Source organism: Columba livia, chromosome 2 (genome assembly GCF_036013475.1).
Source record: "Columba livia isolate bColLiv1 breed racing homer chromosome 2, bColLiv1.pat.W.v2, whole genome shotgun sequence".
Taxonomy (NCBI): Eukaryota; Metazoa; Chordata; class Aves; order Columbiformes; family Columbidae; genus Columba; species Columba livia.
In genome coordinates this window covers 674,459-937,995 of record NC_088603.1, presented here as the reverse complement: position 1 = coordinate 937,995, position 263,537 = coordinate 674,459, and the positions used below count along the sequence as shown (strand labels likewise).

Below are 263,537 nucleotides of genomic sequence, written 5' to 3'. Positions count from 1 at the left end.
CAGGTCAGCTCCAGTGCTGCCGAGAATGACCACGGCCCCCGGGGCGGTGAGTTACGGTCGGTCCCCTCCCGCGTGACGCAGGGTGACGGGGATCGGGGGGGATCACAGCACCGGGTGGGCAACACGGCCTCACCGTGAGGAATTCCACCACCGGCTGGTCACGTTTCTTCTCTATTTCCACAATAAGCGTGTCCAGCAGTGATTTTCTCTCCGAAACGCTGGAGATGTATTGTTGTCGCTCCTCGGCGAGCTCCCTGTGCGCCTGGTCGAGCTGTGACTGCAGAACGGCCTCCTGCTCCCACAGGAACTGCTGCAGCTCCTGGAACGTGTCCCGCAGCCGCTGCCGCTCCGAGGCCACTGTCCCCTGCAAGGCACCCGCATGGACGTCCCTGAGCCACCTCATTGGTGCAGGGAAACCGTGCTGCAAAGTGGGGTCAAGGATCACGGGGAAAAGGGAAGAGATTTTGGGGAGGAAAAGCTGGAGGAGTGGAGGGGGAAGAAGGGTGGCAAGCCTGGATGTTGATGGAGCCAAGACAGTGGAGTTAGAGAGCGGGATGGAAGATGGGATGGACAGAGAAAGAAAGAGAGAAAGAGAAAATAGTGTTGTTATGGAAAAGGAGATAAATGTAAACGGGGAGAGGGAAAGACGGGACGTGCTCGCGAAGACGGGGTTGAGCAGGCAGGGGGCACGCCGTGCGCAGAGGAACACGCACCAGCAGGGCATCGCTTTGCTTTTCTCCTCCAGGCTTAAATTCTTCTTTCTGTTTTTGTAGAAAAACCAGGTTGCTCTGGAGTGTCTCCTGGAAGGGGAAAAACAAAGTGAAAAGGCGTATTTGGTGATTTTGGCATGATGTTAGTGAGATGATGTGGGGCGTCCCCACTCGCAGCTGCTTTTTTTTTGCCAGAAACATTTCTGGAACAGCTTCATGTGGGAACCCTGAAGTTTGTGGTTGGTTTGTTTGTTTTTAATTAGAAAAACAACTTTTGGTGTTGGAAGTGGGATTTGGGGGAAGAGGTTTGCAGTGACGGTGTCTCACACACACTCCATAAATTGGCTGGAGTATTAAGAAAACCTCCCGCTCCTGCAAGCCGTGCCCTGCGGCAGAGCACGCTGCTGGCAGGGGAGACCCCAGCCTACATTTTGGGGGGACACCGTGTTCCCTGCAGCCTCAGCCCTGGCTGGGGACGTCTAGGGCACTGGGGACCTTGCGGAGCTGCAGGGGGGTGAGCAGCGAGGGGGACCCGCACCCCTGACGGGCTGGGGAGGCGACGGGTGGAGGGAGCTGCGGCGGGGAGGGGTGCCGCCAGCAGCTGGATCAGGACCCAAATCCACAGCTGGACAGGGACACAAGCTGTGACCTGAGGGGACACAACTTGTGCCCCAAAGGGACCCCAGCCTGTGTGCAGATAGGGGACCCAGGTCCATGCCTAGAGGGGACCCCAACCTCTGCCCCAGGGGGACCCTGCTCTGTGACCCGAGGGGACGTCAGCCCATGCCTGGAGGGGACCCCAGCTTGTGTGTGACCCCAGGGTGACCCCAGCCTATGTGCAGAGAGGACCCAGATCCATGCCTGGAGGGGACCCCACCTGTGCCTGGAGGGGACCCCAACCTGTGCCTGGAAAGAATCCCCAGATCTGTGCCCAGAGGGGACCCCAAACCATACCCAGAGGGAACCCCAACCTGCGCCCCAGGGGGACCCGCCCTGCACTCTGAGGTCCCTGCAGGGGACCCAGACCCAAGCCTGGAGGGGATCCAACCTGTCCCTGGAGGGGACCCTGTGCCCCAGGGGACCCCAGCGCACACCCGCCCCTGAAGGGACCCCGTCCCACACACGCAGGGCTCCCAGCCCGCACCCCGGGGGCTCCCCGCCCGCCCCCGCAGCCCCGACCCCCGTACCCGCAGCTCCGGGGCCGCCTCCGCGGCGGGCCGGGCCGCGTGCTGGCGGTGCGGGGGCCGCTCCCGGCACAGCGGGCACAGCGGACACCGGCAGCTCTCGCAGAACAGCCGCAGCTCCTCGCCGTGCTCCGGGCAGCGGGGCCGCCGCGCCTCCTCCTCCAGGGCCCCCGCCAGCTCCGCCACGGCCCCCAGCGACAGGTTGGGGCGCAGGGAGCCCGGGGCCACGGGCCGGCGGCACTGCGGGCAGGGGGCGGCGCGCGGGGGGGTCCCCAGCAGCTCCGCCGCGCACGGCCCGCAGAAGTTGTGGCCGCACTCGGTGATGAGCGGCTGGGAGAACAGCTCCAGGCAGATGGGGCAGGTGGCCTCGGCCTGCAGGCTGTCCCCCAGCGCCAGCACCGCCCGCGCCATGGCCCGCAGCGCCGCTTCCCGGAACGGGCGGGCTGGGGGGGAGTGTCCGTTTAGCTGTGCGTCTGTGTGTGCGCGTCTGTGTGTCTGTGTGTGTGTGTGTGTGTGTGTGTGGGTGTGTGTGTGGGTGTGTGTGTGTGCGCGCGGTGGTGTCTGCCTGTGTGTGCCTGTGTATCTGTGTCTGTGTATCTGTGCGTGTGTGTCTGTGTATCACAGAACCCCAGAATGTCAGGGTTGAAGGGCCCTGGAAAGCTCATCCAGTGCAATCCCCCATGGAGCAGGAACACCCAGATGAGGTTACACAGGAAGGTGTCCAGGCGGGTTGGAATGTCTGCACAGAAGGAGACTCCACAACCCCCTGGGCAGCCTGGGCCAGGCTCTGCCACCCTCACCAGGAACAAGTTGCTTCTCATCTCTAAGTGGAACCTCCTGTGTTCCAGTTTGCACCCATTGCCCCTTGTCCTGTCCCTGGTTGTCACCAGAAGAGCCTGGCTTCATCCTCCTGACACTCCCCCTTTCCATCTTGATCCCCAGGAATGAGTCCCCCCTCAGTCTCCTCTTGTCCAGCTCCAGAGCCCCAGCTCCCTCAGCCTTTCCTCACACGGGAGATGCTCCACTCCCTCCAGCATCTTGGTGGCTGCGCTGGACTCTCTCCAGCAGTTCCCTGTCCTGCTGGAACTGGGGGGCCCAAAATGCTGCCAGGAGCCCCGAGGAGCTTCGCCCCGGCTTGGGCCATCACAAAGATGTTGGGGGCACCGAGCAGGATCCCTCCCAAGGCCTCACGCTTCCCACCCACCGGGGTTGAGGGTTAATGCAGTTTAAGGGATTGTGTCAGCGCGGCAGCTGTGACACGGGGAGCCGAATGTAATCCCGTCCCTGAGCCGCTTCCCGAGGCCGGCTGCCTCACCACGTGCTGCTGGCTCCTTCCCGCACCCCCGAAATCCCCCCAAACCGATCGGCCGGCCCAGGCAGGTGGCCCGGCTGCCACCCCTGTGCCCGACAGCCGCCGCCGGCTCTCCCGGTGTCTCCTTTGCCTCATCCCAGCCCCACAGCACCTGGAGGGCAGAAGTGGGGCACAAGGAAGGGAACAGCCACCCCAGTGAGCCCTAAGCCCCTCGCGCCTCTCTGCGGGCTGCGGGGACACTGGGCTTGGTCCCTGTGAGTGGTGCATCCCCAAAATCAGACCCCCATGGGCAGCCATTGGCTCTGCTCCCCCCCACCCTGGCATGCTGCCAGCTAGGGCCACAGGAGGGTCCCCAAGCACTTTTGGGGACACAGACCATCCCTGACGTGCAGCTGGTGGCTGGGCTGTCCCTGGCGATGAAGCAGCTGAATTATCCCCCTCCCCAGGAGGACGCCGCCCTGCCAAAAGCCTCTGCCACCCCTCTGCCTGCTTCCCTGTCACAGCGAGTCCCCAGAGTCTGTCCCAGTGGACGGCTGTGCCGTACCCCAGCTGCGGGAGCCCGCTTCAACCGCTGTTGACATTCCAGCCGCTGAAGGTCACCTGGCCATGGTTAAACCCCAGCACGACCGGTGCCGCTGGGGCTGGCGAGGAGCACGACCGGCAGAGTGGTCACTGTGCAGGGCACGGGGACACCGGGGACAGCGCGGGCACTGCCAGCCTGGCCACACCGAGGTGACAGGGGGCTGCCCGTCCCCGAGGCTCCCTGGGCAGGTCCCAGCAGCTGGCTAGTAAACACCCCTAAGCGGCTTTTTTTGTCAAAACTCCCTGAATCTCTCAGTTTTTAGGAAAAAGGATGCTGCCAGGCCAGTGGTGGTGCCAGCGTGATGAATACGAGCTGCTGAGAACCACTCAGTTCTGCTTTTAATTTCTTTATTCCCCTAATTGCATTTAGCCCTGCCAGGGCGACGGGGCAGCTGGGCCCATGTGTCCCGTACCAGCACCTCCCTGCCGGGACACCAGCGCTGGGGCAACACATCTGACCCACGCCAGCCTGTGCCACGTCTGACCCACGCCAGCCTGTGCGTGTGACCTGACCCCCCAAACTGTCCCAGGCAGTGTCAAACACCCCCCGGCAGCGGGAGCACAGGAACCGCGGCTGGAGCCTGCGCTGGCAGCCCCAAAATGCTTCTCTCTGCGGTGGTGACCGGCCGGCGGCTCTCAGCAGCTCCACCTGCCCTCGGGTGCTTTCTAGCACAAAAGAGGCTGTAAATTCCAAATTGAGGAGGCGCTCATAGACACACTATGTCCTGCAGCCAGGACTTTGGTTCTACAAAGGCATTAACAGGTCCCGACAACTTCTCCCATCATCGCTCTGTTTATTGATGCCACTGTCCAACACGAGATCCGACGCCGGCTCCTGCACGGCACCAGGAGCCCGGTGTGCGCCGCGGGGAGCTGGCGTCACCGCCACGGCCCTTCGGCTGCACCGGCCCAGCCACAGCCCAGCGCCGGGACCCGGGACTGCGGAGAGCCGAGCCGTGGAGACGGGAGCCCAAACCGACAGCGAGGAGACCGACCCACCGCTGCTCCAGCCACAGCGGCACGGCGAGGGACCCCGGACGGTCCCCGTGGGCAGCCCCGACCTGGCTGAGGCTTTTCCAGAGCCAGCCCAGGACCTGCTCCTGTGTCCGGGGCAGGATCCCGCTGCTCTCACTGCCGGGAGCGCGCGGTTGATGCCACCAGCGAGGCCGAGGGCTGCCCGCGCGTTTCAAAGCGAGCAAAGGAGCAGTTAAACAGGGCGACGTCCCGTGCGCAGGTACATGGTGACCCCGCGGCTACAAACCGGTCGGCGGTGCCATCGGTGCGGCTCTCATAGCGGCAGGAGCGCCGGGGCCGCCGCTCGCCGGGAAGGCGTCTGCCGCTGCGGAAGGATGAAGCGCTAGAAATGAGTGTTTGGAGGAGCCTTGCTGATGGGGTCCTACCAGAAAAAGGTTCTTTTACTGCAACTAGTATTTTATTCTATAATCCACGAGTGCATCACAGCCCCCAGAGCCGGGCAGGCACCTATCAGCGCTTCGATTCTAGACACGCGGAGAACTTCCTCGCCACCCGGATCTGGCTCGTACTCACCTGCCTGGCTCCCTGGCACACGCGCCGCTGAGCGGCCGCCGCGTCCACCCCGGGAGCCGGGCCGAGGCAGCGTCTCCGCGCACCTCCCGGGCAGAAGCGACTGTGCCGGAATCGGCCCACAGAGCATCGAAACAAACCAAAAAATATCTCGGCGATCCTAAGTTTGCTTATCAAATAAAAAGTTCCGCCACATTTATTAAAAAAAAAACCCCAAACAGTAGATTGAAAAAGCAGTTTTGAGTCCTACTCCGGCAAAACACCCTGTACAGGTTGTTTTTGTTGTCGGTTTGTTTGCCTTTTTTTGTGTTTGTTTTTTTTTTTTTGATGGTGAGGATTCCCCCTAAATCAGCTGCTTCTGTTAATTTTATATATATAGAACCTTTGAACTTTGCCGCGCGTAGCTTGCTTTAATTAATTAATTTATTTCCAATCAACCTAGCCGTCTCCAACCAGAGCAGCGGCGCTACCACACAAAGCCTCCGTGATGTCCATGCCCTGAGCCGGGGGTGAGGGGTCGGGGGAGATGGAGGGAGAGATGAGCGGAGGAGGAGGAGGGCTGGAGGGATGGATGGAGGGAGGAAGGGGAGGGAGAGGAAGCCGTGGGCAGCCCCTCACTCTCCCATGTGCGTCCTCAGGTGGTACTTGAGCGACTGCTTGTAGCGGAAGCACTTGGTGCACTCGGTGCAGGGGTAGGGCCGCTCGCCGGTGTGCGCCCGCTGGTGCTCCAGGAGGTGGTGCTTCTGGGTGAAGTTCTTGCCGCACTCGCTGCAGTGGTAGGGCCGCTCGCCCGTGTGGATGCGCTGGTGCTCCAGGAGGTGGTGTTTGCGGATAAAGCCCTTCCCGCAGACGGCGCAGGCGTGCGGGCGCTCCCGGGTGTGGATGCGGTAATGGTTGGTGAGCTTGGACTTCTCGCTGAAGGTCTTCTCGCACTGGCTGCACTGGTAGGGCCGCTCGCCGGTGTGAGTCCGCTGGTGCCGCAGGAGGTGGGAGGGCCGGGTGAAGTTCTTCCCGCACTGGGGGCAGAGAAAAGCCATCTCGTTCTTGCCGGCGTGGATCCGCTGGTGCATGATGAGGCTGATCTGCAGGCGAAAGCTCCTCCGGCACTCGCCGCAGGTGAAGGGCCGCTCCCCGACGTGGGTGATCTGGTGCTTGCTGAGGCTCGACTTGTGGCTGAAGCTGCTCTCGCACTCGGAGCACTTGTAGGGCTTCCCCGGCGGCGGCGGCCGCGCCTGGGGCTTGAGGCCGTGCTCGGGGCGCCGCGGGACCCCCACGCCGCGGCGCGTGTGGCTGCGCTGGTGCAGCAGGAACTGCTGCTTGTTGCGGAAGCTGAGGTCGCACTCGTGGCACTCGTAGGGCCCTTCCTTGAGGTGGTTGCGCTGGTGGATCATGAAGTTGATCTTGAGCATGAAGCTCTTCCCGCACTCGGGGCAGATGTAGGGTCTCTCCCTGGTGCGGTTCCGCTGCTGGGCGAGGGCCGGTTTCATCTCCGCGGGGTCCCTGTCGCAGGCCGGGGGTTTCCCCACGCGCGCGGCCGCCAGGCTCCGCGGCGGCGGTTTGGAGCTGCGCTGCGGCTCGCGGCCCAGCCCGGGCTCGTGGCCGGGGAACGGCGGCGGCTCGCTCCTGCCCGAGAACATGGCGCACGGCTCCAGGGTGTCGGGGTCGTCTTCCTCCTCCTCCTCCTCCTCCGTCTTGATCACGACTCCGTCCTCTGCGGGGGAAAACCGGACCAGCGTTAGGGTCATCGGGTGGGACAGGGCGGCCTCTTATAGAATCACAGAATCATTTGGGTTGGAGAAACCCTCAAGCTCAACGAGTCCAACTGTTCCCCACCCCGGCACTGCCCCATGTCCTGAGAACCTCACGTCCGTCTGTCCAGCCCTCCAGGGCTGGTGACTCCAGCACTGCCCTGGGCAGCCTGTTCAATGCCCCACAGCCCTTTGGGGAAGAAATTGTTCCCCAGACCCAACCTCAACCTCCCCTGGTGCAACTTGAGGCCATTATTTTACACACCTGGCTGGTGCTACAGAAACATCTGCATGGGCTTCTGCAGCTGTTCGCACCCACCTGCTCTGCGCGGCCGCGCAGACGTGAGCATGTCCTATCGCAGAGGCAAGGCGAGCCCGTGCACCCCAAACGGGGAGGACAGACAAACTGCCTGCTGGACAGACTAATTCATAGCATGAGGTGAGACCCGCCTGCCAAAAGCTTTTGCAGTTTCACGATGCTACAAGACAAGAGGGTGGGACAAAAGCGCCATGGATTTGCAAGGGCTCGGGCAGCGGAGTGGTTTCGGAGCAGCTCCATCTGCTGCCGTTTCGCTGGGTTACAGCAGCGCTCCCGGCAGCCGGCACGGCACCGCTCGACGGAAACGCGGCACGGGGCTGCCGGCCGCCCCTCCGCTCCCCAGACAACCCGCCCAGCCAGGGACTGTCCCTGTCCCTGCTGGGGACTGTCCCTGTCCCTGCCGCGGCCTGTCCCCGTGCCTCGGTGTCCCCACAACAGGGCACGGGGAGAACCCCCGTCCTTGCCAGAGGCAAACAGCGGTGGGACAGACGGACGCACATCAGGGTCCCCCCGCGCGTCACCCGTGCCGGAGCTGACCTGGTGTCTTTGTTTGGTGACACCGGCCCCAGCAGGGACACGCGCAGCAGGACACGAGGAAAGGCCCGTGGTGGGTCCCCTGCGCGTCACCCCGCGCTGAACTTTGAGCCGGGCCTATGTGCTTTCCTAGGAAGAGCAGCCGCGCTTTCCCTGGCCGCACCAAAGCTACGGCTCTGTCCCCTCAGCGGGGAAAACCCGCGTTCCCAGGTGCTCGCAGCAAGGAGCTTGCCCTGCATGGACCCGGGGCTACCGCTGGTCAAGCTGTGGCCACCAGCACCCGCAGCTCCGGCTCAGCCCGCCAGCCGGGTCCCGCGCGGCAGCCGACGTGCAGCTCTCAAATGCTGGTGGCTTGGCCGCTTTCCTTTGGAAAACCGCCAGGAGACCACAGGATCCTGAGATGGGCTGAGGAGGATCTCAAGAGCCTGAGCCTGTCTCTCGGTTTGTGCTGCACCATCGCAAACCCGTCAGAACACAAGGAACCCGCCGTTCCTACCAGCGCATCGCCGTGCTTTCCTATCGAAAACACGTCTGTAGGACCTGGCCCGTATCTGTGCCCAGCTAGGGAGCCCTCAGCCAGCGTCCTGCCCGCTGCAGCGGTGGGATTCTGGCAGCAGGGGCTCACGCCTTTCCTCCGTCTCCATGTGTAACAAGGGCTTTTCACACCCGTGGAGGACTCGGCCGCTGCTCATCACTCTGGAGCAGGTCAGAGACCACGGTCTGATGTCCACCACATGTGTGCTGCCTCCTCCTCCAAGCCTCAGGTCTCACAGCTACTCCTGAGGGTGCTGCAGCCAGAAACTTTCCTTCTGGTGCCAGCTCTGGGGGGATTTAACCTTTTTCTTTCATTCGCCACCACTGCCTGACCCACCGCAGCCCCTCCTGGGCCTCCAGCCCCCGTGACGAGCCACAAGTCTCACCCGTGCAGCTCCCGTGGTGAACAATCACTCTCTGGATCTCGTTGAAATCGGCTCCGTACTCGGAGGAGTCGCCCAGGCTGGTTCCCGGCAGGTCCCTCGGGGGGGACACGGAGCCGTAGGGGCTCTCGCAGGCGGCCTCCTCGTCCGGGCTCTGGAAGCTGCCCTCCGACTGCCCCGACATCCCGCGCAGCTCGGCGTTTTCGGGGCTGTCTTCAGGAAGGAGCTCCTCCGTTTTGATCACAACCCTGATACCAGCTGCAGCAAAGAGAGATTCCCGCCCGCCGTCACGCCCAGGAGTCGCCACCAAGAAACCGCTCGCAAAAATCCCCGCCGGCTCCGCTGGTCCCACAGGGGGTTCGCTGGCTCGGACGCTTCTGCTCTCCCTTCAGCCATCCCTGCCCCACCGCTGCCTCTCGCTCGGGATCCTCCGCAGGCACAGGGTCGCGGCGCCTGCAGCCCAGCACCCCGCGCCCCCGGCACAGCGCTGCGCTGGAACTCCCTGCGAGCAGCAGGTCACTCTTCTCCTCCCCTTGGTCCCCATTTAACTCCATGACCCTCGTGGCCAAGAGCACAAGGTTGGAGTGACCCCATGTCTGCAGCCTGAGCCAGAGACACACAGTGGAGCCCATCCCTTCTAGGACACCTTATCTCCCCACTAGCCCCCCTTATCTCAGAGGAGTCACTGCGGGATTTGGGGTCCCTGGAGAAACTCCTCAGCACCGTGGGTCCCTGCACGCAGGACGGGTGCAGCTGTCCTGCCCGGGAAAGATGCTACAAGGACAAACCCGGGCAACCCCCGCACCACCAGAGAGGCTGAGGGGCATGTCTGGGGTTTCCCAATGGGCCCCGATTCCCCTTTCTTGCTGGGCACACCGGCTCCCCGAGGACCCGCTCTGGTTGCAGACGTTTCCCTCGCCGACAGTGCCCAGCCCTCCGGGCTCCGCTTGCCCTGGTTTATATGCTGAGCTGTACCTGGACGTCACATCTCTAATCAGCCAAACCTGCAGGGCTCCTCCTGACAGCCTCCTCGGGCACAGCGCCCGGAAGCACCTGCTGCAGCCTCGGGGCCGCAGCGCTCCCGAACGCGACCCGTCTCACCTGCGGTGGCATCGGTCATGATCTCGCTCTCCTCCAAGTCCTGCTCGGTCCTGACCCGCGGCTCCTCTCCTTGCTCAACCTGAGACAGAACGCCAGGTTTGGAAATTGCATAGTCTGTTGAGAGACAGAGGGACGGAGGGATTAGCGCACAGGAAATTTGAATGTTGGCTTCTACATCCCCCCAGCGCCCGGGGGAAAAGGGGGAAGACACTCAGGAACACGAACAGAGGGGCTGCGGGCAGAAAAGCGGGTGCTGCGGGCAGGGGGGGACCCCTGGAGCGGAGATTCACGGAGGCAGGAGCCGAGGTGCCGCACACAGAGGAGCCGCCTTCGAGCAGAAACCCAACCCGCGTGTTTTTCTGGCTTTAGAACTTCTCGGTCGAATTCCTGGCTCTCCTGAAGCCACAAGCATTTCACCTCTGGCCCCAGCAGAGCCAGAGTTTCCCCTGCGGCCTCTGCAGGAAACGCCCCAAAGGAGTGAAGCTCAGACCCCATCGGACAACGTTCCCCGCCACACAGGTTTCCTCTGCAGGGCAGCGTGGGCCGGTACCCGCTGCAGGAGGGGACGGGAAGCCCTTCCAAGAGCCACGGCCGGGGAAGGGGCTGGTGTTTCACTCTGGCTGCAAGGCGCTTTGGGAGCTCTGCAACCTCCTGTGCTCTCAATTCTCCATGCCAAATGAAGCATCTGGGTCTCAAGGGGATCTTTGAGGAGTCAGGAGGTGCCCAAACCTGCGGGCAGCCAGGACCCCCGGAGGACCCGCCGTCCTTACCCAGGGAGATGAGCGACTCGTAGTTCCCCTTCATCACGTTCTTGTACAGCTCCTTCTGCCACTCCTCCAGCTTCTCCCATTCCTTGGCGTTGAAGTAGACGGACACGTCGTCAAACGTCACCGGCACCTGCGACCACAAGGAGCACCGGGGTTGTCGCGGCCGCCTCGCTCCCCCGGAGCCCGCGCGTTATCTCCAGCGCCAGCAGCTCGCGCCGGGCTCCAGCTGCTTCAAGGCCATCAACAAGTTGGGTTTTATATTTAAAACAACTCCCGAATATGTATTTCTATGAAATTAAAGGTCTCAGGCAAGCGGCCAGTTCCTGGTGATGAGCCCAAACCGCGATTTCCCCTAACGACACCGACCTCCTGCTCTCGGTCCCGCACCAGCAGCGGTGACCAGGCTTGGTCCCTGGAGGGAGCGTGAAGGAGATAAAATCGGGCGCTAGGGCTGGATCTCATCTCTATTGATGAGCTGACGTAAAACCCCAGATTCAGTTACCCCAGAACTCGGGGGAAAACCCTCCCCGGGCTGAGGGGCTCCCAGTTCTCCTCAGTTACTGTGTGCGAAGTGGTGGGGAGCAGCCTGCCTGCTTCGAGCCTGTTTGCCGAGTGATAATTTCTAGGGATCAATTCAGGATGCGTGAGCTGGGCTTTACTCGGCTTCTGCTCCCTAATTCACTAAGGGGTGTCAGGGTGTGAACCCCCCTCCTCCAGACCCCTCCGCTCTCTCCGATGAAGCGGCAATGTTCGCTTTGCTGTGTCCCATCTGCAAACCTTTCAGTGAGCGGGATGTGGAAAGGAGGTATGAGCCCCATGTTGATGGCGGGCTCCTTCTGCCGCTCGGCTCAGCCCAACTGCGAGCGCAGGGAGCTCGTCACGTCCCCCTAAATCCCAGAGGTTCCCGCTTGCTCCTTCCCCTGCCCACGAGAACCCCAGGGCAGCACCAGGGTGGTAAAAAAGAACCATCAAATCTGCAGGGTTTCTCTCTCGATAAACAGAGTAAATCGCTCCCGGGGTGCACAGTGTGGTGATGCAGAACAGAAACCTCCGGCCAGAGGATGGGGGGACGTCCCCTTGGGTCCATCTCCCACCGCAGGAGATGCCGGGAAGACACGAGTGGCAGCTCTGCTGCCTCCAGCTCCGGTGACAAGTGACCTCACCCGCACCGGGGCCGTCCCCGCTCACCCACATCTCCCCATCCTGCCCCCCACAGGAGCATTTCGGGTGCAGACCCGGGACACCGTTACCTTGGGGACTTCCCCCTTCCTGCCCGGTGGCAGCCGCAGGATCCAGAAGTTTCTGTTCTTCAGCAGGTTCTCCATGTTCTCCAGGCGCCGCTGGAGCAGCCCGTACTCCTGGATGAGGGTGCCCAGCGCCGCGCACTTGCTCTCCAGCTGGTTCCCCAGCTCCGCCGCCGTCTTCTCACAGTCGATCAGCTTCTTCTCGGCCATCCCCGTCCGACCCTCCAGGTCGAGCAGGCGGGTGGAGTGCGAGTCCACCTTCCTCTCCACCGCCTGCACGGCCGCCACCACCGTCAGGGACAGCTCGGCCGTCTGCGTCTCCCGCTCCGAGGTGCGCTCGGGCCGCGGGGGCGAGGGGCAGCGCGGCGGCAGCACCGGCTCCTGCGGGCACACGTTGGGGGTCAGGGCACCCCCGGGGACAGCCGGGGGGCAGGGATGTCCCCGTGTCCCTGCTGGGGTGAGTGTCCCACAGCCCCGGCACCGCGGGTGATGCTGGGGAGGTGACAGGGGACAGCAGAGCCCCGTTGCCATGGGCACGGAGATGGGACACCCCGGGGAGCGCTGTCAGGACAAGGACGCCCCGTCGCCATGGGGACCAGGCGGTGACACGGGCAGGGGGGTGGCCTGTCAGTGGGAGCGGGGTCTGTCATCAGGGAGCGGGGGGGTCTGTCAACGGGGAGGGGGGCTCTGTCACCAGGGAGCGGGGGGGTCTGTCACCGGCGTGGGGGGCTCTGTCACCGGGAGCGGGGGCTCTGTCACCGGGGAGGGGGGCTCTGTCACCGGGAGCGCGGCTCTGTCTCGGGGGCGGCGGGCGGCTCCCCCCGACCCGCAGGGCCCGGCCGCCGGGGCGGGGGCAGCGGCGGGACGGGCAGGCCCGGGCCCCGACGGCAGCTCGGGCGCCGCCGGCCGCAGAGGCCCGGCCCGGCCTGGCCCGGGCGCACCGCCCCCCCGGGGCTGCCCGCGCCGCCGCCGGCCCTGCCCGGCCCTGCCCGTCCCCCCGGGGGGGCGGCCGCGGCCCCGCTGGCTGACAGCCCCGCCGGCCCCCCCGGCCCCCGCCCGCCGCCTCCCGCCGCGGCCCCGACGGCGCGGCCCGCCCCGACGTGCGGCCCTCGGGCGCCGGGCCGGGCCGCGACCCGCGGCGGGCGGGCGGGGCGCGGCGGCGGGCGTCCTTACCTGAGCGGGAGCCCCCTCGGCCATGGCCCTTTGTTCCCTGCCCGGGGCCCCGGGGGCCGCGGCCGGGAGGATCCAGCGCCCGCTCGCTGCTTCACCTCCGCCCGCCGCCGGGCATCGGGCTGGGCCCGGGGTGGCGCGGCGCGGCGGGGCGGGGGCGCGGCGGGGCGGTGCGGCGGGGCGGGGCGCGGCCCGGCCCGACCCGACCGGGGGAGGGAAGGGAACGGGGCCGGGGGGCGGGGGGGGAGCGGCGGCGAGAGACCGAGCGCGGCTCCGGGTCCCGGCTCCGCCGCTCCGCGCTGGGCGCTCCGGCCCCGCCGCTGCCCCGCCGAGCCGGCAGGGGGCGGGCGGGCCACCGCCGCCGCGCGCGGGCCGCGCCGGGGGCCGCGCCGGGCGGGGCGGAGCGGGACACCCGCCGCCACCGAGCGCCCCCTGCCGCACCGACGGCATCACCGCGCCACCGTCGGGGCCCCCCCGCCGGCACCGCCCGGCCCCGCCGCGCGGGAACGCACCGGGGAGCGGGGGGGGGGTCCGGGATCGGGCCCGCGGGGCTGCGAGGGGAACTGGGGAGACTGGGAGAAACTGGGGGGCACTGGGGAAAGGCGGGGGGGGGGAGAGAGCAGCGAGGGGCCGGGGGAACTGCAGAGGACTGGGGGGGACTGGAGAGGCACTGGGGCAATTGGGGAGGACAGGGGGGACTGGAGAGGCACTGGGGCAATTGGGGAGGACTGGGGGGAACTGGAGAGGCACTGGGGCAACTGGGGAGGACAGGGGGGAACTGGAGAGGCACTGGGGCAATTGGGGAGGACTGGGGGGAACTGGGGAAGATTTGGGGTAACTGGTGGGAGATGGAAGGTTACTGGAGAAGGACTGGGGGTGACTGGGGAGAACTGGAGAGGGACTGGGTGTAACTGGGGGGAACTGGGAGGTGCTGTCAGTAACTGGGAAGGGGCTGGGGGAAAGTGGGGATGAGCTGCAGGTGACTGGAGAGGGACTGGGGGCAACTGGAGGGGCCAGAACTGGGGGAGACAGGGGGTGACTGGAGGAGCTGGGGGAACTGGGGAGGGACTGGAGGTAACTGGTGAGAGATGGAGGTTTACTGGAGGGGAACTGGGGGTAACTGGAGGAGCTGAGGGAACTGGGGAGGGACTGGAGGTAACTGGTGAGAGATGGAGGTTTACTGGAGGGGAACTGGGGGTGACTGGAGGAGCTGGGGGAAGCGGGGAGGAACTGGCAGAGACTGCAGAGGAGCTTGGGGAGACTGGAGGGAACTGGGGAGAGAATGCGGGAACTGGAGAAGGACTGGGAGAACTGGAGGAGCTGGGAGAACTGGGGAAGGACCAGGGGCAGCTGGGGAGGGGCTGGGGGAGAATGGAGAGGGGCTGCAGTTAACTGGAGAGGATCTGGGAGTAACTGGGGCAGCCGCAGGGGGAACTGACTGGGGAGGCTGGAGCTGCTCTAGGGGTAACTGGGGAGAGACTGGAGAGGCTGGAGCAGTTCTAGGGGTAACTGAGCTGATTGGGGAGACTGGAGCTGTTCTAGGGGTAACTGGGGAGAGACTGGGGAGACTGGAGCAGTTCTAGGGGTAACTGAGCTGATTGGGGAGACTGGAGCAGTTCTAGGGGTAACTGGGCTGACTGGGGAGACTGGAGCTGTTCTAGGGTTAACTGAGCTGATTGGGGAGACTGGAGCTGTTCTCGGGGTAACTGAGCTGATTGGGGAGACTGGAGCTGTTCTCGGGGTAACTGGGCTGACTGGGAGGACTGAGGGGTGACTGACAGGACAACTGGGCGGTACTGAGGGGAGCTGAGGAAACTGGGGGGGCTGTGCGGGGTCACTGGGGAGGGACTGGGCAGACTGGGGATAACGCGGGGTCCCGGGCACCGGGGGGAGGCTGGAGGGAACTGGGGAGACACGGGGGGCCCGGCAGGAGCCGGGGTCAGGCCAGGGGTCCCGGGGGGGTCCTGGGGGTCCCCCTGCCCGCCCCGTCGGGCGCCGCCATGGCCGGGGCTGCGCGAGCGCCCCCTGCCGGCCCCGCCCCCGCCCGGCGGCCCCGCGGGCCCGTGAAATGGCGGCCGGAGGGCGGGGTCGCTATGGTGACGGACACCCCCCCCCCCCGGACCGTCCCCCGCCCCCCGCCGGACCGGGGCTGCCGGGGCTCCGCGGAGAGGCACCGATTGCCCGCCCCCCCACGTCCTGTCTCATCCCGTCCCATTCGGTGACGTTCCGTCCTGTGCCGTCCCGTCCATCCTGCCACATCTGCCCTGTCCTGCCTCATCCATCCTGCCACATCTGTCCCATCCCATCCCATCCCATCCATCCTGCCACATCTGTCCCATCCCATCCCATCCATCCTGTCACATCTGCCCTGTCCCATCCCATCCCATCCCATCCCATCCCATCCATCCTGTCACATCTGCCCTGTCCTGTCCCATCCACGCTGTCCCATCACACCCCGTTCTGTCCCATCCATGCTGTCCCATCCCACCCCATCCTGTCATGTCCTGTACAGTCTTCTTGTGTCCCCTCCTGTCCATCGCAGCACATCCTGTCCCGTCTTGTCCCACCCCATCCTGGCTCAGCCCACCCAGTCCTGTTCTGTCCTGTTCCACTGCACCCTGTCCCACCCCATTCCATCTTGTCCCCTTCGATCCTGTCATATCCTGTCTAGTCTTGTTGTGTCCCACCCTGTCCACCCATCTGTGCCCTTCTGTCCCATCCGCTGCATCCAGTTCCATCCTGTCCCACCCCATCCTGCCCTGTCCCATCCCATCCACCTTGTCCCATCCCCAACCAATCCCACCCTGTCCATCCCATCCCACCCATCTTGTCACATCCCATTTCATCTCATCCCCACCCAATCCCACCCTGTCCATCCTTTCCCATTCCATCCCCTCCACGCTGTCCCATGTCATCTCATCCCATCCCCACTCAACCCCACCCCACGCCATCCTGTCCCTTGTGTTCTGTCCCCCCGTCCCTCCCGGTGCAGCCGTGTCCCCTCCCGCACCCCGTGCGTGGCACCAGCTCCCCCAGCCTCGCTCCCGGTCCTGACCTTGGGGACCCCCGGCACGGGGTGACAATGGGGGGAAGTGGGTGACACGGAGCACAGGAAGGGCAGGAAACCCTCAGGATTACGGAAACAGGGAGGGGCGATGCGGAATGGGGGACACCAGAGCGACAATGGGCGGGGACCCGAATTAGGGACCCCCTGTCCAGGCCCCTCCGGGCTGTCCCAGGGAGCCATGGGGGGACACCAGGAGCAGCTTTGGGGCAGGAGGTCACTGCCCTGGCGCACGGCTGTCCCAGTGCAACTGGGGAGACTGGGATCCCAGGGCAGAGGGAGTGCTGAGCCGAAGGGGGAGGGACCCACACTGCACATCTGGAGATAGATCTAGATAAACATAAATATAGATGTATCTGTATTTATCATATTTATTTCCCACTAGCGGATCCACATTGCGACCAGCCAGAGGGGACCTGGATGCGGCCACTGGTGCTGTGTCCACGCAAGCGCTGCGTGTCTGATCTGGGCTCCTGGCCATGTATGTATATGTATATATATATATGCACATACCCACAGCGCATGTACACACCATAAACATACATACGTGGATATTTACGGTGTCTCCATGTGCTCAGCCTCGCTGCCGCCAGCAGCCGTCACCCTGTGCTTGAGCGCTGGATCGATGCTTTGTCCCCTCCCAGCCCCCCCGGTTCCTTGGAGCGTGGGGGGATCTGATCTGCCCATTGGGGTCTGTGCAGTGGATCCGCCTGGGGCCCCCGCTCCAGCTCCTAGAGCTTCTGCAAGTGCAGTGTGTGCCCCCGCACCCTGCAGTGCAGGACACCAGCGAGCAGACGTGGGGACAGGTGGGACACAGGGTGCTGGGGGTGCTGGAGCTGTGCCAGGCACCCTCCACAAACACCCCAGGACAGAGGTGACCCCCAACAGGCATGGCCCCGGGGCCAGGCAGGGGTGACATGATGGGTACAAAACCCCCCGGGACAGCGCTGGGGGACCCTGGGCAAGGGCAGGACCCTCCTGGGACCCCACAGGCACCCGTTGTCCCCCCAGCCCCGGGTCCCCAGTGTCCCCCGGGCCACGCGGGGCCCCGGCGCAGCGAGACAAAGGTCCGGGGCGCTGCCCGGGGGGCCAGGCCTGGCAGGAACAGTTTATTGGCAGCCCCGGTACAAAGAGTTTGGGTACGTGCGAGCGAGGAAGCGGCGATGCCAACCCAGCGCAGCCCAGCTCGGTGGCTCCGACGGGCACGAACGAGCCCGGTCCCATTTGCCGAGGTCCCTCCAGCGCTGCGGGCTGCCAGAACGTGCCGTCCGGTGACAGACAAACCCCCGGCGCTGCGGCTGCACCATCGGCAGAGCGCCGGGGCTCTTCTCACCCCCTGCAGCCAGTCCACGAGCTCCCGGAGCCGCAGCCGCGCCGGCGCTTCTCCCGGCACGGGATGGTCCCGCTCTGTCCCGTGGCAGCGCCGGCCACCACCACAACCTCCCACAGTACATAATGCTCACGTCAAACCGAAGTCTGCCGTCGCGGTAGCAGAGAAAAAGCTTCAAAACACGAAGCCCAAACGCCAGACATCGGCCACAGCAGCCCCGGTGCCGCACCGAGCAGCTTGGTTTGCCGGCCCCGGCTCCCCGGATGCTCAGCACAGACAGTAACAGGCTTGAGCAGAGCCCGCTCGGCTTGTGCGGTTCGTTAGTTCTGCAAATTACCTGGAACACGCTAATAAACGCCAGCCGGGCGCTGGGCAAAGGTGCTGCAGGCGTCACGGCATGGGGGGCGAGCAAGGACGAAACAGCGAGGGGGCGAAGGGAGCGGGGCTGCGACCACGCACCCCAGACGGGTTCGGAACGCAAAAACACTGTATTGACAGACTTACAAAAGTTATTACAAAACACGACCACGAACCAGCAGCTGACGACACACAGACACCACTTAGAGCCACCTCAGGAACAACAGCAATTAGCTCCGAGAACTCGACCAATATTTACACAGACATCAGGAAAAACTCTGGTCAGTTATCTCATACATTTAAGTGCTTTAGATCAACTGTGGAATATAGTGTCACGCATTTCCTTGTAGTATTATAATAATAATTAATAATAATAATAATAATATACCACTTCTAGATTAACTAAAAACCAAACAGCTCTTTACAGGGGTTAGGAGAAGTTGCTTTCACTCATCTGACTTACCTGAGTGTGAGACCAAACCCAGTTAAAAAATAGCAATAAAATCGCCTTCATTGACAGGAGTCCGTGTGACGGAGCAGCCGCTCCGCTCCCTCGGGCCGAGGGAAACGACAACGCGGCTGGGACCAGAAAAACCCCTCCAAAGAACAGAGACGCGTCCTCCGCGGGCGAGCGACCCAACCGCACCCCGCACGTGCCCCTCCCTCCTCCTCAGCCCCTTCTCCTGCCCAGCTCTCCTGCACCTGCTCCTCCTCACCTCGCCCTCGCCTCTTCCGCCTCTGACAAATCCTACACCGTGCTCCTAACCCACCTGTCTGCCTCCCTCGGTGCATCCCAGCCCTGGCCCTGCAGCGCGGCGCTGCCGTTGGGAACGCGACAAGGCGCTGGGGAGCGGCACCGGGATCGGCACCGGGAACGGGCACCGGCACCGTCCTGCCCTCCCCGGCGCCTCCGGCCTCGCGGTGTGAAAGGAGCGGAAAGAAGAAAGCGAAAGCTCGTCACTCCCGAGTATGCACAAAGATCGGTGGGGAAACGCCTGCTAAATACGCACCCCGGAGAATCGCTCGGGGTTCTTCTCCACAGGCGAAGATCCCACCCTGCGTCGGGACAGCCAGGATGCGCCGGGCCGCCGGGCAGTCCCACGTCACCCCGCGGGGTCCGAGAGGTGCCTGGGCCGCCCCATCAGAGTTTGTGTGTTTTTTAAGAGGAACTGCTTTGCTGCTTCGACAAAGCGGGCTTGGTTAGCATGACCACATGGATTAGCTGCGATACGAGTTCACCTCCCACCACGCTGCACATCCACCTGCTCGACCGTCACCGTCACCGCGAGCGCCTCCGGCCCGGCCCCCACCGGGCGCTACTCCTTAGTTTCTTTTTTCACGCAGAAATCGCCGGTTTGGGTCGCCGACTCCAGACTGTGCTGCGAATCCTCCATGGGCGGCGGGTTGCGGGAGTGGATTTTCTGGTGGCAGTTGAGAGACTCTTTGTAGCGGAAATGCTTCCCGCAGACGGGGCACTGGTAGGGGGTCTCCCCGGTGTGGACCCGCCAGTGTTTGATGAGGTGGTCGCGGCGGATGAAGCTCTTGCCGCAGGCCGTGCACTGGTAGGGCCGCTCGCCGGTGTGGATGCGCTGGTGCCGGATGGCTTTGGAGAGGTCTCGGAAGTCCTTCCCGCAGTAGGTGCACGTCAGCGGCCCGTCGCCCTTCCCGGTGTGCAGCTTCTGGTGCAGGATCAGGCTGACTTCCAGGCTGAAGCTCTCCTTGCACTGCGAGCAGGTGTAGGGCCTCTCCACCGTGTTGTTCACCTGGTGCCGGACGAAGCCGTACTTGAAACCGGAGCTTTTCTCCCCGTCGGGGCGCTTGGAGGGTTTGGAGCGGGAGGGCCCCTGGGCTTTCGTAGGGGTGGCTTTGGCTTTCTGCCGGAAGGCTTCTCCGTGCTCCAGCGACGTGCAGGCCTCCTCCTCGGCGTGCGCTTTCTGGTGGGCGGTGAAGAGCTCCTTGTCCAGGAAGCTCTGCCCGCACTCGCAGCAGATGTACGGCCCCTCCACCGCGGCCAGGTCCTCGGGAACGTCCTTCTTGGCCAAGTCCCTCCCCCGGCGAGCGGAACGCCTCAGCCCGTTGCCCGTCGCGGTTCTCTGCTGCGGGGCCGATCCGCTGCGGTTCTTGCCGCTTGGCTTCATCTCTTCTTCCGGGCTCGAGAAAACTTCTTCCCACTTTCCTGACAAGGAGTCGGAGAGCTTGAGGCTTTCGGGATCTTCCTCGTCACACTGCTGTTCATCTGGCAGAGCAGAGACATTCGTGTCATTTCTTTGAGATAAGAACAGCCTCATTATTTAGACTGCAGCTCTCAGGGCAGAGGTGGCCTCTGCGTCACACGCACCGGGCACTACGGGGCTGCAGTCCCGGCTCGGAGCTACCGACCAGTACGGGAATGGAAACAAAGCCAAAGGACTTTGATGTGGAATTACAGAACTATTTAGGCTGAAAAAGACCATCAAGCTCATCAACTCCAACAGTAACCTAAATCTAGCACTGCCCCATGTCCTGAGAACCTCATGTCCGTCTGTCCAGCCCTCCAGGGCTGGTGACTCCAGCACTGCCCTGGGCAGCCTGTTCCAATGCCCCACAGCCCTTTGGGGAAGAAATTGTTCCCACATCCAACCTCAACCTCCCCTGGGCAACTTGAGGCCGTTTCTTTGTGTCCCTGTCTCCCCTCAGCTCCTGTTCTCCAGCTGAACCCCCCAGGTCCCTCAGCCGCTCCATCACACTTGTGCTCCAGCCCCTCACCAGCTCCGTTCCCTTCTCTCCACTCGCTCCAGCACCTCAAGGCCTTTCCTGGCGCGAGTGGCCCAAAACTGCCCCCAGAATTTGCGGTTTGGCCTCCCCAGGTCCCAGCACAGGGACGGTCACTGCCCTGGTCCCGCTGGCCACACCGGTGCTGGTACCAGCCAGGACGCTGTGGCCTCTTGGCCACCTGGGCACCCTCTGGCTCATGTTCAGCCGCTGGCACCAACACCCCAGCTCCTTTTCCAGCCGCTGTTCCCCAGCTGCAGCGTTCACGGGGTTGTTGCGACCCACGTGCGGGACCCGGCACGTGGCCTTGGTGACCCTCTGAAAACCGGGCTCAGCCCATCGATCCAGCTGGTCCAGATTTCTCTGTGGAGCCTCCTGCCCTCACGCAGATCAACACTCCCACCCGAGCCCGTGTGTCTGCAAACTCACTGGGGGTGCGCTGCATCCCCTCATCCACATCACCGACAAAGGCTCCTTGGGAAAGCTCAGACAGTAGGACAGGGTCTCTACACAGAGCTAGACAAAAAGCGTGTTCCTCAGCAGGAGGCAAAGCAGAACAGGTCTTTAAAAGGTGGTTTAGGGTAAAGGCAAAGAAAAATGAAGAGTAGGGAATAAAACCTCTTTCTTCTGGGCTTGTACTGCCAGGGGATGCCCCATGGCATAAACGGTAACTCAAAGTGACTGCCAAGGGCCCTGAAAAGCGCCCGAAGGACCTGGGGACATGGAGAAAAGGGCTGAAGAGCACGGGTGATGCTGTGCCGAGCATTTGTGTGCCCAGAGCAGACTGCTCAGCAGTATCACGGGCTCTTTGTCTGCTCATCCCTTCGCTAGATGTCTAACTGTGCAGCCTGAAAACGGGCCGCTTGGTTTGTGTCAGGCTGAAGCTCTGGGACAGCACAGGCCAGGAGAGCTGAGCTGCTGTGGGAGCGGGGCCGGGAAGCCAGAGGCACGTCCAGCGCGGGCCGCGTGCCAACGCGGCTCACAAGTGCCCCTGCTCCAGAGCAGGGACCCGCAGCGACAGGCAGTGACAAGGCCACAAGTGCTGCGCCACAAGCAGCCTGACAGAGAAGGCTGTGAGAAATATCGCTTTACACATCTGGAAAAGACTTCAAGAGCTTTGCTGCCCATGCCATTGAAGCTCGCTGCCGCTCACCTCCGCGCCAAGGCTGGCCGAACACACGACCTGACGGCGGGCGGCGGCCCCGCACGGGCGATCCGCAGCCCCTCGCCAGCCCCGGCTGCCTGTACAGCTGGTGTGCCGCACGTGCGGATCGCCAGCCCCGGCTGCCTGTACAGCTGGTGTGCCGCACGTGCGGATCGCCAGCCCCGGCTGCCGCCCCGAGCCTCGCGGGGAGCCCGGCAGAGCCCCCGGCAGAGCCCCCGGCAGAGCCCCCGGCAGAGCCCAGCTCACCCCGGGCAACCCCGAAAACCCACGCCCGCTTCCCCCTGCCCCCTGCGCAGCGCGGGGCCCGGCTCTGCGCTGTCACTCACAGCTACCAGGGACCTCCATGCTCTCCTCTTCCTCGGAGCCCTCGTGGCTTTCCACCAGAGTGTCTTCGTATTTACTCCACGAGCTGTCATTGGGACCAGGAAAGGAAAACTCTGTGTGCAATAGAGAGAACAACAGGAGTTTACGCTCGTGCCTGCTTTATTTCAGGAGAGATGGTCACATCAGGTAAGAAAAGCAACAGAAGAGGCGAGCAGGAGAGTGCTGGGAGCCACGTGTCCGCTCGTCACCTCCCGCCGAGGCCCAGGAACCGGGTGGCTCACCGGTGCTAGGCTCTGTGGGGGACTCTCCTCCCTCCGAGTCATCCTGATCCTCCGCACCGGGATCCTCGCCTTGCTCAATGCGGGACAGGAGGTCGGGCTTTGAAATGGCAGCATCTGCATGTAAAAGAAAAAACAAGGAGGATCAGAGCGTTTCCTTCACCCCCGCACGGGAGAGACTCTCCAGCCTTCGCCCAACAACCTTCCTGCGCTGCTGGAGGTGACGGGGATGGAAGGAGAGGCTCAAGAAGCTGCTCTCTGCACCGCTCACCCGGGCCCTGGGGAAGGAGGAACCGCGGCCGTGCTTACCTCCAGGCTTCCTTCCTCGTCCTCGCTCCGCTAAGGTCCGCAGATCCATTGCAAAGGGGACTCCAGCTCGGGGACAGCGGCAGAGCTGTCACAGCGGCCGCAGGGGAAGTGCCCTCCCCAGGCGGTTCCCTCCAGCCAGGGCCGCTCCGTCCCACTCGTCCGCCCAGCGGCTGCTCGTGGACGTGGGTGGGGGAAAGGGGACAGTCACCATCTCTCCCGGGGCGGGGAGCGCAAAACTTCATCTCCAAACCAGCGCGAGCTCTGGGCGCTCGTTCCCACCGCTGCGGAGCCGTTCGCCTTTGCGAGGGCTGAACCCCTAAACCTCATCGCTCAAAGGAAACCTTCAGATGAAGCACAGGTAGGTTTTTCTAAGCTCAGGCTTAGAATCTAAGCTCAGATCCACAGATCCCCTTCAGCGGGACCGTGGCGTTCCTGCGCCTCCAGCACAGGATGCGGGATTGGTTTTTAAACAGAACGGGGCAGGCACTATTTATCCTTCAGCTCTGTCCCCGGCACAGGGACGGCAGAAAACCTCTGTCCAAAAACACCAAAAAAAACAGAGGAAGAAATGTGAAAACAAAACAAAACAAAACAGGACAAAAGGCCTGAGTTGGGCCTGCACAGCACAGGGAGGAGCTGTCGCTCTGCCGCTGGTGTGCGGCCACAGCAAAATCATTTCTCACAACACACAGGTGTCTGTGAAGGGAACGTGTTCCCGCCAGGGAACCCCCGCAGCCGGCACACGATGGAGCGAGCAGAGAACGCTTGTTCGGCTGCGAACGCGCTGCCCTGAGCCGGGCGCTTCTCCCCGGCAATACAGGAGCAGATATCGCAACCGCTTGCGCAAGAAACGTTCCTGGGCTGAGGCCGCGGTCAGACAGAGCATGGACGCAGCTGCCAAACCTCACGTTTCTCTCCCACAGAAAGCTGAGAAGCAGGGGGGACAGGACAGAGGGGGCTGGAAGGAAGCTGGGGGGCAGGACACCCCTCTGCTGCCAGGTACTGAGCAGCGAGCAGGCGGAGGCACCCAGCGCAGTGGATCTGGGGAGCTTCGCGTGATGAACTCCCCCTTCCCTGTCCTAGAACCACAGAATCAGAACAGTTTGGGTTGAAGGGACCTCCCCAGCCCCCAGTGCCCCCCCTGCCATGACAGGGACATCGTCACCAGCTCAGGGTGCTCAGAGCCCGTCCAGCCTGGCCTGGGATGCCTCAGGGATGGTTCATCCACCACCTCTCTGGGTACCTGGGCCAGGCTCTCACCACCCTCAGGGCAACAATTCCTTCCTCAGGTCCGGCCTGAATCTCCCTCCTTCAGTTTAAACCATCACCCCTTGTCCTGTCACAACAGGCCCTGCTCAAAATCTGTCCCCATCTTTATTGGCCCCTTTTAAGCACAGAAAGGCCGCACTCAGGTCTCCCCGGAGCTTCTCTTCTCCAGCTGAACCCCCAGCTCTCTCCCCTGTCCCCAGCAGAGCTGTTCCAGCCTCGGGTCATTCCTGGGGCTGCTCTGGCCCCTCTCCAGCAGCTCCGTGTGTGTCCTGTGCTCAGGGTTTCTCTCCTCTCCCTCCTCCTCACAACCCAAGTGCTCACTCAGAGACCATCAGGGAGCTGTGGTCACTGCGGTGACACTCGGGACATCCATCACCGTCAAACTGAACTAATTCCCACCCCGCACACCCTCTCCACTCCCCAGTCCCGCAGGTGCAGCTGCAGTTCCCATCTGGGAAAACCTGTGGCAGCTGAAGCCCTGCTCGTCTTTACCCATCGAGATGACGGCCTCGTAGTTTCCTTTCATGATGTGCCTGTAGAGCTCCTTCTGCCACTCGTTCAGGCTCTTCCAGTCCTCCTCCTCGAAGTTAAACGAAGCATCATTGAACGCCACGGGGACCTGCAATTAGAGGCACCGTACGCTTGGTTGGTTTGTTTCCTGAAGAAAACACCCAGGGGATGTTTTATCATTCAAAATCCTCAAGGGCTGCACAAGACGGTTCCGCGTGGGCGACGTCCTGCGCACGGTGCCTGGCACGGACTCTTCCTCACTTCATTTCTGAGCAGTTCAGCCTCTGAAGAGGAACTGGGGACGTTACCAAACCCGGGCGGGCACACGGGGCTGAGCCTTGTGCGTAACTAACGCAAGGGGACCTGCGCTCATTAGAGAATCGTTTTGGTTGGAAAAGCCCCTCAAGATCATCGAGTCCCAGCGTTACCCCACCCCGGCACTGCCCCATGTCCTGAGAACCTCATGTCCGTCTGTCCAGCCCTCCAGGGCTGGTGACTCCAGCACTGCCCTGGGCAGCCTGTTCAATGCCCCACAGCCCTTTGGGGAAGAAATTGTTCCCAGATCCAACCTCAACCTCCCCTGGGCAACTTGAGGCCGTTTCTTTGTGTCCCTGTCTCCCCTCAGCTCCTGTTCTCCAGCTGAACCCCCCAGGTCCCTCAGCCGCTCCATCACACTTGTGCTCCAGCCCCTCCCAGCTCCGTTCCCTTCTCTGCACTCGCTCCAGCACCTCAAGGTCTCCTTTGTCCTGAGCTGATCCTCCTGACCCTCTGGCCACCGTTTTGAGCCCTGAGGTGATTCCGGTGCCTCTGGTGATACCTCTCACCAAGACGACATTGCCACAGGGAAGCTGCATCATGAACACGGGGAACATGCAGAACAACAACCAGATGGGGACAGAACAACAACCAGATGGGGACAGAACAACAACCGGACGGGACACCGTTACCTTGGGGACTTCTCCCTTCGCCCCAGGGGGCAGCCGCAGGATCCAGAAGTTTCTGTTCTTCAGCAGGTTCTCCATGTTCTCCAGGCGCCGCTGCAGCTGCCCGTACTCCTGGATGAGGGTGCCCAGCGCTGTCCACTTGCTCTCCAGCTGGTTCCCGAATTCCACCGCCGTCTTCTCGCAGCCGATCAGCTTCGTCTCCGCCATCCTCATCCTGCCCTCCAGGTTCATGAGCTGGGCGGCCTGCGTGTCCACCTTCCTGTCCACGGTCTGGATCTCGGTGACCAGCGTCAGGGAGAGCTCCTCGGCCGGGGACTCGGGCTTGGCGCCGGGGCTCTGCTCGGGGGCGGCCAGCGGCTGCTCCAGGGCCAGCTCCTGCGACTCCATCCTCCAGTCCAGCTCCTGCGGGCGCACACACGGGGCCTGGTTCCGCCGGCCGGGCCGCGGGGGGAGCGGGGCCGAGAGGCCTCAGGCGCGGGGGGGCGGGAGACGGGGCCGGGCCGGGGGGCGGCGGCTCCGGGGGAAGGGGAGGGCGGGGAGGCGGCGGCGGCGCTTACCTGAGCGGGGGCCCAGTCGGCCATGGCCCAGCGGGTGCGGCGGCGGGGGCAGCGGAGCGAAGCGGGGCGGGCAGCGGCGGCGCCTCCTCAGCAGCGGCGGGGCAGAGCGGCCATGCCGAGAGCGCGGGGCACGCTGGGAGCGGCGGCGGGCGGGGCCGCGGCGACACCTAGCGGCGGGGCGGACCGCCGCTCACCGGGAGGGAACAGCCGTCAGCGCCGCACCCCCGACCGCGCGCTGATTGGGTGACGGCTCGGCCAATCCGCGCGGCGCCCGCTGGTGGCGGACCAATAGGTGGGTAGAGCGGGGCGGGGTGTGCCCGTGCGCGCGCTCCCGCCAGCGGCAGCGGGAGCGCGCGGGACGGGGGCGGGGCCGGGGCTGCGCCGGGCGCGAGCGGACGGGAGGGGGCGGGGCCTGGCCCAGGTACGGCAGCGGCACCGGCACCGCGGGGCTCGGCGGGCTCGCCGCCGGCCTGCCGCCAACCGTCCCGGTGCGTCGCGTCCTTCACCGCCCTCCCGCAGGTGAGGCCTCGCCGGGAGCAGCACTGGGAGCAGCCGCCGCGTCTCCCCGAGGATCGGGCCGGTGCCATGAAGGAGGACCGGGACCACCCCGTCGCCCTGGGTGAGGCTCCGCGATCAACGCGGGACCGTCGGTGTCCCCACCCCACGGGGGATCACCGGCGGCATCACCCGCCGCCCCTCCCGTTATCCCCGTGCAGGTCTCGCCGTCACCAAACCCGACATCCTGGCCGAGGTGGAGCGCGGGGAGGCGGCGGCGGGGGGGCCCTGCGGGGAGCACCGGCGCCCCGGGCCGCACGCGGCGCCCGCCGGCCCCTCCCAGGGTGAGCGGGACACCGGGGAACCGGGCGGGAGCGGGGCGGGGGGTGGGCTCGGTCCCGCCGAACCGGCGGGCGGGTCCGGTGCGGGGTGACCCCCGACGCGCTCCCGTCCCCGCAGGGCCCTGGCCGGGGAAGGAGGTGAAGAGGGAGGAGGGGGTGTCCCCGCCGCCCGGCTGCCCCCCGGCCCCACTCGCCGGCCCCGGCGACCTGCCCGGCCCGCTGCGGGGGCACGGCTGCACCTACTGCGGCACCGCCGAGCCCGGGCCCGCTAACGGGGGGTTCGCCCCGCTGCCCCCGGCCCTGGAGAGCCGCCGCTGCCGCCCCGGGGAGTGCGCCGAGTGCGGCCGAGGCTTGGCGCAGAAGCCAGACCTGGTGCGGCACCGGCGGGAGCGCGGCAGCGAGCGCGGCTACACCTGCGGCCGCTGCGGGAGAGGCTTCGGCGAGACGGGGGCCACGGGCAGCCACGGCCGGGCCCCGGGGCTGGCAGAGGGGGGCCCGGCAGCGGCACCGCGGAAGGAGCGGAAGGAGCTGTCGCTGACGGAGAAGGTGCGGGTGCTGGAGATGCTGGAGGGGCCCAAGGTGTCGCAGAACGAGCTGGCCAAGCGCTTCGGGGTGTCGCAGCCCCAGATCTGCCGCATCATCAAGAACAGGGAGCGGATCCTGAGCGAGTGGCACCGCCACGGTGACCCCGAGCGCAAGCGCCGGCGGGAAGGGAAGGACGCGGCCCTCGAGGCTGCTCTGCTGCGCTGGGTGGAGGGCGCCCGCGCCGCCGACCTGCCCGGCACAGGGCCCCTCCTCCCGCTCACGGCCAAACCGCTCGCCAGGGCACCGCGCCGGCCCGAGCCGGAGCCCAGCAGCGCGTGGCTGCCCCGCTTTGGGGCTTGCCACAGCCTCGCCTGCCAGCAGCCGCCGGCAGGGGAGGAGGACACGGAGCAGCCCACGGCTGAGCGCTGGGCCAGCGCGGTGCTGCCCGGGCTCCTCCGCAGCTACGCGCCCTCAGAGATCTACGCCTGTGGCGAGACCGGGGTTGTCTACCCCACTGGTGAGAGCACCGGCGACCGGCTGACGCTGCTGCTCTGCGCCAACGCCGACGGCTCGGAGAAGGTGCCGCTGCGGGTGGTGGGGGACACCCCCCGGCCCCGCTGCCTGCGTGCGGTCAACCTGGGGCAGATGCCCTGGAGCTACCGTGCCGGCAGCCTGGCCGCCGTGACGGCGTCCCTGTTCACCGAGTGGCTGCAGGAGCTCAACGAGGGGATGCGGCGGCGGGGGAAGAGCATCCTCCTCCTCCTCGCCAAGCACGAGGCGCACCCGTACCTCCAGCTCTCCAACATCAGGATGGTGTTCGTGCCACCGGCTGCCACACTGGCCCAGCCCCTGGACCGTGGCATCACCAGCGACCTCAAGGGCCACTACCGGCGCCGGCTGCTGCGGTGGCCACCGGTGGAGTGCAGCACGGGGCAGCCAACCCTCCTGGATGTCCTGCACATGCTGGCGCAAGCCTGGGGCGACGTGCATGCGGGGCTCATCACCAGCTGCTTCCGTGCCGCCGGCATCAGCGCCGACACCGAGGCCCTGGCGTTCGGCCATGAGCAGCTGGACCACCGCGCGCTGATGGACGAGGAGCTGGAGCGCGATGAGGAGCAGGCGGACGGGGATGAGGGGATGGCAGAGGACACGGGAGAACCGGCAGCGGTGCAGCCCTGCCCCTCGGAGCGGGAGGTCTGGGGGAGCCTGGCCACGCTGCGGCGGTACCTGGAGTGCCGGGCCACCTCTCCAGAGCTCTTCCAGGCCTTCTACGAGCTGGAGGACGTGGTGCACATGGTGTCGGCCAGCGCCGGGGGAGCCCCCAGCGGGGACACCCCTCCCCAGCAGTGAGCGGAGCAGCCAGCACGCGCCTGGGCCCGCCGGTGCACGCGCTGGGGATCGGTGCTCATTGGGGCTGCCACTGGACGCTGGCACTGTCCCCTGCAGCTGTGCTGTGTGAGTTGTGCCGTGGGGTTTGCTGTGGGCCCGCACGGCTCAGGGGCAAAGCGGGTGCCCAGTGGGGAGCACCGTGTTTGGGGCTGCGGAGCCACCACGCTCTGGATGCCGCCCCTCGGGGCAGTGCCGGGGGCTGGCGGAGGCAGCGCCGGGGGATGAACCCACTGCCAAAACCTCCTCCCGGGGGCGGCTGTAGGCGGCAGCTGTTGTGGAGCTGCCCTGGGGGGATTGCCCTGAGTGGGGTAGTTTGTGCTGGGGTGGGGGGACATGGGGCGGTGCTGCCGTGTCCCCATGCTGGGGGCAGCGGCTCCTTCCCACAAGGGCTCGGGGTACCGGGTGACACTGGCTGTTGTCACCACGAGGTGCCCAGAGGTTTGCGCCAGGCATTAAAAAGGCAGAATTCAGCAAAACGCAGCACAAGTGGTGTTTGTCATATTTTAACGTCTCTTCAAACTCCGCCGTGAGCCAGAGAGAGCCCCTGGGGCTGGCGGGGGCCACTGCAAACCTCCCGTTCCCCTCCTCGGGGACACGGACCCCTTGGCCTGGTGACACCGCGTCACTCCTGGGCCCCCACGCACCCCGCTGTGCGCTGTCCCCACGTGGGTACCAGGGCCACAGCCAGCACCTGCGGGCAGTGGGGACCTGGCTGACGACCCCTGCACAGCCCCCCCATGGATGTGGGACTGTGCCCCAAGAGGCACCCTGGGCACCCTGTCCCTGACACATGGTGGCCACTGCTGCCCCCCGCTGCACCAGCATCCCCAAGGTGGCACAGACACGGGGACAACCCCCTGCATGTGGATGGAGAACCAGGGGCAGCTGGGCTGTACCCTGATGGGGACAGGTGTGTCCCCACCGCCCTGTGGCACCCAGGGGTGCCCTCACAACCCCCCGGGGGGGACCTTGGCCAGGACCCAAGGGAAGGGTGAGCGGAGGTGCCCAGGGGCACACTGGGGGTTTGGGCAGATGGTGGCTGTTGTGACACACCTGGTAAGGACAGGCGGGAGGTGCCCATTGGGGTGTCTGGGGTGGGGGGCCCCATCAGGGTGCCTGTAGGCACGTCTGGGGATGGGGTGCCCCCAGGTGCCTATCAGGGTGCATGGGGCATGGGGTACAAGGTGCACCAGGAGTTACCTGTGTGCGTGCAGGGGACACAATGTGCCAGGACACCCATGGGGGACAGAGGACAGGGTGCTCTGGGGGATGCTGTTCAAGGTGCATCCATCAGTTTGGCCAGGGATGGGGGTACACAGGGCTCCCCTGTGGGTGCAGGGGTGGTTGTGCCACGGATGGGGGCATCGGGGTGCAAAGGACATCAGGGTGCAAAGGACATTGGAGTGCAAAGGAAGGGGGTGCAGGAGGCACCCAGGGGTGCTCAGGGAAGTGCTCAACAGGATGCACCATCATGGGGGTGCAGGCAGCACCTGAGGGGGTGCACGGGGGGCTGTCCATGTGGATGCAGAGTCACTTGGGGGGTGCAGGGACGCACAATTGCGGGGGTGCAGCAGCACTGGGGGGACAGGACCGGAGTGCACCGGGGGATCCTCATCAGGACGAACAACCGCGGGGGTGCAGGACCAGGGTGCACTGGGGATCCCCACCGGGATGCACAAACGCGGGGATACAGGAGCACCGAGGGATGCAGGACCAGCTTGACTGGGAGCTCCGCACCGGCACGCACAACCGCGGGGTGGATGCGGCACTCGGGGGGGCAGGACCGGGGTGCACAACAACCGCGGGGGTGCAGGAGCATCCGGGAGGACGGCGGTTCAGGACCGGGGGCGCAGCGGGGGACTCTCACCGGGATGCACAACCGCGGGGGTGTAGCAGCACCGGGGGATGCAGGACCGGCGTTCAGCGGGGATCTCCACCGGGACACACAACCACGGGGGTGCAGCAGCAGCCGGGACGGAGGGCGGGAGGCAGGACCGGGGTGCACCGGAGATCCCCACCGAGACGCACAACGGCAATGGTGCGGGAGCACCGGGGGGTGCAGGGCCGGGTTGACCGGGCGCTCCCCACCCGCACGCACAACTGCAGGATGGATGCAGCACTCGGGGGCTGGAAGACAGGGATGCACCGGGTATCCCTACCGGGACGCCAAACCGCGGGGGTGCGGGAGCACCGGGGGTGCAGGGCCGGGTTCACCGGGCGCTCCCCAACGGCACGCGCAGCCGCGGGGCCGCACGCGTGTCCCCGGCGCGCGCAGCGGCCGCGGTGCGGAGGTGGGTGCGGGGGGGTCCGTTCCCGCCTTCCTCCCCCCACCCCCCGCACCCCGCGGAACTCCCCGCGGTTCCCGCGGCGGGGCCGCCAGGGGGCGCGCACGGGCGGGCGCGCGCAGGGCCCGCTCCGCGCCGCGCCGCTCGGAGGCGGAGGAAATGAAGGCGAGTTCCGCCGAGGCGGGAGCCATTACCCGCCGCCGCCGCCGGAGCTGAGCCCCCTCCGGGCCCGGCCCCGCCGCCGCCGCCCCCCCGCTCCCCCCCTTCCCCCCTTCGCACGCCCGGCCCGGCACAGGTAGGCGCCGCCGCCCCGCCCCGGGGGGCGCTGGGGGGGGCGCGGGGGGGAGCGGCCTGTGCCCGGGACCGGTGCGTGCCCCCCGGCCTCCCGCCCGCCCCCCGCCCGGGGACACGCACCGGCCGCGGCCCCTTTGTCCCCGGTAGCCGGCGGAAGCGCGAACAAAAGCTGCTGCCGAGGGGCCCGTCCGTGCCCCGGGGTGCAGCCGGTGGCCGCGGCGGGGCGAGAGGCCGGTGCGGCGGGGAGGGCGGGCGGGGGGCTGAGCCCCCGAGGGGGCTCCGTGGGGCTCTGCCGTGGGGCCGGGGGCTGCACCGGGGGCTGCACCGGGGCGCAGCCTCGCCGGGGCGCACGGCGTGGTCCACACCAGGGGCTTTGCCACGGGCCCGCGGCCACGGGCATTGCCGGGGGCTGGAGACGCTCAACGGGAGCTTGAGGCGTCCACCATGGCCAAGGTCTGCCCCGTGGCCGTGGGCTTTGCTGTGGCCCCGAGGCCCTCCCCAAGAGCTTGAGGTGTTCACCATCACCGAGACCTTTGCCGTGGTCGTCACCGTGGCCTTGAAGCACTTGCCATGCTCTTGGTCTTTGCTGTGGCCTGAAAGCCATTGTGAGAGCTTGCGGTGTTCAACACAGCCAAGGCTTTGGCCATCTCCTTGAGGCACTCGCCGTGGTTTTGGCCATGACCCTGGGGCCCTCACTGGGAGCTCGAGGTGCTCGCCAATGACCAAGGCCTTGGCCGTGGTCTTTGCCATGGCTACAAGGCCCTCACTGGGAGCTCGAGGTGCTCACCATGGCCAAGGTCTTTGTTGCAGCCTTGAAGCACTTGCCATGGCCATGGTCTTCACTGGTCCAGGGCGCTCACTGGGATCTTGAGGTGTTCAGCACGACCAAGACTTCCACTGGGGTCTTCACCATGGCCTTGAGGCGCTCAGCATGGCCAAGGGCTTCACAGGGGCCACAAGTTCTCACTGGGAACTTGAAATGCTCACTGGGCCCCCAAGGGTGTCACCGTGGCCAAGACCATTTCCAAGGCCTGCATCATAGCCAAAGGCTTCGCCATGGCCTCGAGCTGCTCACCGTGGCCAGGGCCTTCACCACGGGCCCTGGGGTGCTCCCCACGGCCACATCCCTTGCTGTGGCCCGGAGGCCATGGCCGTGGCCCTGGGGCACTCGCCCTTGCTGTCAGGGTGCCCATGAGACCCTCGCTGTGGTCTCGGGGTGCTCCCCATTGCCCTCAGCCTGGCCCGGGGTGCTCCTTGTCACCTCCCGTGTGGCCCCGAAGCACACGCTGTGGCCTCACCGTGGTCCCAACGCCTGCACCGTGACCACCGCCCCCCCCGCGGTAGCCGGTCGGGATCCCCGGGTGCCTGTGGCTGGAGAGGGCCGGGGGCCCTCGCCGTCACCCCGCGCCGCCGCCACCCACCGCTGCCCTTTCCTTTTCTCCCCTCCCAGGTGCTCTCGAGCCGGGGCGAGGGGATGAGGTGCCCCCCTGCCGCGCCGTGTGCCGAAGCGGCTCTTTAGATCCTCCCCGGCCCAAGCCTCCCCTGCCATGGATGCCTCGGGGGCTGTTGCTTCGGCTCCCTCCTCCGCGGCTCCCTCGGGCTCCCGCAGCCCCATGTTCCCCCCAGGAGCCGACAGAGAGGAGTGGGGACCGAGGTTCAATTGTGCCCCTTCCACCTCTGCCGCAGCCTCGCAGGCGATGCCAGCGTCTGGCCGGAAGAGGAAGGCCAACTTCTCCAATGACGAGACTGAGACGCTGGTCTGGAATGTGGTCCGGCATTTCAGCGCCCTGTACGGGTCCGAGGCCCTGCGGGCTCACCCCGTGCGGCGGAAGCAGCTCTGGACCCAAATCCAAAGCCGCGTCAACTTCCTGGGCTACACCGAGCGCTCCATCGACGACCTCAAGCACAAGTGGCGCGACCTGCGGCTGGACGTCAAGAAGAAGATCACCTCCAAGAAGCACCTGCCCATGAACCGCGCCGGCGGGCCCCTCCACAAGCCGCGCCTCACGCCCCTGGAGAAGATGGTGGCTTCCACCTTCCTGCAGGCCAGCCACGACTCGGAGCCCGAAATCATCCTGGACCCAGGTCAGTCGTGGTTTTCCGGGGAGAGCCGTGGCAGCAGCGTCCCGACCCGCGCTCTCCGGGCGACGTCCCGCCTGGGGACGTCACCAGGGGCTCTGCCGAGGGTCTGCGCTCTGGAGCGTGGATGGAGACGCTTTGCTCTCGCACGCGGTTCGTGTCGGGATCACGGTGTGCAGCGGGCTGTGGTCCTGGCGTGGCTGACTAGCAAAGCACCGGGGCTGGAAACTGCAGGCGCTGGAGTTAAAAACCCACCGTGGATATAACCTGAGTCCGACAGGAACACCGTAAACTTCGTGCAAGCGGGTCCTGTTTTGGTCTGATTTTTCATTTTCCTTAATTCGTTCCAGTACCTGGTCTTGCTGGACACCATCTAAAGGCAAACAGTGAGAAATGGGATGGGATTGTATTTCCCCCGTTGCTTTCGGGGTCAGAGGGAGCGGGAGCAGCTGCTGCCCTGTGTGGTCACGCCGTCCTGCGCAGGGTCCCACACCCGTGCGTGGCCGGGGGAGCCGGTGGGTCCGGGGGGCCGAGCCTCCTCGCTGGGGCTTTGCTTTGGAGCCCTCCGCTGCCTGCAGGGTTAAACCCAGGCCTTGGTCTCCCCCAGAGCCCGTCCTGCTCTTGGGGGTTTGCGTTAAGCAGGCGTTACCCAAGAGACACTCGAGGGGAAGATGTTGCCCAAAGACCCGTCATCGTCACTTGGCAGGGGGCTGGGCCTGTGGGTTCACCCCAGCTGGGCTTTGTTACCAGCCAGGAGGGAAATCACCCCCGTCCCTCACACAGGGGATGTGTCCGGCTTCCCAGTGTCCCCAGGGGACGCCAGGGTCAGTTGTTCCTGCTCCTTCCTCCGCTCTTTGCTTTCAGCTTGGCCCATCAGGTTTGGGTGGGGACGGGTGGGTGGCGTGGGTCTCGTTTCGCTCGGTTCAGGCTCGGGCTGGCTGTGGAGCAGCCGCCCGTCCTGCCGCAGAGCAGACGGTCCCTGCGCTCCGGGAACAGGGTCCCGCGGGACGTTTCAGGGGTGTCAGCCCCTCGGGGCTGGGAGGGCTCGGGATGCTCCTGGGGGGGTGAGGATGAATGAGGATGAGCAATCAGGGCTGGCCTTGCAGGAGGAGAATCTGCACCTCGGCGTGGCGGTGTCCCCATGCAGCGGCTGTGTCCCCACGCAGCAGTGTTCCCCACGCAGCAGCTGTGTCCCCATGCAGCAGTGTTCCCCATGCGGTGGCTGTGTCCCCCGTGCAGTGTCACTTCCCCACAAGGTCCCATGGGGACCCCCGGCTACCCTTCCAGGGGGTCCACGCGAGCCGCCGGTGCCTTTGTCACAGCATCTGAGGCTGGATTCTCTGTCCCGCAGATCTGTTCTTCCCCGGCGCCACCAAGCAATCCTTCATGCACCTGCAGCCCGGCGTCAGCCACCCCAGCATCTACATCGACACCAACGGGCAGCCCTCGGCGCTGCCCGACGTGGAGGGCTCGGCCGCGCCGCGCCTGGCGGTGCAGAGCCCCGACCCCTCCGTCATCTGCGAGTACAGCCGCGGCGAAGGCCAGAGCAGCTCGGGTAAGGCTGCGGGATTTCGGTGGGGTCGCTGGCGGTGGGGACACTGCGGGGGACACCCCGATCGGAGACGCTTCCAGCCTGTGCGGTTGTGCCCTGGGCGGCGAGTCCCCGGGGACACAGGGACGGCCAGGCCATCACCTTCCCGTGGATTTCCCTCCCTCTCCTGCTGCCAAAAGACCCTCGGCAGTTACAAAACTGTAACTTGTGGGGCAAACGGGGCAAACGACCCCATGTCACAGGGCGGGTTACACCGGAAGGCTCGCAGGGGCAGCAGGTCCCGCTCGCCCCGAGCCCTCCAGCACCGAGTGCTCACACAGAAACAGCTTTTCTGAGGGTCGTTTGAGGATTTTTTTTAAAAAACAGAAGTTTATGGTTATATGCAAGTTCGGTCATTCAATGATTTGCACAAAGTGCTTGGACAGTTCAACACACCCGTCCTGTTTGCCACAAAAGTTGTGGTTTGGTAACAGCTGAGGGTTGTTTGGCGCCAGGAGGAGGCGGCAAATCCAAGGGAGGGCGAAGGCTGTGGCTGTCCCTGTGTCACACGGGGCGTGCGAGGCGGCACAGGCGGGCACGGTGGCCTCGTGTCCCTCGGGGGTGTCCGTGTGCCGGGGCAGCGTGCTCACCAAAGGGTTTCTCGTCTCTTGCAGCTGAGTCGGGACCGGAGCTGCGGACTCCGGACATGTCAGCCATTTCCCCGTCCCTGCGAAACGAGTCTCTTGTCTCCTACGCCTCCATGTCGGAGGAGGAGGAACGGGAGGGCCGGGAGGTGGAGCGGGGCCACGGCGGGGCCACGGGGACGCAGCCGGCGCCCGAGGCCCCCACGTCTGCCGAGGAAGACATGAAACTGTCCCGCCAGGCCATGCTGATCCGCCGCTGCAGCTCCCAGGGCTCCGTCACCTCGCTGCCCGAGGACCCTCTCAACCCCGTGGACGCTCCCTCGGACTGGGGCCACGAAGGGGTGTCCGAGCTGGCGCGCGGGCTCGACTCCTCGCACCCCGAGGAGCAGGCGGGGGGCCCGGAGATGGGCGCTTTGCCCAGGGTACTGATGGGCCCCACCTGGGAGAAGCCGCCGGCCGAGGAAGAGCCCCCGCCGCGCTCCCCGCTGCACGGCGCCCTGACCGAGGAGTCGCTGCCCTCCTCCGCCTCCCCGCCGGGCGACGCCCCCGCCGCCCCCGGCCCCCCGCGCCGCCTGGGCTGCTCCCGCCTGCGCGAGGAGCGCCGCGAGAGCTGGAGGACTAACATCCACCACTTGCTGGACCTGGAGGAGCAGTGGGACCAGCTGTACCACCAGGAGCTGGCCATGTGGCAAGAGGAACGAGCCACCCAGCGCGAGGAACGGGCCCGCGACCGCGAGCTGCAGTTCCGCTTGCTGGGCGTCCTGACGGACATCCGCGACGAGCTGCGGTACCTGCGGCAGGAGCGCGCCAGCGCCCGGCAGAGCCAGGCGCCGCCGGCCGAGCCGCGGCCGGAGCCCAGCCCGCTGCTGGAGCAGCCCAAAGCCGAGCCTAACTTCCCCGAGCCCCAGGCCGGGACCGCCGGCTGGGCAGAGACCACCGTGCCCAGCCGAAGCCCCATGGGGAACCGCGGCCGGGGGCGACGCCGGGGCCGGCCGCGCGGCTCTGCCTCCAGACACAGACGGCTCTTCCTCACCAACAGCTAGGGACGGGGGGGGACGCTGTCCCGCCAAGGACATGCTGTGCCCGCGGCTCTCCCAGCGCCGCTGCGGCCGCGGGGAGACGCTGGTCACGGTTCGCGAGGGACGCGCGGCCACCCCGCCGGGTCACCCCGGTCCCCACGCGCACCGGGAAGGTACAAGGGGGACGCGGCGGTGACACAAGTGGCGTGTGAAGACGTGCGAGCGCCCGGGAGCGCCGCCCGTGGCCGTGTCCCCCAGCCACAGGGACACGGGTGACAGCGCTAGTCGAGTAGGATTACTACCTTTCGGGAGGGGGGGTGGTTTGGGGAGTTAGGAACACTTAGTCGCTGCTGTGCGAACATTTTATGCAAATCATTTAATGACCTAATTTGCATATAACCATAAACTTCTGTTTAAAAAAAATGCCAAAAAAATCCTTAAAAAAAAAAAAAAAAACAACAAAAACCAAACAGAAAAGCTGTTTCTGTGTGTGGACTCGGTGCTGGGGGGTCCCAGGCCAGGGGGACCCGCTGCGCCCCCACACCGTGAGCCTTCCCTTCCCGTGCCGTCCTACGGGGTCGTTTGCCATGAGGCGTCGTTACCAAGCGTCACCCCACTCATTTGGGGGACCCCAGGATCAAAGCTGGGGGGGCACGGGACCTGCAGCATCGGGCTGGATTGTCTGGGCTCAGCCTCAGCTGCCTGCGTGGCTCTGGGGTGGGGGACGACAGGCACAGCTTGGGGACGGTGCAGTGTCCCCAAGGAGTGTGCAGGGTCCCCAAGGCGTGTGCAGGGTCCCCAAGGACTGCACAGTATCCCCTGGGAACATGCAGGGACCCCAAAGGGTGCACAGTGTCCCCAAGGAGTGTGCAGTGTCCCCAAGGAGTGTGAAGGGTCCCCAAGGAGTGTGCAGTGTCCCCAAGGGGTGCACAGTGTCCCCAAGGAGTGTGCAGTGTCCCCAAGGAGTGTGCAGTGTCCCCAAGGGGTGCACAGTGTCCCCAAGGAGTGTGCAGTGTCCCCAAGGAGTGTGCAGTGTCACCAAGGGGTGCACAGTGTCCCCAAGGAGTGTGCAGTGTCCCCAAGGAGTGTGCAGTGTCACCAAGGGGTGTACAGTGTCCCCAAGGAGTGTGCAGTGTCCCCAAGGGGTGCACAGGGTCCCCAAGGAGTGTGCAGTGTCCCCAAGGAGTGTGCAGTGTCACCAAGGGGTGTACAGTGTCCCCAAGGAGTGTGCAGTGTCCCCAAGGAGTGTGCAGTGTCCCCAAGGGGTGCACAGGGTCCCCAGGCAGCTCCAGCCCCACACATTTGTCCCCTGTGGCCACGTCCCTGCTTGGTGGCAGCTCCTCTGCCACCCAGGGGCCTCCCAGGGTGACCGTGTCCCTGGGGCGCACAGTGGCACCAGTCTCGGGGGCCTGGGGAAGGTGCACAGCTTTCCAGGGCTGTGGTTAAAACCATGTGTAAATTATGGATAGACAGAAACGAAGGGTAGGAGAGACCTGGGAGCAGTTCGGTGACATTGCGGGGGGGTTCAGCTGGTAGAAATGAAGGTGGGACGTGGGGATGGGGCAGGACCCGGGGGACATGGGGACCCCATGGGTCTGGGGGGGCACAAAGGCTCTGCAGCCCAGCACGACTTTATTCCGTATCGCACGGTCCATACAAAACTACACCCCAAGCACTGTACAGAGCGGGAGGGCGGGGGCAGTAAAAATCAGCAGCGGGGGCCGGGGGGCAGAGCAGCAGGCGGGGGGGGCGGCAGCGGGGGGACGTGGCGGGGGGGCTGCTCCCCATCCTGTGCAGCCACATTGGCTGTGGGGGAGCGGCGGGGGCCGCAGCATGTCCGTCCATGGCGGGTTCGTGGCCCCCCCGGCGATCCCCAAGTCCCCCCACCCCGGCCGGGCGCCTCTATTTGGTTGGAAGCCATGTGGCCGGTTCCCGTCCTGGTGCCGGGGGGGTGTCAGTCTGTGGGGGGGGCGACCCCCTAATCCCCGGGGGGCAGAATGCCGGGGGGGGGCAGCGGCGGGGGCCCCCCCTCGGCCCCGTGGACCCGCTGGTGATCCTTGAGCGACTCCTTGTAGCGGAAGCTGCGGCCGCAGGCCGGGCACTGGTAGGGCCGCTCGCCGGTGTGGATGCGCTGGTGCTTGAGCAGGTTCTGCTTGCGGATGAAGCTCTTGCCGCAGGCGGCGCAGGCGAAGGGCCGCTCACCCGTGTGCAGCCGCTGGTGGTTCTGCAGGTGCTCCTTGCGGCTGTAGCACTTGCCACACTCGGCACACTTGTAGGGCCGCTCGCCGCGGTGGATCATCTGGTGCCGCACCAGCCCCGAGTGGCAGTTGAAGCTCTTGCCGCACTCGGCGCAGGGGTAGGGCCGCTCGGCCGCGTGGCTGCGCTGGTGGATCCGCAGGCTCTTCTTCCCGCTGAAGCTCTTCCCGCACTCGGCGCAGCCGTGCGGACGCTCCTCGGCGGGTCCCGGCGTCGCGCTGGGGACCCCCACGGCCACCTCGGCCCCCGGGTCCGGGGCTTTGCCCAGTCTGTGCTGTGCCGGCAGAGCCGCCGCTGTTGTCACCGCTGCCGTCACCGCTGCCTGTCCCTCGGGGCTCCCGAAGCCGGCGCCGGGGAAGAGCAGCTCCCCAGAGCCACCTGGCAAACCCACCTCCTCGGGGGGCTCGGCGTGGGGACACCGCTCCTCCGTCTTCACCAGCAGCCCCTCGCCAGCTGCTGGGGAAGGAAAAGCTCCCGTCAGTGCCTGCCCAGGACGCTGGGGATGCCCCAAGCCCCAGCACAGCCTGGGTGGGAGTTCCGCCCCCTCCAGCCCCGTCCCAGCCCCGCAGGGCTCAGCGTTGCTCACCGGGGCCAGGACCCGGCAGCATCTCCCTGTCCGGCAGCTCCCAGGGCTCGCGGACACACGGCTCTTCCTCCTGCTTGATCCACGACAAGAAGTCGTGCGCCGTGATCAGGGCATCCGCGCCTGCGGGGAAGGACGGGCACGGGGACTCAGCCACGCGGAGCCACCGTCTGCACCCCGAAAAGCATCGGGTGCTGCCGGCGCCAGGCACAGCTCACCCGCACAGGGGTCCGCCGGCATCCCCCGCTCCTCCGCAAACTGCTGCTCCCCCACGAAGGCCACCTCCTGCTTGATCCGCGACAGGATGTCGGACGTGGAGATCAGCGGCTCTGCGCACACGGAGAGACTTGGCTGGTGCCTGGATGCGGCCACACGGCGCGACCCACGGCCACCGCAACCCGGGGTGGGGACCCCTGGGCTCTGGCCATGGGGGACATCCCCATCCCACAGCAATGGGGCATCAAATACCCCCAGGGGAGATGCGGTGACGAGTGACTGTGGGCTGTCACGGGGATGGGTCACCATGGCACAGCTGATGGGGACGGGTCACCTTGGGACAGCCCATGGGGACAGGTGACTGACACAGCCCATGGGCTCTGACACAGTGGGGGTTGGGGACACGTGGCTCTGGCAGTGACGGATGCCCAAGACCCTCAGCACATCAGTGATGCAGGATTTTCTGGGGTCACTCACGGTGGCCCTGGTTGCACGGTGGGGAACAGATTCTGGTTGTGGCTTGAAAACGGCCGCATGGAGCCAGGACCACCGGGGAAGGAGCAACGTCCCCAGGGTGGAGGAAACGGCAGGTGGGAGGCCAAGGGATGGGGACCCGGTGCCATGGCAGCCCCAGCGGTGCCTCACCCGCACAGGCGTCCGGCGGCAGCTCCCTCTGCTCCAGGTCCCTCTGCTCGGGGATGCAGGGTCCGTCCCCGCGCTCCCCGCGGGGCTGCGCCTCGTTTCTGGACATGGCACCGTCTGCGTGGGGAGACAGCGGGGCTGGCACCAGGGCTGCGACCGCCCGCCCCTCCTGGTCACCGGGACGTGGGAGGGACACGGCAGGCTGCCAGGCACGGGCGTCTCTGCCCAAACTCGGCGGGAGCTCCGTGCCAGGAGGCTCGTGCGGTGCAGATGCTCAGGGTGTTGCTTTTGGGGGACGGGGACCCTCTCCAGCTCCCCGGGACTGGGCAGCACAGGCTGCCCCACGCGGTGGCACCAGCACGGCATGGTGTGGCATGGCATGGCATCCCATCCCCACACACACAGCATGAGCCACAAAGGGTTCCCTCCAAAGCCAGAGGCCTTGGGGACACGGTAAATGCCACCATTGGGGGCCACCCCGTCCCGGACCCACTGGAGAGACGCAGCCACTGCCCCCGCTGTCTGGGACCGGGGTGAAAAAGGCTGTTTACCCAGGGAGATCAAAGACTCGTAGTTCTCCTTCACCAGGTTGTTGTACAGCTCTTTCTGCCACTCCTCCAAATTCTTCCACTCCTCCGCCGAGAAGTAGACGGCAATGTCAACAAACGTCACCGGCACCTGCAGGGACAAGCCCCCGGCAGCTCAGTGGCACCTGCTCCCTGGAGGGTCCCCCCGCAGCCCCCCCAGAGCCGTTACCTTGGGGACCTCGCCCCGGGGGCCGGGGGGCAGCCGCAGCACCCAGAAGTTTCTGTTCTTCAGCAGGTTCTCCACGTTCTCCAGGCGCCGCTGGAGCAGCCCGTACTCCTGGATGAGGGTGCCCAGCACGGCCCACTTGCTCTCCAGCTGGTTCCCAAACTCCATGGTCGTCTTCTCGCAGTCCAGCAGCTTCTTCTCGGCCGTGCCCGACCGGCCCTCCAGGCTGAGCAGGCGGGTGGCCAGGAGGTCGATCTTCCTCTCCATCGCCTGCACCGTGGCCACCACGGTCCAGAGCGAGGCCTCCGCGGAGTGCAGCTGCGCCTCCCGCACGTGCGCCCGCTCCGGCAGCAGTGGCGGCTGCAGCGGCATCAGGTGGGGGGCGTCCACGTTCCACTCCTGCACCTGGGCCGTGGGGAGGGCGCGGGTGGGAGGGTGCCCTTGGTCACCCCCCCGGGTCGTGCCTGGAGACCCGGCCCCACAGCAGGTGCTGGTCCCCCCGATCGGGTGTTTTCTCCTGCTGCTGCCCATCGGGGACCCCCACGTGTGACCCCCACCACTGCCCCGCAGCGCTGCCCCCCAGCCCTGGCACCACTGGGCACCTGCCCCATGGCCACCACCACGGCCACCCTGTGCCAGCGGCCGGTGCTGCCCAGGCAGGACGGAGCTGCTGGGGCCCGGTCTGAGCTCCGGGCGGGGACAGGCCTGGGGGTCGATGAGGGGCAGACGAGGTGGCTCTGCCGGTGCCGCTGGATGGAATGTGTCCCTTGGGCTGGGTGGGCTGGGGAGGGACTGCAGTGCCGCCACGGCAGCCACAGAGTCAGCACCAGTCACTGCCCCCATGGGACACCGGCCAGCACCAGGGGACCTGCTCCCCAGCACCCCATGTCCCCATCCCTTGTGGGGTCTTCCCTGGGTCTGCCCAGGCAGGAACTCCTGGGAACGGGATGGGGCTGGGTGGGCAGGGAGTAGCCAGGGACACAGGGCAGCCTGGAGAAGGGGTGCCCAGGGACATTCCAGGGACATGGGGCCATCCCAGGTCAGAGGTGCCCAGGGACATTCTGGGGCCCTCCCGGGTCAGGGGTGACCAGGGACATTCTGAGGCCATCCCGGGTCAGGGGTGCCCAGGGACATTCTGGGGCCCTCCCGGGTCAGAGGTGACCAGGGACATTCTGAGGCCATCCCGGGTCAGGGGTGCCCAGGGACATCCTGGGGTCACCCTGGGTCAGGGGTGCCCAGGGACATCCTGGGGACATCCCCGGTCAGAGGTGCCCGGGAAAATCCTGGGGACACGGGGACATCCTAGGTCAGGTCCCTGGTGGCAGCCTGGGGACACAGGGGCATCTCAGGTCAGAGGTGCCCAGAAGCATTGCAGGGACCTGGGGACATCCCAGGTCATGGGTGCTCAGGGAAATCCTGGGGGACATCGTGGATCAGGTCCCCGGGGACATCTCAGGGAAGAGGTGCCCAGGGACATCCCGTGGACACACGGACAGCCCGGGGCAGGTCCTTGGGGGCAGCCGGGACACAGGGACATCTCGGGGAAGACGTGCCCATGAGCATCGCAGGGACTTGGGGACACCCCGGGTCAGCGGTGCCCGGGGACACCCCGCGGACACGGGGCCAGCCCGGGGCAGCTCCGCGGGGCAGCCCGGGGCCGGAGGGCGCCGGGGTCGCTGGGCTCCGCGGGCAGGGGCTGCCGGGGGTCCCGGGGGCACCGCGGAGGGTCCCGGCCGGGGCGGGGGGTGCGGGGGCGGCCGGCGGGGCGGGCGGGGCGGCTCCGCCTCCGCTCCCGGTGCCCCCGGTGCCCCCGCTGCCCCCGGGCCCGGCCGGGCCGCGCTTACCTGGGCGGGCGCCCACTCGGCCATGGCCCCGCGGAGCTGGGCCGGGCCCCGCTGGGCCGGGCCGGGCGGCGGCGGGGAGAGCGCGGAGCGGAGCGGGGCCGGCGCGGCGGGAGCGGGGCCGGGAGCGGGGCCGGGGCCGCTGTCGGTGCCTGCGCGCTGCGGGCCGGGCCCCGCCGCCCCGCCGAGGAGCCAGGGGCAGCCGGGGAATTGCATCCGCCTCCTCCGGGCTCGGCGGCAGCGGGCGGGGGAGCGGCGCGGAGAGCGGAGCGCGGAGCAGTGCCGCCTACCGGCACCGGCAGCCCCGGCACCGGAGCGGCACCGGCAGCGCCATCGGCACCGAGAGCGGGATCGGCACCGGCACCCGGATCGGGATCGGCACTGGGATTAACACCGGGAGCAGGATCGGCACCGGCACCAGTACGGGCACTGGCACCAGTGCCAGCACCAGCACCGAGCCCTGGCACTGGTGTGGGCACTGGCACAGGCATCTGTACTGGGCTGGGCACCGGCATCAGGCCCTGGCACTGGTGTCAGCACGAGCACTGGCACCAGGCTGGGCACTGGCACAGGCACCAGTATGGGCACCAGTATCAGCACCAAGCCCTGACACCAGTATCAGCACTGGCACCAGCGTCAGCACGGGCACCAGTGTCATCACCAGCACTGAGCCCTGGCACCAGTATGAGTGTGGGCAGAGGCATTGGCACTGGTATGGGCACGGGAATCGGCAGCCAGCCCTGGCACTGGTATCTGTGCTGGCATGGGCACAGGTACCAGTATCCACACCAAGCCCTGGCACCAGTACTGGTGTTGGCACCAGCACCACTATCAGCACCAGTGTCAGCACCAGCACCAAGGCCTGGCACTGGTGTTGGCATCAGCAACAGTGTCAGGATCAGCACCAGTATCAGCACCAGCACTGGCGCTGGTATCTGCGTTGTTACCAGTATCAGCACCAGTACCAGCCCTGGCCCCACACCAGCATCGCCCCAGCGCTGGCACTGGCACCAGCACCGAGCCCAGAGCCCCTGGGCTGCCCCCTCAGCTGTGTCCCCAGCGTCACCCCAGGGTGGGGAAGGTGGTGACCCCACTTGGGCTGTGCTGCTGGGACCCCACTTCTTCCTCCAGCAAACACCCGGTGATGCCGGGGGCCACGAGCCCCAGACCACAGGGTGAGGAGCATCTGGCCATCCACACACACACCCACACCAGGACCCCCGTCCTGGCCAGAGACAGACAGGACACCCGCGTGTGGGACTGCACTGGGTTTGGGGACCCCCTGTGCGCTCACCCCAACCCTGGGACCCTTTGGTCCAACAGCACCGGGTGCTGGTGGGAGACCAGGGAAAAGCGTCACTGTTCTGTTTTCATGGAAACCCGAGGAAGCTCCCCTGACCCTGGGTGCTGCAGGGTCCGTACGGGTGGGCCGTGGGGGGGTCCCCTCTGCAGGACACGAGCGGGATGGCCCCAGGCTGCGGGCAGGGAGGACAGTGGGACAAGAAGGGTTAACGGGCTGAGCAGGCGTCACGGGAGCCTGAGCAGCCATTTCGCTCGAGGATGTCATCGCTCCAGCGTCCCCTCCAGTGCTGCGTTCTCCAACTGGGGCACCCGAAGCCCCCCAAGCCCCCGCACCCCTGCCCCATGGCCCAGCGCCCCGGGGGCTCCCGCAGCCGCTGCCCTCCCAGTCCCCAGGGCTGAGCTGGGGCAGTGACACCCACGGGTGCCCGGGGCAGGACGAGGGTTCTCGGGCTCCTGCCCCGGGCTGGGGGGACAAGGGTGTCCCCTGGGAGCCAGGCGTGAGCGGTGGGCTGACGGGTGATGCCCCACGGGGGCCAGGGAGCTCCCAGAGCTGCGAGAGGTGGGACAGGAACCCCAAAGGGAACCGCTTAAGTGGCTTTTTGAGCAGCTCGTTTTCTGTGCAATTGAGGGGGTGGGGTCCGCGCTGCCCCCTCCACCCGCTCCCGCAGCGCCGGGACGCACCCGCAGCGCGGCACACGGCACGGCCCGGGCACCGGGAGGGCTCCTGGGGACGGCCCTGGGTGACGGGGACCAGCACCACACACGGCACAGCCCCATTTCTTTGGGAAACCAGCAAAAAATGGCAGGTTACTGTTGGTTTTTTCACTCCCCGCCGTCCCCTCGCTCCCGGCAGCTGCGGGTGGGAAGGAGCCCGCTCCAGCCCAAGGGCACGGCCCGCCCACCCAAAGCCGTGTCTCCATAAAACCTGCTCCGGGCCGTTCGGCATGGAGCGTGGGTGACCCTCAGGGACCAGGGGGTGACACCGAGCCCTTTTGGGGATGGCTGAGAGGAAGGACCCGCTGCGCGGCTGCTGCCGTTCCCTGGGGGTTGCTGAACCCCCCCCTACTCGTGGCATGTTTGTGTCCCAGCTCCTGCTCCGATTTTCCCCTGTTGGGTTTCAGGACACCCAGCAGGCAGGGCCACCACTGCCATGAGGACACAGGACCGAAAAAGCTCCCTGGACCCCGCAGAAGGACAAAGTGGTGGGGCTGGGGCACCCAGCACCCCGTGCCCAGGACAGTGACCCCTGTTGAGCGCCTCCTTCCACAAGACCGCTCACCGGCACGTGGGTTTGGTGAGATCGGGGGTTCCAGCCGCTCCTGAGCTGTATGAATTTGAGGTTCAATCCAGACGCAGGCAGCGCTGCCTGTGACGGTCAGAGTCCCTGCCCCGGAGCTGGCGCCGAGCAAACCAGGGGTTCCCGAGCTGGGGACACCGGGAATAAACACAAAATATCTGCTGGCTTCTTGTTCTCTGCCACAGATTCATTCTGCACCAGCTCTGACAGGGTTTGCTTGTTTTAGCCCTGAGATTTTTCAAATGTCTCTTACACACAGGTAAGATTTCCCCAGAAATGTCAAGTCCTCCTGGGTGAAGCTTTGATCACCCAGCGAGCGATTCAGCCCTTGCTGAAGACCCCGCTCTCTGCTCTGTGGGGAATTAGAAGCGAGATGCGATGCCGGGCTTTGTCCCCTTGGAAGGAGCGAGGGGGCCGGGGCATCCATGGGACTCAGTGCTCAGGGATGGAGGAATCACCCCTCGGTGTGGCCCGAGCTGCAGCCCGGCCCTGGCAGCCGATCCGGGGCTCTCGGGGTGCAGGACACCCGGGCTGTGACACCCCGTCCCACACCAGAGCATCCCAAGTGTCCGTGGGATTAGGCGAGTTTTACCCTTTTGGGGAACAACAACTGGGGAAAGGGAGCTGGGGGTCCTGGGGACAGCAGGGTGACCATGAGCCAGCACTGGCCCTTGTGGCCAGGAAGCCAATGGTACCTGGGGTGGGTTAGAAGGGGGTGGTCAGTAGGTCAGAGAGGTTCTCCTGCCCCTCTGCTCTGCCCTGGGGAGACCACACCTGGAATATTGTGTCCAGCTGTGGCCCCTCAGTTCCAGCAGGACAGGGAACTGCTGGAGAGAGTCCAGCGCAGCCACCAAGATGCTGGAGGGAGTGGAGCATCTCCCGTGTGAGGAAAGGCTGAGGGAGCTGGGGCTCTGGAGCTGGACAAGAGGACACTGAGGGGGGACTCATTCCTGGGGATCAAGATGGAAAGGGGGAGTGTCAGGAGGATGGAGCCAGGCTCTTCTGATGACAACCAGGGACAGGACAAGGGGCAACGGGTGCAAACTGGAACACAGGAGGTTCCGCTGGAATATGAGAAGCAACTTGTTTGGGGTGAGGATGGCAGAGCCTGGCCCAGGCTGCCCAGGGGGTTGTGGAGTCTCCTTCTGTGCAGACATTCCAACCCGCCTGGACACCTTCCTGTGTAACCTCATCTGGGTGTTCCTGCTCCATGGGGGATTGCACTGGGTGAGCTTTCCAGGGCCCTTCCAACCCTGACACTCTGGGATTCTGTGAACTCAGGAGCTGCCATGTACCCGGGGGTCCCTCGGTGGGGACGCTGCCCCCGTGCAGCCCATCCGCACGGCCGCTGTCCCCGCGGGCACCCGGAAGGTCCCACGAGGCCATAGATTCACAGGAACCGCAGCTCAGACCCAGCACCCAAAGCTCGACCTGGCGCAGGAGCAGCCGCGGTGTCACTGTGAAGGGCCCAGTACCCCAGCGGGGGTGCAGCACCGACGCTTGAGCCAAATGTGGCATGTCTGTATTTAATAATTTCTATAATTTTTAAAATCCTAGGCATTTATCCAGCCGATTCTGAGCCGATGCAGCTCAGCATCTCGGGACACGCGGATCACCACGCACTAGCGGCTGCATGAGGAGCCATCGGGCTCCCCTGTGCTGACCCCGGCACTCACCGCGCTGCCGCCCCGGCACCCCTGCGGAACCTGCCCGATTCCGCTCCAAACTGCGGCAGCACCGCGTGGCACAGCCCGGTCCGCTTGTGATGGAATGGAAACCACGCACAATGATCCCCACGGAAGCAGATGGGGATTTCTGGGAAAGGGGCTTTTCTGCTGGTCGCTTCTACTGAGAAACCACATGGAGCAGGGACGACGATCTCTGCCCAGAAAGTGCTTGTACAGACCTCGGCTTTAATGCTTTTGTGTTAATTTGCATTACGGCAGCACCTGCGGTACCAATGGAACACGAGAGACGAGACCCGTCACCTGCAGGGTAAGTGGAGACAGAGAAATGTAAAGAAATAATCTCTCATCAACACTCATTACGAAACGCCAGACCTCTCTTAATTCACAAACCGAAGGGAACAGAACGGGAGAGGACACGTCAGGCAGGAATCCACAAAGCGCAGTTACACCAGAACGGGCAGAAAAGCCTCACGTGCCGCATCCTGACCTTGTTCCTACCCTGAGGAGAACACACGGGCCCTTAGCATTGAAAATGTTCTGTCCTCAGGTGTGTTCTGTCTCCGCTGCTCCTGCCAGGGCGGAACAGCACCGGGCGGAACAGCACCGGGCGGAACAGCAGAGGGCGGAACAGCACCGGGTGGAACAGCAGAGGGCGGAACAGCACAGGGTGGAACAGCACAGGCTGAGCTTCGCATCTGCACAGTAAAGTGACCCAAAGCTTTTCAAACACAAACCAATGTGTCAGAACTTCTCTTTTGACACAATCCATCCTACTAAAGATCCGGCTTTTTTCCCTCTGACTGCAGGAACCCAAGGGTTTACACAGCCGTTTGTGTTTCCCAATGCACAAACATTATTTCTCAAGGCCAGGAACTGATTCTCAGCTCAGATTTTTTATTGAATAACACAGTCAATGAACAATTCTTCCTGTCCGTGCTGCAGGAGCTGCCCCACCTGAGTGGCCTCTGCGCATTGCCATTATCACTGTGCATCCATCTTTAACATTTCAGTGCTAGTTTTCCATGGAGACTGGAAACGCGATGTTTAAATTCAGCTTCAGAAAGAACTGGTTTTGAAGTTGAGAAGGGTGTAAAAGGACACGGGGAGGGAGCGATTAACTCTCGCACACAAGCTATTGGTTTAACCACTCTGGGCTCAGTCACGGCGAAAGTCCTCCCAGCATCACTGGAACGGGACGGAGGGACCCCAGGCTCCCTGCAGCGCTCCAGGCTGGGCACAGAGTGGCAGAAAGGGACCTGGGGGCACTAATGGACGGGAAGCTCAACATGAGCCAACACTGTGCCCAGGTGGCCAAGAAGGCCAATGGTGTCCTGTCCTGTATCCAAACCAGCGTGGTCAGCAGGACCAGGGCAGTGATCCTTCCCCTGTGCTCTGCGTTGGGGAGGCCACACCTGGAGTGTTGTGTTCAGTTCTGGGCCCCTCAGCTCAGGAAAGAGATTGAAGTGCTGGAGCGGGTCCAGAGAAGAGCAACAAGACTGGGGAAGGGACTGGAACACAAGACCCATGGGGAGAGGCTGAGGGAGCTGGGCTTGTTTAGTCTGGAGAAGAGGAGGCTTAGAGCTGAGCTCAGCACTCTCCAGAACTACCTGAAGGGCAGTTGTAGCCAGGTGGGGATTGGGCTCTTCTCCAGGCATCAGCAATAGGACAAGGGGCCATGGGCTTCAACTCTACCAGGGGAAATTGAGGCTGGAGATGAGAAAGCAATTCTGTGCAGAGAGAGTGGTCAGGATTGGAATGGCTGCCCAGGGAGGTGCTGGACTCACCGTCCTGGAGGTTTTTAAACTGAGACTGGACATGGCACTTAGTGCCATGATCTGATAAACGGACTGGAGTTGGACCAAGGGTTGGACTGGATGAGCTCTGAGGCCTTTTCCAACCCACTCCATTCTGTCATTCTGTGATTCTGTGTGATTCTCAGCACACGAGTCATTTGAAGGTGAAGATTTAAGTGACTCTGCCGGATGCTCCTCAGCTCTGTGTTGCGGGGAAGGAGACTGAACCTTCTCCACGAGATTTCACGCGGGATTTACTCGCAGCTGCTCGCGAGCGGCTCCGGGCGCACAGACCCGGGCTCAGCCCCACCGCGGCCGCTCCGCCGCGCACGGACGGCACCGCAGGTCGGGTTGTACGGGGTTTGGTCCCCGAGGAAGCGCCTCGTCCTGTGACCGCTGCGGCATTAGGCTGCGTGGGAGAGAAAGAAAAGCGAAGCTGTTCGCAGGGCGGTTCTGAGATGGAATAATGAGGAGCCGGTGGCGAAGGAGTTTTCGGGATGTGACTCGCTCCCTTGGGATCCCGGGGCCGGTGTTCTCCCGAGCCCCAGCGGCTCCCGGGGCTCCGCGGCTCCTCAGTCCGCTGGGCTGGAGGTGACGCGACCTTTTCGCTCTTTGTGCTCAGCTGGAATAAGCAAAACCGCTGAGCATCACCAGCCTGGGGAGAGACGTGTGGCCTGCAGCCGCCGGCTCGGCGGGACTCCCCTCCCGCAGCCAAAACCACTGGTTTTTTTAGCTTATAACATTCCCTGTGCTTTGCTCATAAACTAAGAATATACCCTTGGTCTTTTCCAGATTTGCAGAAATTAAATCAGCATCTTGCTCTCTGTCTGAAGCAACCGATTCTGGTCGTTATTTCCACGCATCAGCGCTTCCGCTGCCGTCGCTGCTGCCCTACGGCTGTAACCACTGAACTTTTATCGTTGTTGTTTTTACACAGAACCCCAGAGTGTCAGGGATGAAGGGCCCTGGAAAGCTCACCCAGTGCAATCCCCCATGGAGCAGGAACACCCAGATGAGGTTACACAGGAAGGTGTCCAGGCGGGTTGGAATGTCTGCACAGAAGGAGACTCCACAACCCCCTGGGCAGCCTGGGCCAGGCTCTGCCACCCTCACCCCAAACAAGTTGCTTCTCCTCTTTCAGTGGAACCTCCTGTGTTCCAGTTTGCACCCATTGCCCCTTGTCCTGTCCCTGGTTGTCACCAGAAGAGCCTGGCTCCATCCTCCTGACACTCCCCCTTTCCATATTGATCCCCAGGAATGAGTCCCCCCTCAGTCTCCTCTTGTCCAGCTCCAGAGCCCCAGCTCCCTCAGCCTTTCCTCACACGGGAGATGCTCCACTCCCTCCAGCATCTTGGTGGCTGCGCTGGACTCTCTCCAGCAGTTCCCTGTCCTGCTGGAACTGAGGGGCCACAGCTGGACACAATATTCCAGGTGTGGTCTCCCCAGGGCAGAGCAGAGGGGCAGGAGAACCTCTCTGACCTACTGACCACCCCCTTCTAACCCACCCCAGGTACCATTGGCTTCCTGGCCACAAGGGCCAGTGCTGGCTCATGGTCACCCTGCTGTCCCCAGGACCCCCAGCTCCCTTTCCCTACACTGCTCTCTAATAGGTCATTCCCCAACTTATTCCCCAACTCTTACCTCAAACCCAACCCTTCACTTTAACCTCTTGGAAGCTCCGTCCCCTCCTCACAGCTCCGTGGACAATCCCGCTCCCGTTGCGACACTTTCTCACTCTCATACCCGACAAACCCCCGGAGGTTTTCTGCACTAACGTGGCTGTTTCCCAGCACGTGCCGTTTGCTGCACCAGATTCTTCTTTCAATAATGCATTTGGTACCGTCAGCGCCGCTCTGTACAGCTCCTCCCCCCCGATATGAATCACCCAGCTGCTAATTAAAATCAGCTCCCAATCAATGACTATTAGGCTGGCACCAACCAGCTGCCTTTCATGCTTGAACTTCAGTTTAGTAAAACCATCTCATCCTAAAGCTTCCGCTATAATCAATATCTGACTATGAACCACCATCTCCAGGGGGGAGAGGGATTTTTTGATAACACAATGGAAAAAATCCACCCAGGAAGGCTCTTGGCACACGGATCATGTGTGTGTGTGATCATTTAGGCGTGAATTTGCTTATGTTTTACAAGTCTGATTTTCAATGTAAAAGCCTTCTGGCACTCGGTGCACACGCACACCCGGTGCACACGCACACCCGGTGCACACGCACACACTCTTCCTCCTGCATGGGTGTGCTGATAAAACACCATTTATCCGAATGCATTAGTTTCTCGTTCCTCAAGAGAGCCGTTACCTCTTCTGCTTCGTGCTGGACTTGCCCAATCTGCTGCCGAACCCCGCGGACTCTTGGACGTTCCCCCTTGTCCAACATTTGGCAAGTTCGGGGTCCTCCCGAGGCCAATCTGTGCAGTTCTGTGTTTCCTGCGCCCTTCGGGTGACTCCACAACCCCGATCTGACCGCAGCCTGAACAAAAGAGACTCCAAACGTGCCCTTATCTGATGTGATAGAACACAGAAAGCTCCCCATTCGCTGTGGCTACAGCTGTGCGAAGAAAGCGCGGTTTTGGGTAAAAGAGCAGGGATGCGCTAGAATTGCCCCCACTAGTCCGTGCGGTTCCAATGGGTCACCAGTTTAACTTCTGAGGGGTCTCGGGCTCCACACACGAGCGCTGAGGCTCGTAGGGATCTCCTTTCCTCAAAACCCCGAGCCCTGGTGTCCGACGCTGCTTTTGGGGACAGGGAACACAACACGGAAATGATGGTTATGATGCTTCTCTGATTTTCTCCCCCATCATTACGTATTTCCCAACATATGCAGACAAAGGGTACGGTGCACAAAGACCGTCCCGTTCACTTTGAATCTCCGAGCCCTGTAGTTAATTTACGCCCTTGTTTTGTGACACGACTCATTTTTGTTAATTTACATGAAAAACGCCGCCTTGGGCTCTCTCAAAGAGTTGTTCCTGCGACTATAAGAAGAGACTTTGTGACGCTGTTTTCTAGCAAATACCAGCGGAACCCACCGGCTTTTACTCCAAAGAAAGGCCCAGCGAGGGGGTAACAACCGCTGAGCCATATTTGTCTTTGATTTTTAAAAAATATTCCAGGAATTAGACCCAAATGTTGCAGAGCGGAGCGGGGGCGGCTCTGCGGCCCGCAGCTCTTCTCCGGCACAAATACAACGTGTGTGAAGAGTCACAAACAAGTGCAATCACACTGTCGCATTATTTCATGCGATTTCAAACGCGGAAGCAGCGACAGAATGAGGTTGAGGTAAATCAGCGTTTCGTGAGCAGAACCAAAGAGTCACAAACTGGAGAATGTGACGCTCGTGTCCCCGCAGCCCAGGGGACGAGCAAATGCGCTTTCAGCCCTTAATTACAGCAGGTTCGTCTGCGGATCCAGGGATCCTGCGAGCCGGGGAGCCAGCGAGCGCTCACATCTGCCACTTTAAACCCCAGCAAACGTTCGGTTGGGCACTTGAAACTAATCAATAAGACTCGTTCATTTTCTAACCAACCAATACAAATCCTGCACTTTCTAGGGCATCATTCATGTTATTTAACCATTTCTGCATCAAAATAGTTCAATGCTTTTTGGTGAATCGCAAAACCAGACACATACCAGGTTTGAGGATGATGAAAATATTCACAGTTTAACTATAACTAACTCACCCACCGAATTCACGGCACCGTGTGTCACCGCAGCTCCCCAGCTCGTGTATGGAAACCTTTCCCACGCTCCTTTATTCCTTGTTTTGGTCAGTATGAGTGTCACGATCCCAGACCCTCCGCCAGCACAGCCCCTTGCACTGGGTGTTGTTAACACGTGTCACATAGACACTGTAACACCGACACGCACAGAGAGATGATCTGACATAACAGGGCACAAGGGCCGTTAGGAAACTGACCCTCCTTCAGCCTTTAAAGAAAAGATTGTGGCACTTACCTTCTCTTGCAAAAAATCAGAAGTATCTAGAAAATAATTCCCCAGAAATCCAGGAATTTGAGGAGTGACTGTAAGACACGAGTCACAGAATCAGAGAGTCACACAATGATAGGGCTGAAGGGCCCTGGAAAGCTCACCCAGTGCAATCCCCCATGGAGCAGGAACACCCAGATGAGGTTACACAGGAAGGTGTCCAGGCGGGTTGGAATGTCTGCACAGAAGGAGACTCCACAACCCCCCTGGGCAGCCTGGGCCAGGCTCTGCCACCCTCACCCCAACAAGTTGCTTCTCCTCTTTCACTGGAACCTCCTGTGTTCCAGTTTGCACCCATTGCCCCTTGTCCTGTCACTGGTTGTCACCACAAGAGCCTGGCTCCATCCTCCTGACACTGCCCCTTTCCATCTTGATCCCCAGGAATGAGTCCCCCCTCAGTCTCCTCTTGTCCAGCTCCAGAGCCCCAGCTCCCTCAGCCTTTCCTCACACGGGAGATGCTCCACTCCCTCCAGCATCTTGGTGGCTGCGCTGGACTCTCTGCAGCAGTTCCCTGTCCTGCTGGAACTGAGGGGCCACAGCTGGACACAATATTCCAGGTGTGGTCTCCCCAGGGCAGAGCAGAGGGGCAGGAGAACCTCTCTGACCTACTGACCACCCCCTTCTAACCCACCCCAGGTACCATTGGCTTCCTGGCCACAAGGGCCCAGTGCTGGCTCATGGTCACCCTGCTGTCCCCAGGACCCCCAGGTCCCTTTCCCCTACACTGCTCTCTAATAGGTCATTCCCCAACTTACACTGGAACCTGGGGTTGTTCCTGCCCACATTCAAGACTCTACACTTCCCTTGTTCTATTTCATTAATTTCTCCCCGCCCAGCTCTCCAGCCTGTCCAGGTCTCTGATGGCAGCACAGCTTCCAGTGTCACCACTGCTCCCAGCTTGGTGTCACCAGCAAACTTGCTGATAGCACAGAAACAGTTCAGATCTGCGAGAGCGGCGACAAAGGGCGAACTCCCCTTCACCCATGGTGGTTACACGCTCCTAATTCTCCTTTTCCACTTGCTGGCAAAGCTTTTTGTGCCGGTTCTTCAGCTCTTTGTGCCGGTTCTTCCCCTTTCCACACGTCCCAGGGACCTACAAGAAACAACGGTGCCACCGGAGTCCCCAAACGCCCCTTTTGCAAACAATATTAAAGTCACCAGCCAACTGTGTCCAGCAGTGCCCCTGTTACATATCATTACATAACACATATAACTACAAATAACAACGCACCAATTAAGGCCTTTCTATATGAATCTCCTACTGTTATTTCTGCGCCTAGCTCAGAATGAGCAAAATGGCTTAAAAATAATGCGATTCAACTGAAACAATGGCTTTATAACACGACTAGTTGCAAAAATATCTGTGGGCACCATCAACATTGAGCCCCATTGGGGAATTGGGCTCTTCCCTTCACTGAGAACCAGAAAATACTTCGGGATGTATTTGAAATAAGCCCCGGGGCAGCACCGCAGTCTGCGAGAATAATAGAAGTTAATACAAATATAAACTGGGGTCCTACAGACACCAAGGGATTCACATTTTGGTTCTGGGTGGTTTTCTGCGTACACACTTCGTGCCGGCGCTTTGTATCTACCCAGAGCCACGTTTGCACGCACTTGCCTTTGAATATGTTTTAATTTGCCTTTCAATCTAACGCCCATCTCGCTGGTTCGGGTGTTTTTGCAGCTTGCGCGATGTATAAAACCAGTTTTAAAAATCCAAGAGGAACAGCGAGGTTTCATTCGCTTGTGGCTAGACCGGATCGCAATCCAAACGAAGGACAAGGGGGCAGGTCGAGCAGAAGCCCAGCCCCAAACACAGATGCATTTAGGCACAAAATCAGGATTGCAGCACAAAGAGCACTGAGATGCCTTTAACCTCCCCAGTCCCAGCGTCCCAGCGGCACCTCCACACAGTGCGACAGGGACAAACAGCTCCGCCGCGGCGCTGGAGACGTTCCACTGCCCGCAGCGCCTTTGGGGGTTGCTGCTTCCTCAAAGCGCTTTACATGCAAATCTTCCTTAATTCACACAAAGTAAACACAACAGCAAACATTTAAATTACCCTCGAGCGCTCAGGACTCCGGGTTGGGTTGCCAGTTCTATTATTTACCCACCACAGAACCTCCGAGGTGTCCCAAAGAGCCGGTTTCCGTCTTCGCCCAAAGCCAATTTTTTGGAAACAGTTTTTTCAACGGGCACCTGTTTTTTCTCATTTTTAAGGGGTCATTTTCAAACGAACTGTCCTCAAAATGCTTCCAACGCAGTCACTGGTGCTTCGAAGATGTTCCCGGGTCCCGGCCCGTGTTGTGAATCCACCGAATCAAGAGAGGTTGGGTTTGTGAAGGGAAACCATGGAACGCAGCGGCGCTGCTCCTGTGCAGCCGCGGGTGGCGTTGCCACGCTCAGCGCCCAGCAATGAACCTTCAGAAACCGCGAAACGGGAGAAAACTGATAAATGACACGCCAGGAAGGGGGTTTAAAGAGTTTCTAATCACCTTCAATATTAAATGGGCTTAAACTCATCAAGAAAACACACGGTTTGGAAAGACAGACAGAGCTGAGGTGACAAAGTGACACACGGTGCCGGGGCTGAGGAGCCACAGCTGGGGTGGGCGGCACAGGGAGGGACGCAGGTCCTGTTCCAGCTCTCCCGCACACGCTTCCCCGCTCCACAGCGACAGCAGACAGCCTGGAGGGCAAAAACCTCCCTCAATCCGCTTAACAGACCCTTACTATGCAGATTTAGGCCACTTCGTACAGCTGCACTGCATTAATTTGCGTATCTATGAGAAGTCCTCCCATGCTCCTCAACAAAATTCGTTATCTAATTATTCAGAAGGCAGCAGCAAAAGGGTGACGGCCAAATAGTTCCCAAAAAATGACGACTGGGTTTAGACGTGGGGTCTGAATCGGGCTGTCCCCGCCGTACCGGCTGGAGAGGGCGGCTCTGCGGGATGTCAGCGGCAGAGGAGACCTTCGGTGCATTGGGAAGAGGAGAAAACCACGAAGAGGCACAGACGGGAAAGGACGATGGTAGAAACCACCAGGGTATGTGTCTGCAGAAAGAACCCGGGCAAAGAAAGGGTCTGCAGAGCACAGAACCACAGGATGCCGGGGGCTGGGATGGCCCTGGAGAGCTCATCCAGTGCAATCCCCCATGGAGCAGGAACACCCAGATGAGGTTACACAGGAAGGTGTCCAGGCGGGTTGGAATGTCTGCACAGAAGGAGACTCCACACCCCCCTGGGCAGCCTGGGCCAGGCTCTGCCACCCTCACCAGGAACAAGTTGCTTCTCATCTTCCAGCGCAACCTCCTGTGTTCCAGTTTGCACCCATTGCCCCTTGTCCTGTCACTGGTTGTCACCAGAAGAGCCTGGCTCCATCCTCCTGACACTCCCCCTTTCCATATTGATCCCCAGGAATGAGTCCCCCCTCAGTCTCCTCTTGTCCAGCTCCAGAGCCCCAGCTCCCTCAGCCTTTCCTCACACGGGAGATGCTCCACTCCCTCCAGCATCTTGGTGGCTGCGCTGGACTCTCTCCAGCAGTTCCCTGTCCTGCTGGAACTGAGGGGCCACAACTGGACACAATATTCCAGGTGTGGTCTCCCCAGGGCAGAGCAGAGGGGCAGGAGAACCTCTCTGACCTACTGACCACCCCCTTCTAACCCACCCCAGGTACCATTGGCTTCCTGGCCACAAGGGCCCAGTGCTGGCTCATGCTCATCAGTGGGAACATTGCTGGAGACAAACGTGGCCCAGCTCTCACAGCATCGACTCCTCTCACCATCACGCTGCGCTGCTGGGAACACGTATTACGGCTCAAGGTCCGCGCGGGGACGGGGTGTAGGGGGAGACCAGGCGCCCCCGGGGCAGAGCATCCTGCCGGCTCTGGGCCCCACTCGCCGCCCGTTCTCACGCACCAGCGGGGCAGGAGGAGTCGGTGTTTCCCCCAGGACCGACATCCACGCTCTGTTACGACGACACTGGAGGAAAACCGGGCTCCCCGCGTTTCTTCCGAGGCAGCCGCCCCCATGCTACCCCCCGGGAGCGCCTGCAGCTCCTGCCCGCACCGCACACCCGCGGCGGGAGGCACGTACCGGGGCAGCCCCGGGCCCCGAGGGGCCGCGCCGCAGGGCAGCGGCTGTGTAGGGGGAGGCAGGACACGGCCCCGCGCCCGCCCCACGGGCCCGGTGAGCTGCACATACCGGGGGACACCCCGGGGGACACTCCGGCTCCCCCGCCCGGCCTCCCCGCCGCTCACCGCCCCCGCCGGCCGCCATCTTCCTCCGCGGGGCCACGCCACGCCCGTCGCCATGGCAACACCCAATCCGGCGGGGCGGGCCGGCCCTCCTCCCCGGGCGCGTGCGGCGCGGCCTTCACGCGGAGGGCTGGGCGGCTACGTTCATTCCCATTGGCCAGCACACGAAGACACAGGGCGCTGATTGGAAGAGGCAGGCGTGACCTCACGGAAAGGGGGGCCGGGATTGCGAGCTCGCGCCCTCTCGTTGCCACAGCAACGGCGGAGCGGCGGCGGACGCGGAACCGGGAGAGCGCGCCCCGGGGCGCCGGTGACCGCGCGGGACGGCTCCCGGAAGCGGCGCCGCGGCGAAGCGCCGTGTCCCGCTGCCCGCGGGAGGCGGGCGCGCAGGCCCGGGGCCTCTCACGGGGCACCGGCGGCGGGACGGGCCGCGGGAACGGGGAGGCGCGTCCGGAGCGCCCAGCCTGGGGGGCGGGCTGACCCCGGGGCCCGGCCAGGCTGAGGAGAGGCCCGCCCCCCCCGCCGCTTATCCCACATTTCCCAAGCAAAGATTTCGTCTCTGTTTCCCTGCCCGTCTTTGGGGACGGCAGAGCAAGAGCTGCTCCCGCTGCTTCAGCCCCGCTCACCCCTCCTCCTCCCCCTGCAGAACCACCCACGACATTTCGCTTAATTTGGATTAAAAAAAGAAACTCCCAACCAACACAAAAGCATCCTGACAAAGCTTAAGCAGAAACGCGCGCATTAAAAAGGCTCCTTAACAAAATTTGTCAGAATTCCCTGACAACGGAGGAGCCCTGAACTAAAACGCGCTCTGCCCGCCTCAGCCAGCGCTGCTGCTCCTGAATGTGCCCAGGAGGCCCAGCGCCATCGGCAACAAGGCGACAGACCATGAATCCAGACGCTTCTTGCTAAAAGGAACCAGCCGTGTCCTTGCAGCGTCACCGCACGTCAGACTCCACAGCGCCTTCCCCTTTAAAAGACACTGAATACGTCAACAATACAGTTTCTGAAGGAGAACGTTTAACGAGCATCTAAATGCTCTGTTTTCATAAGATTTGGAAAACGGAACAACCAGAGACGACCTGTAACAACATGGTCAGTAAGTGCAACACGACTTTAAGGCTACACAGAATGAAACCGTGTTCTGGGCTCGCCGGTTGTGTCACGGCTCCAGACGAGGACGCGGCCAGGGGAGCCCTCCCCGGTTCGGCAGCACGGAGCCCCACGGGGTGTATCTGCCCCCGGGGTTCAGCTCCTCGCCCTTGGAAGCGCCTCCTTTTAAGCAGCCCAGGGTCACCGCTTTCCGTCCTCAAAGCATTTCACACCAGTGGGTGCTTCCTGGCACTGTTTCACCTGTTCAGTGGACAATTAGTAAGTCCCTTTCAGCCCAGTCCCTGGACTCTGGACGCCCAGCAGCCCAGGGGTGATTCCAGGTATTCTCCAGCCTGATGCATTACAAATTGTTCCGTGTGCCGATGTGATTTCTCTGCTCGTGGATCCACGCCCCGCGGGAATTCTGCGCAACACAGGCCTCCTGCGCAGCTCCAGCGCCTCCCCAACCGCTACAGGCACCGGTGGCAGCTGCGAAACGGCTCTGCAGCCCATTGCAAGGCGGTTTGCGGAAAATAACCCCCTCAACCTGCCCCCTTTGGCTGGGAGGGGCTGTTCAACTGCCTCCCCCTCCCCAGGGTCCAGCGCGGAGCTGGGGGATCCCGCCCGGGCAGGGTTTTCTAGATGGAGTGCATCACAGAGCCCCGGAGCTCCGCGCAGGGCCAACCCCCCAACGTCAGGTGCGTTTCTTGGACGTGACTTTCCTGGTGCTTCATGAAACTCCTCCTGCGCACAAACCGTTTCCTGCAGAGGGGACACTGGAAGAGCCTCTCCCCAGAGTGCTGGCGCTGGTGGTTTAGCAGATAATCCTTCCTCCGGTAGCTTTTGTCGCACTCGGAGCACTTGTAGGGCCTCTCTCCCGTGTGAGTCATCTGGTGCCTGACGAGCCAGGAATGGCAAATGAAGCTTTTCCCGCAGTCGCTGCAGATGTAGGACTTGCCCCTGCCCTGGCCCGGCTGCTGGTTGGCGGCGCTGCCCCCCGAGTGCTGCCGGCACCGGCCCCACGGCCCCGGCTTGTCCGGCCGCGGCTCCCAGCAGGGGCTGCCCGGCGGGTTTTCCGCGGGGAAGGTCTCCTCGCCCTGCGCAGGCGGCTGCTCCTCCCCGGCGAGGCCACCACGGTCACCGAGCCCCGCGCCGTCCGCGGGGTCCAGTCTGCGCTCGGGCGGCCCCTCGCAGGGCGCAGCAGCAGCCCCCTGCCCGGCCCCTCTCTCGCCCGAAGCGCACGAGTGCAGCAGGTGGAACATCCTTTCGCTGAGACTCTTCTCCTCTTCTCGGGCCCCCTGAAGATGCTCCTGCTGGCTGGGGTTTCTCTCGCACGGCCTCTTCCCGACGCTGTTTTCCTGAGCGCTAAAGAAATCGAAGTGCTCGGCAAACCCTCGGTCGCTCCGAGCGTCGCCCCCAAGGCCGTTCCCCATGGGGTTTGTCTCCATGATTTCTGAATTACACGGAGCGTCCCATGTTACTCCGGGAACAGCATCCTTGGAAAACTTCTCTGCAGGTCTTGCCGGTACCCCCGAGTCACACGCCGTGCTCTCAAAGCAATCTGACGGAGGGTCCCTCTTCGCGTTTTCATCATGCGCTGGAACAGACAGATCGCAGGGTATTTCAGTTAAGGAAGCCTCTTAAGAGCATCCAAGTCTACAGCCACGTCACACTAACGGACAAATAAGATGGGAAGTTTTAATACTGGGGGAAGAGCACGTACCAGAGCTGCACTGAAACAAAAGCTCCAGGAAAATAAAAGGTCTTTTCACAATTATGTTTAGAAATCTACGTGAAAATTAATTAACGCAATGTTTCACCCTCTCATTCAGGTATCCCAAGCGTGAGGCCTGAGTTCCCTGAGAGAGCAGACACCATCACACCCCAGTGTTTACGACTCAAGCGTGCAGTTCTGGGCGCCACAGTGTGAAAAAGATATTGAGCTGCTGGAGAGTGTCCAGAGGAGGTTACAGAGTCGGGGAAGGTTTGGAGGGGAAGCCGTGTGAGCAGCGGCTGCAGTCCCGGGTTTGCTCAGCTGGAGCAGAGCAGACTGAGCGCAGAGCTCATGGGCTGCAGGTTCCTCAGCAGGAGCAGGAGGGGCAGGCTGAGCTCTGCTCGGTGACAGTGACAGACCCAGGGAACGGCAGGAGATGTGCCAGGGGGTCAGTGGGACATGAGGAAAAGGTTCTTCCCCAGAGGTGCTGGACACTGAACAGGCTCCCCAGGGAGGGGTCACAGCCCAACCTGACAGTGTTCAAGAGACTGGACACCGTCCTCAGACACACGGGGTGACCTGTGGGGTGTCCTGGGCAGGGACAGCAGTTGGACTCCATGGTCCTGTGGGTCCCTCCAGCTCAGGACATTCTGTGATTCCTGATAATCCAACCCCAAAAGGCACCTGGCACCCGAGCTCTAGATTCACCATCGGTCAAAACTGTTCTGCTGACCTGCAAATTCCCTCTTGCTGTAACTATTTTCCTGCGACCAATATCCAGGGATGCATTTTCCAGCTCATTTCCACCAATGCCCTCCAGCCCAGCTTTAACGCTCCGTGATTTCTCTGTCCTCTAAGGCCCGTGACCCTTCCAGTATCTGAAAGCTGCTACCGAAAAGGCTCCACGGAGCACCAGGAAGGACCGCGGGTCTCTCAGCAGCATCAACCAGCCGGGTCCAAACTTATGGGTGCTTCATAAACACCCCGAGCTCCTACTTCTCCGGCCGTGTACTGGGACAGCAGCACACGAACATGTTACCACCGGCCGAGCTAAAGCGTGAACGCTAAAGGCATCGGTTGCTCTACAGTGGTTGTCTAAGCGTGCCCTGTCAGCCCGGTAGCTCCGGGCACAGGCTGGGATCCGCAGCAGACTCAGCCCGCCCTGGCAGGCTGGGCGAGCAGAAGGAACCGGTCTCAGACGTGCAGCTGATCCGGCCGCGCTCCAGGGCAATATCCCGGATGGCGTTTTACAAAACCATTAATTCCGGCTGTTCCCGGCACACCGAGAGCTTACCCCGTGACCTACTCTGGAGTGACTTCGTCACATGCCCGTCAACGTCCGGATAACTTACATGAAGGAATTCCAGGCAACCAACCGATTCCTACACAAAATACTCCTCCGCACCCTCTCCCCAGTCACCCACTTGACAGCCGCACCGTGTGGTTCTCGGGTTGTGGCCCAGGAGATTGTATTATATTTAATTAACATCCCATCCGAATTTGCACGCCCGCTCCCTGCGGTTAAGCCTCAACACAAAGATGAATCTCTGTGAACTCAGGCGCGACCCACACTCCAGGTACAAACACTCCGCTAGGTAAACGTCAGCGTGTACATCTCCAAATCGCACGTCCTCAAACTGCCTGGCATTAAAGCCGCCTTGTCTGTCGCTGCAGGGTCACTGTCCTGCTTGGGGCTGCCAAGTCAGGGCTCCCCGTCCGCTGCCAGCAGCTTTAGACACCACCAAACCAGCCAGAAGCACAAACTTGACCCGCAAGGCCTGAGCGCAGCACTGGGCCCGCCTAAACAGAAACCCCAGGCAGCGCTTTAGGCCAGCTCAGGGAGGAAGGAGACTCCTCAGCTGACAACATCTGAGTTGTTTTGTGAACAGATATTCACCAGCAGACTGAGGTTTGTTCCAGTTCTTTCATGGCTTACGCTGTAAGGTCGCGACATTTAATATAGTATTAAAAATGCTCTGAATTAGATTTCCTGTCCCAGAAACCTCAGCTCAAATCCATCACTGACCTGTACTTGAATGTGTAGAGGTTTCTTCTTCCTCCGAGCGTCGCCGTTCAGGGCAGCGCGGCTCCTCCTCTTGTTTAATCCACGACAAAGCGTCCGTTGCGTAAGTCTGAAAGCCTGTTAATTGGGCAGAATTTACACCGTCGAAGGAACGCAGGAGGAAGGCGCGAAGCACAGATTTGGGCGTTCACGGGGCTAAGGAAAGCGCTGGCAAAGACACGACGTGGGAGGGGGCGCTTCCCGCAGCGGGAGGGCTCGGCTCACCTGGGTCGGGGTCTCCGGGCGGCTCCTGGGCCCCCGCGCCCGCTGGCCCCCTGGGATCCAACGCTTCTCCTTTCCCGGGCGGACCCGGAGCCTCGGGCTCGTACAACGCTTGCTCTGCTAAAGGAGAAAATGGAAGACAAGCGTATCACGAGAGCGTAAGCTCAGGATTTCACAGGGTGAAACCTGTCCTTGTAGGATTTTGGTTGGTTGGTTTGTTTCTGTTTTCTTTTTGTTTTGTTTTCCCCAAGCCAAGCTCCCGTAATCCCAGTTTCCTAATGAAACGGTCTAAAAACCCCCATCTGTTACATACCCTGGAAGCCAGGGGAACCAACAGATAAGAGCCGCTACCCTCTGTAAGGACTTGAGCTCCAAATAGTTTATTTGTATCACAAAGAGGCACAAGAAGGCAAGAAACAGGTCCATGGGCTGCACGGCCGTTACAGCAACAGCACCACCGAGGAGTCGGTGTACGCGGAAAAACCACGGCGGCAAAAGAAGGCACCGGGTTGTGCCCCCGGCACGTCACCCGCAGCCCCAAAGTCCGAACAGCGGCCCACTTGGCACCAGATGTTTGACCAGTTCAGGAAAGCGAAGCAAGGAACCCAAGGGAGAAGGAAACATCTCCCGTCCTGTGCCGCTCTGCTCGGGTGACAACCAGGGACACGCTCTGCACGCTCCCGAACGGCGTGAGAAGGGAGGGACAACATATCGGCCCTTACCTGTCAGGAACGGCGGCAAGTCTGCTCAAAACTGGCGAGCTTCTTATAAACGATGTGGAATAAATGAGCAGAGGTGGAAAGAAAAACCCAACACCCTTGGAATGTCACCGGTGTGTTTGGTTTTCCCTGGAGGAATGCAGTTACTCACCTGGGCAGGGCTCTCCGGGAGCCTCTCCAGCCTCCTCCTCCTGCTCATCTGCGGCGCACAGCTCCTCCTCTTGCTTGATATGGATTATGCTGTCTTCTGGTCATAGGAAACAACGCTATTAATTCCAGACACAGAATTAACGCCAATTCTCGTCCCACCCCAGGCACGGCAGCTCTGTTCTAGATCACTTCTAACAAAAACCTCGTTCTCGCTGACCGCAGTCTCTGAAACAGACCTAAAACATTTGTCACAAAACCCTCAGCAGATGTTTGAGCTTCAGAAACACGCAAGAGTTTCACGCAAGTGTAACGTCCACGTTGTCGCGGTGCCCATTAGCAAATGAAAAGGTGTTCTGCGTGGCCTGGGAGAGCACAGCGCCATCCGAACTCCTGTTCCTGGGTTCTGCTTCTCCTCTGGCTCTGCTGGGGTTATGCCGGTTCCTTTCCAGTCACTCTCCATGAAACACACACCACTCCTAACCCTTCAGAAAAGCTCCAGCGAGGGTAATGAATGAAAACATTAAATACATACGGAAAAACAGACGGACTAATGCTCAGCACTTTACCTTTATACCTCCAGCACAACCAATGAGTCAGAGGAACACTTTGCGTGTGCAAAAGCAACTGCACTGTGCAGGTTTGTGCACGCGGAATAGCAAACCCTCCTGACAGCCTTCGGTCCGGCAAACCGAGCGTCACCCCACGCCGACCGCCCCGCGACACGGCCCGACGGCGAGGGGACCGCGGGGGCGACGCGCGCAGCTCAGCACCCGGGAGAGGGAGAAATGGGGTTCGAGAGGCAGTTTTGGTAAGACCGAGAGGGCTGAGATGCCCAACAGCCCAGTTTAGGAGCCCAGACGTGCCGTGGAGAGGCTCCCAAGGAGACCCCGGCTGCGGGTGTTTGCCACCCACGTCCCGCCGGCCCGGTTGTGCCGCGGCCACTCACCGGTGCCGCTCTCGGCCAGGTCACCTCTCCCGTCCCCGTCCCCGCAGCTCCGGCACGGCTGGTTCCCGTGTCCCCACCGGGCCTGGGCGCGCCTGGGCACGTCGGGCTCTGCGGGAGGCGGCGGGTGAGGGGCGGCCGGGAGCACCGCGGGCACCGGGGACCCCCCGCCCGCCCCCGCCCCGTCGCGGCCTTACCGGTCGGGAGCAGCATGTGGTAGTTCCTGCGGAGCACGGCGCGGTGCAGGGCCCGCTGCCAGCCGCGCAGCGCCCGCCACTCCCGCTCGCTGAACTGCACCCACACGTCCTCCGGGCTCACCGGGCCCCGCGCCGCCCCCCGCCCGGCCCCCGCCGCCCCGCGCCGCGCCGGCACCCGCGGCGCCCCGCCGCCGTTCTCCAGCCGCCGCTCCAGCGCCCGGAGGCGGCCGCGCAGAGCCAGCGCGCCCCGCAGCTGCCGCTCCGCCCGCGCCAGCCGCGTCTCCAGCCGCAGCAGCCGCGCCGCCACTGCCTCCGCTCGCCCGAGCCGCGGCCCGGCCATGGCCGCTGCTGCCGGCCCGCACACACCGACACCGACACCGAGACAGACACCGAGACACCGAGACACCGAGAGCGGCCCGGCCGCCGCCCGCCCCGCAGCGCCCCCTGCCGGCCGCCCTGCCCGCGCACTGCGGCGCCCCCCGGCGGGAGGGCCCGGGACCGAGTCGGGGCGGGGGAATCGGGGATCCAATGAGCGCGGGGAGCGGGGATGGTCTGAGCCGGGGGGACCGGGGAGCGTCTGAACGGGGGAGCGGGGATCCAATGAGCTCGGGGAGCGGGGATGGTCTGAGCCGGGGGGAGCGGGGAGCGTCTGAACGGGGGAGCGGGGATCCAATGAGCGCGGGGAGCTGGGGTCCTCTGAGCCGGGAGGGATCGGGCATCGTCTGAGTCGGGGGAATCAGTGATCGTCTGAGCCAAGAGACAGGGGATCTTCTGAGCCGGGGCGACCGGGGATCGTCTGAGCCAGGCGGGATCTGGGACCCTCAGAGCCGGGGGACACCGGTGATCCTGTGAGCCGGGAGGGATGTGGGATCCTTTGAGCCGGGCGGCACGGGGGATTCTCTCAGAACCGAGAGGGATCAGGGGCTCCTCTGAGCTGGGGGGAACTGGGGATCATCTCAGAGCTGCGAGGGATTGGGTGGCCCCTGAGATGGGAGGGATCAGGGATCTTCTTGGACCCAGGAAGGGCTGGGGGCCCCTCTGAGCCAGGAGGGACTGGGAATCAACTCAGAGCCAGGGGGGACCTGTGTCTCCTCAGAGCTATGGGGGCTCGGGATCACCACAGAGCCACGAAGGATCAACGGTCCCCTCAGATCTGTGAGGCACCAGGGATCCCCTCAGAGCGGAGGGGCTCAGGATCCCCTCAGATCTGGGATGTACTGGGGTCCCCTCGCAGCCATGACACACTAAAGCTCCTCTGATAGCCGTGAAGGATCAACTCCCTGCAGAACCACGAAGGTTCGGGATCCCCCCAGAGCCGCGAGGGTTTCGTGTCCTCCAGAGCCCTCAGAGCCACCAAGGTCTGGGCTCCCCTCTTCATCTTGCCCGTGTAATAAACCCAGGCAGGATCTCTCAGCAAAGCAGATTTTATTAACAATTTTGCAAGGCCGGGTGTCCCACCTAAAGGTCAGCACACAGAATAGGACACAAAGCCCCTGCTTATATCACCCTAATCCCGGCCGCAAATTCCCTCCCCTGTCCCGTGGCTGGTTCTGCAGGTTTACAGACCACCCGACCTGCCCCAGTTTACCTGTCTCATTCATCTAATTCTAACAACCCCCCTCCCCTTATTTTCTATTTAGAGTATGGATTCCTGGCTCTTTGGCTAATCTTCCCCCTGGATGGACTTTTCAAATACAGGTACCAGTATGTATTCTGGGATTAGTTCAAAGAGACTCTGTTTTACGTTAAGGATCCATAGTCCGATGTGTCTCAGCCCTTCCCTCCGCTGGGCTCAGGCGCCGGGTCCCCAGTTTTGTTAAAACAGCGTTCCTTTGTTAAACTCTCCTTACATCCTGCTCCTCACCAGCACCGGGAGAGGCTCAGGTCTCAGATATGTTTCGCAAACCAGCACAAAGCTGAAGTGGCTGGAAGCCCTTATTGGATCTTGGGGAATTCAGCTGTCGAGGGTTTGATGGCGGGGTGACAATAAAACCATGGCAGATGTACTGTTAACCCCCTCTCCCCCTTCCCACTAAGGACAGGCGATCAGGAGGGAAAGAAGGACCAAGAGAAGAGAGTTGGAAAGATTAAAAACGTTTTACTAATGCTACCAATAGAGAAAATTATACGAGCTATACCAAACCAATCTGGAAAGTCCCGGCAACTGCAGAGCCGGCAGCCGAAGTCCTGGACTGGACTCTGCAGCCAACCGGAGCTGGATTCAGTCTGTCACTGGCCTCGGTTCGCAGGGGCGACTCACAAGGTCCTCTGCTAATGTCGCCATAGGGAAAAGGGACGAGATCCTCGTGATCTCCTGCTTTTATATGAAGTATGACGTGAATGGGATGGAATACTTAGTTGGTCAGTTTTTGATCAGCTGTTTCTCGTTGCTCCTCTCGCGGGATGTACATCCATCCTGATCAGCTCAGCGACCTTGCGCACCATTGCTATGTCTACCAAAACATGGATCTGGCTTTCAGAAAAACAGCTGATAAGAAGGTTTTAGCTGACAGGCAATTTCACTAAAAGAGAACCTGTTTTGTAACAAAACCAGGACCTCAGCAAATCCAGGTCTTTCAGAAGCACGCGGGGTCCCCCCTGCAGGTGTTCCCCGAGTCTGGGTGACACCCCAAGCCCTCCTCCAGCAGCAGGAATCAGGTGTCTGACCTGCAGCACAAGGAACCGCTCTCGCCCGCCGCTCTGAACCTTGCCTGCTGTCCCATCCGTGGCAACCAGGACGCGCTGCTGGGCCAGGAGGGGCTGGAGGGCTCGCAGGGAGCGTGGCACCGTTGTGCGCCCCATGGGACCACGCTGACCACCAGACTGCTCCCCCAGCGCTGGGAAAGAGTCAGGCCCATCCCAGGAAGGGACAGAAAGAAGCGTAAGGACTTGGCAGTGGTGCTGGGTGACACCTGTGAGATGTGCGTGGTTCTGGTGCTCCTGGCCAGCGACAGCGGGGCTGCTGGAGGGTGGCGGGGCTGCCCGGGACGCCTTGTCTTGCATTTAATCCTTCGCTGGGGAGCTGGGTGCAGGAGAGCCCACGACCGTCTCAAAGGCAGAAGTGCCAGCATTCCACTGGATACACCGAATTCCTACTTCTACGCAGTAAGACACGGAGAGGCTTCTATAGATACAATCTGAAATCAGAAGGCAATAAAAGCCATGGAGTTGCTCTGACAACAGAAAGTCCTTGCAAAACGAACGAACAAAAGCTTGAGCTGCTTTTAAACAAAACAGTTTGCACCTGCCAGAATCTGAGAATCCAATTAGATGTTGCTGTCCCGGATGCACCTGTGTGATTCGATTTTTTTTCTCTATTTCTCTGCAGGTCTTTGCCTTTTTCGGTGTTATCTCAGCCTGGGTGTCCGGCCTTGCCGTGGGGCTGCCGCCACCCTCCAGCCTACGCTACAGCAGGGCGGGAAGAGGTTCCGTGCTCAGGAGTGCTACCCAAGGATGAGGAAAGCTCAGCGCTGGCTCAAGTAGGATGTGAAGACTCCATGATGCATCTCAGGGTGGGTGTAGACCTTGTGCTCCCCAAACCCTTCCTCCTTCCCCATCACACCTTCCCCTGTAGCTCCTGCTCTTCTTCATCACCCTATCTGCGCACATGGAGGGTTTATCTTCTTCCTCTTGGCCCTGGAAGAGCAGCGCGTGTCTGTATCACTCAACATCTCTTCTTGGATTCGGGGTTGAGTTTTTAAAATGTAAGCAGGATGAATCTCAAAATAGCTCTGAGATCTGTTGCAAATATACAAAATTGTCCCTGAAACACAGGGGCTAGAACGGGGAAACCGTGACTCAGTGTGCAAAACGCTGCTCCATCTGCACCACCCAAGGCAGCATCGAGATGAAACACGGAGCACATGGAGCGCTTCTGGTGCTCAGCAGTTAACACGTGAAGTCTCCCAGTCACAAATGAGAGGGTGCTGTTGAGATGGCGTAACGCTCCCCAGCTCACGCTCCTCAAACACCCTCATTTCGCTACCCAAACACCAATTCTTTTACGGCTGTGGTTACGGAGACATCTCTCAGATGTGAACGTGACACCTTCTTCGTTTGCTCTTTAAATAATGTTTTAAACTACTAGATGATCTTTCAAGGTCCCTTCCAATCCCTAAAACCCTGTGATTCTGTGATCTAATAGTAACAAAGTGGTAGGAGGTCAGCACTAGACAGATACACAATATTGCAATGTGGGGAGACGTGGCAACGCGGCAAGACTTATTTCTCGTCATTGTCCTTTCGTAAGGCGCAGAAACAGCCCAGGAAAGGCACCCGAAGTGGTTTGCACAGTAATGTGTGACCGCTGCCGAAGCGATCCTTTATGCAGCAGCATCTTTGCATCTTCATCCCAGAACAAATCCTCCTCCTCCTCCGCGCAGCCGAGCTGAACCGACGTCTCCGGCAGCGCCGCGGCGCTGGACACGCTCTGCGGGCGGCGCATCGATGGGATCTGCCCGCCGCACGAGGACTGTACACTGAGCTTATTCACAGCCTATGTTTAGATAATCTTACCATTCAGGCCCTGCTCGGGCGGCAGAAAACAATGCTCCCGCTCAGGTCCCACAGTGCCCAAAAACCAACAAAACCCAATGAAAACGCACTCCGTTATTTTCTCCAGTTGAAGGCAGACGTTTGTCTGTCCATCAGAAGGTACCACGCTACAAACTGCCATTGATCAGCAGCTAAAATGACTTTAAAAAGACAAAAAAAGAGAGAAGCATTTGGAACCTCACAGCTTTAATCCATTCAAGGTTAACGTGATTGCTATCAAAAATGAAGTATCTACTGCTGCAAATTTAACTGGTGTTTTACAAACAGACAGAAACAAGCTCCCTGCCCTGAAGGCTCACAGTCTGAGTAAGAAAAGCGTGAAACATCAACAAGCAGTTTGACTGGATTCAGTGGGAAACCTCTGGGGAACTAATTAACACACCTGCTTGTTGGACAAGACCCAGACTGCTTGTTGGGGTATCAAATGCTCCACTCCGTGAACTGCCGAGGGACTCTCCTTCAAACGGGAACAAAACTGGTCCATGGTCAATGCTTTGTGGTAGCAAGTGGCCACCGAACACCCAGAGGTGACAGAACACCAGGTGACAGGCAGACAATGAACCTGCAGGACCTCGGTCGGTGGCCGGAGGATTTTGGAGCCTGAAAGAGCTGCAGGCGGCCAGAGCATCTCTGGGGAAGAACCAACGCCCTGCGCCTCCCCTCGCAGACCCCTGGGGACCAGGAGGCGACACAAGGCTTTCTGAAGCCCAATTAGTGATGGGGAGAACGAGCAGCGGGTTTGAAACCAATCCGTGCAGCAGCGCCAGCCCCGCAGCGGCGGTTCGTACTTGGGCAATGCGCTAAACGCATTTCACACGCTGCACAATTTTTATTAATGGATTTGGATGTGACGAAAGCTGATCCCCAAAAGCAAAAATCATCTGTTCCGCAGGCTAGCAGGAGCAGAGGGAGATGGAGGCGATAATGAAACGCAAATAAAAGCAGCGTTGGTGTAGAGGGGTCAGCGGAACGTCAGCGCAGCGCTCACCCCAGCCTGGCAGGACAGCTGTGTCCCGCCTCTGCGTTACAAGCGGCGTCCCCATCCAGTTCCGCTGGGGCTCAGCTGCAGGTACCAGAGATCTGGGTGACGCCACCTCCCCCGGGTGTGCTCACAAGTGACAAACAGCCCAGCAAATCCCGCACGGAGCCAGAGCCTCCAGCGCAGCGTGCCCAGTGCGCGTCACGGCTCCGAGCAGAGCGTGGCCGCATCATCTTCATTCACCACAAACCAGGTCCGACTTCAGGCTCTGGAGAAGGAACTGGAGCTGTCTTCTCCAGGCAGCTTCCTGAGCACAAACAGCAGAGAAAATGTCACCTGTCCTGTGCCGAGGCACGGAGAGAGCTGGGAACCCACCGGCCGTCCCTCCCTGGCCACGGGGCAACCCGCGCAACCCTCACCCCGCAAAAGCATTTGGTTGCCAGGAATTGAATGTGCAGCTCGAACTTGTCCGAGAAACTGAGGGCAGCGCAACGTTGTGGAGGGAGCAGCCAGGGAAACTCCAGGGAAGAAGAGTTTCAAAAACTCAACCTCAGCGGGACCAGTTCAAACAACTGACTCAAAACTTGGAGAGGCCTGAAACTCTCATTCTGGAGGGTTTTTGGGGACACTATGAGGTCCTGTGGCCACACCATCACCACCACAGCAAAAGGGCAGTGGTGTCAGGGTGGAGCCTAATCCTGCTTTGCTCGGATCTTTGGGATAAATTGTCAGGAAGCCCTTAAGGCCGAGCAGCAGATGCTCTCTCCGCTCCCACCTCCTCGAGGGGCTGCAGGGCTGCGTGTCCCCCCAGCCTGGGCAGCGTCACCTTCCCGGCGCCCTGCGCGCCCGCGCGGCTCCTCTCGCGCTGGTGGATCTTCTCGTGCTGGAGCAGGTGCTGCTTCTGGGTGAAGCGCTTTGGGCACTCGTCGCACGGGTACGGCCTCTCCCCGGTGTGGATCCTCTGGTGCCGCACCAGGTTGGACGGGTGGCTGAAGGTCTTCCCGCAGTACGAGCAGCCGAGGACCCCTCTGCTCCGGCCCGAGTGCGCACGCCGGTGCATGACGAGGGTTTTCTTTTGGTAGAACCACTCCTGACACTTCTCACACTTGTAAGGCCTCCCCCGGGGGTGGCTCCTCTGACTTGCCTTGTAGCTGCCGTTGGTGTTGGTGCTTCTCACGCACCTTGGATTGATGTACACCTTGTCCACGGCAGGGATGCCGGTGTGGGCTTTTGCATTCTGGCTTTGCCTGAACCTCTCCATGGCCACGCAGCTCCTCTCCTCCACGCAGGTCCTCTCCTCCCCATAGGTCCTCTCCACCCCGTGGCTCCACGGGTGCTGCTGATGGAGGAGCCCCTCGTCTCCAGCGTGCTCGCTGCCGCACTGCGCGCCGTGGCTCTCCTGGTGGGCCGCCAGCATCTCCCGCAGACAGCAGCCCTTCCCACACGTGGCACACGAGCGGGGTCTCCTGCTGGGACAGTTTTGCCCGTAGAACGTGACAGCGTTGTTTCCGCCAAGACCCTCTTCTCCCGGAGCAGATGGCACCAACCTGCTCATGCTCTGGTGTCCCTGCGCGGGAGAGCCGTACGGACCAGGACCCCGGAAAAGCAGCTCCTCCGGCTCCCCGCACAGAGTCGTGGGGGGCTCTGAGCTTTGGGGACATTCCTCAGAGTCCAGCTGCTCTACTTTGAACGTCATCACCTCCTCCGCTGGAACTGCCAAGAACAACAAAGGGGACGTTCATTTGTGAGACACGAGATGCTCCTGAAGTGCCCCCCACTCCTTCCCCCGCCGCCCCCAAACTGAACAGGCCCGTCTTACAGAGGCAACAGCCAGCTGGGGGACCCGGAGAGACAACTCCAGAAAAAGCACGGGGACTGGGCAGTTTCGACTCGAGAATGTGTATGGAGGGAGGAAGGCTCCTCCAGTCCTCACTGGGGCCGTACGTCTTCTGAGAGTTCATTGCTTTTCACCCCTGAGCTCGGTCTGTTTTCCTTCATGCTAAACCTGTCTCAAACTTTCTCTTGACTCCCATTCCTACCTGCACACCTACATCTCGGTTTAAAATGACCCACAGCTAGAAAACCAACCGAAGGCCAAGGGTGGAACCTGCCAACACACAACCATCTTGAAAGCTGTCAGCAGTGTGAGGGCAAAATCCAAACGGGGATCGGTCTCCTGTCTGGACATTGTCACTGCCCGCTCACTAGGGCTGTGCAGTGACTGACAGTGAGGGTGACAACACGCAGAGGTTACACACGGAGCAGGACAAAAAGCATCGAAAATTTAGGCACGGCAGGGCAAATTCCATCGAAATTGGCACTTTAATCCTCCTACTAGTAAAACTGTCCGTATGCTTCCTGCCCACTCTCCCAGCGTCCACGTGGCTCTTGCTCCTTCCCCTCCGCTCTCCTCGCCCCTCGGCACACGCTGTCCCACAGCAGGACACGTGTGGCCGCACCTGGAGCACCACGGGCAGTTCTGGGCGCCACACTATGAAAAAGATAATAAACTGCTAGAAGAGTGTCCAGAGGAGGCTGCGAAGCTGGTGAAGGTTTGGAGGGGAAGCCGTGTGAGCAGCGGCTGCAGTCCCTGGTTTGCTCAGCTGGAGCAGAGCAGACTGAGCGCAGAGCTCATGGGCTGCAGGTTCCTCAGCAGGAGCAGGAGGGGCAGGCTGAGCTCTGCTCTGTGACAGTGACAGAACCCAGGGAACGGCAGGAGATGTGCCAGGGGGTCAGTGGGACATGAGGAAAAGGTTCTTCCCCAGAGGTGCTGGACACTGAACAGGCTCCCCAGGGAGGTGTCACAGCCCAACCTGACAGTGTTCAAGAGACTGGACACCGTCCTCAGACACACGGGGGGACAGCAGTTGGACTCCATGGTCGTGTGGGTCCCTCCAGCTCAGGACATTCTATGGTTCTACGCTCCCAGGACTGCCCGCGTCTCCAGCCGCACAGCACACCGCGGGATCGCTCAGAACTCACCCACGCGGAGCTCGGTAAACTCCGCGTCCTCCGTGGCTCCGCACTCCTCTTGTTTCACAACGCCCGCAAAGCTGGGCTCTGGAACGCCGTACTCTGCCAGGGGAAAGAGGAAACATCTCTACGGGCTCTCTCAGCACCGGGGGGTCTCACCTCGCCGTGCCCACCGCGCCACGGTGTGTCCTCCCCGTCCGTGTGTCCGTCCGCCTGCGCAGAGCAGCGCTCACCGGGTGCGGGTGCAGCCAGTGCGGTTCCCTCCAGGCGATCCTGTCCCGTGGGGCGCTGCGCTCCCCCTCTGCTGTCCTGGCTGGTCGCACTGAGTCCGAACAGCAGAGACTCTGCCAATGAGAAAGATCCCACCCGTTACACATTTTTCTAACACTGTTACTCCCCCTGGCCCTGCTCCTCCCGAGACCTGAGGAGTCTCCCCCATAGCGAGCCAGGGCTATCACCCTGTGACAACCCCTGGCTGGTGACACCGCCGCGCCAGCATCGCGCCTGAGCACAGAGCTGTGATTCCTCTCTTGCCTGCGCTTGGTTCTGCTGGAACCCCTCTCGAGGTCACCTCGTCGCAGGGCGTTTCTCCGCTCGGAAGCCGGGACAGGAGGTCAGGTTTGGAGAGTGCGTAATCTGTTGAGGGACAGACACAAAGGTTTCCCTGCTGCTGTGTCCGTGGGGGGTAAGCTGCGCTCCCCAAACCAGCTCCATCAGCCAGACCCCTCCGGGAGACGGTGGTGAAGAGAAGCTGCTACATTCATGTACACCGTGATTAAGTTACAAAAGACATACCCACCATTAACCAATTGACATGATCAGCGCTTTCTGACCACCTGCAAAATAAGGGGGTGTTTTTCCAAGTTTTAGGCGTGTGACAAGAGACAGAAGATTCAGTAACATATTGTTTAGAAGCAGAGTGCCTAGTTTATATTTAACTAATAATTAATAGATGGATTGTAAGTAAGAAACTAAACAATTATAACTAACATCATCAATTATTTCTTAGCATGGAGGATGATCCCCAGTGCTCTCCAGCACTGATAGAACAAAGAATACTGCTTAACAGTATCATTGACTCCGCTGTTAAGTTGATTTCTCCGTTTCAGCTTCCCAGGTATGGGGAAAAGTCCCCGAAACAGAGCTAGTTCGGCGGTACTGATGCCTGCGATGAAAAGCGATCCTTACCCAGAGAGACGAGAGGTTCGTTTTCGCCTCTCAGCACGTTTTTGCGCGGCTCCCTCTGCCATTCCTCCAGATCCTCCCGCTCCAGAGCAGAAACGTCAGCCGTGCCGCTGTCGAACATCACCTGGACCTGCAAGCGCAAGAGGGACACCCTCGGCACCCGGTCTGTAACCTGGAGAGACGAATCCTCATTTCTCTATTCACCAGCTGCGGGAAAATCCCGTTTATTATTGCTACCACACATCAAGTACCGAAAGGAGAGAAAAATTCCTGCCTTGGAACATTCTTGTGACACAAAGAGGGTAACGACTCGGATCTTCAGTTTAAAGGGCTTTCCTAATTCTCTGAGAACCCACTGTGAATTCCACGATGTTCTTTCCTAGCCTGATCCCATCAGGTAGGCAGTTTGTGGACCTCGGTGTGGGGAAGAACAGAGAGTTTATCGTTAAAACTCCACAGTCTGTCCTTTTACAGTGAGATAAAGAGGAATCTAAACGTATAGAGCGATTGCTCGATGCTGACGCAAGGCAGGGGATGGGTGGTTACAAGCCACGCTGCTCCCGCGGGGTTCACGCAGCATTTCAGGCCTCACGGGAGATGGTTGCCGGGTGAAGACCGAGCGTGTTGGAGCTCGGGGGAGCCAAGCGGCCCTGGCCACCCGCTTCCCTGCTGTGTCCGTCCCCTCCAGCGCCCTGAATGACCCATTTGTTACCTTGGGGACCTCACCCCCGGGGGGCAACTGCAGGATCCAGAAATGCTTGTTCTTCAGCAGGTTCTCCATGTTCTCCAGGCGCTGCTGGAGCAGCCCGTACCCCTGGACGAGGGTGCCCAGCACGGCCAGCTTGCTCTCCAGCTGGCTCCCGAATTCCACCAGGGTTTTCCTGCACTCGCGGTATTTCTCCTCGGCGCTCCCCGCCCGGCGCTCCAGGCTCCGCAGCCGCGCGGCGTGGGCGCCCACGCTGCGCTCCACCGCCCGCACGGCGGCCACCACGGGCCACAGCGGGATGCCGGCACCGAGCGGCCGCGGGGCTTTCCCGGGAGCGGCGGGGAAGGACCAGCTCGGCGGCTGCGGGGGCTCCATTCCCGCCGCGCTGCCCGGCAGGGAGAACCGGAGCGCAGGGCACCCGCGGGGCCGCGGAACCGGGACCCGCCGGGGCCGCTCGCTGCTGCGGGAAGGGGAGAGCCGGGTCAGGAGCGCCCCGTCCCCGCCGCGGGACACCGGGCCCGGCCCTTCCCCGCACATCAGCCCCGGCGCACCGGGCTCGGCTCTTCCCTCCCGTGCGCGGCCGCCGGGCCCGACCCCCCTCCCCGCCGCTCCGGACCTACCGCGCTGTACCGGAGCCGCCCCGCTGCCGCGGCCTCACCTTGCCACCAGGGGGCGCCCCTCCCGCCGCCGCTCGCCACAGCGCCCCCCCGGCGGCCCGCAGCGCCGCGGGAGTGACTGACAGCTGTCAATCACCGAGAAGCGGTTGCTTTGAGGGGGCAGCCAGCTGGGTGAAAACCCCCCGACGTCCCCCGCCGCGGCGTTTGCCCCACCGGGAAGAGCCCGCTCCGGGGCGACACCGGGCGGCGGCCGCCGGCCCCATCGCGTGTGGCGGCACCGGAGCGGTGCGTGGCGCCGCCCGGCCGGCAGGAGGCGCTGCGGGCGGGGGCGGGGCCCGCGGGGGCGGCGGGAGGGCGGCCCGGGGGCGGTGGCGGCGGCTGCCCGGGGGCGGCCGGCCCTGCCCGCCCGGCCGGGGCCATGGCGGAGCTGCACGCCCGCCTCGAGGAGCTGGAGCAGCGGCTGGAGCGGGTGGAGGCGGCGCTGCGGGCCGGGCCGCCCTGGGCGCTGCGGCTGCCGGCGGTACGGACCGGGCTGGGGGTCGTTGTGGGGCTGAGGGGGACTGGGGGTGAGCCTGGGGGCGCCATTGTGGGGCTGAGGGGGGACTGGGGCTGCTCATGGGCCACGTAGGGGGCTGTGGGGGGCGATGGGGCATTGAAGTGGGTCCGGGGGTCACTTGTGGGGCCGTTGTGGGGCTGAGAGGGGCTGGGGGTGAGCCTGGGGGCGCCATTGTAGGGCTGAGGGGGCACTGGGGGCTTCTAATGATCCACGGGGCCACTTAGGGGCTTGTAGGGGGCGATGGGGGACTGAGTTGGGTCCGGGGGTCACTTATGGGGCCGTTGTGGGGTTGAGGGGGGACTGGGGTCTTCTAATGCTCCACGGGGACGCTTAGGGGCTTGTAGGGGGCAATGTGGGCAGGAAGTGGGCGCGGGGGTCACTTGTAGGGCCATTGTAGGGCTGAGCACGAGTGGGGGTGAGTCTGTGGGGCCGCTGAGGGGCTGTTGGGAGCTTGAGGTGGCTCAGAGTGACCATGGGGTCGGTTGTGGGGCTGGGAGCTGTTTGGGGGGCAGCTGGGGGGGTGAGGTGGCTTTGAGGGCTCTGGGAGCGAGCATGTGGAGCTCCTTACAGGGGCTTTGGGGAGCTGCTGTTTGGGGTGCTGTCTGAGGGGCCGGGGGCTGTTTGGGGGGAGCTGCCCCTCCCGCAGCCCGGCGCTGTGTCCCCAGGTGCCGGTGACGTTCGAGGACGTGGCGGTGCAGTTCAGCGCCGAGGAGTGGGCGAGCCTGGACGACGAGCAGAAGGACCTGTACAGGACGGTGATGGAGGACAACTACGCGTCGCTGGTGTCCGTGTGTACGCTCCGTTTGTGCCGGTTTGGCAGCCGCTGTCGCTGCCTGGGGACCTCTCGGGGTTGCTTTCCTGCTTCTTTGCGTTTCACTGGGATCTCCAGCCCTCAAGTGATCCGCTCAATTCCCTGCCCGCTCTGGCGGTGGGCGGAGGTTGGCAGGTATACAAAGGAGCGGGGAGTAAATGCTCAGTGTCTTCTCCTTGTGGAGAACAGGTACAACGAGCTCCCTGGTTTGTCCTCACAGAAATTCCCTCTGCCATGTCTGTCTGGATCCTCGTGTGGTTCCGCGCCAGCGCGGTGGACGTGCTGTCCGTTTGTCCTGGGCGGGGGAGCGATGCTGGTCACAGTGTGGGGGGAAGTCTTGTGGGGCAGCATTTGGGGTGCCGCTGGCTGGATTTTCAAATGCGTGGCCCTCCCAGCTAGAAATGAACTTGCCAAAATCCATTTGGACTCAACGATCTTGAAAGTCTTTTCCATCCTAAATGATTCTCTGACACCCTGCTCAGCCCAGCCAGGGCCTCGTGCCCGTAATTAATCCTTTCTGGTGCTCAGATGATGGAGAAGGAGCCTGGACTTCCCTCTTGCTGTGGACTCCCATGCAAGCGCAGCCCGAGGAGCAGAAGCGCCAGCGTGATCCCAGGGCAGGGCAGGGAGCTTGTGGCCGTGACTCTTGTCGCTGTGGGGTGAAGCAGCCGCTCATCCTCGCCCTGCGCTGCGGGCTGCTGGGCAGCGGCAGCACCGATACGATATGGGGTGGTCTGGAGCAGGCACGGGTGGTGAGGCAGGCAGGGGGGCTGCAGGGAGAGTCACCCGTGCCGGCGTTCGGTCGGGAGCCTTACAATTCTCCTCCTGTGCTTCAGGGTATTCTCCTTCCTGCAGGGTGACTTTCTGGGAGAACTGGGGGTTTCTGTAGCGGGGATTTCCCCACGTGGAGCAGGGATGGGTTTTCTTGCAGGTGTTGCTGGGGGGGTTGTCAGACATACCGGAGGGGGCTTTTCATGCTCCCCCATAAACGCTGCCTGCCGGTCCCTGCTGCAGCCGTAACTCCCCGTGTGCCGGCACTGACGCTGCCCCGGCTGGAGATGGAGTTTTGCAGAGCCGGGACTGGCTCCGTGTTGACAGGCTGTGGGTGCAGCCGCAAAGACCCCGGTGCGTCTCACCTCTGATGTCTGTCTTGTTCTTGAGCAGACTGTGCCCTGTCCAAGCCTGAACTCTTGTCTCGGATCGAGAGAGGAGAAGAGCCGTGTGCGCCAGTGGAGCTGGACCTGGAGGGAGCCGGCGTGTCCCCAGAGCCGCCCAAAGGTGCGTGACACTGGGTTTCTTCTGTGCCGGGACCCTGGGATGACCGAGGTCCCTGCCTTGAGCCACAGGGGCCGAGGTGTCTCCTCGATGGCTGTGGACAGTCTGTGTGAGGGGAGGACACAGGGGGCGTGTGCAGGGACACATCGGTAGCCTGGAAAGCCTCCCCTGAGCCCGCAGCTGCTGAGTGCTGTGCTGCAGAGACGCTGCTGCCCTGTGCGCCTGGGAGCGGGGACGCACACCCCTGCGCTTGCAGCGCTGAGCTCCCAGCTGGCTGCTCCTCCCCAGAGCCAGGCCGGCCACGCTGCACGCGCCACGATGTCCTGCTGGAGATGACAAAGGAGCCTTGTGAGGGGAGCTGTAGGGACCCGGAGAGAAGCAGGAGCCTGGCGGTCACAGCGAACTGCGGCACACGTGAGTGGCTGGAAGATCGAGCTGACGTGAGAGATCCTGGGCCTCTGCCTGGTTGGTTCTCACCCAGCATCATCCTCGCTCGTCTTTTCTTCGCAGCACACGTCCCTCGCGAAGCCGCCGCTGTCCCGGCAGATCTCAGCCAGCCCATCCCGTCGCCCTCCTGCCCTCTCTCCACATGTTATCGTGAAGCGGTGAATCTGAACTCGTCTTCATCGCCTCCCCCAGCAGCAGGTACGGGGACAGGGCCCTTCGTCCCTTCTTGGCAGGGCTGGCAGCCTAGAGGAGTGCCAGCTTGCTCACAGAGCAGCAGGAGGTTTGCACAGGGCTCTCTCAGGGCCTGGGGCATTCAGGACAGGGTTTTACACGATTCAGATGGACCGAGAAGGTGTTCTGGTGGTAAATCCTGCTGCCAGCTTTGAAGCTGTGAAGGATGAGGCATGGCGTGGTGTGAACCGGCCCACCCATTGATCGGCTTCAAAGAACGAGCCCAAATGTGTCCGTTAGACTCCTTCCATCCCACATGGGTGACATTTGTCATCTCAAGCCGTCCTTGGGGTGTCCGCAGGGATGAGCTGTAGCAGCCAAGTGTGAAGACATTGAGCTACAAGAGGAGAGCGGGGCTGGGATTTGTGCTGGCTGAGGAGGGTGCGGGACGTGAGGGGGGACACGGGAGGAAAGCCCCTTGCTGTTTATGCCTTGACCTCAAAACCATGTGGAAGAGTGATGTTTGGGTTCTGAAAAATTCCCAGCAGGTGCTGAGGTGGGGATCCCAGTGGAGGTACCGCGGGAGGAGATTGCTGCGGAGAAGGCGGCAGTGCCTGAAACACCCTCGAAAGGTCTGGAAGAGGAGGCTGTGAAAGATTCAGGGGATGATGATGAGGCTCTGGTGGCAGATGTTCCCAAAGAGCTGCGTAAGGAGGTGATACCAGATGCCTGCAGAGCAATGGCACAGGCAGAGCCCAGCTGCACGGTCACCTCCCCGGGACAGCCTCTGGAGTCCCCAGGGGAGCCCGTGGAGTCCTTTGAAGAGCCTGTGGAGTCCCTGGGACCGTCCGTGGAGTCCACAGCAGAGCACACAGGGTGCCCAGGAGAGCCCGTGGAGTCCCTGGAAGAGCCCGTGGAGTCCCCGGTAGAGCCTGTTGAGTCCCCAGGAGAGCCCACGGAATCCACGGCAGAGCCTGTGGAGGCCCTGGGAGTGCCTGTGGAGTCCCCGGCAGAGCCAGTGGAATGCCCAGGAGAACCCGTGGAGTCCTTGGAAGAGCCCGTGGAGTCCCCTGGAAAGGCCATGGAGTCCCTGAGAGAACCCATGGAGTCCTTGGAAAAGCTTACAGAGTCCCCGGCAGAACCCATGGAGTCCCCAGGGGAACCCATGAAGTCACCAAAAGAGCCCGTGGAGTCCTCGGCAGAGCCCATGGAGTGCCCAGGGGAACCCATGAAGTCACCAAAAGAGCCCGTGGAGTCCTCGGCAGAGCCCGTGGAGTCCCCAGGGGAACCCATGAAGTCACCACGGGAGCCCGTGGAGTCCTCGGCAGAGCCCGTGGAGTCCCCGGCAGAGCCGGTGCACGGTTCCTGCGTGGGCCGGCCCGCCGCCTGCCAGCGAAACTCCACCCGGGAGAAATGCTACTCCTGCCCCGTGTGCCAGAAAAACTTCCTGCTGAAGATCAACCTCACCATCCACCAGCGGAGCCACAGCAACTGGCCGCCCTACATCTGCGTGCACTGCGACCAGAGCTTCATGTCCAAGGCGAAAATCCGGTGTCACCTGCGGGTGCGGGCGGCCGAGGGGTTCTGCCAGCTCTCGGAGGCGGAGGAGAGCTCCAGCCAGGGCCCGTGCCCTGACCGCCAGCCCCACGACCCCGGCACGGACCACGGCACGGCCTGGGAGAAGCCCAGCCCCAGCAGGTACCCGCTGTCCCCGGGGAAAATGATGTACACGTGCAACGAATGCATGGAGAACTTCTCCAGCCAGAGCTTTCTGATCCTGCACCAGCGGCGCCACACCAAGCGCCACCGCATCCTCTGTCCCTGCTGCAACAGGAGCTTCACGTGGGCCTCGGACTTCGTGCGGCACCACTGGACGCACACGGGCGAGCGGCCCTACCAGTGCGGCGTCTGCCAGAAGACGTTCAAGCGGCGCTACCATCTCAACGTGCACCAGAGGACACACGTGCGGCAGCAGAGGCTGTACCCCCGCGAGGACAAGCCGCCCGTGCCGGCCGCTCTCGTTTAGGCACAGACAGGACAGGGGGAGCGGGAACTGCGGCAGAGTGGGGGGAAGGCGGGAGGTGGCATCCCGGGGACAGGGGGGTGCTGTTGGACCTTCTCCATGACCACGGTCCCCAGTGGGTCAGGTGAAAGCTGGAGCACGGGCAGGGCTACCCCGATCCCCCTGCCCTGCCATGGGGCTGGTGACACCCGGCCCTCCCGTGCACACCCTCGCAGTGGGGGTCACTCTTTGTTCCCGGGTCCTGGTCGGGGGGACAGCCGGAGCGGAACCGGGTGCTGCTGTGACGGAGGACTCGTCCTTATTCTGGAGAGCGCCAATAGATGCTGTAGAAGTCAAGATGCTTCCCGTGGCTGAACGTGGCTTCCTTCGGCTCGCGCGGGGGGCACTTTCTGTGCGGGGTGGAGCAGCAGCCTGCGCTGGGGGGTGCAGTACAGTACAGTACCGTACCGCTGTACAGGGGCTACCGGGAACGCTGGGGGGGTCTGCCTGCAGGGGGAGTGAGGCTGGAGGGGACGGGGTGGGGGGGGCTCGGACGGTGTCCCGGGCAGGAGCCACTGTCCCGGGATGGGGACCGGAACGGGGCCGGAGGGTCCCGGGGGCTCCGGGGCGGGGCGGGCGCGGGGCGGTGCGGCGGGCGGGCCGGCAGGGGGCGGTGCGGCGGGAGGCGGCGGCGGCGGCGCGCGCGGCCATGTCCCGCTGGGCCCCCGCTCAGGTACCGGGGGGCGGGGGGCGGCGGGTCCCCCTCCCCTCACCCCCCCCGCGCTCACCGGCACCGCGGGCACCGGGCGGGGCGAACCGGAGCGCCCGCGGCGCCGCGCCGGGCCCCGCTCCGCCGGGATGGGCCCCCGGGCCGGGCTGCCCGGCCCTCACCGCCCCTCTCCCCCCGCGGCAGGAGCCCGAGTGGGCGCCCGAGCCCTGGCAGCCGCTCCCGCACGGCCCCGACGGGGACAAGGCGCCCGCGGCCACCGAGATCTCGCTGTGGACCGTGGTGGCCGCGGTGCAGGCGGTGGAGAGGAAGGTGGAGTCGCAGGCCCTGAGGCTGCTGAGCCTGGAGGGCAGAGCGGAGACGGCCGAGCAGAAGGTGTCGGGGCTGGAGAAGGCGGTGCTGGAGTTCGGCAGCCGGCTGGAGCGGCGCTGGGCAGCGCTGGCCGCGCTGCTGCAGGACAACGCGCGCCGCCTGGACACCGTCGAGCGGCAGCTCCAGCACCGCGGCTGCTGGGGGCCCGGCACCGGGGATGGGCACAAGGTAACGGGGCGAGCCTGGGGAGCGGGGTGAGTCCGTGGTGACAAATGGGCACAAGCCCCAGCTAACGGGAATGTGCCCAAAGTAACGGGGACAAGCCCAAGGTAACTGGGATGGGCACAAGGTAACGGGGCGAGCCTGGGGAGCGGGGTGAGTCCGTGGTGACAAATGGGGACAAGCCCCAGCTAACGGGAATGTGCCCAAAGTAACGGGGATGAGCCCCAGCAAAGGGGGACAAGCACAAGGTAATGTGGATGAACCCTGGGTAATGGGGATGTGCCCATGGGGACAAATGGGGACAAGCCTGAGCTAACAGGAATGTGCCCAAGGTAACGGGGACGAGCCCATGGTGACAAATGAGGACAAGCCCCAGCTAATGGGAATGTGCCCAAGATAACAGGGACAAGCCCAAGGTAGCTGGGATGAGCCCAAGGTAACGGGGATGAGCCCTGGGTCATGCGGACATGCCCATAGGGACAAGCCTGAGCTAATGGGAATGTGCCCAAAGTAACGGGGACAAGCCCAAGGTAACTGGGATGGGCACAAGGTAACGGGGCAAGCCTGGGGAGCGGGGTGAGTCCGTGGTGACGAATGGGGACAAGCCCCAGCTAACGGGAATGTGCCCAAAGTAACGGGGACAAGCCCAAGGTAACTGGGATGGGCACAAGGTATCGGGGCGAGCCTGGGGAGCGGGGTGAGCCCGTGGTGACAAATGGGGACAAGCCCCAGCTAACGGGAATGTGCCCAAAGTAACGGGGATGAGCCCCAGCAAAGGGGGACAAGCACAAGGTAATGTGGATGAACCCTGGGTAATGGGGATGTGCCCGTGGGGACAAATGGGGACAAGCCTGAGCTAACAGGAATGTGCCCAAGGTAACGGGGATGAGCCCATGGTGACAAATGGGGACAAGCCCCAGCTAATGGGAATGTGCCCAAGGTAACAGGGACAAGCCCAAGGTAACTGGGATGAGCCCAAGGTAACGGGGATGGGCCCTGGGGAATGGGAATGAGTCCATGGTGACAAATGGGGACAGGCCCCAGCTAATGGGAATGTGCCTAAAGTAACAGGGTCAAGCCCCAGCAAAGGGGGACATGCCCAAGGTAACACTCATGAGCCCTGGGTAATAGGGATGTGCCCACGGTGACAAATACGGACAAGCTCCAGCTAATGGGAATGTGCCCAAGGTGACAGGGATGAGCCCTGGGTGATGGGGACATGCCATGGTGACAAATGGGGACAAGCCCCAGCTAACGAGGACGTGCACATGGTGAAAAGCAGGGACAAGCCCCAGCTGATAGGAATGTGCCCACGGTAACAGGGGTGTGCCCAAGGTAATTGCAGCAAGCCTCAGCTCACAGGGCTGTACTCCGGGTAATAGAGATCAGCTCCAGCTAACGAGGACGTGCCCCAGCTGCTGGGGATGTGCCCGGGGTGATGGGGAAAAGCTCCGGCTACCAGGGATGTGCCCAAGATAACGGGGACACACCCGTAGAGATGAATGGGGACAAGCTCGATGTCATGCGGATGAACCCCAGCTAACGGGGACATGCCCAAGGTAACGGAGATGTGCACCGTGGCCAGTGGGACGTGGCGCTGGCTCTCGGGAGCTGCACAGGGCCACGGGGACAGGCCCCTCGGGTGCTGTGCCTGGAGAGCCGGCACATGAGGCAGCAGCCAGAGAGCTCCCGCTTTCCGTCCCCAGTGAAAGGAGGAGCAGAACACGCACCCCGAGCATTTCCAGCCTTGCTGGGTGCCACTGGTCACCTCACCAGTGGGACGGTGCCTCCCCACCCGTCCTGCTCCTGCGTGAGGGGGTTACTGCTCAGCTGGCTGCCGGTCCAGGGAACCAGAGGTGCTTGCAAACCTGTCCGGCTGTGTGTGTGCCAAACAACTGAGCCTCACTGGGCCGTTCTGAAATTGTCCCTGACTCCGGGCCGCGACTCCGTTCCGTCGGCGCTCTGGGCTGTGTGGCCCCGCAGCGCGGTGGGGCCGGGGGATGGATGAGGAGGGGAAGCGCCACGGTGGTCCCTGCTGCGTTTCAGGTGCCAGCGGCGTGCGAGGGCGACGCGGCCGGCCTGCCGGAGCAGGCGTGGGGCAGCTCGGACAGCCGGCACAAGGAGCTCTACCAGGTGGAGGTGAAGGGCAGTTACGAGGTCTCGCTTGGTAAGGGCTGCTCTGTGTTCCCGTGTCAGACGGTATCGTGCCGCGGCTGGGTCCGGTTTACGGGCGCTGCGTGTGTGGGAGCAGGTGGAGGGGGCTGCGGGAGGCGTGGGCATTGCTGCGGACCCGCACTCAGCGTCTGCGGGGCAGAGAACGTTCCCCGTGGGTTGGGACAGTGCCGGGGGGGGATTCGGGTGCCACGCTCACGCTGTGTCCTGCAGCCTGCTTTCCTGCACCGTGTTTCACCAGGACACGGGCTGTACATACACCGCCCTGCAGGGATTTCCTACTGGCAGACGTAAATTTTAGCACCAGTGTTTTTGCCTGAAATCATAGAATCACAGAACCATTTTGGTTGGAAAAGCCCCTCAGGATCATCGGGTCCAACCATAACCCACCCCAGCACTGCCCCATGTCCTGAGAACCTCATGTCCGTCTGTCCAGCCCTCCAGGGCTGGTGACTCCTGCACTGCCCTGGGCAGCCTGTTCAATGCCCCACAGCCCTTTGGGGAAGAAATTGTTCCCCAGATCCAACCTCAACCTCCCCTGGAGCAACTTGGGGCCGTTTCCTCTTGTCCCATCACTTGTTACTTGGGAGAAGAGACCAACCCCCTCCATGCTCCGGCCTCCTTTCCGGCAGTTGCAGTGATAAGATCTCCCCTCAGCTCCTGTTCTCCAGGCTGAACAGCCCCAAAATGTTAAAGGATGCTGAATGCCCGGTGCTCGCTTCTTCCTGGGGTCACTGCAGTAATTCCCTGGTTTGGCTGCCACCAGTTTACTTGCTCTGATGGTCCTGGAGAACCTGACCGCTGCTCTGGGGTCCCAGGAGCCCTCCGGGCACCCCCAGCTCCCGCTGTGTGACCGCGGCCCCTTAGCGAGGGCACCGGGTGCTGGTCCCCAGAGTCACCTCGAACCGCTGCCTCCTCCTTCCCAGGGCCCGGGGACAGCGGCTCCAAGCCTGCTCTGCTGCCGCCCGGGGACGGGGACGGGGAGGATCCGGGTGCCGGGACGCACGGGCTGCTGGAGACGGGAGCGGTGCCGGGGCAGCTCGGTGACGGTGAGTGCCGGGGGGGCCGAGAGCCACTAACGCCGGGCTGGGCCGGGTCTGTGCCGGGCGTGCCCGCCAAGCGAGGGGCTGGAGACCAAACCTTGAAGCCTAGAAGAACCCCCTTGCCAAAGAGAGTGGGCGAGAGGGAGAGCCGGGGCACGGCTCAGCGCGAGGGCGGCTCTGCGGCCGTGCGCCTGCAGACGCGCTCCCTCTGCTCCTGGAAGGTTTTGCTTTGATCCTTTTTCCCAGATTCACCCACCTTTCGTGACAAAGTTCCTTCCAGGACAGGGCGCTCTGCAGCTTCCGCTTTGCCTGCAAGTTTCCCGTTTCGCATTCTTTATGAGTGTTGCGTTGTCAGTCCATCGGGTGTCCCCAGGGTCTAAGATACCCAGATAACCCACAGCAGGTGCCAACACGCCCTCCAGCCCACGTGTCCTTCTCCCGCTTTGCTCTTGGTGAAACCTTCTTGTTCGCTTTCCAGCGGCGCGTTTGCCGGTTCATGCCGGCACGGCGCCGCGGGGGCGGCTCAGCGCCCGCTCTGGGCCTGCGGGCACGGGCGGGTTTCCCTTGCCGGGAATGAGCCGCCGTGTGTCCGCAGGTGAGATCGTGATCAAGACGGAAGAGCCGCAGCCGCAGGAGGAGGGATCTGAGCTCCTGGCTCTGCCGCAGGCGCCCTCGGGGAGGCCGGAGGAGGCTCCGCCGAGCCAGGAGCAGCCGGTGCCCTGGGACGGCCGCGCTGCCCTGGACGAGCAGAAGGCAGCAGGAGAGGCCTTCGGGGAGTTCTGCAAACACACGGCTGCCCAGCCTGAGTTTAAGCCCGTGGTGGTGCCGCTGGAAGCTCATCCCGTCCCGGCCTTGCCCTTCCCCACAGAGCAAGTGCTGGGCGTGGGGACCGACCAGCCGTTCGTGCTGCCCCAGGGGACGCCCCCGCGAGAAGACGCCCCCGCGGAGGTGGCGTCGTTTCAGCCCGGCTCGGAGGAGCAGCATCGTCCCTGCGCCGTGGGGGCCGAGCCCCGCGCGCCCCCGCCGGGCTGGAAGAGCGTCCGGCTGAAGCGCAACCTGCTGGCGCGGCAGCAGAGCCAGGCGAGGAAGAGCAACGGCTCCTTCATCTGCACGGCGTGTGGGAAGAGCCTGGCGCACCACGCCGCGCTGCTGCGGCACCAGCGCCTGCACACGGGCGAGCGGCCCTTCCAGTGCCCGGCCTGCGGGAAGAGCTTCAACGAGAAGTCCAACCTCAACAAGCACTACCGCATCCACACCGGGGAGCGGCCCTACCGCTGCCCCGCCTGCGGCAAGGGCTTCATCCAGAAGCACCATCTCCAGAAGCACCAGCGCATCCACGGCGGGCAGCTGCGCGGCGGCTGGGCCGGCCGGCCCGCGCGGGCCAGCGCCGCCGGCGAGCGGCTCTACCGCTGCATCGAGTGCGCCGAGAGCTTCCCGCAGAAAGCCTCGCTGGAGGAGCACCAGCGCCGGCACACCCAGCAGCGCCCCTTCCAGTGCAGCGGCTGCAGCAAGAGCTTCCGGCACCGGCAGTCTCTGAACCACCACCAGAAGGTCCACGCCGTTGCCAGCTCTCCTGCCGTCAGCTTGCCGAGCCACAACCAGGACACCAGCCCCTGCAAGGCTTTGACCCAGGATAACCCGTAGCGAGGGCCAGAGGAGGGAGGGGACAGCGTTTCTCCGCAGAGGCGCAGCAGCCTGTGACACCGGGACACGCCAGGCAGCTGGTGTCACGACCGCTGCGGGGCTCGTGGCACCACCACAGGGCTCGTGGCAGCGCCGCGGGGCTCCGCGCCGCCCGGGGCTCCGGGAGGAGCAGGATGGAGGGACGCTGATGTGCTGCGTGGGCAGGGAAACGCGCAGGGGTGAAGAGACCGGCCCAAGAGGCAGCGGAGATCTGGAGTCTGGGGCTGGGCCGGCGGTGCCGCTGCCCCGTGGACGGGGAATCGGCCGAGGAGCGGTGGTGCCGGGTACGGCGGGGCGGTTGAACTCAGGGTTATTGACAGTGCCAGCGTGGAGGTGACGTGGGGCATCGGCGGTGGCTGGGGGGCAGCCGGGGGCGTTGGATGAGCTGGGAGGGCACTCGGATAAAGGACTGGGCTGACGCGGTCTCCGTGTGCTCTGGGGTGTCTGCGGGGGCGCAGGCTCCGTCTGACAAAGGGGACCTGGGTGCGCGGCCTTGTAAATCATAGCAAACGGCTTTCCGGTGGGTGCGGGGGGCGTGCAGCTCCCGCTCGGCACGCCACGGTCCCCACTGTCACCCGCTGCTGCCCGTGGGCTGCGGCAGCTCAGGGCCCCCTGCTCTGCGCGGGAAGAGCCCGTCCCTTGTCCCGGGGAGGAGAAGGTTGGGGTGGCTGTGGTCAGGACCATGACGGGAGGAATGCAAACTGCCCCCGAGAACGTGGAGCCGCCACTCAGGCTGCGGGATCTGGGCCCTGTGCGACCCCCTGGCAGCGCTGAGGTGGGACAATGGGATACCCGCCTCCTGCTTGCACCCTGCCGGTAACTGCCTGTGCCTCTGCCCGTGCCTCTGCCCGCACCCCGCCCGCGGCGGCCAGGGTCGCCCGTCCCCTGCTGCAGACTCCCCCTGGTTCTTTGGCCGCTCATCCTCCCCTCTGCGGAGGGCTCGACCTTCCTGACCACGGCCCCTGCGTGGAAACCGCCGTGGTGGGGCCGGGCTGGCGTGGGGCAGCACGAGGCCGCAGGGTCAGGGTGTCCCCAGGGTTGGGGTGTCCCCAGGGCTCAGCCCCTGTGCCCGCTGTTCATCCCCACAAGGGAGCACCCAGCGCTGCTCCATGGGGACCAGCAGCTCGAGTTCCCCAGTGGAACCTCCCGGCCCTGGGGCTCCCTGGGGGCAGCACCTGCAGGCGGTGACACCCCAGGGCACAGGTGGTGACACCCCAGGGTGCAGGGGGTGACACCCCATGGTGCAGGCATTGCTCGCATCCTCTCCCTTTGGCCTGGGGCTGATGGTGACATCCCTGGGATAAGTGGGTGACGATCCCGGGAGATGCTCTGGGGGCACCCAGGGTGATGATGACATCTCGGGGACATGCTGGGGACAGCGGTGGGTGACAGGACCCCAGGGACAGCTCTCCTGTAGATACATCTCCCCCAGCACGGGCTGAGGTTGTGGCGGCCACGTCAGCCCGGTGGCTCCTGGTGGCCGTGCCAGGCGTGGGCAGCATGGCCTGGTGGGCGGCGGGACCCGGGCACACCACTGCGGCAGCGGGGCGAGGGTCCTGCCCCTCTGCTCGGCCCAGTGCAAGCGACTGGGATGTACTGGGGATGTCCAGCAAGGCCTGGCTGCTGAGGGGACAGAGCGTCCCATGTGGCTGCAGAGCTGGGTCCGGCTCCCTGGGGTGACGGGAGCAGAGCCCACGCTCCCGGGGTCCGTGCGGCCTCGTGGGGCAGGTACTCCAGACCCGCTCCTGGGGCTCCCCAGCCCAGCTGTGACAGTCCTGTCCCCAGGAGTGTCCAAGGCTGGGCTGGACGGAGTGTGGACCTGGTCCAGGGGAAGGTGTCCTTGCCCATGGTGGGGACCGGACTATGTCATCTTTAAGGTCCCTTCCACCCCAAACCCCTCTGTGACTCCCTGATTCCCCACGTGCTCGCCCTTGGGATGCTCCTGGGGGCCTTGCTCAGCCACCATGCACAGAAGGGGTCACGGAGCTGCCGGCAATGACCCCCAGCCCGGAGCCGCCCTTTGCCTCGCTCTGCTCGGGCTGATCCAGCTCAGCGCCCCCAAAACCCGGCACGTGTACAAATACTTTATTGATTCCACAGCCTGAGAAAGGGATCTGGGGGTTCACAGGAGACGCTGGTCCCAGTCACAGCAGCTTCAGAAGAAACACCCTGGCCGGGGCAGTCGGCCCCCCACGCCACCCACGCTGGCCCACTGGCAAGACCATCACACCGGCCCACTCGTGTCACTGGGATCAACGGGGGGGCGCTGGGATCTCCCCGGGCAGGGACAGGCAGCTCAGTCACTGCAGTCCTGCTGTGCCAGAGCACGGCGCTGCCAGACCCACCATCACCGCACCTCCAAGTCATGGATTGCCCAGCGTCCCACAGGGCTTGGTGGAGGCAGCGCCGTCCCTTTGGGGACACAGAGCTGAGCTGTCGCCCCTCGCAGCCGCCGCCAGTCCGGGCACAGTGCGCCGCAGGGGAGAGGAGGCGACTGAGAACCGCGCCCAGAGGAGCAGCGGGACGTCGTGTGTGTCCCCAGGAGCAGCCCTGACGCTGCTGTCCCTCCCGCGGGGCACCGCTCGGCGTTGGGGGCGGCACCGCACAGCACGCGGGCATTTGCTCAGCACCCGAAGCGATGCTGCGCCAACAGCCGCCCCGCAGCCCCTGCGCCTTTGGAACAGTCCCATGAACAAACCGGTTCCGCACCTCCCTGCCTGGAGAGGGACAGGGACTCGGGGATGACAATAACTAATTACACCAAACAACTCAATGAAAAAAAAACACACCCGGAAAATCAAACTCGAAGCGTCTGAAGAGCCGCTCGGGTTGGTCTGCACGGCGATGCCGCCAGGAGCTCGCTCCTCTCTCTGTACACGATTCACGCTTCTCAGCGGCACGTGTGACACACGCAGGACACGCGTGGGTTGGGTGGCTCCCGGGGACGCCGGAGCCTGGCCTGGTTCATCGCTCGCCGGGCCGCGGTTACCGCCTGCCGCCGCGCCGTGCCGCTCTCACTCCGCCAGCGACTGAGGTAGCGAGCAGAACGAGTCTGCGTGGGATGGCTGTGGGGGATTCTGCGCGTGGGGGATGGAGGTGACGTGCGGTGCAGAGCGGGGGCTGCTCCCGCGTTCCAGGCGCCCGAGCGGCGGGAGGGTCCCGGCGGGGCGGCTGCAGCGGCGCGGGGCCAACGTCACCGCGAAGCACTGCTGCAGCGACCCCCATCTGTGCGGTGCCGCGGGAGCTCCCCCGGGGTGTCGCTGGCTCTCCTGGGTTGGTCTCGCTGGAGGAAGGAGCGGGGGCCTTGGAAACGCCCGCGGCGCCCTCGCTAACACAGAATGTTGTGGCTTGATTTATTGTACACACCTTCCCGTGCAACGCCCAGCGGCTCCCAGCCTGATGGAGGGGCGCAGCACGCCTCCTCCCCGGGCGGGTCATCAAACAGGCGCGCTGGGGGTCTCTGAGGTGCCGCGCTCTCTTCATCCAGTGTCTTGGTCGAGAAACTTGGTCAGTGAAGCGAAGAGCTCCTTGGGAATGCCACCCGGCTCGCCGGCCCCGTTCCCTTCTCTCTCTCCGCCCTGTATTTCCACACGCGAGGGCTCAGCTCCGCATGGAGCGAGGGGTGAGCGCGGCCGCTGCTGGCGGCTGCCCTGGCTGGGCTGCAGCGGCGCCCGGGGTCTCCCAGGAAGCCGGGCCTGGAAAGTGTCGTGTATCAGCCAGCAGACACCACAGTCTGAGGAATGCTAAAGCGGTTTTGATCACCGGAGCCTTCTGCGGTTTCTGTGGCGGCATCCAAGGTTCTGATTCCTCCTACAATTCCGGGAAGCTCCTCAAATCCAGTGGCCAGACGGTTCGCAACCCCCGTGCCCCACCCTGTGCAACATCAACGCTCAGTTTCCTTCCAGGGACACAAGCAGCCGGGATCTCTCCCGTTGTCATTTCTCCATCAGCGCCGAAACCACCGCCCTGGTTCCCAGTCTGACCACAGGCTGGGTGGTTCTCCCGGCCCAGCCGTGCGCGTGGCAGCTCTTGTCCAGCAACCTGAGCTCCGCGGGACTGAGCAGGAGCGTTCTGGCCGCGGGGCCGACGCTTCTCTCGGCCGCCTGGGCTGGCGAGCGGGGAACCCGCAGGTCTCTTTGCGGCTGGGGCTGCCGTGGCGCCGGCACGAGGGCCGCGGGCTGCGGGAGGGTGGCCGGGCCTTTCTGGCGCTCGTGGATCTTCTCGTGGCGTTCCAGGTGAGTTCTGCGGCTGAAGCTTTTCTCGCAGGTGCTGCAGCAATAGGGCCGGTCCCGCGCGTGGGTCTGCAGGTGCCGCCGCAGGGAGAAGGGGCAAGAGAGGATCTTTTTGCAGAGCCTGCACTTCAACGCAGGCCTCGTCTGAGACTTGGGACTCTGCTGCTGGGAGACACACGCGCCGGACAGTCTCCCCTTGTCCGGCTCCTCCTTGATCTGGCCCAGCCAGGTCCCCCCAGCGTAGTGCCCGTTGCCCGGGCTGTGGGAGCCTCCGCAGAAATCCCTGCACAACCTCCTCCTCGGCCGGATCCTCAGCTCCGGGTGGACGTTCCCCCAGACCTTGGCCCCGAACGCCCTGTCCTGCACGTGGATGCTCTGGTGCAGGTCCAGGTGGCGTTTGTCGGCGAAGCTGATCTCGCACACGGCGCACTCGTAGGGCCCCTCCTTGGCGTGGCTCCGCTGGTGGATGATGAGGTTGATTTTGAGGCGGAAGCGCTTCCCGCACTCGGTGCAGGGGTGCGACCACTCGCGCACGTAGCCGCGCCGGCAGCTGCCCATGAGCAGGCTGCTGCTCTCACACCTGCTCGGCTTCTTCTTGCTCCTGGCCTTGGGCTGCTCGCTTTTGGGGCACTTCTGGATCTCTGAGCCGGCAGAAGACGCAGAAACCTCTTGCAGCGCCTCGGGGTCCTCTTCCTTCACCTCGACTTTTTCAGGAGGAGCCGCTTCGCGTGGGATTTCGTTTTCCATCAAAAAGCTTTCCTCTGAAACAGAACGGCACGGGCAACGCTCGCTCCTGCTCCCAGAACTCGGGTTAAATCCCAAAGTGCTGAGCAGGTTTTTAGCCATGAAGGAGCCACCAAGAAATGTGAGCACCCAGTGTGGAGAGGAGCGAGTGCCACCCAGCCCACGCGCCCCAAATAAGCCGACGTGGTCTTGGGGAGCGGATCTCGTGCTCCCAGGAAGAACCGGGCTGTGGTTTGCTGCAGGGCCATCAGGATCCACCACTAACACCACGACAACGATGGCCAGGAGAGGAGGACACGGCCTCGAGCTGCACCAGGGGGGGTTTAGATTGGATATTAGGAGAAAGTTCTTCCCAGAAAGGGCTGTGGGGCATTGGAACAGGCTGCCCAGGTGGAATCACCATCCCTGGAGGGGTTTAAAAGGCACACAGATGAGGCTTTTAGGGACGCGGTTTAGTGGCAGAGTTGGGTTATGGTTGGACTCATGATCTTGAGGGGCTCTTCCAACCGGAATGATTCTGTGATTCTAAGATGTAGCAGGAAGAAAAGGCCACGGAAGAGCGACAGCCTGCGGCACCCGGGCTCTTCCCTCCAGGCGAGGGCCGTGCCGCAGGCAGCCTGAAGCCACCCGACCACAGCGCTGGAGGAAGGAAACACGTCACTGCTACCAGCTCCCCCAGTTGTGATGCAAGGAACCCAGAGGGTCTGTTCTTTCCACAGAGGCGACAGGGCTGAAACACCCCACACCGACCCTCTCCCTTGCCCCATGATGAAAGAGAGGCCCGAAACTTCCTTCTCCCTCTCTGTTTGCAGCACGTTAACAAGCTGGGAGCTGCCTCCCGTTCCCCTGCACAGGGTCACTCACCGGCGCTGGACTCCGCCGGGTCCTCTTCCATCTCCGCCTCGGGCTCATCTTCCCCGCCCGGCTCCGCTTTTTGCGCGCTCAGGGACATGACGTTCATCACCAGGATGGGGAGTTCTGTTTGCAGACAAGAGCCCTTTAAAGACCTGGGGACAGCCTACGTCTCCCCGCGCTGGTGTGATGCTGCCTGGAGACACGTTGGCTGTGCGGAGGAGCCAGAGAAAGCTGCGGCTCCAGATCCCCTGATGTGTTGCGCCAGGGGAGGTTGAGGTTGGATGTGGGAACAATTTCTTCCCCAAAGGGCTGTGGGGCATTGAACAGGCTGCCCAGGGCAGTGCTGGAGTCACCAGCCCTGGAGGGCTGGACAGACGGACATGAGGTTCTCAGGACGTGGGGCAGGGACAGGGCTGGGGGAACGGTTGGGCTTGATGATCTTGAGGGGCTTTTCCAACCCAAATGATCCCGTGGGTCTATGGAAAGCACGTGAGGTGTCCAAAGGAACTGGAGTGACGCCACACAGCAGGACCAAGAGCAGAGGGAGGGCTGGGAGGAAAGTCCCCAAGGTGCCACAGCTGTCACCTCTGCAGGGCCACCTCATCCCTCCTAAACGCTCCCCACCAACTCCACAGGTAGTATTCCCATATCGCCCTGTGTTTGGGCCCTCAAACCCCTTCATTTTCTCTGGAGGCACCTTGGCAGCGCACCCCGAGGGTTCTGCTTTTCCCTGGTGATGCTCCTCTTAACCACAGAGACCCGTGTGCTCCCACAGCCACTGGGAGAGCTGGGACAGGAACGGCCCGCGGCAGCAGGTCCTGGTACCTGTGTCACTCACCTGCGTCACCTTCTGTGGGGACTTTATCTTCTCCCAAAGCCTCTTCCTTCTGTTTCGTCTCTTCTGGTGTCTGCGGGGGCTTCTGACCATCTGGGACAACTGTCTGCGGGGGCTTCTGGCTGCCCGGGACGTGAGTCTGCGGGGGCTGCTGAACATCCGTGACGCAGAGCTCGTCCTCCCTCCCGATCCGGGCCAGGGCGTCAGGCCTGGGCACAGCACCGGCTGCTCGCGGGCCGAGAAACAGAGGAACCGGCTGCACCTTCGTGCTGGCAAACCCTCCAAGTGACCCTTCTCTCCCTAATGCCAGAGCCAGCAGGCAGGGCAGACACAAATAACTATCCGTGCTCTGACCAGAAGTGCGGAGCTGCTTCCTCAGCCCCGTGGCAGGATCACCCGTGAGCACGACCGCCGCTCGAGCGCGGAGAGGATCCAAGGGGCTGAGATGTCAAAGGAGAGGGCACCGCTGTCTATGTAACAGCTTTCTCCTCTCTTGGCAAACCAACGTGACAAACCGAGCCCCAGACACGCACTTGGGGCTCGTATCGCTTCTGCGTTCCGCTCCCCAAAGGCCGGAGCTGGCCCCGCTTCTGCTCCCCTCTGCTCTCCTCGCGCCCCCCGCTCCTCGGTCCCGCAGCACGGAGCTCTCGCAGCTCTGCACACACTTTCTTCTTCTCCCGCGTCTCTCAGGGTCCTCTCGTCCCTTTCCAGCGTCTCCCACCTTCCTGTCCAGCCTTCGTGCTCCTAACGCTTTTCCCAGCTCTCCCATGCCGTGCCCAGGGCTCTCCCGACGGATTCTGCCTCCCCAGCACCAGCAGCTGCCCCGGCCTCCTGCTCCCACCGCCGGTCCCCAGATTCCTGCCATCCCACCGCCGTTCCTCTCCCAAGGCAAGCAGGAGCCTTTGGAAGCCCCAAGACTCACGCTCGGGTGAGGAAGGATTGCCAAACCGCACCGAAACAGAACTGGAAGGGACCGCAGGGTCTGTCGCAGCGCCCCAGACTCAGCGCAGCCCCTCCTGACAAGCTCTGCCTGTTTTATCCACAGCATTCAACTGACCAAGTGTAAACGTTCCTCTTGGAAGAGAAGATTCAAGGTACACCAAGGAAGTTCAGTCAATACAGTCAACAAGCCCTCTGAGCAGTTCATTTCTAACCAATATGCTGCTGGGAGATGTGACAAGGAACTGCCACCTCCCCCTGGCACCCACTCACCTGTGTCACCTTCCACGGGGACTTTATCTCCTCCCAGAGCCTCCTCCATCGGGTCCAGCTCTTGTGGAGCCCGTGGGGGCTGCTGGCCACCCCCGACGCGCGTCTGCGGGAGCTCCAGACCGTCAGCGGCGCCGGTCAGCGGGGCCTTCCGGGCATCGCGGACAAACAGCTCCTCATCCCTCTCCATGCGGGCCAGGATGTCAGGCTTGGACACGGCGTAGTCTGCTCGGGGGCAGAGCACAGCGTGATTCATTACAAACTGCCTGCGCTTGCCTTCTGCCGAACTCGCAAGTGTTTCCAAGGGCCCCTTCTCTCGCTAAGCGCAGAGCTCACAGCCAGGACAGACAGACACTAACATATCACTTGTACTGCAACTAGGGAAAACTGGGATGCTGTTCTCTTGGCCCTGTGTTGGGATTCACCCCTGCGCACGGCTGTAGCTCAAGTACAGACAATATCTCAATAACGGAACAGGACCTAAAATCTTAGAAAGGGTTGTCTTTAACGTTTTCCTCCCGTTTCAGCTTCAGCAGTGGTTGGGAGAGCGACTCTTCTGAGCCGTCGCTCCGGTGCAGGGACAGAAACCCGTGTCGGAGGGAGCGCCGGGGGAGCAGCTCTGTTCTGCCTCCACCGAGTATCACTGCGACAAGCGAAGCCCCAACTCCAGCAGCTGCGCAGAGCAGCACGTTACTAGTCCTGCCCGAGGAACAGCTTTTGGTTGGGAATATGTTACAACCCAAATCATCCAAACACACGCTGAGCGTCCTTAGAAAAACCGAGCACGAGCAGGTTAGTTCTTTACCGAGGCAGATGGAAACGTCCCTGTCACTTTACAAGGGCCTGAACAGACAGAAAACAAGAACCAGCTCAAGGTGCAACTCTCAGACTTCATCCAGATAACTCCAGAGCGGTGCTGGAAGATCATGACGGCTCCCTGACCCTGGGATCCCCTTACACGGCCACTGGAAACACCATTTCACGTGGATATTTCTTTTTAATAATAGATCATAGAATACTGGAACGGTTTGTGTTGGAGGGACCTTCCCAGCCCCCAGTGCCCCCCCTGCCACGACAGGGACATCTTCACCAGCTCAGGGTGCTCAGACCCCGTCCAGCCTGGCCTGGGATGTCTCAGGGATGGTTCATCCACCACCTCTGGGTACCTGGGCCAGGCTCTCACCACCCTCAGGGCAACAATTCCTTCCTCATGTCCGGCCTGAATCTCCCTCCTTCAGTTTAAACCATCACCCCTTGTCCTGTCACAACAGGCTCTGCTCAAAACTCTGTCCCCATCTTTATTGGCCCCTTTTAAGCACAGAAAGGCCGCACTCAGGTCTCCTGGAGCTTCTCTTCTCCAGCTGCACCCCCAGCTCTCTCCCCTGTCCCCAGCAGAGCTGTTCCAGCCTCGGGTCATTCCTGGGGCTGCTCTGGCCCCTCTCCAGCAGCTCCGTGTGTGTCCTGTCAGGGACCCAGCGCTGGAGCAGCACTGCAGGGGGGTCTCACAGAGCGGGGCAGAGGGGCAGGATCCCCCAAACCTGCTGGTGACACAGCCCAGGACTCGGGTGGTTTCTGGGCTGCCAGCGCATGTTGCTGGGTCATGTTGAGCTTCTCCTCAGCCAGCACCCCCAAGTCCTTCTCCTCAGCGCTGTTCTCAGCGCACCCTCTGCTCAGCCAGCATTTCTGCTTGCAATTGCTCCACACGCCCATTTGTATTATTATTGCTGTGATTATTTGCCACAGGTATCTCTGACAGACACTGTCCGTGGCTTAAAGCAGGGAGGAGGGAAAACGCAGGGGTCTGACTGCCCAGGAGAGGTTCTGCTGGCCACAGAAACCCAGCCCCACCAAAACAGACCATTCGCTGCGCCGCGGTGGGAACGAGCCCGGCCCAACCACAAGGAGAGCTGAACCGGAGGCGCAAACCCGGTGCCTTACCCAGGGAGATCAGCGTCTCGTAGTTCCCCCTCATCACAGCCCTGTACAGATCCTTCTGCCAGCGGTCCAGCCTCTCCCACTCCTGCTCGTTGAAGTACACGGAGATATCGTCAAACGTGATCGGCACCTGGAATCACAAACATTACGCGCTTGGCGACTTCAGATGCGGTTGGATAACTGGGAACCGGGCGTGTGAGCGCTGAGCTTTGGCTGGAGCTCAAGGCAAATCGCGCCTGTGAGCGGCACCTCCAGGACTCGCAGGTGCTCAACCACGCGAGCCCAGTGCTAAGATCACTCTGGCGTTTCCTAAACCCTCGCGGAGGCGCCACTGGTGCTTCCGTACCCAGCCGGACGCCGTTACCTTGGGGATCTCGCCCTGGGAGCCGGGGGGCAGGCGCAGGATCCAGAAGTTCCTGTTCCTGAGGAGGTTCTCCACGTTGTCCAGGCGCTGCTGGAGGTGGCCGTAGCCCTGCAGGAGGCTGCCCAGGGCCGTCAGGTTGCTGCCCAGCTCGCCGACCAGGTTCTCGCAGGCCAGCAGCCGCCGCTCGGCCCGCTCGGTGCGGCTCCACAGCTCCTGCAGCTGCTGGGCCTCCGCCTGCCCCATGGCCTGCGCGGCCCTGCGCCGGGGGGGGCCCGGCTCCTGGGAACAGAGGGGTGACGGGCAGCGGTCAGGGCGGGGGACCCACGTGTGGGCGCCCCTGGCACCCCCGGCCCCACATCCCCAGGGGACCCCCAGCCCCTGGCTGCCCCCCATCAGGGGACCCCCAGCTTCCCCTCCCCAAACTGATACCCCTGGGGACCCCACAGCCCCATATCCCCAGGGGACCCCCAGCCCCTGGCTCCCCCCCATCAGGGGACCCCCAGCTTCCCCTCCCCAAACTGATACCCCTGGCACCCCTGGCCCCACATCCCCAGGGGACCCCCAGCCCCTGGCTGCCCCCTATCAAGGGACCCCCAGCCCCCCCTCCCCAAACTGACACCCCCGGGGACCCCCCAGCCCCTGGCTGCTCCCCCAACCCCCAGGCCCGGCAGCCCTGGGACCCCCCAGCCCCGCTGCCCCAACGGGACCCCCCTCAACCGCCACCCCGGGGTCCCCCCGCCCCCAGGCCCTCCCGGGCTGCCGTGCCGCGCCCTCCGCGGCCCGCAAGCGGCGGCGGGGCCGGGCGGGCCCGAGCGGCGGGTCCCCGAGCGCTCACCGGAGCGGGGCCCCGGCGGGACATGGCGCCGCCACCGCACCGGCCCCGCGCGCCCTGCGGCAGCGCCGCCCGCCGGGCCGCCAGGAGGCGCCGCCTGCGGGGGCGGGGCTGGGCGGGCCGGGGCGCCCCCTGGCGGCCGGGAGGAGGCGGCGGGCCAGCCGGGTCACTCCACGGCCCCACGCGGGCGGGGCGGCCCGGGGACACCGACCCTCCCCGCACCCCGTAGGCCGCCCCAGTGCCCCGGTGCCACCGACCCCCCGGTGCCACCGACCCCCAGACATCACTGACTGTCCTGAACTCCCCGGTGCCACCAACCCCCAGTGCCACTGACACCCTGGTACCCCAGTGCCAACCACCACACACCCCATTGACTGTCCTGAGCCCCCGGTGCCACTGACCGGCAGACCCCACTGACAGCCCCATAGCAGTCAGTGCCACCGACCCCTGGTGCCCAGTGCCACCGACACTACAGCCCATTGACCGTCCTGAACCCGCCGGCGCCAGTACAGAGCCCAGTACAGACCAGTAGCACCCAGTATGGTCTGTAAGGGATGTCAGGAGCCGCTGTCACCAATTGCGCCAGCCAGGACGCCCCATCCCGCTGCCGGAGCCCAGCCCAGTGCCCGGGGTCCTGCCCCAGCTGGGGGACGTGGCTGCTGCCCCGTCCTGGCTTCAACCAGCAGCAGAGCTGGGCTCATGTCCCAGAGACACACGGACAGGACACACAGACAGATACACAGATGGGACATATGGACGGGACACACAGGACACATGGATGGGACACACAGGACACGTAGACAGGACACACAGGACACACAGCACTCCCCTGACTCTGCACATCCCCACTGCGCCCCCAGTTACACCCCGATCAGCTGCAAAATCCCAGTTGCCGCTGGCATCCAGCAGCCCAACTACCACTGCAGCTACACCCATTCGCTTCTATTTATAGTCCTAATTAACGCTAATTTGTCAGCGTTTTGCCTCCCGGCCTGCCCGGCTCAGGCGGGAAGCCCGCGGCAGCCTGTGCTGTGTGGGGCTGTGCTGTTCTGCGTTGCTGGTTTTGGGGTCGGTGGGCAGGGGCAGCTCTGGCTGCAGGGGGGCAGCAGCACCGGCGGGGGGGCAGGAGGGAGGTGAGGGGGCCCAGCGGGGGGGGATCGTCCCAGTGCCACCCTGTCCCCGCACCACGGGGCTCCCCGGGCACTGCGTGTGTGGGGCTGCGGCTGTGGCCACGTGTGCCGGTGCTGGCACGAGCTCAGGGTCTCGGCTGCACCAGTGAGGGGATCCCCAGGGGGCCTGGGACAGGGACCCCACCCTGGGTGATACCAGAGCTGGGCTGGTGTGGGAGCAGCATCCCCAGTGCCTGGGCCACCCCGTCAGAGGGTCACCCACTGTGTCCCCCCCACAAACACACCCACTCCCTCCAGTTTGCTGGCTTTATTCGCTGGCTCGTCAAAGCGGGGGGAGCTGCTCCGAGGAGCACGTTGGGGGTGCATGGGGCGGGCAGTGGGGCTGAGCAGGCACAAGGTCACTCGTGCCCTTGGAGGGGGACACAGCCCCCCCCGGCTGCCCCAAGGGGGTGCGGGGGCCCTACGGCGTGGCCTGGGGGTGGCTGGGCCCCCGTCTCTCCCCGGGCGTGGGGCTGTGTCTGGCCGCTGGCGCCGCTCCTCGCCGCGGGACGCTCGGTACCTCCTGCAGGACACAGCGGGGTCTGTGGGGGGTGCCCACCATGGCGGGGGGTCCCCGGCCCTGGCTCTGGCTGCTGCCAGCAGGCAAGGATCCCACGGGGGCTCCCCCAGTACCTGCCGTGCCGGACGGACGCCGCCACCGTGTCTCGCGGGCTGGGCCGGCTCCTCGTCCTCCCTCGTGGGTCTGTCCTGGGGGAGCCAGCACAGCGTCACACCAGCCCCGGTGACGGGGGCACTGGGACCTGGCCATGTGGGGAACACAGCCGGGGCTGCCCGCGGGCACCCCTGTGCCTTTCACCCCCCGCCATCGGCTCCATACGCACCCGCCTGCCCGACTGGATGTCCTCGTCCTCGCTGGTGCGCCAGGGCATCGCCTGCGACTCCTGCGGGGAGAGACACGGGTGCAGGAGCAGCCAGGTCATCGGGCACCACTGGGGTGACACCGAGGAGCTGGTGACACCACATTTCCTGCTCTCCCCGCTCGCCACTTCCCTCAGCCCCGCGGCGGCTGCCCCGGTGCCGCGGTGTGGCCGTGCCCCGCGGCGGCTGCCCCGGTGCTGTGGTGTAGCCGTGCCCCGCGGTGTGGCCGTGCCCCGCGGTGTGGCCGTGCCCCGCGGTGCCGCTCACCTCGCTCAAGACGGAGAAGCAGCCCGAGCAGGGTCGGTGAGGCCGGCGCCGGCCGCCAACACCAGTTCCCTGTGGAGAGAAGGGTCGTTACCAGCACCACCGCTGCCCAGGGTCCCTTTGTCACCCACTTAGGTGCCCCCAGGTCTGGGCTGGGTGGTGGGACCGTGGGCAGGGAGGTGTGGGTGTGGAGCACCCCGGGGAGCAGGAGCCAAGGGGGAACGGCCAACCAGCCCCCTGTGCTGCACCCCGGGATGGGGTCCCGATCGCTGCCGTGCCCAGTGGCACCCAGACCCTCTCCAGCTTCCCCCAGTCCCTCCCCACTCAGCCACCCAATTCCCGGCCGCGTTTTGGGCTGAACAACCCGCTCCCACCCTCCATCTCTGTCCCCAGCGCGTCCTGGGTGCAGTGAATCCCCCGTCCCCCCAGCACCTGGCCCACCCACAGCCACCTCCTCCCCGCTCAGCCCTCGCCGCCCCGGTGAAAAGTCTGGTGAAAGGTTTGCCGGTTGTGCAAGCGCTGCGGCTGCCGGGGCGCCCTGGCAGAGCCCCACGGTGTCGGCCAGACCTCGGTGCACCGAGTGCATCCTCAGCCCCACCGGCCTCCAGCGTGGGGGAAAAGCCGCTCTCCCGGGGTTTGGTTGGTCCCCACACGGGTGGCTCGGCACAGGGCGCTGGTGACAGAGTGGCCGGTGTCCCTTAGGGACAAGGTTTGCTCCTCAGGGTCCCAGAGCCATGTGGTGCCGTGCCAGGGAGGATTCCCCTCCCCGCAGTGCTCTGCCGCGATGTCCCCACTCCTGTCCGTGTTGTTCCCCAGCTTTACACCTTCTACCCCCCTCCACACACAACCAACCTCTCTCCCCTGTACGACCTTCTTCGAGTCGCCGCGGTCGGCTCCAGCCACGGCCACGAGGGCCACGGCGGCAGCGAAGCCACACAGCAGCCACAGCCTCATGGTGCTGCGTGGGGCTACGGCCACCGGCTTGGGCTGTCCTGGTGCCACCAACTCGGGCTGTCCCGGTGCCACCGGCTCGGGCTGTCCCGGTGCCACCAACTCGGGCTGTCCCGGTGCCACCAACTCGGGCTGTCCCGGTGCCACCGGCTCGGGCTGTCCCGGTGCCACCGCGCTCTCCCACCTGGACCTTGGCCCCTGATGTCAGTGACCGAGGCTGCTCCGGGGTGGCCGGGCCGGCGTCCGGCTGGTCAGTTGGTGTGAGGTGTTGTCGTCACTGAAAGAATGAATCCTGCCTGCAACTGCTCACCTAAAGATGTGTAAATCCTTTCAGTTTTAGGTCTGTCTGCTCATATAACGGAGACAAGAGCGACTTGCGAAACGCCGAATCACGAACTGCAGACACTCCTGACCTTGTGGCTTTAGACAGTTTGAAGCTGCGCAGTTAGTGGAGTCGTTCTGACACACATCTCGAGGCTGTTGGATAAAGTGTCCTGGAGCTGAGTGTTGCTTGTTATACGCTAAAAGGATTATGTAATGCAATATGCAAATGTGTAACCAGTTGCCTCTGCAGGGCTGCCCGCAGTGCTATAAGATTTTATATATAAAGGCTGTTACTTCACTTGCTGGCTCCTGGCTTTATTGCAGCATCCGGGCCTGCACGGCTCTGTAATTAACCATATCTCGTCTCTGTGCGCTCGTTTGTATGCACGCCGGGCGCAGAACCCTGGTCTGGGGGACAACAGTGTCACTGGGGGACGCCAGGGACAGCGAGGGACCGCGGTGGGGCTGGAGGGACGGGCAGCGCCACCACTTCCGGACAAGGGACACGGCAGAGCCCTATGTTACCCCAAAGGGTGGGTTGGGGGAAACATCTCCCCAAAAACGGTGTCTTGGGGCTCCTCCTCTTCCTCTGCCCACCTCCTCATCCCACCGTGACAAACAACAGGGGGCCTGGAGCAGCTCGGGGTGCTGGGAAGCCCCGAGCTCCCCAAAACCTGCTCTGCACTTGCCAGGGCTGGGGTGCAGGTGCTCCGGGTAGAATGAAGAGATCCGCCAACAAGGGGAACTAAAGAGTTGTGGGAAAGATAAATTAATTAAGGAGGAGCCAGACCTGGGAGACACGGGATCTTCAGGAAGTTTGTATTTACTGGAAAAGTAAGGAAATCCAGAGAGGTGGTTACACAGAGTCCAGAGTAACGGGGGCTGCAAAGAGACCGGCTGGAGAACACGAGCGCCGGCCCCGGCGTGCCACACTGCGCCGTCTGGTGGGACCGGGGATGCCAAATTAAAGGCACATGAGGGGCCTCGATGGACCAAGGGGAAGAGTGACGGGAAAACAGAGGGAAGGAGGAATAAAGGAGATAAAAGGGGTTGGTGAAGTGGTCAGAGGTCTGGGAACAGACTTTGAGCAGGGCCTGTTGTGACAGGACAAGGGTGATGGTTTAAACTAAAGGAGGGAGATTCAGGCTGGACATGAGGAAGGAATTGTTGCCCTGAGGGTGGTGAGAGCCTGGCCCAGGTACCCAGAGAGGTGGTGGATGAACCATCCCTGAGACATCCCAGGCCAGGCTGGACGGGCTCTGAGCAACCTGAGCTGGTGACGATGTCCCTGTCATGGCAGGGGGGGCACTGGGGGCTGGGGAGGCCCCTCCAACACAAACTGTTCTGATTCTGTGGTTCTAAGCGTGAACAGGTCAGGCTGACACATCGCACGTCTCTGCCCGTGTCCACCTGCCCGTTCTGTGCACAAAGAACAGTCGGATTTTCACCGAGGGTTCTGCCATGTTCTCGTATTTCAGCATCAACAGCGTTTCCTGCACCGTTATACATTTATTTCTTCCATTTCACCGGCAGAGGACACGTGCGCAGAATTGTTGAATCAGAACCATTTTGGCTGTCATTACAGCACAGACTCAATTTTTCTGCCTCAGAATAACCGGGCTGGGTTTATGAAGGCTCAGGCTAGAGAAGAGTTCAGCTCTGCCAGCCTCTCCAGTGCAGAGGAGCAGGATTCAGCCCAGGCTGCCCCACGTCCTGAGAACCTCATGTCTGTCTGTCCAGCCCTCCAGGGCTGGTGACTCCAGCACTGCCCTGGGCAGCCTGTTCAATGCCCCACAGCCCTTTGGGGAAGAAATTGTTCCCAGATCCAACCTCAACCTCCCCTGGCGCAACTTGAGGCCGTTTCTTTGTGTCCCTGTCTCCCCTCAGCTCCTGTTCTCCAGCTGAACCCCCCGGTCCCTCAGCCGCTCCCATCACACTTGTGCTCCAGCCCCTCACCAGCTCCATCGCACCTGCGCTCAGACCCCGCCGCGCTCATTTCCGGGTTCGGGCAGCGCCCCGGCCCCGCCCACCCTGTTCGCGTCCCCGTTTCCACGGCAACCGCGGCGGGAGGGGCGATCGCCCCTTGTAAACATCCGCCTACGTATTTCCGGTGACAAGCCCCGCCCCCCGCGCCTGGAGTCTCTGTGGTTCCCGTGACCCGGAAGCCGCGCGGCTGTCCCAGCACCCCTTGCGCCGCCCCGCCCCACGTGACCGCCGGCCGGCCGCGCCATTGGCCGCTCTCACCGGCGGCGCCATCTTGCGGCGGCGGCGTCGGGGCACGTTGGGCTGCCCGGCCCGGGTCTGCCCGCGCGATTGGCTGCGGCGCTGCACGTGACCTGCGGACTGCGCTGCCATTGGCCGGTCACGCAGCCCACCCGGGGCTGTGATTTAATGTCCCGCTACAGCCGCCCCGGCCCGTGTGTGTCACCCACCCGCACGAAACCACAGCCGGGGGGCTTAGGGACCCCTGTAGATCCCCCAGCACACCTGCCAACGCAGTCACCGAGCAGATCACACGGGGTCACAGAGCAGATCACACGGGGTCACAGAGCAGATCACACGGGGTCACAGAGCAGATCACACAGGTGGGTCCAGGGGGTTTGAATGTCCCAGAGCAGGAGACTCCACACCCGCTCTGGGCAGCCTGGGCCAGGCTCTGGCACCTCCCAGCAAACAAGTTTCTGCTCCTGTTCAGATGGAGCCTCCTGTGTTTCAGTCTGTGCCCGTTGCCCCTCACCCTGGCGTTGGGCACCACTGAACAGAGTCTGGTCCATCCTCTGACACCCACCCTGAGATATTGATCCATTGATCACATCCCTCTCAGCTTCTCCAGCTCAGCAGCCCCAGCTCTCTCAGTCTCCTCATCACAAAGATGCTCCAGACCCCTCAGTGTCTTTGTGTCCCTCCCTGGACTCTCTCCAGTAATTCCTCGTCCTTCTTGAACTCATAATGTAAAAGGACAAAGTGGGTTTATAGAACCATTTCAGTCGCAAGAGACCCTCAAGATCATCACGTCCAACTGCTCCCCCAGCCCTGGCACTGCCCCATGTCCCCGAGAACCTCATCTCTGTGCCTGTTGAACCCTTCCAGGGATGGTGACTCCACCACTGCCCTGGGCAGCCTGGCTTAAGCATCTCCCAGCCCTTCTCACCACACAGACACCGACCTGCATGTCACCATGAGGCAGATCCTCACACACCAGGATCTCCCACAACCTGAACTTCTTGCACGCAAACCTCAGCTTGGCAGGTGGGTCATCTGCACCGACAGCTCTGCAGCCACTGTGTCCTCAGTGCTGTGTCGCACAAAACCACCACCAAACTGGGGGATATTGGTCAACACTGGCTGGGCAGAGACAGTCTTGTCGGGCAGCACCTCCGGGTGTTCTTGTTCCTGTGTGAGGAGTGATCCCCAGTGGCACAGCGGGATTTGTCACCTTACCCCACCTTTGCTCTTCCACTTTCCCCTTTTGGGTTCCCCCCATTACCAGCCCCCAAACAAAAGTCCCAGCCTTCGTTACTTTGTCCCATCCATGTAATAATTTTGGTTGGATGAGACGCGGGCCTGGTGAGCAGCTGCTCCTTTGCTCATGAGCGCAGCCCACGCACAGACAGACGGACCGGAAAGTGGGACAACACCGACAACAATTTAAAATCCTTCAATGAGACAGGAAAGACACAGCGACCAGGCACAGCCCAGCCAGAAAACACACAGAGCGGCCACCACGTGCACGCAGCTGCCCGTCCTGCCGCTCCGCTCCGCCTTCCCACAGTTCTCCCTTTTACCCACACCTGTCCTTCCCCTTTCCGTGGCCCGAAGCCTCCCAGACAATCTCAGTCTCCCCAGCATGTGCCACAGACCGAGTTCTACACCCATTAATCCACCTCCATGTGCCTCTCGCAGCGTTTTCTTCTCTCAAACCGCTCCAGCGGGTTTTGCTGTGGTGAAGAAGGTCTCAACCGTTTGAACGACGACGGAATGGAAACCCTTACGCCAAGGGTGGCCGCCACGCTCCCGGTTCTGGCGCGCGGAGCCCTGCGCGTGGTTGACTGTCTGCACCGTTATTTTGTATGTGTCACTCAGCGACATGTAATCGGGATGAACAGGTTTGTGCCCTTCAACATTTTGCGCAGCGTCGGGGCTGTGGATTGGCTGCATGCCCGGCACCTCGGGGTGCTCACACGCCTCAGGGGGCGGCGCTTCCCTCGGCTCCTCCATGGCTGCACTTGAGGTTGGGGGAGCAGCCACAGGTTCAGAAGACTCCACAGATGTGCAAATTACTTCTGATGTCCTCTCCTGGGACGTGCCCTCACTGCAGGGCCAGTGGGACACAATCTCCTGCTCTGCGGCACAAAACTCCCCAGATGTTCCCATCGAGAGGGCGTTAGCTGCCGGGGCAGGAGGGACTTGGGGCCCAGAGACGGCGCCAGAGGAGCCTGGAGGAACCTCCACCCTGGTGCGGACCCAAGGTTTGTAAAGCCATATAAACTCCTTTGCTTTCCTGATGATTTGCCCAACTTGGGATTTTTGCCTGTGGAACGTGGCCCGAGCGGTTCCGAGACAATGAGCAATGTTGTTAACTCTGCCCCGGTAACGAAGCTTTGTCGCTCGGCAGTATCCGTGGTCCGCAAGCGCCAGCGCACCGGCCTCGCGGTTCCAGCAGTAGTCGTGTTCTCTCAGGGGACACGGGTTCAGGGTGCAGGGCAAGGGCCTCATCTCACCCACCCCACAGTAACCGTGGTCTTTCCAAATCGTGTCCCTCTGATCCCCAACAGACACTTCCTGACCTTCCTGGGGAAGCGTCACCTCTGCTGAGCTCTGTTGAGTTCTATGGGCACCCCCTTGAAGAGTCTCCCCAGGGGCAGCACGCAGACACTCTGGAGGATCCGTCTTGTTCTTCTGCTGCTCCAGCACCGGATCAAGTGGGAATCCTCCGCATTGGGCTACGTTTGCTGTGACCTCTCGTTCATCCTCTGCTCCTCCTTCCTTTCCAGGACAGCCTGTCCGTGCCTGGTCTCCGTGTCCCTCTGGCGCCATTCCGCTGCCAGTCGCTTCCGACGGCGACTCGCTTTTGCCATTGAGACACGTGAACTTCCTCAGCAGCCTCCTGGAGCGGAGACGCCACTGCGTGCACCGTCCTGCCGAGAGAGGGTGGGAAGAGCTCGTCTTCATCCCGGCTGGGGCACTGGGGTGGGACAGGGAGGGACCGCGCTCACAGAACCGGGGAGACGCTGATGGCCAGTAAGGAAAAAACCAGTCTCCCCAGTTCAGCGCCCACGTGGGCTCCACATCCCCCACCTCTGCCTGGACGGGCAGGAGAATAACGCAGTGCCCGGTGCTGCTGCCTGCACAGGGGTAGGACAAGCCCTGGCAGTGGTTACCGAGTGCGGTGCGGGCAGCTGGGGAAAGGGATGGGGCCAAATGTCACCTGGGGCTCTCTGCTCCAGAGCCCGGTGGGGAGGAATGGGGGGAGCAAGACTGACCTGGGCTGGGGCTCCGTGCCCTCTTCTCCAGCACACGGCGCCCACCAGCCCCAGGCCACCAGCCTGAGCGCGGCTCCTCCAGCCAGCTCATGTCCCCAGCGCGTCCTGCGGGGACATGGGATGGATGTCACTGTCCTGGCGGGAGAAGCTCCACAGCCACGGGGCGGGAGGAGGATGCTCTGTGGGATGAGCAGCAGCGACGTCTCTGCGGAGCTGCAGCCTTGGTGCAACAGGCGGGTTCTGCTTCCCGGTGCCGGTGCTGCTGCCCCACGCGGGGATGGCTGCAAGGCCAGAGGGAAATGGGGGCGACGCCTCAAATCCAGCAGCGGGAAGGGCAGGGATTTGGGTGAGGGGGAACCCAAGACGCACTGGTCACAGCTGCAGGGAGAGGAGCTTGGGGCACCTTTGGGACGTGTCCCCACCCCTGCAGAGGTCAGCGGTCCCGCAGGTTCCTGCTCACCTGGAGAGGGGCTGCGGGGTCCATCCCAGCTCAGCGGGCTCTGCGGAGCGCAGCCCCAGGGCTCCTCCCCGCGCTCCAGCCGGTACACGATGTCGGGTTTGGGGCCTGGGTAACCTGGGGGGCAGAGCAGAGCGTGTTGTCCTGACACACACCATAGACATGAACTGTTCACATGAGAAAATAACGCTCTTCTGTGTGACACCCCGAGCAGGAGCAACACCGAAACATGGAAAAAGCCGGAGAGACGTCGGAGCAGCTGCCAGGGATTGATTTATCCAAGGACGAGGGCAGAGCCGTGATGGAAGCACAGGAACCGACTCCAGCCCCGCTGATGGGCTTTCCCAGCGAGGGACAATCTCTGCTCGTCCCAGGAGCAGCTGCTGGCTGTGGGACCCCCCGGTGCCCGGCTCAGAGATCTCCACCCTGTCCGGGGACAGCGGGCACGTCTCTGCAGGGACCTCCCAACTTTGGGGAGCTCCGGGGGGTTTGGTCCCCTGCACCTCGCCTGGTCCGCGCTGCTCCTGCCCCACGGGGAGGGGACAGAGCTGTTGGCCCAGGGCCAGGACCCCCCACACGTCCCTGCCTGAGCTCTGGGCAGGCAGCCCACCCGCAGTGACATCTCCAGAGGCTCAGAGACACCCAAATCCTGCGTCTGGGTCTCCCAAAGAGGCAGCAGGTGCCGGGAGCGGTTATCCCAGTGGTTCACAACCACGGACGAGCCCTCCAGCGCTGGAAGCAGCGCAGCCCCGACGCAGTCGCACCCCACGCAAGTCCCCGCGCTCCGGCCGTGTCCCCCCGCGCCAAAAGCGCGGCTTTACCCAGGGACGCCAGCAGTTGGTAGTTGTCCAGCATGACGCTGCAGTACAGCTCCCTCTGCTCCGGCGCCATGGCGTCCCACTCCGCGTGGCTCAGGTACACGGCGACGTCCTCGAAGGTCACCGGCTCCTGCCACACAGCCGTCGTGTCACTCGCGGGGCCCTGCAGCCACGGGGGAACGATTTCTATCGTTTTTATGATCCACGTGCTATTTCCAGCCCGGGAGAACGACCAACACGGGGCAGCGAGCGCACCGAAGGGCAGGCGGTGCCATTATGGGCCTTCAGGGAACAACACTGAGCCAGACGCTGCCCGGAGCTCGGCTCTATCGCCAGGGCAGCGCCCGGTGCTCCTGATACCATAAAACTGGCAAATTAAGAAACTCTTAAACCCCCGTTTTTGGGTTTAAAAGGCACATTTCTTTATTCAGTGCCGGGGCCGGACCTGGGGGCTCCCTCCATAGTTCTACCACCAACTAGTTGCTCATACGTGCCTTATATTAACAGGAAAATTGCAGATTCATGACAAGTCCTGGCGAGTCAACGTGTTCCTCCAGGGACGGGAGGCGGCGACAGTTTTGGGGTCAGGAGTGGGACGGGGGAGGGGCACCGGGGGTGACAGAGCGGGTGGAAACGGCACCGGGATGGGGAGCGATGGGGGAACAGCGGGGGGGTGGGGGGTGGGGAGGGACCGGGGGTCACGGGGGGAAGGTGATGGGGGACAGTGGGAAAGGGGGATGGTGGGGGTGAGGGAGTCATGGGGGGGTGGGGCCATGGGGGAAAGTCATGGGGGGATGGGCAGCAATGGAGGAACAGGGGGAGGTCATGGGAGGTCATGGGGGGAGGTCGTGGGGGGATGGGGAGGTCATGGTGGGAGGAAGTCATGGGGGGATGGGCAGGGTCATGGGGAGATGAGAAAGGGGAAGCCATAGGGGGATGGGCAGCCATGGAGGAATAAGGGGAAGGTCATAGGGGGTCATAGGGAGGTCATGGGGGGGTGATGGGGGGTCATGGGGAGGACATGGGGGGATGGGGAGGTCACGGGGGAGGTCATGGGGGGTCATGGGGGGAGGTCATGGGGGGATGGGGAGGTCATGGGGCCGGGGTGTCAGCAACAGCCAGGACGGGGCTCCTCCGGGGGAGCAGCGGGAGCCGCCGTCGAGGCACACGGGGCCGTGGGGCCGGGCTGCCCGCCGCTCCCCGCTCCTACCTGCGCCCTGCCCGCCATGGCCCCGGGGGCCGCTCGGGGCCCCAACGCGGCCCCGCAGGCTCCGCACCGGAAGTAGGCCGCGCGGCGGGACCGCCCCGGAACGCCCGCGCGCGCCGGGCGCGGGAAACATCTCCCGCCGTCGCGCCCCCACGCGCTTCCGGCCGGAGTCCCGGAAGTGAGGCCGGCGAGCGCTTTCGGAAGGGGCGGGGCGATGAGCGCGCGGGGCTGAAGGCGCCGCCATTTTGAGCGCCAGCACCTCCCCACCCGTCACGTGATCGGGAGCGGCGCCTCCATTGGCCCGGGGGGCGGCGGGGGTGGAGCCAGCGCGGGGGCCCGCCCACCCGCCCGTTCCAGCCCGTGGCCGCTTCTTTACCGGCAGCAGATGCGCGCGGGACAGCGGAGAGAGCGGAACTGCGGGAACCGGCGGGACGGGGCAGGGGGGCGGGGGAGGGTGCGGTGGGGTCCGGAACGAGTTCTTCCCAAAGGGCTGTGGGGCATTGGAACAGGCTGCCCAGGGCAGTGCTGGAGTCACCAGCCCTGGAGGGCTGGACAGACGGACATGAGGTTCTCAGGACATGGGGCAGTGCTGGGGTGGGCGAACAGTTGGACTCACAGAACCCCAGAATGTCAGGGGCTGGAGGGCCCTGGAAAGCTCACCCAGTGCAATCCCCCATGGAGCAGGAACACCCAGATGAGGTTACACAGGAAGGTGTCCAGGCGGGTTGGAATGTCTGCACAGAAGGAGACTCCACAACCCCCTGGGCAGCCTGGGCCAGGCTCTGCCACCCTCACCCCCAACAAGTTGCTTCTCCTCTTTCACTGGAACCTCCTGTGTTCCAGTTTGCACCCATTGCCCCTTGTCCTGTCCCTGGTTGTCACCAGAAGAGCCTGGCTCCATCCTCCTGACACTCCCCCTTTCCATATTGATCCCCAGGAATGAGTCCCCCCTCAGTGTCCTCTTGTCCAGCTCCAGAGCCCCAGCTCCCTCAGCCTTTCCTCACACGGGAGATGCTCCACTCCCTCCAGCATCTTGGTGGCTGCGCTGGACTCTCTGCAGCAGTTCCCTGTCCTGCTGGAACTGAGGGGCCACAGCTGGACACAATATTCCAGGTGTGGTCTCCCCAGGGCAGAGCAGAGGGGCAGGAGAACCTCTCTGACCTACTGACCACCCCCTTCTAACCCACCCCAGGTACCATTGGCTTCCTGGCCACAAGGGCCCAGTGCTGGCTCATGGTCACCCTGCTGTCCCCAGGACCCCCAGCTCCCTTTCCCCTACACTGCTCTCTAATAGGTCATTCCCCAACTTACACTGGAACCTGGGGCTGTTCCTGCCCAGATTCAAGACTCTACACTCACCCTTGTTCTATTTCATTAATTTCTCCCCGCCCAGCTCTCCAGCGGGTCCAGGTCTCTGATGGCAGCACAGCTTCCAGTGTCACCACTGCTCCCAGCTTGGTGTCACCAGCAAACTTGCTGATAGCACAGAAACAGTTCAGATCTGCGAGAGCGGCGACAAAGGGCGAACTCCCCTTCACCCATGGTGGTTACACGCTCCTAATTCTCCTTTTCCACTTGCTGGCAAAGCTTTTTGTGCCGGTTCTTCAGCTCTTTGTGCCGGTTCTTCCCCTTTCCACACGTCCCAGGGACCTACAAGAAACAACGGTGCCACTGGAGTCCCCAAACGCCCCTTTTGCAAACAATATTAAAGTCACCAGCCAACTGTGTCCAGCAGTGCCCCTGTTACATATCATTACATAACACATATAACTACAAATAACAACGCACTAATTAAGGCCTTTCTATATGAATCTGCTACTGTTATTTCTGCGCCTAGCTCAGAATGAGCAAAATGGCTCAAAAATAATGCGATTCAACTGAAACAATGGCTTTATAACACAACTAGTTGCAAAAATATTACTTACAGGAGTTAATCTAGGGGAAAGGGTAAGCAAAGAGCCAGGAATCCATACTCTAAATAGATCAATAAGGGGGAGGGGGTTGTTAGAATTAGATGAATGAGACAGGTAAACTGGGGCAGGTCGGGTGGTCTGTAAACCTGCAGAACCAGCCGCTGGGGACAGGGGAGGGAATTTGCGGCCGGGATTTTGGGGGGATATAGGCGGGGCCTTTGTGCCCTATTCCATGTGCTGAGCTTTGGGTAGGACACCCAGCCTTGCAAAAATCACTAATAAAATCTGCTTTGCTGGGAGATCCTGCCTGGGCCTATTGTATCAGCAAGGTGACTGTTTCCCACAGAGGAGCGTTGTTTTTCCAGCTGTGGATCCGAGGCCCGACCCCGCGGGTGGGACTGAGGGACATCCCGCTCTCAGACCTGGAGCGCAAAACAAAGGCTCTTTGTACTAATCCAGGAATGCAAACCGATTCCTGCGGTTACGAGTTGAGCTGGGGGAGGTCAGAGAGCCAGGAAACCAAACCTTCCATGGAAATGAATAAATCAGGGGAGGGCGGTTAGAACCCGAGTGGTGAGACAGGTAAACTGAGGCAGGACATGGGGAAGCATCGCGTAATGTGCCAACCCTGTACCCAGCCAATGGGGAGCAGGGGAGGGAACTTGCGGCTGGGATTGGGGGAATATCAACAGCCACTCTTTGCCCTGTTCAGTGTGTGCTTACCGTTAGGTTGGACACCCGCTTTGGCAAAACCTTTAAGACACTCCGCTTTGCTGAGCAGTCCTGCCTGGGCCTGTTCTACTGGCAAGACAGTCGCTTCCTACACGGAGACCCTGACTCAAACAGTGGTGACACGCAGACACACGGACACACCAGCTGTACGACCCCCTGCCCAGGTGTTCCGTCAGAACCGTGTCCCCTGCCCGCAGCGCCAGCGCGGCGCCTGTGACACCAGGACCCGTCCCCTGGTTCCCGGGCTGTATTTGCGGGAGCAGCAGGATCCACCTGGCAGCTGTGAGGGCAAAGCTTGGTCTAGCAGATGCCTTTTCAGACCTGTGAGCTCGTGCATGGAGGAGATGGAGCTGACGTGTTGGCCATGGGCACGGAGAATCGTAGAATCACAGAATAATTCTGGTTGGAAAAGCCCCTCAAGATGATGGAGTCCAACCATAACCCACCCGGCACTGCCCCATGTCCTGAGAACCTCATGTCCGTCTGTCCAGCCCTCCAGGGCTGGTGACTCCAGCACTGCCCTGGGCAGCCTGTTCCAATGCCCCACAGCCCTTTGGGGAAGAAATTGTTCCCACATCCAACCTCAACCTCCCCTGGCGCAACTTGAGGCCGTTTCCTCTGCTCCTGACGCTTGTTCCTGGGGAGCAGAGCCCGACCCCCCTGGCTCCAAGCTCCTTTCAGGCAGTTCAGAGATCAGAAGGTCTCCCCTCAGCTCCTGTTCTCCAGCTGAACCCCCAGGTCCCTCAGCCGCTCCATCACACTTGTGCTCCAGCCCCTCACCAGCTCCGTTCCCTTCTCTCCAGCATCTCTGACATGACGCTGTTCGGTGGCTTCTTCCAAGTGCTGCCACAGCGGCTGTGCACACAGCAGCAAATTGGGGTGCCCGGGGCTCCATGCGGGACGGTGTCAGGTGGGACATGGCAGCTTTGAGGTATTTTAGTCCATAATCTCCCTTGGGAATACATGGTAATTACAGAGACTCCTGGGGCGCAGAGTGGTGTGTCCTCGGTGGATTTTTCCCGCTCTGCTGCTCCGGACCTGGAAGAGCCCCAGGGAACGGCAGGAGATGTGCCGGGGGGGGTCAGTGGGACACGAGGAAAAGGTTCTTCCCCAGAGGTGCTGGACACTGAACAGGCTCCCAGGGAGGTGTCACAGCCCAACCTGACAGTGTTCAAGAAGAGACTGGACACCGTCCTCAGACACACGGGGTGACCTGTGGGGTGTCCTGTGCAGGGACAGCAGTTGGACTCCATGGGTCCCTCCAGCTCAGGACATTCTGTGATTCTGCCCTCGTCCCCAGGTCCCCGCCGCCCCGGGCAGCGTGGGGACAGGAGCACGCCGGGCGGCCACGGCCACGCTGCGCAGACACAACCAGACGAACGCAACTCTCGTTGGTGCGTCCTGCACCACGTCCCACGGTGTCCACGTGGGCTGACGCTGGGAGACCCTCCCCAGGGCTGCCGGGGGGTCTGGGGCAGCTGGGCACACCGGTGACATCCCCTGGGTGCCCTTGAAGCTCTGGCACAGCCTGTCACCCCTCCGGACCTTCCCGTCTGAGAAAAAGGCGCGGCAGCTCAGTGCGGGCAGGGTGACGCTCCCTCCCCGCGCTCCTCTCGCTGCCCCGGCACGTCTGGGGTCCCTCCCCCAAAACCCTGCAGCCGGCACACAACCCCCACGTCCCCTGCCCTCACCTCGGTACCGGCTCCGGCTCCTTCCTGGGCGAGCAGGTGGAGAGCCGGGAGGTGCTGGAGACCACGGCCCCTCGGAGGCTCCGGGCACCACCGGGACGTGCCCGTGCGCAACGGGCAGCGGTGACGGCAGCAAAGTCCTCCCGCTGCAGCGGGGTCACACGCGGACCCTGCGCGGCACCCGCTCCTCCCGAGGCCGCGGGGCCGCTGGGACGCTGCCGGCGCTGCAGGAGACGGGCCCTGCGAGGGCAGCAGTGGAACAAGCGGCGGCCATGGGGCACGGTGCAGACAGCCCCCGTCCCCGCTTCCCCCGTGTCGTGGCCCCGCAACACCCACAGACCCCGGCCCCGCGGCTGCACGTCTGACGTTGTGATCACTGCAAAAGTCATGGGGTGGGCAGGACCAGTGTGCCCTGGAGTCCTGGCGCGCTCCCGGTACCTCAATATGTCACCATTGGTACCCGTGCCATGCTCCCGGTGCCACCAGGGGCACCAGGCCCCGCCACAGCCCCGCACAGGTCACCGCAGCTCCTGGCACAGCTGAGGCCACCACAACCACGGAGCCGTACCCCAAGGGACGGGCTGGTCCGGGGTGATGCCCCGGGGAGGGACGTTCCCCCAAGGGAGGGACAGTTCCCCAAGGGAGGGACAGTTCCCCAAGGGAGGGACAATTCCCCAGGGGAGGGACAGTTCCCCAAGGGAGGGACAATTCCCCAAGGGAGGGATGTTTCCCCAAGGGAGGGACAATTCCCCAAGGGAGGGACAATTCCCCAAGGGAGGGATGTTTCCCCAAGGGAGGGACAATTCCCCAAGGGAGGGACGTTCCCCCAAGGGAGGGACAATTCCCCAAGGGAGGGACGTTCCCCCAAGGGAGAGATGCTCTGTACCGTGCCCTGGTGCCCGCAGGGGCGGGAGGACACGGGCACACGCTGCTCCCAGGTCCCGTCTTTGCTTTGGGAACAGTTTGGGTCAGTACAAAGCAGGATAAATGGACAGAGCAGCCCATGCTGGTGCTCCCATGGGGCTGCCCCGTGACAGCTGCTCTGGCCCCAGTTCCCTGTCCCCAGCCTGAGTTCCCCACAGAATGGGGGTCCTGTGTGTCCCTGCGTGTCCCTGTGTGCCCTGGGGACAAGCCGTGCTGCCACATGGGACCCGTTTCCCATCACGGAGGAGACGTGTTCCGTGGGCTCTGCTGGGGTCCTGGGTGCCGCTCTCATTTTCGGGGTCCCGCATGTCCAGGCCCCCAGCCCCCGGGGCTCCAGCTGCCAGGACGTGGCTGCGCTGGCTGTGAGCAAGAGCACCGAACCGCACAGGGACGGGGAAGAGGCGAATTTCAGCCACTGCACTGGAAACGAAGTGGGTGGGAAGGAGAAAGAGACCTCGCCAGGCGCAGGGTGCCGTGCGGGGGTGCCGTCCCGGCAGCGGGGCGGGTGTGACACCCCGTCCTGTGACACCGGGGTTTCCCCTGGACCCTCCCTGTGGGATCAGATGTTTGTCACTTCTGCCTGTCCCCTGTTCCCATCCACGCAGGTGTGACCCACCTGTCCTGCCTGTCCCCGGGCCCCCTTGACTCTGTGGCTCCCTGGGACCTGCCACGGGGACATGGCCACGTCCGGATGCCCAGAGGTGCCAGGACACGCCGGCACCATCACCGGAGCCCAGCACCTTCCAGGGGTCAGCACTGGCCATGGACACCCAGTGCCGGCAGGGGGAACATCGGAACAGCGGGTGTCAGGGACATCAGGACATGAGGTGTCAGGGACATCGGGACCCAAGGCACAGGGACATTGGGACCTAAGACTTTGGGACATCAGGATGCTGGGTGTCAGGTCCATTGGGACCTGAGACACAGGGCTGTCGGTACCCAGGACATGGGGACATTGGGATGCTGGTTGTCAGGGACATGGGGACCTGGGATGAGGGGACGTGGGGTGTCAGGGAACTTTGGACTCAGGACACAGGGACATGGGGACACAGGAATGGAATAAAACTCGGGGGTTTTGCCAATTAAGCGTTCCCATGTTTGCATTTGCTCTCCAGGAGACACCGGCCGGGTCAGAGCGTGGCGGGAGAACCGGCACCATGCAGCCAGCCTGGGGACGGGTGACCATGGGGACACGGGGACCTGGAGGGGCCCGCCAGACGGAGACGTGGGATTTTCCGAGCTTAATTCATTTAATGATGCACATCAAAGTACCTGCATTTCCACACAGCAGCGGCACAGGAAGCGGGGGGACGGGGCGGCGCGGGGGCCCCGCTGGGGACCCGCACGGGGCTTCACTTCTCACCCGAGGACAGCGGAGGCGCGGGGCGCTCGCGGCAGCGCGGTGCCGGCATCCGACACCGGGACAGCGCTGGGCAGTGACACGTTTGGGGGAAAACATCCCTGGGGCCGCAAAACGTGTTTCTGCTGCTCCAGCGTGGTGTTACCCACAAGGAGCATCCCGCCCGGGGACGGGGCGCCATGAAGTGCCGCATGTCCCCCCTGCGGGGACACACCCCGACACTTGTCCTGGAGCCCACGGCTGGCCCAGTGTCACACAAGCGGTGACACGGGGGGGTGTCTGCAAGAGGGACCCCGGCCCAGCTCCCTCGGTTGGCAGCTGCCGGGACGTTGCGGTCACCAGGAGCCGGTGCCGTGTGCCGGTACCCACCTGCGGCCACGCCGGCGGCGCAGCAGCGAGCGGTGATTCTCCCGTCCCGGCCGCGGCTCCTCTCCCAGCCCGGGTCTGGCTCTGCGCTGCGGTTCGGTGTTGGGCACATCTCCCACCCGCCGGGCGCTCGCGGTCCTCCCGCCGCCCCAGCCCCGCGCCTGCCCTGCCAGGGGCTCCGCGGCTCCGCGGCACCGCACCGGGACGTCCGCGCTGCCGGGGAACCCGCCTCGCCGCAGCCCCTCGTGTGCGCCGGAGCTGCTGCCGCTGGGGAAGCAGGCTCCACCCGCCAGCTTTGTGTTTATTTAATCTTTATTTTGCGAGATCTCCGTGCCGCGGGGCTCTCCGTGCGGCCGGGCCAGCTGCTGCCTCCCGGTCCTCGCGCCCCTCTCCCGGCAGCGCGGCGCTGCGGCTCCTTCCCGGCGTGGCATCCGGTTCTGCTCTGGCGTTCGCAGCCGTCATTCCCTGGGCGAACAAGCACAGCAGAGGTTACCCCACACCGGCGCCTGGCACACCGCGTGGCGAGCGGGTTCACCGCGCCGGATGCGCCGGGCAGGGCAGGGGGAAGCGCGGGGATGCCCTGGGGAAACCTCCCTCCTCCTCCTCCACGGCCTCTCGCCCTGGCCCGGGGTGTTAAAGCTCTGGCACAAGGCTGCACCGCAGCGGTGCCGGGGAAGGGGAGGCCAGGCTGGCGGGGAACCACGCGGCTGCGCGAGGCTCCTCCTGCCGCGGGGACGGGAGGCCCGAGGCTCTGGCGCTGGTGGGACCGGCCTTGTGACTGTCAGGAGGAAAACCCCAGCAGCAGGACGGGGGGCAGGACGTGGGCGAGGAAGACGGCCGGGGGTTCCCAGGCCACGCCGCGGCTGCCGGCTTCACGTCATGCCGGGCACGTGTGGCTGGGCTGGGCCGTGCGCCCCGAGCTCTCAGCCCACGCCCCAAAACCTGAGGAAACAGGTAGTGACCACAGCTCCCCCAAAACAGAATTCCCCGTTGTGAGTGAGGCAGCGGGTGCTCCCGCAGCACCGCGGGGGCACTGGCTGGGGGGCTGCGGGGGGCGACCCGGCGGGGCACCCCGAAGGCAGCGGCACCGCCGGGACCCGCGGTTCGAGGGATGCCGGCGCGGGCGGGGGTGCCGAGGCGCGGGGGGCTCACGTGAGGGCGGCCTCGGCCCCGTGGCTGCGCTGGTGCGCGGTGAGGGCGACCTTCTGGGCAAAGCTCTGGCCGCACTGGGCGCAGGTGAAGGGGGTCTCGCCGGCGTGGGTGCGCCGGTGGATCTTCAGGGAGCCCTTGTGGCCGAAGCTCTTGCCGCAGTCGGGGCAGGCGAAGGGCCGCTCGCCGCCGTGGCTGCGCTGGTGCGTGGCCAGGCTGCTCCGGCAGCTGAAGCCCTTCCCGCAGCGGGCGCAGGCGAAGGGGCCGCCGGCCGCCTCATGCGGCTCCGGCGAGCGGCTGCTGCCCGGCTGGACGTCGCCGTCGGCGCCGGGCCGGCCCTCGGCGTGGGTGCGCTGGTGGTTGAGGAGGAAGCGCTGCTCGCGGAAGCGCTTCCCGCAGCGCTGGCACGAGAAGGGCTTCTCGCCGCTGTGGATGCGCTGGTGGGTGAGCAGGTTCTGCTTGAGGCTGAAGCTCTTCTGGCAGACGCCGCACTGGTAGGGCCGCTCCCCGGTGTGGATGCGCTGGTGGATGATGAGGTTGTGCTTGAGGCTGAAGGCTTTGCCGCACTCGGCGCAGATGAAGGCGCGTTCCCCGGCGTGGTGCTTCTGGTGCCGCGCGAGGCTGGGCTGCTGGCCGAAGCATTCCCCGCAGAGGATGCACTTGAACTCCTTCTCCGCCTCCTCCTCCGCCTGGCTGTGGATCACCAGCGCCTTCTCGTCGCCCAGGCCCTCCTCGCCGCCCGGGAAGGCGAAGGGGTTCTCGCCCGTGGGCGAAGCCAGGTCCGTCATGGGTGCCCCGCTGCCGGGCTCAGGGCACCCGCATCCCTGGGGAGCGCAGACAGGGACGGCTGCAGCTCCCGGCACCTCCAGAACCGGTCAGACCGGGACGTGCTGGGACTGCCAGCACCCCTGCCCCCCCGGTGCTCCCACCCGCCGCGTCCGTCCCCCCACCGCAGCACCAGGGTTGGGTGCTGTGGCCGCTCGGCACGGGGAGCCCGGGGAGGCCGGTGCCTCAACCGCCCCGGCAACACCGGCACGTGCCGGGCGGGACCTCGTGGCCCTGGGGGGGCGGCTGCGGGGCCGTGACAGCCCGGCAGGCTGCGGGCAGGTGTCCCACGGGCCCGGGGGTGGAACTGGAGTGGAGGGGCTGGGCCCAGGCTGGGGACCCCCCGCTGCTGCCGCGGGAGGGAGCCGGGCTGCGCTGCAGTGCGCCGGGCCGAGCCCAACCGAGCCGGGCCCGGGCGAGCCGGGCCGAGCTCAGCCGAGTCGGGCCCAGCCGAGCCAAGCCGGGCCGAGCCCAGCCGAGCCGAACCGAGCCAAGCCGGGCCGAGCCAAGCCGAGCCGAGCCCGGCCGAGTCGGGTCGAGCCAAGCCCGGCTCAGCACAGCCGGGCCCAGCGAAGCCGGGCCGAGCCCAGCCGGGCCGAGCCGGGCCCAGCCAGGCCGAGCCGCTGTTACCTGCAGCGGGCGCCGCGGCCCCGACTCGGTCTCGGGCTCCCCCGGCGCATCCCGACCCGGTGGGTCCCGCGCGTGTCCGCGGCGCTTCCTGCAGCGGGGGGGCCGGGCCGGGCCGGAGCCGCCGCGGGGCCGCGCAGGGCCGGGCCGGGGCGCAGGGGCTGCGCGACCCCCGCTCCGCTCCCCCCTCCCCGGGCTCCCCGCGCCCCCGCCCGCCCCGCGACCCCCGGCGCTGACCTGCCCGAGCCGCCGCCGCGCCGCGTCCCGCCGGCCCCGCCCGGCCCCGCCCGGCCCCGCCCGCCCGGCTGACGCACCGGGGCCCGCCCGCGCCCGTCACCCCGGCCCTGCGGCGGCTCCGCCCGGCGGCGGCCGGAGGGCGGCAGGGACGGGCCCGGCAGCATCGGCCGCTCGGCAGCATCAGCTCCCCGGGAGCACCGACCCCGCCAGGACCATCGCACCCCGGGAGCATCGCCCCCCACCCCCGCCGCATCGAACCCCCGGCAGCATCACCCCGTGCCGGGTCGCGCATCCCCCTCCGCGGCAGCATCACCCGCTGGGCACGATGCGCCCCCAGCCCGGGGACAACCTGCCCCTCCCGGCCCCGCAGGACACTCGCCCCCGACCCATGGACACCCCACATCGCCCCTCAGGCCCAGGACCTGGCCCAAATTGCCCCAAAACCAGAGGAACCGGCCCAGCTGCCCGAGCCGGCGTGTGGGAGCAGGAATGGCTGGTTTGTGTTTGCCCCAGGACAAGATCCACTGGAGACCCCCCCCGGTCCTGCCCCCCGAGCCCTCCGTGTCCTCATCTCCCGGGGGAAATTGTTGCCCATACTGCGTGCATTAGTGTACATGCACTTCAAGTGGGCTGCTGATTTCACTCTTAATTCAGGCTTTCCATCCTTAGGCTGATCTTTGGAGAGCCCAGTTTCAATCCCTTCCCCCTTCAAACCGAGTTTAAAGCCCTCCTGATCAGCCCCGCCAACTTATGGGCTATAGTCCTCCTGCTCTCCCTAGAAGGATGAAGCCCATCTGATTTGAGGGTCCCAGCGGGTCCCCCCGCGGTGCAGGGAGCTGCAGCCGGACAGTACCAGAGCAAGAGCCACCGGCTGTCCGGCGTGCAGCAGGGTGTTTTGGTGACAGCACAGCAGATGTGACTGACGTTGGCACAAAGCTGGCTGTGCCACCGGTCCCCGAGCCATCCCTGTGACCCCAACAGGTGCTGTGGCGCAGACTCGGCTGCACATCGCCCAGGACCCGCCTGCAGCGCCAGGGGGTTTGCAGCCCGCCGCGGGCTGTCGTGGGAAGGGAGCAGCCAAGCCTGGGCACCGTGAACGGGGGACCGCGCTGGTCCTGAGCTCCCACCGCAGCATTTCTGCTCGTGTGGTCCCCCAGCATCTCCAGCCACAGCGGCGGTGCAGCCGGCACTGACAGGCGCTCGTGTGTGCCGTGGGTGTCCTGGAGAGGTCCGCAGCCACAGAGCTCGCTGGAGGGCGCCGGGCCCGGCACAGGCAGGGTGGCACAGCCGGGGACAGCCCTGGGCACGGCCAGCCCCGCTCGGTGCGGAGCTCTCTGCAGGCTGCAGCGTGCCGGCGCTCAGCCGGGATGCCCGTCGGCAGAGATTGCTATCGCACCGTTGCCCGGACCTGCCGCACCAGGCCCGGGAGACGCCAAAACACCGGCCCGTCCACACCTGCCTTCCCAGCAGCTCTGCCGAAGCCAACAGCTGGCGGCACTGCCCAGGGGCAAGTGGGGACATGTCCCCTTCCCAAGGGAACTGTGACCTTGGGCGCTGGAGCCGGCTGGGGGTGACACAGCAGGGACAGCCGGGACATGGCTGAGAAGCCACAGAGCTGGTGTCGCTCCTGCTGTGGTGGAGCCAGGGGATGCCACAGCACAGGCCAGGGGACACCTGTCCCTGAGTGGTGACAGGGGGTGGCAGGAGGCCGCCTCGGCTCCATGTCCCCACCGGAGCGAAGTGAGCGGCACAGCCGGGTGCGGCTCGTGGTAAAAGCGTCACCGGGAGCAGGGCCGGGCAGCACCGCCGGCTGGGGGTGTTCACCAGCCCGGGGAGAGTCTGCCCCTCCCGCACCTTCCCCCCAAAAACCTTCCTTCAAAGGTTTGGGCCCGGGGGGGTTTGGGGGTCTCTGTAACGGGCTGTGCCGTGGGGCGAGCGTGGGGCGGTGACTGTGGGACAGGATTCCCCCCTTCCCAGCCGCGGGCTGGGACCCATCCCCATCCCCATCCCCATCCCCATCCCCATCCATCCCCATCCCCATCCCCATCCCCATCCATCCCCATCACCATCCCCATCCCCATCCATCCCCATCCCCATCCCCATCCCCATCCCCATCCCCATCCATCCCCATCCCCATCCCCATCCCCATCCATCCCCATCCCCATCCCCATCCATCCCCATCCCCATCCCCATCCCCATCCCCATCCATCCCCATCCCCATCCCCATCCCCATCCATCCCCATCCCCATCCCACCACGGTGGGGGGTCCGAGGGGCAGCAGCTCCGCTCCGCATGGCCAGGACGGGCTCCAACGGGCCCCAGTGCCGCGGGGCTCAGCAGCCGCGTCCCCGCCGGCCCAGCCTCCCGGCTGCAGACCCAGAGGATCCCACACGGACACCGGGCAGCCGTGACCGGGGCAACGTGCTGAGCCCAGAGCCGCAAGAACCGAGCCCAGGAAGGACCCGAGCGCAGGTCTGGGGGAGAGCGGGAGCAGCCGGAATGGGAAGGGCCCTCCCGGCCCTAAAAAACACCACAAGTCACGGGTTTTGCTGCCAGTCCTGTGCCTTTTCCCTGTTGCTATCAGAGGCTTTTGCTAATGGTGCGAAAGGCAGGAGCATTTCGGCAACAACTACACATTAAACTGCAAGAAAACAAGAGGGGAAAAGTGGACGTGGGGACAAACAACCGGCACGGCAGCGGGGCTGCCTGGCACCGGGGACAATGTCAGGGAATCACAGAATTGCTTTGGTTGGAAAAGCCCCTTGAGACCACCAAGTCAAACGGTTCCCCAGCCCTGACCCTGCCCCATGTCCTGAGAACCTCATGTCCGTCTGTCCAGCCCTCCAGGGCTGGTGACTCCAGCACTGCCCTGGGCAGCCTGTTCAATGCCCCACAGCCCTTTGGGGAAGAAATTGTTCCCAGATCCAACCTCAACCTCCCCTGGGCAACTTGAGGCCGTTTCTTTGTGTCCCTGTCTCCCCTCAGCTCCTGTTCTCCAGCTGAACCCCCGGGTCCCTCAGCCGCTCCATCACACTTGTGCTCCAGCCCCTCACCAGCTCCATCACCTCCTCTGCACTCTCTCCAGCACCTCAAGGCCTTTCTTGGCGCGAGGGGCTCTGCAACACTGTCCCCGCCTGGACGGAAGGGAGCCCCGCTGCCCAAAGCGGCCCCGCTGCCCCAAAGCGGCCCCGCTGCCCCAAAGCGGCCCCGCTGCCCAAAGCGGCCCCGCTGCCCGGGGGGCTCATTGCAGCCCACGGCCCCAGCGCTCGCCCGGACAGAGGAGCCACAGCCTGCCGTGAGAAAGCTTTTATTTTAAATAACCTCAAAAAAATATAATTGCAAGGACCTGAAATGCTGCTGGAGCAGAGCGGCGGGGAGAAGGGCAGCGAGCGAGGGGACAAGGGTGGGTGCCCACCCAGCCTGGTGCACTTTGGGTGCGGGACCCTCCCACCCGGCCACTTCGGCAGCTCGGGGCACCCACGCTGGCTGAAGCTCCAGTTGTGACCATCCTGGAGTCCCCTCAGTTGCCGCCCTGTCCCCCGGTAGGTGACAAAGCCTTTCCTTACACTACACCCCTCAGGATACCCCCCCAAAACGCAGACGAGCAGCTGGGCGCTGGTGTCGAGGAGCGCAGCCCGGAGCCGGGCTCTGGTAACGCCGTTCCCCGCGTTTCCAAGGAAGGTCTTTGCCCGCGAGCCGCGAGGCTCCGCGCCGAGCGCAGCGGGACGCGGCTCCGAGGACCAGGCGGTGCCGGCGCGCCCGAGGGCGGCGGGACGACGGTTCCCGCAGGCGCTGCGGGCAGGACTCGCGTCCCCTTCCGGATAAAGCGCACTTCAAAGCCAGAACAGCTTCCAGGCCCACGCGGCTCATGGTGCTACAGCTCCGCCCCGACATCCCTTCCCCAGACCAGGTGGCTCCCCAGCTTCACCTCCCGGTGCCACGGGCTCTGCCGGGAAGCGGAGATGGCAAAGCCAGCAAGGACCCCGCACCTCCCGCAGCCCCCAGCAGACACCCCCACCACGAGCTACCGCAACGGCTCCGGCACATTCCAGCCGCTCTTGCTCCCCCCGCACGTCTGGGTTACCTATTCAGAAGTTAATTGAGTACCAGAAAGAGCTGCTAGTCAGAAAGATTATCCATAGAGCAAGTAGAGAAGCACAAGCTACACCCCCTTCCCCACCCCCCCATCACCCTGCGTGGCCCCCCCTGGGCTTGGAGGCGTCTCCCAGGTCCCTTTTGGAAGCAGAGGCGAGCCGAGACACTTCCAGGCGGTTTTCCCGGCTGTTGCCCATTTTCCCGGTGCTCACCCAGCTCTTCTGCTCCAGCTCGGGAAGCCCCAGGCCGGATCCTGCCGCGCTGGCTGTGGAGCAGGCGCAGTCACCGCGGAGGCGAGCAGGGCCGGTTCCCCGCAGCGCTCCCGCCCGGCCGAGCCGCTCCCGCTCTGCCCAGGCGCTGGGCAGCTGCTGGCGGAGCCTCAGCTCCTCGCGGAACGACATCCAGTCCGGGAGAGAAGGATGGAGGGCTCTGGGAGAGGCTCTGGACCCACACAGGCCCCTCTCTGCCCCACGGCTGTGCGGGCTCTGAGCGTCACCGGCCGAACGCGGAGGCAGAGCAGACGTGCCTCTGCCCGCCGGCTGCACGACAGACGTGGTTTTGAAGCACACGGATCCTGGATCTCGAGCTCTTCCCGCTCCCCGCAGTCCGTGCATCCACAGCAGAACGAACGCTGCGGATCCAGGTCCCGTCACCGCTCTCCCCCCCAATACATTTGGTATGCTGACGAGACAGAATGCTCACGCAGGGCATCTGAGTCCATCTCCTGCTTCACCCCACCCGACACCCGCCCGAAGGGTCCTCTGAGCCTCCTGCTCCCAAAGCCACCGCGCTCCTCACGGGTTCCCGCCGATACCACATCCTGGCGGGCACCACGAGTCCCAGTTTGCATCTTTCCCTCCGCACTGTCCTCGTTCGGTCAGCGACCAGGCCCCAGCGCGAGCCACGGCCTCTTTAGGTTTGGTGCCTTTAGCATAAGAGCGATGAGGTCCGGGCCCTCGCCCGCAGACGGGTTTTGGGCAGCCCGCGCGGGCGTTACAAGCAGCTGGGGCACGGCGAGGGCTTCTCTTCGCCGTGCGCTCTCTCAGGCACTCTCGGGACTCGTTTCTCCTCAAAGCTTCTGCCGCAGCCGCCGTACTTGCCCCAGAGCTCCGCTCGGCAGTCGGGCTGCGGCTTGAGGAGCAGCTGCCGCTGGCTCACGCAGTCGGCGCAGCAGCACTGCGGCGGCAGCGCCGGCGGCTTCGGGCTCAAGGCTTCCCCCGCCTCGGGGCACTTGCAGGGGCACTGGCCCGCGGGGCCCTCCTGCGGGGGGTGGGCGCCGGACACGAGGTGCTGGTCTTCCTGCATCAGCTGCAGGAGGATGTCTGCCGCGCCGGAGGGGCTCTCGGGTCTGTTGGGCGGCTGCTCTCCCGGCCGAAGCTCCTCCCGAGCCAGCGATCCGTGAGCGGCTCCGCGGGAGCAGGGGGGCAGCAGCAAGCTGGGGGGCTCGGACCCCTTGGCCAGGGAAGCGCCGCTCCCGTCCGGTTCCTCGTGGTGCGCCGGGCAGGTCCCCTCGCAGCAGGAGGGCGGGATGCCGCCGGTGTGCGTGCGGCGGTGCCGGAGGAGGTGAGCCTTCTGGTTGAAGCCCTTCCCGCACTCGGCGCAGCGGAACGGGCGCTCCCCAGTGTGGGTTCTCTGGTGCACGGCCAGGTTCACCTTCTGCCGGAACCGCTTCCCGCACTCACCGCAGGCGTGCGGCCGCTCGCCGGCGTGGTCCTGCCGGTGCAGCTGCAGCTCCCCGTCCTCCTTGAAGGTCTCCCCGCAGAGCGAGCAGGGGAAGGGGCTGTCGGGGTGGGGCTGCAGCGCGGGGGCCTGGCCCGGCTCGCCCTGGGGTCTCTCGGCGGCGTGCACGCGCTGGTGCACCCGCAGGGACAGCTTGCTCTTGAAGCGCTTGGGGCACTCCAGGCAGGAGAAGGGCTGCCGGCTGGTGTGCGTCTTCTGGTGGGCGATGAGGTTGGGCTTCTGGGCGAAGCGCTTGCCGCACTGGGTGCAGGCGAAGGGGCGCTCCCCGGTGTGCGTGCGGTAGTGGGTCACCAGGTTCCCCTTCTGGTTGAAGCGGCGGCCGCAGACGCCGCAGGTGAAGGGGCGCTCGCCGGTGTGGATGCGCTGGTGGGTCACCAGGTTGGTCTTCAGGCTGAACCTCTTCCCACAGACGTCGCAGCGGAAGGGCCCTCTGCCCCGGTGGTTTTGCCGGTGTTTTACCAAACGGTCGTAAAGGACGAAGCTTCTCCCGCACTCGGGACACACCCAGGCTCCCCCCTCCATCTCCATATCCATCTCCATCTTCTCCTGGGGAGATTTGGGGGACAGCTCATCGCCGGAGCTCTTCTCGTGCTCAGGGCACGGGTACGTCTTCTGCCCGACGTGGGTCTTCTGGTGGGCCACGAGGGAGAGCCAGAGGCCAAAGCTGTTGCCGCACTGGTTACAGATGAAGGGCTTGTCCACCCCGGGGACCTGGGAGGCCGGGGCGGTGGCGTCCCCGAGGACAGGCTGCACCCCCAGGTGCCCCAGGAGGTGCGGGCTGTGGCTGAAGGCTGCCGCGCACCCCCCGGGAGCCTCGGCGGCGGGGCCGTGCTGCGGCCGCAGCAGAGTCACCTTCTGGCAAAACCCCTCCCCGCACTGGGCACAGGGGAAGCTTTGCTCGCCCAGGGGCGGCTGCTGGTGCGGCAGGATCGGCTCCTTCGGGGGGAAGCTCTTCTCCGTGCACGAGTACAGCTCTTGGCCCTCGGGGATCTTCGGGACGGGCAGCGGCGGCATGGGGCTGAAGGTGCCCTCTTGCTCGGGCCCCCCGGGCGGGAGCAGGGTGGGCGCAGCCCCGTAGGGCAGGCCGGTGGCCGGGCTGCGGCCCGGGCAGCGCCGCTGGCGCGGGGCGTGAGTCTTCTGGTGGGCTTTGAGGGAGACTTTGTCCTTGAAGCACTTCTGGCACTGCCCGCAGGGGTAGGGCCGCAGGTCGGTGTGGGTGCTCTGGTGCGTCACCAGGTTGGTTTTCTGGGTGAAGCGCTTGCCGCACTGGGTGCAGGCGAAGGGGCGCTCCCCGGTGTGCACGCGGTAGTGGGTCACCAGGTTGGTCTTCTGGTTGAAGCTCCTGCCGCAGAGGAAGCAGGTGAAGGGGCGCTCGCCGGTGTGGATCCGCCGGTGGGTGATGAGGTTGGGCTTCTGGCGGAAGCTCTTCCCGCACTCGGGGCAGACGAACGGGGTGTCCTCCTGGTAGCTCCTCGGCTGGGACCGCAGCTTGGGCTTGCCGGAAGCGCCGTCCTCCTGCTCGCCTCCCGCCAGCGCCTTCTGCCCGGCAGCGTGGATGCGCTGGTGGGCCAGCAGGTTGGCTTTCTGGCTGAAGGACTTGCCGCACTGCACGCAGGGGAAGGGGCGCTCCCCCGTGTGCACGCGGCGGTGGGTCAGGAGGTTGGGCCGCTGGCTGAAGCTCTTCCCGCAGTCCCCGCACCGGTAGGGCTTCTCCCCGGTGTGGATCCTCTCGTGCGTGATGAGGCTTTGCTTCTGGCGGAAGCCCTTCCCGCACTGGGCGCAGCGGAAAGGGCCGGAGCCCAGCTGCGGCACCCAGCAGGCCACCCGGCCGGACAGCGGGCTGAGGCTGGCGGCGCCGTCCCTCTCGGCGCCCGCCCGCTCAGGAGCGCGCTGCGCCCCGTGAAACCAGCGTCCGGAGCTGCCGGCGGCCGCGGGATACAGCTCCAGGGAGCCGGCAGCTGCCACCGGCTTCTCATCGGGCTGCTCGACTTTATTCACCCGACCGGGCTCAACTAGATTGCAAAAACATTCAAGACGTTAGTTTCAGGGGCTTTCACAGGATCACAGAATATCTCCCCCATAGGGATCGTCAAGTCAAAGTCCCTGCTCCTCACAGTTACATCACTGCGGTGTATACCGCGCTAAAGGATCAGCGGGATCTGAGCCCGTCCCAGAGCCCGCGCCACCCGACTCACCGACAGCAGCGCTGGCAGCAACAGCGACAGCAAAAACATGCCGTTAGCTGTCCGAAAATGGCTGCCAACTGGCCCAAAATGGCCACAACTTGCCTAAACAGCCACAAACTGGCCCAAAATGGCTGCAAACTGGCCTGAAACAGCCACAAGCTGGCTGAAAATGGCTGCAAACTGGCTGAAAATGGTCATGAACTCGTCTGAATCAGCCACAAACTGGCTGAAAATGGCTGCAAACTGGCTTGAAACAGCCACAAACCGGTGTAAAATGGCCACAAACTGGCCTGAAACGGCCGCAAACTGGTCCAAAATGGCCACAAACTGGCCTGAAACAGCCGCAAACTGGCTGAAAACGGCCTTTGCCCACAAGGAGAACATCCCCCACCGCTCCCGCAGCCTGGGCCAGGCCGGGCGGTCACCTACCCGCGCAGGGGCTGACCAGGACCTTGCTGTCCTCCTGCATCTGCTGCCCTTCGGCGTACGGCTCGTCCGACTGTTTGATTCCGAACAGACCCCCGGGCTTGAAGAACCTGTAGCCTGGTTGGAGGGATAAGAGCCGGTCACCACGCACCGTGCGGCACTGCGAAACGCGCGGCCGGCAGACACATCGCTACACTGGAGACGCCCGCGTTAATTCACAAATAAGCTAAAATTAACGAAGCCTGGGGGCATCGCTTTCATCTATTTTAAGCTTTTGCTGCCTGAAGTGTAATTAGAGATAAAAGCAAATACCAGCGCCAGGCTCCCTCCTCCCGGTGAAGCGAAAGGTGGGCGGGAGGGAGCGCCGTTCCTCGGAAAACGATGCTTTCAACAGTCTTTCGCACACTCACCTGCGCACCCTCAGATCCCGCGGAACGCTTTCATGATCGGATTTCAAAGGCTACCGCAAAAATGCGATTCATTCCGACCCCAGCCGCCCAAGCAGCAGAGAAGTCTCCACCTTAGCAGAGCGGCTGAAGGGCCTTGCCCGGGCTGGGGATTCCCCCCCCATTTGCATACGTTTACATATGGTCTCTGCGACACCCCCTGCCTGTCACCACCCCGGTCAACAGGGACTGTTGCCGGCAGTCACTTGGACTTGGTGTTACCACAGCACCGGCTGTACTCCGGAGAACACCCAAGCCCGTCCCCAGAGCCCCCTCCCACGCCGGTGATGCCCCCCCAACGCGGTGTCACCCGCTGTCACCTGTGCAGGGGTCGGACGGGATCTCCGCACCCACAGCATCCAGCTCGGGTCCGGTTCGTGGCACCTCACTCAGCCTGGGGTAAGGGAGCAGGTTCAGGGCGTGGGGAGGCTGGTCCAGGAGAGAGGAGAAGAGTTTCAGCAAATCGCCATCACTTTTTTGGGGGTCTGTTTGTTTTTTTGGCCAGCAGGGCTAGGGAAGTGACTGTCCCCCGGTGCTGGGCACTGGTCAAGCCGCGTCTCAAATCCTGGGGGCAGTCTTGGGCCCCTCGTGCCAAGAAAGGCCTTGAGGTGCTGGAGCGAGTGGAGAGAAGGGAACGGAGCTGGTGAGGGGCTGGAGCACAAGTGTGATGGAGCGGCTGAGGGACCTGGGGGTTCAGCTGGAGAACAGGAGCTGAGGGGAGACAGGGACACAAAAAAACAGCCTCAAGTTGCCCAGGGGAGGTTGAGGTTGGATGTGGGAACAATTTCTTCCCCAAAGGGCTGTGGGGCATTGAACAGGCTGCCCAGGGCAGTGCTGGAGTCACCAGCCCTGGAGGGCTGGACAGACGGACATGAGGTTCTCAGGACACGGGGCAGGGACAGGGTGAGGTTAACGGTTGGACTCCATGATCTCCATGATCATGGACTCCATGATCATGATTTTCCAACCCCAGCGATTCTGAGGACGGGCGATGGGCTTTTGGACCAGCGCCCAACACCCACGGGCCCCGCTAGTGAGAGCAGCTGCACCGCAAGGGCCGCGCTCCACACCCCTTTAAACACCCCGGTCCCCCAAAAGCCCTCACACCCACACTTGTTTTGGCACAGAAATGCTGCTTCTCCTTCGTGCCTCAGTTTCCTCACCAGCGAGAGCATCTCTTGGCAGAAACCCTGTAGCGGACCCTGCTGAGGGCTGAAGCCGCACGTTCACCACCCCCGCTCATGAGATCACTTGGATCCCAAGCGGATCCCTCGCCTGGGTGTGATCACCCAGCCAGGATCGGGACCGAAGGAGGGAACCTCTGGAAGGAGCCAAAGCAGCTTTTCCTGGAAAGCTCAGCTCCCGATCTCCTGTCTTCCCTCCCCAGGATTCCTCTCTTCTTCCCTCAAACCTCCTCCGTCGCTTGGCAGGAGCGCAAGGAGAGCAGATGGAGAAGACACGGAGCCCAGCCCGCGCTCTGACGGCTGCTGCAACTTTAAGAAGCGCCAATTTAAAAGAAAAGCGTCTCGCGCGGGGCCGGAGCGGCTCCTCGGGCATTGGTATTTCTAAATGACGACAAGAAAAGCACCAGAGGAGCTCCCAGCCCCTGGGAAAACCCCAACAGCCCCCCCCAAATGTTGCAGCATGAGAACGGAGCAGCGGACCCTCCCGAGCGCCACAGCAGCCGCAGAGGGACGTGGGCGAGCCGGCCCCGCTCCGGCCTCCCCCCGGGGACCGAGGGGAAGCCGCCGCCCCCTCCCCACGTACCTGGGGCGCTCCCCCCGCAGACATCGCTCCCCTCGGGGCCGCCCGGCCAGGGGAGAGGACATCAGCTCCCGGGAGAGCGCGGGGCGGCAGCTGCGCTTCCCCTCCGCCTTCCGCCAGGCTTGCGGGCGCCGATCTTCCCCGACTTCCTCCAAATGGCTGCTGCGGGTCCCTGCGAGACACGGCGAGAGAGCGGAGCCGGTGAGCGCGGGAAGCGGCGCCGCCCGGCGAGAGGCAGAGCTGGAGGAGCCCGGCCGCGCCGGAGAGGCCCCGCTGGCGCCCGCGTCCCCGCCGCCTCCTCCGAGTTATTTTAGGGGAGAGGAAGGCGCTGACCCCGGGGCCTGGCCCGGATTCATTCTGTTTACAGCGACGCTTCCCCGCAGGCAGCGCTCCTGGGATTTGTAGTTCACGCCGAGCGGCCCGTCGCCGCACGCCGAGCGCTGCCGGCGGCCACGGGGCCGGGAACCGCAGCTCCCGCAGCCGGGACGCAGCCCCAGCGCCGCCCCGCCGGCTCCCCTGCTGTGGGGAGAGAGGGGGCGCCCAGCCTGGCTCTGCCCAACCGCCCTCCCCAAAACCGCTCTGAGATCGACCGGGAAAACGCCGTCCGCCCTGTTTCGTAGCAGGGGGCTGGCTCTACCGCCGCCGCTGCTCCTGGGGGGCTGGCAGATGTTGGTAATGCACCCGCCTGGGCCGCTCCCTCCTCTCCAAGGAGGGGGCGAACGCAGCGATGATGCTTTGGAGAAGAGCCCCCCCAATCCACATGCAAATCCCGCTTCACCCCTTAAAAGCCCTGGCAGCAATCTGGATGCTTTGACGAATGCCTGGGCTTAATTAGAACTAGTTTTGGAAGCCGGGTGGTGAGAGGAGCCCCGGCTGCGGGGCTGTGCCGCGGGGGAGCCGGCTGGGCTGCCGACCCGCCCCGGCAGCACCATGTTCAGGGGCTTACGGGCCGCCGGTGCAGACACCCCCCGAGGGACACATCCCAGGGGCTGTCACAGCAGCAGGGACACAGCTCTGGGCAGCGCGAGGCACCGTTAGCCCTGACCTCTAAGTCCCACCAAGCACTGAGGGTCCTGCGGCCAGCCCAGCCCTGGCGAGCGGCCCCGCCAGCGCTTTGTGTACGTGATCAACCAAACCGCGCTGCTCCCCGGGGCCGGTTACCGACCCGGCACGGCCCAGCAGCGGCACCAACGCTGTGCCAGGGGGACTCTCGGGGAGTCCCGGGTGACGGTGGCAGCAGGCAGGGGTGCGGGCAGGGGCGCGGGCACGGCCTCGAGCCCACCCAGTGCAGCCCCAGCACACAGCCAGCTCCTCGGCACTAGGGAACCCCACAAAGGGCACCCGGAGGGAAGTGCCAGCTCTGGGGCAGCGCACGGGAGAACCCCGACCCAAAACCCAGGAAAATCTCCCCAGCCCCATGTCTCTTCATGGCCTGGGGGCCCAGGCTGGTGGGCAGCTGGGGAGAGGGGCTGTGGCAATCCCAGGAGGCCGGGGAGGCGGGCGGCACACTGGGGAAAACCCAGAGAGGGGCTCCGAGCGCTGGGGTCACCCTGCCTGGGGGGGCAGGACAGCCGTGGCAGTGGCGGTGACAAAAAGCCAAGCACGGCGGTGGCCGCAGAGGCCGGATCCTGTGCTTGGCTCAGCAGATTTTGGGCACAGCATCAATTTTGTGGAGGGCGAGTTTGCCAGCGCAGCGCTTCCCGGCAGCCGGGGCGGCTGGATAAACACGGCTCTGCTGCGGCTCCAGCCGTTTGCCCGGCACGATCCCGGCTCCAGCGCCCCGGGAAGTCACGAAGCTCTCCCCAGCTGTTCCCCGGGCTGAGGACACGGGCACGGCGACACCGGGACAGCTCGCGGTGCAGGGGTGTCACCGGCGGGAGCTCTGTGCCGCGGGGCCGCGGCTGCCGGTGCTTCCCAAACCGCGGCGGGGCCGTCCCCAAGAAACGGTTTTACCGAGGAAAAGCCCCCGGGCCTGCACGTCCCTCCGGCGGGCTGGCAGCCCCGGGGTTCCACGGGGAAATCCCTCCCGAACCGCCCGCCCTGTGCCAGGTTCGGTGCCCCCGGTGGAGCCCGTGGCACCGGGAGTGGCTCCTGTACCCCTTTAAATCCGAGCGGGGCTTCTCGGGGCGGGGGGACCCGGTCCACCAGGACCGGGGTCAAGGTCCCGCCGCTCCACCCAGGGTTCGGTTCCTCGGTGCCGGGGGAGTCCGAGCGGGGGCTGAGGGGAAAGCTCCGGTGCCCCCCACAGCAGAGGGCCCGGCGCCCGGGCTGTGTCTGCAGCTAAAACCCCAAACCAGCCCGGGGGGGCAGGACGGGGCCACCGGCATCCCCGGCCCCGGCGCAGCTCCCGGGAAGCCCAGGCCCTCCCGCCACCCCCCGACCCCCCCGACCCCGCCACCCCGACCCCCCCAGGCCGCGCCCCCCCGAGCCCGGCCCCTCACCCCGTCCCACCACGCCCGGCCGGGCCGCGCGTTGCCATGGTGACCGCCCCCCCCCCCCGCCGCCAGGTCCCGGAGCCGCCGCCTCCCCGGGGAAACTCACCGGCCGCCGCTGTCCCGGCGATGACGCGATGACGTCGCCGTGGCGGTGACGTCGGGGCGCGGCGGCGGCGGGAGGGAGGGAGGTTGGCCACTGCCTCCTCGTCAGAGCACTTCCGGGTTGGAGGGGCGTGTCCCGCGGCGGCACCCGTACGGAGGGCTGGCTGCAGCGCCCCCTGCCGGCGCCGCCGCGGCGCTGCGCCACCGGTCCCCTCCTTGTCCCTAAAACAGGGCTTTTCACACCAAAATGAGCCCAATTCTGCAAACATATCAAAGAGTTGCGCGAGGCTGGATGCTGGATCGAACCAGCAATACCAAAATCTGATCGCTGTGCACACCCTCCAGACAGTCACCGAATCACCAATGCAGTGAACCAATGAATCAGTGAATCAATGAATCAATGAATCAATGAGTCAATGAGTCAATGAATCAATGAGTCAACGAGTCAATGAATCAATGAGTCAATGAATCAGTGAATCAATGAATCAATGAGTCAATGAATCAATGAGTCAATGAATCAGTGAATCAATGAGTCAATTAATCAATGAGTCAATGAATCAATGAATCAGTGAACCAATGAATCAATGAATCAATGAGTCAATGATTCAATGAATCAATGAATCAATGAGTCAATGAATCAATGAGTCAATGAATCAATGAATCACAGAATATTTGTGTGGGAGGGACCTCCCCAGCCCCCAGTGCCCCCCCTGCCATGACAGGGACATCGTCACCAGCTCAGGGTGCTCAGAGCCCGTCCAGCCTGGCCTGGGATGTCTCAGGGATGGTTCATCCACCACCTCTCTGGGTACCTGGGCCAGGCTCTCACCACCCTCAGGGCAACAATTCCTTCCTCATGTCCGGCCTGAATCTCCCTCCTTCAGTTTAAACCATCACCCCTTGTCCTGTCACAACAGGCCCTGCTCAAAAGTCTGTCCCCATCTTTCTAATGGGCCCTTTTAAGCACAGAAAGGCTGCACTCAGGTCTGGTTAAATATTTGCATACAAGGTGTAAGAGCTGTTCTTCGCCCCCACGCTCAGCGAGCAGGTCTTCCCCGGAGGCGTGCAGCCTTCGCTGAGGACGTGTGGTTTTGTATCAAAATGGCATTGGAACGGGCAAAGTTTAGTTTAGGTTAAGCACATTCATAAAATTTGGCAATAACCACTAGATACTCAACTGAGGAGGCTGAGGGGAGACCCTCTCACTCTCTACAACTACCAGAAAGGAGGGTGTAGCATGAGGGTGTTGGTCTGTTCTCCCCAGGAACAAGCGCCAGGAGCAGAGGAAACGGCCTCAAGTTGCCCAGGGGAGGTTGAGGTTGGATGTGGGAACAATTTCTTCCCCAAAGGGCTGTGGGGCATTGAACAGGCTGCCCAGGGCAGTGCTGGAGTCACCAGCCCTGGAGGGCTGGACAGACGGACATGAGGTTCTCAGGAGGTGGGGCAGAGCCGGGTGGGTTATGGTTGGACTCCATCATCTTGAGGGGCTTTTCCAACCAAAAACTAATGTACACTGTGATTAAGTGACAAGGGCCGTACTCACCATCAACCTTTCTGACCACCTGCAGAACGAGGGGATAGTTTTCACACTTTAGATCCTTCTGCGTGACAAGAGGGAGACAGAAGATTCAGTAACACACTGTTTAGAAGCAGAGTGCTTAGCTTATATTTAAGTAATAATTAATAGATGTATCATAACTAAGAAACTAAACAATTGTAACTAACATCACCAGTTATTTCTTGGTATAGATGTATTTTATGTCAAAATTCTCACGAGTTGTAATGCATATGTAATAATGATGTGAATGCAATGCGAGAGCATCCGGTCATGGGAGCACTTATGGAGGATGGTCCCCGCTGTCCCCCAGTGCTGATAAAACAGAGAACGCAGCTTAACGGTACAACCCACCCTGCTGTGAAGTTTATTCCGTCATCCCACAGCACCCCCACCGTGCCACCGCCCTCCGGACACACCGTGTGGGGCCAGGAGGAGCCTCCCGGGCGCCCCGCCAGCCATGGCGCCGTGCGGCTGCTCACCAAGGGCCGCTGGCACCGAGCCACAGCCGTTTGTTTGCCCGAGTGGGGGGCTCGCTCCCCTCCTGCCCCTCAGCGCCCCTGCCCGGGGCGGCGAGGCTGCGGCTCAGCCCGGTGTCCCCCCGGGGGATGCCAGTGTCCCCTCCGGTGTCCCCTGTGCCAACCAGCCGCTGGTGCAGCCGTGTCCCACCGCTCCTCCCCGCGGCCTTGCCGGAGGGGCCGTGCCGGGGGATGGCGGTGCCGGGGGGGCCGTGCCGGGGGATGGCGGTGCCGGGGGGGCCGTGCCGGGGGATGGCGGTGCCGGGGGGGCCGCGCAAGCAGCCTGCGGGGCCGGCCCGGGGCGGAAAGAGGGCAGTTCCCAGGAAACCAGTTAATGAAAGACCAAAAGCGCCATTGGATCGATCGGATCGATCGGCGAGGCTCTGCGGGGTCAGGCAGCCCCGGCAGCCCCCCGCGGCAGGGATGAGGTTCCCGCTAGCCCTCTGCCTGGGCTTGGTGGCCCTGGCCGCCGCCAGCCCGTCCCCGCTGCAGCGGCGGGTGGTGCGGGAGGTGCTGGACTACGTGAACGGCCGCAGCAGCACGCAGCTGCTGTTCAAGGAGCAGGCGGTGGAAGGGGCTGTGGAGCGGGTGAGTGCGGGGGCCGCGGAGCCCCGGGACCCGGGGAGGGGGACACGGCGGCCGAGCCCCCGGCCCAGCGTTGGCGGGGGCGGGCAGGATGGGCTGGGGGGTAGGAAACCATCATCTTCCCAGTAGAACAGGCCCAGGCAGGATCTCTCAGCCAAGCGGATTTTATTCCAGTTTTGCCAGACGACCTAAAGGTCAGCACACGAAACAGGGCACAAAGCCCCTGCTTGTATCCCCCCAAATCCCAGCTGCAAATTCCCTCCCCTGTCCCCAGTGGCTGGTTCTGCAGGTTTACAGACCACCCGACCTGCCTCAGTTTACCTGTCTCATTCATCTAATTCTAACAACCCCCTTCCCCTTATTGATCTATTTAGAGTATGGATTCCTGGCTCTTTGCTTACCCTTTCCCCTAGATTAACTTTTAAAATACAATAATCGGTTTACATTCTGGGATTAGTTTGAAGATACTTTGTTTTATATTAAGGATCCACAGTGGGATGTCTCTCGGTCCTTCCCCGCACTGGGGTCAGGCACCAGGTCCCCAGTTTGTAACAACAACGTTCCTCCTTCGGTGGCTCCTCACAGGGAGGGGTCGGGGTGGCACGGAGGGGTTTGGTGCCGTGGTGTCGTGGAGGGAGGGGGCAGCGGGTGCTGAGGTGTCACGGAGGAGGGGGTGGTGGGTGCCGCGGTGTCACGGAGTAGGGGGCAGGTGCCAGGGTGCCATGGAGGGGAACAGCTGGTCGTGGGGACGGACCCGCTGGCACGGCCGGTGCGGACAGGCGGGTCACCGGGGTGTGCAGACAGGGACGGGCAGAGCTCAGCTACTCATTAACCGTGCTGTGACCGGCCACGGGGCGAGCGGCTGCGGGCGTCCGGCCGTCCCGGTGCAGCCGGGAGCACCCACGGCAGCAGCGTGGACGTGTCTGTTCCTCAGGAAGAGCTGGGGGCTCTGGGGAACCTCCAGTTTGGGCCACTCACCTGTGTCGGGACCCACCTTGTAGGGTCTCCAAGAGGCTGTTCCCTGGGGCTGGATTTATGGTCAGGGCCATGAGGGGCTGGGGTCCCTCTGCCCCGCTCCCCATCCCACTGTGCCCTGGTGTCCCCCACAAAGTGCACCCAGAACAAGCTCTTGGCAGCACCCGGTGCCCCAGCCCCACATCGGCTGCCCTGTCCCCTCCCGTCCCCCCATGTCCAACATTCTGTCCCCCCAGGAAGACCCGTCGGGGACGTTTGTCCAGCTGTGGGTCAGCCTGGTGCAGACGTCCTGCAGGAAGAGGACACAGCAGCGGCAGAACTGCCGGACCCTGGAGAACCGCGTGAGTCAGGCTGCTCGTCCCCCTCCCCGGGGACACATCCTGCGGGGGCATGGCAGCTCTGCCTCCCCAGGTCCTCCTGCCCGTCCCGTCCCTCTGCTGTGCTGCCGCGTGTGCCGGGACGGCTGGAGGTGACGGTGCTCCTGGCAGCGGTGACATGTGCCAAGTGCTGCCCTCCTGGTGTGCCATGGCGAGTGGCAGGGATGTCCCCAGGCCTGGCAGGGTAGGGCGCTGGTTGGGACCCTGGGAGACCCTGGGGGGCCAGGCAGTGACGGGCTGTGCTCTGTCCCCAGAGGAAGCCGACCTGCTTGGCTTGCTACAAGTTTGACAACAGCAGCGTCCCCAAGGTGCTGGACAAGTACCAGAACTGTGGCCCCAGCCACCAGCTGGCGGTGAAGGTGAGCTGTCCCACCCCCGCGGCGCGGGTCCCTCTGCTGCCGGCGCCCGCGGTGCCGCGGGGGGTGCCAGCCCGTGCGCTCTGCCCCGCAGGAGTTCAAACACCGAGACGAGGCGGAGTGCCGGGCGGTGGAGGAGGCCGGCAAGTCGTCGGACGCGCTCTACCTGCCCGGCATGTACGCCTTCTCCAAGGGGCTGCCAGCCTAGGGACGTCCCCACGTCCCCACACGGTGGGTGCCGAGGATGGCGGGGCTGGGGGGGACAGGCCTGGCTCTCCCGCTGGCAGAGCTCTGGCATTTCCTGCGCTGGCGGAGCGTGGATGCTCCTGCATTAAGAGTGCAGTCAGGCTGGGGTCCCCTCGGGACTCCCCCAGGCGCTGGGGACTGTCCTTGGCCAGGAGAAATCCCCCGGGACGCTTCCAGCCAGGTCTGCTGGCCCTGGGGATGGGGTGACAGGGACAAGGTCACGGGGAGATGTGTGTGTGCGCACCAGCGTGCCGGGGGCTCCTCCGGCAGCCAGCCCCTCCTCGTGTCCCCTCTGCAGGCCAGCACCTCCACCAGCGCGAGGAGATGGACGCTGCCCTGGGGACCAGCCCCCCCAACTCTGCTTGCCGCCCCCCAGCACCGTGTCACCACGGGACGGTCCTGGACGCGCTCCCTCCCCACCTGCCCCCCGCTCTCCAGTAAACATGGCACATGGCTCTGGCTCCTGCTGTCGCCGCTGTTATTCCCACCCGGGATCGCTGTGGGGGGGGGGGCCTGGGGTGGGCTCAGCCCCATGTCCCTCTGGCCACGGGGGCTCCATGCCAGCTCCCGCTCTGGCACCAGGTGTGTCACCCCCTGCCCCTTGTCCCCAGCCCAGGAGGAGGGACGGGGACACGGTGGGTCTGGGCAGAGCAGTGGGTAGAGGTGAGTCCCCCACAGCTGCTCAGGACCCAGGACAACGCAGCAGAGGGATCTCAGCGGACAGCACGCCTTTACTGCACAGCCCTGCAATGTCCCCTGGTCCCCGTGATGTCCCCTGGTCCCCATGTGCAGCTTCCCCAGCCCCACAGTCTCCTCCAGGCTGGAGAGCTCAGGGATGGCTCCAAAATCCCAAAGGACGTCTGTGCTCCTGCCGTGGCTCTGCAGGGGACCCTCGAGGCCGGGTTCCCCCCGGCGAGGCTGGGCCAGGATGGCAGCGGCGTTGGGGGGTCTCCTCTCATGGCACTGGGGGGTCTGACGGCTCAGAAGACGTAGGAGTTGGGGTCGGGGCGGCTGTTCAGCGCCCGCTCCGCCTGGGCGATGGTGTCGTCGGCGCGGCGGCTCAGCTCCCGGCACTCCTGCAGCACCTCCCCAAACTGCTTGTAGGCCTCCTCCATGATGGAGCTGCGCCGGGGCGGCCGCGGCTCCCAAAAACCCGCCTCCACCCAGGGCTGCGCCACGCGGGGCGGTTCGGCGCCAGCACCGGCGCTGCCGCCGCCGCGTCCCAGCGAGCTGTCGAGATCCCGGCAGAGCTGGTAGAGCTCGCTGCCGCGGCCGGACACCCGCTCGCCGTCGATGGCTTTGAGGCCGGGGAACATGTCTGCCAGGGCGGCGCGGTACGCCGGCGCGGCGCACAGCGGGTTGGCGAGCCGGGCCAGGGGGTCGCGGAGGCGCAGGCTCTCCAGGCGCCGCAGCCCCGTCAGGCAGCGCAGCTGCTGCAGGCTGCTCAGCAGGTTCCCGGCCACGTTGAGGCTCTGCAGGTTGTGACAGGAGCCCAGCGGCTCCAGGCTGGTGACGCGGTTACGGGACAGGTTGAGCACGGCGAGGGACTTGAGGGCGGCCAGCGGCCCCAGCTGGGTGATGGCGTTGCCGGAGAGGTCCAGCCACTCCAGGCTGGTGCAGTCGCCCAGGCAGCCCAGGTGGGCGATGCCGCGGCCGCGCAGCCTCAGCAGCAGAATGGACTCCAGGGCGAACTCCCCGGTGCTGGCCTTCAGCAGCTGGGGGGTGATGCGCAGCCCCCCCCCGTCCTCCTCCTCCTCCTCCTCCTCGCCCGCCTCCCCGCGCCCCTCCATCCTGCTCCCCTCCGGCACCTGGGGGAGGGATGTGGGGTCAGCCCCGCGTCCCCCTGGATGGGGAGGGATGGGGGTTCAGCCCCGCGTCCCCCTGGATGGGGAGGGATGGGGGTTCAGCCCCGTGTTCCCCTGGCTGGGGAGGACGCGGGGGGTCTCCCCGGCACGGCTGGGTCACAGCTCACCCGTGGGGTGCGTGGGGACACACGCGGGGTAGGAGCTCGTGGGACCCGCCGCCCCCGCCCGCACTCACCGCACGGCGGCTCCCGGCGGCCCCCGCGGCTCCGCCCCCCCCGTTGCCACGGAGACGAGCAGCCGCCGTGGCCCCGCCCAACCGGGAGCGGCAGCGGCAGCCGCGGGGGCTGAGCGGGCATGGACACGCGTGGGGCCACTGCGGGCACACACGTCTGGGATAACAGCCCCACACACACTGACCCCCCGCAGGCCCCGCGTGTGTGACAGCCCAGGGACACGGGGCCACCCCCACCCTGCGCCAGCGCCCCCGGAGGGAGGGACAGACGGATGGGTGGAAGGAAAGCCGGACGGATGGGTGGGACAGATACACGGCTGGACGGGCGGATGCTCTGATCATAGAACATCCCGAGCTGGAGGGACCCGCAGGACCATGGAGTCCAACTGCTGTCCCTGCCCAGGACACCCCACAGGTCACCCCGGTGTCTGAGGACGGTGTCCAGTCTCTTCTTGAACACTGTCAGGTTGGGCTGTGACACCTCCCTGGGGAGCCTGTTCAGTGTCCAGCACCTCTGGGGAAGAACCTTTTCCTCGTGTCCCACTGACCCCCTGGCACATCTCCTGCCGTTCCCTGGGCTCTGTCACTGTCACCGAGCAGAGCTCAGCCTGCCCCTCCTGCTCCTGCTGAGGAACCTGCAGCCCATGAGCTCTGCGCTCAGTCTGCTCTGCTCCAGCTGAGCAAACCAGGGACTGCAGCCGCTGCTCACACGGCTTCCCCTCCAAACCTCCACCACTTCATGGCCTCCTCTGGACACCCACCAGTAGCCTGGCTGGACAGATGCTCTGATGGACAGACAGCTGGACAGCCCAGCGCTGGGCTGTGCTGGGGGGCCGATGCCAGGCAGGTTGGGGGCACAGGGCAGAGCTGACGTGGTGCTGGGGCAGTTCCAGGGTCCAGCGGGCACCCACGAGCAGCACAGCTCTGCCTCTGCTGGGGTAACGTCCCCAGGCCACGGCCGTGCCCACAGCGCCACTGTGACCAGCGTCCTCGGCGATGTCCCCTAAGGCAGTGATGGTGACGCTGAGCCCCAGCAGTGCCCAAGGCAGCAGGACACCAGTTCAGCCCTGGCTTGGTGCAGAGCCCCAGGACATCAGGCCAAGTCTCCCTTGTCCCCAGGGGGCGAACATGTTCCCCTTGAATCTGCCTTCTTCCCCACTCACTGGCCAAGTGCCACCACGCCACGGCTGTGGGTGCCCAGGCGCCCTGGCAGCCCCACGCTGCTGTGCTGCCCCCCGCCCGCAGCTCCTGCTCGGCTCCGAGACCCTCAGGAAAAATTGACAAAAGTCAGTTTATTGGCAGTTTCGGTTCGTTCCTACTGCAGCAGCACCCAGAGGGTGGGTGCCCCTGTGCCCCACAGCCCCCTGCACCCAGGCAGCACCGCACAGGGAGAGCCCCCCTGCCAGAGACCACGGGGCTCCCCCGCACCTCTGACTGACCCCGTGCCAGCCCCGGCGCAGAGCATGGCGCTGGGTTATAAAAGCATTTCAGAGCTGAGGTTTTTCCATCGGCCACAGCACCCGTGGCAGCTGCTCTACGTGCCCTGTGCCGTGGCGCCGGTGGGCAGCAGCATGACACTGGGGGCAACCAGCAGCAGGAGGACACCGCTGGGACAGGGGGCTGCGGGCAGGGTTGGGATCCACAGGCAGGAGCCAGCAGCGAGTCCCGAGGAAGGGTCCCCAGCCCGGGGGAGGGTGCTGAGGACACGAGCATCAGTGGGAGCAACCGGGGCCCCCGGCACATCCCGGCACTGAGCCTGTGGCATGGCGGGGCTGAGGGCAGCGGGGACAGGCCAGTTCTGTTGGGACACAGCTGTGGCGGTGCCGGTGGTGCTGGTGGCAGGGTGGGTGTGCTCGTGGCGCAGCAGGTGGGTTTTGTGGCTGCAGCTCTTGCCGCAGTGGGTGCAAACACAGAGCCAGGGGCTGCTGTGCACCACCTGGTGCCGTGCCAGGCCGGTCTCGGAGCCGAAGCACTTGCGGCACCGGAGGCAGGTGTGGGGACAGTCACCTGTGTGCACCTGCTGGTGCCGGGTCAGTTGCTCCTTCTTCGGGAAGTCCTTCCCGCACTGGGTGCGGGCAAAGGGACGCGGGGGGCCCGGGGTCCCGCAGCGCGGGCAGGGCTGGAACTCGCCCTTGGCTGCCGGCAGCCGCGGGCTGAGCTGTGCGTGGACGCGGCCTTCGCAGGCGCTGGTGAGGCCCTGGCCCAGCGGCGGCCAGGACGCGGCGATGACAGGCAGCCCACCGCAGTGCCGCTCCTCCGGGCACGGCTGCTCTGGTGTGCCGGTGGCATGAGGGAAGCTGCCGGCCGGGGGCTGCCCTGTCAGCGTGTCTTCGGCGCTGGAGCCGGCCGGCAACTCCTCGTACTCCTCCTCCACCTTCACCGTCCTTACCAGCCAGTCCTCTGTGGGGCACACACACCAGGGTGGTGGAGACACGGCGCACCGGTGCACCCCACACCAAGGATGGTGGTTCCAGCACTGCCACCAGCCATAGGGACGGAACGACCGTCACCGCACAGCCGCAGTGTGCCCGGCAGCGGGTCAGTCGTGGCCGGAGCTCTGTGTGTGGGACAGGGCTGTGCCGTGCTGGCCAGTGGGTTTGCCATGTGCCAGCAATGCTGGTGTGTGCACTCACCTGAGCAGCTGTGCTCCAGGCCCCCCGGCTCCCCCAGAGTTCCTGGCTCCTCTCCATCGCCCTCGGGGATCGGCTCCACCTTGGGGACCACCAGCTGCCCTGGGAAAACAAAAGGGGGCAAAGCCAGGGTTACTCTCCAGCTCTGGGACAGCTTGTCATGCTTTGGGGATCCTGGGAAACCCCCGGGAGCAGGGGACAAGCAGAGGGACATGCAGGAGACGTGCAGGGGGTCATGCAGGATGGCCTTGGCACCCACCTGAGCTGCTGCAGCCCAGCGCCTCCATCTCCTCCACCCGTTCTGCCAGTGGGATTGGCTCTGGCTTGGCCACAGGGGAACCTGGGCAGGGTAGGATGGGACCAGGCTGAGCCCCCCAGTTGCAGCCCCCCAAGAGCCCCTGTGGGTCCCTCTCTCACTTCTCACAGAACCCCAAAACGTGTCATCTGTAGGGGCTGGGCAGCTCCGCTGCCTCCCACCTTGCCCATCCCCAGGGCTGGGGACTGAGGGTGGCACCCGCTGGTGGCTCTTCTGGTTCTGCTTCCAGCCGCACGTCAGTCACACTCACCACACTCGCAGGGCTCCTCCCGGCTGTGGACCCGCTGGTGGGTGATGAGGGCCATCCTGTCCTCGAAGGCCTGGGGGCAGCGGGCGCAGGCGAACAGTCGCTCCCTGGTGTGGATGTGCTGGTGCCTCAGCAGGTGCTGCTTGCGGCCGAAGCCCTTCCCGCAGCGGGCGCAGGTGAAGCTGCGCTCCCCGGTGTGGGTGCGCAGGTGGCTCAGCAGATTCTGCCTGTGGACGAAGCGCTTCCCGCAGTGGGTGCAGGCGAAGGGCCGCTCCTCGGTGTGGGTGCGCTGGTGTCTGACCAGGTGGTTCTTCTGCTTGAAGAGGTGGCCGCAGTTGTCGCAAACGAAGGGCTTCTCCCCGGTGTGCACACGCCGGTGGCTCAGCAGGTGCTCCTTGCGGGTGAAGCTCTTGCTGCAGTCGGTGCAGCTGAAGGGCCGCTCGCCCGTGTGGCTCCGCATGTGCACGGACAGCGATGTCTGGCGTGTGAAGCTCTTGTCGCACTCAGGGCAGGTGTAAGGGGTTGTCTCCAGTGGCCGGGGGACTGGGAAGGGATGGAAATGCGGGTGCCCTGATGGGCCACTGCCACTACTGTCCAGCCAGCTGTGGACCAAGCCACTCAACTGCGTCCTGCCCAAACTGGGAATCCCAGAGGACGTGGTGCTGGGAGCTGGTATCTCCTCAGAGATACCCTCGGCTTCGCTCTGCATCTCAGAGCTGACATCTGCTGAGGAGTAAAGGCCGGGTCAGTGCTGGGGCCGGGACAGGCACGTGGGACCCCTCCCCATGGGCGATGGCACAGGCACCCGCCAGCCCCCACCCTTCCTGGCTGCAGGACACAGCTGACGGGGCAGCAGCTCCCTGCACCGTGGCACGGCACACAGACCTCACCGGGCAGCACCGGGCACCGAGCATCTGGGGCCAAGGGGACGGTGCTGCTGGAACCCCCCACCCCCACCGCAGACCCCAAATACCCACCTGGCCCAGGGCTCTGCTGCCCCCGCCGCACCCCGGGGGGGTCTGGCACGCACGGCGCCTCTTCTCGCTCCAGCTTGCGGATGATCTCGGGCTTGACGGCGGCCCAGCCTGTGCGGGGCACACACACAAGCCCCCTCTCCCGCACTGCCACTCAAATACCCCATCCCATCCCATCCCATCCCATCCCCTCTCCCAGGACCGCTCTCCAGGACGCTGCCTGGCAGGGCCAAACCTGCCATCGCAACCGCCACACCAGCGCTCGGGCAGCAACCGCAACAGCTGCATTTGCCCTTCCAAGGCTCCGGCTCAGCTAAAGAGCTCCATTCCACCTCCAGCCCAGCCCCACAGCGCCAGAGAGAGTCCTCACCCAGCGAGGCCACCAGCTCGTAGTTGTCCAGCATCACCTCCCGGTAGAGCCGCCGCTGCCAGCCCGCCAGCTCTGCCCACTCCTCGGGGGAGAAGTAGAGGGCCACGTCCTCGAACGTCACCGCCATCTGCAGCCACAAGCACACCCGGCTCAGGCAGGACTGGGGGGCGCTGCCTGGCCCGGCACCGGCAGCGCCACGAGCACGGCGGGGCTCTCCCCGCTTGCCCCCCTCTCTCCTGGCCGCCCCAGCGCCAGCGCCGCAGCCTGGGGACAGCCCCGAGCTGGCGCCCACGCCAACGGGCTCCCCCCGGGGGCCTCGCTCTGCTCCCCGGGGCCCGGCGGGCTCCCGCTCCTCATCGGGCTCTGCCGCGGCTCAGCCCCCGCCGCCGAAGGAGCAGAGAAACGGCAGCGCTGCTGAGGGGACCGGAACGGGACGAGAGCGGGACGGGAGCGGGACAACACCGGGACAAGAACGGGACAAGAACGGGGCACCCCCGGCCGACACTCACCGCCCCGAGCCCGCGCCGGCCGCACCGCAGCCTCAGCCCCGCCCCTCCCGGCCTCTTCTACTCTGCCGGACGTCACCGCGCAGCGACGCCCCCTTTGGCCAGGGCGGCTCACGTGGCCTGGCCGAGGCTCCTCCCACCGCGCTCTGCCCATTGGCTGCGGCCCCGCCCCGCCCATCACGCGCCCCTTGTTCGAGCCGTCGTGCTCGGGCCCGGACTCGCCCCCCTCCGGTCGGAGGGAATGGCCGACAAGCCGGTCGGGGGCACTCCTGCTCGGCAAAGACAAAGCACCCGTGGCATTGCTTTTGCTCAGGGACCTGCGGGCACTTGGCGGGTGACGCAGAGGATGGGCAAGGCGCTGTGTGCCCGTGCTGCTTTAGGCTGGACGGAACCCATTCTCATTTCCGTGAACGCTCCTTTCAGTTACGTTTCTTCCTCAGAACTGCCCGTTCTGAACTTGGCCACGTTTCGTCAGGCAGCGTCTCTCCCGGAACTGATCACGCTCGGTGTTCAGAGCTGCTCCTAAGGCACCGGCAGGAACGGTGTGCAGAAAGGGCGCTGCTTTTCTCTCTCCCACCAGACCGCGAGGGCGCTGCTCAGCTGCCGCTGTTCCGCCGGTGAGAGGGCGGAAAAGGGCCGCGCCTGCGGGGAGGAGCGGACAGCACAGGTGGGCCCCGAGTGGCCAATGAGCGTCCCACGCCACGCACGGCAGACTCAGTATAAAGCTGAGGACGCGGGGTGCCGCGCTCTCTTTGTTGGCGGCCGGTGTCCCCGGAGGCCTCTGGCCGTTCTTCGCCGTGCGCTCCCGATCCGCGCGTCGGGGAATCCGGTCCGGGAGCTGCCGGCAGCTGCGCTGGAGCGTCAGCGCTGCGACCCCCGGGGCTGAGGCTGCGGTGCGGCCGGAGCGGGCTCGGGGCGGTGGGTGTCGGCGGGGGGTGTCCCGTTCTTGTCCCGTGTTGTCCCGCTCCCGTCCCGCTCTCGTCCCGTTCCGGTCCCCTCAGCAGCGCTGCCGTTTCTCTGCTCCTTCGGCGGCGGGGGCTGAGCCGCGGCAGAGCCCGATGAGGAGCGGGAGCCCGCCGGGCCCCGGGGAGCAGAGCGAGGCCCCCGGGGGGAGCCCGTTGGCGTGGGCGCCAGCTCGGGGCTGTCCCCAAGCTGCGGCGCTGGCGCTGGGGCGGCCAGGAGAGAGGGGGGCAAGCGGGGAGAGCCCCGCCGTGCTCGTGGCGCTGCCGGTGCCGGGCCAGGCAGCGCCCCCCAGTCCTGCCTGAGCCGGGTGTGCTTGTGGCTGCAGATGGCGGTGACGTTCGAGGACGTGGCCCTCTACTTCTCCCCCGAGGAGTGGGCAGAGCTGGCGGGCTGGCAGCGGCGGCTCTACCGGGAGGTGATGCTGGACAACTACGAGCTGGTGGCCTCGCTGGGTGAGGACTCTCTCTGGCGCTGTGGGGCTGGGCTGGAGGTGGAATGGAGCTCTTTAGCTGAGCCGGAGCCTTGGAAGGGCAAATGCAGCTGTTGCGGTTGCTGCCCGAGCGCTGGTGTGGCGGTTGCGATGGCAGGTTTGGCCCTGCCAGGCAGCGTCCTGGAGAGCGGTCCTGGGAGAGGGGATGGGATGGGATGGGGTGGGATGGGATGGGATGGGATGGGATGGGGTATTTGAGTGGCAGTGCGGGAGATGGGGCTTGTGTGTGTGCCCCGCACAGGCTGGGCCGCCGTCAAGCCCGAGATCATCTGCAAGCTGGAGCGAGAAGAGGCGCCGTGCGTGCCAGACCCCCCCGGGGTGCGGCGGGGGCAGCAGAGCCCTGGGCCAGGTGGGTATTTGGGGGCTGCGGTGGGGGTGGGGGGTTCCAGCAGCACCGTCCCCTTGGCCCCAGATGCTCGGTGCCCGGTGCTGCCCGGTGAGGTCTGTGTGCCGTGCCACGGTGCAGGGAGCTGCTGCCCCGTCAGCTGTGTCCTGCAGCCAGGAAGGGTGGGGGCTGGCGGGTGCCTGTGCCATCGCCCATGGGGAGGGGTCCCACGTGCCTGTCCCGGCCCCAGCACTGACCCGGCCTCTCCTCCCCAGCAGCTGATGATGTCCAGGCGCAGCAGGGGGCCGAGTCTGTCCATGAGCAGATTCCGGCCCCCGCTGCCCTGCTCCCGGGGGTGCACGAGCCGGGCAGGAGGCGGCAGGGGGGTTCAACCCGCAGTCGGGCAGGTGGGAGGAAGGGGCGCCTCTCAGGGCCCCCCCGTCGTCACCCCCTCCCAGCCCCCCGGCCACTGGAGAAGCCCCAGCCCACGTGCCCCAAGTGCAAGAAGAGCTTCAAGCACCGGGCAGCGCTGGCCGTGCACATGCGGAGCCACAGGGGCGAGCGGCCCTTCAGCTGCACCGACTGCGGCAAGAGCTTCACTTCCAAGCAGGTTCTGCTGAGCCACCAGCGCATCCACACAGGGGAGAAGCCCTTTGCCTGCAGCCACTGTGGCAAGAGCTTCAGGGAGAAGAACAACTTGATCACCCACCAGCGCATCCACACTGGGGAGCGCCCCTTTGCTTGTGCCCACTGCCCCAAGGCCTTCAGGAGCAAGAGGAAACTCAACAACCACCAGTGTGTCCATACCAGGGAGAAGCCCTTCACCTGCAGTGCGTGTGGCAAGAGCTTCAGCCGGAAGGACAACCTCATCTCCCACCAGAGCGTCCACACTGGGGAGAAACCCTTCACTTGCACTGAGTGTGGCAAGAGCTTCAGGCAGAAGGGCAACCTGGTCAGGCACCAGCACATCCACAAAGGGCAGCGCCGCTATGTCTGCACTGAGTGTGGCAAGAGCTTCAGCTGGAAGAGCCTCCTAGTCGTTCACCAGCGCATCCACAGTGGTGAGAAGCCCTTTGCCTGCGGCCACTGTGGCAAGAGCTTCAGCCAGAAGAGCAACCTGGTCAGTCACCAGCGCATCCACACGGTGGAGAAGCCCTTTGCCTGCACTGAGTGTGGCAAGAGCTTCAGCCAGAAGAGCCTCCTGGACCGTCACCAGCTCATCCACACTGGGGAGAAGCCCTTTGCCTGCAGCCACTGTGCCAGGAGCTTCAGGGAGAAGAGCCACCTGCTCAGACACCAGCACAGCCACACCAGGGAGCGTCCCTTTGCTTGTGCCCACTGCCCCAAGGCCTTCAGGAGCAAGAGGAAACTCACTGTCCACCAGTGTGTCCACACCGGGGAGAAGCCCTTCACCTGCACTGAGTGCGGCAAGAGCTTCAGCCAGAAGAGGAACCTCATCTCCCACCAGAACATCCACACAGGCCAGCGCCCCTTTGTCTGCACGGAGTGTGGCAAGAGCTTCAGGCAGAAGAGCCGCCTGGTTCGTCACCAGAGCATCCACACGGGGGAGAAGCCCTGTGTCTGCACTGAGTGTGGCAAGAGCTTCAGACAGAAGAGCTGCCTGGTCAGACACCAGCTCATCCACACTGGTGAGAAGCCCTTTGCCTGCACTGAGTGTGGCAAGAGCTTCAGCCGGAAGAGCCTCCTGGACCGTCACCAGCTCATCCACACTGGTGAGAAGCCCTTTGTCTGCACTGAGTGTGGCAAGAGCTTCAGCCAGAAGAACCACCTGGTCAGACACCAGCACACCCACAGCAGGGAGCGCCCCTATGTCTGCACAGAGTGTGGCAAGAGCTTCAGCCAGAAGAACTCCCTGGTTGGTCACCAGCTCATCCACACTGGGGAGAAGCCCTTTCCCTGCAGCCACTGTGGCAAGAGCTTCAGGGAGAAGAAGAACCTCATCACCCACCAGCACATCCACACTGAGGAGCGCCCCTTTGCTTGTGCCCACTGCCCCAAGGCCTTCAGGAGCAAGAGGAAACTCACTGTCCACCAGTGTGTCCACAGCAGGGAGAAGCCCTTCACCTGCAGTGAGTGCGGCAAGAGCTTCAGGGATAAGAGCAACCTGTACAGGCACCAGCGCATCCAGGGCCATAAGAAACCTTCAGCTGCCCCGAGTGACAGTCAGGGGACAGGCTAACAAGGGGCACTGCTGGGGGTGTTGAGCACAGGCCACCTGGTCAGGAGGAGGAAGCTGAGGAGGCTTCCTACAGCCAGCTGGAAGTGGCCTCATGGTCACATGCCCTGGGTCTATGGGAGACTCCAGTCACCCTGACATCTGCTGGGTGGGCAGGACATCCTGATGAAGCCCCTGGGACTGCACTGGTGTGTGTTGGGTGTGTTTGTGTGAGAACCCTTTGTGATTGTATATTTACAGACAGCACCACTGCAGCGACACATAATCTCTGTTATCTGCATCTGTAATTTTACTGAGCCTACGGGATGTGATTTCAACTGTTCAGGTGCTGTCATAACCCACCAGCTCCTACAATCCACCTACCCATTGTATCCAGATTTGTTCCCAACCTCTGCTGAGATGAACCCACAGTGCTGAGAAAAGTGTTGCAAACAGTGACCCGAGTCAGTTGCTGAAACGAATGGGGCACAGTGGACCAAGAGCCCTGGTGACCGCGCATCACGGTGCAGAGAAGATACAGCGTGTCCTGGAGGCCGTGGAGAAGGATGGAGAACGTCACTGGTGGGAAACTCCTTCTGGATGGGCCCCACAGCAACAGGAGTTTGGAATTGGAGGCTCCATCCGACGCTGAGCACCGATGCCTGAGCTCGGGACTCGGGTCACGCCAGCGATGTGTGAAGAGTGGGCGACTTCTCCAAGACTCATCTATCAAGGAGCAGACAATGGGTGCTGATGAAACGTTACTAAGCCATGTGGCTACATGGTTCCTTATTAATTACTATAATAATTGTTATAACTTTTGTCTGCTTTACTCTTTGGTTCTCTGGTCTCTGTGTCTATCTCAAGTCTTCTGCTTTTCCTTTGTACAATTCTTCTGTGCAGGAATTAATAAGTTGAACCTGCCATGAAACAAAATAACTTTGTTGTACCGCTGTTAAACTCTATTAAATTCCTTTGATTTCATTGGCCTCTATCCAATGATTGTTTGATCTCCACCAAACATATTGCTGCTCCTGTGCTGAGGGAGCTGGCTGAGGTCATCGCTGGACCGCTCCATCATCTTTGCTAAGTTGTGTGAAACGGGAGAGGTGCCTGAGGATTGGAGGAAAGCAAATGTCACTCCAGTCGTCAAAAAGGACACGAGGGAGGACCTGGGTGACTATAGACCGGTCAGCCTCACCTTCATCCCTGGGAAACCGATGGAACGACTTCTCCTTGGTGCCATCTCAAGGCATATCGGGGAGAAGAGGGTCATTAGGGGCAGTCAACATGGCTTCACCAGGGGGAAGTCACGCTTGACCAACCTCTTTGACTTTTAGGAGGACATAACAAGGTGGATGGATGATGGCAGAGTGGTGGACGTGATCTGCCTTGATTTGAGTGAGGCGTTTGACACAGTGTCCCACAGCATCCTCACGGCTGAACTGAGGGAGTGGGTCTGGATGAGCGGGGAGTGAGGTGACTGTGAACTGGCTGAAGGGAAGAAGCCAGAGAGTCGTGGTCAATGGGGCACAGTCCAGTTGCGGCCTGTACCTAGTGCAGTGCCTCAGGGGCAGTGCTGGGGCCGGTGTTATTCAATATATTAATCAATTATTTGGATGAGGGAATAGAGTGACTGTCAGCAAGTGGTGACACCAAGCTGGAGCAGTGGTGACACTGGAAGCTGTGCTGCCATCAGAGACCTGGACAGGCTGGAGAGCTGGGCGGGGAAATTTAATGAAATATAACAAGGGTGAGTGTAGAGTCTTGAATCTGGGCAGGAACAACCCCAGGTTCCAGTGTAAGTTGGGGAATGACCTATTAGAAAGCAGCGTAGGGGAAAGGGACCTGGGGGTCCTGGGGACAGCAGGGTGACCATGAGCCAGCACTGGGCCCTTGTGGCCAGGAAGCCAATGGTACCTGGGGTGGGTTAGAAGGGGGTGGTCAGTAGGTCAGAGAGGTTCTCCTGCCCCTCTGCTCTGCCCTGGGGAGACCACACCTGGAATCTTGTGTCCAGCTGTGGCCCCTCAGTTCCAGCAGGACAGGGAACTGCTGGAGAGAGTCCAGTGCAGCCACCAAGATGCTGGAGGGAGTGGAGCATCTCCCGTGTGAGGAAAGGCTGAGGGAGCTGGGGCTCTGGAGCTGGACAAGAGGAGACTGAGGGGGGACTCATTCCTGGGGATCAATATGGAAAGGGGCAGTGTCAGGAGGATGGAGCCAGGCTCTTCTGGTGACAACCAGGGACAGGACAAGGGGCAATGGGTGCAAACTGGAACACAGGAGGTTCCACTTGAATATGAGAAGCAACTTGTTCCTGGTGAGGGTGGCAGAGCCTGGCCCAGGCTGCCCAGGGGGTTGTGGAGTCTCCTTCTGTGCAGACATTCCAACCCGCCTGGACACCTTCCTGTGTAACCTCATCTGGGTGTTCCTGCTCCATGGGGGATTGCACTGGGTGAGCTTTCCAGGGCCCTTCAACCCTGACACTCTGGGATTCTGTCAATAATCAAGTCCCTTTTTCTTGATGGGACCTTGATTGAATAGTTCAAAACTTTGCATCAACTCCTGAATAATATTATTTGGGGAAAATTGTGTAATCAAACTTGTTATTAATGTTGCCCTTGCTCCTATTTGTGTTATAGTACCAAACTGGAGAGCTTTTCCAGGCAATGCAACCGTCAAAGTGGTTTGACAGCTTGAGACCCGGACCTCGATTCAGCTCTCTGCTAGAATCATTGCCACTCACAGATTGGTGAAAATGGCAGCAGCTATTGCTCTGATGTTAATTTGTGATTTCTTGCTTTCCATGCTTGGCATTGCTGTCGAACCTTTACTAGACTAGTTGGAGACTACATAAAAAATGTGTGAAATCGGCTTCTCTCACTCTCTTCCCTTCTCATATTTTCTGTCCTTTATCTCTTTTCTGTCCTTTATCTCTCCTTTCTGTCCTTTATCTGGCATGACAAAATGTCTGCCCTTGGGGGACAATGTTTTCCGCCACGGGGTGGTGCTGAGTATTGATAAGGATCACGGCTGAAAACATTGTGACTAGTTCAGCCAGGAGACACATTCAGAGCGGGAGGAACTGCGATCTGCACACCAACGAGGAGCCAACGAGCCACCGGCCGGGCCGGCTGGCCGCGGGAGACGAGGATGTGCCGGAGGGCACAGAGCCCCATCTCCTGATATGCCCAGCTCGGCAAACAAAGGGGAAAAGTTGAGACCCTCAGCGTGGCCCGGGACTTGTCCAGACTTGTCCCTCTTTTGCAATCGCCACTTGTGCCCCCCCACCCAGACTTTCCTCTACTCTGGGAGCTATAAAAGCTCACCCTAAAACAGCACAGCGGGGAATGCGAGTCTCATCGAGGGAACACCAGTCTCATCTAAGGGCCTGTCCAGTCTCATCGAGGGAACACCAGCTTCACCAAGGGAATCCCAGCTTAGCCTCACCAAGAGAATACCAGCACCCTGAGGACCCTCGCTCTGCACCAGACACCGGAGGACGCTGCGCTCCCGACCCCAGCATCCTCGCCGCGGAACACCGAGGCCACGCGCCATCGTGCAAGTCCTGTCATCAACACCGCGGGGCCGTGGGCCGTAAGAGACTGGATCCCTCACTCTTTTCTTTCTTCCTTTCTGCTCTTTCCTTCTCTCCTTTTTCCTATACCCTCATTTCTTTGTCTGTCTTTCCGTATATATATATATGTATATTACTCTCTCTCTCCCTTATACCTTCGTTTTCCTTCCTTCTCTACCACTCTCTTTCCCTTTTGAACATATAACACCATCTTTAAGCTCTGCTGTTGAATTCTGGTTAAATTTCATATTATAGCTACTGATGGTTGTCAATATACGGCTCATAGTAGGACTTTCGCTGTTAATGTGTTGATAAGTTCTGTTATACTTTTGCCAAGTCACCATTGCTGTCACCAATATTCCAACAAGTTCTTTTAGTAAAACTCACAATTGAATGGGACCTGGAGGTGATTGTCTGTCATTCACTTCACATCACCGCGCAGAATTAACCCAGACTTAACTCGCACCTGGTCTCATCTGTGGAGTCAGGGCGCGTGTTGCGTTCAGTTAACTCATCCCTCATCCCATCGGTTGGGACGGGACAGGAGTCGGGGATGCAGAGGATCCAAGGGGGGATGCAGAGGATCCAAGGGGGGATGCAGAGGATCCAAGGCTCACTGTGCTCCAGCTGGAAAAGAGACAGTGGCAGCATAGGAGGGGGTTGGAGCTGCTTCGGAAGCAGCTGGTACAGAAGCACGGCTCCTCAGCACCCCGACCCCCGGTGCTGGGCTGGGTGGTCAAAGGGAGGGTCCCTCTACACATCCTGCGACTGATGCTGCGTGGAGCAGGTGGGTGGCGCTGAGCACGGAACAGGCGTGAGTGGGAAAGCCCAGTCACCAGGAACCTTGGGAGTGATCATGGACTGGCCAGAAGGCCAAGGTTTTGGAATATCGCCAGAGGAGGAGGTGACGTGCGATGAAGAGGCCCCATGGTACAATGAACTGCCAGAAAGTGAGAAGCAATACGCCCTGTTCACTGATGGGTCCTGTCCTGTGCTTGGAAAGCAGCAGAGCCACAGAGTCACTCTCTGGAGCCCTAAGTGCCAAGTGGCAGCAGCTGCTGGGGAAGGTGAAAGGAGCCGGTGTGCAGAGCTGAGAGGCGCCCAGCTGCCTTTGGCCACTGCTGGCCCGGGTCAGTGGCCAGGGCTCTGTGTCTCTCCTGACTCACGGATGGTGGCAGACGCCCTGTGGGGGTGGGTACAGCAACGGATCGGAGCAACGGGCAGCGCAGGGACAAACCCCCCCGGGCTGCTGCAGCGTGGCAAGATAGTGCTGCCCGGCTGGAAAAGTGCATCCACAGCTGCTCCTGGACCCAAGAGGTGGCCACTGAAGAACATCAACCAGCAGGTGCATCAGGCTGCTGAGACTGAAGTGGCTCAGCTGTGTCCCTGGCAACACAAGGGTGAATTACTTGTAGCCCAGGGGGCCCATGGTGCTCAGGCCACCAAGGAAGGGATGCCACACAGGATGGGCTCGTCACCCAGGGGCGGACTTGCCCATGGGTACTAGTGCACAGGTTGCCCGTGGCTGTGAAACGCGCTGCAATCAAGCAAGACAAGCGGTTGAAGGCTCTGCGGGGTGGGGGATGGGGAAGCAGAACTGCTGGTTTGGCTGGGACAGAGTTAATTCTCCTCCCAGCAGCTGGTACAGGGCTGTATTTTGGATTTAGTATCATCAGAGTGCTGATAACATGTGAATGTTCTGGGTGCTGCTGAGCAACGTTCACACCAAATCCAGGATTCTTCAGCGAGGAGACTGGAGAGGCACAAGAACGGGGAAGGAGGGGAGAGGAGTGAAGGCACATCATTCCAAAGAGAGAAGCAGCAATGTGCTTGGCGGAGACCAAACAATCATTGGATAGAGGTCAGTGAAATCAAAGGAATTTCAAAGTTTAACAGCGGTACGACAAAGTTATTTAGTTTCATGGCAAGGTTCACCTTCTTAATTACTGCACAGAAGAATTGTACAAAGGAAAAATTAAGATTGATTTGATTAAGAACAATTCACACACAGACCAGAGACCCAAAGGGTAAAGAAGACAAAGGTTATAACAATTAATATGCAGTGGCTACATGCCTTAGTAATGTTTCATTAGTACCAATTAGTACCAATCCCATAGACCCAGGGCATGTGACCATGAGGCCACTTCCAGCTGGCTGTAGGAAGCCTCCTCAGCTTCCTCCTCCTGACCAGGTGGCCTGTGCTCAACACCCCCAGCAGTGCCCCTTGTTAGCCTGTCCCCTGATTGTCACTCGGGGCAGCTGAAGGTTTCTCACGGCTGTGGATGCGCTGGTGGTGGATCAGGTTGCCCTTGCAGCTGAAGCTCTTGCCACAGTGGCTGCAGGAAAAAGGCGTCTCCCTGGTGTGGGTGTGCTGGTGAATGACCAGGTTGCCCTTCTGCCTGAAGCTCTTGCCACACTCAGTGCAAGTGAAGGGTTTCTCCCTGGTGTGGATGTGCTGGTGGTAGATGAGGTTGCTATTCCAGCTGAAGCTCTTGCCACACGCAGTGCAGGTGAAGGGCTTCTCCCCAGTGTGGATGCGCTGGTGGCTCAGCAGTTGCTCTTTGCGGTTGAAGCTCTTGCCGCAGTCGGTGCAGCTGAAGGGCCGCTCGCCCCTGTGGCTCCGCATGTGCACGGCCAGCGCTGCCCGGTGCTTGAAGCTCTTCTTGCACTCAGGGCACGTGGTGGAATTCTGCTCCAGTGGCCGGGGTTCCAGGAGGGGCTGCCCTGATGGGTCTCCCTGCATCCCACCTGGCTCGTGCACCCCCGGGAGCAGGGCAGCGGGGGCCGGAATCTGCTCATGGACAGACTCGGCCTCCTGCTGCGCCTGGACATCATCAGCTGCTGGGCAGGAGAGGCCGGGTCAGTGCTGGGGCCGGGACAGGCACGTGGGACCCCTGGCTGGGTACAGGGTTGGCACATTACGTGATGCTTCCCCATGTCCTGCCTCAGTTTACCTGTCTCACCACTCCGGTTCTAATGACCCTCAACTGCTGAGTCAGGGTGCCTGTGGCATTCAGAGTTAATCCATCCCTCATCCCCTCTGGTGGGACAGGACACCTGTGAGGAGCAGAACCATCTCCACACAGGCAGTTACTCAGCAGAGCTCACAGCAGCTCCCCCAGGCCATCACATTCATGAACAAAGCGCTTGGCTCGCAGCCGAATCGCACACAGAGGGAAAGGTCTGCACGGGCCCCCCCGCACCCACCGCTGATGGGGCTTCAGCTGCTGTTCCGCTGCCCTGGGGGTCTCCTAACAGGAGTTCTTGGCCCGGCTGCAGCTCAGGCCGTTCCCTCCTGTGGACTCTGCAGCCAAGCGCTGCTGCTCTGGCTGGGGCGGCCGAGCGCAGCCGCCCCAGGAGCGGAACAGCCCGCGGTGCGGTGCGAGCGCCGCCCAGCGGGACCGAGCGCGCCCTGTGGCACCGACGCTGTTTGCAGCCCAAAGCCAAAGCGCAGCCCCAGCCCAGCTGGGCTGGAGCCTTGAGCTGCATCCCAGCCAGGAGCGGGACATCAGCCTGTCCTGGGCTGGGCTGGGCCAGAGGGAATGGCCGACAAGCCGGTCGGGGGCACTCCTGCTCGGCAAAGACAAAGCACCCGTGGCATTGCTTTTGCTCAGGGACCTGCGGGCACTTGGCGGGTGACGCAGAGGATGGGCAAGGCGCTGTGTGCCCGTGCTGCTTTAGGCTGGACGGAACCCATTCTCCTTTCCGTGAACGCTCCTTTCAGTTACGTTTCTTCCTCAGAACTGCCCGTTCTGAACTTGGCCACGTTTCGTCAGGCAGCGTCTCTCCCGGAACTGATCACGCTCGGTGTTCAGAGCTGCTCCTAAGGCACCGGCAGGAACGGTGTGCAGAAAGGGCGCTGCTTTTCTCTCTCCCACCAGACCGCGAGGGCGCTGCTCAGCTGCCGCTGTTCCGCCGGTGAGAGGGCGGAAAAGGGCCGCGCCTGCGGGGAGGAGCGGACAGCACAGGTGGGCCCCGAGTGGCCAATGAGCGTCCCACGCCACGCACGGCAGACTCAGTATAAAGCTGAGGACGCGGGGTGCCGCGCTCTCTTTGTTGGCGGCCGGTGTCCCCGGAGGCCTCTGGCCGTTCTTCGCCGTGCGCTCCCGATCCGCGCGTCGGGGAATCCGGTCCGGGAGCTGCCGGCGGCTGCGCTGGAGCGTCAGCGCTGCGGCCCCCGGGGCTGAGGCTGCGGTGCGGCCGGAGCGGGCTCGGGGCGGTGGGTGTCGGCCGGGGGTGTCCCGTTCTTGTCCCGGTGTTGTCCCGTTCCCGTCCCCTCAGCAGCGCTGCCGTTTCTCTGCTCCTTCGGCGGCGGGGGCTGAGCCGCGGCAGAGCCCGATGAGGAGCGGGAGCCCGCCGGGCCCCGGGGAGCAGAGCGAGGCCCCCGGGGGGAGCCCGTTGGCGTGGGCGCCAGCTCGGGGCTGTCCCCAAGCTGCGGCGCTGGCGCTGGGGCGGCCAGGAGAGAGGGGGGCAAGCGGGGAGAGCCCCGCCGTGCTCGTGGCGCTGCCGGTGCCGGGCCAGGCAGCGCCCCCCAGTCCTGCCTGAGCCGGGTGTGCTTGTGGCTGCAGATGGCGGTGACGTTCGAGGACGTGGCCCTCTACTTCTCCCCCGAGGAGTGGGCAGAGCTGGCGGGCTGGCAGCGGCGGCTCTACCGGGAGGTGATGCTGGACAACTACGAGCTGGTGGCCTCGCTGGGTGAGGACTCTCTCTGGCGCTGTGGGGCTGGGCTGGAGGTGGAATGGAGCTCTTTAGCTGAGCCGGAGCCTTGGAAGGGCAAATGCAGCTGTTGCGGTTGCTGCCCGAGCGCTGGTGTGGCGGTTGCGATGGCAGGTTTGGCCCTGCCAGGCAGCGTCCTGGAGAGCGGTCCTGGGAGAGGGGATGGGATGGGGTGGGATGGGATGGGATGGGACAGAGTATTTGAGTGGCAGTGCGGGAGAGGGGGCTTGTGTGTGTGCCCCGCACAGGCTGGGCCGCCGTCAAGCCCGAGATCATCTGCAAGCTGGAGCGAGAAGAGGCGCCGTGCGTGCCAGACCCCCCCGGGGTGCGGCGGGGGCAGCAGAGCCCTGGCCCAGGTGGGTATTTGGGGGCTGCGGTGGGGGTGGGGGGTTCCAGCAGCACCGTCCCCTTGGCCCCAGATGCTCGGTGCCCGGTGCTGCCCGGTGAGGTCTGTGTGCCGTGCCACGGTGCAGGGAGCTGCTGCCCCGTCAGCTGTGTCCTGCAGCCAGGAAGGGTGGGGGCTGGCGGGTGCCTGTGCCATCGCCCATGGGGAGGGGTCCCACGTGCCTGTCCCGGCCCCAGCACTGACCCGGCCTCTCCTCCCCAGCAGCTGATGATGTCCAGGCGCAGCAGGAGGCCGAGTCTGTCCATGAGCAGATTCCGGCCCCCGCTGCCCTGCTCCCGGGGGTGCACGAGCCGGGCAGGAGGCGGCAGGGGGGTTCAACCCGCAGTCGGGCAGGTGGGAGGAAGGGGCGCCTCTCAGGGCCCCCCCGTCGTCACCCCCTCCCAGCCCCCCGGCCACTGGAGAAGCCCCAGCCCACGTGCCCCAAGTGCAAGAAGAGCTTCAAGCACCGGGCAGCGCTGGCCGTGCACATGCGGAGCCACAGGGGCGAGCGGCCCTTCAGCTGCACCGACTGCGGCAAGAGCTTCACTTCCAAGCAGGTTCTGCTGAGCCACCAGCGCATCCACACAGGGGAGAAGCCCTTTGCCTGCAGCCACTGTGGCAAGAGCTTCAGGGAGAAGAACAACTTGATCATCCACCAGCGCATCCACACTGGGGAGCGCCCCTTTGCTTGTGCCCACTGCCCCAAGGCCTTCAGGAGCAGGAGGAAACTCAACAACCACCAGTGTGTCCACAGCAGGGAGAAGCCCTTCACCTGCAGTGAGTGCGGCAAGAGCTTCAGCCGGAAGGACAACCTCATCTCCCACCAGAGCGTCCACACTGGGGAGAAACCCTTCACTTGCACTGAGTGTGGCAAGAGCTTCAGGCAGAAGGGCAACCTGGTCAGGCACCAGCACATCCACAAAGGGCAGCGCCGCTATGTCTGCACTGAGTGTGGCAAGAGCTTCAGCTGGAAGAGCCTCCTAGTCGTTCACCAGCGCATCCACAGTGGGGAGAAGCCCTTTGCCTGCGGCCACTGTGGCAAGAGCTTCAGCCAGAAGAGCAACCTGGTCAGTCACCAGCGCATCCACACGGTGGAGAAGCCCTTTGCCTGCACTGAGTGTGGCAAGAGCTTCAGCCAGAAGAGCCTCCTGGACCGTCACCAGCTCATCCACACTGGGGAGAAGCCCTTTGCCTGCAGCCACTGTGCCAGGAGCTTCAGGGAGAAGAGCCACCTGCTCAGACACCAGCACAGCCACACCGGGGAGCGTCCCTTTGCTTGTGCCCACTGCCCCAAGGCCTTCAGGAGCAAGAGGAAACTCACTGTCCACCAGTGTGTCCACACCGGGGAGAAGCCCTTCACCTGCACTGAGTGCGGCAAGAGCTTCAGCCAGAAGAGGAACCTCATCTCCCACCAGAACATCCACACAGGCCAGCGCCCCTTTGTCTGCACGGAGTGTGGCAAGAGCTTCAGGCAGAAGAGCCGCCTGGTTCGTCACCAGAGCATCCACACGGGGGAGAAGCCCTGTGTCTGCACTGAGTGTGGCAAGAGCTTCAGACAGAAGAGCTGCCTGGTCAGACACCAGCTCATCCACACTGGTGAGAAGCCCTTTGCCTGCACTGAGTGTGGCAAGAGCTTCAGCCGGAAGAGCCTCCTGGACCGTCACCAGCTCATCCACAGTGGGGAGAAGCCCTTTGCCTGCACTGAGTGTGGCAAGAGCTTCAGCCGGAAGAGCCTCCTGGACCGTCACCAGCTCATCCACAGTGGTGAGAAGCCCTTTGCCTGCACTGAGTGTGGCAAGAGCTTCAGCCAGAAGAACCACCTGGTCAGACACCAGCACACCCACAGCAGGGAGCGCCCCTATGTCTGCACAGAGTGTGGCAAGAGCTTCAGCCAGAAGAACTCCCTGGTTGGTCACCAGCTCATCCACACTGGGGAGAAGCCCTTTCCCTGCAGCCACTGTGGCAAGAGCTTCAGGGAGAAGAAGAACCTCGTCACCCACCAGCACATCCACACTGAGGAGCGCCCCTTTGCTTGTGCCCACTGCCCCAAGGCCTTCAGGAGCAGGAGGAATCTCACTGTCCACCAGTGTGTCCACAGCAGGGAGAAGCCCTTCACCTGCAGTGAGTGCGGCAAGAGCTTCAGGGATAAGAGCAACCTGTACAGGCACCAGCGCATCCAGGGCCATAAGAAACCTTCAGCTGCCCCGAGTGACAGTCAGGGGACAGGCTAACAAGGGGCACTGCTGGGGGTGTTGAGCACAGGCCACCTGGTCAGGAGGAGGAAGCTGAGGAGGCTTCCTACAGCCAGCTGGAAGTGGCCTCATGGTCACATGCCCTGGGTCTATGGGAGACTCCAGTCACCCTGACATCTGCTGGGTGGGCAGGACATCCTGATGAAGCCCCTGGGACTGCACTGGTGTGTGTTGGGTGTGTTTGTGTGAGAACCCTTTGTGATTGTATATTTACAGACAGCACCACTGCAGCGACACATAATCTCTGTTATCTGCATCTGTAATTTTACTGAGCCTACGGGATGTGATTTCAGCTGTTCAGGTGCTGTCACAACCCACCAGCTCCTACAATCCAACTACCCATTGTATCCAGATTTGTTCCCAACCTCTGCTGAGATGAACCCACAGTGCTGAGAAAAGTGTTGCAAACAGTGACCCGAGTCAGTTGCTGAAACGAATGGGGCACAGTGGACCAAGAGCCCTGGTGACCGCGCATCACGGTGCAGAGAAGATACAGCGTGTCCTGGAGGCCGTGGAGAAGGATGGAGAACGTCACTGGTGGGAAACTCCTTCTGGATGGGCCCCACAGCAACAGGAGTTTGGAATTGGAGGCTCCATCCGACGCTGAGCACCGATGCCTGAGCTCGGGACTCGGGTCACGCCAGCGATGTGTGAAGAGTGGGCGACTTCTCCAAGACTCATCTATCAAGGAGCAGACAATGGGTGCTGATGAAACGTTACTAAGCCATGTGGCTACATGGTTCCTTATTAATTACTATAATAATTGTTATAACTTTTGTCTGCTTTACTCTTTGGTTCTCTGGTCTCTGTGTCTATCTCAAGTCTTCTGCTTTTCCTTTGTACAATTCTTCTGTGCAGGAATTAATAAGTTGAACCTGCCATGAAACAAAATAACTTTGTTGTACCGCTGTTAAACTCTATTAAATTCCTTTGATTTCATTGGCCTCTATCCAATGATTGTTTGATCTCCACCAAACATATTGCTGCTCCTGTGCTGAGGGAGCTGGCTGAGGTCATCGCTGGACCGCTCCATCATCTTTGCTAAGTTGTGTGAAACGGGAGAGGTGCCTGAGGATTGGAGGAAAGCAAATGTCACTCCAGTCGTCAAAAAGGACACGAGGGAGGACCTGGGTGACTATAGACCGGTCAGCCTCACCTTCATCCCTGGGAAACCGATGGAACGACTTCTCCTTGGTGCCATCTCAAGGCATATCGGGGAGAAGAGGGTCATTAGGGGCAGTCAACATGGCTTCACCAGGGGGAAGTCACGCTTGACCAACCTCTTTGACTTTTAGGAGGACATAACAAGGTGGATGGATGATGGCAGAGTGGTGGACGTGATCTGCCTTGATTTGAGTGAGGCGTTTGACACAGTGTCCCACAGCATCCTCACGGCTGAACTGAGGGAGTGGGTCTGGATGAGCGGGGAGTGAGGTGACTGTGAACTGGCTGAAGGGAAGAAGCCAGAGAGTCGTGGTCAATGGGGCACAGTCCAGTTGCGGCCTGTACCTAGTGCAGTGCCTCAGGGGCAGTGCTGGGGCCGGTATTATTCAATATATTAATCAATTATTTGGATGAGGGAACAGAGTGACTGTCAGCAAGTGGTGACACCAAGCTGGGAGCAGTGGTGACACTGGAAGCTGTGCTGCCATCAGAGACCTGGACAGGCTGGAGAGCTGGGCGGGGAAATTTAATGAAATATAACAAGGGTGAGTGTAGAGTCTTGAATCTGGGCAGGAACAACCCCAGGTTCCAGTGTAAGTTGGGGAATGACCTGTTAGAGAGCAGCGTAGGGGAAAGGGACCTGGGGGTCCTGGGGACAGCAGGGTGACCATGAGCCAGCACTGGGCCCTTGTGGCCAGGAAGCCAATGGTACCTGGGGTGGGTTAGAAGGGGGTGGTCAGTAGGTCAGAGAGGTTCTCCTGCCCCTCTGCTCTGCCCTGGGGAGACCACACCTGGAATATTGTGTCCAGCTGTGGCCCCTCAGTTCCAGCAGGACAGGGAACTGCTGCAGAGAGTCCAGCGCAGCCACCAAGATGCTGGAGGGAGTGGAGCATCTCCCGTGTGAGGAAAGGCTGAGGGAGCTGGGGCTCTGGAGCTGGACAAGAGGAGACTGAGGGGGGACTCATTCCTGGGGATCAAGATGGAAAGGGGCAGTGTCAGGAGGATGGAGCCAGGCTCTTCTGGTGACAACCAGGGACAGGACAAGGGGCAATGGGTGCAAACTGGAACACAGGAGGTTCCACTTAGAGATGAGAAGCAACTTGTTTGGGGTGAGGGTGGCAGAGCCTGGCCCAGGCTGCCCAGGGGGTTGTGGAGTCTCCTTCTGTGCAGACATTCCAACCCGCCTGGACACCTTCCTGTGTAACCTCATCTGGGTGTTCCTGCTCCATGGGGGATTGCACTGGGTGAGCTTTCCAGGGCCCTTCAACCCTGACACTCTGGGATTCTGTCAATAATCAAGTCCCTTTTTCTTGATGGGACCTTGATTGAATAGTTCAAAACTTTGCATCAACTCCTGAATAATATTATTTGGGAAAAATTGTGTAATCAAACTTGTTATTAATGTTGCCCTTGCTCCTATTTGTGTTATAGTACCAAACTGGAGAGCTTTTCCAGGCAATGCAACCGTCAAAGTGGTTTGACAGCTTGAGACCCGGACCTCGATTCAGCTCTCTGCTAGAATCATTGCCACTCACAGATTGGTGAAAATGGCAGCAGCTATTGCTCTGATGTTAATTTGTGATTTCTTGCTTTCCATGCTTGGCATTGCTGTCGAACCTTTACTAGACTAGTTGGAGACTACGTAAAAAATGTGTGAAATCGGCTTCTCTCACTCTCTTCCCTTCTCATATTTTCTGTCCTTTATCTCTTTTCTGTCCTTTATCTCTCCTTTCTGTCCTTTATCTGGCATGACAAAATGTCTGCCCTTGGGGGACAATGTTTTCCGCCACGGGGTGGTGCTGAGTATTGATAAGGATCACGGCTGAAAACATTGTGACTAGTTCAGCCAGGAGACACATTCAGAGCGGGAGGAACTGCGATCTGCACACCAACGAGGAGCCAACGAGCCACCGGCCGGGCCGGCTGGCCGCGGGAGACGAGGATGTGCCGGAGGGCACAGAGCCCCATCTCCTGATATGCCCAGCTCGGCAAACAAAGGGGAAAAGTTGAGACCCTCAGCGTGGCCCGGGACTTGTCCAGACTTGTCCCTCTTTTGCAATCGCCACTTGTGCCCCCCCACCCAGACTTTCCTCTACTCTGGGAGCTATAAAAGCTCACCCTAAAACAGCACGGCGGGGAATGCGAGTCTCATCAAGGGAACACCAGTCTCATCTAAGGGCCTGTCCAGTCTCATCGAGGGAACACCAGCTTCACCAAGGGAATCCCAGCTCGGCCTCACCAAGAGAATACCAGCACCCTGAGGACCCTCGCTCTGCACCAGACACCGGAGGACGCTGCGCTCCCGACCCCAGCATCCTCGCCGCGGAACACCGAGGCCACGCGCCATCGTAAGAGTCCTGTCATCAACACCGCGGGGCCGTAAGAGACTGCATCCCTCACTCTTTTCTTTCTTCCTTTCTGCTCTTTCCTTCTCTCCTTTTTCCTATACCCTCATTTCTTTGTCTGTCTTTCCGTATATATATATATGTATATTACTCTCTCTTTCTCTCTCCCTTATACCTTAGTTTTCCTTCCTTCTCTACCACTCTCTTTCCCTTTTGAACATATAACACCATCTTTAAGCTCTGCTGTTGAATTCTGGTTAAATTTCATATTATAGCTACTGACGGTTGTCAATATACGGCTCATAGTAGGACTTTCGCTGTTAATGTGTTGATAAGTTCTGTTATACTTTTGCCAAGTCACCATTGCTGTCACCAATATTCCAACAAGTTCTTTTAGTAAAACTCACAATTGAATGGGACCTGGAGGTGATTGTCTGTCATTCACTTCACATCACCGCGCAGAATTAACCCAGACTTAACTCGCACCTGGTCTCATCTGTGGAGTCAGGGCGCGTGTTGCGTTCAGTTAACTCATCCCTCATCCCATCGGTTGGGACGGGACAGGAGTCGGGGATGCAGAGGATCCAAGGGGGGATGCAGAGGATCCAAGGCTCACTGTGCTCCAGCTGGAAAAGAGACAGTGGCAGCATAGGAGGGGGTTGGAGCTGCTTCGGAAGCAGCTGGTACAGAAGCACGGCTCCTCAGCACCCCGACCCCCGGTGCTGGGCTGGGTGGTCAAAGGGAGGGTCCCTCTACACATCCTGCGACTGATGCTGCGTGGAGCAGGTGGGTGGCGCTGAGCACGGAACAGGCGTGAGTGGGAAAGCCCAGTCACCAGGAACCTTGGGAGTGATCATGGACTGGCCAGAAGGCCAAGGTTTTGGAATATCGCCAGAGGAGGAGGTGACGTGCGATGAAGAGGCCCCATGGTACAATGAACTGCCAGAAAGTGAGAAGCAATACGCCCTGTTCACTGATGGGTCCTGTCCTGTGCTTGGAAAGCAGCAGAGCCACAGAGTCACTCTCTGGAGCCCTAAGTGCCAAGTGGCAGCAGCTGCTGGGGAAGGTGAAAGGAGCCGGTGTGCAGAGCTGAGAGGTGCCCAGCTGCCTTTGGCCACTGCTGGCCCGGGTCAGTGGCCAGGGCTCTGTGTCTCTCCTGACTCACGGATGGTGGCAGACGCCCTGTGGGGGTGGGTACAGCAACGGATCGGAGCAACGGGCAGCGCAGGGACAAACCCCCCCGGGCTGCTGCAGCGTGGCAAGATAGTGCTGCCCGGCTGGAAAAGTGCATCCACAGCTGCTCCTGGACCCAAGAGGTGGCCACTGAAGAACATCAACCAGCAGGTGCATCAGGCTGCTGAGACTGAAGTGGCTCAGCTGTGTCCCTGGCAACACAAGGGTGAATTACTTGTAGCCCAGGGGGCCCATGGTGCTCAGGCCACCAAGGAAGGGATGCCACACAGGATGGGCTCGTCACCCAGGGGCGGACTTGCCCATGGGTACTAGTGCACAGGTTGCCCATGGCTGTGAAACGCGCTGCAATCAAGCAAGACAAGCGGTTGAAGGCTCTGCGGGGTGGGGGATGGGGAAGCAGAACTGCTGGTTTGGCTGGGACAGAGTTAATTCTCCTCCCAGCAGCTGGTACAGGGCTGTATTTTGGATTTAGTATCATCAGAGTGCTGATAACATGTGAATGTTCTGGGTGCTGCTGAGCAACGTTCACACCAAATCCAGGATTCTTCAGCGAGGAGACTGGAGAGGCACAAGAACGGGGAAGGAGGGGAGAGGAGTGAAGGCACATCATTCCAAAGGGAGAAGCAGCAATGTGCTTGGCGGAGACCAAACAATCATTGGATAGAGGTCAGTGAAATCAAAGGAATTTCAAAGTTTAACAGCGGTACGACAAAGTTATTTAGTTTCATGGCAAGGTTCACCTTCTTAATTACTGCACAGAAGAATTGTACAAAGGAAAAATTAAGATTGATTTGATTAAGAACAATTCACACACAGACCAGAGACCCAAAGGGTAAAGAAGACAAAGGTTATAACAATTAATATGCAGTGGCTACATGCCTTAGTAATGTTTCATTAGTACCAATTAGTACCAATCCCATAGACCCAGGGCATGTGACCATGAGGCCACTTCCAGCTGGCTGTAGGAAGCCTCCTCAGCTTCCTCCTCCTGACCAGGTGGCCTGTGCTCAACACCCCCAGCAGTGCCCCTTGTTAGCCTGTCCCCTGAATGTCACTCGGGGCAGCTGAAGGTTTCTCACGGCTGTGGATGTGCTGGTGGCTGATCAGGTTGCCCTTGCAGCTGAAGCTCTTGCCACAGTGGCTGCAGGAAAAAGGCGTCTCCCTGGTGTGGGTGTGCTGGTGAATGACCAGGTTGCCCTTCTGCCTGAAGCTCTTGCCACACTCAGTGCAAGTGAAGGGTTTCTCCCTGGTGTGGATGTGCTGGTGGTAGATGAGGTTGCTATTCCAGCTGAAGCTCTTGCCACACGCAGTGCAGGTGAAGGGCTTCTCCCCAGTGTGGACGCGCTGGTGGCTCAGCAGTTGCTCTTTGCGGTTGAAGCTCTTGTCGCAGTCGGTGCAGCTGAAGGGCCGCTCGCCCCTGTGGCTCCGCATGTGCACGGCCAGCGCTGCCCGGTGCTTGAAGCTCTTCTTGCACTCGGGGCACGTGGTGGAATTCTGCTCCAGTGGCCGGGGTTCCAGGAGGGGCTGCCCTGATGGGTCTCCCTGCATCCCACCTGGCTCGTGCACCCCCGGGAGCAGGGCAGCGGGGGCCGGAATCTGCTCATGGACAGACTCGGCCTCCTGCTGCGCCTGGACATCATCAGCTGCTGGGCAGGAGAGGCCGGGTCAGTGCTGGGGCCGGGACAGGCACGTGGGACCCCTGGCTGGGTACAGGGTTGGCACATTACGTGATGCTTCCCCATGTCCTGCCTCAGTTTACCTGTCTCACCACTCCGGTTCTAATGACCCTCAACTGCTGAGTCAGGGTGCCTGTGGCATTCAGAGTTAATCCATCCCTCATCCCCTCTGGTGGGACAGGACACCTGTGAGGAGCAGAACCATCTCCACACAGGCAGTTACTCAGCAGAGCTCACAGCAGCTCCCCCAGGCCATCACATTCATGAACAAAGCGCTTGGCTCGCAGCCGAATCGCACACAGAGGGAAAGGTCTGCACGGGCCCCCCCGCACCCACCGCTGATGGGGCTTCAGCTGCTGTTCCGCTGCCCTGGGGGTCTCCTAACAGGAGTTCTTGGCCCGGCTGCAGCTCAGGCCGTTCCCTCCTGTGGACTCTGCAGCCAAGCGCTGCTGCTCTGGCTGGGGCGGCCGAGCGCAGCCGCCCCAGGAGCGGAACAGCCCGCGGTGCGGTGCGAGCGCCGCCCAGCGGGACCGAGCGCGCCCTGTGGCACCGACGCTGTTTGCAGCCCAAAGCCAAAGCGCAGCCCCAGCCCAGCTGGGCTGGAGCCTTGAGCTGCATCCCAGCCAGGAGCGGGACACCAGCCTGTCCTGGGCTGGGCTGGGCCAGAGGGAATGGCCGACAAGCCGGTCGGGGGCACTCCTGCTCGGCAAAGACAAAGCACCCGTGGCATTGCTTTTGCTCAGGGACCTGCGGGCACTTGGCGGGTGACGCAGAGGATGGGCAAGGCGCTGTGTGCCCGTGCTGCTTTAGGCTGGACGGAACCCATTCTCATTTCCGTGAACGCTCCTTTCAGTTACGTTTCTTCCTCAGAACTGCCCGTTCTGAACTTGGCCACGTTTCGTCAGGCAGCGTCTCTCCCGGAACTGATCACGCTCGGTGTTCAGAGCTGCTCCTAAGGCACCGGCAGGAACGGTGTGCAGAAAGGGCGCTGCTTTTCTCTCTCCCACCAGACCGCGAGGGCGCTGCTCAGCTGCCGCTGTTCCGCCGGTGAGAGGGCGGAAAAGGGCCGCGCCTGCGGGGAGGAGCGGACAGCACAGGTGGGCCCCGAGTGGCCAATGAGCGTCCCACGCCACGCACGGCAGACTCAGTATAAAGCTGAGGACGCGGGGTGCCGCGCTCTCTTTGTTGGCGGCCGGGGTCCCCGGAGGCCTCTGGCCGTTCTTCGCCGTGCGCTCCCGATCCGCGCGTCGGGGAATCCGGTCCGGGAGCTGCCGGCGGCTGCGCTGGAGCGTCAGCGCTGCGACCCCCGGGGCTGAGGCTGCGGTGCGGCCGGAGCGGGCTCGGGGCGGTGGGTGTCGGCCGGGGGTGTCCCGTTCTTGTCCCGGTGTTGTCCCGTTCCCGTCCCCTCAGCAGCGCTGCCGTTTCTCTGCTCCTTCGGCGGCGGGGGCTGAGCCGCGGCAGAGCCCGATGAGGAGCGGGAGCCCGCCGGGCCCCGGGGAGCAGAGCGAGGCCCCCGGGGGGAGCCCGTTGGCGTGGGCGCCAGCTCGGGGCTGTCCCCAAGCTGCGGCGCTGGCGCTGGGGCGGCCAGGAGAGAGGGGGGCAAGCGGGGAGAGCCCCGCCGTGCTCGTGGCGCTGCCGGTGCCGGGCCAGGCAGCGCCCCCCAGTCCTGCCTGAGCCGGGTGTGCTTGTGGCTGCAGATGGCGGTGACGTTCGAGGACGTGGCCCTCTACTTCTCCCCCGAGGAGTGGGCAGAGCTGGCGGGCTGGCAGCGGCGGCTCTACCGGGAGGTGATGCTGGACAACTACGAGCTGGTGGCCTCGCTGGGTGAGGACTCTCTCTGGCGCTGTGGGGCTGGGCTGGAGGTGGAATGGAGCTCTTTAGCTGAGCCGGAGCCTTGGAAGGGCAAATGCAGCTGTTGCGGTTGCTGCCCGAGCGCTGGTGTGGCGGTTGCGATGGCAGGTTTGGCCCTGCCAGGCAGCGTCCTGGAGAGCGGTCCTGGGAGAGGGGATGGGATGGGATGGGGTGGGGTGGGATGGGATGGGATGGGGTATTTGAGTGGCAGTGCGGGAGAGGGGGCTTGTGTGTGTGCCCCGCACAGGCTGGGCCGCCGTCAAGCCCGAGATCATCTGCAAGCTGGAGCGAGAAGAGGCGCCGTGCGTGCCAGACCCCCCCGGGGTGCGGCGGGGGGCAGCAGAGCCCTGGGCCAGGTGGGTATTTGGGGGCTGCGGTGGGGGTGGGGGGTTCCAGCAGCACCGTCCCCTTGGCCCCAGATGCTTGGTGCCCGGTGCTGCCCGGTGAGGTCTGTGTGCCGTGCCACGGTGCAGGGAGCTGCTGCCCCGTCAGCTGTGTCCTGCAGCCAGGAAGGGTGGGGGCTGGCGGGTGCCTGTGCCATCGCCCATGGGGAGGGGTCCCACGTGCCTGTCCCGGCCCCAGCACTGACCCGGCCTCTCCTCCCCAGCAGCTGATGATGTCCAGGCGCAGCAGGAGGCCGAGTCTGTCCATGAGCAGATTCCGGCCCCCGCTGCCCTGCTCCCGGGGGTGCACGAGCCGGGCAGGAGGCGGCAGGGGGGTTCAACCTGCATTCGGGCAGGTGGGAGGAAGGGGCGCCTCTCAGGGCCCCCCCGTCGTCACCCCCTCCCAGCCCCCCGGCCACTGGAGAAGCCCCAGCCCACGTGCCCCAAGTGCAAGAAGAGCTTCAAGCACCGGGCAGCGCTGGCCGTGCACATGCGGAGCCACAGGGGCGAGCGGCCCTTCAGCTGCACCGACTGCGGCAAGAGCTTCAACCGCAAAGAGCAACTGCTGAGCCACCAGCGCATCCACACTGGGGAGAAGCCCTTTGCCTGCAGCCACTGTGGCAAGAGCTTCAGGGAGAAGATCAACTTGATCATCCACCAGCGCATCCACACTGGGGAGCGCCCCTTTGCTTGTGCCCACTGCCCCAAAGCCTTCAGGAGCAGGAGGAAACTCACTGTCCACCAGTGTGTCCACAGCAGGGAGAAGCCCTTCACCTGCAGTGAGTGCAGCAAGAGCTTCAGCCGGAAGGACAACCTCATCTCCCACCAGAGCGTCCACACTGGGGAGAAACCCTTCACTTGCACTGAGTGTGGCAAGAGCTTCAGGCAGAAGTGCAGCCTGGTCAGTCACCAGCACATCCACAGTGGTGAGAAGCCCTTTGCCTGCACTGAGTGTGGCAAGAGCTTCAGCTGGAAGAACCGCCTGGTCAGTCACCAGCGCATCCACACCGGGGAGCGCCCCTATGTCTGCACAGAGTGTGGCAAGAGCTTCAGCCAGAAGAACTCCCTGGTTGGTCACCAGCTCATCCACACTGGGGAAAAGCCCTTTCCGTGCAGCCACTGTGGCAAGAGCTTCAGGGAGAAGAAGAACCTCGTCACCCACCAGCACATCCACACTGAGGAGCGCCCCTTTGCTTGTGCCCACTGCCCCAAGGCCTTCAGGAGCAAGAGGAATCTCACCAACCACCAGTGTGTCCACAGCAGGGAGAAGCCCTTCACCTGCACTGAGTGCGGCAAGAGCTTCAGCCAGAAGAGGAGCCTCATCTCCCACCAGAGCGTCCACACTGGGGAGAAACCCTTCACTTGCACTGAGTGTGGCAAGAGCTTCAGCCAGAAGAGCCTCTTGGACCGTCACCAGCGCATCCACAGTGGTGAGAAGCCCTTTGCCTGCACTGAGTGTGGCAAGAGCTTCAGCTGGAAGAGCCACCTGGTCAGTCACCAGCGCATCCACACCGGGGAGCGCCCCTATGTCTGCACAGAGTGTGGCAAGAGCTTCAGCCAGAAGAGCCACCTGCTTGGTCACCAGCACACCCACACTGTGGAAAAGCCCTTTGCCTGCAGCCACTGTGGCAAGAGCTTCAGGGAGAAGAAGAACCTCGTCACCCACCAGCGCATCCACACTGGGGAGCGCCCCTTTGCTTGTGCCCACTGCCCCAAAGCCTTCAGGAGCAAGAGGAAACTCACTGTCCACCAGTGTGTCCACACCGGGGAGAAGCCCTTCACCTGCAGTGCGTGCGGCAAGAGCTTCAGCCAGAAGAGGAACCTCATCTCCCACCAGAACATCCACACAGGCCAGCGCCCCTTTGTCTGCACTGAGTGTGGCAAGAGCTTCAGCCGGAAGAGCAGCCTTATCTACCACCAGCGCATCCAGGGCCATAAGAGACCTTCAGCTGCCCCGAGTGACATTCAGGGGACAGGCTAACAAGGGGCACTGCTGGGGGTGTTGAGCACAGGCCACCTGGTCAGGAGGAGGAAGCTGAGGAGGCTTCCTACAGCCAGCTGGAAGTGGCCTCATGGTCACATGCCCTGGGTCTATGGGATTGGTACTAATTGGTACTAATGAAACATTACTAAGGCATGTAGCCACTGCATATTAATTGTTATAACCTTTGTCTTCTTTACCCTTTGGGTCTCTGGTCTGTGTGTGAATCGTTCTTAATCAAATCCATCTTAATTTTTCCTTTGTACAATTCTTCTGTGCAGTAATTAAGAAGGTGAACCTTGCCATGAAACTAAATAACTTTGTCGTACCGCTGTTAAACTTTGAAATTCCTTTGATTTCACTGACCTCTATCCAATGATTGTTTGGTCTCCGCCAAGCACATTGCTGCTTCTCTCTTTGGAATGATGTGCCTTCACTCCTCTCCCCTCCTTCCCCGTTCTTGTGCCTCTCCAGTCTCCTCGCTGAAGAATCCTGGATTTGGTGTGAACGTTGCTCAGCAGCACCCAGAACATTCACATGTTATCAGCACTCTGATGATACTAAATCCAAAATACAGCCCTGTACCAGCTGCTGGGAGGAGAATTAACTCTGTCCCAGCCAAACCAGCAGTTCTGCTTCCCCATCCCCCACCCCGCAGAGCCTTCAACCGCTTGTCTTGCTTGATTGCAGCGCATTTCACAGCCATGGGCAACCTGTGCAACAGTGCCCGTGGGCAAGTCCGCCCCTGGGTGACGAGCCCATCCTGTGTGGCATCCCTTCCTTGGTGGCCTGAGCACCATGGGCCCCCTGGGCTACAAGTAATTCACCCTTGTGTTGCCAGGGACACAGCTGAGCCACTTCAGTCTCAGCAGCCTGATGCACCTGCTGGTTGATGTTCTTCAGTGGTCACCTCTTGGGTCCAGGAGCAGCTGTGGATGCACTTTTCCAGCCGGGCAGCACTATCTTGCCACGCTGCAGCAGCCCGGGGGGGTTTGTCCCTGCGCTGCCCGTTGCTCCGATCCATCCAGTAACCCCAGGTGTCCCTCTCCGGCCCCGCTGGAGGTGCAGCCCCTCTGGTCCAGCTCTGTCACGGTCCATTCAGCCATGGACTCGTGATGGTTCTTTTACCTTGATGTCAGAGCACAAAGTTAAGGCAACCAAAACACCAAGGGATTATAATTCAATCAAGCAGTGTTACTTTATTAATTTGCGCGTAAAGTGGCACGTGATAGACAGAGAGAGTAAGAAAAAGAAAGGGGAAAAGTAAAGGTAAAGAGAAACGAGGTTGCGTTTATCACCAGTCCAGTTCCAAAGACGTCCCTCTGGTCTCCGGTCCCGTGGAGTCCGGCCGGTCCTCCGTTGTGGTTTGGGATCCTCTGGTGGGAAGATCTTCCACGGTGTCCATTCTGGAGTCACCTTTGATGCTTCTTCACCCCCCCTTGCTCCCATTGTTTTCACAGCCCAGGCTCGTACTGCGCAGGCTCCAAAGATCCACGCTTTCTTTTGCCAAGGCTTACGTGTCCAGCATTCAGGGTCTTTCTCTGGTCCATTGGGTGAGCTCAGGACCCTTGGCGAGCTTCTGGCCATGCTCCTTTTCGCTGGCCATTGTTTGGGGAGCAGGTGAGGGACACGTGTGACTGAGGCTGCAGGTGAGAACACATCTTCTGGACGGCAGCTCTTGTCCCTGGGTGGAAGAGACCCTCATGACAACAGCTTTCAGGAGGCGGGGGCTGGTTTGGCTGGAGAAGCAGGCAAAGTCCACACAACAGCCATTGTTGGCAGGAGCCCCCCCGAATCGGAGAAACAGTGCAACACAATGCTGCTCCTCGGGCCTCTCTCCAAGTCACTGTCCATCTGTTCTTTTGGGCTCAGCTTCAGTTCTCTAAGTTCTTGATGGCGATGGTCAGGCAAATACTGCTCCATCTTGGGACCGACTCTCAAAGCTCTCGGTATTCGCTGCTCACTTCTTGTAAACGGGAATCACAAGTCCCCTCATGAGGATGAAGAGGAAGATCGGCCCTCCTGCTGTGCCGGGTACTGCCCGCTGGAGACGGGAGCAGCGCGTCTGGAGGAACCCCAGCGCTGGCTGCCGCTCACGCTCCTGCGCCTCCAGCGGGGAGGGAGAGTTTTCGTGTGCTTCCTCGTGTCCTCTCCATGGTCACACAAGTAAAACCACAGGGTCACCCATGCTGCGAACCCACTGTGTGCTCTCTCTTGAGTAGAGGAACACCCACGGTCAGTAGCTGAGGTACTGGTACGTACGGGTGGGGAGTTGGACCCATCCTCTCTGAGGTGCTGGAAGTTCCGGGGCAGTTTCTCCACAGCTGAGACGAATGAGGAAGAAAGTTTTACTTCATATTCCAAGAGCGGGCCAGCAAATTCATCCAGTGTTGGTCCCTCAACGTCTTTCCCGGTCAGTACTGCCAGCGAGTTGGCGTGCGACGACGTGCGTTCCTTACGAACTATAATATGGGAGACGTGCACCAGACTTCATCTGGGTGTCTGATAGTTCAGATCACCACAAATCACCTCCAGCACGGCTGATTCCCTCAGGTTCTGGACACCTCTCTGCACAGGGTCCCTGTGCCTGGTGACACAGAACATCTTCCTTCAGGGACAGCCTCCATCCCACCGACAGGAGCCGCCTCCAGCGCCTGAGGCCTTGTGCCCCTCTGCCCATCGCTTTGGCCATCACAGAATCACAGAATCGACTGGGTTGGAAAAGACCTCAGGGATCATCCAGTCCAACCCTTGGTCCAACTCCAGTCCATTGACCAGATCATGGCACTAAGTGCCATGTCCAATCTCAGTTTAAAAACCTCCAGGACGGTGAGTCCAGCACCTCCCTGGGCAGCCATTCCAATCCTGACCACTCTCTCTGCACAGAATTGCTTTCTCATCTCCAGCCTCAATTTCCCCTGGCAGAGTTGAAGCCCATGGCCCCTTGTCCTATTGCTGATGCCTGGGAGAAGAGACCAATCCCCACCTGGCTAGAACTGCCCTTCAGGTAGTTCTAGAGAGTGCTGAGCTCAGCTCTAAGCCTCCTCTTCTCCAGACTAAACAAGCCCAGCTCCCTCAGCCTCTCCCCATAGGGCTTGTGTTCCAGTCCCTTCCCCAGTCTTGTTGCTCTTCTCTGGACCCGCTCCAGCACTTCAATCTCTTTCCTGAGCTGAGGGGCCCAGAACTGAACACAACACTCCAGGTGTGGCCTCCCCAATGCAGAGCACAGGGGAAGGATCACTGCCCTTGTCCTGCTGACCACGCTGGTTTGGATACAGGACAGGACACCACTGGCCTTCTTGGCCACCTGGGCACACTGTTGGCTCATGTTGAGCTTCCTGTCCATTAGTCCCCCAGGTCCCTTTCTGCCTGACTGCTCTCCAGCCACTCTGCGCCCAGCCTGGAGCGCTCAGGGGGTTGTTGTGTCCAAAGTGCAGCACCCAGCACTTGGCCTTATTGAACTTCATCCCATTGGAATCAGTCCATTTTTCCAGTCTATCCAGATCCCTCTGCAGAGCCCTCCTGCCTTCCAGCAGGTCCACACTCCCTCCTGACTTGGTGTCATCAGCAAATTTGCTGATGATGGTCTCAATCCCCTCGTCTAACTCGTCAATAAAGATGTTAAACAGGACTGGACCCAACCCTGACCCCTGGGGACACCACCAGTGACTGGCCGCCAGCTGGATGCAGCCCCATTCACCAGCACTCTCTGGGCCCGGCCCTCCAGCCAGTTCTTAACCCAGCGTAGAGTGCACTTGTCCAAGCCATGGGCTACCAGCTTTTGCAAGAGTATATTATGGGAGACAGTGTCAAAGGCCTTGCTGAAGTCCAGATAGACCACATCCACGGCTTTCCCCTCATCCACCAGCTGGGTCACCTGATCATCAAAGGAGATCAGGTTGGTCAGACAGGACCTGCCCCTCCTAAACCCATGCTGGCTGGGTCTGATCCCTTGTCCATCCTGAAGGTGCTGTGTGATTCCATTCAGGATGATCTGCTCCACAACCCTGCCAGGCACCGAGCTCAGGCTGACAGGCCTGGAGTTGCCAGGGTCAGCTCTGCAGCCCTTTTTGTGGACTGGGGTAGCATTGGCCAATTTCCAATCATATGGGACCTCCCCAGTGAGCCAGGACTGTTGGAAGATGATGGAGAGCGGCTTGGCAAGTTCTTCTGCTAGCTCCCTCATCACCCCGGGATGGATCCCATCTGGTCCCATAGACTTGTGAGGATCCAGGTGGCTCAGTGAATCACCAACTGTTTCCTCCTGGAATACAAGGGGCCTGTTTGGCTTCCTATCTCTGTCAACCACCTCCAGAGATGAGTTGTCCTGAGGGCCACCTGTCTTACTGGTACAAACTGAGGCAAAGTAGGTATTAAGTGCCTCAGCTTTCTCCTCATCTTTGTTAACTATATTTCCCTCAGAGTCCAACAGAGAGTGGAGGTTTTCCTTGCCCCTCCTTTTGTTATTAACATATTTGAAGACGGACTTTTTATTATCCCTGACAGAACTGGCCAAATTAACTTCAATTTGCACTTTTGTTTCCCTGATTTTTTTTCTGCATGATCCAGCTATTTCCATAAATTCTTCATAAGTAGCCAGCCCTTTTTTCCACAGTCGGTAAAGTCTCTCTTTATTTCTGATTTCATTCAGAATCTCCCTGTTTCGCCGAGCCGGTTGTCTTCCCCGCCGGCGAGCCTTTCGGCACACTGGTACAGCCTGGTCCTGTGCACTCAAACCTGCTTGAAGCGTGTCCGACCCTCCTGGGCCCCCTTGTTTTCAAGCATTGTTTCCCAGGGTATGCTCTGAACTAGACTTCTGAATAGGCAAAAATCTGCCCTGCGGAAGTCCAGCGTAGAGGTTTTGTTAATGGTTCTCCCTGCATCTCTGAGTATGGAGAAGTCTATTATTTCATGGTCGCTATGCCCCAGGCGGCCTCCAACCACGACATCTCCCGCCAGCCCTGCTCTGTTTGTGAACAGCAGGTCTAGCGGGGTCTTGCCCCTGCTGGGCTCATCTACCAGCTGATGAAGGAAATTGTCCTCTGTACACTCTAGGAACTTCCTAGACTGCCTCTTCTGTGCAGTACTGAGCTCCCAGCAGATATCTGGCAGGTTAAAGACACCCACAAGAACAAGGGCCGTCCATTTTGAGACATCTGCCAGCTGCTTGTAGAATAATTCATCTCCTTCATCGTCCTGGTTGGGTGGTCTGTAACAGACACCCACGAGGATGTCAGCCTTGTTGGACTTCCCCCTGATTCTGGTCCACAGGCACTCAACCTTGTCACTGCTGACCTCCAGTTTAACAGAGCCGAGTGACTCTCTAACATACAAAGCCACCCCTCCGCCTCTCCTACCCTGCCTGTCTTTTCTGAAGAGCTTGTAGCCAACACAGCAGCACTCCAGTCATGAGAGTCACCCCACCATGTTTCTGTGATGGCAACCGTCATAGCTTTCCTGCTGCACCATGGCTTCCAGCTCCTCTGGTTTGTTGCCCATACTGCGTGCATTAGTGTACATGCACTGCGAGTGGGCTGCTGATTTCCCTCTTAATTCAGGCTTTCCATCCTTAGGCTGATCTTTGGAGAGCCCAGTTTCAATCCCTTCCCCCTTCAAACCTAGTTTAAAGCCCTCCTGATCAGCCCCGCCAACTTATGGGCTATAGTCCTCCTGCTCTCCCTAGAAGGATGAAGCCCATCTGCTTTGAGGAGACCAGGTACCGCGGAGTTTGCCCCATGGTCAAAAAACCCAAAATTTTGACGGTGACACCACTCCTTAAGCCACCCGTTGATGAGATGGGCTTTTCTGCTCCTCTCTTTATTTAGCTCCTCATCCATCCCAGTAGCACAGGAACTGAGGCAAATATCTCTTGTGCTCCCGTCCCATGAACTGACCGACCCAGTGCTTTGAAGCCTTTCTAAGTTATCTCGGTACTTCCTCTGTTGATGTCCTCGCCCCCGGCACACGCTGCCGCCCATAACTGTCCAGCACGAGGCAGAGCTGCGCCCGGTATCTTCAAATAGTCGTTTGGCCCTAAACAGGACCAGAGGCACATCCAGGAGACACAGCGCCATGGCTGGAACGTGCCAAGGATGGCTCCCAAGCTCTGGAGATGACAACGATGCTGAGTACAACTACCGGGTTACTCTCGGGACGAGTAATATTATCAAATCACATTCTGTCATATTCCCACTTCAAATCCAAAACACAGCGCTATACCAGCTACTAGGAACAAAAGTAAATTAACTCTATCCCAGGCAAAACAGGACACCCCCACAGCCACCCCGGCCCCTCGGGGCAGCCTCGGGGCGCTGGGCTGCGGAGGCGGCCGCAGGCCGGGGGCGCCGTGGGGGCGCTGTGACCCAGCACCAGCTCCTCATCCCAAAAACGCTTCTTGAGGCTGCTGCACTGGAAGCGCTTCTCCTCCACCCGCCCCCCCTGCCGGGGATGGCCCCCCCGGCTCCCGACCGCCGCCCTCCGGCATCGCCCGCGGGTCCCGGTGAATCTGCGGCTGGATCTTCAGCTGCTGCTTCTGGCCGCAGGTCTTGCCGCGCTCCCCACACTTGCAGGGCTTCTCACCAGTGTGGACCCACTGGTGGCTGGTGAGGCTCTTCTTGTGCCCGAAGGCCTTGGGGCAGCGGGGGCAGCTGAAGGGTTTCTCCCCGGTGTGGATGCGCTGGTGGCTGATCAGGTTGTTTTTCTGCCGGAAGCGCTGGCCACAGCGCTCACAGGCAAAGGGCTTCTCCCCGGTGTGCAGGCGCTGGTGGCTCCGCAGGCTCTGCCTCTGGCTGAAGCTCCTGCCGCAGGCAGCGCAGGCGAAGGGGCGCTCCCCGGTGTGGATGCGCTGGTGCTTGAGCACGTGGTCCCTCTCTCTGAAGCGCTGGCCACAGTGGCCACAGGCAAAGGGCTTCTCACCCGTGTGCACGCGCTGGTGGCTCTGCAGTTGATTCTTGTGACTGAAGCACTTGCCACAGTCGGCACAGGCGAAGGGTTTCTCACCCGTGTGGATGCGCTGGTGTCTGACCAGGTTGAACTTCTGCCGGAAGCGCCGGCCGCAGTGGTCACAGGCAAAGGGCTTCTCCCCGGTGTGCACACGCTGGTGGCTCAGCAGGTTGTGTTTGTGGCTGAAGCTCTTGCCGCAGTCGGAGCAGGTGAAGGGCCGTTCGCCCACGTGGACGCGCTGGTGCTTCATCAAGTGGTTCTTCTCCCTGAAGCGGTGGCCACAACGGTCACAGGTGAAGGGCTTCTCACCCGTGTGCACGCGCCGGTGGCTCAGCAGTTGAGTCTTGTGGCTGAAGCTCTTGGTGCAGTCGGGGCAGCTGAACGGCTTCTCACCCGTGTGGATGCGCTGGTGGCTGACCAGGTTGTGCTTCTCCCCAAAGCGGTGTCCACAGTAGCCACAGCTGAAGGGCTTCTCCCCCGTGTGCCGGCGCCGGTGGCTCATCAGGTGATGCTTGTGGCCAAAGCACTTGCCACAGTCAGCACAGGCAAAGGGCTTCTCCCCTGTGTGGACACGCTGGTGGCTCAGCAGTTGCTCTTTGCGGTTGAAGCTCTTGCCGCAGTCGGTGCAGCTGAAGGGCCGCTCGCCCCTGTGGCTCCGCATGTGCACGGCCAGCGCTGCCCGGTGCTTGAAGCTCTTCTTGCACTTGGGGCACGTGGTGGAATTCTGCTCCAGTGGCCGGGGTTCCAGGAGGGGCTGCCCTGATGGGTCTCCCTGCATCCCACCCGGCTCGTGCACCCCCGGGAGCAGGGCAGCAGGGGCCGGAATCTGCTCATGGACAGACTCGGCCTCCTGCTGCGCCTGGACATCATCAGCTGCTGGGGAGGAGAGGCCGGGTCAGTGCTGGGGCCGGGACAGGCACGTGGGACCCCTCCCCATGGGCGATGGCACAGGCACCCGCCAGCCCCCACCCTTCCTGGCTGCAGGACACAGCTGACGGGGCAGCAGCTCCCTGCACCGTGGCACGGCACACAGACCTCACCGGGCAGCACCGGGCACCGAGCATCTGGGGCCAAGGGGACGGTGCTGCTGGAACCCCCCACCCCCACCGCAGCCCCCAAATACCCACCTGGCCCAGGGCTCTGCTGCCCCCGCCGCACCCCGGGGGGGTCTGGCACGCACGGCGCCTCTTCTCGCTCCAGCTTGCAGATGATCTCGGGCTTGACGGCGGCCCAGCCTGTGCGGGGCACACACACAAGCCCCCTCTCCCGCACTGCCACTCAAATACCCCATCCCATCCCATCCCATCCCATCCCATCCCCTCTCCCAGGACCGCTCTCCAGGACGCTGCCTGGCAGGGCCAAACCTGCCATCGCAACCGCCACACCAGCGCTCGGGCAGCAACCGCAACAGCTGCATTTGCCCTTCCAAGGCTCCGGCTCAGCTAAAGAGCTCCATTCCACCTCCAGCCCAGCCCCACAGCGCCAGAGAGAGTCCTCACCCAGCGAGGCCACCAGCTCGTAGTTGTCCAGCATCACCTCCCGGTAGAGCCGCCGCTGCCAGCCCGCCAGCTCTGCCCACTCCTCGGGGGAGAAGTAGAGGGCCACGTCCTCGAACGTCACCGCCATCTGCAGCCACAAGCACACCCGGCTCAGGCAGGACTGGGGGGCGCTGCCTGGCCCGGCACCGGCAGCGCCACGAGCACGGCGGGGCTCTCCCCGCTTGCCCCCCTCTCTCCTGGCCGCCCCAGCGCCAGCGCCGCAGCTTGGGGACAGCGGCGGGGACCGACCGGAGGGGGGCGAGTCCGGGCCCGAGCACGACGGCTCGAACAAGGGGCTCGTGATGGGCGGGGCGGGGCCGCAGCCAATGGGCAGAGCGCGGTGGGAGGAGCCTCGGCCAGGCCACGTGAGCCGCCCTGGCCAAAGGGGGCGTCGCTGCGCGGTGACGTCCGGCAGAGTAGAAGAGGCCGGGAGGGGCGGGGCTGAGGCTGCGGTGCGGCCGGCGCGGGCTCGGGGCGGTGAGTGTCGGCCGGGGGTGTCCCGTTCTTGTCCCGTGTTGTCCCGTTCCCGTCCCCTCAGCAGCGCTGCCGTTTCTCTGCTCCTTCGGCGGCGGGGGCTGAGCAGCGGCAGAGCCCGATGAGGAGCGGGAGCCCGCCGGGCCCCGGGGAGCAGAGCGAGGCCCCCGGGGGGAGCCCGTTGGCGTGGGCGCCAGCTCGGGGCTGTCCCCAAGCTGCGGCGCTGGCGCTGGGGCGGCCAGGAGAGAGGGGGGCAAGCGGGGAGAGCCCCGCCGTGCTCGTGGCGCTGCCGGTGCCGGGCCAGGCAGCGCCCCCCAGTCCTGCCTGAGCCGGGTGTGCTTGTGGCTGCAGATGGCGGTGACGTTCGAGGACGTGGCCCTCTACTTCTCCCCCGAGGAGTGGGCAGAGCTGGCGGGCTGGCAGCGGCGGCTCTACCGGGAGGTGATGCTGGACAACTACGAGCTGGTGGCCTCGCTGGGTGAGGACTCTCTCTGGCGCTGTGGGGCTGGGCTGGAGGTGGAATGGAGCTCTTTAGCTGAGCCGGAGCCTTGGAAGGGCAAATGCAGCTGTTGCGGTTGCTGCCCGAGCGCTGGTGTGGCGGTTGCGATGGCGGGTTTGGCCCTGCCAGGCAGCGTCCTGGAGAGCGGTCCTGGGAGAGGGGATGGGATGGGCTGGGATGGGATGGGATGGGGTATTTGAGTGGCAGTGCGGGAGAGGGGGCTTGTGTGTGTGCCCCGCACAGGCTGGGCCGCCGTCAAGCCTGAGATCATCTGCAAGCTGGAGCGAGAAGAGGCGCCGTGCGTGCCAGACCCCCCCGGGGTGCGGCGGGGGCAGCAGAGCCCTGGGCCAGGTGGGTATTTGGGGGCTGCGGTGGGGGTGGGGGGTTCCAGCAGCACCGTCCCCTTGGCCCCAGATGCTCGGTGCCCGGTGCTGCCCGGTGAGGTCTGTGTGCCGTGCCACGGTGCAGGGAGCTGCTGCCCCGTCAGCTGTGTCCTGCAGCCAGGAAGGGTGGGGGCTGGCGGGTGCCTGTGCCATCGCCCATGGGGAGGGGTCCCACGTGCCTGTCCCGGCCCCAGCACTGACCCGGCCTCTCCTCCCCAGCAGCTGATGATGTCCAGGCGCAGCAGGAGGCCGAGTCTGTCCATGAGCAGATTCCGGCCCCCGCTGCCCTGCTCCCGGGGGTGCACGAGCCGGGTGGGATGCAGGGAGACCCATCAGGGCAGCCCCTCCTGGAACCCCGGCCACTGGAGCAGAATTCCACCACGTGCCCTGAGTGCGACAAGAGCTTCAAGCACCGGGCAGCGCTGGCCGTGCACATGCGGAGCCACAGGGGCGAGCGGCCCTTCAGCTGCACCGACTGCGGCAAGAGCTTCAACCGCAAAGAGCAACTGCTGAGCCACCGGCGTGTCCACACAGGGGAGAAGCCCTTTGCCTGTGCTGACTGTGGCAAGTGCTTTGGCCACAAGCATCACCTGATGAGCCACCGGCGCCGGCACACGGGGGAGAAGCCCTTCAGCTGTGGCTACTGTGGACACCGCTTTGGGGAGAAGCACAACCTGGTCAGCCACCAGCGCATCCACACGGGTGAGAAGCCGTTCAGCTGCCCCGACTGCACCAAGAGCTTCAGCCACAAGACTCAACTGCTGAGCCACCGGCGCGTGCACACGGGTGAGAAGCCCTTCACCTGTGACCGTTGTGGCCACCGCTTCAGGGAGAAGAACCACTTGATGAAGCACCAGCGCGTCCACGTGGGCGAACGGCCCTTCACCTGCTCCGACTGCGGCAAGAGCTTCAGCCACAAACACAACCTGCTGAGCCACCAGCGTGTGCACACCGGGGAGAAGCCCTTTGCCTGTGACCACTGCGGCCGGCGCTTCCGGCAGAAGTTCAACCTGGTCAGACACCAGCGCATCCACACGGGTGAGAAACCCTTCGCCTGTGCCGACTGTGGCAAGTGCTTCAGTCACAAGGATCAACTGCAGAGCCACCAGCGCGTGCACACGGGTGAGAAGCCCTTTGCCTGTGGCCACTGTGGCCAGCGCTTCAGAGAGAGGGACCACGTGCTCAAGCACCAGCGCATCCACACCGGGGAGCGCCCCTTCGCCTGCGCTGCCTGCGGCAGGAGCTTCAGCCAGAGGCAGAGCCTGCGGAACCACCAGCGCCTGCACACCGGGGAGAAGCCCTTTGCCTGTGAGCGCTGTGGCCAGCGCTTCCGGCAGAAAAACAACCTGATCAGCCACCAGCGCATCCACACCGGGGAGAAACCCTTCAGCTGCCCCCGCTGCCCCAAGGCCTTCGGGCACAAGAAGAGCCTCACCAGCCACCAGCGGGTCCACACTGGTGAGAAGCCCTGCAAGTGTGGGGAGCGCGGCAAGACCTGCGGCCAGAAGCAGCAGCTGAAGATCCAGCCGCAGATTCACCGGGACCCGCGGGCGATGCCGGAGGGCGGCGGTCGGGAGCCAGGGGGGCCATCCCCGGCAGGGGGGGCGGGTGGAGGAGAAGCGCTTCCAGTGCAGCAGCCTCAAGAAGCGTTTTTGGGATGAGGAGCTGGTGCTGGGTCACAGCGCCCCCACGGCACCCCCGGCCTGCGGCCGCCTCCGCAGCCCAGCGCCCCGAGGCTGCCCCGAGGGGCCGGGGTGGCTGTGGGGGTGTCCTGTTTTGCCTGGGATAGAGTTAATTTACTTTTGTTCCTAGTAGCTGGTATAGCGCTGTGTTTTGGATTTGAAGTGGGAATATGACAGAATATGATTTGATAATATTACTCGTCCTGAGAGTAATCCGGTAGTTGTACTCAGCATCGTTGTCATCTCCAGAGCTTGGGAGCCATCCTTGGCACGTTCCAGCCACGGCGCTGTGTCTCCTGGATGTGCCTCTGGTCCTGTTTAGGGCCAAACGACTATTTGAAGATATCGGGCGCAGCTCTGCCTCGTGCTGGACAGTTATGGGCGGCAGCGTGTGCCGGGGGCGAGGACATCAACAGAGGAAGTACCGGGATAACTTAGAAAGGCTTCAAAGCACTGGGTCGGTCAGTTCATGGGACGGGAGCACAAGAGATATTTGCCTCAGTTCCTGTGCTACTGGGATGGATGAGGAGCTAAATAAAGAGAGGAGCAGAAAAGCCCATCTCATCAACGGGTGGCTTAAGGAGTGGTGTCACCGTCAAAATTTTGGGTTTTTTGACCATGGGGCAAACTCCGCGGTACCTGGTCTCCTCAAAGCAGATGGGCTTCATCCTTCTAGGGAGAGCAGGAGGACTATAGCCCATAAGTTGGCGGGGCTGATCAGGAGGGCTTTAAACTAGGTTTGAAGGGGGAAGGGATTGAAACTGGGCTCTCCAAAGATCAGCCTAAGGATGGAAAGCCTGAATTAAGAGGGAAATCAGCAGCCCACTCGCAGTGCATGTACACTAATGCACGCAGTATGGGCAACAAACCAGAGGAGCTGGAAGCCATGGTGCAGCAGGAAAGCTATGACATGGTTGCCATCACAGAAACATGGTGGGGTGACTCTCATGACTGCAGTGCTGCTGTGTTGGCTACAAGCTCTTCAGAAAAGACAGGCAGGGTAGGAGAGGCGGAGGGGTGGCTTTGTATGTTAGAGAGTCACTCGGCTCTGTTAAACTGGAGGTCAGCAGTGACAAGGCTGAGTGCCTGTGGACCAGAATCAGGGGGAAGTCCAACAAGGCTGACATCCTCGTGGGTGTCTGTTACAGACCACCCAACCAGGACAATGAAGGAGATGAATTATTCTACAAGCAGCTGGCAGATGTCTCAAAATGGACGGCCCTTGTTCTTGTGGGTGACTTTAACCTGCCGGATATCTGCTGGGAGCTCAGTACTGCACAGAAGAGGCAGTCTAGGAAGTTCCTAGAGTGTACAGAGGACAATTTCCTTCATCAGCTGGTAAATGAGCCCACCAGGGGCAAGACCCCGCTAGACCTGCTGTTCACAAACAGAGCAGGGCTGGCGGGAGATGTCGTGGTTGGAGGCCGCCTGGGGCATAGCGACCATGAAATAATAGACTTCTCCATACTCAGAGATGCAGGGAGAACCATTAACAAAACCTCTACGCTGGACTTCCGCAGGGCAGATTTTTGCCTATTCAGAAGTCTAGTTCAGAGCATACCCTGGGAAACAATGCTTGAAAACAAGGGGGCCCAGGAGGGTCGGACGCGCTTCAAGCAGGTTTGAGTGCACAGGACCAGGCTGTACCAGTGTGCCGAAAGGCTCGCCGGCGGGGAAGACAACCGGCTTGGCTAAACAGGGAGATTCTGAATGAAATCAGAAATAAAGAGAGACTTTACCGACTGTGGAAAAAAGGGCTGGCTACTTATGAAGAATTTATGGAAATAGCTGGATCATGTAGAAAATAATCAGGGAAACAAAAGTGCAAATTGAAGTTAATTTGGCCAATTCTGTCAGGGATAATAAAAAGTCCTTCTTCAAATATGTTAATAACAAAAGGAGGGGCAAGGAAAACCTCCACTTTCTGTTGGACTCTGAGGGAAATACAGTTAACAAAGATGAGGAGAAAGCTGAGGCACTTAATACCTACTTTGCCTCAGTTTTTACCAGTAAGACAGGTGGCCCTCAGGACAACTCATCTCTGGAGGTGGTCGACAGAGATAGAAAGCCAAACAGGCCCCTTGTATTCCAGGAGGAAATAGTTGGTGATTCACTGAGCCATCTGGATCCTCACAAGTCTATGGGACCAGATGGGATCCATCCTAGGGTGATGAGGGAGCTAGCAGAAGAACTCGCCAAGCCGCTCTCCATCATCTTCCAGCAGTCCTGGCTCACTGGGGAGGTCCCATGTGATTGGAAATTGGCCAATGCTACCCCAGTCCACAAAAAGGGCTGCAGAGCTGACCCTGGCAACTCCAGGCCTGTCAGCCTGAGCTCGGTGCCTGGCAGGGTTGTGGAGCAGATCATCCTGAATGGAATCACACAGCACCTTCAGGATGGACAAGGGATCAGACCCAGCCAGCATGGGTTTAGGAGGGGCAGGTCCTGTCTGACCAACCTGATCTCCTTTTATGATCAGGTGACCCAGCTGGTGGATGAGGGGAAAGCCGTGGATGTGGTCTATCTGGACTTCAGCAAGGCCTTTGACACTGTCTCCCATAATATACTCTTGCAAAAGCTGGTAGCCCATGGCTTGGACAAGTGCACTCTCTGCTGGGTTAAGAACTGGCTGGAGGGCCGGGCCCAGAGAGTGCTGGTGAATGGGGCTGCATCCAGCTGGCGGCCAGGCACTAGTGGTGTCCCCAGGGGTCAGGGTTGGGTCCGGTCCTGTTTAACATCTTTATTGACGATTTAGATGAGGGGATTGAGACCATCATCAGCAAATTTGCTGATGACACCAAGTTGGGAGGGAGTGTCGACCTGCTGGAAGGCAGGAGGGCTCTGCAGAGGGATCTGGATAGACTGGAAAAATGGGCTGGTTCCAATGGGATGAAGTTCAATAAGGCCAAGTGCTGGGTGCTGCACTTTGGTCACAACAACCCCCTGAGCGCTCCAGGCTGGGCACAGAGTGGCAGAAAGGGACCTGGGGGGACTAATGGATGGGAAGCTCAACATGAGCCAACACTGTGCCCAGGTGGCCAAGAAGGCCAATGGTGTCCTGTCCTGTATCCAAACCAGCGTGGTCAGCAGGACAAGGGCAGTGATCCTTCCCCTGTGCTCTGCATTGGGGAGGCCACACCTGGAGTGTTGTGTTCAGTTCTGGGCCCCTCAGGTCAGGAAAGAGATTGAAGTGCTGGAGCGGGTCCAGAGAAGAGCAACAAGACTGGGGAAGGGACTTGAACATAAGACCCATGGGGAGAGGCTGAGGGAGCTGGGGTTGTTTAGTCTGGAGAAGAGGAGGCTTAGAGCTGAGCTCAGCACTCTCTAGAACTACCTGAAGGGCAGTTCTAGCCAGGTGGGGATTGGGCTCTTCTCCCAGGCATCAGCAATAGGACAAGGGGCCATGGGCTTCAACTCTGCCAGGGGAAATTGAGGCTGGAGATGAGAAAGCAATTCTGTGCAGAGAGAGTGGTCAGGATTGGAATGGCTGCCCAGGGAGGTGCTGGACTCACCGTCCTGGAGGTTTTTAAACTGAGATTGGACACGGCACTTAGTGCCATGATCTAGTAAACAGACTGGAGTTGGACCAAGGGTTGGACTGGATGAGCTCTGAGGTCTTTTCACACACAGACCAGAGACCCAAAGGGTAAAGAAGACAAAGGTTATAACAATTAATATGCAGTGGCTACATGCCTTAGTAATGTTTCATTAGTACCAATTAGTACCAATCCCATAGACCCAGGGCATGTGACCATGAGGCCACTTCCAGCTGGCTGTAGGAAGCCTCCTCAGCTTCCTCCTCCTGACCAGGTGGCCTGTGCTCAACACCCCCAGCAGTGCCCCTTGTTAGCCTGTCCCCTGAATGTCACTCGGGGCAGCTGAAGGTCTCTTATGGCCCTGGATGCGCTGGTGCCTGTACAGGTTGCTCTTCCAGCTGAAGCTCTTGCCGCACTCACTGCAGGTGAAGGGCTTCTCCCTGCTGTGGACACACTGGTGGTTGGTGAGATTCCTCTTGCTCATGAAGGGCTTGGGGCAGTGGGCACAAGCAAAGGGGCGCTCCCCAGTGTGGATGTGCTGGTGGATGATCAAGTTGATCTTCTCCCTGAAGCTCTTGCCACAGTGGCTGCAGGCAAAGGGCTTCTCCCCAGTGTGGACGCGCTGGTGGCTCAGCAGTTGATCTTTGCGGTTGAAGCTCTTGCCGCAGTCGGTGCAGCTGAAGGGCCGCTCGCCCCTGTGGCTCCGCATGTGCACGGCCAGCGCTGCCCGGTGCTTGAAGCTCTTGTCGCACTCAGAGCACGTGGTGGAATTCTGCTCCAGTGGCCGGGGTTCCAGGAGGGGCTGCCCTGATGGGCCTCCCTGCATCCCACCCGGCTCGTGCACCCCCGGGAGCAGGGCAGCGGGGGCCGGAATCTGCTCATGGACAGACTCGGCCTCCTGCTGCGCCTGGACATCATCAGCTGCTGGGGAGGAGAGGCCGGGTCAGTGCTGGGGCCGGGACAGGCACGTGGGACCCCTCCCCATGGGCAATGGCACAGGCACCCGCCAGCCCCCACCCTTCCTGGCTGCAGGACACAGCTGACGGGGCAGCAGCTCCCTGCACCGTGGCACGGCACACAGACCTCACCGGGCAGCACCGGGCACCGAGCATCTGGGGCCAAGGGGACGGTGCTGCTGGAACCCCCCACCCCCACCGCAGCCCCCAAATACCCACCTGGCCCAGGGCTCTGCTGCCCCCGCCGCACCCCGGGGGGGTCTGGCACGCACGGCGCCTCTTCTCGCTCCAGCTTGCAGATGATCTCGGGCTTGACGGCGGCCCAGCCTGTGCGGGGCACACACACAAGCCCCCTCTCCCGCACTGCCACTCAAATACCCCATCCCATCCCATCCCATCCCATCCCAGCCCATCCCAGCCCCTCTCCCAGGACCGCTCTCCAGGACGCTGCCTGGCAGGGCCAAACCTGCCATCGCAACCACCACACCAGCGCTCGGGCAGCAACCGCAACAGCTGCATTTGCCCTTCCAAGGCTCCGGCTCAGCTAAAGAGCTCCATTCCACCTCCAGCCCAGCCCCACAGCGCCAGAGAGAGTCCTCACCCAGCGAGGCCACCAGCTCGCAGTTGTCCAGCATCACCTCCCGGTAGAGCCGCCGCTGCCAGCCCGCCAGCTCTGCCCACTCCTCGGGGGAGAAGTAGAGGGCCACGTCCTCGAACGTCACCGCCATCTGCAGCCACAAGCACACCCGGCTCAGGCAGGACTGGGGGGCGCTGCCTGGCCCGGCACCGGCAGCGCCACGAGCACGGCGGGGCTCTCCCCGCTTGCCCCCCTCTCTCCTGGCCGCCCCAGCGCCAGCGCCGCAGCTTGGGGACAGCCCCGAGCTGGCGCCCACGCCAACGGGCTCCCCCCGGGGGCCTCGCTCTGCTCCCCGGGGCCCGGCGGGCTCCCGCTCCTCATCGGGCTCTGCCGCGGCTCAGCCCCCGCCGCCGAAGGAGCAGAGAAACGGCAGCGCTGCTGAGGGGACCGGAACGGGACGAGAGCGGGACGGGAGCGGGACACCCCCGGCCGACACCCACCGCCCCGAGCCCGCTCCGGCCGCACCGCAGCCTCAGCCCCGGGGGCCGCAGCGCTGACGCTCCAGCGCAGCCGCCGGCAGCTCCCGGACCGGATTCCCCGACGCGCGGATCGGGAGCGCACGGCAAAGAACGGCCAGAGGCCTCCGGGGACACCGGCCGCCAACAAAGAGAGCGCGGCACCCCACGTCCTCAGCTTTATACTGAGTCTGCCGTGCGTGGCGTGGGACGCTCATTGGCCACTCGGGGCCCACCTGTGCTGTCCGCTCCTCCCCGCAGGCGCGGCCCTTTTCCGCCCTCTCACCGGCGGAACAGCGGCAGCTGAGCAGCGCCCTCGCGGTCTGGTGGGAGAGAGAAAAGCAGCGCCCTTTCTGCACACCGTTCTTGCCGGTGCCTTAGGAGCAGCTCTGAACACCGAGCGTGATCAGTTCCGGGAGAGACGCTGCCTGACGAAACGTGGCCAAGTTCAGAACGGGCAGTTCTGAGGAAGAAACGTAACTGAAAGGAGCGTTCACGGAAAGGAGAATGGGTTCCGTCCAGCCTAAAGCAGCACGGGCACACAGCGCCTTGCCCATCCTCTGCGTCACCTGCCAAGTGCCCGCAGGTCCCTGAGCAAAAGCAATGCCACGGGTGCTTTGTCTTTGCCGAGCAGGAGTGCCCCCGACCGGCTTGTCGGCCATTCCCTCTGGCCCAGCCCAGCCCAGGACAGGCTGATGTCCCGCTCCTGGCTGGGATGCAGCTCAAGGCTCCAGCCCAGCTGGGCTGGGGCTGCGCTTTGGCTTTGGGCTGCAAACAGCGTCGGTGCCACAGGGCGCGCTCGGTCCCGCTGGGCGGCGCTCGCACCGCACCGCGGGCTGTTCCGCTCCTGGGGCGGCTGCGCTCGGCCGCCCCAGCCAGAGCAGCAGCGCTTGGCTGCAGAGTCCACAGGAGGGAACGGCCTGAGCTGCAGCCGGGCCAAGAACTCCTGTTAGGAGACCCCCAGGGCAGCGGAACAGCAGCTGAAGCCCCATCAGCGGTGGGTGCGGGGGGGCCCGTGCAGACCTTTCCCTCTGTGTGCGATTCGGCTGCGAGCCAAGCGCTTTGTTCATGAATGTGATGGCCTGGGGGAGCTGCCGTGAGCTCTGCTGAGTAACTGCCTGTGTGGAGATGGTTCTGCTCCTCACAGGTGTCCTGTCCCACCAGAGGGGATGAGGGATGGATTAACTCTGAATGCCACAGGCACCCTGACTCAGCAGTTGAGGGTCATTAGAACCGGAGTGGTGAGACAGGTAAACTGAGGCAGGACATGGGGAAGCATCGCGTAATGTGCCAACCCTGTACCCAGCCAATGGGGAGCAGGGGAGGGAACTTGCGGCTGGGATTGGGGGAATATCAACAGCCGCTTTTTGCCCTCTTCAGTGTGTGCTTACCGTTAGGTTGAACACCCGCTTTGGCAAAACCTTTAAGACACTCCGTTTTGCTGAGCAGTCATGCCTGGGCCTGTTCTACTGGCAAGACAGTCGCTTCCTACACCCGCATCCCCATTCCTGATGTCTCTGTCTCGGAGCCTCTCAGCCTTGTCACGCTTTGGAGTCAGTGTCTCCGGGTTGTTCAGAGAGCCCATCCCTGTGGCCCCCCAGCACACGCCCACGTCTCGTGTCCCACGTCCCCGCAGACTGCCCGTGTCAGCACCTCTCGCTAGGCTCGGCCGCCGTGGGCAGGTTTGTGTGTGGGGGTGCCGGGGGAGATCTCAGAGCCGGTTGTAGAACAGACACCAGCATCTCCGTGTGTGTAGGGGCTGAGGAAGCCCGGGGGATGCCCGTGCCGTCCATGCAGATGTGCACAGCTGTTGCACAGGCGGCAGCTGGCCCAGCCCCAAGGCCCCTCGGCCCGAGCGAGGCTGCAGGGTGCGCAGGAGACGCGGCCCCAGCCCAGAGCCTGCCCTGCACTGCTGGGAGACGCTGCGGAGGGACAGAGGGATGGACAGAAGCTGCTGCATTTCCGTTGCTTTTGGATTTCTCTTCCCTAGAGCTCCGTGCTAAAGCCCTGGCAGCACCGTCCCCATTCCCGCAGCGCTGAAGCGAAACGAGCAGCAAGTCCCGCTCGGTCTGGGTTGTACCAGACCCCTCCGGGGTGTGCCAGGGGCACCAGAGACCTGGGCCAGGTGGGTGTTTGGGGGCTGCGGTGGGGGCGGGGGGCTACAGCAGCAACTCCTTCCCAGTCCCTTCTGGTCTCTCTTGAGCTCTTCCCGGTCCACCCCGAGCCCTTTCCCACCCCTCCCGCCTCCCACCATGAGCCCTTCCCGGTCCCTCCCAGGTTGTCCCCGGCTTGTCCCGGTCCGCGCAAGCCCTCCCCGGTCCCCTCTGGTGTCCCTCCGCCCCGTCCCGCCCCCGTCCCCTTCGGTCCTCTTCCAGTCCTTCTCGGTCATTCTCGGAGTATCTCTGGTCCCTCCCAAGCCCTTCCCGGTCCCTCCCAAGGTTTCCGCACCACCCGGTCCCCCCCCAGCCCCTCCCGGGGCCGGACACGGGGGCTGCTCCCGCAGGTTTATTGCAGATCGGGACAGGGCCTGGAGAACCGGAGCATGCCGGCGGGGCCGCCACTGGGGTTGGGGGGGGCGTCCGGCCGGGGGGATGCTCAGCGCCGGGAGAAATCCCCGCCTGCAGGAGAGGGGGTGAGAGGGACTCGGGATCTTGCGGCCCTGGGCGGTCCTGCCCCACCTCGGCCCCCCCGCTCACCCTGGCAGCTGCTGCACTGGCAGCTGTGGATGACGGGCAGCACCACGGGCTCGGCCCGCCCGCCGGGGCAGGGCAGCTGCAGGACGCGGACGGGGCTGGCGGGGTCCAGGCGGTAGCTGCAGCACTCGCAGAGGCTCTGCAGGTACGGCTCCTGCCCGAGGGACGCGCGGCTGCTGGGGGGGCGACACCGGGCAGCCCCCCTGCTGCTGCCCCCCAGCCCCGGGCAGAGCCCGGCCGAGACCCCCGGTGCTGACCTCGGGGGTGACGCTGGTGCGGGAGCGGCAGCGCCCGGCGCAGTAGCTGACCTCGACGGCGGGCAGGGCGCAGGGCCCCTTGGCGATGGTGCGCAGCTCGGTGAGGCGCCGGCACATGGAGGACGGCTCCTCTGCAACGGGAGGACACGGTGCTGGTGCTGCCCGTGCTGCCCGCGCTGCCCCAACGTCTCCCCAGCAGCGTGGGGCCGAGGCCGCGGGTCCCGAGGGTGCCCAGCCCCGCCACGGGCCGCGGGGACCTTACCCGGCCACTCCTCCCGGCAGACGGGGCAGCAGCTGCCCGGCTCCCGAACCTTCACCGCGCCCTGCCGAGACGGTGCCCTCATTCCCCGCCCACATGTGCCCCCTGCCCACGGAACCCCAGCCCGCACACGCCCCCTGCCCACATGTGCCCCTCCCCACGAGTGCCCCCTCCAAGTGATCCCTTCCTTCCCCCCCAAAGCGCCCCCAACCCCAAGCCCCCCGCACCTCGGGGCAGCTGAGGGGGGTGCAGCCGGCGGTGCAGGCAGCCTGCCCGTCGATGCAGCGGCACGTCTTGCACTCGTCCTGCCACTCGCTGCCAGCCTGCCCGACGGGGAGACACGGCTCAGCCCGGCGGCGGTGCAACGGGACACCCCCCAGCACAAGGGGCACCCCCTGGCGCCGCTCACCTGGTGCAGCTGCCCCCGGTGCCAGCATTCGCAGAGTGCGGCTGGGACGCAGTGGCCGGCGCTGTTGCGGTAGTGGCCGTGCCGGCAGGCGCAGCCGGGGGACAGGGACGCGCTGCAGTTGTGCGGCAGCTCGCTGGAGATGTCCTGGCAGCTCTGCTCGCAGCTGACCGGTGTGCTGGGTTCCTGCCAGCGCTCGCCCGTGGGACAGGCTGCACGTGCCACAGGACACGGCATTGTCACCATCACCGGCACTGGCACCACCGCGGCGCAGGAGGCAAGGATTGTTGCCTCCGCCCTGGGCTAGCACCCTGCAGGTGACAGTTCTGTCCCCTCCCTTGCCAGCTCCCGGGGTTGAGGGACTGCGGGGGGACTCACGGCAGTCGGGGAGGCTGCATGGGGTCCGGCGGGTGGGGGGGCCCAGGCACTCTGCCCCCTCATAGAGGCGCTGCTGGAGCGGGAGCCGGTGGGAGAGCCGCTCGCCTACCCCGCATGTCACCGAGCAGGGGGACCAGGGGGACCACGGGGACCAGAGGCAGTCCACTGTGGGGACGGGGTGAGAACTGGTGGCTGCGGTGTGGGGACTACGGGACAGGGTCGAGAATCTCTCACCATCACAGTCGTCCTGGGAGCAGTTGAAGGCACCGCGGATGCAGACGCTGCAGAGAGAAGGAGGGGTCAGAGCCCAGCCAGCCCCCGCTGAGCTCCCAGCACCCCGGCTCAGCCACCCGCATGGGGTGACCCGCCGCAGGGTGTCGCCATGGGCTGCGGCACCCACCAGGTGTTGCAGCGGTGCTGGAGGCGGCTGCCCGGGGCGTGTTCCTGTTGCTGCTGCGCCTGCGAGAGGTTACGGGCCCCGGGCAGGGTGGGGGGAAGCCGGCAGCGGCACAACTCGGGGGGGACACAGACCCCATCCTGCAGAACCTGTGGGGCACCTGGCGGTGACCAGGAATGTCCCCTCCCTGGGTGGCAGTGGGATCCCTGGGGGCTGCAGGGGAGGCTCGGGGAGCCCAGCCATACCTGGCCGAGCGGGCAGGCGCAGCCAGGCTGGCATGTCTCCGGCAGACACTGTGTCCCCAGGTGGAGGTGCGCGCAGACACGGGGACAGGCGTTGGCACAGTCCCCGTAAACCTGCCCGCTGGGGCACTCTGCGGGGTGAGGAGGGGGTGACTGCAGCACGGAGCCCCCCCGTCCTGCGGCACAGCCGGCAAAGCTGCAGCTCCCTGGCACCCCAAAGGCCAACCCCAGCCCGGCTGAGACCCCCCCTACCCGGTGAGCAGTTGCGGGCGTTGCAGACGCGATGCAGCAGCAGCGGCTGGAGGGGACACGGTTCCTCCCGGGGCCCCGGCCCCGGCAGCAGCTCCCGGCGCCGCTCGGAGGTGCCCCCGCCGCAGCTGGCACTGCAGGGGCTCCACGGGGACCAGGGGCTCAGCCGGCAGCTGGCTGCGGGGGCAGCGCGGGCTCAGCATCGTGTCACCGTCCCGCCGTCCCGCCGCGGTGGCACTCACCAGGGCAAGGCTCTGGGTTGCACTCAGCCGTCTCCTCCGTGCCGGCAGCACCGCAGGGCACCCCACCGGCGCTCTCCTGGCAGCCACGGTGCCGGGTCGTGTTACCGCCGCCGCAGCTGCGGGAGCAGGGTCCCCACGGCGACCAGGGTCCGTAGGAGGAACACGCTAGGGCTGGGCATGCGAAGGTCCCGTTCTTGCAGGTGCTGCACCAGGAGGGACGTTGGCATCAGCATCCCACCCCCAGGCTGTGCCATGGGGCGCGGCTGTCCCTGTCCTGCCACCGCGTCCTCCCCACGGCACTCACCAGTTGTGACAGTCCAGCTCGGCCGCCTGTCCCGGCCGGAGCTCCCGGCTGCTGTTGGCAGCGGGCAGCCCGCAGCGGCATTCGGCAACGGGCACGCACTCCCCGTCCTGCAGCAGCTGCCCCGGGGGGCAGCGGCACCCTGCGGGGGCAGAGAGGAGCAGGTCTGCACCCATGCGTGCTGCGCGTGGTCCTGAGCCCCCAGTGGGCGGCGGGACAGGGTGTGGGTGCACCCATGTGCCAAGGTGCAGCCGGAGCTGTGGGGCAGGGAACGTCACGGCTGCGATGGGGTGTGGGGCAGGGGGCTGTGCTACATGGTGGGAGATGCAGCGGCGGGGAGCACGTACCCGGCTTGCAGGGCCCCTGCAGACACTGGACGTGGGGCCAGAGGTCGGCGCAGGCGCGGGGGCAGCCGTCGGCGCAGGACGCGAAGACCCGGCCCCGCTCCCCACACGTCTCCCCTGGGCGCGGGGCGGGTGTCAGAGTGCACAGGGACACGGCACCCACCGCGCCCCCTCCACGGTGCACAGGGACGCGGGGGTGCCGGGTAGGAGTTACCTGGGCAGACGTCGGTGTTGCAGCTCTCGGTCTGGGAGTGGGCACCGCGGCACAGCCGGCTGCCCGCCGGCTGCTGGGGCTGGCGCTGCCGCAGGCGGAAGCCCCCGCTGCAGGGGTCCCGGCAGGGCCCCCAAGGCCCCCAGGAGTTCCAGAGGCAGGGGTCTGCGGGACACGGGCGTCACCTGCCCCGCGGGGCACCCCCGTCCCATCCCGGTGTCCACGGCACCCTGCAGCCCCCCGGTACCTTGGCAGACGTGGGGCTCCGGGCAGAGCCGGTCCTGCCGCAGCTGGGCCGAGCAGGCGGCCTTGTCGCCGGCCCAGGGCAGCCCGGTCTGGGGGTCCAGGCAGGTTCGGTACCGATGCTGCACCGCGGCCAGGGCTGGGACCCCTGCCGGTGTCCCCCCCGCCAGCGTTCCCTCTGCTGGTGTCCCCTCCGCCGGCGGGGCCAGCAGCTGGGCGAGGGTGGTGGAGCCGAGCGCGGGCAGGGGCAGGCAGGGGCCACAGGGTGACCACTCCGACCAGGGGCTCAGCGGCAGCAGCCCTGGGGGGACATAGAGCCTCTGGGAAACCCGCAGCCGGGGGGACGGAGAGGGGGCAGCCCCCACCCGCGTGGGCCGGGCAGTGGGCAGAGAGGTGCCCACCCCGCGGGGACGGCCCTGAGCAGAGAGAAGGGCCAGGGAGGCTGGGGCCAGGCTGGGGAGCTGCTGCCGACCGCGGGGGCTCTGCGGTGCGGGGGTTCCGCACTCACCCTGGCAGCCCTCGCTGCTGCACCGCAGGGTCCCGTTCTGGCACACGCTGGAGGAGAACAGTGGGTGAGCACCCACCGCCCTGGTGTGCCCCCCGCCCGCCCCTCGTGTGGGACTGCCCCCGCGGCCCCGCTCACCACTCCTTGCAGCCCAGGAGCACCGTGTCGCCAGCAGCCAGGGGCTGGGGGCCGCCCGGCCCGCCGGGGTGCAGGCAGCCGCACTGCGCGGGGGGCACGCAGCCCCCAGCCTGCTCCAGCAGCCCCTGCCAGGACAGGGGACCATGGTGGGGTTGGCAGGTTCCCCCCCTGCACCCCCACCGCCCTGCCTCTGCAGTGCCAACTGGACGGTAGCACCCAGGTCTTGCCCCCGCCCCGGTGGGACTGTCCCCGTCCCCATCCCCAGGGAGGCCCCCTCCAGAGCCCCTCCCCAGTGCCAGAGCCTCCTGCGCCCCCCTGCCCACTCTTGCCTGCGGGCAGGCGCAGCCGGGCAAGCAGGGAGGCGGCTGTGGACAGAACTCGGGATGCTGCAGGCTGGAGCAGAGCCGCTCGCAGGGGGGGCCGCAGGGCTGGTACTGGAAGGGGGGGGCACAGCTGGTCTCTGCGGGGGAGACGGGTCAGGCAGGAGCCCCGACACGGGTAGGGGCACCCCAGGCAGCGCCTGGGACGGGGAGGGGACAGGCAGCACAGGAGACAAGCAGGGACGGGCAGGGAGATCCCAGGTGTGCAAGGACAGGGCAGGAAGTAGCTAACGTACAGGACGCGCAGGTTGCAGGCAGCGGGACGCAGGGGACAGGCAGGGTGCAGGCAGCGGGACGCAGGGGACAGGCAGGGTGCAGGTAGCGGGGCGCAGGGGATAGGCAGGGTGCAGGCGGCGGGGCGCAGGGGACGAGCAGGGTGCAGGCGGCGGGGCGCAGGAGACGGGCAGGGTGCAGGCAGCGGGGCCGTCGCAGCCCTGTCGCTCACCAGAGCACCTCGAGGTGTTGCAGGGGCGGCTCTGCACGTCGAGCCCGGCGCAGCCGGCAGGTCCCTGCCGGTGCCGGTGCTGCCGCGGGGCCTGGCAGGAGCAGCGGCTCCAGGGGCTCCAGGGGCTCCAGGGACAGGCGGCTGCGGGCAGGCAGGGGACGGGGTGACGGCGGCAGGGACCCCACTGATTCCCCAGCCTGGCCACCCCGGCCCCCTACCTGGGCAGGGGCGCAGGTAACAGGCCCCCAGCTCCCGGTGCGGGCTGTGGCTGTGGTTGCAGGCGGCACCGGGGGAGCCAGGGGGCGCGCAGGGGCAGGCAGCCTCCCGGGCGGCCAGGCCGGTGCCGCAGGAGCGGGAGCAGGGGCTCCAGGGGCCCCAGACGCAGCCGCCCGACCCTGGGGACACAGCACACCAAAATCACCGCCGTGACATGGAGCGGTGCCCGGGGTCCCCTCCATCCTGACCCGGGCCCGTCCACGAGGTTTGGGGGTCCCAGGGGATTTGCGTCAGTCTTCGCGGGGTGGGTGCCATGGCGGGGGGACACGAGTGGGTACTCACTGTCACACGAGATGTCCTGGCACTGGGTGCCCTCGGGGGTGCAGGTGCTGCGGGAGGGGCACAGGATGGGTGGGTTTGGGGGTGCAGCTGGGCTCCCGGCTCCCCTGTCCCCGGCACTGACCATCGGTGGCACTCGCCCTGCAGCCAGCTGTCCCCCAGGCGCCTCTCGCTGCCCGCCTGCAGGCAGAGGGGCGGGCAGGGCCCCCCCGTGCAGCCCCGGTTCTGCTCCTGCGGCCCCTCGCACTCGCCGTCCCCTGAGTCCGGGCTGGAGGTCCTGGGGGGCACACGGAGGGACACGGGGGGCTGGGAGGGCAGGGGTCTGGCTGGCACCCACCGCAGCTCATCCCCAGGTGCCACGTCCCCTGAGTGCTGTGTCCCCTGGGTGTTGTGTGTCCCCTCCTGGGTGCCATGTTCCCTGGGTGCTGTGTGTTTCCCCCCCAGCCTGTCCCTGGGTGCTGTATCCCGTCCTGCAGCCCCACATGGGTGCTGTGTCCCTTGGGTGCTCTGTAAGTCCCCTGAGTGCCATGTGTGTCCCCTGGGTGCTGTGTGTTCCCCCCGGACGCCACGTTCCCTGGGTGCTCTGTCCCTCGCCCCCCCCGCCCAGCCTGTCCCTGGGTGCTGTGTGTGTCCCTCAGGTGACACGTCCCCCCCGTAGCCTGTCCCTGGGTGCCATATCCCTCCCTGCAGCCACCCTGTGTCCCCGGGGTGCCATGTATGTCCCCTGGGTGCTGTGTGCCCCGCACAGCCCCCCCAGGTGCCATGTCACCTGAAGCGGGTCTGCTGCCCGTCCCCGCAGGTGACGCCGCAGGGTGCCCAGGGGCTCCAGCGGCTCCAGCTGCAGGGGGCCGGGGGGCAGCCCTGGCGGGCGCAGTACAAGCGGCCCCCGCTGCAGGTGCAGCTCTCGCAGCCGTCGTGGTGACGGCTCCCGGGCACCCAGCTGTGCCCCTCCGCGTCCGTGCACTCGCAGTGGGTGGGGGGCACGCAGCCGCCGTCCTGCTCCAGGGTGCCTGTGGGGACGGGGCGGGGTTTGGTGGCAGGGTGTGGGACAGGGACCACCCCGGGGCACATGTGTGCATGTACATGGGTGTGCAGACATGCACGCACATCTGCTCCCGCAGAACACACAGGCACCCCCAGCTCTGCCCGGGGGGGGACACCTGACCCCCCCAGCACCCCGCCATTCGGGGGGGTCACAGGGGCTGCAGGCACAGGCAGGACTCACCGTTGGGGCAGCGGCAGCCGGGCTGGCAGCGCTCGTCCTGCCCGCAGGCCAGACCCTCCTGCAGGTCCCGGCAGTGCCGCGGGCAGCGGTTGGCACAGGCCACCAGCGCCATGCCGGGCGGGCAGCCCCTCCCTGCAAAGCACGGCCACCAGCGTCCCGGTGACCCCGATCCCCCCTCAGCTCTCCGTGGCCCCCAAGCCCTCTGTGCCTTCCCAGGTCGCCCAGGTCCCCCCCTGCTGCTCCCCGTGCCCTCCCAGGTCCCCCAAGCCCCCCGTGTCCCCTGTGCCCTCCCGAAGCCCCTCATGCACCCCATGCCCTCCCGGGTCCCTCCATGCGCCCCCAAGCTCCCCGTGCCGTACCGCAGGGCTGGGGGTTGCAGAGGCGCAGGTGGTGCCTCTCGCCGGGGCAGTGCTGCCCCCCGTTTTTCGGGGGGGGGCGGGTGCAGGAGCGGCTGCGGATGGAGCGCCCCCCCCCGCACGTCCGATCACATCGCGACCAGGGGCTCCAGGCTGACCAGGCGCCGTCCACTGCCATGTGCCGAGAGGGCATCAAACGGGGGACTCTGCCCAGACCGCCCTCCCGAGTTCCACCCATCGACCCCCAGCCAGCCCCCCAAGCTCCCCTCCTCAAGCCCCCCAACCAGCTCCCCTGGGTCCCCCATGCTGTCCCCAGCCCCCCCCGCTGCCCTCCCTAGGTCCACACACCCCCCCATGCTGCCCCTCCGGCTCCCCACCCTTGCAGGCCTGGAGGTTGCAGACGCGGCTCTGGCTGTTTGCGCTGAGGATGTCGGGGCACCATTGGCCCCCAGGCCCGGGTGGGCTGTAGGCGCGCAGGCGGAGCTGCTGCCCCCCCCCGCAGCTGCGGGAGCAGCCGCCCCACGGCCCCCACGGCGTCCACCAGCAGTCCTGGCCAGCGCAGCGCCCGTCCGGGCAGGGGGGGACAGCTGTGGGGACAGCGGCGATGGCACCCACAGCCTGGCAGCGCCCCCAGCGCTGGCAGGGGGACCCCCCAGCCTCACCTGCGCAGTGGGGCAGGTTGCAGACCCACTGCTGGGCGCTCTCCCCCCGGCAGCCCCCGGCCCCGCGGCAGGAGCGGCTGCGGCTCTTGGTGGCCGGCGCTTCGGGGAGGGTGCAGGTCTTGGAGCAGGGGGTCCAGGGGGACCAGGGGCCGAAACCCTCCTCTTCCTCAGCACCTGCGCCGGGATGAAGCCCCCCCGTGAACCAAGAGCATGAGTCCCCCCGAAATCCTGGATCCCTCCGAGTCGGGGGTCCCAAGGGGGTGTCCCCCTCCCTGCGCAGCCCTCACCTGGGACAGTGGGGCTGGGCTCCGGTGTGGGGACGGTCACCACTGTGGGGGGAGATCAAGCATGATGACACCCCCCTACCCTCCCGACCTCCACGCCTGGGGAGGATCCAGCCCCGCCGGGCGGGGGCGGTGGGACCCACGACCCCGTGGGACAGAGGGGACGAGGAGGAGGCTGTGACCCACAGCAGAGGGGATGGGGACAGCACTGTGACCCGCAGCAGAAGGGACAGGGACAGGACTGTGACCCACCGGGGCAGTCGGGGCTCTGGCAGTACTTGCTGTCGGTGCGGGGTCCCACACAGTCCTGGCCCCCGTTGGCGGGCGGGGGGGCGGTGCAGCCGCGCTGGCGGATCGTCAGCCCTCGCCCCCCGCAGCTGGGGGAGCAGGGGCTCCAGGGGCCCCAGGGCCCGAACCCCCCGTCCCGCCGGCACCCCGGCTCCGAGCAGCGCAGGCGGCCGTGCAGGCAGGTGCTGCGGGGGGGCGGCGTCAGGGAGGGGCCGTGGGGCAGGCGTTGGGTCACAGGGACAGGCAGCAGGTGCGGGGCACTCACCAGTTGGTGCAGCCCAAGAAGATGGTGCTGCCCGGGGGCAGCTCCTGGCCCGGCATGAGTGGGGGACTGTGGGTGCCCAGGCCAGGGGGGGCCGGGGGGGTGGCAGAACCGTTCTGCAGCTCCCGCAGGAGCTCCGCCGTCAGCACGCAGGGACACTCCTGCATTGCACCCAAAGTCCCAGGGAGCACCCATCGCCCCAGGGACCACCCACCACCTTGGGGAACCCCCACCACCCTGGAGAGCACCCACGGCTCCATGGAGCCCCCATTACGCTGGGGAGCACCCATGGACCCAGGGAGCACCCAACATCCTGGGGACCACCCACCATCCCAAGGACCCCCCATCTCCCTGGGGAGCACCCATGGATCCGGGGAGTCCCCACTACCCAGAGAACCACCCACCATCCCACAGAGCTCTCACCATCCCAAGCAGCACGCACCACCCCAAGGAACACCCAGCACTCTGGGAGCTTCCCATCTGGGTTCCCCCAGGTGAGCAGGGACAAGCACCCCCCAGCCCAGCGCAGGAGGAGGCAGCACCCGGGGGTCTCCTCACAAAGGGGGCCTGGATTGGGGGAGCAGCACCTTGGGGTGCAGGGGCTCACCGAGAGGCAGGCACCGTGGTGCAGGTAGGTGCCGGGGGGGCAGTGGCAGCCCTCTTGGCAGCCCCCCCAGACGCAGCCCACCTGGCCAGCCAGCTGGGCACAGCTGTAGGGGCAGCCCTCGCCGCGCTGGCACTCGCGGTACAGCCGTCCCGCCGGGCAGCCCGCCTCTGCACCAGCACCGGGCTCAGCACCGCAGGGCTGGGGGGCTGCGCTGCGGGGCTGGGGTGTGGGGCAGGGCGGGGGCCGGCACTCACCCCGGCACACCTGAGTGTTGCAGATCTGGCTCTCCAGGCCCAGCCCTGGGCACATCGGCTGCTGGCACCGCCGCCGGCGCAGCCGCTCGCCCCCTCCACACGAGACGCTGCAGGGCCCCCACGGGGACCACGCGCCCCACGGGGATCGTGTGCCCCACGGGACTTCTGCGGGCGCAGGGGGAGAGCGGGATGGCACGGGGCGCCTTGGCTTCCCCGGCAGTGGGGGCTTTAGCTGGTGACGCACCAGTGCCAACATCAATGCCAACACCCAGAGAGCATGGGAAAAGGGGTCCTGGGGGACCTGCTCTGCCCCCATGGCACCACATGGCACTGCACTGCACCGCATGGCACCACGCTGTGCCACACCGCACCGTATGGCACCACATCACACAGCACAGCATCACACTGTGAGGCATAGCATTGCCATCCTGTGCCATGCCATGCACCCTATGCCAGCCTGTGCCCCTGCCCTGTGCCACCTGCTTCCCTTCCCCTGCCTGCTGCCCCCTGCCCCCTGCAGCCCTGTCTCCTCAGCCCACCTGGTCCCACCATGTCCCCACATCCCCACCTCGGGGTCAGGCAGCTGCTGGGGGCACCCACCCTGGGGACACTCATCGCAGGGGCACCCAAGGGTGCCAGCCCCCACTGCGTGGACCCCAGGGACACCACCCCGTGGGCATCCCGCCTGGGGACACCCACACCAGGACCCTCCAGGCTGGGGCTGTCACTGTGGCAAGGCCAGGCAGGGTGGCTGCCCTGGGCGGGGGTCGTGGTGCACCCCGGTAGTGTGTGTCCCCTCCAGCATTGAGTGTCCCCCATCACCGCGCACACCCCAGGACCCCCACCCAGTCCCGGCGGTACCTGGGCAGGGCTCTGTGCCGCACACCATCGCCCCGGCCGTGCAGGTGCTGCGGGAGAGGAGGGTCAGCGCGGGGGGGCATCGGGTGGGGAGCCCCGGCTGAGACCCCCGGGCGGGGCCGCGGCGGTCGCATCCTCACCAGTTGTTGCAGGCGTCGAGGGCGACAGTGTCCCCGGGCTGGTAGAGGCGGCCGCGGTGGTGGCAGGGACAGCGGGCAGGCAGCACACAGCTCTGGTTGTGCAGCAGCAGCCCGGGGGGGCAGGCGCAGCCGTCCCGGCAGAGCGCGGCACATTCCACCCCCGCGGCCAGGTCCAGGCAGAGCCGCGGGCAGGGGCCCCCCCCGCGCCGGCACTGCTCCGCCGTCCGGTACTGCGTGTCCCCCGGGCACCGCGCTGCGGGGACAGCGGGCAGGGCTGGGCAGCGGCCACCCTGGCACCGCCCGCCGCGCTCCCGGAGCGGGACACTCACCTCGGCAGGGCTGGGTGCTGCACTCCCGTGTCTGGACGTGGGGGCCGGCGCAGTCGGGCCCGCCCCGTGCCGGCGGGGCGCAGGTCCGGTGCCGCCGCTGCTCCCCGGAGCCGCAGGGAGCGGAACACTCGGACCAGGGCGTCCAGGCGCTCCAGCCGCTGCCGGGCTCTGCTGGGGACGGACGGACCGGTGGCACCAGAGGGGCTACTGCGACACCGGGGTCCCTGAGCCAGCACCGGCACAGCCGCTGGGCTGGGTGGGCACGTACCGGTGTCGCAGGGCTGGTGGCACTGTCGCACCTCCCGGGGCTCCCCGGCGCAGGGGGCTCCGCCGGCGGCTGCCGCGGGGTTGGAGGGTGACCTGCGGGAAGGTGCCGCGCTGTCACCCCGTCCGGGGGGCGGTGCCATCGCCGTGGGGCATGGCCTTCCCCTCCGGCCCCGCACCTGAACCTCTCCTGCGACCCCGCGCCGCAGCTGCTGTCACAGCGGGTCCAGGGCGACCAGGCGGACCAGCCGCAGGACACAGCGCAGGACACGTCCTCGCATGTCACCACCCCGTCCTGGCACACACTGGGGACGGACACCGGGCTCAGCTGCGGGGACGGGCGAGGGACACCCCACAACAGCCTGGGGGGGTCCTGGCGAGACCCCCAGCAGCGCTCGCAGGCAGCGCCGGGGCACAGGCCGGGCGGGGGGCGCGGGTCGCTGCTCACCACCGGCGACAGCCCTGCAGGAACACCTCGCCGGGCCGCCGCCGCTCCCGGGGCAGGTGACACTGGCACCGACTGGCGTTGACGCAGCCGCCGTCCTGCAGGTACAGCCCCGGCGGGCACCGGCAGCCTGCCCGGCGGTGTCCCCTCAGCGCCACCCAGGGAGCCGGTGTCCCCACCCTCCTCGGCCCCCCCAGCTGTCACCGTGCCATCCCCTTACCCCCACGTCACCCCAGCCCTCCCGGCTGTCACCGTGCAATCTCCTTCTCTCTCCATGCTCCCCTGTGTCCCCCCAGCCCCACCACTCACCCTCCTGGCACGGGCTCTGGCAGGTGCTGTTGGTGCTCAGGTCCCCGCAGGTCTGGGGACAGGGGGGCACCTGCCCCCCCTCGCAGTCCCCTGCCCGCACAAACACCATCTGGGGGCTGCAGGCTGAGGGGAAAGGACGAGCAGGGATGCTCAGGGATGGGGTGCCACGTGTGTCCCCGCCAGTCCCCCGGCGCCCTGTATGGGGTCTCTGTCCCCCCGCACCCCACCCCGTACCTTCCCTCTCGCCCTCGCGGGGGTCGCCATGTCCCCCCCGTACCTGGGGGGTCCCCGCAGGGCTGCAGGTTGCAGGGCTGGATCTGGAGGGTGCCCCCGGGGCAGGGCTGCCCCCCGTTCTTGGGGGGCGGGTCGCTGCAGCTCCGCAGCCGGCTCCGCACGCCCCCCCCGCACTCAACGTCGCAGAAGGACCAGGACCCCCAGGCTGCCCACGCGCCGGGCACTGGAGGCGAAGACGGAGGCAGGGGGCGTGCAGGCACCCCCTGCCCACCCACCCACCCGTGCTGACGCAGAGTTCGGCAAGGTCCCCTCCCCAGGACCCTCTGCCGCCCCTCCAGTGGGCATGGGCCCCCTGTGCCCCCCACCAGCAAGGACCCCCAGGGGTGGTTGTCCCAGCTCATGAGGGTCCTGGTCCCAGATGATGGGGGTCCCAGCCCACGATGATCCCTGTCCACGGGGGTCCCAGCCCATGATGGGGGTCCCAGCCCAGGGATGGGGTAGTCCCAGCCCGTGGTGGGGGTCCCAGCCCCGGAGCAGGTACCTGGGCAGGCACGGAGGAAGCAGGCGCGGGTGTCGAGGCGGGGGTGGATGCAGCCCCCTGCGGGCAGGGCGTCCCGCAGCAGGGCCCGCTGGCGCAGGGTGACCCCCAGCCCGCAGGAGCGGCTGCAGGGGCCCCAGCCGCCCCATGGGGACAGGATGCAGTCAACTGGGGGGACAGAGATGGGGGTTAGGGCTGCCCCAGGGGGTACCCATACTCCGGTGGTCCCTGGACCCCACCCTTGGACCCCTCAACCTTGTTTCCCCCCAGCCTCAGACCGCCCCCCATCCTTGGTGCACCCCAACTTTGATCCCCCCGGCATTGTTGCCCCCCAGCCCCAGTGCCCTCTGGGTCCCCAGAGCAGGGCAGGCAAGCGTACAAGTGGCTGGATGCTGTAGGGAGGGGGGGGCATCGTTGGCCAGGAGCGGGACACTTCGGGATTGGGGGGCTCCCTGTCTCTGTCCCCCACCCCACGTACCACAGCCGCTCTCATCGGAGCCGTCGGGGCAGTCGGGGTGCAGGTCGCAGCGCTTCTCAGAGGGCAGGCAGCCCCCGCTGCCGCAGGAGAACTGCTTGGGGGGACAGGTAGGGGGGGGGGCCGCCGGTGGGGGTGGGCCAGGCCAGGGGGCTGGTGGAGGTGGGGGGGCTGCCTGTGGAGCGGGCAGAGAGCGGGGCTCACTACAGGCAGGCCCATGCGGGCAGGGTTGGGGGCCCGGCCCCTCCAGGGAGGGGGTCCCCGCAAGAGGGGGGGTCCGGCTCACCACAGCTGGCCTCGTCAGAGCCGTCCAGGCAGTCGGGGCGCCCATCACAGACCAGGGCCGCATCCAGGCAGCCCAGCACCCCGCAGGTGAACCGGCCCCGCGGGCAGAGCAGCCGGGGCAGGGCTGGTCCTGGGGAAGCCAAGAGGGGGGCACAGGGGGCACAGCCCCCTCCCGTGTGTGGGGTGAGCACAGCACTCAGCTCACAGCACCCCTGACCCCACAGCACCCCCAGCCACAAGCCAGGGTGCTGACTCCCCCTTTCACCCCAGGGACACCTACATCTCTGTCCCTCTCCCAGGGATGCCACATTAGCTGGGGGGTCCATGCCTGTCCTCGATCCCCCCCGCCCCGGGATGTCCCTCACCTGGAGGGATCAGTGCCAGGAAGGGCAGTGCCGTGACCCAGGGGAACACCGCGGGGGTTTCGGCAGAGGGCGGACCCCCGGGGGGGCGGTTCCCATTGGCAGTGTGCCACGGGGTGTCAGGGGCCCTCCAGGTCCTGCCCCCCCACCCTGCCCCACGGCCGATACCTGGGGGAGTGGGCTCAGCGCTTTTCGGGGACAACTGGATGCCAGTCCCAAGGGACAGCTGTGTGGGGACAGACAGACGTGACTCGCTGCAGCCCCCTGTCCCCCTCTGCCCCCCCAGCCCCTCGAGGACTCACTGCGGGTGGCGACACCGATGGTGGTTGGGTGCTTGGCCACAGGACACCGGCTGCCACGGGGGCCACGGGGCTGCAAGCAGCAGAGCCAGCAATTAGGGGTGACCCGCCCCGACCCCTTCGGCCCCCACGGGACCCCCGCCTTCCCGGCACCCGCACCTGGCGCTGCCAGGGGTCCCGCAGATGGTCTCGTCGGTGCCATCGGGACAGTCGGCGATGCCGTCGCACCACCGGGATGCCGGGAGGCAGCTGCTGGAGCCTGGGCAGGCGAAGTGGGACGGGGGACACTGCCCGTGTGCTGAGGGGGTCACCGCGGGGGGCAGCCCTGCGCGGGGCAGGCGGGGGGAGTGTCAAGGGCGGCCCCATGTGGCACCGGACCCCTCAAGGCACCGAGCCCCCCGCCTGGCTCACCACAGGGCAGCTCGTCGGAGAGGTCCCCGCAGTCGTCGATGCCATCGCACAGGGCACCGTGGGGCCCCCCGGGGACGCAGCCCCCGTTTCTGCACTGGAACTCCCCCACACCGCAGGGGCGCTGGCTCGGTGTCACCAGCATCGTCACCGTCACCACCGGCACCGTCATTGTCACCGGCACTGTCACGACCCCGAGCTGGGCAGGGGGCACTTTGGGGAGAGGGTAGAGGTGGGTAGGGAATGGCTGCCATGGCAGCGGGGTGAAGGGTCTCCCCGGCCCCCCTGTACCTGGGGGGCAGCCCAGCAGCTCGGCGCGCAGGACGATGCGGTTGTGGAAGTCCTGGGGGAGGATGCGGACGTGCCGCGCCTGCACCATGCGGCCCAGCAGCCGCACCGCTGGTGTGCCGGCATCCCGGTTACCCTGGAAGAGCTGGGAGGAGCAGGGGGACAGGCGGGGGGTGCAGGCAGGAACGGGCAGAGGGGTGTGCACGCATGCGCATGAGCATCCATGTGCGCGGCCCCTGTGTGCACCCACAGCTGCACGTGCGGCTGGTGGCGCCCCCTGCACCCTCCGGCGCTCCCCCACACCCGCATTCTCATCCCAGCGCCGGCAGCACCTTGGCCTTGGGTTGGCCACCGGCGGCGACCTCGTGGTAGCCGTGCCAGTGGGAGCCGTCGGTGCTGAACTGCAGCAGGAAGGCGGTGACGAAGGCGTCAGAGGAGCCGGCTCCCTGCACCACCACCCCTGCCAGGGGACAGGGCGACATGTGTGGGCCCTGCCACGCAACCCGTCACCGCTACCACCGGCAACAGCCGGGGGTCCGGACGGGCACCCACCGGTGACGTTGGTGGGTTCTAGCAGGTCCAGCTGCAGGAAGGGGGGCTCGGAGAGCAGCGCCGGGTAGGCGTCGTCCGGGGGGGCCCAGCCCCGCAGCTCCTGGCCGGGGTGGCCGCCGTGCAGGCGGGCAGCGTGTGCGGGGGTCCCCGCCTGAGCCGAGGAGGCGGCGAAGCTGCTGTCCGGCAGGGAGGGGGTGCCCAGCGGGCGGTAGCAGGGATCTGCCGGGATGGAGGGGACGAGCTGGAGGAAACGGGGGGGACACAGCCCCGGGCTCTGCCCGCACCCTGCCCGCAGCCCCGCGGGGAGGGGGCTCTCGCTTACCGCCGAGGGGAGGCAGCGGGAAGGTGAGGAGGGGGCTGTCGGGAGGCTCTGCCGGCGTAGCGGAGGGGGGCTCCGTCATCAGCGTGGGGGGCATGGCCGTCCCGTTGTCACCTGCAGCAGGGACAGCCGCCGTGCAGCCACTGCCTGGGCAGGGCACTCATCACCCCCCCAGCCCCTGCCCCCCACAAACTCACCCGCCGGGGCGCAGTAGCAGCAGGAATCCCCGCGGCCCTCCACCAGCACTTGGCCCTGGGGGGATGTCACTGTCACCGCCACCGCCACCGAGGGTCCCCCCGTGCCCCGCCGAGGGCTGCCCCAGCTCCCCCGCCCTCACCTGGGGGCAGCCGGCGGCGCGGTGGGGGCAGTAGGGCGAGCAGCGCACGGCCAGGCTGGGCAGGCACTGGCAGACGCGACACGGCCCCCCCTGCCAGCGCTCCCCCGGGACGCGCCGCCGGCCCTGCTGCTGGCACTGCCGGCACGGAGCCGTCTGGCACCTGCGGGACAGGGGGTCAGCGGGGAGCCCACCCCTCTCTCCGCCCCCCACCCCCACGCCCCCCGCCCCACCTGCGGGCTTTGCGGTAGATGCCGCGGCAGCTCCGGCCGCCGCCGCGCCGGGGGGGGGTTGGTGGGGCTGCGGAACGACCACTGCACGCTCTGGACGCCGCAGGGTCCCGGGCACTCGCCCCACGGCGACCACGCCGACCAGCCGCAGTGCACTGCAGCACGGGGGGCACCGGGTCAGCGGGGGGCACCGGGCCAGCGGGGGGTCCCGGCACCCCCCTCCCGCTGCCGCGGGACCCACCGGCGCAGGCAGGGTTGGGGCGGCAGTGCCGCAGCTGCCCGTCCAGGCAGGTGCAGAGGCGACAGTTCAGCTTCACCGGCTGCCCAGGCCGGTACCGGAGCCCCCCCGCCTGGCACGGGCACTCCCGGGGGGCCACGCACCGGCCGCCGCTGCCGTCCAGCACCAGCCCCGCCGCGCACCAGCACCCTGCGGTGGGGGGGAGAGGGGGCTGGGGTGCGCCACGGCCGGCCCCTCGCCCACCCCAAGACAAGGGCTCCCCCGGGGTGTCCGCAGTCCCCCGGTCCCCTCACCTGGGCTGCAGGGCCGGTCCTGCCGGCACTTGGCGCCGGCGGCGAGGTCGGCGCAGGACGCGGGGCAGGGGGCGCAGGGCCGGGGCTGCAGCCCCCCCGGGCAGGCGGAGGCGTTGGGGCAGCCCCCCGGCTCGCAGGCGCCTAGGGAGGGAGGAGCGGGGTTACCCCCGGAGCCCACCCGGCCCGCGGAGCCCCCCCGACAGCACCCACCCATTTCGAGGCTGGCGGGGGACGCTCCGGGCAGCTCGGCGCAGTGGCGGCCGCCGTTCTGGGGGGGGCGGCAGTCCCGGCGCCGCAGCCGCACCCCCCCGCAGCCCCCCGTGCAGTTGGACCAGGTCGCCCACTCGCTCCAGGAGCCGTCAACTGCGGGCAGGAGGGAGACGGGTGATGGGGGGAGCCCCTGCCTGCACCGCCTGCCGACACCTCCCTGCCTGCACCGCCCCGCCCTACCCGTGCTCCCCCCCGGAACCCCTGGACCCACAGCCAGCCCTGCCTTGCCTCGGGGGCCCCCACTCCTGCCCCAGCAGCCCAGGCAATGGGACCCCCCAGGGCACCCCCAAACCCCTGTGCAGCCCCAGCTGTGGGACTTCCCCAGGCCCCTGGGTCCTGCTGGCCAAGGGATACCCCAAATCCCCCCAGCAGCCCTGGAAGGGGGAACACTGAATCCCTCAAATCACCCTAGTCATGGGAATCCCCTGGAGCCCTTGGGCAGCCCACTGGGGTGATCTAGGGAAGTATTGGGGAGGTCTGAAGAGACATTCGAGTTCTCCAGGGGATATTGGGGACCTAGGGGGGGGGGATAATGATGCCCTAGATGGGGTATTGAGATGCCTGGGGGGGTATTGGGGTGTCCCAAATTGTACTGGAGTGATCTAGGGAGGCATCAGGATGCTATAGAGGAGTATTGTGGTATGCCTAGCAGGGACTGGGAACCAACATCGGAACATCCACCCACCTGGGCAGCCTCAGCCACGGGAACCCCCAAACCCTCCAGGCAGCCCCAACCATGGGAACCCCTAAATCCTCCAGGTAGCCTCACCCATGGGACTCCCCAGATCATCCAAAGCGATAAGGACCACCAAATCTGTCAGGCACCCCAGCCATGGGAACCCCCTGGCAGCCCTGGTGATGGGAACCTCCAAATGCCTCAGTCAGCCCCACCTGTGGGAACCCCCAAACACCCCAGGCACCCTGCCCACGGGAACCCCCTGACCCTCGTGGGCACCCCAGCAGTGAGACCCCCGCACGCCGCTCACCGGGGCAGGCGAGGCGGAAGCACTGCCGCTCCTGCGCGGCCGGCCCGCGGCAGCGGTGCAGGACACCGGGGCGGCGCTGGTGGCAGCCTCGCGCGCGCCGCTGCAGGCCGGGGCCGCAGGAGAGGGTGCAGGCACTCCAGGGCCCCCAGGGCCCCCATGCCCCGCAGTCCTGCTCATCCCGGGGGGGCCCCGCTCCAGCCTTGCAGTCCGGCACCCCATCACACACCTGCGGCACCGGGGTGATGCTGAGCTGGGGAGGGGGGCACAGCGCGGCAGGGACTCCGAGGTGGCACTGGGAGGGGTGGGGGTTTCCCATGCCCCCCATACCTGCTGGAAGGTGACACAGTCGCCCCCACCACAGGTGTATTCAGCACAGGGACCCCCAGTCTGGTTGCTCCTGTCGGCGGGGGCGCTGCTCTCTGTGGAGGTGACACAGGGTGGCCATGGTGGGGTGGCTGTCCCCAGCTGCAGGCCACCAACACCTCCTCCCTCCCTCGCTGGGGAACCCCTCACCACAGGCCAGCTCGTCCTCGCCCTGGGGACAGTCAGTGGTACCATCGCAGACCCTCGACATGTTGAGGCACACACCGTCATCGCAGGCAAAGTGCCCCGGGCACGGCGGGATAGCGGTGGAGCCTGTGCCAGGGCCAGAGCAGCATCAAGGCGTGACGCAGGAAGGGGACACCCGAGAGCATCCCAGCACCCTGGCTGCTGTGGGCGGGGGACACCAGAGGGACCCCTGCTGGGGCTCACCACAGTGGTCAGTGCTCTCGTCGGAGCGGTCGTGGCAGTGGGGGACACCGTCGCAGAGGTGGCCGTAGGGAACGCAGTCGGTGCCATGGGCACAGGGGAAGTGGCCGAGCTCGCAGCCGCTGGCGCAGCCCAGCTCGTCGCTGCCGTCGCGGCAGTCAGACTCGCCATCGCAGAGCCAGCCCCGCGGTGCGCACTCCCCGCTCCCGCACGTGAAGGCATAGGGGCCACATGCTGGCACTGGGGGTGGTGGGTCACCGTGGGGTGGCAGGTCACTGGGTGGTGCCTGCCCCAGCGTCCCCATCGCGTTCCCATCCCCGCCGGGTGCCACCCTGGCGCAGAGCATGGGGCTCCCGGCAAGTCCCCCATGCCGGCACCGGGGCTGTGGGGGGGCCTGGGGGGGTCTGGGGGACTATGAGGGGGTCTGGCTGCCCCACGGCACTGCTGCCCCTCACCTGCTGAGCCGTTGGTGGGTGCGGTGGGCACGGCAGCGGGCAGAGCTGCCGCACACCCTGCCGGGCTCTCGTCCCAGCCGTCCCGGCAGTCATGGATGCCGTCACAGACCGCAGATTCACCAATGCAGGAGCCATCGGGGCAGGGGAGCTCCCCGGGGCCACAAGTCACCCGGTCTGGGGGGACACAGCCCCATGGGGCAATGATGCTGCAGGCAGGGGGTCTGCCGGGGGTGGCCCAGCCCTGCAGCCCCTCACCTGGGCAGAAAGCTTCATCAGTGCCATTGGTGCAGTCGCGGTGGCCATCACAGACAGCGGCTGGAGACAGGCACTGGGTGTCGGGGCACTGGAAGTGGCCGGGGGGGCAGCCACAGCCACGCTCGTCGCTGGAGTCGCCACAGTCATCGCGGCCGTCGCAGCGGTGAGGGTACGGCACGCACCGGCCCACCGCACAGCGGAACTCCCCCGCCCCACAGCTTGGGCTGCAGCCTGCGGTGGCAGCGGTCAGAGACCCTCACCGTGGGGCGGAAACCCCCACAGATGGGGGGCTCAGAGCCCCTCGGCATGGGGCACAGCTGGCCTGCAGCCCGCTCCTGCACCCTGCTGCTCTGGGACCCTGGGCACAGCAGTGGGGTGGCCATGGGGTCACTCACCTGCCTCGTCCGAGTCATCAGCGAAGCCACAGTCCAGCTCCCCGTCGCAGACCCGTTCGGGGGGCAGGCAGCGCCCACTGGCACAGCCAAACTCGGGGGGGATGCAGGTCGGGGGGGCACAGCCACTCTCATCAGAGCCGTCGGTACAGTCGGGGACGCCGTCGCAGCGGGCGCCCCAGGCCAGGCACTGCCCGCCGGCGCAGCGCGGCTGGTGTGGGGCGCAGCGCGGGGCGCAGACCTCGTCCGAGCCGTCCCCACAGTCCTCCTCGTTGTCGCAGACCCAGGCGCCCGGCACGCAGCGCCCGTCGGCGCGGCAGGAGAACTCGCCCTCGGCGCAGGACGGCGCGGCTGGGCAGGGCTCCGGCGAGGACGGGCAGCGCCACTGACCCGCTGCACACGTGCTGCGGGGATGGGGACGGCTCAGCCCTGGCATGTTCTCCGCCAGTGTGGCATCACCCTCCCGGTGGGTGCTGGATGGTTGGGCCAGTGTCGTGCTGGGACTCACCAGTTCTTGCAGCCCTGCTGCACCGCGGCACCGGCCGGGAAGGCGAAGCCGTCCCAGAAACATGGGCACTCGACGGGCTTGATGCAGCCACCATCTGCAGTGGGGAGGGAAGGAGGCGTCAGCCCCACGCCAGCCCCACACCAGCCCCACGCCAGCCCCACGCCAGCCCCAAGCCAGCCCCACGCCAGCCCCACACCAGCCCCACGCCAGCCCCACGCCAGCCCCACACCAGTCCCATGCCAGCCCCACACCAGTCCCACGCCAGCTCCATGCCAGCCCCACAGCAGTCCCATGCCAGCCCCATGCCAGCCCCACGCCAGCCCCACGCCAGCTCCATGCCAGCCCCATGCCAGCCCCAAGCCAGCCCCATGCCAGCCCCACGCCAGCTCCATGCCAGCCCCACACCAGTCCCACGCCACCTCCATGCCAGCCCCACAGCAGTCCCATGCCAGCCCCACGCCATCATCAGGGCTCACCGTGCAGCACAGTGCCCGGGGGGCAGAAGCAGCCCTCTAGGCACAGCAGGCCCTGGCAGTGCTCGGGGGGCTCCCGGCCGAGGCTGCGACAGCTGGGGGGGCAGGGGGGGCCACAGGCGCTGTACTCCAGCCCCTGGTCGCACTGCAGGGCTGGAGATGGGGGATCAGGCCAGGTGGGGACCCCCCACCGCACAGCTGCCTGGCCCCACTCCCTCCCCAAGGCCCCACGGCAGCTCCTGCACCCCCCGGCATCCCAGACCCCCCAGCCCCATCACCTGTCTGGATGTGCCGAGACAAAACCCAGAGCCCAGCACAGCCCATGGGGCGCAGCTCAGCCCCCAGCCCGGCCCCCCTTGGGACAGGGATGGGGACAGGGACAGGGAGGGGGCGGTGGCTCACGGCACAGCTCCTGGCTCCGCCATCGGATGTGGATGCCGCGCCGGCCGCACTCCTCAGCGTAGGCGGCGATGGCCGTGCACAGGCACTCGCAGTCCCCCCCGGAGTCACAGCTGTGCGGAGCAGGGTGGTGGCATCGGGTGCAGAGGGACGGCAGTGGCGGAACCCCCAGCTGTGGGACCCCGGCAGAGCCCCCTACGGGGGGACAGCACTTACCCACAGGCGTCGAAGACGCACCAGTCGTAGAAGCGCTGGCACGGCACCGCGTCATGGCACGGCGCGAAGAGCCGCTGCCGGAGGACGCTGCAGCGCCTGCGGGCCCACGGCGCCCGGTGGGGGCTTTCCTGGGGGGCCAGTGCTGCCATCAGATGCCACCCACTGGACAGCCAGGTGCCAGGGGTGTCCCCCACCTGCCACCCCCCAGCTCCAAGCAGCCACCCTGGTTCCCCATCTACGTCTTCCTCCCCATCCGTACGGTGCAGGGGTGCTGGGTGTCGGCACTGTTGACCTCAGGGCAGAGCAGGCTGAGGCGCCAGGAGTTGCCGAAGAGCTCGGGGGTGGGCTCCAGCACCCCTTGCCGGCTGCTGAAATCGTTCTCGGCGTCGCCATCGAAGTTCCCGCAGAGCCCGGCCACACGGCCCCGGTGCTGCGGCTCCAGCCGCACGTACACCCGCGTGCCTGGGACAGCACAGCACTCAGCACCGGTGTCCCACCACAGCACAGCCAGCTCAGGGACCCCCCGGGGCCCCCCGAGGCCCCGCGTGGGTCTCACCTCCGTCCCAGAGCACTGCCAGCCCCAGGCGCGAGAGCAGGAGGAGGAAGAGGCCAGCGCGCTCCAGCGTCAGCCCGGACCCGCTGTAGACTTTGGGGGGTCGAACCGAGACCCCGTTCACCGTCACGTCTCTCCCTGCCAGGACAGCGCTGTCAGGGATGGGGACCCCCAGCACATCCCCATCCCCATAGGGGACCCACCCCTGGGCCCCGCCAGCCCCTCACCCCGCAGCATGTGCACGATGGTGTTGCCCATCACCACCACCACCGACTTGGTGCAGGTGACGCCGCTGGTGCCGCAGGGGACGTTCTCGGTGGTGACAGCAAAGAGGCCGGTGACCTCGCGTGCCAGCAGATACTCGCAGTCCCCCAGGAAGGAGAAGGCTCGCCCGTCGAAGGTGACGTAGTGGGGGTCCCCGGTGGCGAAGCAGGTCCCCGCGCACTCCTTGCGGCCGCAATGCCAGCGCTGCCCCCGGCACACGCTGCGGGGACAGAGCTGAGTGCTGGCACAGCCACGGCACCCCCGGGGGGCTGTGGGGGGGTCTCACCAGGTGTTGCAGTCCCGGACAATGGTGTCATTGGGCTGGTAGAGCCGCCCGCCGTGATGGCAGGGACACTCCTCTGGGGACACACAGCGCCCATCCTGCTGGCACAAGACCCCCCAAGTGAGCTGTGGGGCACAGGGGGCTCTGTGCAGGAACCAGCAGAAGGGCTGGGACCCCCCAGTGCCCTTCACCAACCCCCCACACCCACATGCCTGGTGCTCCATGGTCCCCGGACCCCTGCCACCAATGCCCATGTCCCCTGGCCACTTAGCCCCCAGAGCCCCATGCCCAGCTCCCCCACCCTGCCGCTTGCCCAGCCCCCCAGCACTCCCTCCCTGGAAGGGGTCACTCACCAGGAAGAGGGTCCCCGGGGGGCAGACGCAGCCGTCAGCGATGCCGGCACAGGTGCCATTGGGCTCGGTGCTGTCACAGCGGCGCAGGCAGGATCCCGGGACATGAACCAGCCCTCGGGGGCAGAGGGCGGCCACGGGGCAGGGGGCTTCAGCACAGCGCCAGGACCCCCCGCTGCAGGTGCTGTGGGGAGGGGATGCAGTGAGGGCAGCCCCCAGCACCCCCCGGCCTGGGGAGCCCACAGCCCCGTTGGCCCCACATCGAGGTTCCTGTATCCCCAGTGCCCATCCCATCCCACCCTATCCCATCCCCACCCTTCCCAATCCCATCCCATCCCATCCCATCCCACCCTATCCCATCCCCACCCTTCCCAATCCCATCCCATCCCATCCCACCCTATCCCATCCCTACCCCTCCCCATCCCATCCCATCCAAAGCCCCCTCTCCCGGTGAGGTGCTCCATGCTCTTTTGGGCTCCACACTGTTGCCCCAGAGCAGGGTACCCCCCGTCAGCCACTCCGGGGATCTGGGCTCTCCAGCGGTGACACTGAAGCCTCATGGCAGGGACATTCAATGAAAGCCACCTATCCCGTGGTGCTGTCCCAAACGGGCCGTAGGGGGATTTCATCAGACGTCACCCACCATTGCCACACCCCGCAGCTCCAGATCAGCATCTCCCATCCTGCCTGGCCCCTGCCACCCACCGTGTCCCCCGCCCGGTCTTTGCCATGCCCCTGGGCACCCCCGGACCACGCACCAGGCGTTGCAGCCGCGGCGGATCCGGCTGCCGGGAGGGTGCAGCTGGGCGCCGTGGCGGCAGGGGCAGGCGCCGGGCAGGACGCACTGCCCGTCCTCGGCCAGCACCAGCCCCGCGGGGCAGTGGCAGCCGGGGACGCAGAGCCCGGCCAGGTCGGGGCAGGAGCCGCCCCCCGGCAGGCGCAGCTCCGCGCAGCTCCGGCCGCAGGGACGCCCGCACTCCTGGTACAGCTGCCCCCCGGCGCATGGCACGTCTGCAGGCACAGACGTGGGGGTGTCACCAAAGGTGGGCCCCTGCCTTGGCCCGCTGGCTGCACCCCAGCATCCGGCCCTCCCTGCTGTCCCCAGGCATGTGGTGGCAACATCCCCATCTCAACCCCATCTCAATGCATCCCTTCTATCCTGTCCCATCCCATTCATCCTGTCCCACCATATCCATCCCATCCCATATATCCCACCTGACCCCATCCTGTCCCACCCAATTTCATCCACCCATCCTAATCCATCCATCCCATCTGTCTCATCCATCCCATCCCATCCCATCCCATCCCATCCCATCCCATCCCATCCCATCCCATCCCATCCCATCCTCCTGCCCAGCACCGCAGAAGCTCTGGTTCCTCCAGGCGAGCGCGGCTCCCTCCTGGGCGCACCGCCGGGCGTAGGCAGCCAGCGCGGGGCAGAGGCAGCGCTGCCCGTCCCGGCAGGTGCAGGCATCGTGCAGGCAGAGCTGCAGGAAGGGCTCCAGCTCCACGACCTGGTGGCAGGGCTGGGGGCAGGACGGGCAGGTTGGACCATGGCACTGGCACCGGGCGCCAGGTGCGTGGCTGCCCAGCTGGGGCAGGGGCCCCGCGGCACCTGGAAGGCAGGGCCGTGCAGGACGGCGCAGGCAGCCTCAGCCAGCTCCCGCTGCCCAGCGAAGGCACCGCAGGGCTCCAGGGGGAAGGGCCTGAGCTCGGGGCAGCTGCCGGACACTCGGTACTTGTTGGCAAAGGCGGTTACGCTGGTCTCCACATCACCCATCGGGGTGGTGAACTCATCCTGCTGGTTCCAGTTGTAGGTGCCACAGAGCCCCCGCACCTGCCGTGTCGGTGGAATGTGACTCAGGATGGACCCCCCTGGACCCGCACAGCCGCATCCCAGCCTGGATCTGCCACCGGGCACCACCACGGCAGCGTGGCACAGCCAGGGACCAGGCTCACCTTGTCGGCAAAGGCAGGCTGGAGGGTGATATAGGTAGTGGGCGCCTCCAGGCCCCAGAGGACGTGGGCCCCGAAGGTCTGGAGCAGCAGGAAGGAGGACGATGCCTGGCGAACGTTCAGCTCCGCGCCAGTGAAAGGCAGTGTCACCTCCCGCTCGTCCACCGTCACCTCGCCTGTACCGGGAGAGCAAAGGGACATCAGGGCATGACCACCAGGCTGGCACCCAGCACCACTCCGCTGGGGTGCAGGGACAGTCCCTCGGGTCACCTGTGCCACGGAGGCGGGCGGAGGTCTGGCGGGTGCTGACGGAGAGGGACCGGAGGCAGCCAAGGGGCTGGTGGCCATCACAAGCCTCGTGCTCCATTGTGATCAGCAGCTGCCCCTCCACAAAGTCCTGGGAGGCAGAGACCCTGCTGACCCCCCTGCACTGGGGTCCCCCAGGACAGAGTATCCCCAGGACAGGTGCCCACTGTCCTGGTCTCTGCAGCTGCCACCCACCTGCACCAGGGTGTAGGCACAGGCGCCCAGGAAGGAGAAGCGCCGGTGGTCGAAGGTGGTGTAGTGGCGGCCCCCCAGCACTGTGCACTCCCCCGGACACCGGTCCTGGCTGCAGAGCCAGTGCCCGCCCTGACACGTGCTGTGGGCACAGGAGGGGACACTGGGCTCACTGGGCAGGGAACACCACAGCCACTGCTCCTCCCAGCATGCCAGGCACGGATGCACAGGCACTTGCCCCCCACCCCAAAACCCAGGACATGATGGACATCAGGCCCATCTGTAGGGTTCAGCCCTGGTGGGCGCAGGGACCCCAGCCCAGCGGTGCAGGATCAGGCCCCCGCACGCTGGCGTCGCTCACCACTGGTTGCAGCGCTGGCGGATGGTCTGGCCCGGGGCGTAGCGCTGGTGACGGTGGTGGCAGGGGCAGGCGCTTGGGGGGACACAGAGCCCCCCATCCTCATAGAGCCCCGGCGCACACTCGCAGCCGCCGGCGCAGTCCTGGCGGCACGGCCCGTCCTCGGCGCTGCCCACGGCCGCGCAGCTGGCGGGGCAGGAGGACACGCAGTCCGAGAACCGGTGCCCCACGCCGCACGCCCGCTCTGCCAGGACAGATGCCGCGCTCAGCACCGGTGGGCTCAGCACCGATGGGCACAGCATCCGCTGAGGGGTGCGCACACAGGCCTTTGGGGTGCACGTGACCAAGGGGCGCAAGCAGAAATCCTTGGGGTGCACACAGCCAGCAGATGCATGCAGAAGCCAGTGGGGTGCACCCAAGTGAGGGGCGTACGAGACTGAGGGTCTATGCACAAACCTTTGGGGTGCACGTGACAAAAAGGTGCACAGAGAAAACTTTGGGGTGCACAGGACTGACAGGTGCACACACAGGCCTTTGGGGTGCATGTGACCAAGGGGCACAAGCAGAAATCTTTGGGGTTCCCATAGCCAATGGATTCATGCACAAGCAACTGGGGTGCACATGACTGAGGGGTGTATGCACAAGCCTTTGGGGTGCACCCAACCGAGGGGTGCATGCATGAGCCTTTGGGGTGCGTACAACCAAATGGTGCACACAGAAAACTGGGGTGCACAGGACTGATGAGTGCACACACAGGGGTGTGCACAACTGAGGGTGCACCCAAAAGCCTTTGGGGTGCACAGGACAAGTGCATGCACAAGTAAATGAGGGGTGCAGGCACAAACCATTGGGGCACACAGCACAGCAGGAGCTGCCAGCACCGGGGCGACAGGGAGCAGCAGTTGGGGGGGACAGGGAGCAGCAGTTGGGGGGGACAGGGAGTAGCAGTGAGGGGGGACAGGGAGCGGCAGTGAGGGGGGGACAGGGAGCGGCAGTAAGGGGGGGACAGGGAGCGGCAGTAAGGGGGGACAGGGAGCGGCAGTGAGGGGGGACAGGGAGCAGCAGTGAGGGGGGACAGGGAGCGGCAGTGAGGGGGGAACAGGGAGCAGCAGTGAGGGGGGACAGGGAGCGGCAGTGAGGGGGGACAGGGAGCGGCAGTGAGGGGGGAACAGGGAGCAGCAGTGAGGGGGGACAGGGAGCGGCAGTGAGGGGGGACAGGGAGCGGCAGTGAGGGGGGACAGGGAGCAGCAGTGAGGGGGGACAGGGAGCGGCAGTGAGGGGGAACAGGGAGCAGCAGTGAGGGGGGAACAGGGAGCAGCAGTGAGGGGGAACAGGGAGCAGCAGTGAGGGGGGACAGGGAGCGGCAGTGAGGGGGGAACAGGGAGCAGCAGTTGAGGGGGGGACAGGGAGCAGCAGTTGAGGGGGGACAGGGAGCAGCAGTTGAGGGGGGGACAGGGAGCAGCAGAGAGGGGCTCTGTGCTGGACCCCCCCCGTCCCTACCGCAGAAGCCCGTCCGACGCCAGTCGACGTAGGTTTGGTGCTGGGCACAGTCCCGTGCGTAGGCAGCGAAGGTGTCGCAGGCTGCAGGGGGTGGCACCGGCCCGGTGTCACCGTCCCAGCACAGCAGCTCCAGGCACGCAGCGTAAAAGCCATCTGGGTCGACCTGGCACAGGGGCAGTGGGTGAGGGCAGCGGGACCGGCACCCCCGGCACCCCCCGGCCCCACATGGCATCGGCTGCCACTCACCTGGCCGTGGCACTGCCGGAATGGCTCGGCCAGCAGCTCCCCACACACAGTCTCGGCCACCCGCCGTGCCGCATTGCCCGCGGTGCAGCCGGGACCCAGCTCTGCCGCGTCCCTGCAGGGGAGCTGAGACCAGGAGGGACCCTCAGAGCCAGGGCACCCCCTTGAGGGACCCCCAACAGGACAGGGGGGTGGCAGCCCCGGCCCCTCGGTGCCTGGCTCTACCCCAGTACCTCAGAGCCGGCAGCCGGGATCTTCCAGGAGTTGCCAAAGCTGGCGGCAAAGGCAGCCACGTCCCCCGTCGGCTGCAGGAGATCATCTGGAGGCACAGGGAGCGCTGGGGCAGGCGAGGGGACACAGCACCCCCCGCACGGCCACCCCTGCACTGTGCCTGCCCGACTCCCCAAGCGCGGGGATGGCAGGGACGTCACTGGTGAGGTGACACTCACCGGTAGGATCGTCGTTGTAGGGGCCGCAGAGCCCCTGTGTGCTGCCCCACAGCTCGGCGTCAACCGTCACGGTGACAGCCTGGTGCCCGTCCGAGGTCACCCGCACGCCCAGCCCACTCGCCACAGCCACCCCGTCTCCCGGCCATGCCACGCTGATCCCTGCCGGCACCACAGCCAGCTCAGCACGGCACGGGGACAAGGACAGGGATGGGATGGGATGGGGACCCAGAACCTCAGGGTCGGTGGCAGCGGAGGACGGAGCATCCCGCCACGCTCACCGTTGTGCAGGTACGGCTGTCCCTCCAGCACCGCCATGCCGTTCACCGAGAGGTTTCGGCCCCTGGCCACCACTGTGTCCATCCCGAAGGTCATGTGCAGTGCCTGTGACAGCGCGGTGTCAGCCGGGGACAGCAGCCTGTGGTGTGTCCCAGCGCCACCGGCATCTCTCTGGCTGCTCACAGCCATGGATGCCATGGCCATGCTGAGCCACACCGTGAGGCTGTGATGGACCGTGGGGATGGAGCGATGGCCCCTGTGCCCCTAGAGCCGCTGTCCACAGGCTCGGCAGAGTCCCTGGCCGGGCTCCCCTCATCCCCCCCATAAGCAGCCCCCACTGCGGGGGGAGATGGTACCCGGGGGTCGCCGGCGGCGATGGAGACAGCCCAGGTGCCATCGGCAGCAGCGGCCAGGCTGTAGGTGCACTCTCCGGAGAAGTGGAAGTGCGTCCCATCGAAGCTGCGGTAGCGGGATCCGGCCCAGGTGAGGCAGCCGGCCCGGGGGCCACGGTGCCGGGCGGCCGCTCCCCGCAGGGACGCAGCAGGTGACAGCCGTGGGGACACCCCTCCTGCAGTGGGGAGGTGACGTCACTCGGCACGTGCCCCGCAGAACCACCCAGGGCCACCCCGCAGCCCCCGAGGAGCCCCAGACTCACCGGCGAGGGGCAGGTGGGTGCAGGCAAGGCAGGACGTGGTGGAGCCGTTCCTCCAGCTGTGGCCCCAGGGGTGCCGGCAGCACTCAGCCAGGCTCATGGCAGAGAGGTTGCGGCTGCTGGCGGTGTCCTGGCACTGCCACGTGCCATAGCAGCGCCCCAATGAGCCTTCGCCTGCGGCAGAGAGACGTGAATCATCTCTGCTGGAGAGCACCGGCTGCTCCGCCGGTTCAGTGCCCAGCGGCAGGGCCGGCGGTGCCACCGCACCCCAGTGCCCGTCCCTACCTTCCGTGCAGTGGGGCCCGCTCCAGCCACGGCAGCAGGCGCGCACCGTGCGGTTCCACACCACCGGCTGCATCTCCGGGGGCCTGCAGGGCCGGGGGAGCCCTGGCATCAGGTGGGGGGCCAGAGGGGTGCGCTGCACAGCGGGGGGTGCCCCCTGCCCTGGCGTCACCCCATCCCATGCACCGCACATCTCCCCGGCACTCACTTGTAGATGTAGCAGAGTGGGGTGCCGGAGCCGGCGTCACGGTGGGGCTCGCCACGGTCCCCACCATAAGCCTGGCGCATGCGGTCCCGGTCGATCCGCCAGCCTGCCAGGCTGTAGTGGTAGAGGCTGGCACAGGGCACCGCGTCCTCGCGCCGTGGTGTCACCTCCTCCTCCGCCGTCACCTGCACCATCCGCTCGCACCACCGCCTGCCACAGGATCCGTCACCCACGGCACTGATACCCCCAGAGCATCCTCGCACCGTGTCCCATCCCCGGTGCCGGCACGGTGATGCCACACAGGACTCACCCGGTGGCCGCTTCCACTGTGGCCGTCCAGAGCAGCAGGGATGCCAGGACCCTGCCTGGCACCCATGGCATCCTGGCCATGCCACACGGTCCCCTGGCCACGCCAAGCTGGGACAATCACCTTGGCAGAGGATGGTCTGTGTCACCGGCAGAGCAGCCGCACAGCCTTGGGGGCGTCCCCGCCATCGGGGAGTCCCCGCAGCACCTCTGGTGCTGCGGGGACTCCCCGATGGCGGGGACGCCAGACACATGGTGGCAACGATGGGGACAGGGGGACACAGGCATGAACTGTCTCCAGACCCCATGGCAAGCCCCCAGGACAGGTGTCACCCCAACACAGGGCTTGCACCCCATGCTGGCGCCTCTTACCTGGCACTGCTGCTCCCCCAGCCCTCTCCTCGCTCACCCCAAAGAGCTGTGGGTTTTATGGGGTGGGACTGGGCACCCAGGGCCATCTGTGGGGCTGGTGATTGGGCGCAGCTGGCAGCTGGGGCGGGGGGGCTGCTGTGGGTCCCCCACACTGTCCCGTCTCCAGGGTAAAGCGCTCAGGACTGTGCTGGGGGGGAGGACCTGGGGTCCCCCAGGCAGCTCTGCCCAGCGTGGCCACATCCTGCATCCGGCACATCTTGGTATTAGGGATTAGTGCTCTGCCCCTCTGGCCCCCCCGGCACACATGGACCAGGATACAGCCCGGCTGTGCCCCCACCCAACGTGGATGTGCCATGACCCCCACATCCTGGTCTTACTCATCCCCTGGTCCTCCAACTGATACATCAACAGCACCAGTTGCCATTTAGTGCTTTTTGCGGCCCGTACCCCAGTTCTCGCGCCCAGCGCACAGTTCCCGGGGACTGAACCCGTGCAGGAGCTGGGCTGTGACGCCGACCCCAGCGCCGCGGGTGGCAAAACAACCGCCGCGGCTTCGCTGTGCGCTGGTTATAGGAACAAGTGACCAGGTGCCACCAGGACTGAATTCCCTCCATGTTCTGCTGCGTTTTCCTGGGTTCTCTTCAGAATTGCCGTGGGGAAGGTGCCGCCTTCTCCTCTCCCAACGGTGTCACCGGAGCTCGTACCCACGGCTGAGCCCGAACACAACTGGGGCGGGACAGATGGGAGCTGGGGCTGCACCGGGTGCCTTCACAGTAAGCTGGTGTCCTTTTCATTAACGCTTCCCGCTGGGGAAACAGAGCAGACCAGAGCCATTGGTGAGTTCCCAGTGCCGAGAGCGGGGATCGCCATGGCTGTTCTCACTTGTGTGCATTACTTGGCGCTGAGCTTATTTGATTGGCTAAAACTGCAGTGTCCGTGCTGTTTATCACCCCCAGTCCCGTTCCTAAGACACCAGCCACCCCTCGATTGCTTTGGGTGAGGGTCTGTCCGCACATCCAACCGTGCAGCACGGACGTACTTAGGAACGGGGATCAGGTTGGTATGATTGCAGAGATATCAATTTGCATCTATAGATCTACTCATTTAAGAGAAAATGGTGCAGCTGTTGGGTGGCCGTGGTGGTGGAACCAGGGAAATGTTGAATTGCAGCTGCCTGGCATAGGATACTCAGCACCACACATGCTCCTCAGCTGTGGGGCAGAACGTGCTATAGTTCCCAAACTGATCAGCACAAACACAGGCAGTGAGGGTCTCCACCCCATGCACCGCTCTTGTTGGCGTGTGGGCTGCATTGGTTCATTGGGGCGATGGCTGCATTGGTTCATTGGGGTGATGGCTGCGGTGGTTCATTGGGGCGATGGCTGCGGTGGTTCATTGGGCGATGGTTGCGGTGGTTCATTGCGGCGATGGCTGCGTTGGTTCATTGGGGCGATGGTTGCGGTGGTTCATTGGGGCGATGGCTGCGTTGGTTCATTGGGCGATGGCTGCGTTGGTTCATTGCGGCGATGGTTGCATTGGTTCATTGGGGCGATGGCTGCGTTGGTTCATTGGGGCGATGGCTGCGGTGGTTCATTGCGGCGATGGCTGCGTTGGTTCATTGGGCGATCGCTGCATTGGTTCATTGCGGCGATGGCTGCGTTGGTTCATTGTGGCGATGGCTGCATTGGTTCATTGGGGCGATGGCTGCATTGGTTCATTGGGGCGATGGCTGCGGTGGTTCATTGGGGCATGGTTGCTGAGCAGCGAGGCTTTGGTGGTGAGCCTGCTCTGCGGGGAGCTGTGCTGGTGCCATTCCTGGTGACAGAGCTGGAAAGGGAAAACAACCCAAGTGTGAGTGGGGTTTTCCAGCCTAGTTCCCCCTTTGTGGCTCAACTTATTTGATTGCTTGGACTAAAGACGAAAATCCCTTTTTCCACTCAGAACACCTCTGTTCTATCATTTTGAAAAGCTGATGTAAGCATTAAAGGCCTTTCTGGACCGCTTGGCCAGTCTGGGCTAGCCGGCAATCGGTTCCCTGTTCTGCAAATCCCCATTTGGCTATAACAGGGCCGGGGGGCTGCACTGGTCCGTGATGGGTGCGTCTTTGATCCCTGTCTTAGGGCTTTGACCAGCTCTTCATGGGCTTGATTCCATTTCACGCTTTCCCTTTTTGCAACAGTGGGCACCGCAGGCGAGCAATGACAGAACATCCTGGTCCATTTCCGTCAGTATCCTGAATTTCCCATCAGCTGGGAACATCAGGAGTTACATCAGCTGTAACTCCTCCCTCGATTAGGGCACTTGCAGCTGCTCAATTTTCGTTCAAGCGCCTGGAGGAACCGCTGGACGCCCGCGACTCCCTGAGCCCCCAAACCCGCCCCTTCTCCGCTTGCTCCCTGACGTTTTCGGGCGGAACTTGACCTTGCGCTTCCCGCGCAGAGCCCGTCCCACGGCCCCGCCCCGAGCGGCGGCGGAACTGCGGCTCCCGCGGAGCCCGCGGCCCGGCTGGCGGGGGCGGCGGGGGCGGGCACGGGGCGGGCGCAGCCCCACGCTCGGCCTGCCCGGCCTGTCCCTGTGTGAGCGCGGACACGCTGCTCCGGGTCCCACCCGCCGGGCCGCCCCGGATCGGGCCCTGCCGACAGCGCTGCACGGACGGGCCGCGCTCACCCCGCGGCGGGCGCTCAGACCTCGGGACAGCCCTGCGCATCTTCCTGCTCTGCTCGGTACCGGAGCCCGATTTGGGTATCAGGAGCTGCCACGAATCCTCCCTTTGTTGCTACATCTCTCCTCGGCGCCGAGCCGGCCGGCCGCGGGGGCGGCGCTGGGTGGGCCGGCGCTTCCCCGGGGCTGGGGCGGCTCTGGCTGCAGGGAACGCAGGTGCCGCAGGTGAGGGACCTGCTGCCCTGCGGCTTCATGCCAATGTTGTGCTCGGCAGGGCCTGGCTGTCCCCGCTGCTCGGCCGGTGCGGCTGCTCAGGGCACAGGCGTCTCCTGCGCAATCCGGAGCATCCCGGCTGCATCTTCCCATGTCAGGATTTGCACCTCCGTGTCCGCGGCGAGAGCCAGCGCCGCACCGGGCTCCAGGCTGCTCGGGCAAGGTGGGGCTGAGGCAGAGCGGGCGCTGCCCCGGCGCTGGCGCTCAACCCGTCTGCCGACCCTGCTGTGCCCTTGCCCCGGTTGTGCAGAGCTGCAGCCGCGGCAGCTCACGCGCTGCCCGTGCGCCCGCTGAGCCGGGTGTGCTTGTGGCTGCAGATGGCGGTGACGTTCGAGGACGTGGCCCTCTACTTCTCCCCCGAGGAGTGGGCAGAGCTGGCGGGCTGGCAGCGGCGGCTCTACCGGGAGGTGATGCTGGACAACTACGAGCTGGTGGCCTCGCTGGGTGAGGACTCTCTCTGGCGCTGTGGGGCTGGGCTGGAGGTGGAATGGAGCTCTTTAGCTGAGCCGGAGCCTTGGAAGGGCAAATGCAGCTGTTGCGGTTGCTGCCCGAGCGCTGGTGTGGCGGTTGCGATGGCAGGTTTGGCCCTGCCAGGCAGCGTCCTGGAGAGCGGTCCTGGGAGAGGGGATGGGATGGGATGGGATGGGACAGAGTATTTGAGTGGCAGTGCGGGAGAGGGGGCTTGTGTGTGTGCCCCGCACAGGCTGGGCCGCCGTCAAGCCCGAGATCATCTGCAAGCTGGAGCGAGAAGAGGCGCCGTGCGTGCCAGACCCCCCCGGGGTGCGGCGGGGGCACCAGAGCCCTGGCCCAGGTGGGTTTTTGGGGGCTGCGGTGGGGGTGGGGGGTTCCAGCAGCACCGTCCCCTTGGCCCCAGATGCTCGGTGCCCGGTGCTGCCCGGTGAGGTCTGTGTGCCGTGCCACGGTGCAGGGAGCTGCTGCCCCGTCAGCTGTGTCCTGCAGCCAGGAAGGGTGGGGGCTGGCGGGTGCCTGTGCCATTGCCCATGGGGAGGGGTCCCACGTGCCTGTCCCGGCCCCAGCACTGACCCGGCCTTTACTCCCCAGCAGCCGCTGACCCTGGGACACAGATGGAGGCAGATGCCACCCCCGAGGGGCTGCCGGCACCCACCGCCCTGCTCCTGGGGGTGCCCAAGCCAGATGGGATGCAGCAAGGGAGCTTGGCGCACAGCCCATTGGGCCTTATCCAGGGGTTCCTATTTGGCCACCCCCACCTCCACCCCCTCCTGACACCCGTGCCGCTGGAGAGGAGCCCCTTCCCATGCCCTGAGTGTGACAAGAGCTTCAAGCACCAGGCGTCTCTGGCCGTGCACATGCGGAGCCACCGGGGCGAGCGGCCCTTCAGCTGCACCGACTGCGGCAAAAGCTTCGTCCACAAGCATCACCTGCGGAGCCACCGGCGCCTGCACACCGGGGAGAAGCCCTTTGCCTGCAGCCACTGCGGCCAGCGCTTCAGGGAGAAGAACCACCTGGTCAAGCACCAGCGCAGCCACACCGGGGAGAAGCCCTTCACCTGTGCCGACTGCGGCAAGAGCTTCAACCGCAAGGGCACCCTCATCACCCACCAGCGCATCCACACCGGGGAGCGCCCCTTCTCCTGCCCGTACTGCAGCAAGAGCTTCAGCCAGAAGGGCGACCTGATCAACCACCAGCGCAGCCACACCGGGGAGAAGCCCTTCACCTGCGCTCAGTGTGGCAAGAGCTTCAGCCAGAAGGGCAACCTGATCACCCACCAGCGCATCCACACTGGGGAGCGCCCCTTCCACTGCCCCGACTGCGGCAAGAGCTTCAGCCACACCGGTGACCTGACCAAGCACCAGCGCAGCCACACTGGGGAGAAACCCTTTGCCTGCCCCGAGTGTGGCAAGAGCTTCAGCCAGAAGGGCAACCTGATCGCCCACCTGCGCATCCACACCGGGGAGCGTCCCTTTACCTGCCCTGAGTGCAGCAAGAGCTTCAGGGACAAGATGACCCTCACCGTCCACCAGCGGGTGCACACCGGCGAGAAGCCCTACAAGTGTGGGGAGTGTGGCAAGACCTGCAGCCGGTTACAGAACCTGAAGAGCCACCAGCGGGTGCACCGGGGCCCGTCGGCGCTGCCGGAGGGTGACCAGCAAGAGAGGAGGAGGCTGCTCACGGTGGGGGGACGGGCAGAGGCCAAGTCCTTCCAGTTCAGCGGCTGCGAGAAGCGGTTTCCGTCCGAGGGGCTCACGTTGGGCCACCGGTGCCCCCACGGCACTGTCATGGCCCATTTGGTGACAGACTCGTGATGCTTCCTTTACCTTGATCTCAAAGCGCAAAATTAAGGCAACCAAAATGCCAAGGGGTTATAATTCAGTCAAACAGTGTTACTTTATTATTTTGCCCGTAAAGTGGCACGCTCTAAAGTAGAGAAAAAAGGAAAGAAAAAGGGGGAAAGAGAGTTGGTTACCAGCACGGGTCCAAAGGCGTCCCGATGGCCCCACATCCCGAGCAGCGTCCTGCCGGTCCTCCGTCATGATCCGTGATCCCTTGGTGGGGAGATCTCCACGATGTCCGGTCAGGAACCATCTTTCTGTGTCTTCACCCCCGCTCACCCCCCTGGGTTGAGGCCAATCTCCACCTTTGTTTCGCAATCCAGGCTTAACTGCGCAGGCTCAAAGAATCTCCGCTTTGCTTCCAGAACCCGTCTGCGCTTGCGTGGCCGCGCGTCCAGGGGTCTCTTCCTTTGGGTGACCTCAGGACCCTCGGCGAGCCTCTGCGCATGTTCTTCTTCATTGGCTTAGTAAGAGGGGGCACGTTTGGTGGGGGGCAAGTTGGGCTGAAGCAGCAGGTGAGAATGCATCTTCTGGACAGCAGCTGTCATCCCCAGGTCAGAGAGCTGTATAACACAATTCCTCTCCTCAGGCCTCTCTCCAGGTCACTGTCCGTCTGTTCCTGATGGCGATGTTCAGGCAGACACTGTTCTTTGGACCCAGCTGCATCCTGGGGGGACAAGCTAACGGGAGTCTTCAGCACAGGGGGAGGACAATCCGGTTACAGGCAGCTCAGCAGTCTGAGCCTCGGCCAGCTCAGCGTTCTAGCCCAAAGGCAAAAAGTGCACAGCGAGGTAGACTCGAGCCTTCATCCCAAAGACCCCAGCCCGTGGCCACCAGGAGACTCTGCCCAGGAGCAACAGGGAGGAGCTGAAAGTGGAGACTATGGAACTGATTTCTTGGAACTCATTTTAATAAGAACCGCTTTTTTGGGGTAAGGTTCTGAATATGTACAGGCGTTCCTGGGTTTACCATGAATAGGTAATACTTCACTACATTTAACCAAGCTTGCTGCTGCGGGGGGTGTGCACGTCTGTGGTGCAGTGATCCCCGTGCGCCCAGCGCGGAATAAACGTATCTGCTTTATAGCCATACGGGTTGTAAAGGCCTTTTCCATGTGTCACGGGAGGATGGCGCAGGGCTGACCCGGGTCTGACCACCCGGCCCGGGGAGCCCGGCCCTTCCCAGCACGGGACCTACACCCGGAATCGGCAGCTGAATGAGCAGCAGCAGGTGCGCCAGGGCCCATCGGCGCTGCCGGAGGGGACGGGAGGAGAGGGGGGACCATCCCGGGCAGGGGGCCGGGCAGCGGCCAAGCCCTTCCAGCACAGGGCTGTGAGAAGCAGTTCCAGTCCGAAGGACTCATGCTGGGTCACCAGTGCCCCCACGGCACCCCCAGGGCTGTGGGTACAATTGTACCTTAGTGCCACCTGTTCTCGCACGGTGCATCCAGGCTCACAGGGACGTGGGACGATCGCTGTACTCACAACAGGCATCACCGAGCCCAGCGCAGCACCATCCACTGCTCCTCACGTCACATCTGCCCCGGCTGTAAAACACAAGAAACTTCACCTCGCACAGTTCGGAAACTGGACTGTGTGTGATCAGTAGCACAGGCCAGCAGTGAATGTTGTTTAATCCATCGTGGTCCCTCAAACGGGTGGAACTATCAATGCAGACCGGGATCTCTGCAATTAAACCTCCTTGCTCCCCGTTCCTAAGTACGTCTGTGCAGCACGGTTGGATGTGCGGACAGACCCTCACCCAAAGCAATCGAGGGGTGGCTGGTGTCTTAGGAACGGGACTGGGGGTGATAAACAGCACGGACGCTGCAGTTTTAGCCAATCAAATAAGCTCAGCGCCAAGTAATGCACACAAGTGAGAACAGCCATGGCGATCCCCGCTCTCGGCACTGGGAACTCACCAATGGCTCTGGTCTGCTCTGTTTCCCCAGCGGGAAGCGTTAATGAAAAGGACACCAGCTAATTGTGAAGGCACCCGGTGCAGCCCCAGCTCCCGTCTGTCCCGCCCCAGTTGTGTTCGGGCTCAGCCGTGGGTACGAGCTCCGGTGGCACCGTTGGGAGAGGAGAAGGCGGCACCTTCCCCACGGCAATTCTGAAGAGAACCCGGGAAAACACAGCAGAACGTGGGAGGGAATTCAGTCCTGGTGGCACCTGGTCACTTGTTCCTATAACCAGCGCACAGCGAAGCCGCGGCGGTTGTTTTGCCACCCGCGGCGCTGGGGTCGGCGTCACAGCCCAGCTCCTGCACGGGTTCAGTCCCCGGGAACTGTGCGCTGGGCGCGAGAACTGGGGTACGGGCCGCAAAAAGCAGTAAATGGCAACTGGTGCTGTTGGGAGAGTCATGGAGTCATTTTGGCTGGAAAAGCCCCTCAAGATCACGGAGTCCAACCATAACCCACCCCAGCACTGCCCCATGTCCTGAGAACCTCATGTCCGTCTGTCCAGCCCTCCAGCGCTGGTGACTCCAGCACTGCCCTGGGCAGCCTGTTCCAATGCCCCACAGCCCTTTGGGGAAGAAATTGTTCCCAAATACAACCTCAACCTCCCCTGGCGCAACTTGAGGCCGTTTCCTCTGCTCCTGGCGCTTGTTCCTGGGGAGCAGAGCCCGACCCCCCTGGCTCCAAGCTCCTTTCAGGCAGTTCAGAGAGCAAGATGCTTGTAGAGAGCGACGCATGTTTTGTATGGGAACCACCAGGATTTATTCGTGTAACACAATTAAGGGCCAAGACGTTTGTCTTGATACTGAATAAAATGTTTGTCATTTGAAATGCATGTATTGCAAATAGACGTGTTTGTATGAGGTTATTATTACTAACCCTTGTGGTTCCATTTGTACAGACTGCAGAGCAGCCTGGCAGCAATACGGGCGGCAGCTGAAACCTTTTGCGTGTCTCCCAGCCCTGGGGAGAAGGGTCGGGTGATTCCCTCCGGCTTCTGCTTCATGACGCCGCTTCATCATCACCCCTCGGTAAGAGAACCGGGATTTGGGGGTATTTTTCTGTCTGGGTGACTGGCACGGGGTACTGAGTGGTGTTGGTCAGACTCAGGCCAGGCACAGCACAATGCAGCACGTTGTGCCTCTTCGGAGCAGCCACAGCATTGTCCTTTTAAATACTCTCTCACTTCATCAGGGTCCTGCAGTTGTTCCGGAGCAAAGCTCCAAACCACTGGAGGTGACAAGTTCTCTAGATACAGCTTATGGTCTCCACACGCCGTGGGCCAGGACGCGGGTGATGCTCTTAAGAGATCGTATTGGAACCCTGCACATAACCTGCAGCACATTCGGGGTCACGGCAACAGGAGCATGCGAGCTTGAACAGCGCCAGGCTGCTCCGGGTTCTCAGAAGTGATTCACCTGGCCTGAAGGGGAAGGAGGTGAGAGAGCGGGGAGAAATACCCACACCCCATTTCCCCATAGATCGGGCGTGATTAATAATCGGCTCCGAGAGATGGCACCTGAGGAACAGAAATGACAACACCACCTGAAAATAACAACCCAGGTGCATCACAACATACGTTATTGTATCATAAACTGATATCACACAGGACAGCAATGTGATAACCCACATCCTTCTCCCACAGGTGCTGAGCAGCACTGCAGGGGATGCACAGAACTGACATGATTCAGCCCAGTGGGCCCATGGTGCTCAGGCCACCAAGGAAGGGATGCCACACAGGACGGGCTCGTGACCCAGGGGCGGACTTGCCCACGGGCACTATTGCACAGGTTGCCCGTGGCTGTGAAACGCGCTGCAATCAAGCAAGACAAGCGGTTGAAGGCTCTGCGGGGTGGGGGATGGGGAAGCAGAACTGCTGGTTTGGCTGGGACAGAGTTAATTCTCCTCCCAGCAGCTGGTACAGGGCTGTATTTTGGATTTAGTATCATCAGAGTGCTGATAACATGTGAATGTTCTGGGTGCTGCTGAGCAACGTTCACACCAAATCCAGGATTCTTCAGCGAGGAGACTGGAGAGGCACAAGAACGGGGAAGGAGGGGAGAGGAGTGAAGGCACATCATTCCAAAGAGAGAAGCAGCAATGTGCTTGGCGGAGACCAAACAATCATTGGATAGAGGTCAGTGAAATCAAAGGAATTTCATCAAGTTTAACTGCGGTACAACAAAGTTATTTAGTTTCACGGCAGGTTCAACTGATTAATTCCTGCACAGAAGAATTGTACAAAGGAAAAGTGAGATTGACACAGAGACCAGAGAACCAAAGAGTAAAGCAGACAAAAGTTATAACAATTATTATAGTAATTAATATGGAACCATGTAGCCACATGGCTTAGTAACGTTTCATCAGCACCCATTGTCTGCTCCTTGATAGATGAGTCTTGGAGAAGTCGCCCACTCTTCACACATCGCTGGCGTGACCCGAGTCCCGAGCTCAGGCATCGGTGCTCAGCGTCGGATGGAGCCTCCAATTCCAAACTCCTGTTGCTGTGGGGCCCATCCAGAAGGAGTTTCCCACCAGTGACGTTCTCCATCCTTCTCCACGGCCTCCAGGACACGCTGTATCTTCTCTGCACCGTGATGCGCGGTCACCAGGGGTCTTGGTCCACTGTGCCCCATTCGTTTCAGCAACTGACTCGGGTCACTGTTTGCAACACTTTTCTCAGCACTGTGGGTTCATCTCAGCAGAGGTTGGGAACAAATCTGGATACAATGGGTAGGTGGATTGTAGGAGCTGGTGGGTTATGACAGCACCTGAACAGTTGAAATCACATCCCGTAGGCTCAGTAAAATTACAGATGCAGATAACAGAGATTATGTGTCGCTGCAGTGGTGTTGTCTGTAAATATACAATCACAAAGGGTTCTCACACAAACACACCCAACACACACCAGTGCAGTCCCAGGGGCTTCATCAGGATGTCCTGCCCACCCAGCAGATGTCAGGGTGACTGGAGTCTCCCATAGACCCAGGGCATGTGACCATGAGGCCACTTCCAGCTGGCTGTAGGAAGTCTCCTCAGCTTCCTCCTCCTGACCAGGTGGCCTGTGCTCAACACCCCCAGCAGTGCCCCTTGTTAGCCTGTCCCCTGATTGTCACTCGGGGCAGCTGAAGGTTTCTCACGGCTGTGGATGCGCTGGTGCTTCTTCAGGTTCCTCTTATCCCTGAAGCTCTTGCCGCAGTCGGTGCAGGCAAAGGGGCGCTCCCCGGTGTGGATGCGCTGGTGCCTCAGCAGGTCATTTTTATAACTGAAGCTCTTGCCGCAGTCACTGCAGGTGAAAGGTTTCTCCCCGGTGTGGATGAACTGGTGGCTGATCAAGTTCCGTTTATCCCTGAAGCGACTGCCACAGTGGCTGCAGGCAAAGGGCTTCTCCCCGGTGTGGATGCGCTGGTGCCTCAGCAGATCATTGTTGTAACTGAAGCTCTTGCCGCATTCAGTGCAGGCAAAAGGATTCTCCCCGGTGTGGATGTGCTGGTGGCTGATCAGGTTCCTCTTCTCCCTGAAGCTCTTGCCACAGTGGCTGCAGGCAAAGGGCTTCTCCCCGGTGTGCAGGCGCTGGTGGCTGATCAGGTAGCTCTTCCGGCTGAAGCTCTTGCCACACTCAGTGCAGGCAAAGGGTTTCTCCCCAGTGTGGGTGCGCTGGTGGCAGATTAAGAGGAACTTACGGCTGAAGCTCTTGCTGCACGCACTGCAGGTGAAGGGCTTCTCCCCAGTGTGGACACACTGCTGGACAGTGAGTTTCCTCTTGTCCCTGAAGGGCTTGGGGCAGTGGGCACAAGCAAAGGGGCGCTCCCCAGTGTGGATGCGCTGGTGGGTGATCAGGATGCTCTTATCCCTGATACCCAGCAGCCCCTTGGGGGTGGCATCTGCCTCCATCTGTGTCCCAGGGTCAGCAGCTGCTGGGGAGTAAAGGCCGGGTCAGTGCTGGGGCCGGGACAGGCACGTGGGACCCCTCCCCATGGGCAATGGCACAGGCACCCGCCAGCCCCCACCCTTCCTGGCTGCAGGACACAGCTGACGGGGCAGCAGCTCCCTGCACCGTGGCACGGCACACAGACCTCACCGGGCAGCACCGGGCACCGAGCATCTGGGGCCAAGGGGACACTGCTGCTGGAACCCCCCACCCCCACCGCAGCCCCCAAAAACCCACCTGGGCCAGGGCTCTGGTGCCCCCGCCGCACCCCGGGGGGGTCTGGCACGCACGGCGCCTCTTCTCGCTCCAGCTTGCAGATGATCTCGGGCTTGACGGCGGCCCAGCCTGTGCGGGGCACACACACAAGCCCCCTCTCCCACACTGCCACTCAAATACTCTGTCCCATCCCATCCCATCCCATCCCATCCCATCCCCTCTCCCAGGACCGCTCTCCAGGACGCTGCCTGGCAGGGCCAAACCTGCCATCGCAACCGCCACACCAGCGCTCGGGCAGCAACCGCAACAGCTGCATTTGCCCTTCCAAGGCTCCGGCTCAGCTAAAGAGCTCCATTCCACCTCCAGCCCAGCCCCACAGCGCCAGAGAGAGTCCTCACCCAGCGAGGCCACCAGCTCGTAGTTGTCCAGCATCACCTCCCGGTAGAGCCGCCGCTGCCAGCCCGCCAGCTCTGCCCACTCCTCGGGGGAGAAGTAGAGGGCCACGTCCTCGAACGTCACCGCCATCTGCAGCCACAAGCACACCCGGCTCAGCGGGCGCACGGGCAGCGCGTGGGCTGCCGCGGCTGCAGCTCTGCACAACCGGGGCAAGGGCACAGCAGGGCCGGCAGACGGGTTGAGCGCCAGCGCCGGGGCAGCGCCCGCTCTGCCTCAGCCCCACCTTGCCCGAGCAGCCTGGAGCCCGGTGCGGCGCTGGCTCTCGCCACAGACACGGAGGCGCAAATCCTGACATGGGAAGATGCAGCCGGGATGCTCCGGATTGCGCAGGAGACGCCTGTGCCCTGAGCAGCCGCACCGGCCGAGCAGCGGGGACAGCCGGGCCCTGCCGAGCACAACATTGGCATGAAGCCGCAGGGCAGCAGGTCCCTCACCTGCGGCACCTGCGTTCCCTGCAGCCAGAGCCGCCCCAGCCCCGGGGAAGCGCCGGCCCACCCAGCGCCGCCCCCGCGGCCGGCCGGCTCGGCGCCGAGGCAGCGATCGCCAGCACAGGAGCACTTGGGGCAGCTCCGGCCCGAGCCCGCAGCTCCGTGCGCCGCAGCGGCGGGAGAGCCCGGGAAGCGGCGGCGCCGGCCGCGCTGGGGCCGCCCGGGGCAGACAAAGCCCCCGCTCCGCCGGCGGCGGCCGCTGCGGGGCCCGGCCCAAGCGCAGCCCCGGCGGGACCGCCCGAGGCCGCCGCCAGCGGCTGCAAAGCCCCCGGCCCCGCTCACCTGCGCCCGCCCCGCCGAGCTCGCTCCGGCCGCCGCGCCCGCCGCCCCCACGGGCCCCGCGGAGCCGCCGCTCGCGGCCCGATCGCTCCCGGCGCCGCGGAGCCCAATGGCGGCGGGGGCGGGGCCGGGGCGGGGAGATCCCGGCACAGTTTCACGCCGGTCGGTGAATCCCGGGCAGCTGCTGCCGCCAGCCGCTGTCGGGCCGTTCGGAGGGACCGCGCAGTTGCCCCGGCCGGACCGAGCGGGACTTGCTGCTCCGTTTCGCTTCAGCGCTGCAGGACTGGGGACGGTGCTGCCAGGGCTTTAGCACGGAGCTCTAGGGAAGAGAAATCCAAAAGCAACGGAAATGCAGCAGCTTCTGTCCGTCCCTCTGTCCCTCCACAGCGTCTCCCAGCAGCGCAGGGCAGCTCTGGGCTGGGGTCGCGTCTCCTGCGCACCCTGCAGCCTCGCTCGGGCCGAGGGGCCTTAGGGCTGGGCCAGCTGCCGCCTGTGCAACAGCTGTGCACATCTGCATGGACGGCACGGGCATCCCCAGGGCTGTGCTGGTTTGACTGAAAATGAGTTAATTTTCTTCATGCAGTTAGAAACCTTTCTTTTCATAGGTCGCACACTCGTTATTTGGACTTAGTTTAAGAACAAGGGATCACACCTGTAAGAGCCGGTCCAAAGATGGAACAGTGCCGTCCCGAAGATGTGTTCTCACCTGCTGCCGCAGTCACACCTGCCCCTGCAACAAAGGCCAGCGAAGAAGAGCATGGCCAGGAGCTCGACAAGGGGCCTGAGCCCACCCAACGGGCCAGAGAGACCCCTGAGCGCAGGCCACGCTGGCACAGGTGGGTCCTGGCAAGCAAAGCGGGGACTTTTCAAGCCTGCGCAGTTAAGCCTAGATTGTGAAACAAAGGCAGAGACTGGCCTAAAACAATGGGAGCAAGGGGCTGAAGAAGCATAAAAGGTGACTCCCGGCTGGACACCATTGAGATCTCCCCACCAGAGGATCCCGATCACGCCGCAGGACCAGCAGGACTCTATGGACTGGAGACCAGAGGGACGCCTTTGGGACTCTGGTGGTAATAAAATCCTCTTTCCCACTTTTTTCCCTTTTCTTTCCCTTTTCTTTTTCTTTCTTTCTCTATCGCGTGCCACTTTACAGGCAAACTAATAAAGTAACACTCTTTGATTGAATTATAACCCCTCGGCATGTTGGTTGCCTTAATTTTGCACTTCGAGATCAAGGTAAACGAAGCATCACGAGTCCATCACTGACCGGACCGTGACAGCACCCAGCACAGGGTTAATGTGTTTAATTGCTCTGGTCTGAGAGCCAAGGGCACTGAGCTCTGCCCACAGGTGTGGGGCAGCAGGGAAGGGGATGGATGGACAGAGCTGGACTGACACCCACACTGAGCAATCAGAGTGTTCCATTAGCATCATGCTTTGTATCTGAGGAGTCGGGATCTTGTGGGCTCTCTCACGCTCTCCCTCGCTCTTTCTGCCAGAGCAGGCACTTCTGGTCGGTTCTGTTTGGCTCCTGGGATTTTCTGCTGGTTTTCTTTCTCTCTTTGGGCTCAGCTGTTTGGGACCAGGCACTGGGACTGGGCCTGGCTGCTCGGTGTGCACGGACTTCACGAGGAATTGCATTGACTATCTTCTTTTGTAGTCTTTAATCTATTTACTAGTAGTGTATTAGTGTTTTGCTATTTTATTAAACTGTGTTTATCTCAATCCAAGTTTCTCCCTTCCCTTTGATTCTCTTCCTTGTTTGGGGGGGTCATGAGGGGGCGAGTGAGCAGCTGTTGTGGTTGTACTGCTGGCCCGGGTTAAACCGCGACAAGCCCCCATTCCCGTCTCTCCCACCCCAGTTGTGTTCGGGCTCAGCCGTGGGTACGAGCTCCGGTGGCACCGTTGGGAGAGGAGAAGGCGGCACCTTCCCCACGGCAATTCTGAAGAGAACCCTGGAAAACGCAGCAGAACGTGGGAGGGAATTCAGCCCTGGTGGCACCTGGTCACTTGTTGCTATAACCAGCGCACAGCGAAGCCGCAGCTGTTCTGCCATCTGCAGCACTGGGGTCAACATCTGTCCCGGCTTACTGCAGGGCGACCATAAACCGCAGCAGGTGCTCTCTGGTAACCCCCGCCCTCCCCACGAGGAAAAGGGACAGAGACTTTCAAGTTGGAAAAGTTAAAAATGCTTTACTAATGCTACCAATAAATAGAGAAAAGAATGCAGTGTGTACAAAGGCTCTTGAATTGCCAGGGGTAGCGGGGCTGCGCCAGCAGCTGCAGGGCAGGCACCCCACATCCCGGGCTGGACTCAGCAGTAAACCGGATTGGGACTCGGGGATGCAGGGTCTGGAACCAGGCCTGGGACCACAGGCAGGGTCCCCTTCAGATGCGGCCATGGTCGAAGAGAGTGAGACCCTCGTGATCTCCCACTTCTATAGGGTGTATGAGGGGCATGGGATGGAATACCCGGTGAATTTCAGTCCCCTGTTCTGTCACCCCTCCTCGCAAACACGCCCCTCTCACTGACAGGACACGCAAAATTGATCAGGAACCTTGGCTGCCATAGCAATAAGTGTAACCCTGGGCCTCTTCTGCATACCAGTGCGAGCGCTATCAGCTCCGGAGCGGAGAGTGGCTGAAAAACATGTGGCCAAAGTCAGAAAAAGTGCAATTACTTAGAAGAACTTCACTGGAGGGATAATTCATTAGAAGAGAACTGGTCTTGTTTCCAACACAACCAGGACAACATCACAGCCCAGCTCCTGCAGGGCGGGTCGGTCACTAGGAACTGAGCTCCGGGCTGACAACGGGGGGTACAGGCCCCGCCACAAGCCGTAAATGACAACTGTCGCAGTTGATGTGTGTGTTGTATGGGAAGCACAAGGCCCCGTTTGTGTCACTGATACCATTAAGGGTAGAGACATTTGTCTCGACACTGAACAGCTGCTGGGCTCCCCCGCGCTCCCATTGCAGCTCCTGGCCCTGCTCTCCCAGCACCGGAGCAGCCGGGTGACAATGTGCTCGCCTGGACGACAGCTGACACCGCTTCGCACGTCTCGCAGCTTCCTCAGCGATGGGATCCAGTGGTTACTGCCTCCTCTTCCTCTTCTCACGATGCTCCTGCTTTTATATCCCCCCTTACCAAGCGAGGTGACGTTCACTTGCAAGTATTTTCCTGTTTTGCAGGACTCAGGTGAAGCCCCAAAGCACGGGAGGTGCCCGCTGGCCCAGCGCTTGCCCAGAGCCTCCGGCACACTCTGCCGCCCGTAACTGTCCAGCACGAGGCAGAGCTGCGCCCGATATCTTTAAATAGTGGTCTCGCAGCCACCCCACAGGAAGGGCTGGGTCTGCGCCTGCCCCACGCTGTCCCACTGGCCACCTTGGGGAACCCCCGGTTGGTCCCGGTGCACGCGCTGGTGTCTCTTCAGGTGATGGTTCATGCTGTAGGTGTTGCCACAATCACGGCACACGTAGGGCTTCTCCCCGGTGTGCACCCTCTGGTGGATGGTGAGGCCAGCCTTGACCCTGAAGGTCTTGGGGCAGTGGGCGCAGGCGAAGGGGCGCTCCCCGGTGTGGATGCGCTGGTGGGTGACCAGGTGGTTCTTCTGGCTGAAGCGGTGGCCGCAGTGGCCACAGGCGAAGGGCTTCTCTCCGGTGTGCACGCGCCGGTGGCTCACCAGGACGCGCCTGTTGCCGAAGGTCTTGCTGCAGTCGGCACAGGCGAAGGGGCGCTCCCCGCTGTGGGTGAGCTGGTGGCTCACCAGGTTGTGCTTCTGCCTGAAGCTCCGGCCGCAGTTGTCACAAACGAAGGGCTTGTCACCCGAGTGCATGAGCCGGTGGCTCACCAGGTGGTGCTTGTGGACGAAGTCCTTGCCGCAGTCGGTGCAGACGAAGGGCCGCTCGCCCGTGTGGCTCCGCATGTGCGTGGTCAGTGTCGTCCGGCTCTTGAAGCTCTTGTTGCACTCGGGGCACGTGGCAGGGGCTTTGCCCAGTGACCGTGGGGCTTGGACGCGATGGAGGCGGGGAAGCCCCAACAGGCCCCCCCGGCTCCCACCCAGCTGGCTGTGGGCTGAACATCCCCGCTGCCTCCTGCCCAGCTTGGGCACCCCCAGGAGCAGGGTGGTGGGTGCCGGCAGCCCCTCGGGGGTGGCATCTGCCTCCATCTGTGTCCCAGGGTCAGCAGCTGCTGAGGAGTAAAGGCCGGGTCAGTGCTGGGGCCGGGACAGGCACGTGGGACCCCTCCCCATGGGCGATGGCACAGGCACCCGCCAGCCCCCACCCTTCCTGGCTGCAGGACACAGCTGACGGGGCAGCAGCTCCCTGCAACGTGGCACGGCACACAGACCTCACCGGGCAGCACCGGGCACCGAGCATCTGGGGCCAAGGGGACACTGCTGCTGGAACCCCCCACCCCCACCGCAGCCCCCAAATACCCACCTGGCCCAGGGCTCTGCTGCCCCCGCCGCACCCCGGGGGGGTCTGGCACGCACGGCGCCTCTTCTCGCTCCAGCTTGCAGATGATCTCGGGCTTGACGGCGGCCCAGCCTGTGAGGGGCACACACACAAGCCCCCTCTCCCGCACTGCCACTCAAATACCCCATCCCATCCCATCCCATCCCATCCCCTCCCCTCTCCCAGGACCGCTCTCCAGGACGCTGCCTGGCAGGGCCAAACCTGCCATCGCAACCGCCACACCAGCGCTCGGGCAGCAACCGCAACAGCTGCATTTGCCCTTCCAAGGCTCCGGCTCAGCTAAAGAGCTCCATTCCACCTCCAGCCCAGCCCCACAGCGCCAGAGAGAGTCCTCACCCAGCGAGGCCACCAGCTCGTAGTTGTCCAGCATCACCTCCCGGTAGAGCCGCCGCTGCCAGCCCGCCAGCTCTGCCCACTCCTCGGGGGAGAAGTAGAGGGCCACGTCCTCGAACGTCACCGCCATCTGCAGCCACAAGCACACCCGGCTCAGCGGGCGCACGGGCAGCGCGTGGGCTGCCGCGGCTGCAGCTCTGCACAACCGGGGCAAGGGCACAGCAGGGCCGGCAGACGGGTTGAGCGCCAGCGCCGGGGCAGCGCCCGCTCTGCCTCAGCCCCACCTTGCCCGAGCAGCCTGGAGCCCGGTGCGGCGCTGGCTCTCGCCACAGACACGGAGGCGCAAATCCTGACATGGGAAGATGCAGCCGGGATGCTCCGGATTGCGCAGGAGACGCCTGTGCCCTGAGCAGCCGCACCGGCCGAGCAGCGGGGACAGCCGGGCCCTGCCGAGCACAACATTGGCATGAAGCCGCAGGGCAGCAGGTCCCTCACCTGCGGCACCTGCGTTCCCTGCAGCCAGAGCCGCCCCAGCCCCGGGGAAGCGCCGGCCCACCCAGCGCCGCCCCCGCGGCCGGCCGGCTCGGCGCCGAGGCAGCGATCGCCAGCACAGGAGCACTTGGGGCAGCTCCGGCCCGAGCCCGCAGCTCCGTGCGCCGCAGCGGCGGGAGAGCCCGGGAAGCGGCGGGAGAGCCCGGGAAGCGGCGGGAGAGCCCGGGAAGCGGCGGGAGAGCCCGGGAAGCGGCGGCGCCGGCCGCGCTGGGGCCGCCCGGGGCAGACAAAGCCCCCGCTCCGCCGGCGGCGGCCGCTGCGGGGCCCGGCCCAAGCGCAGCCCCGGCGGGACCGCCCGAGGCCGCCGCCAGCGGCTGCAAAGCCCCCGGCCCCGCTCACCTCCGCCCGCCCCGCCGAGCTCGCTCCGGCCGCCGCGCCCGCCGCCCCCACGGGCCCCGCGGAGCCGCCGCTCGCGGCCCGATCGCTCCCGGCGCCGCGGAGCCCAATGGCGGCGGGGGCGGGGCCGGGGCGGGGACATCCCGGGGCACTTTTAAGGTCGTTTTGTCAGTCCCAGCGCATCACCGGCATTAGGCGACGTTGGGTCGTTCCGAAGCACCTGGCCCTGCCCAGCCCGGGCCGAGCGCGGCTCATGAAACAAACCAGCGACACCACGGAATTCCGTGATAAACGCGTCAGAGGGACCCTCCCCCTGGGCCATGAGGTTGAGAAAGGATCCCCCTGTACTCTAAACTAAAGGCGGAGTCTTGGTGTGGCTGGTTCTGGACTTAGTCTCAGACTTGGTCGATGGTTTATGTAAAGGATTGTATATGCACTACCAGTGATTTATTTCATGTAGCTGAGATTCCCAAGTTCCAGCACGCTGTTCCGGTTCACTTACACAGTGTGTGACGCAGTGAGGACTCTCTCAGCCCGGAGGGGTCACCCCAAGCAGTGTCCCTGCTCCGGGGACATCCCGCGGGCATAGAGCTCCCAGGGCTCCCGCCACCCTCTGTGCAGCGAGACGATTGATCACGGCGAGGACCGGTGAGCCAGGGCCAGCAGGAGTAACAAACACCAAACTGTACCAGCCCAACGGGCTCCCTCGTGTTTGCTTTTCACTTTTTATTGGTTTCTAGATTAGAAAAGAATGGAGATATAAATACACGTGGTGCTCACCTGCTGATTCCAAGGGCTCACTGGAGGGATTCCCACATGTCACTGAAGCCACCCCTGGTCCCCAGCGGCGGTACCAGCCCCCCCCAGCCCAGCACTTGCCATCCCCCAGGGCTCCACGCGGTCAGGAAGGGGTTAACCCGCCCCCCACCCTGGCAGGCAGCTTTGGCAAGTGGCTTTACGCCCCTTCACACATGGGGAAACTGAGGCAAGGAAGCCATGAGCGTGGCATTGAGCTGCACGGCAAGTCGGAGAAGAGAGCTGGGGGGCCACGGTGCCCCCGGGGCCTCTCACCTCCACAGCCCCTGCAGAAACACCCCTGGCAGAAACCCCGGCTGGAGGAACGAACCCGGGCACGCAGCGGGCGCAGGAAGGGAAGGATCCCACCAACGTGGCTTAGTGACGGTGCTGGGGGCTGCGGGGAACAACAGGGGGTGCTGAGCCGCCCCCAGCGGGGTCAGCCAGCCCACAGGGAGCACCGCAGCACCAGCTGCGCCCACAGCAGGGTGGTCTGTGTGGTGCTGGGGGAGCTGTCGGTGCTTCTCCGAGTCCAGCATCCACTGTGGGACAGGGAGAAATGACAACACTCACTTCAGAATGGCCCCTTTCCAACCAGCAGCTGAACGGGGGTCCCTCGGCACAGACAAGGGGTTCCGTGTCCGCCGCGGCAGGGAGGGTGGCACCGGGGTCGGGGAGCAGACTGGGGACAGAAATCCCGCTGAGGGGACAGCCCGGTGCTGGGGACAGACAAGGTGATCCCAATCTTCGCATCTACCCATTGCAATTCACTTTTCAAAGGTTTTGAAAGCACAAATGAGACAGCCGAGCCTCGGGTGGGGGACGACGAGTTCCCCCGTGAGCTGGGATGGGAACGGTGCCAGAGCACAGCCCCAAGTTTCCAGCCTGACCACATGTCCCCATGAGCAGCTGGTAGCTCCTCCAGCGCCGCCACAAGCATTCCCGCTCCCACCCCGGCCAGTGCCCCCTCCCCGGGGACTGGGACCGAACCACTGTGTCCGACAGCCGGGGAACCACCGGCCCCGACAGGTCTGGGTCTACAGTGATGGAACTGTTCCTCATGCCGTGGCTCCAGCTGCAGGCATGTGCCACGGGCGGGACGCCGGGCTCTCCCTCTACTTGCACTGGGACAAGGCTTCCAGCGGGAGCTGCGCACGGGACACCAGCAGCGGGTGCACGGGGAGGAAGGGGCCGAAGGACTCTCCCTCCCGGTAGCAGGAGAGGATCCTCTCCTCGGTGTGTGCGCCCTGGTGCACCAGCAGCTCCTTCTTGTGCCGGAAGACCTCGCCGCACTCGGTGCAGGGATAGACCCGCTCCACCGTGTGCGTGAGGTGGTGGGTCCGGAGGTTGCCCTTGTACTTGAAGCTCTTGCCGCACTCCAGACAGGTGAAGGGCCGCTCACCTGTGTGGATGCGCTTGTGCTTCATCAGCGTGGTCTTCAGGTTGAAGGTCTTGCCGCACTCGGGGCAGACAAAGGGGCGCTCGCCGGTGTGGATGCGCTGGTGGGTGATGAGGGTGCCCTTGCGGTTGAAGCTCTTGCCACACTCGGTGCAGGTGAAGGGCTTCTCGCCGGTGTGGATGCGCTGGTGCTTGATCAGCTCGCCGTTGTGGCTGAAGCTCTTGCCGCAGTCGGCGCAGGCGAAGGGGCGCTCCCCGGTGTGGATGCGCTGGTGCCGCGTCAGGTCACCGTTGCGGCTGAAGCTCTTGCCGCACTCGGAGCAGCCGAAGGGCCGGTCGCCGATGTGGATCTTCTGGTGGAGGATGAAGGTTTTCTTGGCACAGAAGCCCTTGCCGCACTCAGCGCAGATGAAGGGGCGTTCGCCACGGTGGATCTTCTGGTGCGTGATGAAGTTGGCCTTGCGGTTGAAGCTCTTGCCGCACTCAGTGCAGGTGAAGGGCTTCTCACCGGTGTGGATGCGCTGGTGCAGGATGAAGGTCTGCTTGGAGCAGAAGCTCTTGCTGCAGACGGTGCACTCGAAGGGCTTCTCGCCGGTGTGGATGCGCTGGTGCCGCATCAGGTCGCCCTTCTGGCTGAAGCTCTTGCTGCAGACGGTGCAGGCGAAGGGCCGCTCGCCCGTGTGCACCCGCAGGTGGGTGATGAGGTTCCCCCGGTGCTGGAAGCTCTTCCCGCACTCGCTGCAGGTGAATGGACGCTCGGCCGCGTGGCCGCGGGGCCGCCGAGCCGGCTCAGCTCCGGGGGTCACGGTGCCGTCTGCCCTGTGTGCAGATGGGGGGGTCTGCCCCGTGCTGCCCGCCGGCACCGCCGGAGCTGTGCCCGTCTGCAGGCAGAGCCCTTGGCGTTCACTGACGGCCGGCGGACCCCCGGGCGCTGCCGGGCTGCGCCGGAGCTCAACCACGGTGCCCTGCGTCTGCCGCACCGTCCACTGGCTGAGGTGGGGCCGGGGCCTGCGGGACCCCCCCAGGGCATCCCCCGGCCCCGGCGCCAGCTCAGCCGCCTCCGCTTTCAGCTCCTCTGGCTCCTCCTTGGGACACCGTGCACCATCGCCACCTGCCGAGGGAAGGAGAGCCCTGCGTCACCTGCCGCAACTCCAGAGCCCTCGGGGACACCCCCACGGCACGTGCGCCCCCTCATAGCTGCGATCACCCCCTCATAGCTGTGTTCACCCCCCATAGCTGCGTTCGCCCCCGCAGCCCCACTCCCTCTCGGGACGCTGTCAGCACAGTTCCCAGGCGCTGGGCCCATGGACACAGTGCAGACCCCCAACCCATTCCCCCACAGGACCAGCGCCATGGTTGGGTTAACGTGTTCCAGAGTGTTGGGTGATGGAGGAGCTGGGTGAAGCCACCCTGTCCTCAGCACCCAGTTGGGTCCCACCTCTCCCTCCCGCCCAGCGCCAGGTCCCTGCACACCCAAAGGTGCCCTGTGCAATCCCTCCTCCCAGGTCAGAACTGCAGAGACTCCCCCCCGTCCAGCCCAACGGTCCCTTTGCTGCCACCAGAGGCACCTCCAGAGCCCCTGGGCCAGGTGGCACCAGCACAGGGGCAGCGGGAGCCGCGGTGCTGGGATTCCCTGGGGAGGAGGAGGAGGATGGACGCGGAGACCTGGGGGATTTGCTGTCGGGAGGTCTGTTTTGGAGCCGGTGGCAGGGGACTGCAGGGGACGGCATCGCCACCAGGGACCCCCGGAGGTGCTCAGAGCCTTCGTGCAAAGGGTGCAATGGTTTCTGGCTGCTGAGGCTGCCTGGACCAGCAGCCGACCCACCTGTGCCAACGTGGTGGCCGGGAGCTCCGGGGTCACCCGGACCGTGGGGACACCCCATGGACGACTCCTCCTCTGGCTCCACCTTCACGATGAGCTCGGGTTTGGTGTCGCCTGCAGGCACAGAGCGTGGGGCTGGGGGGAGGCAGGGCCAGGGGGTCCCACAGAGCATCCCCATCCCCCGGGTGGCAGAGGACAGTGTCACAGAATCACAGAATCATTTTGGTCAGAAAAGCCCCTCAAGATGATTGAGTCCAAACGTTCCCCACCCCAGCACTGCCCCATGTCCTGAGAACCTCATGTCCGTCTGTCCAGCCCTCCAGGGATGGTGACTCCAGCACTGCCCTGGGCAGCCTGTTCCAATGCCCCACAGCCCTTTGGGGAAGAAACTGTTCCCAGATCCAACCTCAACCTCCCCTGGGCAACTTGAGGCCGTTTCTTTGTGTCCCTGTCTCCCCTCAGCTCCTGTTCTCCAGCTGAACCCCCGGGTCCCTCAGCCCCCCAGCACTGTGGGTGCCCAGGGATGGTGGGGTGCCCACCCAGGGGTCAGGGGGGTGGCTCCGCCACACCACCCCCTGGCCGGTGCCCTCTGCCAGGGCAGCATCCCACGCCACACCCGACACCCCCACATCCAGCTCCCCGACTGCGCTCCCGCTCCCCACCGGTCCCCAGCCGCACTCACAGGCTGTGGGGTGCTGGGGCACGTCCCCCCACCAGGCGCTGGGGCTGGCACCGCCGCACGCCCCGTCCTCAGGCTCGCGTTTAACCCCGACCTCCGCCTTGGTGCCTGCGGGAGGGAAGGGACGGCCCGTGTGTCCGGCCGGATGGACCGGGCTCAGGGACGTCCCCAGCTCTGCCCATGCTGACACCGGCACCGGCGCCGGCTCCGCTCACTGCGCCTGACCCCGGGTCTGGGAGCTCCTGCAGCCCCTGGGCAGGGACCCCAGCCCCCAAGGGAACACGGGGGTGTCCCCCTGCCCCGAGTCGGGGGCTCTGAAACACCCACAGTTATTAAACATTCATTATGTGAGGAAAGGAACAGCTGCTTTTCCTCCAGACAGGAATTCCTGGTCACCAAACAGCGCTGGGCGCTCCCTGTCCCCATACAGCTCCCCAGTGCCACGGGTGTCCCACATCCCCACAGAGGCACCACCCGCAGCAGTCGGTACAGGACGTCACCCCGACAGTCCGTACAGGACAGGGGGCTCGACCCCCGCGGGCTGCGGGTCCCATCGAGCTCCCAGTCCCCCCAGTGCCCATGCTGCTCACCAGTGCTCGGGCTGCTGGGGACACCGGCAATGGTGGCATCCAGGCCCTGGGGACACCCAATGTAGGACTCATCCTCCGGCTCTGTTTTCACCACGATCTCGCACTTCACGCCAGCACAGCCCTTTCCTGAGGAAGAAGAGGAAGGCGAAGCTGCTCTGGGGCTCCGGGGCAGCCCCGTGTCACCGGCGGCTGCACGCGGTGCCACCGCAGCCCTGCGCCGGGCATGGGGACACGAACCCGCCCACGCAGATACTGTGGAGGGAAACCAGGGGATTAAGGCACAGAGCCCCCCAGCCGCAGGCAGCACCCGCGCGTCCTGCCCCGGTGCCCAACGAGGACCCGCACCCAACTGAAGCCGCCCTGGTGTGGCACTGGCACAGCAGCCCCACACCAGCACCCTGCTCAGCTCCACGGGACACAGTGGCTCAGCTCTAGGGTCCCAGGGTGGGTCCTGTGACACCCCCATGGTGCCAGGGCAGCCAGGACCCCACGTGAGCTTTCTGAAGCCTCACCTGTGCCACCGGTGTCAGGCGTCCCCCCAGGCCCAATGTCCTGGGGATCCCCCCCAAACGGCTTCTCCTCGCTCTCCATCCTCGGGGGTCCCGGGGGTCCCTCCAGAAGAACCTGTATGAGGGATGGGAAAGTCTCCTCCAGCCGTCCCTGGTGACAGCGGCTGCTCCGGGGTCACCTGCCACCGGCCCCCTGCCCCAGCACGTCGGACTGTGCCAATCCCCACTTCCCCACACCCCGTCGCCCCACAGCCACCCCACGGAGCTGCTGCCAGCAGTGGGGCTGAGGGGAACAACACAGGGGCAACACGGCACGGGGTGGCAAGGGACCAGTGCCAGGTCACACTGCTGTCACCTAAATCGCTGTCCCCAGACACTCTGTCCAGCCCAGCAGCCGTAGAGGCAGCGGCGGTCACGGAGGCAGCGGTGGCAGTGGTGGCACTGGAGGCAGTGGTGGCAGCGGAGGGTGGGTATGAGCAATGACAAACCTCTGAGAAACAGAGATTGAGAATGAAAGTGGTGCAGAAAGGGGTGAGGGTGAGAAAGTTCCCCGTCTGTGGGATGAGGTTCCTCTGCCTGGGCCTGGGACCCGCGTCCCACACAATGGGGATTAACCCTGGGACAATTCGGGCATCAGCTCAGCAATGCTCCACTCGCTCCCTGCAGAAAGTGCTGCTGGGGGACCGGTGGCATCCCCAGCACCGGCCACTTGTCTCCAGCCCCCTGGCACACGCGGCCCTTGGGACACGCAGCCCCCACGCCGCCGGCTGCCACGCCAGAGGCACGCGAGCACCGTGCCAAAGCCACCAGCAGCACCGGCGCTGCCAGTCATGTGCGGGGGCACGGCCAGCCCCATCCCGCTCTGGCCCATGGACAGGGAATTTCGGATGCACTAGGGCAGAAGCTGGCACAGCTTCCACCTTATCTGCACCCCTGAAACCACAGACCTGTAACACTCATCCCATTGAGGCCCCGGGGAAGACAAACCACAGCACCCCAAAGCCCATCTGCACCTATGGCACAGCCCCCTGCCCGGGCCGGGACCCCGGGGTGCAGCGGGGTCACCACCTGCCCTGGGTCACTGCGTGCCCCTGCCCGCACCCTTTCCAAAGCACGGGCAGCAGGTCCCGCGGTCTGAGGCCACGGCAGAGCTGCCGGGGGCTCGGCAAAGGGCCGGTGCCGCATGGCTGCTGTTGGAAGTGTCGGTTCACACCGGGGCTCAGCCCACACCAGAGCCGAACGTCTCGTTAAACAAAATCCACTTCATCGAATACAGCCCTGGACTTTCCAGCCACACAACAGCCGGTGTCACTCTGGTTTATTTGGTGGGTTTTCTAGGGCTCGGGGCAGGCACTGCGAGAACAAGATGAACGTCCCTGGCTCTGGGTCCCGCACGTGTCCCCACCAGCACCCTGCAGAAAACCGCCCGGTTTGTGATGAGCTGCGGGGTCCGGCCCCGTGTTGGCACGGCGGGGCTGGGGGTGCTCAGTAGGTGCCAGAGCACGGGGTGCGCATACACCCCTCACCCTTCCCACGGGAACACGGGGCCCCGTCCCTCGCGCTGTCCCCAGCAGTGCCAGAAGATCCCCCTTCCCTGGGGTGCCGGCCCCCCGACCCCCCGCGTGGGGGGCTGCACCCCCCGAGCCCCCACCTGCCCGGCGCCCCGGCTGAGCGCCCCCTCCCCAGCCCGGCCAGCAGCGGCAGCCCCAGAACCAGCGCGGCTGCTGGGACCGCTGGAGCTGTGGGGGTGCTCGGCCCCGCAGCACCAGCCCCAGCAGCGTCCCAGTCCCGCACCCACCAGGGGACGGGGACGGGCAGCCCCGCCCGGTGTCCCCAGCCCGCCCCGCCCGGTGTCCCCAGCCCGCCCCGCACGGTGTCCCCGCCCCGCCCCGCACGGTGACCCCAGCCCGCCCCGCACGGTGTCCCCCAGCTCCCGATATATCCCCCCGGGCTGTCCCCGCTGTGCTCCCCCTCCTGGTGTCCTCGTTCCCGGTGCCCCCCGCCTGTCTCGGTGCCCCCGTCCCGGTTCTCCCGCCTGTCCCGGTGTCTCCCCCCGTCCCGATGTCCCCGTCCCGGTGCCCCCGCTCACCGGCGGCGCTCAGAGGGGCGGCGGCCGGGCCACCGCCGCCGATGGCCGCCGAGCGCAGAGCGGAGCGGGGGGCGGTGCACGGGGCGCGGCAGACAAAGGGCTCAGCCCACGGGCTGCCGGGAGCTGTAGTCCGGCCGGGCCCGTGTCCCGGGGTGCCCCGGTGACCTCCGGGATGTGCCGCTGTCCTCCGGGATGCTCCGATGTCCTTCAGAATGTCCCGGTGCCCCCCGGGATGCTCCCGTGTCCCCCACCCCGGGATGCTCTGGTGTCCTCCGGGATGCACCAGTATCCCGGGGACGTGGGGACATGGATGTTGTGCAGCGGCTGGAGAAGGGGTGCGGGCTCCCGGGGTGCCGGGTCTGGGTGCCAGAGAGGGCAGAGGGGCAGGAGGGGGACATGCCAGCTGCTTGTCACGCACCCGACGGCGGGGCTGGGACAGCCTCACCTGGGGACAGCTTCGGCCAGGGGGGCTGAGCCGGGAGGCAAGAGTGCGGGATGTGGTGCTGGGAGAAGCGGGGACCAGCCCAGAGCAGGCAAAGGCCTCCTGGGAGCTGCCCCGTCCCTCCAACACCCATCGGGGTCAGCAGCCCTGGGCAGCGCCGGGGCAGCCACCAGCCCGGGGTGCTCTGTGGGGTGGGGGATGCACTCAGACCGGGGGTCCCACCGGTTGGGCACACGGCCACTCTGTGCACCCCAGGGTCCCAGCTCTCCAGCTCTGCACCCCCGGTTCGGGGCACCCCGTGGCCCCAGGCTCACAGCCCCGCAGCACCGGGCGGTCTCACCGGAGCGCAGCCCAGGCTGGGAGAGGTGGGAAATGGCTGAAGGGCAGGGATGGGGCCACCCACCGCCCCCGTTTCACCAAGCCAGTGCCTAGCAGCATCCACTACACCCAGGGGAGTGGGTTGGGTGAGCGTCCTGGGTGCTGCTCATCCCACAGAGCCCCCTGGCAGCCCCCAAGGGGAAGACCGAGGCCCAAAATCTGGGCAGGGCTGAGGGGCTGCAACCCACGGCAGCTGCAGACGGGGCCTCCCGCCCGGCTGCGAGTCCAGACCCCACGCTGCAGTGCTCAGTTCTGGCTTTAAATACAGACAACAAGGAGCCCCCGCAGCGGGGCAGGGCGCTGGGGGATCGGGAAGGGTTTTCTGGGGTCTGAGGGGTGCGGAGTGTGGGGCTCACAGGTCCTGGACGTGCCCTGCATGAAACCGCGGGGAGGAGGCAGAAAATGTCCTGCAGGGGCACCGGTCCCTCCTGCCCCGCTGCAGCCCCCCAGGGCCCTCCGCACGGGTTAAACCCCGGCCAGAGCAGCCACAGCTACTGCTGGCAGCCCCCCCCCAGTGTCCCCTGCCCCAAGGGTCCCCACGTCCCCGTCGCGGTGCGCCCGCAGGTGCAGCCGCAGTTTGCTGCGGGAGCCGAAGCTCAGGCGGCACTGCGCGCAGGTGAAGGTCCTGCAGCGCCGGTGCAGCTTCTTGTGCGTGATGAGGTTGGCCTTGTTGCCGAAGGTCTTGTCGCACTGGGCGCAGGCGAAGGGCCTCTCGCCCGTGTGCACGCGCTGGTGCACCAGCAGGTTGCTGCTGCGGCTGAAGCTGCGGCCGCAGTCGGGGCAGGTGTGGGCGCGCTCCTGCGCGTGGCTGCGCTGGTGGATGACCAGGCTCTCCCGCCAGCTGAAGCTGCGCCCGCAGCGCCCGCAGAGGAAGGGCCGCTCCTCGCAGTGGGTGGCGCGGTGCCGGCTCAGGCTGGCCTCGTCCTCGAAGCGCTTCTGGCACTCGGGGCACTGGTGGTGCGCGCGGCCGGCGTGCTCCTTGCCGTGCGCCTGCAGGTCACGCTTGTGGTGGAAGCTGTCGCCGCAGAGCGCGCAGGTGTGCCGGCCCTCGCCGCCGTGGCTGGCCCGGTGCCGCAGCAGGTCCCCCCGCAGGCAGAAGGTCCTGGCGCACTCCGTGCACGTGTGCCGGCGCCAGCCCCGGTGCTTCTTGTGCGTCAGGAGGTTGCGGTGGTGCCGGAACGCCTTCCCGCAGGCGCCGCACTGGTGGGAGGGCGCCAGGCGCGCGTGTTCGTGCTGGTGCGCGCTCAGCTTGGCCTCGTCCTCGAAGCTCTGCCTGGAGGTGCAGCAGGTGAGCAGCCCCCGGCCCCCCGACACCTCCAGGGGCCGCTCCTCCCGCTCCCAGCCCGGCAGCTGGCGGGGGGCGTCCCTGGCCCAGGCCCCCAGCCCCATGTCACACCAGCGGGAGCAGAGCAGCGGGTACCCCGACTCCTCGGCCGCTCCGGCTGGTGACGCAGGCAGGACGCAGCGTCCTTGGTCCTCAAACTCTGATGGGTCCTGGCCAGGAGTCCCGCCGCAGGCAGCTGTTGGGAACAAGGGGCAGCCATGGCGGGGGGTGTCCCGGGGGGGGGCACCACCAGCACAGACCTGTGACAATCCCTGCACCCACAGCCTCCCCCCCACCCCTGCGACACCCATGGGACAACTGGGCAGGGTGGGACACCCAAACCCCCGGCGGGATGTCAGACAGGAGCTCATCGGGGGGGTCTGGCTGTGACCAGCCCCCTCGTGCTGCGCTCGGGGCTTCTGCCTGTGACTCACTAAATCAGCCCCGATTCCCCAGCCCGGTGCCCCCACGGTCACTCACAGGTGCTGGAGCTGTCCGGAGCTCCGCTGTCGGCACTGCTGTAGGGGACGCCCTCGCACGACTCCTCCTCGGGATCCATTTTGTAGAGGAGCTTGGACTCGCGATCTGTGCAGGAGAGAGACACCTCAGTGTGCCCAGGGAGCGTCACTGTCACCAGGGGCCATGGGGACATGATCAGGCGCTGTGGGGACAGCAGGGTCAGGAGGCTGACACCTCCCGCACCCTGGGGAGCTGCCGGTGACAACCCCGGCCATGGCAGCGGGGGCTGCAGACCCCCGGCTGAGCCTCCGGCCCCCCGGCTCCTGCCCAGGCCCCCCAGAGGCGAGTCCTTACCCAGGCTGGTGACCAACTCGTAGTTGTCCAGCATCACCTCCTGGTAGAGCTCCCGCTGCCCCGCCGACAGCCGGACCCACTCCTCGGGGGAGAAGTAGATGGCCACATCCTTGAAGGTCACCACATCCTGAGAAACAGAGCGGGGCTGCGGGGACCTGGGGACCGGCAGGGGGCTGGCATGGTCACCCCCTCTCCCCGGGGCCACGCGGAGCTGCAGCACGCCACCGTTCCCGAGTTGTCCCCATCCTGCTCAGCCCCCTGGCTGGGCACAGGGCGGCCGGGGCTGCCGGGACGGTCCCGGGAGAGCGGGGCCCCGGTTGTCCCTGTGCCCAGGCAGGGGCCATGCCCGCCCGGCCGCCCCCCCGCGCTGAGCACAACCAGGGCGTTGGGGCCGCATCCAGCCCCGTTTGGCCACCGGCTCAGCACCCGCCAGAAACGGGGAAACCCTCTGTCCGACCCGCCGGGCTGGGCCACCGGGCACCGGAGGGGCGGGAGATGCGGCGGCCCCCGGGGGCACACGCAGCCCCCGCTCCTCCCGGCCGTACCGCGGGCTGCCGGGGCACACGGGCAGCCAGAGCCACGGCCGAGCCGCGGACCCGGAGGAGCAGCCCGGGAGGAACCGGAGGGGCAGCGGGGGAGCTGCCGCAGGGACCGGGCTGGGACAGGGACCGGGATCGGGATCGGGATCGGGGCAGGGACCGCGAACCCCCGCCCGGCCCCGCCGCCCCCGGCTGGTCCCGGGGGAGCCCGTTCGGCCTCACCTGCTGCATCTCTGCCCGGGGCCGGCGGCGGTGGCGGAGGCCCCGGCACGGAGCGGCGCGATGGCGCCGGCGGAGCCACGACCGGGGCGGGGCCGGAAGGCGCCGGCGGGGGCGGGACGGCAGCGGGCGGGCGGGAACGGGAACGGGCGGCACCGGGGAGCGGGAGCATCGGGCAGCGGCAGCACCGGGCGCCGGCAGGACCGGGAGCATCGGCCCGGGCAGAGCCGGGATCCGGGAGCACCGGCAGCACCGGCACCGGTGACGGGAGCCCCGTCGGAGCCCCTGGCGGGGCAGCACCGGGGAGCGCCAGCAGCGGGCACCGGCAGCCGCGCTCCGCGGGCATCGGCCGCAGGGAAGCACCCGTGACCGGCTGGACCGGCGTGGGGGCAGCAGCCCTGGGAGGAGCGGGGCCGGTCCGGGGACACTCGGTGAGCCCCGGGTGAGCAGCAGCTCCTGGTGACCTGGGGGACAGAGGGGCCCGAGCCCGACCGGGGCCTCTCCAGCCGGACCCCTCGCTCAGGCGAGGTCCGTGTCCCCGGGACCCGCTGCCCCTCCTGCCCCCACAACGCTCTGACCCGCGTTTGGCCGGGTCCCCCCCGGGCACGGCCTGGGTGCGCTGACAGTGTCCCCAGCTGTCCCGTGTGACAACGGGGACCTGCCCGCAGCCGCGGGGATCCAGTGGGTCCCGTGCCGAGGACTCTGCCGCCGCTCATGCCTGCGCTGGCGGCGGCTGCGGCCCCGGGGCCGCTCCAAGCGACCCCCCGCGGCCCTGGCTCCCGGAGCACCCGGCCTCGCTGGTTCGCTGCCGGTGTCACACCAGGGTCCGGCTTCACTGTCAGCCCCTGCCCCGAGATCCCCCGGGGAGAGGAACCGGGGGCGACTTCACGTCTGAGGGGGGGACACCCCAAATCTGGGGGAGATGCAGGTGGGAACTTGGCCGGGCAGAGGAGGTTTGGGCCCCGCGGTGGGTGCATCTGCCCCCAGGGAGGGACCCTCGCCAGCGCTCCCTGGAAAATCCTGCCCAGCCGCAGCGCTGGCAGCTGGGACGGGTGCTGGGCAGGGGTGCCGGCAATGAGCACCACCGGCACGTACCGGGACACAATGAGCATCCACCGGCACGTACTGGAAGGGAATGAGCATTAAATGCATGCTCATGACCCCAGGTGTCCCGCAGCACAGTCTCAGACATCTGTGCTTTAAAAACAATTTAATCAAAAGATAAAACAAAAGACGGGAAGGTTCAGCAAAGCAAGCGCCGCAGTGGCAACTCCAGGGGGAGGAACCCCGGACAAGAGAGGTTTGGGCTTTTCACCCCTCCCAGTCTGTGCACCCGCCCTTCACGTTCCCTTTGGTCCGTGCAAATTCTGGGTTTGGTGCTTGTTTCTTACCAGATTCTCCATCTTCCAGGCACCGTTTTACAGCTCTCACCTTGCTGGTCTGCAGCCCCTGCTGACGGCGTCCTCTGTGGCTCCTGGTCCTGCTGACGGCGTCCTCTGTGCCTCCTGGTCTTTAGGGCCCCATCGGCAGGTTAAGATGAACTCAGGACAAACTGCAGCTCCAGCGCTCCTGGCGGCTCGTGCTGGGTTGGTTTGGCGACTGATGCTGAAACAGGACACAGCGAAAAGAGAATACCATTTAAAAGTTAGCTGGATAAAGGTTCTGTAACAGTTCTTACCAAGCATCCCTGCTTAACACATCCCACACAACTCAAGGAGTTGGGTTTGTTCTCATCCTGCACCCTGCCCGTGACACCAGCTATTTCCTCCACATGGTGATGAACAGTGATTATGGTTTTTGTCCCTTGTTTCGGACATTGTCTCGGTACAAATCGTGGTGGTGTAACTGCGTCCCGACTGACGCAGAATTCACTCCATGGGGGCGGCAGCAGAACTTCAGATATAACTGGGCTGAATAACTCAAATCACGATCTAGTGAGGTTACAAACACTGTGGCTATCTCTTCCTACAGCGATCGGGATTCCCACACACACAGCCCATGCCCATACACACAAGGGCAGTTCCAGGGGCCGTTCTGGGATGTTTCAAAGTGACAAACATTTTGTTGGGTGTCAAGACAAATGTCTTGAGCTTTGATGGTGTCACCGACACAAATAAATCCTGCTGTTCTGGTGCCGCACGAGCGCCAGCGGTGCCAGCCGGGTGTTTCATTGCTGTGCTGGGCATCCTCCGTGCTCCGATGGATAAACCCAGCCCCGCCATGGCTGAACCCCAGTGCCACCGTCTGTCCTCTCAGATCCCTCCGGGTAAAGCGTGAAAGGGAGCGGGGAGCTCTCGTATCTCCTGAAGACTCCACAACCTCCCCCTTCACCAGTGATCTGCCCTTTGGGGTTTAAACAATCCACATCCCAAACGTTCTCAGCGCCTCGGATTCCTCGGATTCCCAAAAACCCATCCGTTTCCCTCCTCCACTCGTTGGGAACGGTTCCCTTGGGGCAGTTATTTTCCTTCCTTGCGTTCCCATTGGGAATGTCCCAGATTTCCACACCACCACCGTTCCCTTTCCCCATTTTCCCCTATTCCCTTTCCCTATTTTCCCCTATTCTTTCCCTCCTGCCCCCGACCTCACCCGAATCCTCCGCTGGGTTTCATCCCCGTTCTCTCCCGCCCGCGGGCTCCTCCTGCTGAGCCCGCTGCCACGTCCCTGCACTTCAGCTCAACCTGCTCTTCCCTCCTCAAGAGCTCTCATCAAATTTATCAGACTTCCAGCCACTGTTTGGCAGCTCTCTCTGTTTGCTTATTATGAATATAATGCCAATGAGGATCAACCCGAGGCCAGGCGGTTTGCTTTCCCCCGTCAGGGTCGATTCCACATTATTTCCAATGGTTTTCTTTCTGTCTGGACAGAACAAGTCTCTCGAGAGCAGGTTACCAGGATGGATTATATGCCCAACAAATGGCGAGGCACATCGCCCCACACCTTCCCTTGGTTCAGGCGTTTGGCTCCCCACATAACCGAACCCCACGGCAAACCTGTCCCTCCGCAGCCGGGCCGAAGGGGCGAGGGTCAACACCCGCAGGGACAAGAGGAGCCGGGGGGACCCCAGCGGATGGGGACACTGCGAACCCCCCGGTGCCGAGATCACCCCAGCACAGAGCGACAGGTGCCAGGGAGGGCTCTTCCTGGCACGGGGACCTGCTCCCTGCAGCCTGCAGCCCCCAGAGCCGCCAGCACAGGGCACAGGGACACGTCCTGGGCTGGAACCGCCGCCCCGGTGCATCCACGGGCTGGAACCGTGGCCCCGGTAAATCCATGGGCTGGAACGGCAGCCCTGAGCTGGAACCCTGGCCCCGGTGCATCCACAGGCTGGAACCGCAGCCCCGGTGCATCCATGGGCTGGAGACGCGGCCCCGGTGCATCCATGGCCCGAGCTGCAGCCCCACAGGTGTAAGGACACTTAAGGAAGGAATGTTGTTTTCACAGAACTAAGGAGCCTGAGCCCAGCGGGGGTCGGGGGGGAAGGACCAGAGACATCAGACTATGAATCCTTAATGTAAAACAAAGTCCTTTCACACTAATCCCGGAATGCAAACTGACTCCTGTATTTACAGGTGAATGGAGGGGGAAGGGCGGCCCAAGAGCCAGGAACACAGATTTGAAGCAGATTGATAGCGGGAGGGGTATTGTTCCAATTAGATGAATGAAATATGTGAACTGAGGCAGGTGGGGCGGTCTGTAAACCTGCAGAACCAACCCCCGGGGAGCCGGGGAGGGAATTTGGGGGATATAAGCAGGGGCTTTTTGCCCTATTGTGTGTGCCGACCTCTAGGTAGAACACCCGGTGTTGCAATATCGTTATTAAAATAATTGCTCTGCTGAGAGATCCTGCCTGAGCCTATTGTATTTGCAAAATAATTGTTTCCTACAACAGGGAACCGTGGCCCCGGTGCATCCACAGGCTGGATCTGCAGCCCCGGTGCATCCATGGGGTGAAACTGCAGCCCCGGTGAATCCATGAGCTGGAACTGCACCTTCCCGGGGCAGCAGGAGGGACATTGTCCCGTGTCACATCCCCCTTCCCGGGGCGGCAGGAGGGACATTGTCCCGTGTCACATCCACCTTCCCGGGGCAGCAGGAGGGACGTTGTCCCGTGTCACATCCACCTTCCCGGGGCAGCAGGAGGGACATTGTCCCGTGTCACATCCCCCTTCCCGGGGCAGCAGGAGGGACGTTGTCCCATGTCACATCCACCTTCCCGGGGCAGCAGGAGGGACGTTGTCCCGTGTCACATCCACCTTCCCGGGGCAGCAGGAGGGATGTTGTCCCATGTCACATCCCCCTTCCCGGGGCGGCAGGAGGGACGTTGTCCCGTGTCACATCCCCCTTCCCGGGGCGGCAGGAGGGACATTGTCCCGTGTCACATCCACCTTCCCAGGGCAGCAGCAGGGACGTGTCTGGGTGTCACACCCGCCGTCCCCCTGCCCTCCCTGCCCAGCGCCATGGCGCTGCCGGGACACGCGGCACACACAGGAGGCAGTGCCGGCGCTGCCACAAACACCGAACACACAGACCGGGTCGTGTGCTGCATTTTTCTGCCAAAGAGGCTGGAAAATTCACAGGCAGCTGAAACGCCCCCACAAGCACCGAAGAGCTGCCGCTGCCGATACGCGGGAGAAGCCCCTCCCGCTGTGCCCCCCCGGCTGTGCCGTGCCATACCACACCACACCACGGCACGCCGTGCCAGGGACATGAGCACCTGCTGACCCCCCACGGGAACAACCGCCAGCCCGCCCTCCCCTCAGTGTCCCCACGGTCCCCCACCCTTCTCCCCTGGCAAAGGTCCGTGGGGCTGCCCGGCCCTGGGGTCTGCAGCCCCCAGCCCTGCGGTCCCGGCCACGGCGCTGGCTCAGGCAGCCACGGGAAGGACCCGGAGAGCTCCAGAGGTGACAACCCAAGCCTGGGGACAGCGCCGGCCTGGGGACAACGCCGGCCTGGCCGGCTCGCAGTGCTACCCCTGCCCAGGCTGCCCTGGCACCCATGGGTGCCCCAGGCCAACCCCACGGCTCCTGTGTACACCAGCGCCCCCTGGAAGCCCCACAGCACCCACGGGCATATGGACCAGTCTGTGCAGACCGGCCCCAGTATGGCCCAGTCCACACAGAGCAGCCCCAGTATGGCCCAGTCTGTACAGAGCAGCCCCAGTATGGCCCAGTCCATACAGAGCAACCCAGTATGGATGGCCCAGTCAACACAGAGCAGCCCCGGTATGGCCCAGTCCACACAAAGCAGCCCCGGTATGGCCCAGTCCATCCAGAGCAGCCCCGGTATGGCCCAGTCCATCCAGAGCAGCCACCACACCACTCTGCTGCCCATCACACCGGCAGCCCAGGGCCTGCCGGGGGATTTGGGGTTGTTAGTCTCCAGAGCACAGCCCAGGCTGCTCCAGTGCACTCGGGGCACGAGCAGTTCCAGCCCTAGCAGCCAGGACTGCACGGAGCTCAACGCGACATATTGCAAACATTCACACCCGGTGACATCGCGGAGGAGCAGCAAACCCCCCTGGGTGTCACCGGCAGCCTCCTGTCCCCCCATCTGGCGGTGCCCCGCCACTCAGAGCTGCTGGCAGGGCGAGAACGCGGCGGGAGAACTGGGGCAGGCGGAGCAGCCGCCGCTCGGCGCCGCAGCCGCGTTTCCAGGCCAGCGCTCGGGTGATCTATTACACAGACACGTCCCTTCTCGCCGCTTTCTGTGCCACCTCCGAGCGTGACACATGCCGCGGCCCCAGGTGGCTTTTTTGGGATGCCCTAGTTGTGCCGCGGCCCCGCAACGTGCCGGGCGCACACGTGGTGCGGCCGCCGGTAACCAGGCTGAGCGCCGGTCACGGGGGGACGGGGGGGACGGGCCCGCTAAGCGGGACACGCTGGGACCCCAACGCTCCTTTGTGCTTCAGGACTGAAAGATCATGAAAAGTCCAAAACTCCCCTTCTTCCTTTGCTGTCTGGAATGAATTCATGAGGCCGGGAGACATTCTCCCAATTATATTTCTGGAACGAGACCAGAGCTGGAGGCGCCGGGGGAGCTGAAGACACTGAGGAGTGTCCATCATCCTCTCAGAGCCTCAATGGACACATTTACGGTCTACACTTCCTTAGTGCTAAAAATTACAGTGATTACTTCCCTGTGACCCAAGTACCGAAGGAGGAGGAGAGACTGGAGGTGGCTTCCCAAGGGCACGACCTGGTCTCCGCGTTGCGAGGCGCCGGAGAGCTGCTCTGCGGGGACAGGAGCACCTGCTGACCCTCCGCCTCCGCTGCTCTGCAGAGCCCGCGTCACCCAGGGACCCGCAGGGGAAGGGACTGCGCTCTGGAAAGGACATTCTCCCAGTTTCTAATACGCTGAAAAATCAGATCATCACCAGGGCACCGGGAGCCCTCCCCAGCGCTTCCCCGGGCCGGCGGTGCCCAGGGCGGCTGGAGCACAGACACCGGTTCTGTGCAGAACACACCTCACCAGGAACAAGCAGCACAAGCACTCCCAGTGCAGCCGCCTCCTGCTCTGCGGGGAAAACCCAAAAAACAAAAGGCTTCATGGTCACTCGGAAATGTGACGTGACAAATTGCCCTCCATTCCTATTATGAATATTTTGGCTGTGTCAGGGTTAATCATGGAATCGCAGCCTGTTTGTGTGGGAGGGACCTCCCCAGCCCCCAGTGCCCCCCCTGCCATGACAGGGACATCGTCACCAGCTCAGGGTGCTCAGACCCCGTCCAGCCTGGCCTGGGATGTCTCAGGGATGGTTCATCCACCACCTCTCTGGGTACCTGGGCCAGGCTCTCACCACCCTCAGGGCAACAATTCCTTCCTCATGTCCGGCCTGAATCTCCCTCCTTTAGTTTAAACCATCACCCTTGTCCTGTCACAACAGGCCCAGCTCAAAAACCTGTCCCCATCTTTCTCATGGCCCCTTTTAAGCACAGAAAGGCCACACTCAGGTCTCCCCGGAGCTTCTCTTCTCCAGCTGCACCCCCAGCTCTCTCCCCTGTCCCCAGCAGAGCTGTTCCAGCCTCGGGTCATTCCTGGGGCTCCTCTGCCCCCCCTGCCCGGTCTCCTCATTTCTGTGACCCCTTGCAGGGTCTCCCGCTCCCTGCACCGCACCACAGCACACACAGCAGGGAGGTGGCACCCCCATGACGAGGGACAATGCTCCGTGGGACGGGACACAGCAGCGAGGAAGGACACGGGGACAGCACAGCCTGCGGCGCCCAGTCCCTCCTGTGGCTCACGCAGGGACAGGGGCCTCGTGCCCACCTCACGTGGGGAACAGGGAAGAGAAAGAGGAGGACAGTGTCACAACCAGCAACAATGCCAGATCAATTGAATGAAAAACGGCCCAGTTGCTTCACCATGGAGCTTCCCCAGCTGTGAGCGATACGTTACCGAAACAGCGTGGACAGAGCCAGAGGAGGTTAAATGAGTTGAGATTAAATCAGTTGAGATTAAGCTAGTTAAGACTCCTCTTTGTGCTTCTCAGTGGATGGCAAACCAGAGGATTTGGTTTTGAAGTCGGGTTTTTTGAGTGGCCGACCCGGTTCCTCCTCTCAGCGCCGAGCTGTGTGAGCAGCTGGACTCAAAGCCCGAACTTGTGGGAACATCAAGTTTCACTGCAAAAGGAAAGAATGCTGAAGTGCTGCTCGAGTCACCCCTCTCAACGGAACGCCCTCCTACAGCCTGTGGTTTCTGCTTGTGTAAAGAAAACACCTCTAGCTACCACCACCCGAAACCTCATACAACAGGAACCTTCGAGAAACACAGAATGACTTGCAAGAATTGCTGGCAGTCAGATTCCAAATCAACACGGGGGCACCGAAGGGGTCTTGTTAGAAAGATGGGGACAGACTTCAGCAGGGCCTGTTGCGACAGGACGAGGAGTGATGGTTCTGAACTAGAAGATGGTAAATTCAGAGTGGATCTAGAAGGAACTTGTTCACGCCTGGGGCTCTGCAGCCCCGGGAAGGCTGGGCTGCTAAACCCCATTCCCCGCGGCAGCAGGAGCGCTGCTCGCCCGCGTGATTTAGCGGCTGCCGGCCCCAAAGCAGCTCTCTGCCTTAAAAGGAAACATCCCTTCTCTGAAACACCAAATCCGGGCCCCAAAAAGAACCATGAACTCATGAAAGGCCTGAGTAATGGAAGATTTTCTCTTAAAAGAAACAAACAGCTGGCGGAAGAGATGAGGGAACTGACATGGCCATTGTGTATTCTGTTATTCTTTTGATTACAAGGGTTTTGACGGCAGTTATGGAACAGGCGGAAAAAAGCGCAGCATCTGGTGTGAAGGCACCAGCTGGAGCGGCTCAGAGCCTGCGGGGACGGGGGAGCTGCGCACCGTGCGCGCCGCGTGCACCGCGTGTGCCGGGCTGCTGCGGGGACGCGGGAGCGCTCGGCCCCCCAGAGCGGCTGCCGGACACGGCGGGGCAGCGCGGCCACGGAAAACCAACCGCTCCACGCCGAGCCGGAGCAGAGCGCGGCCTCTCGGCTCCACGGAGCTATAAAGGGATGGCTTAGGAAGAGGAGATGTTTGGTAGCAGAACAAATAACCCCATTTCTCCTGCTTGGCGGGTACAAGGTTTCCAGGAGGCCCTTTTTTGGGGTGGGAGTTAACTGCAAACAATTTTTTCTCATAATTTTTTTTTGCTAAGAAATTAGACAGCGAGAGGTTCCACGAGAAACACAGCAGGGCTGTGGCAGCACATCTGAAGCTTTCCAGACACGTCCAGTCCTCGTGTTTGCTTTTCACATGTCGCGCCGCAATCCAGCCCCTTTGTAACTAAACCCTTCCCAACACGTTTTGCCCCGGTGCGCTCCGGGCGCAGCCCCGCCGCACGGGACCGCCGGATCCCACCGGGGATCGGCTGGAACAGCTTCCACACTAGGAACTGCAGGCTGCGATGGAGCAGCTGCGGGAGGAGCTGTCAGGGAGGGGACGGAGCTCTGCTGGGTCACGGGCGGCCGGGGAGGGCGAGGGAACGGCAGGAGGCTGTGCCGGAGGGGTGCAGTGGGATAGCAGGTTGGGAGGACAAGGGGTGATGGTTTAAACTAAAGGAGGGAGATTCAGGCCGGACATGAGGAAGGAATTGTTGCCCTGAGGGTGGTGAGAGCCTGGCCCAGGTACCCAGAGAGGTGGTGGATGAACCATCCCTGAGACACCCCAGGCCAGGCTGGACGGGCTCTGAGCACCCTGAGCTGGTGACGATGTCCCTGTCATGGCAGGGGGGCACTGGGGGCTGGGGAGGTCCCTCCAACACAAACTGTTCTGTGATTCTATTAGGAAAAGGTTCTTCCCCAGAGGTGCTGGACACTGAACAGGCTCCCCAGGGAGGTGTCACAGCCCAACCTGACAGTGTTCAAGAAGAGACTGGACACCGTCCTCAGACACACGGGGTGACCTGTGAGGTGTCCTGGGCAGGGACAGCAGCTGGACTCCATGGTCCTGTGGGTCCCTCCAGCTCAGGACATTCTGGTCCCATGGACGCTCACCAGCCTGTTCACAGTCCCTGCAGCCCAGGAAGGGGACAGCAGGTGAAGCGAGAGGGACCCTGTCACAGCTCAGGGTCGAGAGGAGAGCGATGCGCTCAGAGGTGGAACTCACCACAGGCTGGTAACAATGGAGACACGACTGTGAGTAATTCTCACCTTACTAAGAGCCAGCGTCCAACGCGCCTCTGGCAACGCTGTGAGCAGCTGCTTGTGCAGAGCACCTCGGTGTCTCCAGCCTCCTCCTCTGCACGGGGGCTGTGGAACTGCTGCCGCCTCCTCCCGAGAACCGGCTGGGCCCAAAGGCTGGGTCTGTCTCGGCTTCCAGCACGGGGAGGATCTCGCCAGTTCTTGCCACCACCAGACCACGTACCCCTGATGAACACAAAGCTTTTGAGACTGGCACCTTAAAAACAGAATGAGAGATGTTTGTCTGGTTCTCCCTTAACGCCATGATGATGGCACCGCCGTGCTCTTCACTGACAGCGACGAGGACGCAGCCTGGCGGGTCCCACACGACGAATTGTCTCAGCTTCTCCCCGGTGGACGCACTGTGACAGGGCACGGAGCAGCTCCTGCAGCGGGGCGCTTGGGTGTGTGGAAGGGACACCCACACCTGGGGACAGCGCAGGAGCGTGAGGGGGGCTCAAGATACTCCTCCCACCCCGCAGTGCTGACCCAGGAGATGCTGAAGACACAGACTGTCCCATCACACGTCTGCTCGGGCTGTGGGGGTGTGGGGGCTCCAAGCAGCTCGCCAGCTGCACTGGAAAATGCAAAAAGTAAAATGCAAAATGTAAAATGCAAAACATGATTTGTCACTACCCCATGTCCCCAGCCTGTTTCTGGACAGAGCAGCGCTAAACCTGCCGGACCAGACCTGCCCTGCAGCAGCAGCCCCTCTGCCCCCAGCAGCTCCACCAAACCATGGGGTTTCCCCAGCCCCTCCATGGGGTTTCCCCAGCCCCTCCATGGGGTCTGTGCAGCCCCCTCCATGGGGTTTCCCCAGCCCCTCCATGGGGTTTCCCCAGCCCCTCCATGGGGTCTGTGCAGCCCCCTCCATGGGGTTTGTGCAGCCCCCTCCATGGGGTTTGTGCAGCCCCCTCCATGGGGTTTCCCCAGCCCCTCCATGGGGTCTGTGCAGCCCCCTCCATGGGGTTTCCCCAGCCCCTCCATGGGGTTTCCCCAGCCCCTCCACGGGGTCTGTGCAGCCCCCTCCATGGGGTTTCCCCAGCCCCTCCACGGGGTCTGTGCAGCCCCCAGCCCTCGCTCTCCTCCCGCCTGTCCCGGGGCAGCAGCGGGTCTGTTAACGCCAGCAGCTCTGCCCGGTGGGGGAAGCGCCGGCCCCGCTCTCCTCTCCCACGGCCACTTGTCGCCTGCACCACGCTCGGCATGTGCCTGATAACTTAATGGCCTGTGAAACATAAACACTGCTCAGAAGTTTGGTTTCAAAGGCTCCTTCGGTTCCAAACATCCTCGCGTGGTTTCCTTTTTTAGAAACAGAGGATTCCTTTTTGCTTTTAGCACTAGATCAGTTTTCCGAGTTCGTACAGCGGCAGCTGCAGCTCACGGTAGATGCTCCCGCACTCGGAGCACATCGGGGTGACAGGAGCAATCGCTGTCTCTGCATCTCGGATTTCAAAATGCTGCTAACGCAGCCTTGGCTCGGCATTAGCAATAAAATGACAAACACGGTGCTTTTGACAGCCAAGGGGGTTCAGGGAGAGTTTCTGTTGCTGCAGAGAGGCACTTGAGTCTCCTGCTGGGAAGAGCCACGTACACCGGCTCAGCCCGCTGCTCCACATCACTCCCGGTGAAACTGTTTTGCTTCTAAAAGGTCCTTGTGCCTGCTGTGTGTCACCTGTGCCTGCACCTGGCCTGCCCGCCCTGCCCCTTTTGTCCTCTGGGGCTCTGCTTTTTCGATAAAAACTCTTACTCCCCCAAAACCACCAGCTTTGCTGGGCTTGCACTACGTTTTCTTGAGACACCCCTGACGTTCCTCACAACCACGGGCATGGGGACCCTGGGAGTTCACACACACCTGGCACAGCCCCCTGAATAACGTGGTAACTGATAATGCAGAGGACAGTGTTCATCCTATGGGACTCTTAGAGTCACAGCGTGGTTTGTGTAGGAGGGACCTCCCCAGCCCCCCAGTGCCCCCCCTGCCATGACAGGGACATCGTCACCAGCTCAGGGTGCTCAGAGCCCGTCCAGCCTGGCCTGGGATGTCTCAGGGATGGTTCATCCACCACCTCTCTGGGTACCTGGGCCAGGCTCTCACCACCCTCAGGGCAACAATTCCTTCCTCATGTCCGGCCTGAATCTCCCTCCTTTAGTTTAAACCATCACCCTTGTCCTGTCACCACATGCCCACATCAGAAGTCCACCTTTCTTTCCTGCAGGTCCCTTCAGGTACCGGAGGCCACACTAAGGTCTCCCCGGAGCTTCTCTCCTCCAGCTGAACCCCCAGCTCTCTCAGCCTGTCCTCCCAGCAGAAATTTCCTCGTTGCCTGCGGCTGGTGCCCGCACTGCCGCCCACCGCCGTGCGGAGCCGCCCCCACCCGCTCTCTGCCCCCAGCAGGCTCCGCCAGCCCAACCAGCCGGGTCTCACCCGCGCGGCAGGGCCCCCTGTCCGCCGCAGCGCTTCGGGCTGCCAGTGCCGGTACGGGCCGGGCTCCAGCCCCAGGGGAGCGCCCAGGAACAGAAGGACCAGCGGCGGGGCCGGCCGGAGAAGGGAAGGGCCGGGCCGGCAGTGCGGCGGCCGGGCCGGGAGTCACGCAGCGCCCGGCGCCGCAGGGCGGGGCGCCCGGCCAGGCCGCGTTGCCGTTGCCATAGCGACAGGGGCCGCTCTAGCCGACCATAGAGCGGCGGCCTCGCGACCCCTGCCGGGCCGCCCGGGCACTTCCGGGAGCCGGGGAGGTTGCTATGGTGACGGAGGCTCGAGGGGGCGTGGCCCTGGGGGCGTGGGAGGGACGGGGCCAAGGAAGGCGTTGCTATGGGGACGGTGGGGGAAGGAGAGGGATGGGAGGCGTTGCCATGGGGATGGGGGGGGGTAAAGAACCCGTTGCCATGGGAACAGAGTGTAGCCTTGGGGACGGGGGAGTCAGGGACCCGTTGCCATGGTGATGGAGGGGTAAAGGACCCGTTACCATGGGAACAGAGTGTAGCCTTGGGGATGGGGGGGGATCAGGGACCTGTTGCCATGGGGACAGCGTGTTGCTGTGGGTACAGGAGGGGTAGGGGATGCTTTGCCATGGGGACAGGAGCCACAGGCAGAGGCATTGCCAGGGGCTTGTGCCCCCCCCAGGCCTTGGGGCCATCTCCTGCTCGGGGTGGCTGCACTGGGGGACATCCCGGTGGGACAGTCACCAATGGAGGTAACCCCACGGGTGGGTAACCCTACTTGTGTCCCCCCTGCCGTGCCAGGTGCTCCCAGCCCCAGAACATCCAGTGCTGGGACAGCTCCCCCCCGGGACAGTGTCCCCATCCACCAGCACCCAGGGACAGTCAAACCACCCCAGACCCGGGGGGTTCCCATCGCCCCGTGTCTGTGCTTGGGACTGGCCCCTCTCCATCACCCCAGGGCAGCCCCGGGCTTGGGGAGGGCAGGCCAGACGGTGCTGCGCGGCGAGTGTGGTGAGCCCAGCCCTGGCAGCCCCGGCAGCGCCGCCTGACCGGCCCTTCTCCGTGACAGATCACCACGACGTGATGGTTTATCCCAACACGATGCTTTATCCCAACACGACGGGTTATCCCAACACAATGGGTTATCCCAACATGACGGATTATCCCAACATGACGGATTACCCCGACATGATGGATTAACCTGATGTGACGGATTATCCCGACGTGATGGATTAACCTGATGTGACGGATTATCCTGACGTGACGGATCTCCCTGCGGAGCCGCAGGTCATTAGGACAGTAATCCTGGCACAGCCAACAGTGACATGAAGTCTCACGGCAGCTCCCGTGCCAGACTGTTGGGTTCGCCGGTGCTCCTGATGCCTCCTCTGCCGGCGTCCAGCCAGATCTCCCATGGCTCTTCCAGCTCGCGGCTGGGTTCCTCTGGCAGCCAACCCGCAGGGACCCCGGGAGAGATGTGGCCACCAGCAGCCCCGTGGGGAGGCCCTGGGCTCGGGGGGGTGCCTGCCAGCCCAGGATAGCGCAGGGTGAGCTCAGGGAAGGAGATGGGATTTAATCATGTGTGGCATGGCTGAGGTTGGTGCTCCCTGGATGGAGGGGGGAGAAGAAGGACGAGCTGCTGCCCCCAGCACCCCTTGGTGAGGGGGGTCCCCTCCGAGCTGGACCTGGGTTGATTTGCACAGCCAGGTCCAACATGCTGACATGAGCCCATCGCCCTGCCGAGGCACAGGCTGCAGCATCACCCTCCTCCTCCTCCTCCTGCAGGATCTCACCTGCAGACGCTGCTCAGCCACGGGCTTTGGTTCTGCAGTTTGATTGATACACACGGGCTCTGCTCCTGCGAGCGCAGGGGTTCCTCAGCTTTGCCCTGTCATTTTGGCAGGAGGAAAGCGCTGGCTCACAAAGGCCCAACGGCCCAGAGTCCCCTCCCTGGGGACAGCAGGTGTGAGACATTGCTCAGCGTGTCCCAAACGGGCTCTGTGCCCACAGGCGCAGCCACTTGGCAAAGTGCCATGTCCCTGCGGGATCCGGCCCCACGGAGCGTGCCCGGGTGTGCACACGGCGGGGAATTTCCGTGAGGAAGGTGTCAGGGAAGGGATGGGCGGTTGATGGCGGGGAAGGGATGGGCGGTTGATGGCGGGGAAGGGATGGGCGGTTGATGGCGGGGAAGGGATGGGCGGTTGGTGGCAGGGAAGGGATGGGCGGTTGATGATGGGGAAGGGATGGGCGGTTGATGGCGGGGAAGGGATGGGCGGTTGATGGCGGGGAAGGGATGGGCGGTTGGTGGCG

At 63.9% G+C, this 263,537-nt stretch overlaps 23 protein-coding genes and 3 long non-coding RNA genes across 68 annotated transcripts in view; 10 read left to right on the top strand and 16 right to left on the bottom strand.

Annotated features, from left to right (window-relative positions):
- Window positions 1-2,345, bottom strand: part of LOC102084741 (E3 ubiquitin-protein ligase TRIM7) — a 4,711-nt gene extending 2,366 nt beyond the window's left edge. The window contains exons 1-3 of the mRNA XM_065055043.1: window positions 1,898-2,345; window positions 714-800; window positions 134-364 (exon numbers count right to left, since the gene is read on the bottom strand). Of these exons, the coding sequence (XP_064911115.1) occupies window positions 134-364; window positions 714-800; window positions 1,898-2,305 (726 nt within the window). The 5' untranslated portion in view covers window positions 2,306-2,345. The remainder of the gene's footprint in view (window positions 1-133; window positions 365-713; window positions 801-1,897) is intronic.
- A 2,217-nt stretch (window positions 2,346-4,562) lies between these two features.
- Window positions 4,563-42,778, bottom strand: LOC102084931 (uncharacterized). The gene is made up of 21 exons (XM_065055225.1): window positions 41,047-42,778; window positions 40,842-40,968; window positions 40,294-40,407; window positions 39,651-39,761; window positions 39,436-39,555; window positions 38,575-39,305; window positions 35,685-36,613; window positions 32,867-33,107; window positions 27,863-28,627; window positions 27,241-27,456; window positions 25,438-25,836; window positions 24,473-24,599; window positions 22,406-22,519; window positions 22,127-22,237; window positions 19,205-20,120; window positions 13,137-13,803; window positions 11,970-12,344; window positions 10,723-10,849; window positions 9,953-10,066; window positions 8,855-9,109; window positions 4,563-7,044 (listed from the first exon to the last, which is right to left on the bottom strand). The coding sequence occupies exons 1-21, from the start codon at window positions 42,067-42,069 to the stop codon at window positions 5,948-5,950; spliced, it is 8,679 nt and encodes a 2,892-aa protein (XP_064911297.1). The 5' UTR covers window positions 42,070-42,778; the 3' UTR covers window positions 4,563-5,947.
- LOC102097118 (tigger transposable element-derived protein 3-like) lies at window positions 26,370-29,221 on the top strand. The gene is made up of 3 exons (XM_065055003.1): window positions 26,370-26,610; window positions 26,708-26,830; window positions 26,946-29,221. The coding sequence occupies exons 1-3, from the start codon at window positions 26,577-26,579 to the stop codon at window positions 28,700-28,702; spliced, it is 1,914 nt and encodes a 637-aa protein (XP_064911075.1). The 5' UTR covers window positions 26,370-26,576; the 3' UTR covers window positions 28,703-29,221.
- On the top strand, window positions 31,141-37,449 carry LOC106145934 (myb-related transcription factor, partner of profilin-like). Of its 2 annotated transcripts, none has more exons than XM_065055008.1 (4): window positions 31,141-31,321; window positions 32,771-33,405; window positions 34,751-34,954; window positions 35,605-37,449. In XM_065055008.1, the coding sequence occupies exons 2-4, from the start codon at window positions 32,868-32,870 to the stop codon at window positions 36,615-36,617; spliced, it is 1,755 nt and encodes a 584-aa protein (XP_064911080.1). In that variant the 5' UTR covers window positions 31,141-31,321; window positions 32,771-32,867; the 3' UTR covers window positions 36,618-37,449. The 2 variants fall into 2 exon arrangements, with proteins under 2 accessions (XP_064911080.1, XP_064911081.1); XM_065055009.1 differs by having other exon boundaries at window positions 31,148-31,321; window positions 33,007-33,405; window positions 35,605-37,448.
- An 11,499-nt stretch (window positions 42,779-54,277) lies between the features above and the next one.
- On the bottom strand, window positions 54,278-57,060 carry LOC110366008 (uncharacterized). 2 transcript variants are annotated; one of them, XR_010470861.1, is made up of 3 exons: window positions 56,649-57,060; window positions 55,900-56,026; window positions 54,278-55,391 (listed from the first exon to the last, which is right to left on the bottom strand). It is a non-coding gene; the product is annotated as an uncharacterized LOC110366008 (long non-coding RNA). The 2 variants fall into 2 exon arrangements; XR_010470862.1 differs by lacking the exon at window positions 55,900-56,026.
- Window positions 57,061-58,225: 1,165 nt separating this feature from the next.
- On the bottom strand, window positions 58,226-64,781 carry LOC135578768 (zinc finger protein 398-like). 4 transcript variants are annotated; one of them, XM_065055012.1, is made up of 6 exons: window positions 64,327-64,781; window positions 64,133-64,240; window positions 63,188-63,283; window positions 62,321-62,434; window positions 62,060-62,173; window positions 58,226-59,916 (listed from the first exon to the last, which is right to left on the bottom strand). In XM_065055012.1, the coding sequence occupies exons 1-6, from the start codon at window positions 64,664-64,666 to the stop codon at window positions 58,958-58,960; spliced, it is 1,731 nt and encodes a 576-aa protein (XP_064911084.1). In that variant the 5' UTR covers window positions 64,667-64,781; the 3' UTR covers window positions 58,226-58,957. The 4 variants fall into 4 exon arrangements, with proteins under 4 accessions (XP_064911084.1, XP_064911085.1, XP_064911083.1 ...); XM_065055013.1 differs by having other exon boundaries at window positions 63,188-63,280; XM_065055011.1 differs by having other exon boundaries at window positions 62,321-62,437; window positions 63,188-63,280; window positions 64,327-64,780.
- LOC110366010 (uncharacterized) lies at window positions 62,433-68,901 on the top strand. The gene is made up of 3 exons (XR_010470866.1): window positions 62,433-63,994; window positions 65,967-66,024; window positions 67,655-68,901. It is a non-coding gene; the product is annotated as an uncharacterized LOC110366010 (long non-coding RNA).
- A 148-nt stretch (window positions 68,902-69,049) lies between these two features.
- LOC102085116 (zinc finger protein 777-like) lies at window positions 69,050-75,654 on the bottom strand. Of its 5 annotated transcripts, none has more exons than XM_065055001.1 (7): window positions 75,382-75,654; window positions 74,730-75,183; window positions 74,021-74,147; window positions 73,367-73,468; window positions 73,066-73,176; window positions 72,842-72,934; window positions 69,050-71,572 (listed from the first exon to the last, which is right to left on the bottom strand). In XM_065055001.1, the coding sequence occupies exons 2-7, from the start codon at window positions 75,096-75,098 to the stop codon at window positions 70,599-70,601; spliced, it is 1,776 nt and encodes a 591-aa protein (XP_064911073.1). In that variant the 5' UTR covers window positions 75,099-75,183; window positions 75,382-75,654; the 3' UTR covers window positions 69,050-70,598. The 5 variants fall into 5 exon arrangements, with proteins under 5 accessions (XP_064911073.1, XP_064911074.1, XP_064911071.1 ...); XM_065055002.1 differs by lacking the exon at window positions 75,382-75,654 and adding an exon at window positions 75,344-75,380; XM_065054999.1 differs by lacking the exon at window positions 75,382-75,654 and having other exon boundaries at window positions 69,050-71,328; window positions 71,407-71,572; window positions 74,730-75,355.
- A 30-nt stretch (window positions 75,655-75,684) lies between these two features.
- Window positions 75,685-80,959, top strand: LOC102085296 (zinc finger protein 783-like). 6 transcript variants are annotated; one of them, XM_065054983.1, is made up of 6 exons: window positions 75,685-75,860; window positions 76,562-76,688; window positions 77,872-77,985; window positions 78,184-78,396; window positions 78,493-78,627; window positions 79,149-80,959. In XM_065054983.1, the coding sequence occupies exons 1-6, from the start codon at window positions 75,759-75,761 to the stop codon at window positions 80,624-80,626; spliced, it is 2,169 nt and encodes a 722-aa protein (XP_064911055.1). In that variant the 5' UTR covers window positions 75,685-75,758; the 3' UTR covers window positions 80,627-80,959. The 6 variants fall into 6 exon arrangements, with proteins under 6 accessions (XP_064911055.1, XP_064911054.1, XP_064911056.1 ...); XM_065054982.1 differs by having other exon boundaries at window positions 75,686-75,860; window positions 79,146-80,959; XM_065054984.1 differs by having other exon boundaries at window positions 75,688-75,860; window positions 78,271-78,396; window positions 79,146-80,959.
- A 264-nt stretch (window positions 80,960-81,223) lies between these two features.
- LOC135578767 (zinc finger protein 777-like) lies at window positions 81,224-87,183 on the top strand. Its single transcript, XM_065054981.1, has 5 exons — window positions 81,224-81,335; window positions 81,516-81,869; window positions 83,910-84,030; window positions 84,962-85,084; window positions 85,674-87,183. Exons 1-5 carry the CDS (start codon window positions 81,312-81,314, stop codon window positions 86,720-86,722), a joined length of 1,671 nt encoding a protein of 556 aa, XP_064911053.1. The 5' UTR covers window positions 81,224-81,311; the 3' UTR covers window positions 86,723-87,183.
- A 1,648-nt stretch (window positions 87,184-88,831) lies between these two features.
- Window positions 88,832-97,998, bottom strand: LOC102085827 (zinc finger protein 777-like). 2 transcript variants are annotated; one of them, XM_065054968.1, is made up of 7 exons: window positions 97,771-97,998; window positions 96,936-97,214; window positions 96,575-96,701; window positions 94,640-94,861; window positions 93,431-93,652; window positions 92,602-92,715; window positions 88,832-91,754 (listed from the first exon to the last, which is right to left on the bottom strand). In XM_065054968.1, the coding sequence occupies exons 1-7, from the start codon at window positions 97,792-97,794 to the stop codon at window positions 90,697-90,699; spliced, it is 2,046 nt and encodes a 681-aa protein (XP_064911040.1). In that variant the 5' UTR covers window positions 97,795-97,998; the 3' UTR covers window positions 88,832-90,696. The 2 variants fall into 2 exon arrangements, with proteins under 2 accessions (XP_064911040.1, XP_021156387.2); XM_021300712.2 differs by lacking the exon at window positions 97,771-97,998 and having other exon boundaries at window positions 96,936-97,354.
- Window positions 97,999-101,141: 3,143 nt separating this feature from the next.
- LOC135578781 (uncharacterized) lies at window positions 101,142-101,655 on the top strand. The gene is made up of 2 exons (XR_010470867.1): window positions 101,142-101,280; window positions 101,365-101,655. It is a non-coding gene; the product is annotated as an uncharacterized LOC135578781 (long non-coding RNA).
- A 3,342-nt stretch (window positions 101,656-104,997) lies between these two features.
- On the bottom strand, window positions 104,998-109,564 carry LOC102086003 (uncharacterized). 2 transcript variants are annotated; one of them, XM_065055028.1, is made up of 5 exons: window positions 109,323-109,564; window positions 108,116-108,242; window positions 107,298-107,411; window positions 106,838-106,942; window positions 104,998-106,492 (listed from the first exon to the last, which is right to left on the bottom strand). In XM_065055028.1, the coding sequence occupies exons 1-5, from the start codon at window positions 109,338-109,340 to the stop codon at window positions 105,270-105,272; spliced, it is 1,587 nt and encodes a 528-aa protein (XP_064911100.1). In that variant the 5' UTR covers window positions 109,341-109,564; the 3' UTR covers window positions 104,998-105,269. The 2 variants fall into 2 exon arrangements, with proteins under 2 accessions (XP_064911100.1, XP_064911099.1); XM_065055027.1 differs by having other exon boundaries at window positions 108,116-108,275; window positions 109,323-109,563.
- Window positions 109,565-115,807: 6,243 nt separating this feature from the next.
- Window positions 115,808-132,496, bottom strand: LOC135578765 (oocyte zinc finger protein XlCOF26). 6 transcript variants are annotated; one of them, XM_065054919.1, is made up of 5 exons: window positions 132,339-132,496; window positions 129,801-129,969; window positions 128,354-128,462; window positions 127,591-127,704; window positions 122,432-126,987 (listed from the first exon to the last, which is right to left on the bottom strand). In XM_065054919.1, the coding sequence occupies exons 2-5, from the start codon at window positions 129,822-129,824 to the stop codon at window positions 124,229-124,231; spliced, it is 3,006 nt and encodes a 1,001-aa protein (XP_064910991.1). In that variant the 5' UTR covers window positions 129,825-129,969; window positions 132,339-132,496; the 3' UTR covers window positions 122,432-124,228. The 6 variants fall into 6 exon arrangements, with proteins under 6 accessions (XP_064910993.1, XP_064910994.1, XP_064910995.1 ...); XM_065054920.1 differs by lacking the exon at window positions 132,339-132,496 and adding an exon at window positions 131,895-132,032; XM_065054918.1 differs by lacking the exon at window positions 132,339-132,496 and adding an exon at window positions 130,131-131,343.
- A 2,164-nt stretch (window positions 132,497-134,660) lies between these two features.
- RARRES2 (retinoic acid receptor responder 2) lies at window positions 134,661-137,407 on the top strand. Its single transcript, XM_065055069.1, has 5 exons — window positions 134,661-134,995; window positions 136,204-136,308; window positions 136,599-136,703; window positions 136,795-136,931; window positions 137,245-137,407. Exons 1-4 carry the CDS (start codon window positions 134,831-134,833, stop codon window positions 136,906-136,908), a joined length of 489 nt encoding a protein of 162 aa, XP_064911141.1. The 5' UTR covers window positions 134,661-134,830; the 3' UTR covers window positions 136,909-136,931; window positions 137,245-137,407.
- Window positions 137,408-137,659: 252 nt separating this feature from the next.
- Window positions 137,660-139,086, bottom strand: LRRC61 (leucine rich repeat containing 61). Its single transcript, XM_065055050.1, has 2 exons — window positions 138,987-139,086; window positions 137,660-138,754 (listed from the first exon to the last, which is right to left on the bottom strand). The coding sequence occupies exon 2, from the start codon at window positions 138,734-138,736 to the stop codon at window positions 137,927-137,929; it is 810 nt and encodes a 269-aa protein (XP_064911122.1). The 5' UTR covers window positions 138,737-138,754; window positions 138,987-139,086; the 3' UTR covers window positions 137,660-137,926.
- Window positions 139,087-140,255: 1,169 nt separating this feature from the next.
- Window positions 140,256-144,483, bottom strand: ZNF467 (zinc finger protein 467). Of its 3 annotated transcripts, none has more exons than XM_065054996.1 (7): window positions 144,344-144,483; window positions 143,521-143,647; window positions 143,154-143,261; window positions 142,180-142,902; window positions 141,873-141,953; window positions 141,617-141,715; window positions 140,256-141,383 (listed from the first exon to the last, which is right to left on the bottom strand). In XM_065054996.1, exons 2-7 carry the CDS (start codon window positions 143,645-143,647, stop codon window positions 140,518-140,520), a joined length of 2,004 nt encoding a protein of 667 aa, XP_064911068.1. In that variant the 5' UTR covers window positions 144,344-144,483; the 3' UTR covers window positions 140,256-140,517. The 3 variants fall into 3 exon arrangements, with proteins under 3 accessions (XP_064911068.1, XP_064911067.1, XP_064911069.1); XM_065054995.1 differs by lacking the exon at window positions 144,344-144,483 and adding an exon at window positions 144,030-144,159; XM_065054997.1 differs by lacking the exon at window positions 144,344-144,483 and having other exon boundaries at window positions 142,180-142,899; window positions 143,521-144,023.
- A 16-nt stretch (window positions 144,484-144,499) lies between these two features.
- LOC102086363 (oocyte zinc finger protein XlCOF6-like) lies at window positions 144,500-148,964 on the top strand. 4 transcript variants are annotated; one of them, XM_065054991.1, is made up of 4 exons: window positions 144,500-144,643; window positions 145,315-145,441; window positions 145,721-145,828; window positions 146,083-148,964. In XM_065054991.1, exons 2-4 carry the CDS (start codon window positions 145,315-145,317, stop codon window positions 148,002-148,004), a joined length of 2,157 nt encoding a protein of 718 aa, XP_064911063.1. In that variant the 5' UTR covers window positions 144,500-144,643; the 3' UTR covers window positions 148,005-148,964. The 4 variants fall into 4 exon arrangements, with proteins under 4 accessions (XP_064911063.1, XP_064911061.1, XP_064911060.1 ...); XM_065054989.1 differs by having other exon boundaries at window positions 146,080-148,964; XM_065054988.1 differs by lacking the exon at window positions 144,500-144,643 and adding an exon at window positions 144,761-144,944 and having other exon boundaries at window positions 146,080-148,964.
- Window positions 148,965-153,442: 4,478 nt separating this feature from the next.
- LOC135578777 (gastrula zinc finger protein XlCGF49.1-like) lies at window positions 153,443-155,780 on the bottom strand. The gene has a single exon (XM_065055072.1). It carries the CDS (start codon window positions 154,295-154,297, stop codon window positions 153,782-153,784), a length of 516 nt encoding a protein of 171 aa, XP_064911144.1. The 5' UTR covers window positions 154,298-155,780; the 3' UTR covers window positions 153,443-153,781.
- Window positions 155,781-155,790: 10 nt separating this feature from the next.
- On the top strand, window positions 155,791-182,773 carry LOC102088902 (uncharacterized). Its single transcript, XM_065055224.1, has 12 exons — window positions 155,791-156,249; window positions 156,519-156,626; window positions 156,878-158,881; window positions 164,821-164,999; window positions 166,297-166,545; window positions 167,084-167,110; window positions 167,385-167,493; window positions 167,745-169,496; window positions 176,044-177,066; window positions 178,565-178,933; window positions 179,198-179,305; window positions 179,557-182,773. The coding sequence occupies exons 1-12, from the start codon at window positions 156,123-156,125 to the stop codon at window positions 180,996-180,998; spliced, it is 7,497 nt and encodes a 2,498-aa protein (XP_064911296.1). The 5' UTR covers window positions 155,791-156,122; the 3' UTR covers window positions 180,999-182,773.
- Window positions 170,675-178,310, bottom strand: LOC135578769 (zinc finger protein OZF-like). Of its 2 annotated transcripts, none has more exons than XM_065055014.1 (3): window positions 177,943-178,310; window positions 177,571-177,678; window positions 170,675-177,319 (listed from the first exon to the last, which is right to left on the bottom strand). In XM_065055014.1, the coding sequence occupies exons 1-3, from the start codon at window positions 178,067-178,069 to the stop codon at window positions 175,878-175,880; spliced, it is 1,677 nt and encodes a 558-aa protein (XP_064911086.1). In that variant the 5' UTR covers window positions 178,070-178,310; the 3' UTR covers window positions 170,675-175,877. The 2 variants fall into 2 exon arrangements, with proteins under 2 accessions (XP_064911086.1, XP_064911087.1); XM_065055015.1 differs by having other exon boundaries at window positions 170,675-177,316.
- A 1,917-nt stretch (window positions 182,774-184,690) lies between the features above and the next one.
- On the bottom strand, window positions 184,691-187,419 carry LOC135578775 (zinc finger protein 773-like). Of its 5 annotated transcripts, none has more exons than XM_065055065.1 (4): window positions 186,840-187,419; window positions 186,113-186,239; window positions 185,731-185,838; window positions 184,691-185,479 (listed from the first exon to the last, which is right to left on the bottom strand). In XM_065055065.1, the coding sequence occupies exons 2-4, from the start codon at window positions 186,237-186,239 to the stop codon at window positions 184,866-184,868; spliced, it is 849 nt and encodes a 282-aa protein (XP_064911137.1). In that variant the 5' UTR covers window positions 186,840-187,419; the 3' UTR covers window positions 184,691-184,865. The 5 variants fall into 5 exon arrangements, with proteins under 5 accessions (XP_064911137.1, XP_064911138.1, XP_064911140.1 ...); XM_065055066.1 differs by having other exon boundaries at window positions 186,890-187,419; XM_065055068.1 differs by having other exon boundaries at window positions 184,691-185,476; window positions 186,840-187,415.
- Window positions 187,420-189,072: 1,653 nt separating this feature from the next.
- LOC102084983 (SCO-spondin) lies at window positions 189,073-218,876 on the bottom strand. Its single transcript, XM_065055223.1, is given in 92 exon segments — window positions 189,073-189,221; window positions 189,300-189,450; window positions 189,554-189,684; window positions 189,816-189,876; window positions 190,040-190,135; window positions 190,222-190,430; window positions 190,597-190,761; window positions 190,831-190,877; window positions 190,997-191,142; window positions 191,239-191,366; window positions 191,488-191,661; window positions 191,727-191,929; window positions 192,031-192,169; window positions 192,375-192,488; window positions 192,586-192,747; window positions 192,830-193,001; window positions 193,065-193,126; window positions 193,334-193,380; window positions 193,469-193,928; window positions 194,294-194,434; window positions 194,512-194,688; window positions 194,852-194,898; window positions 194,973-195,125; window positions 195,618-195,858; window positions 196,074-196,205; window positions 196,433-196,600; window positions 196,807-197,016; window positions 197,092-197,265; window positions 197,379-197,420; window positions 197,628-197,848; window positions 197,929-198,086; window positions 198,533-198,699; window positions 198,787-199,141; window positions 199,526-199,694; window positions 199,785-200,037; window positions 200,114-200,284; window positions 200,382-200,473; window positions 200,557-200,682; window positions 200,826-200,952; window positions 201,132-201,254; window positions 201,409-201,588; window positions 201,907-202,071; window positions 202,382-202,517; window positions 202,519-202,553; window positions 202,665-202,793; window positions 203,194-203,251; window positions 203,328-203,397; window positions 203,484-203,649; window positions 203,736-203,945; window positions 204,024-204,165; window positions 204,353-204,480; window positions 204,573-204,791; window positions 204,895-205,005; window positions 205,089-205,143; window positions 205,229-205,388; window positions 205,459-205,514; window positions 205,516-205,610; window positions 205,697-205,882; window positions 205,987-206,127; window positions 206,197-206,349; window positions 207,243-207,468; window positions 207,570-207,661; window positions 207,756-207,878; window positions 207,996-208,232; window positions 208,448-208,621; window positions 208,703-208,933; window positions 209,098-209,498; window positions 209,603-209,696; window positions 210,079-210,228; window positions 210,478-210,587; window positions 210,691-210,818; window positions 210,950-211,152; window positions 211,247-211,381; window positions 211,471-211,727; window positions 211,794-211,888; window positions 212,144-212,324; window positions 212,899-213,151; window positions 213,501-213,666; window positions 213,756-213,977; window positions 214,100-214,272; window positions 214,367-214,493; window positions 214,598-214,736; window positions 214,956-215,196; window positions 216,453-216,615; window positions 216,699-216,821; window positions 216,929-217,014; window positions 217,145-217,303; window positions 217,423-217,525; window positions 217,777-217,943; window positions 218,043-218,246; window positions 218,358-218,440; window positions 218,563-218,876. Coding segments are annotated over 92 exon segments (14,169 nt in total). The 5' UTR covers window positions 218,754-218,876; the 3' UTR covers window positions 189,073-189,198.
- A 2,789-nt stretch (window positions 218,877-221,665) lies between these two features.
- On the top strand, window positions 221,666-229,269 carry LOC102083689 (zinc finger protein OZF). 12 transcript variants are annotated; one of them, XM_065055040.1, is made up of 7 exons: window positions 221,667-222,334; window positions 222,489-222,615; window positions 222,875-222,982; window positions 223,234-225,414; window positions 227,342-227,471; window positions 227,635-227,878; window positions 228,086-229,269. In XM_065055040.1, exons 1-4 carry the CDS (start codon window positions 222,263-222,265, stop codon window positions 224,454-224,456), a joined length of 1,530 nt encoding a protein of 509 aa, XP_064911112.1. In that variant the 5' UTR covers window positions 221,667-222,262; the 3' UTR covers window positions 224,457-225,414; window positions 227,342-227,471; window positions 227,635-227,878; window positions 228,086-229,269. The 12 variants fall into 12 exon arrangements, with proteins under 12 accessions (XP_064911113.1, XP_064911112.1, XP_064911104.1 ...); XM_065055032.1 differs by having other exon boundaries at window positions 226,435-227,471; window positions 227,635-228,003; XM_065055039.1 differs by having other exon boundaries at window positions 221,667-221,979; window positions 222,173-222,334; window positions 226,435-229,269.
- On the bottom strand, window positions 227,179-237,506 carry LOC106145646 (zinc finger protein 250-like). Its single transcript, XM_065055222.1, has 9 exons — window positions 236,907-237,506; window positions 236,626-236,752; window positions 236,254-236,361; window positions 235,123-236,002; window positions 231,814-232,114; window positions 231,267-231,428; window positions 230,986-231,112; window positions 230,609-230,716; window positions 227,179-230,357 (listed from the first exon to the last, which is right to left on the bottom strand). Exons 1-9 carry the CDS (start codon window positions 236,976-236,978, stop codon window positions 229,534-229,536), a joined length of 2,709 nt encoding a protein of 902 aa, XP_064911294.1. The 5' UTR covers window positions 236,979-237,506; the 3' UTR covers window positions 227,179-229,533.
- Window positions 237,507-238,221: 715 nt separating this feature from the next.
- On the bottom strand, window positions 238,222-249,431 carry LOC102084796 (zinc finger protein 268-like). Its single transcript, XM_065055220.1, has 9 exons — window positions 249,111-249,431; window positions 248,350-248,476; window positions 248,017-248,121; window positions 246,684-247,732; window positions 243,307-243,418; window positions 242,795-242,920; window positions 242,208-242,312; window positions 241,529-241,639; window positions 238,222-240,814 (listed from the first exon to the last, which is right to left on the bottom strand). Exons 1-9 carry the CDS (start codon window positions 249,318-249,320, stop codon window positions 239,421-239,423), a joined length of 3,339 nt encoding a protein of 1,112 aa, XP_064911292.1. The 5' UTR covers window positions 249,321-249,431; the 3' UTR covers window positions 238,222-239,420.
- Between the last annotated feature and the right edge of the window lie 14,106 nt (window positions 249,432-263,537).

Excerpts from the sequence above, each read along its gene's own strand:
- LOC102097118 (XM_065055003.1), top strand. The coding sequence starts at position 26,577 with ATGAAGGAGGACCGGGACCACCCCGTCGCCCTGG. Across the intron at positions 26,611-26,707 it reads GGACCACCCCGTCGCCCTGG|GTCTCGCCGTCACCAAACCC; the intron begins GTGAGGCTCCGC and ends ATCCCCGTGCAG. Across the intron at positions 26,831-26,945 it reads GCCCGCCGGCCCCTCCCAGG|GGCCCTGGCCGGGGAAGGAG; the intron begins GTGAGCGGGACA and ends CCGTCCCCGCAG.
- LOC106145934 (XM_065055008.1), top strand. The coding sequence starts at position 32,868 with ATGGATGCCTCGGGGGCTGTTGCTTCGGCTCCCTCCTCCGCGGCTCCC. Across the intron at positions 33,406-34,750 it reads CGAAATCATCCTGGACCCAG|ATCTGTTCTTCCCCGGCGCC; the intron begins GTCAGTCGTGGT and ends TCTGTCCCGCAG. Across the intron at positions 34,955-35,604 it reads CGAAGGCCAGAGCAGCTCGG|CTGAGTCGGGACCGGAGCTG; the intron begins GTAAGGCTGCGG and ends CGTCTCTTGCAG.
- LOC102084931 (XM_065055225.1), bottom strand. The coding sequence starts at position 42,069 with ATGTCCCTGGAATGTCCCTGGGCACCCCTTCTCCAGGCTGCCCTGTGT. Across the intron at positions 33,108-35,684 it reads TCCTCCTCCGACATGGAGGC|GGCGCTGAAATGCCGGACCA; the intron begins GTAGGAGACAAG and ends GGACCCGTACAG. Across the intron at positions 9,110-9,952 it reads CATGACCGATGCCACCGCAG|CTGGTATCAGGGTTGTGATC; the intron begins GTGAGACGGGTC and ends TCTTTGCTGCAG.
- LOC135578768 (XM_065055010.1), bottom strand. The coding sequence starts at position 64,666 with ATGGCCGGGCCGCGGCTCGGGCGAGCGGAGGCAGTGGCGGCGCGGCTG. Across the intron at positions 62,438-63,187 it reads TCCCGGAGAGCCCTGCCCAG|CAGAGCAAGCGTTGTACGAG; the intron begins GTGAGTAACTGC and ends TTTCTCCTTTAG. Across the intron at positions 59,917-62,059 it reads CTCTACACATTCAAGTACAG|CGCATGATGAAAACGCGAAG; the intron begins GTCAGTGATGGA and ends TGTCTGTTCCAG.
- LOC102085116 (XM_065054998.1), bottom strand. The coding sequence starts at position 75,260 with ATGTGCGGGGAAGGGCCGGGCCCGGTGTCCCGCGGCGGGGACGGGGCG. Across the intron at positions 73,469-74,020 it reads CGAACCTCTCGTCTCTCTGG|ATTACGCACTCTCCAAACCT; the intron begins GTAAGGATCGCT and ends GTCCCTCAACAG. Across the intron at positions 71,573-72,841 it reads GTTTACCGAGCTCCGCGTGG|TTCCAGCGGAGGAGGTGATG; the intron begins GTGAGTTCTGAG and ends TGTTCTTGGCAG.
- LOC102085296 (XM_065054982.1), top strand. The coding sequence starts at position 75,759 with ATGGCGGAGCTGCACGCCCGCCTCGAGGAGCTGGAGCAGCGGCTGGAG. Across the intron at positions 76,689-77,871 it reads CGCGTCGCTGGTGTCCGTGT|ACTGTGCCCTGTCCAAGCCT; the intron begins GTACGCTCCGTT and ends GTTCTTGAGCAG. Across the intron at positions 77,986-78,183 it reads GTCCCCAGAGCCGCCCAAAG|AGACGCTGCTGCCCTGTGCG; the intron begins GTGCGTGACACT and ends GCTGTGCTGCAG.
- LOC135578767 (XM_065054981.1), top strand. The coding sequence starts at position 81,312 with ATGTCCCGCTGGGCCCCCGCTCAG. Across the intron at positions 81,336-81,515 it reads CCCGCTGGGCCCCCGCTCAG|GAGCCCGAGTGGGCGCCCGA; the intron begins GTACCGGGGGGC and ends CCCCCGCGGCAG. Across the intron at positions 81,870-83,909 it reads GCACCGGGGATGGGCACAAG|GTGCCAGCGGCGTGCGAGGG; the intron begins GTAACGGGGCGA and ends GCTGCGTTTCAG.
- LOC102085827 (XM_021300712.2), bottom strand. The coding sequence starts at position 97,328 with ATGGGGGGCAGCCAGGGGCTGGGGGTCCCCTGGGGATGTGGGGCCGGG. Across the intron at positions 96,702-96,935 it reads CCCAGGGCGAGATCCCCAAG|GTGCCGATCACGTTTGACGA; the intron begins GTAACGGCGTCC and ends TTGTGATTCCAG. Across the intron at positions 93,653-94,639 it reads CCCCGTGGAAGGTGACACAG|CCGGTGCTGTGCCCAGGCCT; the intron begins GTGAGTGGGTGC and ends GCCCGCGAGCAG.
- LOC102086003 (XM_065055027.1), bottom strand. Across the intron at positions 107,412-108,115 it reads CCAACTGCTGGCGTCCCTGG|GTTACCCAGGCCCCAAACCC; the intron begins GTAAAGCCGCGC and ends TCTGCCCCCCAG. Across the intron at positions 106,493-106,837 it reads GGCACGGAGCCCCAGCCCAG|GACGGTGCACGCAGTGGCGT; the intron begins GTCAGTCTTGCT and ends CTCTCTCGGCAG.
- LOC135578765 (XM_065054918.1), bottom strand. The coding sequence starts at position 130,153 with ATGAATCCGGGCCAGGCCCCGGG. Across the intron at positions 128,463-129,800 it reads CTGCGGGGGGAGCGCCCCAG|CCTCCCCACGCCCTGAACCT; the intron begins GTACGTGGGGAG and ends CTCCTGGACCAG. Across the intron at positions 127,705-128,353 it reads CCCGTCCGACCCCTGCACAG|GCTACAGGTTCTTCAAGCCC; the intron begins GTGACAGCGGGT and ends CCCTCCAACCAG.
- RARRES2 (XM_065055069.1), top strand. The coding sequence starts at position 134,831 with ATGAGGTTCCCGCTAGCCCTCTGCCTGGGCTTGGTGGCCCTGGCCGCC. Across the intron at positions 134,996-136,203 it reads TGGAAGGGGCTGTGGAGCGG|GAAGACCCGTCGGGGACGTT; the intron begins GTGAGTGCGGGG and ends CTGTCCCCCCAG. Across the intron at positions 136,704-136,794 it reads GCCACCAGCTGGCGGTGAAG|GAGTTCAAACACCGAGACGA; the intron begins GTGAGCTGTCCC and ends TCTGCCCCGCAG.
- LRRC61 (XM_065055050.1), bottom strand. The coding sequence starts at position 138,736 with ATGGAGGGGCGCGGGGAGGCGGGCGAGGAGGAGGAGGAGGAGGAGGAC.
- ZNF467 (XM_065054996.1), bottom strand. The coding sequence starts at position 143,647 with ATGGCGGTGACGTTCGAGGACGTGGCCCTCTACTTCTCCCCCGAGGAG. Across the intron at positions 141,954-142,179 it reads GGAGGAGCCCTGCGAGTGTG|GTTCCCCTGTGGCCAAGCCA; the intron begins GTGAGTGTGACT and ends TACCCTGCCCAG. Across the intron at positions 141,384-141,616 it reads CCTGGAGCACAGCTGCTCAG|AGGACTGGCTGGTAAGGACG; the intron begins GTGAGTGCACAC and ends TGTGCCCCACAG.
- LOC102086363 (XM_065054989.1), top strand. The coding sequence starts at position 145,315 with ATGGCGGTGACGTTCGAGGACGTGGCCCTCTACTTCTCCCCCGAGGAG. Across the intron at positions 145,442-145,720 it reads CGAGCTGGTGGCCTCGCTGG|GCTGGGCCGCCGTCAAGCCC; the intron begins GTGAGGACTCTC and ends TGCCCCGCACAG. Across the intron at positions 145,829-146,079 it reads GCAGCAGAGCCCTGGGCCAG|CAGCTGATGATGTCCAGGCG; the intron begins GTGGGTATTTGG and ends TCTCCTCCCCAG.
- LOC135578777 (XM_065055072.1), bottom strand. The coding sequence starts at position 154,297 with ATGCAGGGAGACCCATCAGGGCAGCCCCTCCTGGAACCCCGGCCACTG.
- LOC102088902 (XM_065055224.1), top strand. The coding sequence starts at position 156,123 with ATGGCGGTGACGTTCGAGGACGTGGCCCTCTACTTCTCCCCCGAGGAG. Across the intron at positions 156,627-156,877 it reads GCAGCAGAGCCCTGGCCCAG|CAGCTGATGATGTCCAGGCG; the intron begins GTGGGTATTTGG and ends TCTCCTCCCCAG. Across the intron at positions 158,882-164,820 it reads GAGTGACAGTCAGGGGACAG|CTCTTGCCACACTCAGTGCA; the intron begins GCTAACAAGGGG and ends TTCTGCCTGAAG.
- LOC135578769 (XM_065055014.1), bottom strand. The coding sequence starts at position 178,069 with ATGGCGGTGACGTTCGAGGACGTGGCCCTCTACTTCTCCCCCGAGGAG. Across the intron at positions 177,679-177,942 it reads CGAGCTGGTGGCCTCGCTGG|GCTGGGCCGCCGTCAAGCCC; the intron begins GTGAGGACTCTC and ends TGCCCCGCACAG. Across the intron at positions 177,320-177,570 it reads GCAGCAGAGCCCTGGGCCAG|CAGCTGATGATGTCCAGGCG; the intron begins GTGGGTATTTGG and ends TCTCCTCCCCAG.
- LOC135578775 (XM_065055065.1), bottom strand. The coding sequence starts at position 186,239 with ATGGCGGTGACGTTCGAGGACGTGGCCCTCTACTTCTCCCCCGAGGAG. Across the intron at positions 185,839-186,112 it reads CGAGCTGGTGGCCTCGCTGG|GCTGGGCCGCCGTCAAGCCC; the intron begins GTGAGGACTCTC and ends TGCCCCGCACAG. Across the intron at positions 185,480-185,730 it reads GCAGCAGAGCCCTGGGCCAG|CAGCTGATGATGTCCAGGCG; the intron begins GTGGGTATTTGG and ends TCTCCTCCCCAG.
- LOC102083689 (XM_065055039.1), top strand. The coding sequence starts at position 222,263 with ATGTCAGGATTTGCACCTCCGTGTCCGCGGCGAGAGCCAGCGCCGCAC. Across the intron at positions 222,335-222,488 it reads CTCCAGGCTGCTCGGGCAAG|ATGGCGGTGACGTTCGAGGA; the intron begins GTGGGGCTGAGG and ends TTGTGGCTGCAG. Across the intron at positions 222,983-223,233 it reads GCACCAGAGCCCTGGCCCAG|CAGCCGCTGACCCTGGGACA; the intron begins GTGGGTTTTTGG and ends TTTACTCCCCAG.
- LOC106145646 (XM_065055222.1), bottom strand. The coding sequence starts at position 236,978 with ATGTCAGGATTTGCGCCTCCGTGTCTGTGGCGAGAGCCAGCGCCGCAC. Across the intron at positions 236,362-236,625 it reads CGAGCTGGTGGCCTCGCTGG|GCTGGGCCGCCGTCAAGCCC; the intron begins GTGAGGACTCTC and ends TGCCCCTCACAG. Across the intron at positions 231,113-231,266 it reads CTCCAGGCTGCTCGGGCAAG|ATGGCGGTGACGTTCGAGGA; the intron begins GTGGGGCTGAGG and ends TTGTGGCTGCAG.
- LOC102084796 (XM_065055220.1), bottom strand. The coding sequence starts at position 249,320 with ATGCTCCCGGTCCTGCCGGCGCCCGGTGCTGCCGCTGCCCGATGCTCC. Across the intron at positions 243,419-246,683 it reads CTGTGGCTGCTCTGGCCGGG|GTTCTTCTGGAGGGACCCCC; the intron begins GTTTAACCCGTG and ends TCCCTCATACAG. Across the intron at positions 242,313-242,794 it reads CCCCAGCAGCCCGAGCACTG|GCACCAAGGCGGAGGTCGGG; the intron begins GTGAGCAGCATG and ends TCCCTCCCGCAG.